General features: G+C 43.1%; 1 protein-coding gene across 1 annotated transcript; it reads left to right on the forward strand.

Moving 5' to 3' along the window:
• Positions 1–91681: 91681 nt before the first annotated feature.
• On the forward strand, positions 91682–223120 carry ODAD1 (outer dynein arm docking complex subunit 1). The gene is made up of 15 exons (XM_075838864.1): positions 91682–91897; positions 93760–93828; positions 96925–97024; positions 111656–111845; positions 112116–112238; positions 116323–116436; positions 116600–116667; positions 134929–135116; positions 138936–139070; positions 160523–160605; positions 163647–163815; positions 182483–182646; positions 184078–184181; positions 194629–194722; positions 222946–223120. The coding sequence occupies exons 2-15, from the start codon at positions 93762–93764 to the stop codon at positions 223027–223029; spliced, it is 1683 nt and encodes a 560-aa protein (XP_075694979.1). The 5' UTR covers positions 91682–91897; positions 93760–93761; the 3' UTR covers positions 223030–223120.
• The last annotated feature ends 65238 nt before the right edge of the window (positions 223121–288358 follow it).

The raw sequence follows: 288358 nt of genomic DNA on the forward strand, positions 1-288358 counted from the left end.
CTAAGATGTTACAAGGCTTAGAACTTTAGCAGCAATTTCTCCTATTTTCAAGAACATTTCAAAAGCCTATTTTTTCAGGGACCAGTTCAGTTCTGAAGTGGCTTTGAGGGCCTTATATATTAGAAAGTCCCCATAAATCATCCCATTTTGAAAACTGCACCCCTCAAAGTATTCAAAACAGCATTCAGAAAGTGTTTTAACCCTTTAGGTGTTTCACAGGAATTAAAGCAAAGTAGAGGTGAAATTTACAAATTTCATTTTTTTTTTGAAAATTCATTTGTAATACATTTTTTCTGTACCACTGAAGGTTTTACCCAAGAAATGCAGCTCATGTCAGGTTTGAATAGGTCTTGTGGTACCAAAACAGTAAAGACCCCCCAAAAGTGACCCCATTTTGGAAACTATACCCCTCAAGGAATTTATCTATGGGTATAGTTAGCATTTTGAACCCACAGTTTTTTTGCTAAATTTATTTTAATTAGTATGTAAAGATGAAAATCTACTTTTTTTTTGTGAAAAAAACGTAGAAATTTTTAATTTTTACAAGGAATAAAGTAGAAAAAACACCACATGTGTAAAGCAACATATGTAAAGAAATTTCTTCCGATTATGGCAATACCCCATATGTGATAATAAACTGCTGTTTGGATCCACAGCAGGCCTCAGAAGAGAAGGAGCACCATTTGGATTTTGGATTTCTGATTTTGCTGGAATCGTTTTCAGTGCCGTGTCGCGTTTGCAATGCACTGGAGGGATGGAAACCATGGAAACCCCCCAAAAGTGACCTCATTTTGGAAACTACACCCCTCAAGGAATTTTTCTAGGGGTAAAGTTAGCATTTTGACCCCACAGTTGTTTTGCTGAATTCATTGGAATTAGTCTGTAGTCTTTTTTTTTCCTGTAAGAACTTAGACATTTTTAATTTTTACAAGGAATAGAGGAGAAAAAGCACATCAACATTTGCTTGGGCCCACAGCGGGGCTTAGAAGGGAAGGAGCGCTATTTGGCTTTTGGAGCTCAAATTTAGCTTGAATAGTTTTTGGGTGTCATGTCGAATTTGCAAAGCTACTGAGAGACCGAAACAGTGGAAGCCCCCCAAAAGTAACCCCATTTGGGAAACTACACCACTTAAGGAATCTATCTAGGGGTATAGTGAGCATTTAGACCCCACACGTCTTTTGCAGAATTTATTAGAATTAGGCCGTAAAAATAAATATCAACATTATTTCCACTAAAATGTTGAATTTTTTCAATTTCACAAAGGATAAAGGAGAAAATGCAACACAACATCAGTAAAGCAATTTCTCCCGAGTACGGCAATACCCCACATGTGGTCATAAATGTTTTTTCATTAGAAAGTAATTAACCCTTTCCGAACTGATCCATGTTTTGTTTTTTTTTTTCGTTTTTCCTCCTCGCTTTCCGAGAGCCACAACTTTTTTATTTTTAGTCAATAGAGTGGTGTGAGGGCTTATTTTTGCGGGACGACCTGTAGTTTTTATTGGTACCATTCTTTGGTACATACGACTTTTTGAGCACTTTTTATTACATTTTTTGGTAGAGCGAAGGTGACCAAAAAACTGCAATTTTGCAGTTTAAAATTCTTTATTTTTCACGGCGTTCACCGTGCAAGTTCAATAATGGTATATTGTAATAGCTGGGACTTTTATGGATGCAGCAATACCAACTTTGTGTATTTTTTTACATTACTTCAGAGAAAAAATTTGAAAAGGGTCTTTTTGGACTTTAAATATTTATTTAATTTTTTCCACTAATAATAACTATTTACTTTTGTTTTTACATATTTTATTAGTCCCCCTTGGAGACTTGAACCAGCAATCGTTAGATCACTGGTAGAATACACTGCAATACTAATGTATTGCAGTATATTGTGATTTTTACAGGCTCTTGTAAGGCTGGGTTCACACGTGGCGGAATTTCACTTAAATTCCGCTGCGGACACTCCGCAGCGTTAATCCACAGCGGAGCCGTTTGTCCATTGACTTACACTTTAATTTAGCAGTGTTCGTTTAGACGAGGCGTAAAATTCCGCTGCGGAGCATAGGCTGCGGAGCGGAATTTGGTGTCCGCAGCATGCTCTGTCTGTTGCGGAGCAGTGGCGGACTCATGGCGGAATTTCTCCATTGACTTCAATGGAGAGTCAAAATTCCGCAATGAAGTCCGCAGATCTTATGTGTGCTGCGGAGCGTATTGGTTTTACTACCATGACATTTCTTCATTCTGGCTGGACCTATGTATTTCTAGGTCTACAGCCAGACTGAGGAAGTCAATGGGGCTCCCGTAATGACGGGAGCGTTGCTAGGAGACGTCTGTAAATAGTCACTGTCCAAGGTGCTGAAAGAGTTAAGCGATCGGCAGTAACTGTTTCTGCACCCGGGACAGTGACTACCGATCTCAATATACATGTATCTGTAAAAAAACATATAAGTTCATACTTACCGAGAACTCCCTGCGTCTGTCTCCAGTCCGGCCTCCCAGGATGACGTTTCAGTCTAAGTGACGGCTGCAGCCAATCACAGGCCAAGCACAGGCTGCAGCGGTCACATGGACTGGTGCGTCATCCAGGGAGGTCGGGCTGGATGCCGAAAGAGGGACGCGTCACCAAGACAACGGCCGGTAAGTATGAAATTCTTTTACTTTCCCTAGGGAAAGTGCTGTCCCTTCTCTCTATCCTGCACTGATAGGGAGAAGGGAAGCACTTTTCCCGCAGTCCGCAGCAGCTAGTCCGCATCAATTTTCTGCACATTTTGTGCAGATCCGCAGCAGAATCTGCAACGCAGATTCTGTGCGGCATTGATGCGGACAGTTGCGGAGGAAATCCGCCACGTGTGGTCATGCCCTTACAGAGCGATCGCTGTTTCTGTCCGTTCGTCCCGGATATCAGCTGTAATACACAGCTGACACCCGCAGCGTATGGCGCGGGCTCAGCACGTGAGATGCTCCATGTATCACCCCCCACACCACGACATGCTATTAAGTCATGCGCGAAGTGTTTAATGCACAGCGGATGGTGCAGAGTGAAAATTACAATTTTCCACTGACATGCCATTTTAGTGCACTATATGTTGTGCCCAGTTTGTGCCACAAATACCTCATAAAATATTAACCGGGTCCTCCCGGGTATGGCGATGCCATATCGGTGGATGTAAACTGCTGTTTGGGCACGCTGTAGGACTCAGAAGGGAGGGAGCGCCATTTGGCTTTTGGAGCGCAGATTTTGCTTGGTAGTAGCTCTGGCGTTTTGCTGGTATTTCAGTTTATATTGTGGGGGCATATGTAGGCTGGGCAGAGAACATCAGGGGCATAATAAGCGGGTATAATAATGGGGTAAATAAATAATAATCCGCAGATATGTGGCCAGTGTCGCACTTATAAATGGCACCCGATCCTATCCTCTTATGGAACACTGCACATTTTGCATCGCCATAATCTGGGAGCCGGAACTTTTTTTATTTTTTCACCACCGGAGCTTCGTGAGGGCTTATTTGTTGCGGGATAATCTGTAATTTTCATTGGTACCATTTTGGGGTACATGCGATTTTGTTGATCTCTTTTTATTCCATTTTTCGGCAAGCAAGGTGACCAAAAACCATCAATTCTGACAATGATTTTTATTTATTTTTTACGGCGTTCACCCTGCGTTATAAATGACCATTATATTTTATTCTGTGGGTCGATACGATTATGGCGATACCATATGTATATAGGTTTTTTTTATGTTTTGCAGCGTTTGCGCAATAAAATAACTTATTTAGAAAATAAATTATTTTTTCTTTCACCGTATTCTGAGAGCCATAACTTTTTTATTTTTCAGTCAAAAAAGCTGTGTAAGGGCTTGTTTTTTGTGGGACGGGTTGTAGTTTTTATTGGTACTATTTTGGCATACTTTTTGATCACTTTTTATTGTATATTTTGGGAGGGGTGGTGACCAAAAAATAGTGATTCTGGCATTGTTTTTCGTTTATTTTTTTTGCGGTGTTAACCGTGCGGGAAAAATAATATTATAGTTTTATAGTTGGGGTCGTTACGAACTCGGTGATACCAAATATGTGTACTTTTTTTTACGTGTTCATTTTTTTCCTATAATAAAATACTTACTATAGGAAAAAAAAGCAGTTCTTGTTTATGTCACTTATAACTTTTATTTTTACACTTTTTTGAAAACATTTTTATTCTTTTTTTTACTTTTTTTACTTGTCCCACTATGGGACACTTAGACTTGCAGCTCTGATCGCTGCTGGAATACATTACATTACCTACGTAGTGTAATGCATTCCAACTGTCATTGTGACGTAACAGTCACACTGAAAGGAAGCCTACGACGACCACCCTCAGGCTGGTCCTCATAGGCTTCTGTACATGGCAGCCCAGAAGCCATTGTCTGGCGTCCGGTTGCCATGGGTACCATCGCCAGCCCCCATGATTTCACGTGGGGGCTGCCGATCGGCGCCAAACACCTTAATTGTGGCGATCAAAATCAAACGCCGCAATTAAGGGGTTAACTGCCGAAATCAGCGGTGATGGGCCGCTGAACGGCAACGGGGAATGCAGGGCAGACACCCTGCACAGTTAACCGCCGCTGCGGTGTAGCACCGCACGGCGGTTAACTGTCAAAGCTCAGACGTAACTGCACGTCAAGGCGCACGAACTTACTGTACACATCGATGTGCAGTTACGTCAAGGTGCGGGAACGGGTTAAAGGGAAGGTGTCATTATTTTTTTAATCATATTGCTTTTAATATGATATTAACATAAATTTCATTTATTTGTGTTCTCATGTTCTACTTTTAACATTGTTCTTACTTTTACTTCTCTATGGGGGCTGCCATTTTTTTTTTCATCTCTGTATGTGTCGATTAACGACACATACAGAGATGGAATACGGCACATACAACCCCATAGAGAATGCGAACGGGAGCCGTTCCATTCTCAGAAGCGTACGGCGTTTGTGTGGGAACGGCGCATGTGCCGCTCCCACACAGACCAAAACTAAGCTCGTTTGCAGAGTGAAATCCGGCGCCATTTTCATGTGGACCGGAAGCCGGTGCCGGACAGTCAGATGACGACTTCCGGCCGCGGCTTCTGGCCATATGTTCAGGCGCAAGGAATAGGAGCGTAGACCAGCGGAGGCGGCGGCGGCAGGTAATTTATGTTTGTGTATGTGATGTGTGTATTATGTTCGTGTGATACTGTCTGCTGAGCCCTGTATCTAATCCTCCTATACTGTGCAGTCACTCAGAAAATGGCGGCCCACAGTGTAGAAGGTTTGAAGATTCAAACCCTTCCTTCTCCTGGCAGTAGCCAGAAGAAGGGAGGGGGGATTGTGTGAGGACACTAGAGAGAGTGTGTCCACCCCAAATTTGCAGCATAAATCAATGAGGTTGCTTTACTACATTGACCATGCTGCAATTTTGGGAAATGCTCCCTCTAGTGCCCAGCACATGGAAATGTTATAAATTAGAATCTAATTTATAATATTTCCTGACTTGTGAAAAAATGTAAATAATTAAAACAATATGTAATCACTTAAATAATAATTGTTTAACTGAAAAAAAAAAAAAACATTTCTAGTGACACATTCCCTTTAAGAGCAACACTAGTCCAGAGCCTATGTTCTTAACCTATGGTATGTGTACTCCAGGGGGTACATTCTATGGATCTATGGGGTACTCATACTTTCATCATGATGTGCGTTTAATGTGCATTCCAAAGTTTGACTACTCTTTCTATAAAGGACCCCTGCAAATATGCATCGCCCTTCAACAAAGTGTACATCTTTTATTAAAACTTTCTGATCACAACCGATCACAGTGCAGCTGACAGGCTTTTACGTGAGGTTCAGCAAGCTACACAGCCCCAGATCAGGAGAAGTGGCTGCTAACAGTATGCTGGGGCTCCTATTGCATTGGGGTTTAGTGTTGGTGAGTATTGGTGCACCTTCACCAGGAGGGATGGCTTACAATTTTGCTGTGGGGCCCTGCCTCCTCAATATACACAAATGATTTTAACAGAACTCTCTAACTTATTGGAATCTGCTTTCCTGTAATGAACATAATTTTGCAAGATTTGCTCATCTATCATTGCCACCAAATTTCTAAGCGCAAATGTACCAGATTCACCAAAAATCGCAAACATAGTGTGAGTTCTATTATCTCTGGAAATGAACAACTCCTAGACTGCTAAATTGTTAAGAAGATTTCATTTTTGATCGGGAGGTATAATTAGAAAGGAACTTGTAATGGCAGGAAGGAGGTGAAGGGAAAGTGAGCCCTAATCTACCCACCGCCCTGTCCCTGCCTACTTGCAACGACCCGCCCTAGGCGACGAGGTACAACTGGGCGGCGGTCCCTACGCTGGCTAAGTGCACAGGAAGACAAACAGGGAACACGCAAGGGAAGGGGCAGTAGCCACGGAACGCCACGAGGAAACGGGGCGGCGAACGAACAGTCAGGACCAGGACGAAGTGAGTACACCCGAGCGGGCACGGAGACAGAAGCAAGCCAGGGCAAGCAAAGCAGGTCAAGCAGAACTGCAGCAAGGCAGAAGCACGGCAGAAGCAGGCTGGAGCAAGCAGCAGTGGGGCCAGGAATCCAAAAGAATTACAAGCACTGAGGGAGAGCACAGGGCAGGTAATAAAGGGCAGGGGGCGGAGCTAACTCCGAGAGACCAGGCCGCGATAGGCTCTCCCACTCCTGAGCCTGCCACCCTGGTTGGTGGGAGAAGGTGTCAGTCGAACAGGTCTGGCCTCAGGTGTGGATTGATTAATCCCAGGAGTGTAGCTAGATGAAGTACCTGGCAGATCCCTAACAGTACTCCCCCTTTTATGAGGGGCCACCGGACCCTTACTAAGGGGACCCGGTTTAGTGGGGAAGAGGAGGTGGAACCTCCTGATCAATACCCCAGCGTGAACATCACGGGCAGGTACCCAAGTCCTCTCCTCCGGCCCGTATCCTCTCCAATGGACCAGGTACTGGAGGGAGCCCTGGACCATCCTACTGTCCATAATCTTGGCCACCTCGAATTCCACCCCCTCAGGGGTGAGAACGGGAACAGGAGGTATCCTCGAGGGGGACCAGGACGGGGAGCAGCGTTTAAGGAGGGAGGCATGGAAGACGTCATGTATGCGAAAGGATGGGGGGAGCTCCAGACGGAAGGATACAGGGTTGAGGACTTCAATGATCTTATAAGGTCCAATAAATCGGGGAGCAAACTTCCTGGACGGGACCTTAAGGCGCAAGTTCCTGGACGACAACCAGACCAAATCCCCGACGACAAACCGGGGGTTAGCAGAACGTCTACTATCCGCCTGAATCTTTTGTGCGCTCTGGGACGCCTCTAGGTTCTTCTGAACCTGGGCCCAGACGGTGCACAGTTCCCGATGAACCTCCTCTACCTCAGGATTATTGGAACAACCAGAGGAGACGGAGGAGAACCTAGGGTTAAACCCGAAATTACAGAAAAACGGGGAGACCCCTGACGAGTTACTGACCCGGTTATTCAGGGAAAATTCAGCAAGGGGAAGGAATGAGACCCAATCGAATTGACAGTCAGAGATGAAACACCTTAAATATTGTTCCAGGGATTGGTTGGTCCTTTCCGTTTGGCCATTGGTTTCGGGATGGAAGGCGGAGGAGAAGGACAGATCAATCTCCAACTTTTTACAAAAAGCTCTCCAAAATAAGGAAACAAATTGTACCCCTCTGTCAGAAACGATATTGACTGGGGCCCCATGGAGACGCAGGATGTGTTTCACAAACAAAGAAGCTAACGTCTTGGCGTTAGGTAGCTTCTTAAGGGGCACAAAGTGGCACATCTTGCTGAAGCGGTCGACTACCACCCACACCACCGACTTGCCCTGAGATGGAGGCAAATCGGTGATAAAATCCATGGAGATATGGGTCCAAGGTCTCTGGGGAATGGGCAAGGAACGTAGTAGGCCCGCAGGTCGGGACCTAGGGGTTTTGGACCTAGCGCAAACCTCACAAGCGGCGACGTAAGCCCTAACATCTTTAGGCAACCCAGGCCACCAATAGTTTCTGGTAATGAGGTGTTTGGTGCCCAAGATGCCAGGATGACCGGATAGAGCGGAGTCATGGTTTTCCCTGAGTACCCTCAGCCGGTATTGCAGGGGAACAAACAGTTTGTCCCCAGGGACGTTCCCGGGAGCTGCATCCTGATCAGCCGCGATATCAGAAGCTAAATCAGAATCCGTGGCAGAGACGATTATACCAGGGGGTAAAATACAAGCGGGATCCTTCTCGGAAGGAGGATTGGCCATGAAACTACGTGACAGAGCGTCAGCCTTAATATTCTTGGACCCAGCCCTATAGGTAACCAAGAAATTAAATCTGGTAAAGAATAGTGCCCACCGAGCTTGTCTAGGATTAAGCCTCCGGGCCGATTCTAGGAAAACCAGATTCTTGTGATCCGTAAGGACCGTTACCTGGTGTCTGGCCCCCTCCAGGAAGTGCCGCCACTCCTCAAAAGCCCATTTAATGGCTAGAAGTTCGCGGTTGCCAATATCATAGTTACTCTCCGTGGGCGAAAACTTCCTAGAGAAGTAAGCACAGGGGCGGAGATGGGTGAGGGAGCTGGTACCCTGGGACAGGACGGCCCCCACTCCCACCTCGGAAGCGTCAACCTCCACAATAAATGGCTCCTCTTGGTTGGGCTGAATCAGCACGGGGGCCGAGATAAAGCACTTCTTGAGAGTCTCAAAGGCCTGGACGGCCTCAGGGGGCCAATGGAGGACATCGGCACCCTTGCGGGTAAGGTCCGTAAGAGGCTTAGCGACGACCGAGAAGTTGGCAATAAATCTCCTGTAATAGTTGGCGAACCCTAAAAAACACTGTAACGCCTTAAGGGAGGCAGGTTGGACCCATTCCGCCACAGCTTGAACCTTGGCAGGGTCCATGCGGAATTCATGAGGAGTGAGGATTTGCCCTAAAAATGGTATCTCCTGTACCCCAAAGACACATTTTTCAGTCTTAGCAAACAGATTATTCTCCCGAAGGACCTGGAGCACCTTCCTGACATGCTCCACGTGGGAGGACCAGTCCTTGGAAAACACCAGTATGTCATCAAGGTACACAACAAGAAAATTACCCAGGTACTCTCTCAGGATTTCATTAATAAAATTCTGGAAGACAGCAGGGGCATTACACAACCCAAAGGGCATGACCAGGTATTCGAAATGACCCTCGGGTGTGTTGAACGCAGTTTTCCACTCATCCCCCTCTTTGATGCGGATAAGGTTATATGCCCCCCGTAGATCGAACTTAGAAAACCATTGGGCTCCCTGAACCTGATTAAAAAGATCCGGAATCAAAGGAAGTGGGTACTGGTTCCTTACGGTGACCTTATTCAGGTTACGATAATCAATGCACGGCCTAAGACCACCATCCTTCTTCCCCACAAAGAAGAAGCCAGCACCTACAGGAGAAGTCGAGGGGCGAATGAAACCCTTGGCCAGGCATTCTTGGATATACACCCTCATCGCTTCACGTTCAGGACATGAAAGATTAAATATCCTACCCTTAGGAAGCTTGGCACCAGGCACCAAATCGATAGCGCAATCGTAATCTCTAGTGTGTTTACCTCCTCCCGGGGAGAAATAGAGTTAACAGAAAGACATGACATCAGACATTCATTACCCCATTTGGTGAGATCCCCAGTATTCCAATCAAATGTGGGATTATGCAACTGCAACCAGGGAAGGCCTAAAACCAGATCAGACGATAATCCCTGCATCACCAGTACAGAGCACTGCTCCAAATGCATGGAGCCAACCAGGAGTTCAAAAACAGGAGTATGCTGAGTAAAATAACCATTAGCAAGGGGTGTTGAGTCGATTCCTACTACAGGGATAGGATAAGGTAAATCAATACAAGGCATCTTTAGAGACATAGCAAATTCCACAGACATGATATTAGCAGATGAGCCAGAATCCACGAAAGCACTGCCCGTGGCAGACCGGCCAGCAAACGAGACCTGAAAGGGAAGCAAAATTTTATTGCGTTTCACATTAACGGGAAATACCTGTGCGCCCAAGTGACCTCCCCGATGATCACTTAGGCGCGGAAGTTTTCCGGCTTCTTATTCTTGCGCCTGGGACAGGTGTTCAGTAGATGCTTGTCGTCCCCACAGTAGAAGCAGAGACCATTCATTCTGCGAAACTCCCTACGTTGTCGAGGGGACATGGAGGCCCCGAGTTGCATAGGTACCTCCGAGTCCTCCGTGGAGGGGCGAGGAGACGGGACCTCGGGGGGAATCGCAGAAAAGTCAGAGGGGAGCACACTGAAGCGTTCTAGCTGACGTTCCCTGAGACGTCGGTCAAGTCGTACTGCTAGGGCCATAACCTGGTCAAGGGAGTCAGGCGAGGGGTAGCTAACCAGCAGATCCTTCAGGGCGTCAGATAATCCTAACCTAAACTGGCACCTTAGGGCCGGATCGTTCCACTGAGAAGCTACGCACCACTTCCTAAAATCAGAACAGTATTCCTCAACCGGTCTTCTACCCTGACGTAAGGTCACCAGCTGACTCTCGGCTAAAGCAGTCCTGTCAGTCTCGTCGTAAATGAGTCCGAGGGCAGAGAAAAAACGATCAACAGAGGAAAGTTCAGGGGCGTCAGGAGCCAAGGAGAAGGCCCACTCTTGGGGCCCTTCCTGGAGTCGGGATATGATGATACCCACCCGCTGGTTCTCGGAACCTGAGGAGTGGGGCTTTAGGCGGAAATACAGTCTGCAACTCTCCCGGAAGGAGAGAAACGTCTTACGGTCCCCTGAAAACCGGTCAGGTAACTTGAGGTCGGGTTCTAGAGGTGAGGTGAGGGGTACTACTAAAGCAGCGTCACCTTGATTGACCCTTTGGGCCAGGGCCTGGACCTGTAGGGAGAGGCCCTGCATCTGCTGGGTCAGGGTCTCAAGGGGTCCATGATAGCGTCAGCGTAGGAGAAATGGTAGACTAGGTAAGGGCTTGTAATTATGTAATGGCAGGAAGGAGGTGAAGGGAAAGTGAGCCCTAATCTACCCACCGCCCTGTCCCTGCCTACTTGCAACGACCCGCCCTAGGCGACGAGGTACAACTGGGCGGCGGTCCCTACGCTGGCTAAGTGCACAGGAAGACAAACAGGGAACACGCAAGGGAAGGGGCAGTAGCCACGGAACGCCACGAGGAAACGGGGCGGCGAACGAACAGTCAGGACCAGGACGAAGTGAGTACACCCGAGCGGGCACGGAGACAGAAGCAAGCCAGGGCAAGCAAAGCAGGTCAAGCAGAACTGCAGCAAGGCAGAAGCACGGCAGAAGCAGGCTGGAGCAAGCAGCAGTGGGGCCAGGAATCCAAAAGAATTACAAGCACTGAGGGAGAGCACAGGGCAGGTAATAAAGGGCAGGGGGCGGAGCTAACTCCGAGAGACCAGGCCGCGATAGGCTCTCCCACTCCTGAGCCTGCCACCCTGGTTGGTGGGAGAAGGTGTCAGTCGAACAGGTCTGGCCTCAGGTGTGGATTGATTAATCCCAGGAGTGTAGCTAGATGAAGTACCTGGCAGATCCCTAACAGAACTACTGTAAAATATTACTTAGGTTTTATGGCCAGTGCCGTATATGTCATTAGGCATCCGTGGGCAACACAATTTAAGATACACTACGACAATATAATGAGTGTATTCTTTTTAACCACTTGGCAACATGCGTCGTACATCTACAGTGCTGGTGCTATGTAGTTAACACCAAGCACCATAAATGTACTACGCGGGGATGGTGTGGGCCAGGATACAGATGATACTCTGCTGCAATGGCCGGGATCGGCGATAACTCTCATCCTGACCCCCTCAGAAAAAAAAATCCAAAAGAAAAGAAACAAAGCTAAAAAACTATGCTTTATTATGAAAAAAATGAAATGTTAAAAAAGTACACATATTTGGTATAGACACAACTATAACGACTCATAATATAAAGTTAGCGCGTTATTTACCCCTCACGGTGAAAGCTGTGAAGAAAATAAATGATGTTAACATGTCATTTATACTGCGCAGTGAATGGATAAGGTTCCGAGCGGCTTTGATAAGTGCCAAATTGTGATAGCTAGATGACAGGGCAAGAGCATTTCCAAAATGCCAGGTTTTGTGGGGTGTTCTTAGTATGCAGTGGTTAGTAATTACCAAAAGTGCTCCAAGGACGGACAACTGGTGAACAGTGACAGGGCCATGGGCATCCAACATCAAATGTTCATTGATACATGTGGGGAGTGAGGGCTGGCCCGTTCGATCCAGTGGAAGAGATACCATAGCACAAATTGCTGAAAAAGTTCATGCTGGCTAGAATACAAAGGTATCAGAACACACAGTACATCACAGCATGCTGTGTTTGGGGCTACGCAGCCGCAAAGCGGTCGGAATGCCCATGCTGATCCCTGACCACCGGCAAAAGCGCTTAAAATGGGCATGTGAGCATCAGAACTTGACCATGGAGCAATAGAAGAAGGTGACTTAGTCTGAGGAGTCACGTTTTCTTTCACATCATATGGATAACATGTGCATCATTTAGCAGGATAATACCCCCATTCACACTGAAAAAATTGTTCAGGAATTGTTTAAGAGACATGACAAAGGGTTCAAGGAGTTTACTTGGACTCCAAATTCCCAGATCGAGCATCTGTGTTATGTGCTGGAAAAACAAATCCAATCTATGCAAGCCCCACCACACAACTTACACGATTTAAAGAAAATGTTGCTAAAGTCTTGGTGCTCTATTGTTACGTTGGGTTCGTTGACCCACTGGGCCGTACCGCCTTGACGGTATGGCAGCTGGCCAACAGGGCGCAGGTCACAGTCTATAGTTCGTATAGTGTACCTATGGCAGCACGGACAGTAGCAAGGCAGGCTCGGCTGGGACTAGGCAGCAGGTAGACGTCAGGCGTGGAGTAGCAGGACAGGTGTGGAATACAGCACAGCACAACTACAGCTCAGTACGGCACTTCACCAGGATAGCACAGGATACAGGTACGGGGAACACTGGGAACTGGAAAACACTAGGAGACCATTTGCATAGACAAAATTTGGGTATGACAACGCTCAGGCATGGGAGGAAGGGGCTGGGCCCTTCTAATAGCCCAGGGCGCTGTGGGAGCAATCAGCCCAATCTCCCACCTGCATGCGCTTTGGCTTCTTAAGTCTGGACTGAGCTCGCGAGCGCACCATGGTGGTCACTGTGGAACAGGACGGCCGTATGTGCAGAAATCTTTGGAGAGAAGGGCGTCGACTGGATGGAAGGAGTTCGTGGTCAGCGACCACGGATGTTACATCTATACAGTACCACATGACCCCTTCAGAGATCTTGTGGAGTGCATTCCATGACGGGTCAAAGCTATTTTGGCGGCATGAGGGGAACCAATGTGGTTTTAATGTTATGGATGATCGGTGTATGTTTAGCTGGTTATATGTTTTTCTGCTATTCAATGGTGGCAAACTTTCTGGCTTAGTTTAGTCATTTTAGTATCACATAATGTTTTTTAACCCTTTCCCGCCGCAGCCATTTTTCGGATTTTCACTTTTGTTTTTTCCTCCCTACCTTCCAAAACCCATAACTCTTTTATTTTTCCATCAATATTGGTGTATGAGGGATTGTTTTTTGGAGGACAAGTTGTAGATTTTCACAGCACCATTTTTTGTACCATATAATGTAGTGGGAAATGAGAAAAAAATATATGGTAGGTGGAATAGGAAAAAAACAGAGATTCCTCAACATTTTGGTTCGTTTTGTTTTCACGGCGTTCACCGTACGGTAAAAACGGCATGTTAACATTATTCAGCGGGTCAATACGATACCAAATTTATATAGTTTTCTTTATGTTTTACTACTTTTACAAGGAAAAAACTGATTGTTAAAAATAAAATTGGAGTTTTGTCTCCACATTCTGAGAGCCATAACGTTTACATTTTTCTGTCGATTTAGCCGTGTGAGGGCTTATTTTTTGCGAGGCGAGCTGCAGTTTATATTGGTATCATTTTGGGGTCCGTGAGACTTTTTGATCACTTGTTATTTCATTTTTTGTGGGAGAAGCAGGGACCAAAAAACAGCAATTCTAATGTTTTACATTTTTTATTTTTTACGGCGTTCACCATGCGGACTAAATAACGATATATTGTAATAGTTCAGACTTTTACGGACACGTTAATACCAGTTATGTTAGCTTTTTAATTTTTTTACATTGTGCTTGAGGGAAAAAATTATTTTTTTGAGCTTTTATTTTTTTTATTTGTTATTTTACTGTTTTTTACTATTTTTATCTGTCCCCCTAGGGGACTTTAACCAGCGATCGTTAGATCGCTTGCGCGATATACTGCAATACTAATGTATTGCAGTATATCGCGTTTCTGACAGTCTCCTATGAAGCCCTGCCAGAGGCAGAGCTTCATAGGAGTACAAAGATGGCGGACCTGGGGGATTTCGTCAGGCCCCCAGGCAGCCGTGCCAACCAACGGCTCCCCCGATCTTGCCGCGGGTCGCCCCCCTGTTTTTAGCAATTTAAATGGCGCGATCGTTATTGAAAGCGGCATTTAACGGGTTAAACAAGCGGGATCGCGCTCGAACGGGATCCCGCTCGTTACCCGGAAGTGTCCGCTGCAACACACAGCCGACACACTCGCTCTATGGAGTGGTCTCAGCCCGTGAGCTCTCTCCATATTCCCCCACCCGGCGTGCGCCATATATATACGGCGGATGTCGGGAAGGGGTTAAGAAACATAAAATGAAATACGACTATTATTATGAGGGCCTGAACCCATTTATAATTAGCCTTAAAAACAAAACTCAAGACCCTTTGACATGATCTGTGGGTATGTATACCCACTAGGCCGCACCGCCGTAGCGGGGTAGCAGCTGGCCAAACAACAGTCTATACAAAGTCCTAGTACAAGAGTACCTGTAATAGTCCAGACAGTAGCAGAGGCTTAGGCACAGATGAAACTTAAAGGTAGATGATGCCACACGTGGCGGAGGATATCAGGCGTGGCAGTTGACACCAGACGTGGTGTATGACAGCAGGCGTGACAGTTGGCAGAACACAACTCCAACATTCGAAAAGGCTCAGGAACAAACACAGCATGGGATACAGGATAGAGGTAGCAGGGCACGGGAACACTGGGAACAGGATAACACCAAGGGACCATTTGCTAAGACTAACATGGGAATACACAACAACAGTACTGGGTTCGAACTAAATCACAGACTGGATGGTGCAAAGCCTAGACAGGGTTGTTAAGGAAAAGATGGTATGGAGACCAAGAGTTGAGGCAGCAAAATCTTTACTAAGGCTGGTTTTGTGTTACACCAACCACAGCAGACAAATCAAGCTTGAGAGGCACATTCACTCAAATACAGGTTATGGTTCAGGCAGGTATATGTTAGCTGGTTGGCTCACACTTCCACTCGGCAGAGTCAAGGGCACTCGTCCTTGATACAGGGGGAGGGCCTCTTCAAATTTCAGGCCTTGCACTCAGCCACAGCTACCTGGCTGCTTACTTGCTGCTCTGCTCCCTTATAATCAGACTGTCCCACGTGATGTGAGAAGGCTCCTGCCCGTCACCCGCAGGTGGCACTGAGACCACACAGACTCAGGCCCAATACTCGAGCCTTTTCACTACAGCTGCCTTAGTACTGCAGCTTTAACAGCACACTAAACATTGGATGGTGGGAAAAACTCGTGGGAAAAAGACATCCCTCAGTATGAGGATGCGGTGTAGCCACACTAAATTGCTTTGACACTGAGAGAAATGTTTTGGACGCCATTTTAGTTAGTCTTTAAGACTAACTAAAATGGCGTCCAAAACATTTCTCTCAGTGTCAAAGCAATTTAGATTCAACCAGCGTGACATCTATCAGAGACACAGGGCAACAAATGAAATCACCATGCTTGGCAAAATATCCATCTCCCCCACACTCTTAGGCTGGGTTCACACGACCTATTTCCAGACGTAAACGAGGCGTATTATGCCTCGTTTTACGTCTGAAAATAGGGCTCCAATACGTCTGCAAACATCTGCCCATTCATTTGAATGGGTTAGCCGACGTATTGTGCAGACGACCTGTAATTTACGCGTCGTCGTTTGACAGCTGTCAAACGACGACGCATAAATGGACTGCCTCAGCAAAGAAGTGCAGGACACTTCTTTGCCACGTAATTTGAGCTGTTCTTAATTGAACTCAATGAAGCACAGTTCAAGATTTACGAGCGTCTCAGACGGCTCGCAAAATGCTAGGAGGAGCATTTACGTGTGAAACGAGGCAGCTGTTTTCTCCTGAAAACAGTCTCCTTTTCACACGTAAATGACAGCTAGCGTGTGCACATACCCTTACAGAGCTACAGCAGATCACACATTCGATTCATTTTTTTTCTCAATATATTTACACTATAGTTTTTTTTATATAAACATTTGATTTAAAGGGTTATTCTCGGCTCAAACATTTAAGCTCAGGGACCCACACCTATCTCCAAAACGTGGGAGATTAAATGGAGAGGTGGTCGCGGACCATTCACTTCTTTATGTAGTTACAGAAACAGCCAAGCAAGCAGTATTTACGACACAGGCTGAAATGCCATAAAGGATATGTACACCTTTTAAAGCCTTTTTTTTTCTTTTTACTAAAACAGTGTATTTAGTGTGTTGTGCCACTTTGTAATTAATTTTTCTTAAAATTATTTTTTTACTTTTTCAGCTACAGCTGCTTTGTATCCTGAATCTGTCAGGTCACCGGGACTGATCACTTCAGTGACAGCAGATCTTGCTTTCATAACTTAGATGTGATCGATAACAGCTGGATCCTGTGTGTCAAAGACACACAGGACCCGCTTTCACTGAAGCCTTCAGTCCCGGTGACCTGACGGATTCAGGTTTCAGCACACAATACAGCTTCTATGTATTCAGGATACATAGAAGCTGTATCTGAAAAGGCAAAAATTTTTTTATATAAATGAATTACAAAGTTGCATAACACACTATAATACAATTATATAGTAAAAAAATCATCAAAGGTTTACATAGCCCTTAAGGCGAATTGCAGTAAAATGTCCCTGTGGTCTCCTAGGGCTTATTCAGATGAACGTATAATACGTCCGTGCTATGCGCGTGATTTTCACGCGCGTCGCACGGACCTATGAATGGGGCCGTTCAGACTGTCAGTGAATTTCACACAGCATATGTGCGCTGCGTGAAACTCATGACATGTCCTATATTTGCCCGTGTTTCGTGCTGCATGCACTCATTGAAGTCAATGGGTGCGTGCAAATCGCGCTCGGCACACGGAAGCACTTCCGGGTGTCGCGCGTGATTCGCACAACAGTAGTAAAATTAATGAATGAAAACAGAAAAGCACCACGTGCTTTTCTGTTTACAAACATAAAAACATAAAAACAGAGTGTCATAATGATGCTGGCTGCGCGAAAATCACGCAGCCGCGCATCAAATGCTGATGACACACTGAGCTTTTGCGTACGAAGCCCGCAGCACTGTCCAATGATGATGTAAGATTGCACTAGTAGATGCCTGTGCATTTTTTTTTTATTGCACAAGCAATATTGCACTGGGATATAACTTTATTTTTTTTAAGGGTTAGCCATACACCAGTGGCAGTTGAACCAGGGATGGTAGGAAATAAATGCCATGTAACACACTAGACCTGGACTAGAATAGGTTGTCAAGGAAAGGCAGAGATCAAGGACAACAGGAGGTGAATAAAATCCTAGACAGAGGGACAGCTGTGGATATAATGTTTTGGACTTTGCAAAGGCATTTGACACTGTCCTTCATAAATACCTAATGGAGAAATTAAGTTCTATAGGTTTAGAGAGTTTAGTTTGTAATATGATTAAAAATAGGCTCAAGGACCATATCCAGAGAGTTGTGGTCAATGATCCCTACTCTGAATGGTCACCGGTTATATGTGGTGTACTCCAAGGTCAGTGCTGGGACCGATATTATTCAACTTATTAATTATATAGATGCTACACACCCATGACTATTGAGTATTTTTTCAACATAACAATAAGCGAGCTTCACTGTTTCCCTCATTCCATTCATGCTCTGAAATCATGGTCTGATGTCCCCAGAGGTGGGACCCACATCTATCTGACTTTTATGACATTTCCTGTGGATATTATATAGAAAAATTTCCACTGCACTCACTGTAACAAGAACTTCCCATTCAGAAGAAGGATGAATGCAAATTCCATATCCAGAAATCCCATCCGGATATTTCTTAAATTGCAAAATACTTGAGGACAGCATCCATAATGGCAAAGTAGTGTTGGTGTCAGCGGAGGACATACTAAGTAGTAGTAGTAAGTTAACTATTTGTTGCATTTAGTTAGACGTGTACTCATTTTGCAACCCTGAATTAGAGCAAAGTTACCTAATTTTTAATGACATATCTTCTATGTTGTTATTAGGTACAACATATGCTTAATAAAGCATAATTATAATAAAGCTTAATAATATAATTAGTAAATTAAATTACCCTGACTTGTAATGGTGGTAATTTAGAAATATATACTTATGTTCAGAGGGGGTGTGCATGACAAGGTTCATACGGGGTGTTTATGCAGTGTACTGTATATCTATGTATGAAAAGAATCTGCAGAAAATAACCCAGAACTAATCACGTCAAGCAAAATTAAAAGCAAAATATTGTTAGCGCCTCTTTATTAAACGATATGCTTTGTACTATGCTTTTGCCATGAATTACGGTATCTTTGCTACTTTGACACTGTATATTCATTCAGCAGACATAAAACCATACCGCACCATGGCTGCCTGGTAATCCCTTATGACCATTTGTCTACAGCACTGCCTGTAAATAGTGCAATTTGACGATTGCCTACAGTCTTCCACTAATAACTAATGCTGCACTGTTGTGAAAGTACAGTTTAGTTGCAGTAATAAAACTCTCATCCATTATTTCTAAATGACTGAATGTCTCTATTACAGCGGCCCAGATAAACACAGCAATCGTGATAAATCATGATGGTTGCCATATTCTAATGTTTGTAGAAAATCACTTTTTAGAATACTGATTATTAAAGGCTTCACAAACCACAGCTAACTTTAAATGATCAACACAAGGCTACATTACATAATCTGCAACATGTGCATCACATTCATTCAATCCGCCTCCCTTTATTTTTCAGTATTTTTCCAAATTACTGTGCAAGAGTTAATTACTGGTGAGAAGCTAGAGACCAGTTGATAACAGCACTTATGCAGTGCCCGCTGAACCCTAGAGGGATCTCCACTCCCACCTTCACACAATACACAACCCACCATAAATAATACAATGGTAATTTCTTGGCAACCATTGTGGCAGCAGCCACTCTTAATAACAAACACCTAGCCTAGCCTAACCCTATCTTGGCCCTGCACCCGTTGACCTGGGGTTACCCTGCCTTAGGCCATAATTTTTATCCCAACTGCCAAGCCTCACCTGCTTTGGCCGCCCCCTTAAAGGGTCTAGTAATCCCCACCAGCAGCCTCCCGTCTTTCTGACTGACCTTCGAAACTACCTGGGCCTCCTTTGAATGAGGTCCACTTATGGGATACTTGCTGTGGCCATACATCCACCATTGGAGTGATGAGCTGCGAACCACAGTTTCATGATACAAAACAGTAATAATTGTTTTTTTCGTTCCTAATTCACACAGGTGGGTGGATAAATTCCACTAAAATGATAGAAAGGTTCAGCGATCGATGGTTGAGGATACACAGCATCTGCATCGGTCCTACGGTCGACTACGCTATTGATTCCGTCAAAACTTCGGAACCCGACAGAACCCCTGCACAACTGAGACAAACGGAAACCATTGGCACCGGATTCGTCACCATTGAAATCAATTGTGTCAGTCATGGCTCCGTTCCAACGGAAAGCTCAGACGGAAAGCTCAGACGGAACGTCGGAAAGTAGCCCTGACGCAGATGTGAATGAAGCCTAACTTTGACAAAATCAGCTGTTTGTCAGGGGTGCTGAATACTGTGATTGGAAAACCTTTTAACTTTCTAAATTGCGCTGGAAAATAAAACATGGACTGGTTATCTCAACAGGGTCACTTTTCCTTTTAGACTCTTGTGATACATGGGGCTTATTATGTGTTTTACCGGATGAAATCTTACCTATAAGACACTGGGAATTAATTGATTTTAAAGGTAAATTGCTGGAAATGGTATTATAATTTCCTATGGGCGCAATAATATCCCCGTTCATTTAAGTTACACTGAGGGTCTGTACTCTCCGTTCTCTCACACTTTTCATTAATACACTTCTGGAGTCAACGCATCATCCATTGCAAATGTGTTTCCAATACTTTAAAAAAATATATTTTCTGGAACTGGTAGTAAGATGAATCTTAATGATCTTCTGTTTCCTTTTGGCCCTTATGACTGAGCACAGTAATTAGAAATGCCTTCCTATAATCATTTACTATAATAATATTGGACATTAGAGTCAGATTTCTAAATACTTAATAATATGCATAAAATACAGGACAAAATATGCTGTATCTGAACAATGCATTTCATTAAGTTATATGTAAACTTTTTATAGTCCAGAGGAGAAATTTGTAAGGAGTGTGAACTATGCATCCCCCCATTTACACCCTATGGACTGTATTTGTATCCGTTTTGTAAATAGTTACCTGGCGCTGTAAGAACTGCAAAACTGCTAAGAGACTGTTCAGAGTCTTCATGTGACAAGATAATGTGTTTCACTGTATATACATTGCTTTTGTCTTTTAGGTTCAGGAGGCCATGATGCTTGTGTCTGTGCTGTCATCATACCGGGGGCGTAGCTAATGGTTCTTGAGCTCTGGTGCAAAAGTTCTTCTTGGCCACCCTTCAACTTCTTCTCATGATCGACGGCCTGCAGCTTTCAGCTGCATCGCTGGGTCTCCTAAGTGACCCAACAATACAGCATTAGTAGCCAGGGTCGTCGCTAAGGTCTTAAAATGTCAGGGGAGGCAGCATATCTACAGCAATACGACCCTATAGCTATGGACAGGATTAGATACAGTGGCTCAGCAGAATTCACATATGATAGGCTTAGATATAGGGCCCAGGTCGCTGACATTGCGGCTCCAGCACTGGACCCAGGAAAGTTAAGTATAATAATTGCTTTGCTTTTTTATGTGTTACAAATTTTTTTGTGTGTTTGTGTTTTTTTACAGGTTCGGTTTCTGTACTATTTCGGATTCGAGGACTACTTAGATTACGGCTTTTTATTTTCAATAAAATGGTTAATGAAGATTGTGTTTTTTTTTTTAATTTGAAGAAAATATTTTTTCTATGTCCTTGTATTTTTTTTAAACTTTATTACTATCGCCTTAGTAATGGCTTGGATGGTCCACTGATTTTGGGCTGTCCCAGCATAATGATACCAGCCTGCGTCCGCCTCAGCGCCCGACCATCACTACAGATTGTAGCGCAGTCGGCCACGTGTCTCACTCACCCCAGCGGCTGCCAGCTTACCTGTCCTCTGCGCCAGCGTCTCTCTGCTCAGGAACTCCGGCATGCTCTGCTCTCTCCTCCTCCCCAGCCTATGCCCATAGGGTGCACACGCACGTTGGTCCCCGTTCTTAAAGGGCCAGCGCGCACCAGGATAATTGCTCCCAGCCTATTACAGCACACCCTGGACTTTTTAAGGAACTCTGCCCACTTCCTGAGTGCCTGAGCAATGTTAGTATTAACCCAGAGTTAGTCTGCGAAGGTTCCGTTTCCATCTCCCTGAAATCTGTGTCTGTGAATATCCAGTGTCTGTGTCCAGTCCTATATCTTGTGTCCTGTGTCTGTTGCAAGTCCAGTATCCATGTCCAGTGTCCGTGATGACTCCAGTGTCCGTGACTACCCCAGTGTCCGTGACAAGTCCAGTGTCCGTGACGAGTTCAGCATCCGATTATCTAGCACAAGCCATCTTTCGATAATCCTGAAAGAAAACAGCTTCAGATAATCCAGAACAAAACAGCTTCCGATAATCCAGCACAAAACAGCTTCCGATAATCCAGCACAAACCAGTTTTCGTTAATCCAGCACAAGACAGCGTCTGGTAATCCGGCACCAGCCTGCCATCAAGGTACCATTGACCAGTGACTGTTATATATTTGTCTGGCCAGCAGCTACTTTGTTACGCAGAGTAGCCCAGTGGGTTCACATTCCCCGTGGATGTTACACAGATGGTCGGGTACTGGATTGCCCCCGACTCTTCCCGGTACTCCTAGTGGCAGTGGGCACCGGGGTAATAATGGGGGTTAGTGTTATCCTCTGCACCGGCTAACACTAAGCCCTGCCTTAGTAATGGATGCTGTCAATCAGCCAGCAGCCATTACTAAGGCAATAGTAATAAAGTTTAAAGAAATACAAAGTCAGACAAAATATTTTATTAAAATAAAAAAAAAAACACATTTTTACAGGACAGGAATCCAGCCAGCAAATTAGAGGTAATAAACCTATCCTCACATATCCTCTCTGATGCCCAATGTGAAGTCCTCAGTAAAGGGTTGACCTTTTCACCCACTAATCATTTCAATTTTTTTACAGTGCTGAAGGATCTCCACTTATTTTCCCGTAAATTGATCCTTAAAAAACTTCACAGTAGGAGTGGTGACAACTTTGTTGCAACTTCTGAAATGGAGAGAGAGGCCCTACAGGCTCTTGAGGAGCTTTTACGTGAACAGACTACTGAGGTAACGGGCCCCTTCCCCACGTCTGTTCTCCCCAGATCCGCGAGGTTCCCCCCTCTGTCTCTGTGCCCCCAAGTTGAGATTTTTACCAAATTGGTCATGGATGAGTTTAAACATCTATCTACCCGAAGGGAGGGCGACAATCTTACTTTTCAGCAAAGGAAAGCACTGAGTGAATTACAACTGTTGAGTGACGTTGTCATTAAACCAGCAGACAAAGGGGGGAACATCGTGGTCTGGCCTGTGGCCAAATATGAAAGGGAGGCCTTTAAACAATTGCGTGAAAAGAATACCTATGCTAAACTAACACACAGCCCTTTATCCTCTTTTTCATTGGAATTAGCCAAGATTCTTGATAGAGCTTTGGAAAAGGGACTCATTCCTAAAAAAATCTATGAGGGACTTTTAACGGACGATCCCAAGATACCTACGCTCTATCTCTTACCCAAAGTACACAAGAATCTTGTGGACCCCCAGGACGTCCCATCGTGTCAGGTATGGGAAGTCTTTGTGACCCTATTTGTAAATTCGTTGACTTCTATCTCAAACCATTGGTCACTGACCTACCCTCATACGTTAGAGACACGACGGAAGTCCTGGGGAGATTAGACGGTATCCAAATTGAACCTGATATGCTTTTGGTCACGGCAGACGTTGAGTCACTTTATACTTGTATACGGCATTGTGACGGAATGGAGGCGGTCCGCTTCTTCCTGGGGACCAGCAACTGGGATGGAGAAATGTGTGACCTTATTCTAGAATTGTTGCAATATATTTTGACCCATAATTTTTTCGTCTTTAAGGATTACTACTATCTGCAGACCACCGGCACTGCCATGGGCGCGGCCTGCGCGCCATCCTATGCAAACCTGTTTCTTGGTCTTTGGGAGAGGCAGGCTTTCCTGGGGGGTGGCGCCCAGGCCGCCGAACATGTGCAGTGTTGGTTGCGATACATAGATGACGTTTTGTTTATCTGGCAAGGGTCGGAGAGCGAACTGACTGGGTTCATGCAGCAGCTTAATCTGAACCCGTATAACATCAAGCTGACATATAAATCCCATAAACAACAAATAGACTTTTTGGATGTTCAGATCTTCGCTGACTGCGATGGATTTCTCCAGACGGATGTTCACCGTAAATCCACATCAGTCAACTCTCTTTTGCATGCATCATCTTTTCACACACGTCCAACAGTTAAAGCCATCCCGGTTGGGCAGTTTCTCAGGATGAAGCGGATCTGCTCCACAGACAGACTCTTCGAACGCCAATCAGATGAATTAAAATCTAGATTCACTGATAGAGGATACAGCACACGTCTCATCAAATCAGGGTACAATAGGGCTAGGAGAACACCGCGATGTGACCTCTTAAGAACTAAAACACATCGACCTGTAGACAACAATGTACTTTTCATTACTACTTACAATAGCCAATGGGACAAAATAAGGTCAATCCATGGACATCACTGGTCGATCCTTAGATCTGAACCGAGCCTAGCACAATGTCTCCCTTTAAAACCCACGATGACGGCCAAAAGGAGTAAAAATCTTAAGGATCTTCTTACAAAGAGTCACTATGTGCCCAAACATACTAATCCCTTTGGTCCACGTGAACCCATTATTGGATGCTACCCATGTGGCGGATGCGTGGCGTGCCCTAATATCAGTAGAGCCAAAGACTTTCTAACAGCTGATGGATCAAGAACTTTTAAAATCAGGGATTACATCTCCTGTAGCTCTTCATATGTAGTGTATTATGCACTATGTGCATGTCCAAAGATTTACGTTGGCTTGACCTCTAGGCAGCTGAGGATTCGTACCAGGGAACACGTTCGTGATATCTCTGGTGCGAAAACAATAAGTGATCTTGGACAGCTCAAAACGCTGCCTAGACACTTTAAACAATACCACAACTGCAATCCTGTCTCTTTGATGATCCGCGGTATTGAACGTGTACATTGTGGCATCAGAGGGGGTAATTTGAGGAAGGTTCTAGCCCAAAATGAGTGTATGTGGATTGTTAAATTGGGATCCATGACACCCGTCGGACTTAACGAACAACTTAATTTCGCCTCTTTCCTATAGAATCCCCTATTACCACTGGCTTTTAATTTGGATTTTAACTGTTTGTGTCTGTTTTTTAACCATATAGGTACTCGCTATACCATAGTTCTGATAGCTCCCTGTGATGAGAACCCGTCCTTCTTGATCTGCATTCACTCTGAAACACGGAGGGAGAAGAACCTCTGGCTATCCGCAGACCCACCCATGTTGGGGATCGAGTTTTCTTATTACATGTCTTCTTTCTAACACTATCTTTGTTTGCATAGTGCATGTTATATGCAACGGCCTATTTATTGATTTTCCTGCTTCTTGCAGCATATTTATATTTATAATTATATTTTTGCATTATATTGTTTATATATGTTTATAATCCGTCACCACAGGGTTTTTTGTATTTATTCAACTTGTTTGTATATCCATCTTCCTTGGATTGATATTTCTGCTTTCTGCAATATATTTAAATTTATATAACTTTTATGGATTTTATCTGTCTGTAATCTGTCGCTAAAGGGTATGTGTAATTCACTTCACTTTTTAGTCTAATCACCCTTTATGGGTGAATATCCTTCCCCCTCATATTTCTATTATGTCGTGGATTCTAGCATTTTCTTTGTTTTTCACTTTTCAGTAATATATTTCTACCATTATTAACATGTTAGTGTTGTAAACATCAATTCTTTGTTTCCATAGAGCCTTTACTACTGCACATGTAACATTGTCTATTTTGACACTGTTTATTTTAAACTTATCGTAGTTCCGGATCGTACTAGAGGGATATTGATACAGCTCACTTCTAAGTAGTGGGATATCGATACATACCTTCTTTTACCTCCAGTGTTCTCTACCCAATCAGGTGCGCACATCGTACGCGCGACGCTGGTCTGTGGCCGGCCCCTTTCCTTGCCCCCTGTAGCGCACTGCGCATGCCTTGGATCCCTGTACGCGTCGGGGATCCTCGGTATGCGCTCTGGCGCTGGGGGCTGGAAGTGGGGCATGCCTCACTTCCGGTCTCGGCAGATGACGTGCGCCGTAATCTCTTTGGACTGTAGTAACATTCAATTCACCTGGGGCTTGTCCTATTTATACTCCTCACTTCCTTAGACACTTTACACCCCTTGAGGAAGCACATCGCGAAACGCGCGTTGGGGTTTCGTTTTATACCAGCCTGACTCTCTCAGTTATCGTCTACTATGGGTAAGTTATCGTATGAGTGGGTGGACTTGTGGCTTACTTAGGTTTCAGACCTCATACTTACTCTTCACACATGACTCATGGTCTGTGTATTTTTGCCAGATGCTTGTGTTGCTTGTAGGTCCTACACTATCTGTTTCCATGACACTTACCTTTACGAGCATAGCTACTACATTGCTGCCTCATATTGTTGATGTAAACCGACTTGCTTCATGATATCTTTAGTCCATCCACCCGATTCTATGTATTGTACACTGCCCTATATTTGTATCATAGAGAGAGTCTTGTAAGCTGTGTTACAGTGAAATTATTCAGAGTCTCCATGTCCAGCTTTGTACCTTTTTATTCTCTATATATGTCTTTATATGTCCAATAAAGTTTTTTCTTTTTATTATTGGCTATCATGCTCCTTTTGTCTCTAGTGTATATCAGTATATATAGGAGTTGCCTCCTTTCAGTACCAGGGTAGTATGCTATACCGTAAGCATCTAGCCCCACATGTGCTGTATGAGTTGTTTTGTATATTCAAAATATTTTATTAAAATAAAAAAAAAAACACACAATCCTCGCTAACCATTTTACTGAAAATAAAAAAAAAGCCGTCATCAAAGTAAATGTGTAGAAGGAGATAATGTCCAGCACTTGATCCAATAAAATAAAAAATGTAATTCATCATTTTAAAACAAAGTAAAACAATTCCTGGGAAGGACTCTTATGCATTTCAAACCGAAAGGTTCTTAGTTATAGCTGACTTCCCAAAGCTCAGGGTTCAGAATTTAACCTTGTGGTAGGCTTAGATACAAAGTCCATGTGTGATACTGTCTGTTGGACCCTGTATCTAAGCCTATCACAAGGTAGGCTTAGATACAGGGCCAAGCAGACAGTATCACACCATGTGTGATACTATATGTGGTGTGCTTAGATACATGGCCCATCAGACAGGGTCACACATGGCCCATTTATTTAAGCCAACCATGTGGTAGGTTTACATACAGGGCCCTGCAGACAGGATCACACAATGTGTGATATTATTTGACTGTCTGATGGGCCCTGTATCTAATCCTAACAAATGGTAGGCTTAGATACAGGGCCCCAGCAGACAGTAATCTTATATAGTATAAGATTACTGTCTGCTGGGGCTCTGTATCTAAGCCCACCACATGGTAGGCTTAGATACAAGGCCCCAGCAGACAGTAATGTAAATACTTACCCTCCTCTTAGGCTCCGGACTCAGTGGAAGTCCTAACGCCATCCAGCGTCACAACATTGTGGCGCACTGTGTCGTAATGTCAAAGACATCAGGACCTGCGCTGGGAACGTATACTGTTACCATAGTAACAGGGGCCCGTGTAGATTATTACATAGGCCCCAGATACTATAGTAACTTCTAATAGACATGGTATGGAGGGCCGCGGGCATCCCTGACTTCGGGGCCTGGTCGCAATTGTGACCCCTTTTGCTATGCCACTGCATCATACGAAGGAGTGGTATAAACAAATCGTGAGCCCAGGAAGTGCCAGGTGCTGGTAGGAGGTAGAATGTGCATACCGTGTGAGGTGCTGTGGTTTGTGCAGCAGCAGAGGAACCTGGTGACTAGAGAGCGCTCAGTAGCGTAACTATAGGGGTCGCAACCGGGCCCCGAAGCCAGGGGAACACGCGCCCCCCACGCACCACATAAATGAAAAGTTACTATATTAACTGGGGCCTATGTAATAATAAACTACAAGGGCCCCCATTACTATAGTAACTGGCAGTACTAACATTCCTCCTTCCGGAGCACAGCGGCGGTCCTAACGTCACAGCGCTGTGTGCAGCGCATGACATCACAACATCCCGACACTGGATGACGTCAGAGCCTCCGCTGCGGCTGAAGAGGAGGGTAAGTGTAATACCAATGTCTGCTGAAGCTTATAGGTCAGGGTCTGACTCCCGGAACTCTCGCCAATCAGCTGTTTTGACGGGGGTGCAGCGCTCGTATGAGCGCTACTTCCCCTTCTTCAGGTCACTTCTCACACTGTGAATCGCTGACACGGAGGTGTCAATGATTCACAGTGTGAGCAAGTAAGGAAAATGAAGCGGAAGCAGCGTTTGTACGAGCGCTGCACCCCCTTCAAAACAGCTGATTGTTGGGGGTCCCGGGAGTCTGACCCCGACCCATCAGCTATTGATGGTCTATCCTGAAGATAGGCCATCAATGTTTAGGGACTGGACAATCCCTTTTAAGCCTACCATGCGGTAGGCTTAGATACAGGGCACCAACAGACAGTGATCTTATACTGTATAAAATTACTGTCTGCTGGACCCTGTATCTAAACCTACCTTAGGCTTAGATTCAGGGTCCAACAAACAGTATCACACATGCACATGGTCCCTGTATTTAAGCCTACCATATGTGTTAGGCAGTGTTCACATCACCGTTGCCCATCCGTTGAGGGGTTCCGTCGGAGGTTTCTGTCGGGTAACCCTTAACGGAACTGCAAACTGAAACCTTAGCTTCCGTTTCCCTCACCATTGATCTCCATGGTGACGGAAACATTGCTAAAGGTTTCTATTTGTCACTGTTTTGAAAAGGTTCCGTTGTTCTTGACGCAACCAAAAGCGCATTCGACTGCCACAACGATGGAACCCTGCCACAACGGTGACAGACGGAAACAATTAGCTAGGTCTCCATCACCAGTGATCTCAATGGTGAGGGAAACGGAAGCTGAGGTTTCTGTTTGTCTTTCCGTTGTGGGGTTACCCGAAGGAAACCTCAGACGGAAGGGCAGCAGTGATGTGAACAGGCCCTTACTAATGTTTTTTTTGTGTTTGTGGTTTTTTAAAGGTTCGATCATTGGACTACGTCGGATTCGAGAACTACTTCGATGATGGCTTTTTTTATCAATAAAATGGTTAATGAGGGTTGTGTGGGTTTTTGTTATTTCAATAAACCTGTTTTGCACTGTATGGCATCCATCAGACTTATACGTTAAATGTATACCTCGGGAAGAGCATCAAGTATCCCCATATGGACAGTGACGTCAGGGGCTTCTCCAGTCCCAGAGACCCTGGCCAGAGCCCTTCTGGCAAGGAACTCCGTATATAGACAGCGACATCAGGGTCTCCTACCGGAGTAGAGTCCTTAGCCAGAGTGTTGCGGATGCTCTGGCCAGGGACTCCATGATTGAAAGCCTCTAAATGGACAGTGACATCACGAGCTTCCCTGGGCTCAGCACTTCGAGTAGTGATCTGCCCAGGGAGTTTGGGTGAAACATCCCACTGTATGCCTATACACTGGAATACATTGCTATCTTCATATGGGGGCCGATGGCATGACAGAGGGGCCCCTTTCCCACTAATGGCTTAGATGCTGTGGTTGTTATTGACCATGCTGTCTAAGTGGTTAAATGAATTAGAATTATTGTCAATCACAGACTTTAGAGCAGGCTGTCAGCTGTAATATACAGCTGACACCTGCAGCGTGTGAATAAATGTCAAATGTCTGCCTCTGAGCTTCCATTGAAATCATTGAGAGACGTAAAATACCTGCAGCGCTCATTTGGAGCATTTTTTGTTGCATTTTTTGTCTTCAGCTTCTGCATTAGATTTAATGGTCATGGGAAAAAAACTACACAAAGTATGTGGAAATAAAACGTCAAAAAATGCTGGCAATTCAAAATCTGAGGTATTTCTGAGGTATTTTTGAGGCATTTTTGAGGCAGATTTTTTCTGCTTGTCAAAGAACTATGTGTGTGTTCACATGGCGCGGTTTTGCCACGTTTCTCAGTGCACAGCTAAAAAATGCAATGAAAAATGCATGTGCTTTAAACAAGATTTGCTGTGGTTTATTAGTGAGGGTATGTTCACACGCCTAATAAAAAACGTCTGAAAATACATCTGATTTTCAGCCGTTTTTTATAAATTAACTAGCGTTTTTCGCTGTGTTTTTTATGGCCGTTTTCGGAGCTGTTTTTCTATAGAGTCAATAAAAAACTGCTCCAGAAACGGCTTTTCGCGGGCGTTTGTTTACGTGGCTGTTTTGAAAAACAGAACGCCGTTTTTCCCATTGAAATCAATAGGCAGATGTTTGGAGGGGTTCTGCATACGAATTTTCGGCCGTTTTTCGGACGTTTATTGCCCAAAAAACGGCCGAAAATAAGCCGTGTGAACATATCCTTAGCACAGAAAACACGGCAAATCGCAGTATAAAAACGCATATGGTTTTTTTGTGCGGCTTCTGACTGCGTGGCAAAAAATGCAGCAAACCCACACTGTGTGACTACACCCTAATTGCTACACCAAAGACTGATAAAGGTTTACGTGGGGGGACATGGAAATATGCTCTAATGTTTATACGAGGTTGTAAGAATTTCTTAAGAGAATATTTTGATATTCATTTTTAGTTACATAAACCAAGCCTGTATGAGTAAATTTTCAGCATATGCTACAAAGCTTTTAATCTCTTCCAGTTTGAGGTTTTGGAATTCAATCGAAACATTTTCTATTTTAGCACATTCTTACATAAACAATGATTTTTTTCGGGCTGTCACATACATTGCTGCAAACTCCACTATGTTGTGTGTCAAATCTTCATCTTAATTGAAACTGTCCATCAAACTGTCCAACCACAAGTACAACATAGGAAGAATTATGACTATGGATAACACTGGATCTGAAGTTTATGCGATATTAATATGAATGTAGATAGCTATATATCTTCCTGTACTACTTTACTCATTGTATCAGATAAATGCAAAGTAAATAACCTACCATGTATAAAACGTACAAGTTTACCTGGCAAGCACTGTGGAAAAAGCTAGGACTATAATATAACACTGTGGCAAGTAAATTTACGTAATAGGTGTGCTTAAAGGGGCATTACCATCTTAAGCATTTATGGCACATGTAGATCCATAGGAAATGCCATAAATGCTTGATAGCTGCGGGTCTTACCTCTGAGGCCCTCATCTACCGGGAGAACAGGGGACCGATGATCCCTGTTCACCGATTCATGGCCACAATCTCCACAGAGCTCTCCATTACAGTCTATGAGATTTTCATAAAGAGCCGAGGAAGCAGCACTGGTCTCTTTCCGAAACTTCCAATAACTTCAATTAAGAAGGCCACACGCAAGCGGGGCCACCTCTCCTTTGAACTCTGTAGAGACTGTAACGGCCATAAATCGGCAAACAGTCGGGTCACTAGACCTCCATTCATCACATATGTGGGGACCCCAGAGGTGGGCAGGGAGGGGCAGGTGGGGCATGTGCCCCGGTCGCAACTAGGTGGTAGGGAAGGGGGGGCGCCGCAGAGCAGCTGATCGCTGCTGATTGGCGCCCTGTATGTCGGACACCTGCAGCAGTGATCAGCTTTAGGAAGAGCCAGGAGATCATGCAGCGGTGTTCTGACTCGGGTCTGTGACGGCCAGGGAGGGGACCAGTCCAGTCACCTGACCTGTCACCTGACCTCACGTCAGTGACATGAGGTCAGATGACTGAGGTCAGGTGATTGAACTGGTCCACTCTCGTGCTGCACCCTCCCAGCATGTAGGGGGCGCCACTGGGCTCTGCCTCTATTCTGTGCTCTGCACACACACACGGAGTAAATAACAGCCGAGAAGCAGAGGAGGAAGCTCCGCCCACAGCCCGTCCAGCAAGAAACCTGTTATCCTGTCAGCAAGGATACATGGTGAGTGTCCATGTGTGTCTGTGTGTATATTTGTGTGTAGTGTGTATACAGTATGTGTCTATGTGTGTGTATACAGTATGTGTCTCTGTGTGTGTATACATTATGTGTCTCTGTGTGTATACAGTATGTGTCTCTATGTATACTATATGTTTCTCTGTGTTTGTATGTGTATATGTTACAGTGTGTGCGTGTGCGTGTGCGTGTGTGTATGTCTCTGCATGTGTTTATGTCTCTTTGTAAAAGTGTGTGTTCAATATTAAAGTAGAACAGATAAAATGCAGATATCTGTGCTGCCTCCTATATATACCCTGCTGCCCCTATATAACCTGTTGTCACCTACAGTATATACCCTGCTGCCCCCATATACCCTTCTGTTCCTATATATCCTGCTGCCCCTTATATAACATGCTGCCCTTTAAATACCCTGCTGCCCCTATATACCCTGCTGCCCCTTATACATGCTGCTGCCCCTATATACCCTGCTACCCATATATACCCTGCTGCCCCGATATACCCTGCTGTCCCTAATATACCCTGCTGCCCCCCTATATACCCTGCTGATCCCTATATACCCTGTTGACCCTTATATACCCTGCTGCCCCTTATATACTCTGCTGCCCCTATATATATACCTCTGTGTGTGTGTTTATATGTAAAAAAAACACAGAAAAAGGCCATACTTACAAATGGACACAGCCAGGTCAGAAACGCTGATGAAGGCGAGTGAGCAGGTGTTTATATGTGTCTGTGGTTATAGTTATCATCTACTACATTATCTGGACTCAGAGAGTTATCACTGTGTTATCTGTGGTGTTACATAGGACTGCAGGTTACATCTACTACATTATCTGTACTCAGAGTTATCACTGTGTGTTATCAGCGGTGTTACATAGGACTGCACGTGAAATCTAGTACATTATCTGTACTGGGTATATGTGGGTCTGTTTGTGAATGTGTCTTTGTGCTTGTATATGTGCCTTTTATGTATTTGTATATGTTCCTGTCTGTGTATTTATCTGCCGGTGTGTGTGTGTATATGTGTCTGTACGTCTATATATTTACCTGTATGTATATATTCCAGATGTGTGTATGTATATTTGCCTGTATGTCTAAATATCTGTCTTTATGTATGTACAGTATATATGTTCCAGCGTGTCTATATATGTGGTTAATTTTCGTTTTTGTAGGGGGCGGCAATAGAGAGTTCCGCACAGGGCGCCATCCAACCTAAGGCCGGCCCTAGCTATCACCGACCCTAGTCAAAAGGAATTCCGCCGCTGCTTGCGCCGCATGACCTCCTGGGCTCCTCCGGTTAGTCATGTCAGGCAGAGCGGAGAGTGGTAGCGGTAAGCTACCGCTCGCCGCTCTGTTTACAGTGTGGAGCTAAGTACAAGGGGGGAGTGTGACTCTATTTAAAAGGGAGGGGAATGTGGCACTATTTACAAGGGGGGAGTGTGGCGCTATTTACAAAGGGGCAGCGGGCTGTGTGTGGCACTATCTACAAGGGGGGAGAGTGTGCCGCTATTTACAAGTGGTGGAGTGTGCCGCTATCTACAAGGGGGGAAGCGGGCTGTGTGTGGCACTATCTACAAGGGGGGCTGTGTGGCGCTATTTACAAGGGGGGCTGTGTGTGGCTGTATCTACAAGGGGCTGTGTTTGGCACTATCTACAAGAGAGGGGCTGTGTGTCGCACTATCTACAAGTCGCTGTGTGTGGCGCACTATCTACAAGGGGCTGTGTGTGGTGCTATCTACAAGGGGGGATGTGTGTGGTGCTATCTACAAGGGGGCTGTGTGTGGCGCTATCTACAAGGGGGGCTATCTGTGGCACTATCTACAAGGGGGCTGTGTGGCGCTATCTACAAGGGGGGCTGTGTGTAGCGCTATCTACAACAGGGGGGCTGTGTGGCGTTAACTACAAGGGGGGGCTTTTTGTGGCGCTATCTACAGGGCTCTGTGTGTTGCCTCTTATTTTTATGTTAACTACGTTATATAACTATATCGCCTGTAAAATGTAGAAATGCTTTTATGCTCGAGTTCCATTAAAAAAATTGTGAAAAAGACAATGACACCTCATTGATTGGTAGAGAAAGCAAACATGGTGAGGGGGAAGGAAATGTCGGGAAATAAGTAGGGGGGGGGGGGCGCCAATCTGAATCTTTGCCCCGGGTGCAGGAGAACCTACCTACGCCTGCACCTATCAAGCATTTATGATATACAATGGGGATCTGCATAAATGCTTAAAGGGCTTGTACCAGGATCAAAAATAAACAGCTATTCACAGGTGACCACAGTGTGGAGAACATTGAATGGAGCGTCAGTAAAGCATGTGCCCTGCCACTCTATTTAAAGTCTATGGGAATGACGGAAGCAGACGAGTACAGCGTTGGGGCCCCCAGCAATCGGACAATTATTACCTATCCTATAGGTGCTAATTGTCGATTCTGGGAATACTTTAAGATGGGAATACCTTTTTAATGACTGATATTATACTGGATATACACTATGGCTGATATCACATGGGGACTATATCTGGCGTTATTAAATATGCACTGTAACGTTTATATATTCACACACACTGTTTTGATTATATTTACACCACTTTATTGATACATACAAAGTCGTATGTTACTGTCCTTATTACAGTATACTCAGTGGCGTAACTACCGCCGTAGCAGCTGTAGCGGCTGCTACGGGGCCCGCGGCATGATGGGGCCCGTGTCGCCCGCCGGCACGAGCCCCCACCATGGCCGGAGGCTCCGCTAGCAGCTGCTATGGCTGCTACAGCGGGACGCCACTGAACACTACGGCAGAGCAGGGAGGTATCTCCCCGCTCTGCCATTAAACAAAAGACATGTATCCCCTATCCACAGGATAGGGGATACATGTGTGATCGCTGGCATTGATAGGGAGAATGGGGGACTGAAAGTCCCCTAAAGTTCTCCATCACAAACCTCGGACTTCCGGGGTCTGTGTCGGCAGCTCCGTAGAAATGAATGGAGCGCCGGTCGCGCTTGTGCGCATGCGTGACCAGCGCTCCTTTCATTTTTATTGAACTGTGCTGACTCCGGAAGTCAGAGGTTAGTCATGGAGAACTTCAGGGGACATTCAGTCTCCCCTTCTCCTTATCGCTGCCAGCGATCACACATGTATCCCCTATCCTGTGGAGAGGGGATACATGCCTTTTGTAGGACACACTGTAGGTCGCATTTTTTTGGGAGGGGGGACGCTGTACGGCGTTCCCTACAGGGGGGGCTGTATGGCGTTCCCTACAGGGGGCTGTATGGCGTTCCCTACAGGGGGGCTGTACGGCGTTCCCTACAGGGGGGGCTGTATGGCATTCCCTACAAGGGGGGCTGTATGGCGTTCCCTACAGGGGGGGCTGTATGGCGTTCCCTACAGGGGCGGCTGTATGGCGGTCCCTACAGGGGCGGCTGTATGGCGTTCCCTACAGGGGGGGTCTGTATGGCGTTCTCTACAGGGGGGCTGTATGGCATTCTCTTCAGGGGGGGCTGTATGGCGTTCTCTACAGGGGGGCTGTATGGCGTTCTCTACAGAGGGGGCTGTATGGCGTTATCTACAGGGGGGGCTGTAAAAAAGGCACTATCTACAGGGGGGGGGGGGGTTGTGTGACACCCAGGGGACGAGGGGCCCCAGTCAAAAGTTTGCTATGGGGCCCAGTCTTTCCTAGTTACGCCCCCTGAGTATACTGGTGCTACGTGATACCATACAATTCATCATTGCTGAGGCTTTACAGTTTTCTAGTTATTGCTGCTCACATATTACATCTGTCTCGGGCATTTCTACTAACAAAATTTGATTTCAGGCATTTTAAAATCAGGACCTCTGTGCTTCTTTGCCTTCCATTTAGCTTGTTTAGTGTGTGTAGCTTACTCTTTATCATGAGCGGTGCTAGTATTTGACATTTTGTTCTATAATTAACAAGGTATTATCACCTGCAAACTTTAGTTCAGACTTCCGCTGAACAAGCAATAGTCAATGTTGATGCAGTGCGGCTGTGAACAAAGCTTGCTGCATCTCTGTCTGAAAGTCATCCCCCCCCCCCCCTGCTAGTTACTCCTTTCATTGAAGCCATTGCTAAATTACACTTCCCAGCATGTCTCGTTTTTCAACTTTTTTAAACAAAGAACTTTTGACATTAAGGGTTTAGTTTAGGCACATATTTCATGTATAAATATACATTTGGTCAATGAAGGAGGAGGGTTTTCCAATGCTTGATGCACACAACCATAGTTTTTTTGTCTGTGGGCTATCTGTAATTTTGCCAGATAGCACATTGACCCGTTCATTTGTATGGTCCCATGCACAATCCTGTGACGTTCACAGATCCATGTGGGGGCCGCAGAAACTCAGGACATGTCATTGTATTGTATGTATTTGTAGATCATGTGACCTACTCAGTGGGTTCCAGTTTAGGTTTTATTGTGAGCGGCACCTAGGAAAGCTTGAGACAAACACACTGATACAAATTTATTTAAAAAAAAACAACAAAGGTGTACACAGCCTTTAAAAAAACATATTGATAGGCAGTTTTTTTCCTATGAAATTTGCCTTAGAAGCGGCTTATTCACACAAACATGGGGAAACTCAGACGTTTTTCACATCCGAGATTCACCCGTGTGAGTCTACGGAGGAATCCGTGAAAACGGAAGAAAATAGGACATGTTCTATTTTTCAATGGCCCCATTGAAATAAATGCGTCCGTGGGACGGCCGTTGTTTTAACGGTCGTCACACAGACGTATTCAACGTTCATGTGAATGAGCCCTTAGGCCTCATGCACAAAGTCGTGCCCGTAATCACGACCCGCATTCTCGGCCCGTGCTCCTGTACATAGATGGACATTTATCTTTTGCGGTACACTTCTACGGCCCCGACACCTTCCTGTTTAATAAACGAGAATGTGTCAGTGGACATTAGAAGTGAATGGGTCCGTAATTGCGGAGCGTAATTACGGTCCGCAATTATGGACGATTTTTACGGTTGTGTGCATGGGGTCTTAGTGTGTGAGTCGGAAATGGAGAAGTTACATTGTGCCCCACTCAGGGCAGGGACTAATATGAGTTCTTATAGTTGGTGTGGTGAGTAAATGCAATGAGATCAACCCCATTTCTGGGTCACAGCCCCCCCCCCCCACTTGCTCAGTTAGTCGCACAGTCCCAACTACCTGCTTTTTATCTAGCTAAGCAATCTATGTATCTTTTATGCCTGTTTGCAGCATGCAATGTACATTTACAGATCAATAACAGCTATGTGCAGCCTTGTTATTACGTTTTTTAACATTCGCCTACTGAAAACAGAAAGTGGAAATATTCAGCAGAGATTATAATCTTTACTGTTAAAGTTTGCTCTACTTCCCCTGTAACTTTACACTCCCTTTCCTGCATATATGGTTTTTAATAATTTGAAGAGCTCCATGCACTTCTGTAATGTCACGATGAGAAACTAAAAAAGCCTTCTGTATGAATATACTACAGGCAAAGAGGCTCCAAATACTAACGCTAGATCTGTGCTGCTTCATTTTTTCATATATCTTAAAAGGTAACTACATTTTGATTGGTGGGGGTCCAAGCACTGAGACCCCCACCAATCGCTAAAACAAAGCGGCAGAAGCGCTTTGTTTCTGTTTGGCTTTTTCCGGAAAGCCGATGTATCGTAGTACGGTCTCATAGACTTTCTATTGAGCCCGTACTCCGATACATTGATTTCCGGAAAAGGCCGAACAGAAACGACTGCCGCTTCGTTTTAGCAAATGGCGGGGGTCACAGTATTCGGACCCCCACCAATCAAAACTTTTGACATGTCATTATACATGTCATTATACTTTAATAGTCAAAATTGATACAATTCTGGATGCCTGAAGCCACCACTAAGGAGATTATTGAATACTGTTTTCTATTGCGTCCAATGTAGAAATCATTAGCATTAAGCTCCTATGCTTCCCCTGCTGGTAACTGCAACCAGACAGCATTTTAATATTTAACTATGTCTATGCAGGGGATTTGAAATTCTCTATGACAAAAGCGGAGCTCTAAACACTATAAAGGATATATTAAAAAATGAATTAGTGTTGAACCTATTTAGATTAAAAACACCAACTATTATGTCATATGGACATCATAGATAGCATTTCCGCTTGGAACACCCCTCTTTGAGCCAGAATGGAAATCCACTGTTTAAGGGAGGATTTACACGAACGTGTAATACGTCCGTAGCAACGTGCGTGCTTTTCACGCGCGTCGCACAGACTTATGCTGGTCTATGGGGCAGTGCAGACTGTCAGTGATTTTTGCGCAGCGTGAGTCCGCTGCATAAAACTCACGACAGGTCCTATATTTCTGCGTATTTCGCGCATCACGCACCCATTGAAGTCAATGGGTGCATGAAAATCACGCATGCCACACGGAGGCACCTCCGGGGGACGTGCGTGATTCGCGCAACAGCAGGCAAACTATGATTGCAAACAGAAAAGCACCATGTGCTTTTCTGTTTCCAAACATACAAACAGAGTGTCATAATGATGGCGGCTGCACGAAAAGCACGCAGCCGCGCACCATATGATCATGACACACGGAGCTGTCAAGTAACTTTTGCGCGCGCAATACGCCGCGTTTTTTGCGGGTGCAAAAATGCACACGCTCGTATAAATCCGCCCTAAGAGTAGTTTCTGATATGGTAGACTCAAGTCTCCCATTTATTACATGGATGGCCATTCATCTGAATACCACCATGTAATACTGCGGTACATTTCAAGTGCATTGGCTGCAGTGAGCAACATATAGAGCAAACTTCAATTAAAGTAGATCTGTTATCATCATATGCTGCCACAAAATATACATGGCAGCCCATCAGTCACAGTCACTGGTGAGCGGAGTGGGAAGAGGTAGTGGGAGCACTCCTGCATGAAAATCTACAACTATCCGTCTGCTGTATTCTTTGTTAGGCTCTGTCAGCCAAAGAGCACAATATTTGTTCTAATAGTAGAGTGGACCTACACCCATACTATGATGCTCCCATACCTTGGTGACAGGTCCATTTTAAACGCACATCTTCAATTTAGCACTTAAAGAGGCTCTGTCACCAGTTTATAAGTGACTCCTACCTAATCTGATAGGCGCTGTAATGTAGATAACAACAGTGGTTTTATTTAGAAAAACTATAATTTTTTTAGCAAGTTATGAACAATTTTAGACTTATGCTAATTAGTTCTTAATGACCAACTGGGCGGTGTAAAGAGAAGTGTATGACGCTGACCAATCAGCGTCATACACTTCTCTCCATTCCAGCCCAGCTTCTTTCACTGCACAGCCTGATCTCGCGAGATCACGCTGTGTCAGGACTTCCTCCCACAGGTCCTTCACCAGAGCGATGGAAGAGTCAACAGATATCACCTCCAGTCGTGCCAGGACATTTATCTGAATCTGCAGCGGCTAGAGGCGATGTCTGTTCATTCTTCCATGGCTCCGATGAAGAACCTGTGAGAGGAAGTCCCGTCACAGTGTGATCTCGCGAGATCACGCTGTGCAGTGAAACAAGCTGGGCATTAATGAAGAGAAGTGTATGACGCTGATTGGTCAGCATAATACACTAATCTTTACAACGTCCACTTGGTAAAAAGTAAAAAACGCCCAGTTGGTCATTAAGAACTAATTAGCATAAATCTAAAATTGTTCCCAAAATAATGGGATAGGTGATAAATATCTGACGGGTGGGGGTCTGACTGCTGGGACCCCACCGATCCCGAGAGCGGGCTTACCTTGCCATTCCCTGGCAACCGCTCCATTCATTTCTATAGGGCTACCGAGTGCACTACCGCTCCATTCCTTTGGGGCTCCCTGCAAGGTAAGCCTGTTCTCAAGATCGGTGGGGGTCCCAGCGTTCAGACCCCCACCGATCAGATATTTATCACCTATCCTGTGGATAGGTTATAAATATTGATTGTGGGAAAACCCGGAACCTGTCACCAGCATTTCACCTATTGAACTTTACTTATCCCTCACTGGCCGCTGCCATCAAAAGTTCATTGCCGTTATCCCCTCTCCTAAACTCCTCCTCCGACTGTAAATAACGGTCAGCAAACATTTTGCGCCTTTTATTATAATAATCCGGTGTCCCTTTGTGCGCACACACCAGAAGAGGACATCAATGCACAAGCGCGGGATTTTGTGTGCTGGGGGAAGGCGAGGAGCTGTCAATCAAAAGTAAGGAGGCGGGGTAAACTCAGAAAGACTTGAGGAATGAAGTTATGACTCTTTTCAAATGAAGATTTGACTCTTTTCAAACTAAGATTTGACTCTTATGCTCATTAGCATACGGTGTGGGAACACTAAAAAACTGAATACTAAAAGTACAGAGCCGACTAAGAAGACAATTATAGGTTATATAGAAATTATTTTTCACCCACTACCACCAGGTATTGCTGGTTTAATAGGTGAAATGCTGGTGACAGGTTCCCTTTAAGCTTACTAGTTAGTTTGGGGATAAGTACTTTAACTACTATTATTTGGGATTCATTTGTCATATACAGGTTTTGTTAATAATATAAAAGGTAATAACTCCAACAACCAAGTAAAAAAAAAAAAAAGACAAAATGTGGGGAGAGTTTGCAATTAGGATAATCTACTATAAATGCATGACGACCGATAGAACCAACACTGTTTTGACTGGAAATTTTACAAGAAAATCAATATTAACAAGATTACAGACAACAAGTCTACAAACTGAGAAGTTGGGTTTCCTTGAGTACAGATTTAGGAAACACTTAAGCAGAATATGTCTTTAAGCCCTTTAAGGGAACCTGTCACCAGCATTTCACCTATTGAACTCTACTCACCCCTCGTTGACCGTAAATAATGGTTTGCAAACATTTTGAGCCTTTTATGGTAACAATCTGGAAGTCTCCTTTGTTCCGCTTCTTATGCCCACCCACAGCAGAAAACTGACCCACCCTCACTTCTGTCAATCAAAAGTAAGGAGGCGGGGTTAACACGGAAAGGCTCGAGGAATGAAGATATTGTAGCGTACATGGCCGCGGGCCGTCGGGTTTACTCACCGCCCGACGCCCGCAGCCATGGATCTGTGAGCACTGGTCTCCGTCTCCCTCCTAGGAGACGCCAGCGCTCACTTCCGCTCTGTTCGGCTGTGTCCCGTAGGGTGCGTGCGCACGCTCGCGCCCGGCCTTAAAGAGCCAGCGCGCGCAAATAGGAAATCGTCATCATCATCAACTGCCACGATTTCCTGGTCTATAAGAAGGCCCCTGGCCTTCTAATCCTTGCCTGAGCGTTGTTAGTTTTCCCAGTCTGTCTTGCAAATGGTCCCTTAGTGTTTCCCGTTCCTGTTGTTACCCGGGCCTTGTTCCCCGTTCCTGTTTCCCGTGCTTTGCCTTAGTATCAAGTCGTGCCACGTCCTGTGTCATCTGCCACGTCCTGTGTCATCTGCCACGTCCGGAGGAATCCGCCACGTCCTGTGTCATCTGCCACGTCCATAGGAATCCGCCACGTCTGGCGCAACTTGCGGCTCCTGTGTCAACCGCCACGTTTGGCGCCATCTGCTGCACCCATCTCATCTGTGCCAGAGCTTCGGTCACCGTCTGGACTATCCAGGTACCCTTGTGCGGGACATTGTATTTCTGGGGTTTCCTGTGGTTTGGCCAGCTGCCTTCCCGCTACTCGGTACGGCCTAGTGGGTCCACTAACCCGCTCCGTGACAGATATGACTCTTTTCGAACTAAGATATGACTCTTTTATGCCCATTAGCCTACAGCACAGGAAAACTAAAAACTGAATACTAAAGGTACAGAGCCTACTTAGAAGATAATTAGAGGTTACATTAAAAAAAAAATTCACCCACTTCCACCAGGTATTGCTGCTTTAATATGTGAAATGCTGGTGACAGGTTCCCTTTAAAGATGTATACCCAGAATCGACAATTATCACATTCACAAGATAGGTGAAAATTGTCTGATTGGGGGCCCCACAGATCGCAAAAAAAGAGGTGCCGAATCCCCATGTCTCCTCACTGCTCGACTTCAGTGAGAAGGACATTGAATAAAGCGACAGTCAAGCAAACTGCCAGGATTGGAGTTATCTTTGATCCCGGCATCTAGGGCGGGGTATTGGCTGTATAATAGCACCATCACAGTGACTTACAATTACAGTGGTTCACGTGATTGACCCGCTCACACGACATAATAGTATGTCGCAGGACGGGAAAGGGTTAATATGGGCAGATTGTATGAAGATTACAGCATGCTGTAGATCTGTGTTTAGATGAGATCTGGAATCTGGTTGCTATGGAGAAATCCTCCACTTTTCTCTTGCGCTAGTTTTGATATTCCCCCATTGTGACTACAATTCTTACTGAGAGATCCACATAATAGCATTATTGGCTGCATGTTGACCATATGTGTTCTAGATCGGAGGCGTAGCTAGGTTCTTCTGCACCCGGGGAAAAAATTTGGTTTGGCGGCCCTCCCCAAAATTCTTTCCCGACATCTCCTTCCCGCTCGCCATGTTTGCTTTCTCTACGAATCAATGAGGTGTCATTTTTTTAATGTAGTTCCAGCTTAAAACTATTTGTACATTTTACAAGCAATAAAGTTATATAAGGAAGTTAACATAAAAATAAATTGAGGGTTGAGAATTCCATATTTTTAGAAATTTATCCGGGCATCCACGTGTCTCATATGTAAGTTGAAATAGTGTCAAAGTAGAGTTTACATTGGGGTGTTTCCAATGCATGTTTTTTTTTTTTTTAACATAGAATAATAAGAGCATCATGAGAGATCTGACAGTCACAGTAGGTATAATATCTTCTACTAGTAATAAAAGACAGATTCTGGGATCAAGTATACGAGGGAGTCCGACTTTAAGCTCAATAAATTTCATTACTTCAATCCAGAAATTAGAAATAACCGGACATTCTCAGAACAGATGTCAGGCCCCATGCACACAAACGTAAAAACGCCCGTAATCACTTCTATTGGCCACGGGTACCTCCCCGTATGCTTACGGGAAGGTGCCCGGGCCATTTAAAAATATAGAACATGTCCTATTTTAGGCCGTAATTACGGCACGGGTGACTACGTGTGTGCACCCGTAATTATGGGAGCATTGTTAGGCGACGTCAGTGGATAGTCACTGTCCAGGGTGCTGAAAGAGTTAAACGATCGGCAGTAACTCTTTCAGCACCCTGGACAGTGGCTACCGATCACAATATAGATCAACCTGTAAAAAAAAAAAGACGTTCATACTTACCCAGAACTCCCTGCTTCTTCCTCCAGTTCGGCCTCCTGGGATGACGTTACAGCCCATGTGACCACAGCAGCCAATCACAGGCTGCAACGGTCACATGGACTGCCGCGTCATCCAGGGAGGTCGAGCTGGATGTCGAAAGAGGGACGCGTCACCATGACAAAGGCCGAGTAAGTATGAATTTCTTTTACATTTACTAAGGAAAGGGCTACCCCTTCTGTTTATCCTGCACTGATAGAGAGAAGGGCTGCCGATTAGTGCAGTGCAATTTTGCATCGAAAACGTGCCCGTAAATACGGGTGGAATACTGGTGACACCGGACCCGTATTTACGGGCACGGGTCCGTAAATACTGGTGCAATATGGGTCGAATACGTGTGACCAAGGACCCGTATTTACGCCAGTATTTACGTAAGGAAAAAAATACGTTTGTGTGCATGAGGCCTTAGAAGGAGCCATCAGCTCTTTGGCAACATGGACAAATAAAAGTATGTATACGTCCCTTCCTAAACAATTTGGTTGGGGTGTAGTAAATATTAATTGAATAAGTCGGTCCCTTGTAGATATTAAAGGGCTAATCAGAGCAGACAGCATTTCCTTATGGTCTTCCGTAGATATAGAGTGTAGAGCCTGAAACCATCTGTCTAGGGCTCTATCAAGTTTGTTGGAAGAGACATTTAATAATTGTCTATACAGTATGGATATAGGTTTAGTCAACACCTCCTGCGTCACCTAATCCTCTACCGGGAATGTATACAATCTGACATTATATCCTGCAAATTGTGACCAGAGGGCATGTCTAAGCTGTAAATAATGAAACCTGAAATGAGGTGGGATCTGGTGTTTGGACCGAAATTGTGCAAAGGTAGCCACTTTTTCTTCCACCACCACATCCTCTAAAGTTAATACACCCAGGGCTGCCCACTCACTAGGGTCAGGAAGTCGTCGTAGCTATGGCAGAAGTGAATTGTGGCAGGAGCGGATTGTACCAAAGTGGCGTCTAAGGAGACCAGGATGCCGTTTTAGAGCTGAAGAGCAATATTGACCTCTGCCAGACCTTCAGACTAGACGGCATTGGAATTGTGGGCGAGTGTCCCGGGATGGTGGGGGCTGTCTATATATAGAGTTAACTAAAGCTTTATAGGAACCTAGAAGTGACACTTCCAGATCTGTACAGGGATTAAAGTGTCTGTGAGTAAACCACCACCAAACATACACCAGTTGGCTAGCAAGTAAATAAAGATATAGATTTGAAAGGGCCAGTCCACCTTGCTCAGTAAGCGGTGGCGCAATGACGTCATTGCTCCGCTTTAGTCGTTCCGCTGGATGCGGCCTGGTCAGAAGGGAACGGACCTGCATCGTTGGAGAAGAGTACAGCTCTGGAGCGGGGACAGATAAGTGTGGCACTAACTAGGGAGGTGGTGCATCTACAGGTGGGCTGTGTGGCGATTTCTTCAGGGGGCTCTGTGGAGATTTCTACAGGGGGACTGTGTGGCGCTTCTACAGGGGGCTATGTGGCACTATCTTTCTGGGGGGGTGTGGTACAATCTCCAGGGGAGCTGTGTGTGATGCTATCTACAGGGGGCTGTGTGTGGCGCTCTCTACAGGGAGCTGTGTGTGACGCTATGTACAGGGGGCTGTGTGTAGCGCTATTTATAGGGGTTCTCTGTGGTGCTATCTATAAGGGGGCTGTGTGTGATGCTATCTACAGTGGTGTATGTGGGCATAAGCTACAGGGGACTGTGTGGCATTATCTACAGGGGGTCTGTGTGGTTCTATCTACAAGGTGTCTGTGTGGCGCTATCTACAAGGGGTCTGTGTGGTGCTATCTACAGGGGGTCTATGTGAAGCTATCTACAGGGAATCTCTGTGGCACTGTCTATAAGGGGGCTGTGTGTGATGCTATCTACAGGGGGGTGTGGGACACTTTCTACAGGGGGTGTGTGTGTGGCGCTATCTACAGAGGCGGTGTGTGTGATGCCATATACAGTGGCAGTGTGTGGCACTATCTACAGGGGGATGGGTGGCGCTATCTATAGGGGAGCTGTGTGTGATGCTATCTACAGGGGGTTTGTGTGGCACTATCTATGGGGGCGTGTGTGTGTGATGCTATGTACAGGAGCTGTGTGTGGTGCTATATACAGGGGCTATGTGTGGCGCTATCTACAGGGGTCACGGTGTATATGGTGCTTTACTTTACAGTGTTTGACAATTATATTCAAGGGCACAGTGTTTGGTACTATTTTATTTAGGGGCACAGTGTGTGGCCCCATGATAATTTTATCCTGGTTTATAGGTGTGGAAATGTTGGAAAAGTGAGTAGCCGAAGACATCTGTGTGGCAAATTCTGCAGAGATGGTTGGGAGAAGTTGTCATCAGGTCTGAACTGGATGGAGAAGAAGAGAGGGAAAAAAAGTACTAGAATCTGAGAAGTTGTCACCTGTGAGTCACTGGATTTATAGAGAACCTCTCCTGACATGTTTATTATAGGAAATCCTTGTACTTCACAAAAAGTCTTTGTGCAGTCCAGGACTGATACAAATGGGTGTTACCATTCCCCTTGTCGAGGAGCGGGGTCGTAGCTAAAGGCCCATGGCCCCCGATGCAAAGGTTCTTCTTGGGCCTCCCCCCAAACTTCACATGGCTGATGGCCCACATCATTCAGCTGCATTGCTGGGTCTCCTAAGTGATCCAACAATGCAGCACCAGCAGCCAGGGGCATTTCTAAGGACTTAAAACATCAGGGGGAATAGCCCCAATACACATGTGCCCCCCCAAAAAATTTGTGCGTGTATGTATATGTGTGTATGTGTATATATATATATATATATATATATATATATATATATATATATATAAACAGTGAAGGAAATAAGTATTTGATCCCTTGCTGATTTTGTAAGTTTGCCCACTGTCAAAGTCATGAACAGTTTAGAATTTTTAGGCTAGGTTAATTTTACCAGTGAGAGATAGATTATATTTAAAAAAAAACAGAAAATCACAGTCAAATTTATATATATTTATTTGCATTGTGCACAGAGAAATAAGTATTTGATCCCCTACCAACCATTAAGAGTTCAGCCTCCTCCTGACCAGTTACACGCTCCAAATCAACTTGGTGCCTGCATTAAAGACAGCTGTCTTAAATGGTCACCTGTATAAAAGACTCCTGTCCACAGACTCAATTAATCAGTCTGACTCTAACCTCTACAACATGGGCAAGACCAAAGAGCTTTCTAAGGATGTCAGGGACAAGATCATAGACCTGCAAAAGGCTGGAATGGGCTACAAAACCATAAGTAAGACGCTGGGTGAGAAGGAGACAACTGTTGGTACAATAGTAAGAAAATGGAAGACATAGAAAATGACTGTCAATCGACATCGATCTGGGGCTCCATGCAAAATCTCACCTCGTGGGGTATCCTTGATCCTGAGGAAGGTGAGAGCTCAGCCGAAAACTACACGGGGGGAACTTGTTAATGATCTCAAGGCAGTTGGGACCACAGTCACCAAGAAAACCATTGGTAACACATTACGCAGGAATGGATTAAAATCCTGCAGTGCCCGCAGCGTCCCCCTGCTCAAGAAGGCACATGTACAGGCCCATCTGAAGTTTGCAAATGAACATCTGGATGATTCTGAGAGTGATTGGGAGAAGGTGCTGTGGTCAGATGAGACTAAAATTGAGCTCTTTGGCATTAACGCAACTCGCCGTATTTGGAGGAAGAGAAATGCTGCCTATGACCCAAAGATCACCGTCCCCACTGTCAAGCATGGAGGTGGAAACATTATGTTTTGGGGGTGTTTCTCTGCTAAGGGCACAGGACTACTTCACCGCATCAATGGGAGAATGGATGGAGCCATGTACCGTCAAATCCTGAGTGACAACCTCCTTCCCTCCACCAGGACATTAAAAATGGCTCGTGGCTGGGTCTTCCAGCACGACAATGACCCGAAACATACAGCCAAGGCAACAAAGGAGTGGCTCAAAAAGAAGCAAATTAAGGTCATGGAGTGGCCTAGCCAGTCTCCAGACCTTAATCCCATCGAAAACTTATAGAGAGAGCTGAAGATCCGAGTTGCCAAGCGACAGCCTCGAAATCTTAATGATTTACAGATGATCTGCAAAGAGGAGTGGGCCAAAATTCCATCTAACATGTGTGCAAACCTCATCATCAACTACAAAAAACATCTGACTGCTGTGCTTGCCAACAAGGGTTTTGCCACCAAGTATTAAGTCTTGTTTGCCAAAGGGATCAAATACTTATTTCTCTGTGCACAATGCAAATGAATATATATAATTTTGACAATGTGATTTTCTGTTTTTTTTAAAATATAATCTATCTCTCACTGGTAAAATTAACCTAGCCTAAAAATTCTATACTGTTCATGTCTTTGACAGTGGGCAAACTTACAAAATCAGCATGGGATCAAATACTTATTTCCTTCACTGTATATATATATATGAGTCAGCATATATAGCTATAGATAGGATTAGATGCAGCGACTTAGCAGACAGTATCACACATTATAGGATTGGATACAGTGGCCCAGCAGACTGTATCACACATGACAGGATTAGATATAGGGCCCAGTAGACTGTATCTCACTAATAGGATTAGATACAGTGGCTCAGCAGACAGTATCACACATGATAGGATTCGATATAGGGCCCAGCAGACCGTATCACACATTATAGGATTAGATACAGTGGCTCAGCAGACAGTATCCACATGATAGGATTAAATATGGGGCCCACCTTGCTGACATTGCAGCTTCAGTGCTGGACCTAGGCTTTCGTAGGTCCAGCACTGAAGCTGCAATGTATAAGTATAAGAATTATTTTCCATTTTTATGTTACTAATTATTTTTGTGTGTTTGTGCTTTTTTACAAGTTCGATTGTTGCACTACTTCAGATTCGAGGACTACTTCAAATGTCTTTTTTCAAACTTTATTACTTTAATGACTGCTTGCTGATTGACAACGCCCATTTCTAAGGCTGGTCTTAATGTTAGACATGAAGGGGCTAACACTAAACCCCATTATTACCCTGGTACCCACCACCACAAGGGGTACCGGGAAGAGACGGGTACGATCCAGTACCCGACCGTCTGTATTGACGCTGGTGCACTGGGGCGGCCGCAGGCTGGTATTATTAGGCTGGGAATTCCAAAAACAGTGGCCCTTCCCACCCTGGTAATACTAGCCTGCTGCTGTGTTGTATCTGACTGGTTATAAAAATGGGGGAACCCCACATCGTGCTGTCCAATTATTTATAAATAAAATGACGTGGGGTCCCCCCCATTTTTCATAACCAGCCAGATACAACGCAGCAGCAGCAGCCTAGCATTACCAGGGTGGGAAAGGCCACTGTTTTTGGCCTTTCCCAGCCTGATAATACCAGCCTGCAACCACCCCAGTGCCCGACCATCACTACAGATGGTCGGGTACTAGATCGTACCCGGCTCTTCCTGGCACCCCTAGTGTCGGTGGGTACTTGTGTAATAATGGGGGTTAGTGTTAGCCTTTCCACCTGCTAACACTAAGCCCCACCTTAGTAATGGACGCTGTCAATTAGTCAGCGGCCATTAGTAAGATGGTAGCGATACATTTTAAAAAAAATACAAAGACATAGAAAAAATAGATTTATTGAAATAAACACACAACCCTCATTAACCATTTTATTGAGAATAAAAAAAGCCGTCATCTAAGTAGTCCTCGAATTCGACGTAGTCCAATGACCGAATCTGTAAAAAATCACACAAAAAAAATTAATAAGGGCCTGTTAACATCACCGCTGCCCTTCCGTTGAGGGGTTCCATCGGGTTAACCCCTCAACAGAAAGGCAAACTGAAACTTCCGCTTCCGTTTCCCTCACCATTGATCTCAATGGTGAAGGAAACGTTGCTAAATGTTTCCGTTTATCACCGCTGTGGCAGTGTTCCGTTGTTTTCCATTATTGACGGCGCTATTGATTCCACCAAAACAACGGAACCCGTTCACAATGGTGACAAACGGAAACCATTACCAAAGTTTCCATCACCATTGAGATCATGTGCATGTGTGATACTGTTTGTTGGACCCTCTATCTAAGCCTAACACACGTTAAAGTGTACAGTCCCTAAACATTGATGGCCTATCCTCTGATACGGTTTGTTGGAACCTGTATCTAGGCCTAAGGTAGGCTTAGATCCAGGATCCAGCAGACAGTAATCTTATACAGAGTAAGATTACTGTCTCCTGGGGCCCTGTATCTAAGCCTACCACATGGTAGGTGTAAAAGGGGTTGACCAGTCCCTAAACATTGATGGCCTATCCTCAGGATAGGCCATCAATAGCTGATGGGTCAGGGTCCGACTCCCGTACCCCTGCCAATCAGCTGTTCTGAAGGGGGTGCAGCTCTCGTACAAGCACTGCTTCCCCTTCATTGTCCTTACTTGCTCACACTGTGAATCGCTGGCATGTCCGTGTCAGTGATTCAGTGTGAGAAAGTGACCGGAATGAAGGGGAAGTAGCGCTCATACGAGCTCTGCACCCCCTTTAAAACAGCTGATTGGCTGGGGTGTCGGACCCCGACCCTTCAGCTTCAGCAAGACAGTAATATTAAACTTATCCTCCTCTTCGGCCGCACCGGAGGTCCTGACTCCATCGAGTGTCGGGATGTTGTGCGCAGCGCATAGCGTTGTGACGTCATGCGCTGCGCACAGTGCTGTGATGTCAGAACCTCCGCTGCGCTCCGGAAGGAGGGAGCGTATGTACTGTCAGTTACTATAGTAACAGGGGCCCGTGTAGTTTATTACATAGGCCCTAGTTACTATAGTAACTTTTAATTGATGTGTTTTGCGGAGGGCTGCGAGCCCCCTGGCTTCGGGGCCCTGTTGCGATTGCAACCGCTGCGACCCCTATAGTTACACCTCTGTCCGGGAGGATGTGTCCCTGCACAGTGTGATACTGTCAGCGATGGTTGGAGACTCTCAGTATATAGGGACACAGCCCTTTGACAAGGGGAATCGTAACACCAATTTGTTAATGCTCACACAAAAAGGTAGTATTAACAATAGTTACAGCGCGGCAGGGCAGCGGTGGAGAAGGGGGGCCCAAGTTTGGGTAACAGCCCAGGGCCTATGGTCTACTTGATCCGCTGTTAAGTAGATGTACCCACCAGATAAATCTTGGGCACAAATATGACCATTCTACCAAATTGAACAATTTTTCTAGGTCCAGAGAGGCAAAGATCCAGGAACTACCTGACCAACCGTAGAGCTGTTAATAAATATTCTTCGTAGGTTAATATCAGTGGCCTTCCCTGGTATGAAACCAGATTGGTCTGGATGAATGACATGAGATATAACCCATTGCAAACAAATCACCTAGATTTTAGCTTAAGATTTTAACATCACAATTAAGGAGTGAGATAGGCCAGTAGGAGCCACAGTCTTGAGAAACTTTACGGGATTTGGGGATCAGATTTGGGGAGTGCGGAAAAATGCAAAGAAAAGTCAGGAGTCCAGCCGAGGTCAGGTCACAGGAAGCCAAATAGCAAGTCGCACAGGGGAGGCTGAAACAAGGGGAAGCACCAGGCAAGGAAACTCTAATTACAGACAAAGGCCAACTATCCCAGGCTGAACTAAATAAGGAGGGGGTGGGAGCTCAGGAAGATCAGCCAGGCTTTGATTGGCCTGACGATCCTGAGCTCCTATTGGCTGCAGACTGCCTCAGTCTGCCAGGACGGGCGACGCCCGAGCGAGTAACTCTCGATGTAGTGGAGATTGAGGGAGCCGCAGGCAGAGAGCACGTGACAATACTGTAAAAAACAAACACAGGCTGGGAGGGCAAAAACACTTAATTTTAAGAAGGCTAATTTTCCCAGGATGAGGGCTGCAATTCAGGATATAGACTGGGAAGAACTAATGTCAAATAATGGTACAAATGATAAATGGGAGATCTTAAAATCTACTTTGGGTAATTATAGTGCAAAATTTATTCCTATAGGCAACAAGTATAAATGACTAAAATTAAATCCCACATGGCTTACCCCTTCTGTAAAATGGGCAATATATGACAAAAAAAAGTGCATTTGAAAAATACAAATCTGAGGGTACAGCTGTAGCCTTTGTAAATTATAAAGAGCTTAATAAAATATGTGAATAAGGTAATAAAATCAGCAAAAATACAAAATGAAAGGCAGGTGGCCAAGAATAGTAAAACAAGTCCCCAAAAATTCTTCAAGTATATAAATGCAAAAAAGCCAAGGTCTGAACATGTGGGACCCCTAAATAGTGGTAATGGGGAGTTGATCGCAGGGGATCAAGAGAAGGCAGAGTTACTAAATGGGTTCTTTAGCTCTGTATATACAACAGGTAGAAAGAGCAGCTGACGTAGCTGGTGCCAGTGATGTTAATATATTAGTTGATATACTGAATTGGCTGAATATAGATATGGTCCAAGCTATATGAAATAAAATAAATGTACACAAGGCCCCGGGACCAGATGGGTTACACCCTAGATTTCTTAAAGAGCTTAGTTCAGTTATTTCTGTCCCCCTGTTCATATTATTTAGAGATTCTCTAGTGACTGGTATAGTGCCAATGGACTGGCGCAGGGTAAATGTGGTGCCTATTTTCAAAAAGGGCTCTAGGTCTTCCCTGGGTAATTATAGACCAGTAAGCTTAACATCCATCATGGGAAAAATGTTTGAGGGGCTATTGAGGGACTATATACAGGATTATGTGACAAAAAAATAGTATTACAAGTGACAGCCAGCACGGTTTTACTAAGGACAGAAGTTGTAAAACAAACCTGATTTCTTTTTATGAAGAGGTGAGCAGAAGCTTAGACAGAGGGGCCGCTGTGGATATAGTGTTTTTGGACTTTGCACAGGCATTTTACACTGTTCCTCAGACGTCTAATGGGTAAATTAAGGACTATAGGTTTAGAAAGTATAGTTTGTAATTGAATTGAAAATTAGCTCAAAGACCGTATCCAGAGCGTTGTGGTCAATGATTCCTATGCTGAATGGTCCCCGGTTATAAGTGGTGTACCCCAAGGTTCTGTACTGGGACCACTATTATTCAACTTATTTATTAATGATATAAAGGATGGAATTAATAGCCCTATTTATAATTTTGCAGATGACACCAAGTTATGTAATAATGTTCAGTCTATGGAAGTGAATTGCAAGTGGATTTAAACAAACTAAGTGTTTGGGCGACTTGGCAAATTAAGTTTAATGTAGATAAATGTAAAGTTATGCATCTTCTTACCAACAATCTGAATGCAACATATGTCCTAGGGGGAGCTACACTGGGGGAGTCACTTGTTGAGAAGGATCTGGGTGTACTTGTAGATCATAAAGTAAATAACAGCATGCAATGTCAATCAGCTGCTTCAAATGCCAGCAAGATATTGTTGTGTATTAAAATAGGAATGGACTCGCGGGAGAGGGATATAATATTACCACTTTACAAAGCATTAGTGAGGCCTCACCTAGAATATGCAGTTCAGTTCTGGACTCCAGCTCATAGAACGGATTCCCTGGAGTTGGAAAAAATTCAAAGAAGAGCAATGAAGCTGATAAGGGGCATGGAGAATCTAAGTTATGAGGAAAGATTAAAAAAATTAAACCTATTTAGCATTGAAAAAAGACGACTAAGGGGGGACATGATTAACTTATATAAATATATTAATGGCACATACAAAAAATATGGTAAAATCCTTTTCCATGTAAAACCCCTCAAAAAACAAGGGGGCACTCCCTCCAGTCTGGAGAGAAAAAAGGTTCAACCTGCAGAGCCTTCTTTACTGTGAGAACTGTGAATCTATGGAATAGTCTACTGCAGGAGCTGGTCACAGCAGGAACAGTAGATGGCTTTAAAAAAGGCTTAGATAATTTCCTAGAACAAAAAAATATTAGCTCCTATGTGTAGAAATGTTACCCGTCCCTTTTCCCATCCCTTGATTGAACTTGATGGACATGTGTATTTTTTCAACCATACTAACTATGTAACTATGTAACTGAAAACATTGATTAGGAAAATCAGAATCTTTTCAAAAGAGTGGAGACAGGAACTCCTCAATGGGACATGTCCCATAGTGCGAAACACACTTTCCATTTATAGTCTATCACAGCCCAGGGAGATGCAATACCACAGGTGTGAATGGATTAAATTCCATGTCGCTCTAACCAGGTAAAGACATCTTCTGACTTGTCTAGGAATATTGCAGAGCCATTGTGCACTAGTCTAAGTTTGGCAGGGTATACCATAGAATACAGATGTAGCTGTCTTTATCTTGACTTTTAATGCATTAAATAAACAATGGCTAGATCTCTTATCTTGACTTTTTCAATGACTTTTCAATTACTTTGTTGTGTGATATCACACTGCAGCAAGTTATCAGAATGAAGTTAAAGATGGCTACATCTGTAGATGATTTGTTTCTCCTTCCAAACATTTCTTGGCCTATGTAAATTGCTGCCTTTGCTTTTGGACCTCCAGAGAGCAATCTGGGATTGCTTCCGGAAAAGCGATGGGTCTGGTGCACAACATACACAAACGGAAACCATGGGCACCGGATCGTCACAATTGAAATCAATGGTGATGGAAATCAATGGTGATGGAAACGGAAACTTGTCTTTGATTTAAGCCAACTCTCTAGGAATGTAGCAGGCTATGCTGATAAAACATATACCTAAAGGACAAGATTCTGACACGTTTGGCCCATAGAAACCTCTAGGTATGTCACAAGATAGGTTTGGATTCTTTTTTTTGCAAATAAAATGTATCCTTCACACTGTTAGGAAAGTTTTATTTTAAATTTATGTATCGGAAAACTAAAGTGTGTATTGAGCTATACAAGTTTCTCTGCAAAGGTTTTTTTTTTTTTTTGCTGACAAGGTGTTTAATATGTTATCAAGTAGAGGGGGGTGGGCGTTGAATTCCTTTAGAGAGAGAAGTAAAGTATTTACATAAGTATCAACAAAGCTGTGTAAGAACTGGTTTGAACTAGGTTTATCCCATGTATAAAAGCCATGATTTCGCAAGCTAGCAGTAGACATTTTGTTATACTGTCTCCTTATCAATAAGAATAAAAGTTGCGCATCTCTATTCAGGTGACTTCTTGAATCTCTTTGATAAGTACATCAATTCTTCTAACAATTTGTTCTTCGAACCGGGAATCCAACATCTCCTGACCCCTCATCTACCCGAGGACTGCATACCATACCAATCTAAAGGCCTCCAGCTGAATTGCCATTAAACAGAGGCCAGTCTGATGGGACGGACGGGGTGGAGTGCAGGTTTCTAAAAGAACGTATAGAGAAGAATTGAGGATTTGAGTTTTCATCTGAATAAAGGTAATATCATATGTTTTTATTATTTTTTCATATTTAGATGTTATAAGGTTATGTGATAAAAACCTAACTTGGATCTTAGGTACTAAGACTGGGTCTTAATTATATTAAGCACAGGTCTTAATATAAAAACCTGGGAATAATGGTTCTCGAGGTTAGAAGTCCATGGCCTGGGTGAGAAGGCTACATGTAATAAATAACTCCGTGCAGCACGTAAAAGATAAAGTACTTGGAGATTTGGAGGATCTCCTATAGATTAAGGATTATAGAGTATTACGATTATTTGTTGTGTAAAGGTCAATATTGTGGTTAAAAGCATTGAATGATTGAGATATAAGGGGATCAGCTGTTTGTATTTGTAAGTGTCTGAATTGTGCTGTGTAAGGTAATGATGTGTATAGGTTTATGCTTCTATGAATGTATGATATGAAACATATATGAGACTCCTTGACTGTGAAGAATGAATGTATGAGGGTTAAATAAATAAAACCCTGTGTGTATAAGGGAGTCCGATTAGGTATGGTCCTAGGTAAAATTGTTACCAGGACATATTAGTAGAAAAAATACTGTTTAAAAACCCAGGAACATTAAGTATATGACGGATCAGCATAATACTTGTAAATATTAGTGTGAGTGTAATAGAAAAAATTAAGAAATGAAACTTTTTACTAATGTAATAACATGGAGAATGATGACGTGTCTTGTGGGAGAGCAGAAGTTATACTGATTCTATTGTGTGATTTACCAGACAGGGAGTCACAGGAATTCTATCTGTTCAACTAACCATTGAATATAATAAATTAACCTTTATCTTTACCGCATTATATTATATAGACATGTGCCAGTGGTATTGTACACTAGGTCTCTCTATCTCCTGGTGTGCATACGTCATATTGGCTATATAAACTGCTGTAATTAATAATTTGATGTCCAATCTCCATAGGAAGACTTTGGTTTATATTATAGATTGCAGAATATAAGTAATATTGTAAAATATGTAGAATTGTTATGCTAACTGTATGTTTGCTGTTTGAATGAACGGAAGTATATGGTATAGTCCCTCTGTGTTTTACAGACTTATCCACCAGAATGTGGGTCTAAGTTGAAACACTTTATTATAAACTCTGTGTGTGAAGTGGCGGGTAACCACTCCCGGCCGCAAATCTGGACCGTACTCTTCCACGTTGTGACTATTATTGCGCTTGTAGTCAGGAGTGATTTAGCGAGTTAACAATTAAGAAAAGTATGTTCTGCATCTTTTCTGTTGGGGTTATAAGCGTTTTTTACTATTAGAGTGATGCTCTTACAGCAATTATAACCCCACATGCTCCACCATTATATTGTATGTCACCTAACATGATGATGATGATGATCTACTAACCATGGTAAGTAGAATGTCAAAGCATAGAACAGGGGAATATATCCAGTTAGTGAGTTACAGAAAGTAAAAAAAGGTTTGATGACTGTTGGTTTCACTAATGTAGATTTCTCCAATGTGATTAAATCTAGGGGATTATAGAAAGCCTTGAACTTGTACTAAATTGTTGGAGTTGAAGAAACAAAGAGAACGGGAATAATAATAATAATAATAATAATAATAATAATAAAAAAATGTTGCCATTATATTCATCCTGCAGGCAACCTATGTGTTAAAGCTAGTCTAACAAAAATAGCTGAGATCAGAGAAAAGTAGCTACAAGAACAAGAGGTTAACAAAGATTCCTGGTGGAATAGTACTTTTCTTTCTTAAAATCCAGCTGATTGATTTAAGGGAATAGCAGGGTGGCTGATGAGTATACTTCAAACTGTGTTCCAAATTATTTTGTTTTGCATACTTGGCTATATAGGCTTTCATTTGTTAATATGGCTAATGAACTGAAGTATAAGGTTGTGTAAAAAGACTGTTTTGTTGTAGTTTTTAAGTACCGTATCTATAAGGTCTAAATAATTAAAGTTATCTGTTTACAGTCAGGTTTTAGCGTTATAATTATAGCAGAGATTTAGTTTCCTTACAGCATTTTGGCTCGCTGAACGTTATTAGTTCTAAAAGAAAAGGGAAGAAAAGGTGGGGGCTTAGGGCAGCAGCTGAAAGCAGTGTATGAGTATGTTAGAAGGAATGTAAAATGCTGCTCTCTCTCTCTCTCTCTCTCTCTCTCTATCTCTCTCTCTCTTGAAATATTTAACAAGCATGGTCTGCATAAATGATAGATTGCTAAGTTATCAGGTAATAAACGGATAACTCCCATTGTGTCTCCCTATAATATTAGTTTTTTCTCTATCCTTCTGTCCCTGGGTTGTTACTAATATTTTGCTTTACACCCAGAGGCAAACAGTATGTTTGGATGGCACTTCCCCAGGGTGCAGCAAATTCCCCCGATATTGTCATCCGTTCAATGAAAGAGCTGTTGGATAAGTGGTCCCCCAAACACTCCACCACTTGTCTATTACAATATGTTGATGATTTGTGTTGTATCTCTGTTGACATATGTGCTTAGGAAACGGTCTCATTATTGTTGTAATTTTCCCATATAGGTTTACTGCTATCCAAGACCACCCAGTCCCACACAACCATCACCCCTTCCAGCGACTGCAGGTGGACTACATACAGCTACCCGAGGTAGGTGTATATGAATATGTCCTCGTATGTACTTATGTTTTAAAACTGGCCTGAGGCATGGCCAGTAACCAAAGCCACAGCTATAAACACTGCTAAGGAAATACTCAGTGAAGTAGTATGCCGATATAGGGTCCATGAAGTAATTGAGAGTGACAGAGGAACCCACTTCACAGGAGAAGTACTAGGGCATATACTTACTAGCCTCAGTAACACACCGGCATTTCACACACCATATTACCCAAGAAGGTAAACAACTAGATGGAGGAAGAAAGTCAGCAATACTCCAAGCACCGAAACCTCTGACAAAAAGACAAATTATGTCCTTTTTGGGTATGATCAACTTCTGCAGAAGTTGGATAGCCAATTATGCTGCTATTACAGGACCATTGATGTGTTTGATTTATGAGGAACCCCTTGCAGCCCAGGATTCCAGCCCAGGACTGCATTGAATGGACTCCTGAAGCTGAGGAGGCATTTTTTTCCCCGATAAAACAGGTTTTTGTAGGATCTTCAGTGCTTGGACTACCTGATTATATATACTCTTTAGTCAAACTGTAGATTGTAAATATGGATACATGATTTCAGTGCTAACACAGGAGTATGGAGGAAAGGATAGACCTATAGCTTACTACTCATCAGAACTTGGTCCAGTAGCTAGAGCCTTACCTCCCCGTATTCAATCAGTTGTAGCCACCGCAGAAGCTATAAGAGCTTTCACCACATTAGTGTTATTTATGATAGAAAGATGTACGACTTTAAATTCTTCGACCTTCATGCCTACTGCTGAGGATGGTGAACCACATGATTGCCTATCCTCCATAGCAGAAAGAGTGGAACCAAGATCAGATCTTAAAGATATTCCACTACCAAATAGTGATCTCATACTGTTTGTAGATGGATCTTGTAAGAATAAATACATCCTACCCAGCAACTTATTCAGATATGCAGTCATATTGAGCCATGGGACAAGCCATGTCTCAACAGGTGGAATGGTAGAAATAATATCTAAAGTGTTCACGGCATATGGCTTTACTAACTACTCTAAAAATTTTGTTTAACCTGTTCAACATGCACCAAACATAATCTGCAGGGGAATGTAAGACCAAAGAGAGGACAGTTCCCAAGTCCACAATATCCATTCTAACATATTTTGTATAGATTTCATTGAATTTTAGCTTCCTAAGATATTAGGTATATGTATAGGGGTGTTAATTTGAATCTCAGAGTAGGTAAGAAAAAATTTGGTTTGAGAGACTTGTCAGATAAACTATATGATATTTGAGATTATTTCTGTGAGTAGGAGATGTTACAGGTAATCAGCGCAGATCAAGGTACAAATCCTGCTGAAAAGAGTAACAACAAGTGTGACATAAAATGTACCCAGTAACTACATATTTCTATGTGCCCTGTCCAGAGGGACAGAGAAGTTTTTCTTATATATAGGTGTTTGTTTGCTTGATGTACAGGACTGGTCAATGAACTGATGGGACCCAAACCTGAGGGGTGATAGCATTATTTTATTAGTTGAGACCCTATTGTCTGAGGTTTATAATTATAATGTGTGTAAACATGCCTCGGTATTGTGAATAACAACTTGAGGTATCTTATGTGGAGTTATTCGGTGAAGGTCACTGGTTGTTGCCACTCATAAGTAAGAAGTACATGGCAGCAATGATAGCCCGGAGGTTATGTGACCTGGGTGTCTTTAGGTTTGAGAAAGATGCTGCCCACGACCTGTTATATCTGCAGGGGTAAAAGTCCCATTAAGACAGTAAGTGACAGTGTGACACAATTATGACCAATATGTACCGTGGTTGGACAAGTTTGGATTATTGCCAATGTTAGTAGGTTTAGCAGTAAAGAATGCTCATAATATAGAGAAAGTGGCCGACAGATTGGTCACGGTTACAGATTATGTGTTTGATGTTTTAAATGCTGCCTAAGGGGGCATTTGCCAAGTAGTTGGCCCAGCCTGTTGCCACTGTATAGACCTTTTTGGCATTATGCAGGACAAGTATGACCGTAGAGCAAGCTAAGAAAATATAGTTCGTAAAGGGGATAAGCCCTCTTTTAAGTACCAGGCTTGGGTATAAAATATCTTCAAATAAACAAAAGGTGGTAAATGTGAAAGTTATTAAAATAATGTTTACATGAATTCATTTTGTGCAGCAGCTGTCTTGTCTGGAGACCCCATCTTCTTTTTATGTAGTGAATAAGAAAGACATTGTTCCTTTAAGACAAGTAAATTAATGCTGATTTCGTATGTTATTAAAGTTAGTTATCTTTGACCTTGGTTCTCATGCGAAACTCAAAGGGAAGAAATATTGCTTAGTGATTATTGATACATTAACCAATTGGGTAGAGGTATTCTCCACAGCAAGCCCAGATGCTATCATAGTCGTTAAAGCATTGGTAAAGGAGATAATACCTAGGTTTGGGAAACCTGAGAAAGTATACAGCGACAATGGGATACTAAAAAAGAAACTCAAGAAAACAATGGAAGAGACTGGCAAGAATTGGGTATATTGTTTACCATTAGTAGTCCTAAATATGCATGTGACCCCTACAGAATCAGGTTTGACACCTTTTGAAATTCTGTATAATGGACCATTTGTAATACCACATTTAAAACCATTCTCTAGGATAGATGAGGAATCTGATTTTACACTTGCTGAATAGATGGCAAAAATGTTAACCAGCAAGGAAGTTCCTATCTCTAATTGTATTCCAGGTGTACCTGTACCTGAACCTGTGAAGTCAGGAAATTGGATCCTGATCAAAGTTATAAAAAGAAGAAACTGATATCATCCTCATTGGGAAGGACCATATCAGGTTCTGCTTACCACACCTAGGCCATAAAGATAGTTGAATGTACCTCTTGGATACACTTATCACACTGTAACGTAGTTAGGGAATTGCCACTATCCTCCTAGGCTATAAAAGACTGATTACAAAGGGTGGTCATTTGTTAGAAGTGACTGGTCTCAAACTTCAGCGAAGAAAACATCCAGAGCCTGGGGGAGAGACAGGGCAAAATGTTCTAAGTTATTCTAGGTATCCTATGGGGGTCCAAGGTGTGTCAACCTAAGGTATGGGATCCCTGGGAAACAGGGTCAGGGGAAAGGATTCCCTAAAGACTTAGATTTGGAGGGGTTAAATATTTTAATTTCACTGAAGGTGAGATGGCAATATAATGAAAACAAGAGATGGGATCCCGCAGATAACATTAATTCAGGAAATCCAGGTCAATGGAAATGGAATGTGGTTAGCATTAACTTTAGTGAAGGACAAACAGCCACATTGTTGGTAGACTTTTGTGACCTGCTCAGAACTGGAAACAATGAATGGTTAAAATGTAATCTAAATAGGAGGAGAATCAGCCAAGTTAACAAGGTCAGGCAAATACATCTATGCTATACAAACACATATAAAGCTAGGATGTGCAGTCATGGACTTTGGCTGTATGGATTACGGCTATGCCTGACTATCGATATTATGCCAGTAATCTCTCTTTAAAAGAAAGGTTAATTATTATTAAGAAACCTACCTCTCCCTGTACAAATTACACCAAATGTAACCAGCCATTTTTGATAGGAGCTGATGTTTTAGGCACTGACCCTATAGGGCATTTTTTTCATTGAAGTTAAGGAAAAGGATTGAAAGTCCTTTAGCCCCAAAGATAAACCTACCCTCTATAGTTTATCTGGCCAACTTCACTTATGAAGATAAATTGGCATTAGAAACAGGTTACAGTGATACAAATGAATGATTAGCCTGGATGGGATACACTGCAATCTCAAATAAAAGAACTAACTGTATCACTTGTGCAAAAACTTAGCTACATCTGGCTACTATACCTTTCAGGCTATCAGATAAGGAGAACCCACAAAGTCTGCAATGCATGTTATCGTTATATAATGCATCATATAATCCAAGTGATAAATTATGTAAAACACACTCTTTATTGTACCCACCTGTGGGGAAAGATTAAATCCCTCCCTTAGTAGTTGCTTACCCAGGCAACTACACCTGCTGTCTGAGGAATGGGCAAAGGTAAGAAAGTAGGGAACCTCACTGAAGAGTTTTGTGAAACCACCATAGATATTGGTACCGATAATGGTAATTACTCCTCTAATTGGTTTACCAACCAGACAAGGGCAAGGACTGATCTCTGATGGCTATGTGGAGACAGGAAGCTGAGACCTAGGCTACTGGCCAAGTGGCAGGGAAGCTGTGCTCTGCTTCAGCTTCTGATGCCATTCCACTTGTTTTCAGCCCCTGAGTTTCAGAGAATGAGAAAATAGTCCTGGAGACTATCTGAATCGCTATAAGCGGTCTATCCCTGGAGGTTCCTTTGACCATAGAATATACATGGATGAAATAGGAGTACCCCGAGGGGGGCCAAACGAGTTTAAGGCCCGAAATCAGATTGCATCAGGTTTCGAGTCTGTATTTTTCTGTTGGTCTACGATAAATAAGAATGTTGACTAGATTAATTATATTTATTACAATCAACAGAGAGTTGTTAATTATACCATAGATGCAATAAAGGGCATTGCAGATCAGTTGGGACTTATATCTTTAATGACATGGCAAAATAGAATGACCCTGGATATGTTACTAGCAGAAAAAGGGGGTGTCTGCAAAATGTTTGTATCTTCTGTTGTAAATTCACTGTATAAATTGATATAAATGTAATTGTGCTCCCACTATATGAGAAAATTAGAAGGTTCACTGAAGTGACAACTGAGTAAAATATACCTTTTATTAGTAACTCGTTTTAAAAACAGGGGTAATACACCACTGTGAAATAAGCCCCACCGTGTAAATTAAAAAATGTATTAAACAAGAAACACTGAGTCATTGTGATAAATATATCTCAGTGTTTGTAACAATATTTTACTGGAAACAGCATTTGTCCTGGGCACAGCAATAGTACAATCCCCAAAAAGCACCAGTGTCCATGAAACAATCACCGGATCTCCTAGCGCTGAGTGTAACACAATGCTACTGTCCCCTATGCAAACATTCCATGTACAATGAAAGACCCAACGCGTTTCAGATACTCATCCTCAGGGGTCCGTATCTTGGTCACTCTGGCCTCATCACCAGCGATAATAATATTCAACAGCAGATATTCTGCTGTGCGTCACGGGAAGATGCTCGTATCGATGTCAACGGCATACTTCATTGCAGGCGCTGGGTTACTATAAGCACCAAACTCCACCCCTCGTACTTGGCGGCGCTACATGAACTGACCAATCACGGCACCCTCTCGATTCGTGACACCTGCCCATGTGACCCCCCGCCGTCAGCTGACAGCCAGGGGTCATCATCGACCGCATCATACCGAACGCGCAGGCGCAGTGGAAGCCAAGGACGTACCGCCCGGACTGCCAAGTTAGAGGAAGGTAAGAGCAAAACGATAATTGATTTGAAAGTATATCTTGCGGGACAGTTACCCACCGCAAGTGGACTACCTCAAGAAACAACTCTTTAGTTTATAAACACATATTGGGTGGACGAAATTGTGGAGTCCCTCCCACTTGGAAATTCTGACAAGAGATCTCTTTATTTGTTGCCTGGCCAATGTGGCCATATCAAACAAAGTGCACTATGCAAAAGAAACCACCCACCCAATAAGGCAACCAAGGGTGAATACCGGCCGCCTCAAGAGGAATGGTATTGCATATTAAATAAAACACGTATAATTGGTCTGCTCGTTTAAGCCCGCTGGTTGTATGCATGCCAGTCTATGGATCCATTGGGCTTCTTTGCGTAGAATTAAATTGTCCCAGTCGCCTCCTCTTCTTGGGGGTCTAATGAGTTCAATTGCTTGAAACTTTAAACATGCTGCACGGCCTTGGTGTTTAGCATGTACATGCTTTGATATTGGGGTGTCCCTAGCATGGATAATATCTCCAACATGCTCCCTTATCCGGCGCCGAAATTGTCGTGCCGTTTTGCCCACATAATTTAGGGGGCATGGGCATGTAATAAGGTAGACCACTCCCGCTGTCTTGCAATTGACAAAATCCCGAATGTTGTACTTTTCCTGTGTTGCAACACTGGTAAAGCTATTCCCTTTTAGAATGAAGTCACAAGCTTTACAGCTACCACATCTAAAAGTGCCTGGTGTTTGTCTGTCCAGCCACGTACCCCTAGGTATAATGGGGTCAAAACAACTGTGCATGACTCTGTCCCTAATGTTTTTCCCTCTCCGATACGTGACAGAGGGCCATTGTGTGATCTGATCTACCAAATCTGTATCAGAACTGAGAATACGCCAATACCTTTTCAGGATTTGCATAATGTCATTTTGTTTAGAATCATAGGTGCCTATGAGTCTCGTAACTTGTTCTTCTTTACGTTTTTTAGGAACCAGAAGACATTGCCTGTCTGCGTCCCTTGCTCCCTCATAGGCCTTTCTGATTACACCCTTGGGGAACCCTCTATCCTTCAATCTTGTTTTGAGTTCCTGAGCCTGACACTCAAAATCACCCATGGAGCTACAATTCCTACGTACTCTCATAAATTGGCCTTTTGGAATGCCACGTTTGAGGGGATAAGGATGACAACTGTTCCATTGCAAGAAACTATTGGTTGCTGTTTCTTTTCGGTGTACCTTGGTGCGAATTGTGCCTTCTCTTGTTTTTATAATTTTCAAATCCAGAAAAGACAATTCTTTTTCACTGATCTCACATGTGAACCTTAGCCCTATATCATTTGTATTGAGGGCTGCTACAAAACTATGGAACTCCTCTGCTGTTGAGTTCCAAAGAAGCAGCACGTCATCAATATATCTAATCCATAGTCCAACGGACAAAGTCCAGTTGGCAAATTGGTCCCCAAAGACAATTGTCTCCTCCCACCAGCCAAGAAATAAATTTGCATAGGTGGGAGCAGCAGGACTCCCCATTGCAGTGCCACATTGCTGATGAAAGATCTTGTCTTCAAAGATAAATATATTTTTTTCAAGAACAAATTGTAGTAACTGCAAAACAAATTGGTTATGGGCTACAAACTGAGTGCCCCTTGATCCAAGGAAGTACTCGACCGCCTTACAACCCAATTTGTGAGGTATGGACGAATACAACGCCTCAACATCCAGGCTAGCCAACAGTGTGTCTTTTTCCAAAGTAATACCGTCAATTTGTTTCAGAACATCCATAGTGTCACGTACATATGATGTGAGACTTAAGACAAAAGGGCGCAACACCTGATCTACATATGTACTCACATTTTGAGTTAAATTGTTAATGCCTGAAACAATAGGTCTGCCACGTAAGGGGGGATACCCTTTGTGGATTTTGGGCAGGCTATAAAAACACGCCATGATGGGAAATTGTGGGAACAGGAACCCAAACTCATTCGCACTGATCAAAGATCTGCTCTTTGCATCACTCAAAATGCCCAGCAGCTCCTTCTTGAACAGTGCTGTGGGGTTGTCCTTTAAAATGGTGTAACAGTCAGGATTGAGTAAAATGTCCTCACACATTTTTTTATAGTCCTCTCTACTCATGATCACGATGTTCCCACCTTTATCAGATGCCTTTAGAACAATATTTTGCTTTTTCTCTAAAGTGGTCAGAGCTACTCGTTCGGACCAGGACAAGTTGTTGTCTATGCCCCTAAAGTCCTGACTAAGATTTTTGATCTCATCCCCCACCATCTCCACAAATAAATCCACATTGGTAAAATCTCCTATAGGTGGCAACTTCCTACTCTTCATTTTGAGATTAGTGAAAGGACCTAGACCTGGGGTTCTACCAGATTCCTCTAGTAACCCCTCTAAGGCCACAAGGCCTTCCATATCAGATTCTTCTAAACCCAATTCCATGCATTTTTTTCTATTATGGTGTTTGAAGAATTTGATCCATTTGAGCTTGCGAGCAAACAAATTAAGATCTTTTATCCAAGAAAATGAATCGAACTTCACTGTGGGGACAAAGGAAAGTCCCTTTTCTAATAGCGTACTCTCTGATGCATTCAAATTGTATTCAGATAGGTTTATGATTCGTAGCCTATCCGAACTAATTCCCTTCACTAATCCTTTTGTCCCCTCAGCATGTAGCGGGAAATGGGGGGATTGTTGGCTAAAAAATTATTGCCACTATTAGAAGAAGCTCTAGCACGGCCTCTATTTCTGCCTCTAGCTCCTCCCCTGTATTTATGTTTCCCACCGCTACCACCAAAAAAAGGGCCCACTCTTTCAGAGTCTGTTGTTTCACTCTCTGATGTGGAAGGGTCAGATTCCCTCGGCCCCCTATTAGTCTGTTGATATTGCTGTTGTTGGGTATTAACAAAGTCGTAAGCTTTTTTCTCCCTAAATTCCTGTAGGTCTCTCTGGAACTGGAAGTGTTTACGTTCCTTTAAATGATTAGTGAACCTTTCTAGAGTTTGTTGTAGGATTTTGTCTTTTTTATCAAAACCAGGGGTATCTACCAAAGACTTAGCTGCCTCGATCTCTTTTTTGAGCTCAGCACTAATAAAGTCAAACTGGACTTTCTCTTCCTCCACCAAAATCTGCATAAGCCTAAGTGAACTCCCTGTGATCTCCTGTTCCCACCTTTCTTTTATATTAGTGGTTTTTAGTCTTGATGCTGGAACAATGGGGACCCTAAGGCCTCTGGGAACTATATTGTTTTTTAAATAGTTTTCCAAACTCTGAATCTCCCACCAGCTCCTAGTATAATCCTTATGTAGTCTATTAAGGTTTTTAAAGGTAGATTTGAGAGATGCACCCTGTGCTGTATACATCAGTTCACATTCAGAAAAGATACTTTTTGCCTCACTCATCCACCCTTCAGTGTTTAATTCAGAGAGTGCAAAGGCTGCCATACCCAGATATAATGAAAGTAATAACTGTATGGATTTAATATAAATTCACTGTATAAATTGATATAAATGTAATTGTGCTCCCACAATATGAGAAAATTAGAAGGTTCACTGAAGTGACAACTGAGTAAAATATACCTTTTATTAGTAACTCGTTTTAAAAACAGGGGTAATACACCACTGTGAAATAAGCCCCACCGTGTAAATTAAAAAATGTATTAAACAAGAAACACTGAGTCATTGTGATAAATATATCTCAGTGTTTGTAACAATATTTTACTGGAAACAGCATTTGTCCTGGGCACAGCAATAGTACAATCCCCAAAAAGCACCAGTGTCCGTGAAACAATCACCGGATCTCCTAGCGCTCAGTGTAACACAATGCTACTGTCCCCTATGCAAACATTCCATGTACAATGAAAGACCCTACGCGTTTCAGATACTCATCCTCAGGGGTCCGTATCTTGGTCACTCTGGCCTCATCACCAGCGATAATAATATTCAACAGCAGATATTCTGCTGTGCGTCACGGGAAGATGCTCGTATCGATGTCAACGGCATACTTCATTGCAGGCGCTGGGTTACTATAAGCACCAAACTCCACCCCTCGTACTTGGCGGCGCTACATGAACTGACCAATCACGGCACCCTCTCGATTCGTGACACCTGCCCATGTGACCCCCCGCCGTCAGCTGACAGCCAGGGGTCATCATCGACCGCATCATACCGAACGCGCAGGCGCAGTGGAAGCCAAGGACGTACCGCCCGGACTGCCAAGTTAGAGGAAGGTAAGAGCAAAACGATAATTGATTTGAAAGTATATCTTGCGGGACAGTTACCCACCGCAAGTGGACTACCTCAAGAAACAACTCTTTAGTTTATAAACACATATTGGGTGGACGAAATTGTGGAGTCCCTCCCACTTGGAAATTCTGACAAGAGATCTCTTTATTTGTTGCCTGGCCAATGTGGCCATATCAAACAAAGTGCACTATGCAAAAGAAACCACCCACCCAATAAGGCAACCAAGGGTGAATACCGGCCGCCTCAAGAGGAATGGTATTGCATATTAAATAAAACACGTATAATTGGTCTGCTCGTTTAAGCCCGCTGGTTGTATGCATGCCAGTCTATGGATCCATTGGGCTTCTTTGCGTAGAATTAAATTGTCCCAGTCGCCTCCTCTTCTTGGGGGTCTAATGAGTTCAATTGCTTGAAACTTTAAACATGCTGCACGGCCTTGGTGTTTAGCATGTACATGCTTTGATATTGGGGTGTCCCTAGCATGGATAATATCTCCAACATGCTCCCTTATCCGGCGCCGAAATTGTCGTGCCGTTTTGCCCACATAATTTAGGGGGCATGGGCATGTAATAAGGTAGACCACTCCTGCTGTCTTGCAATTGACAAAATCCCGAATGTTGTACTTTTCCTGTGTTGCAACACTGGTAAAGCTATTCCCTTTTAGAATGAAGTCACAAGCTTTACAGCTACCACATCTAAAAGTGCCTGGTGTTTGTCTGTCCAGCCACGTACCCCTAGGTATAATGGGGTCAAAACAACTGTGCATGACTCTGTCCCTAATGTTTTTCCCTCTCCGATACGTGACAGAGGGCCATTGTGTGATCTGATCTACCAAATCTGTATCAGAACTGAGAATACGCCAATACCTTTTCAGGATTTGCATAATGTCATTTTGTTTAGAATCATAGGTGCCTATGAGTCTCGTAACTTGTTCTTCTTTACGTTTTTTTAGGAACCAGAAGACATTGCCTGTCTGCGTCCCTTGCTCCCTCATAGGCCTTTCTGATTACACCCTTGGGGAACCCTCTATCCTTCAATCTTGTTTTGAGTTCCTGAGCCTGACACTCAAAATCACCCATGGAGCTACAATTCCTACGTACTCTCATAAATTGGCCTTTTGGAATGCCACGTTTGAGGGGATAAGGATGACAACTGTTCCATTGCAAGAAACTATTGGTTGCTGTTTCTTTTCGGTGTACCTTGGTGCGAATTGTGCCTTCTCTTGTTTTTATAATTTTCAAATCCAGAAAAGACAATTCTTTTTCACTGATCTCACATGTGAACCTTAGCCCTATATCATTTGTATTGAGGGCTGCTACAAAACTATGGAACTCCTCTGCTGTTGAGTTCCAAAGAAGCAGCACGTCATCAATATATCTAATCCATAGTCCAACGGACGAAGTCCAGTTGGCAAATTGGTCCCCAAAGACAATTGTCTACTCCCACCAGCCAAGAAATAAATTTGCATAGGTGGGAGCAGCAGGACTCCCCATTGCAGTGCCACATTGCTGATGAAAGATCTTGTCTTCAAAGATAAATATATTTTTTTCAAGAACAAATTGTAGTAACTGCAAAACAAATTGGTTATGGGCTACAAACTGAGTGCCCCTTGATCCAAGGAAGTACTCGACCGCCTTACAACCCAATTTGTGAGGTATGGACGAATACAACGCCTCAACATCCAGGCTAGCCAACAGTGTGTCTTTTTCCAAAGTAATACCGTCAATTTGTTTCAGAACATCCATAGTGTCACGTACATATGATGTGAGACTTAAGACAAAAGGGCGCAACACCTGATCTACATATGTACTCACATTTTGAGTTAAATTGTTAATGCCTGAAACAATAGGTCTGCCACGTAAGGGGGGATACCCTTTGTGGATTTTGGGCAGGCTATAAAAACACGCCATGATGGGAAATTGTGGGAACAGGAACCCAAACTCACTCGCACTGATCAAAGATCTGCTCTTTGCATCACTCAAAATTCCTCACTAGAGGAATCTGGTAGAACCCCAGGTCTAGGTCCTTTCACTAATCTCAAAATGAAGAGTAGGAAGTTGCCACCTTTAGGAGATTTTACCAATGTGGATTTATTTGTGGAGATGGTGGGGGATGAGATCAAAAATCTTAGTCAGGACTTTAGGGGCATAGACAACAACTTGTCCTGGTCCGAACGAGTAGCTCTGACCACTTTAGAGAAAAAGCAAAATATTGTTCTAAAGGCATCTGATAAAGGTGGGAACATCGTGATCATGAGTAGAGAGGACTATAAAAAAATGTGTGAGGACATTTTACTCAATCCTGACTGTTACACCATTTTAAAGGACAACCCCACAGCACTGTTCAAGAAGGAGCTGCTGGGCATTTTGAGTGATGCAAAGAGCAGATCTTTGATCAGTGCGAGTGAGTTTGGGTTCCTGTTCCCACAATTTCCCATCATGGCGTGTTTTTATAGCCTGCCCAAAATCCACAAAGGGTATCCCCCTTACGTGGCAGACCTATTGTTTCAGGCATTAACAATTTAACTCAAAATGTGAGTACATATGTAGATCAGGTGTTGCGCCCTTTTGTCTTAAGTCTCACATCATATGTACGTGACACTATGGATGTTCTGAAACAAATTGATGGTATTACTTTGGAAAAAGACACACTGTTGGCTAGCCTGGATGTTGAGGCGTTGTATTCGTCCATACCTCACAAATTGGGTTGTAAGGCGGTCGAGTACTTCCTTGGATCAAGGGGCACTCAGTTTGTAGCCCATAACCAATTTGTTTGGCAGTTACTACAATTTGTTCTTGAAAAAAATATATTTATCTTTGAAGACAAGATCTTTCATCAGCAATGTGGCCCTGCAATGGGGAGTCCTGCTGCTCCCACCTATGCAAATTTATTTCTTGGCTGGTGGGAGGAGACAATTGTCTTTGGGGACCAATTTGCCAACTGGACTTCGTCCGTTGGACTATGGATTAGATATATTGATGACGTGCTGCTTCTTTGGAACTCAACAGCAGAGGAGTTCCATAGTTTTGTAGCAGCCCTCAATACAAATGATATAGGGCTAAGGTTCACATGTGAGATCAGTGAAAAAGAATTGTCTTTTCTGGATTTGAAAATTATAAAAACAAGAGAAGGCACAATTCGCACCAAGGTACACCGAAAAGAAACAGCAACCAATAGTTTCTTGCAATGGAACAGTTGTCATCCTTATCCCCTCAAACGTGGCATTCCAAAAGGCCAATTTATGAGAGTACGTAGGAATTGTAGCTCCATGGGTGATTTTGAGTGTCAGGCTCAGGAACTCAAAACAAGATTGAAGGATAGAGGGTTCCCCAAGGGTGTAATCAGAAAGGCCTATGAGGGAGCAAGGGACGCAGACAGGCAATGTCTTCTGGTTCCTAAAAAACGTAAAGAAGAACAAGTTACGAGACTCATAGGCACCTATGATTCTAAACAAAATGACATTATGCAAATCCTGAAAAGGTATTGGCGTATTCTCAGTTCTGATACAGATTTGGTAGATCAGATCACACAATGGCCCTCTGTCACGTATCGGAGAGGGAAAAACATTAGGGACAGAGTCATGCACAGTTGTTTTGACCCCATTATACCTAGGGGTACGTGGCTGGACAGACAAACACCAGGCACTTTTAGATGTGGTAGCTGTAAAGCTTGTGACTTCATTCTAAAAGGGAATAGCTTTACCAGTGTTGCAACACAGGAAAAGTACAACATTCGGGATTTTGTCAATTGCAAGACAGCGGGAGTGGTCTACCTTATTACATGCCCATGCCCCCTAAATTATGTGGGCAAAACGGCACGACAATTTCGGCGCCGGATAAGGGAGCATGTTGGAGATATTATCCATGCTAGGGACACCCCAATATCAAAGCATGTACATGCTAAACACCAAGGCCGTGCAGCATGTTTAAAGTTTCAAGCAATTGAACTCATTAGACCCCCAAGAAGAGGAGGCGACTGGGACAATTTAATTCTACGCAAAGAAGCCCAATGGATCCATAGACTGGCATGCATACAACCAGCGGGCTTAAACGAGCAGACCAATTATACGTGTTTTATTTAATATGCAATACCATTCCTCTTGAGGCGGCCGGTATTCACCCTTGGTTGCCTTATTGGGTGGGTGGTTTCTTTTGCATAGTGCACTTTGTTTGATATGGCCACATTGGCCAGGCAACAAATAAAGAGATCTCTTGTCAGAATTTCCAAGTGGGAGGGACTCCACAATTTCGTCCACCCAATATGTGTTTATAAACTAAAGAGTTGTTTCTTGAGGTAGTCCACTTGCGGTGGGTAACTGTCCCGCAAGATATACTTTCAAATCAATTATCGTTTTGCTCTTACCTTCCTCTAACTTGGCAGTCCGGGCGGTACGTCCTTGGCTTCCACTGCGCCTGCGCGTTCGGTATGATGCGGTCGATGATGACCCCTGGCTGTCAGCTGACGGCGGGGGGTCACATGGGCAGGTGTCACGAATCGAGAGGGTGCCGTGATTGGTCAGTTCATGTAGCGCCGCCAAGTACGAGGGGTGGAGTTTGGTGCTTATAGTAACCCAGCGCCTGCAATGAAGTATGCCGTTGACATCGATACGAGCATCTTCCCGTGACGCACAGCAGAATATCTGCTGTTGAATATTATTATCGCTGGTGATGAGGCCAGAGTGACCAAGATACGGACCCCTGAGGATGAGTATCTGAAACGCGTAGGGTCTTTCATTGTACATGGAATGTTTGCATAGGGGACAGTAGCATTGTGTTACACTCAGCGCTAGGAGATCCGGTGATTGTTTCACGGACACTGGTGCTTTTTGGGGATTGTACTATTGCTGTGCCCAGGACAAATGCTGTTTCCAGTAAAATATTGTTACAAACACTGAGATATATTTATCACAATGACTCAGTGTTTCTTGTTTAATACATTTTTTAATTTACACGGTGGGGCTTATTTCACAGTGGTGTATTACCCCTGTTTTTAAAACGAGTTACTAATAAAAGGTATATTTTACTCAGTTGTCACTTCAGTGAACTATCTTCTGTTGTACTTTTATTTCCAATAATACAGCTCCTGATGGTAGTATTACCAAGGCATTGGAAGAACTCAATTCCCTGTCCGAAGAGCTTGTGGAAAACTCTGGAATAAATTACATCTTCACTAATTGGCTTGAAGGATGGTTTGGAAAATGGAGTAACCACATATCCAGTCTATTGATTTCCTTAGCAACAGTGGCAGCCATACTTGCAACTCGTGGATGTTGTTGCATTTCTTGCATAAGAAGATTAATTCAAAGACTCATTGACACTTCAATTACTAAAACAATGTACCAAGAGATTCAAAATGAGGACTTATGCGATGGCTTGGAAACACCCCATGATGACGGTCAAGATTCAGAAGGACTGGTGAAAACTTAAGGAGAAAATCTGTTTTGGATTTCTCAGAACATTTCTTGATAAATTGACAAAAGGGGGAATGTTGGGAAAGTTTTATTTTAAATTTATGTATTGGAAAACTAAAGTGTGTATTGAGCTATACAAGTTTCTCTGCACAGGTTTTTTTTGCTGACAAGGTGTTTAATATGTTATCAAGTAGATACTCAAGCCAGCAGCAGACATTTTGTTATATTATCCTTATCGATAAGAATAAAAGTCGCATCTCTATTCAGGTGACTCCTTGAATCTTTTTGATAAGTACATAAATTCTTCTAACACACACGTAGACCAGAAACGTGGTGTGAATAGAGCTTAAAGAGGCTCCGTCACCAGATTATAAGTGCCCTATCTCCAATATAATCTGATCAGCGCTGTAATGTAGATAACAACAGTGGTTTTTATTTTGAAAAACTATCATTTTTGACCAAGTTTTAAAAATGTTTAGATTTATGCTAATTAGTTTCTTAATAGTCAACTGGGCGTGTTTTTACTTTTTACCAACTGGGCGTTGTGAAGAGAAGTGTATGACACTGACCAATCAGCGTCATACCCTTCTCATTGTTCCAGCCCATTGTTACAGTGTAATTGTGCAGTGAAAGATGCTGGGCTGGAATAATGAGAAGTGAATGATGCTTATTGGTCAGCGTCATCCACTTCTCTTCACAATGCCCAGTTGGTAAAAAGTAAAAACACGCCCAGTTGTCTATTAAAAAACTAATTAGCATAAATCTAATGTTGTTTATAATTTGGTCAAAAATTATCGTTTTTCAAAATAAAAAAAAACTGTTGTTATCTACATTACAGCGCCGATCAAATTATGTAGGAGATAGGGCACTTATAATGTGGTGACAGAGCCTCTTTAAGGCTTTGTTATTTTCATGTTACAGCCCTACGTTCAGCGAATGTATCCATAGTTCTCTATAGACCCGACGTATGCCAAAATTGTGTATTTTTGGCATACCTGGGCCAGTATACATCTCCATACCTTGGTTTTCGCCTTAATGGAATAGCGTGGAAGACTACACTATTCCTTGTAGAGGCATACCGAAGAAAAATGTATATCGCATGGTATATGTTCTTCTACTATGTGGTCCTCTGGGTGACGTATGCCACTGTATGCCTATACAATGGCATATGTTGCAGATTTCTGTCGGTGGTATATGTCGGGATTCCTCCTGATGTATACCTCTGTCAGAAAGAACGATCATGATGGGAACAGACTCTAACTTGAATTATCTTTGTCCTTTGGTTTGGCTTTCTTTCCTACATAAATTTGGTCTCATAACCCTCCTGACATTGTAATGTTTTTCTAGTTCCAATTAGACCTTGAGAATGGTATGATTTTCTTTATGAACACTTCATCCTTCGTGAACTAATAATAATACAAGGTTGAATATAAATAATATTTGTCAAAGCTCAAGGTTTATTTAATTGGGATGTTATGAGAAAAAAATAACTAACTCAGTGTAACACAAGGTAGAAAGGCTGAAAGACATGTTTCCTTATGACTGAGGAAATATTGTTATGGGGCAATTAATTTTACCTGTTTATTGCAGCGATTACTGCAAAACCACTGCAAAATGCAACATTTTTAGCGAAGTCACGATAAAAGCACAATATGACCGCACCATGAGACTATACCCTTATATGTCCAACATTTTTCAATTGTGCAACTGTTATTACACACTATATCATACACCTTTAAAACAGACATTACTCCTGGGTATGTAGTGAAACATTATATGCTTTTACTAGAGACATGACTGATGGTTTGGTTACCAGAGACATTACTCTTGAATATATGACATCATATGCCCTGACAAGACCCATCACTCTTGGCATTGTGACATCAAACACATTTGCGTATGACATCAAGGTTAGGGATACCATGTTCCTTTACACTTTTACATGTGACCTCTCTGGCTTTAGAGATGTTACTCTTGGACTGACATCATATTCCTATTCACTCCTGGCTTTGTGACTGACATCATGTGCACTTACAGGAAACATTACTCCTGTCTTTGTGACATCATGTGTCTTTATAATGCACCAGGCATAGCGAGACGCCTATTTATCCTCCACGTGTAGTCTCTGCTGCCAGTCCAAGAAAGAAGTTACAGGAAAAAGGGAATCTAACCGGATCTTCAAATGGACTCTAGCACATTGGGTGATATACTTTACTGTCATTTGCACATGATCTAAAGGGTGTTTTTTTGACAATCTTTTTCTATTGATGAGAATACATTTAGCAAAAAAAAGAAATTGTTTCAAACAGTATTCGTGTTTTGCTACATTTATCACATCATGTGTCTTTATAATTAACATCTCCTGACTTTGTGTCATAATGTTCTTACTTTGTGACATCATGTGCCTTTACAAGAAACATCACCCCTGTCTTTATATCATTCCCTCTATGTGACATCATATTTCTTTACAATGGATGTGATGCTATGGCCATGTATGTTTGGCAAATCAATACTGCCTTGTTATATCATGTGTCCAAAAGAGATATCAATCCTTGCTTTGTGAAATCATGTGGCTTGTTTTCTATCACTATGTGCCTGTACAAGGAAAATAACTTCTAGTGTGTATCGTCTTATGCCTGTACATACAATAGTTCCTTATTTTGTGACATTTACAGTAAACTTGAATTTTGGATTTGTGACATAATCTCTTTACAAGTAAAATCAATGTTGCTATGTTACATCAGCCTTAAAGCGGTTGTACAGTGCCACATCTGTCCATAGGTTGTGTCTGGTATTGCAGCTCAGCTCCATTGTAAAAATAAAATAAAAAACAGTGACAGAATTTCTTTTTTTTTTATCACCTTGTCTCAAAAAAATAAATTAATAAGTGATCAAAAAGTCGCAACTATCCCAAATTGGTACCAATAAAAACCACAGTTTGTCACACAAAAAATCTCTCCCTCAAGCTCTATCAACTGAAAAAGAAAAAAGTTATGGCTCTCAGAAAATAGCGACACTAATTTTTTTTAGAAAAAAAGTATTTTTATTATGTGAACGTAGCAAAACATAAAAAAAACTATATAAATTTGACATCACCGTAATCATATCAGCGCATAGAATAAAGTCAGCATGTTCTTTATACTGCACGGCAAACGCTGTAAAAAAAATAATAAAAAACCAATACCAGAATTGCTATTTTTAGTCTCCTCACCTTCCAAAAAATGGAATAAAAAGTGATCAAAAGAATTGCATGTACCCCAAAATTTAACCAATAAAAATTACAGCGTGTTACACAAAAAGCTACCCTCACACAGCTCCGTCACCTGAAAAATAAAACGCTATGACTCTCGGAATTTGCTGGACCCCACCTATGGACACCGTAAACATGGCAGAGCTGAAAACATTTCAGGGCCTTGTGCTGCTTATAGGGCTATTCAAGAAGTAAAATATTAGGCAATACTGGAGCGCAGATATTTTGTACAGTACCCCAGATTTACCACAAAGCCATGTCCCATGGTACATAATGCTGGCCTTGCACATTGTACAGATGGCGTTGTAAAACGCTTACTTGCTATCCCAATGTGGAGGTCAGTTGGGAACATTCCTTCAGTTTTTAGAGGTAATTATCCAGGCCCTATTATTTGGGAACCAGGGAGGGCCCAAGCATGTCTGCCCTAAAACGTCATAATCTCCGCTAGAGGCGAGAAAAGTTCTCCAAACAGCAAACAAGGGAAGGACCCCAAAAAAGTGCAGAGTGTATTTCAAAAAGGGTATAAGAAATGACACCATTTATTAGTGCGACACCTTCCCGAAAAAACCTGGCCTGTGCATAAACAATTGGTTCAAAGCATACCACACCAAGGCATGGATTATTCATTTTATTATTCATTCACCCCATTATTACATCACCGTATTATGCCCTCATGCACTCCGCCCAGCTTACATATACCCTGATGTACTCCGCACAGCTTACATGTGCCCCTACATTATAAGATGAAACACCAATAAAACCCCAAACAAAACCACTACAAAGCAAAATCTGCAATCCAAAATGCTGGTTCTTCTGAACCTGGCAGTGTGCCCACATATGGGGTATTACTGTACTCTGGAGAACCCAATTAACAATTTATGAGGTGTGTGTCTCCAATGCACAAGCTGGACACAACATATTGGGCAATATAATGGAATATCTGTGGAAAAATGACAATTTTCACTCTTCAACATCTATTGTGTACTAATTTCTGCAAAACACCCTTCCTCAAGGGGTGTAGTTTCCCAAATGGAGTCACTTTTTGGGAGTTTTCACTGTACTGGTACCTTAGGGTACCTTCCATTCTGAGCCCTGCCGTGTGCCCAAACTTCAATTTATGACCACATATGTGGTATTTCCCCATTGCTTTTCAAATGTTGGGGTGCTTATTCTCCTTTATTTGTTGAGAAACAATTCATGGGGTGTGTGTCTCCAGTGGCACAAGCTGGACATAACATATTGGGCACTGTAATGGAATATCTGTGGAAAAATGAACATTTTCACTCTGCAACATCTATTGTGTACTAATTTCTGCAAAACACCATTCCTCAAGGGGTGTAGTTTCCCAAATGGAGTCACTTTTTGGGAGTTTACACTGTACTAGTACCTTAGGGTACCTTCCATTCTGAGCCCTGCCGTGTGCCCAAACTGCAATTTATGACCACATATGGGTTATTTCCCCATTGCTTTACAAATTTTGGGGTGCTTATTCTCCTTTATTTATTGAGAAAATGAAAAATATTGAGCTAAAGCTACGTCTTATTAAAAAAAATATATATTTTATTTTCACAGCCCAATTCTAATAGAATTGACAGTATGTAATATCATTACAATACGTAATATGTAATACAGTATGTAGTATGTAATAAAATCTACAGTATCTACCTATGGCGTCAAAATGCTCACTACACCTCTAGATGAATTCGTTGTTGGGTGTAGTTTCCAAAATGGAACCTTTTTTTGTGATGTTCCCTTTGTTTTGGCACCACAATACCTATTCTAACCTGACAAGGTGCCTAAAATGTATTCTAAAAAAAAAGAAGGCCCCAAAATCCACAAGGTGCACCTTTGATTCTGAAGCCTGTGTTTGAGTCAAGTAGCACACTAGTGCCACATGTGGGATATTTCTTAGAATTGCAGAATCTGGGTAATAAATATTGAGTTGTGTTTTTCTGTTAACACTTGCTGTGTCACAGGAAAAAAATGGATTAATTGTATTTCTGCAAAATAAAAAAAAAGGACATTTGTAAATTTCACCTATACTTTGTTTTAATTCCTGTAAAACACCTAAAGGGTTAAGACACTTTCTAAATGCTGTTTTGAATACTTTGATGGGTGCAGTTTTTAAAATGGAATAATTTATGGGGGGCTTTAACATATAGGCCCCTCAAAGTTACTTCAGAACTGAATTGGCCCCCCAAAAAATAGGCTTTTGAAATTTTCTTGAGAATTTCAGAGATTGCTGCTATAAGCCATGCAACGTCCTAGAAAAATAAAAGTACATTTAAAAAATGATGCAATGATAAAGTGTAAAGTCCGTGGTCGCTGACCACGAACTCCTTCCATCCAGTCGACGCCGCTCTCTCCAGAGATGTCTGTACATATGTCCGTCCTGTTCCACAGTGACCACCAGGGTGCGCTCGCGGGCTCAATCCAGACTCAAAAAGCCAGAGCGCACGCATGTGGGAGATTTAGCTGATTGCTCCCAGAGCACCCTGGGCTATAAGAAGGTCTCAGCCCCTTCCTCTCACGCCTGAGCGTTGTTGTCGTATCCTAAGTTTGTCTTGCAAATAGTCCCCTAGTGTTTCCTGCTCCCAGTGTTCCCTGTTCGTGTATCCTGTAACCTGTATCCTGATCTAGTGCCGTGTTGAGCTGTTGCCATGCTATGCTGTATACCACACCTGTCCTGCTACTCCACGCCTGACATCTACCTGCTGCCTAGCCCCAGCCAAGCCTGCCTTGCTACTGTCCGAGCTGCCACAGGTACCCTATATGGACTATAGACTCTGACCTGCGCCCTGTTGGCCAGCTGCCATACCGCCAAGGTGGTAGGGCCCTGTGGGTCCACGAACCTTACGTGACAGTACGCTCAGGCCCTGGACCCCGCTGGTCGATCCAAGACCATGACGACGTCACAAGAGATGCGAGCGGATATGCGAGACCTCCGGTCTCGACAGGACCAACTCCTCCAGGCCTTGAACATTCTCGCACATCGGCAGGAGACATGCCGTTCCTCCTACTACAACTCCTGACAGTACTGTTCCTCAGACTACACCTCCTGGCAGCGTTGATACTCGTTTTTCTTTGCCACTTCCTGACCGCTATAATGGAGACGCAAGTACCTGTCGTGGATTTTTGAACCAGTGCCAGATCCACTTCAGCCTGTATTCAAAGGCATTTTCGTCTGATGGCGCAAGGGTCGCTTTCATCATCTCTCTTCTTACTGGCAAGGCCCTTGAAGGGGTGAACACTATCTGGGAGAGACAAGGACCAGAGACCCGTGACTTCCAGGGGTTCCTCCGGAGATTTTGCACAGTGTTTGAGGAGCCTGGACGAGTCTACTCTGCTGCATCTTCCTTGCTGAGCCTACCCCAAGGAGACATCTCTCTGGGCGAGTACGCCATCCACTTCCACACCCTGGCGGGAGAACAGTTGTGGAACAATGAGGCCCTGGTGGCTACATTCTGGCATGGACTGTCTCCTAAGATTAAAGACGAACTTGCCGCTCGAGACCTGCCGTCTACCCTGGATGACCTCATCCTCCTGGCTGCCTGGATTGATAGAAGGGTCCGAGGCCATCTTGTGCGTTTGTGTCCCCAAAAGCCCCAAATCCTAGGGTTGGTAGGAGAGACAACCTTGGGTAAAGAAGGACTCCCGTCTAAGTTGTCCATACCCGTGACCATAGAGTGCGGTGAGAAAACGCATCAGGTCTCTGCGTATCTGGACTCTGGATCCGCTGCTAATTTCATTTGTAGAGACCTGGTGGACCTTCTCCAATTACCTACTACCCCTCTGGAGAGACCGTTGATGGTTGCATCAGTAAATAGACTACCTCTGCAAGACCCAGTTAATAGCTGTGACCAAGCCGCTAAGGCTCCAAGTAGGGGCTCTCCACTTCGAACTTCTACCGTTCTATGTCCTGTCCAAGGCCGTTAACCCTGTGCTGCTGGGTCTGCCTTGGCTCCGACTACATGCCCCAGTCCTGGACTGGAACTCTGGAGAGGTTCTCCAGTGGGGCCCGAGTGTCACAGCCGATGCCTGGTGTAGATTAGTTCAGTCCAGCCTTCTCTGCCTCGATCATTGGCAGGATTGCCTGGTCATTATGCTGCATTTTCGGATGTCTTCAGCAAAAGGGACGTGGAGACACTGTCCCCACACCGGGCGTATGACTGTCCTATCGAGCTGATCCCTTATGAATCCCTTCCCCGTGGTAGGCTATATCCTCTCTCCTTGCCAGAGACTCTGTCCTTGTCCACCTATGTTAAGGAGAACTTGGAGAGGGGCTTCATACTGAAGTTTTCCTTCCCGGCAGGAGCCAGGTTCTTCTTCGTCAAGAAAAAGGATGGCTCCCTGCGTCCTTGTATTGACTACCGGGGTCTCAACCAAATCATGGTGAAGAATAAATATCAGTTGCCGGTGATCTCTGAATTATTTGATCGTATACGTGATGCCAATTTTTTTTTCCAAACTAGACCTGCATGGGGCTTACAATCTAAACTGGATTCGCGAGGGTGACGAATGGAAGACTGCATTTAACACCCGTGATGGACACTATGAGTATCTGGTAATTCCCTTCGGCATGTGTAATGCTCCCGCGGTCTTCCAGGAGTTTGTTAATGACATTTTCTGTAACCTTTTCTATGTTTGTGTTGTGGTCTATCTTGATGACATCTTGATTTTTTCTCCAGATCCTGTGACTCATCAGAGACATGTCTGTCAAGTTTTGCTGCGGTTAAGAGAGAATCGTCTGTACGCTAAGTTGGAGAAGTGCGTGTTTGAAAAGGATGCTCTGCCCTTCCTGGGCTACATTGTCTCGAATAGAGGTCTTAAGATGGATCCTGAAAAGGTAAAGTCCATTCTGGAATGGCCGCGCCCTCAAGGCTTAAGGGCCATACAGTGCTTTCTGGGATTCGCCAATTTTTACAGACAGTTTATTCCAAACTTCTCCTCACTGACTTCTCCTACCTCTGACCTCACTAAGAAGGACATGAACGCCAAGGTGTGGACTCCTGAGGCAGAGTCTTCATTCAATAGCCTGAAGAGTGCCTTCACGTCAGCTTCTATCCTCCATCATCCCGACATTTCTCTACGCATCCTCTGTCGGTGTTGGTGCACTTCTGTTCCAGAGAGGTTCCAAGGGCAAGTCTATGGTATGTGGATATTTCTCTAAGCTCTTCTCTTCCGCAGAACGCAACTACTCAATTGGGGATCGGGAGTTACTAGCCGTCAAGTTGGCCCTGGAGGAGTGGAGACATCTACTAGAGGGCGCAGCTCATCCCATGCTGATTTTTACGGACCACAAGAACCTCACCTATCTCCAGACAGCCCAACGGCTGAATCCTCGTCAGGTCAGGTGGTCGCTCTTCTTTACCAGGTTCCAGCTTGAGCTCCATTATCGCCCGGCCGACAAGACTGTGAGGGCCGATGCCTTATCCAGGTCTTTAGAGACAGAGGACACCATGGAGATGCCATAGAACATTATTGATCCGTCTTGCATTGTCTCTGTCAATCCGCTGCAATTTAGGGACATTCCTCCAGGGAGGACTTTTGTGCGCCTGGCTGACCGAGGGAGAATCCTCCGCTGGGGACACTCCTCTAGACTGGCAGGTCACGTGGGGACCCGTAAGACCCAGCATCTGATTGCCCGTCATTTCTGGTGGCCCACGCTGCCCAAGGACATTTTGGACTTTGTTTCCTCCTGCTCAGTGTGTGCAGCTAACAAGGTCGCTCACTCCAGACCTGCTGGCCTGCTCCAGCCATTGCCTTTGCCCAATATGCCCTGGCAGCATATAGCTATGGACTTTATTACTGACCTGCCTCTCTCTGCAGGATGCAATGCTGTCTGGGTGGTGGTGGATCGATTTTCTAAGATGGCCCACTTCGTTCCTCTGACCGGTCTTCCTTCTGCTCCTCTACTGGCCAAGCTGTTCATTGAACACATCTTCCGCCTGCACGGCTTACCGCAGCATATTGTGTCTGATCGGGGGGTTCAGTTCACCTCGAAGTTCTGGAGAGCCCTCTGCGGATTCCTAGGTGTAAAGTTGGACTTTTCCTCGGCCTACCATCCTCAGTCTAATGGTCAGGTCGCGAGGATCAATCAGATCTTCAAGAACTACTTACGCCACTTCATCTCCAAGCAGCATGATGACTGGGTGCAGTTGCTTCCGTGGGTTGAATTCTCATACAACAATCACACCAGCGAGTCCACACAGAAGACACCGTTCTTCATTGTCTACGGCCAACACCTACGAATTCCTCTCCCGGTGCCTGATACATCCGAGGTACCAGCTGCTGACATAGCTTTTAGGGATTTCTGCAGATCTGGCAACAGACTCGATCCTCCATCCTGCTGGTGGTCGACCGCATGAAACGGAAGGCAGACACAAGGAGAAGAGAACCTCCTCAGTTTCTTCCTGGCACGAATGTCTGACTGTCCTCCAGGAATAATCCACTGCGGGTGCTGTCGTACAAATTTGCTCCCAGGTTCCTCGGACCCTTCATGATCCTACAGCAGATCAACCCTGTCGCCTACAAGCTTCGGCTGCCTCCTACCCTCAAGATCCCCAACTCCTTCTATGTCTCTCTCCTGAAACCGGTGGTTCTGAACCGCTTTACCGAGACTCCTAGCCCTGCGGTTGTCCTTCAGAAACCTTCGAGGTTAAGGAGATCCTGGACATTAAAAAAGTAAGAGGAAGGACCTTTTATTTAGTAGAATAGAAGGGGTTAGGTCCAGAAGAGAGGTCCTGGGAACCAGGAGAGAATCTCAATGCTCCTACCCTCATTAAGAGGTTTCTCTCTCGTTCTGGTCCCAAGAGTATGGTGCGTAAGAGGGCGGATACTGTAACGTCACTGACCACAAACTCCTTCGATCCAGTCGACGCCCCTCTCTCCAGAGATGTCTGCACATACGGCCGTCCTGTTCCACAGTGACCACCAGTGTGCGCTCGTGAGCTCAGTCCAGACTCAAGAAGTCAGAGCGCACGCATGTGGGAGATTTAGCTGATTGCTCCCAGAGCACCCTGGGCTATAAGAAGGTCTCAGCCCCTTACTCCCATGCCTGAGCGTGGTTGTTGTATCCTAAGTTTGTCTTGCAAATGGTCCCCTAGTGTTTCTTGCTCCCAGAGTTCGCTGTTCCTGTATCCTGTAACCTGTATGCTGATCTAGTGCCATGTTGAGCTGTTGCCGTGCTGTGCTGTATACCACGCCTGTCCTGTTACTCCACGCCTGACGTCTACCTGCTGCCTAGTCCCAGCCAAGCCTGCCTTGCTACTGTCCGAGCTGCCACTAGTACCCTATATGAACTATAGATTCTGACCTGCGCCTTGTTGGCCAGCTGCCATAACGCCAAGGCGGTACGGCCCTGAGGGTCCACAAACCCTACGTGACATAAAGTAGACATATGGAAAATATTAATTAGTAACTATTTTGTGTGGTTTTACTATCTTACAAGCAGATACATTCAAATATAGAAAAACTCACATTTTTGCACATTTTCTTTAGATTTTGGTGTTTTTCACAAATAAGCAATTAATTTATTGACCAAATTTTAAACATAGTAAAGTACCATGTGTCATGAGAAAACATTCTCAGAATCGCTTCGATAGGTAAAAACATTACAAAGCTATTACCACATAAAGTGACACATGTCAGATTTAAAAAATGGGGCTGCGGCGGGAAGGGATTAAAAGGATATTCTAGCCATTATAATTTATAAATTTACAGGGGTTAGGCGATAAAAGTTAGATGTTTGGAATCCAATTGCTGTCTCCTTTTCCTCTCCACAAGCATATTCACAAAGGGAAATTGTTGTATTGGGTTGTGGCTGAATATGCACACTCTGGCTCCATACAACCCTATGGGAGGTGCGGAAACAGCTAAGTGAGAGTGTCAGACCCCCACCGATCAAACATTTATAATCTATTTTGTTAAAAGGTGATAAATGTAAACGGATGGTTGTCCACCTACTGCAGACATCACTCCTACACATGCACTGAATTTATGTCCTACTACATCATTATTTAAATTTTACAGAAGTATGAAACCAAAATGTAAACTTAGATTAGCAAAGTAAAATCAGCATATTCTCTAACTTATTAATCTTTTATCGAAACCTTAGGATTATAAATAGACACAAAGTGCAGGACACCGCAAGGAGTAAACGACACCATGTATACTCCATATTTATATAAACTACAATATTCTCTTTACACTTACAAAATGAATCATGAGGTTCTTAGCACACAATATAAGGAAATTGTGCGAGCCCATCTGCCCCGTCACGACGACCTCAAACAGATGGGTCCCTACCCTAGGACTTTTTTTGTTTATCAGGACACCGAGAGATGTTGTAAACATGATGCATTCTATGAGCTGCTATCAGAACAGCATCATTGCAATGCATCAGCGCACATGGGGCAGTAAGATGCCCACAGCAGTTCCACCTCCTTTTACAAAACTGTTAGTATAGGGACCCATCTGAATAAAGATCTTGGCAGATGGGAACACACAATTTTGCTTAAAGGGAGTCTGTCACCAGAAATTGGCCTATCAAAGCAGCAGTACAGTAATATAGTGTAGCCTCACCTGAATATAATGATTTTTTCATTTTTCCGATGAGTGGCTCTGTTGCAGCGATAATAACTTTATTCTTCATATGCAAATAAGCTTTTTGGAGCAACAAGGGCATCACCGTTGCTCCAAACGGCTTTACCTTCTATCCCCAGTCTCTCCCTCCCATCTGATGACAGACTCCCTTTAATGTGTGATAATAGGTAGAACATTACATTTTATTAAGGAAAAAAACATGACCCTGGGGAACTCTCTCTCCCAATTTGCTTCTTTTTTTATCTTAAATATCAGATGTTTTCTTGTCTTCATTGTCGTAAGCTTCAGTTTGTGGCTGACCCCTGAACAATTGTTCAACTGACAGCTATCTCTCCTCAAAGTTGGTTATTAAAGTTATACGTAATTTCTATGGTGGTTGCAGAGCTAAATGGCAGTCAGACACCTCTGATGCTGCTTATCTTGGGGGACGTAATAGTACCAGACAGGTTGAGATCCAACCTTTCCACTCCCCCTCATAACACATGGTCAGGGGACAGCCTGCTGGTCACTACAGTCATGAGATTGCTGAACCTGAGAAAATAGCAAGGTTCCACTAATATGAATCTCATGTCTATGGCCATTTTTAAAGTCACCTACAAAGAAACCTCCAAAATTGGAGTTCATATTAGGATCAAGCCATGATCTTCACCTACCTGTGCATCGCTCTTGGGTCTTAATTACACGGCAGAAAATTCAGTCTTATTCCGACATGGTTTCTTTGTGTCAGAATCAGTGTAAATTTTGCTTGTAAAAGTCTCCCATTGTGTTCAATGAGAAACTGCCCCGTTGACATGTTACTTTTTAACGTGGTTTCCGTGGCGTATTTCGCCCAAAAACAGCGGCGGGTAGCAGATAAGTCCCATTAAACTGGGCTAATCTACCTGCAGAAATAGATTTCTGGCACAGATTCTCGACCAATTCCACGTCAGATATTCCACATAAAAAATCTGCTGTGTGAACACAGTCTAACATCTCTTACTTAGTGTGTAAGTGCTGTATTACCGTGTCTGTGTCTATGATGCTGTGGGTATGTTTCCGTTTACCTGTATCTCTGGACCTCTAAAAAGCCATTCCTTCTAATAAGAAGGAATGGCTTTTTAGAGGTCCAGAGATGCAGGTAAACAGAAACATACCCACAGCAACATAAACACAGACACGGTAAAGTCATGTATATAGTTCTGTTGTTTCAGCCGGTGTTTCTGGTTTTAGTTCTGGCTCCTTCGTTCCATATATCCTGAGGTTCCCCATTCTCAGTCCTGACTCAGTCCTGCAATTGAGTTCTGCTCTTATTTACTCTAACACTTTGGAATTTCATTTGTTTCATTTCTATTTAGGTCCACTTATTTAAGTCCTCCGATACTGTTCTTGATCCAAATTCTGGTCTTGACTCTACCTGCCTCACTATTTAGACATCACCTTTCAGAGTATATACTAAGGGCTTCCATATACTGAAGTCAACCCTTGTTAGATTTCTGTAGGCAACAACCAGCTGGGTTCTTTTTTCTTAAATTGACCCTTAACAAGCATATATATGTCCTGTAGTCAAATTTAAACACGCGTCTATATCCTTTACCAAACCCCTGCTAGCTTGCATTTCTATAAATTGACCACTGGCAGATTTCTCTCTCCTATAGTTACCTCACAATGGGCTTATATGCCATGTTGGCGACTTTCGGTGAGTCAACCCCTGGCTCATGCAGTTAACGCCCCGGCTGGAGTACATGCCCCACCTTCTGTCTTATATTCAAATATGGTGGGATCATGTGTACTGAAGTTGACCTTTATAGGTCCTTCTATGTACCGCCCCTGCACCATAGACTGTGGGCTGATTCTGCTAAAATAAGCTTCGGTTAACAATAATCTATTATGTATGGCCAGCTTTAGTAAATGCTGTATCATTGCTAATGATATCCATTAGAGTACCAGAATTTTTGTGCCATCGTATTCTCATCCACAATTTGTGTAAGGCTACTCAAAAGATGAGGTTCAATTGAATGCTGTACATATGCAAACGTTAATTTTTTATTCTACTTAGCATAATTATAAAAATCTAATACAAAAAAAATAATAAAAAAAAATAATTATATATATATAATTATTGTATGCTGTATAAATTTGCAGTCAGAGGTCACATGTAAACACATATGTTTAATTTTGTTAAAACGTGCTGTTCAAACTTTTGTGGTGTTTATTTAATTCATATATGTGGGGTTAGTGACTGCCTCCATTTTTTGTTCTTGCACTCCTCCCATTCTGCCCTGGGTGATTTTATTTAGTTTAATGCTGGTTCCTACCATCCCCAGTTATATCTAGGCTTAGTTCCAGTTCTGGGTGTGTGTGTGCAGAGTAGGTACCCACCTCATAGAGGTCATCTTGTCGTGGCAGGTGGGCTCACACAATTTGATCAAAATGTGCGCTAAGAACCTCACTATTGTAAGTAGATTTAGCAGTAATGCATATTTATTTATATTTAGTGGCTTAGGTGGCATTAGTGTTCGCAGTGTGCTGTCACCATTTTTCGTGTACTGTATAAATTTGCAGTCACAGGCCGGCCTTCTTGCACATGTATACAGGTTTTGTGGGACGTGGCAGCCATGACTGTCACAGTTCACGTTAAGCCCTACAGCTGGTCCAGCCAGGCGTGCAAAAGATACTTTTTTCTGTTGGTAAGTTACCTGGGGCACATTTGGACGACAAGATGAAAGCAACAATGTGGGAAAACAAGTACATTGATATATGGTCTCTCATCTCTGTTGACGAGCACACAATAGAAAAGGAGCACAGGCCCAATGCCGACAAGTCGTTTGAGCATAAGCCAAAAGTTGCTAGGATTATGAATAACTGTATACAGGCTTTCTTGGTTTTGGGCTGCATTAGCAGACAGAAGCACCCGGAACGCTGCTCGGAAATGTTTATTTATATTGAAATGATCATAGTTCGTACAAATCCCATAGGGGTTCCTGCGTGGTGAAACTTTGACGAGGAGTTCCAGCGGCATTTAGCATTGTGGCCTGAGATGGGTTGGGGTGTGCAGGCAATGGACAACTGGCTCAGACTAATGCTGTCCCAAAAGTATTCCCTCTTTCAGCCAGCGGACACTGTCCCCAGTGTTTCAACCAGCCAATGGGCAGAGACCGTTCACCACCCCAGGGCTTGCTGGTTGTTTAAAGAAGGGCACTGCTACTTCTTTAGACTTTGTAAGTAAGCATGAGTGCTCTGCATGTGGGGGCTCCCATGAAGCAGTTAGATGTGCCCGCCTTCCCACTAAATTGCCTGGGAAGCCAGGAGCCAAGGGCTAGCATAAGGACCCCGGTGAGCTTATTTGCGATGGAGTCTTGGCTCAACCTGTACCCCAATAAGGAGACTGCGGCAAAGCTTCGGTTTGGTTTTAGTATTGTTTTTTTCATACCGTTTAAATTGACCAGGTTTGCTGACAATTTGAAAACAGCCAGGGATCACCCTAACATCCTAGGGGACAAAAATTCGGGAAAAAGCCTCCCTGGGGAGAATTGTCGTGCCCTTCGCCCACAATCCGTTCCCCAATCTTACGGTATCTCTGTTGGGAGTAGTTTGTAAAAAAGAGTCGGGAAAGTTCTGTTTAATTCAATACCTGTTCCACCCAAAAGTGTGTTCTGTGAATGGCGGCATTTCAGAAAAGGACTTACTTCTTTTTGTTATATGGTATGTCCCCTTTGAATGGGCGGTGGCTCTTTTAGTGAAATTCGACATTGAGGCAGTATTTCAGCTTTTGCCGGTGCACCCGGATTACCATTATGTGGGACTTGTTGGAGAACCGTTGATGACGCTGGGGAGATCGTCGGTGGCTCCGTCCACCTAGCAACTGCACAGTAAGGTGTTGGACGAGTGGAGGAGCTTGGTCGGTAGCAAATTGTTTCCCTCTGATGATGCTGCTGAGTTAGAGGTGACAGTCGAGTTCTCGCTTCAGCTGCGTGGGAGCGGGGTATTGGGTCCTGTTACTTAGCGGTGCACGGCGGAGGTGGCTTTTTATTTTTAGTTGCTTGGGTGGGCGGATGCCACCAAACGTTTTTTAATCCCTTAAGGGTTGGATAAGAGTGCGTGGGCAGTGAAAGCAGACGACCAGTATCCTATTTTTTGCTTTGCAACCTGATTTTTGAATTGCCAGGCATATGCTGTCCCCTTTTGAGTCCACGTTGCGTTCAAACTGTGTTTATTTGGTTGTGCTATGAATTTGTGAATTATTTCTACTTTCTAAATCTAAGGTGGGTGGTTTGCTGTCCGATGGGATGGTTTTAAGTGGTGGGTTGGTCCATCTGCGAATCTGAAGGCCGAAGTCTGATCAGCTGGGGTAAGGAACCTGGGTTCCGTTGTTTGAGATCATGGGTTTGGTATGCCCAGACTAGTTTATTATTAATATTAACTAATTTCTATATTTTCCATCAGGGTTTAGTGGCCGGAAGTGCAGATTCCAAGGAATTTCGAGACACACTTTTTTCATATCAGGGCTGTTACTGAGGCAACTAGAGTGGGCCCTTCAGAGAAGGCAGTTAATCGAATCGGTCGTTGGCACTCAGCTTGCTATCTAGGTTATGTAGGGCCTGAATTGTTGCCAGCTGGGTTGATGGAATCTGGGTTTTTGTGGCATTGACATATTCTGGAAAGGCGTTAGGGGCCTTCGTTGGCTGCAAGTGCTTACGGAGGTGGTGAATATTAGCCGATTGGCCCGAGGTCCAGTCATCCTGGTCATACGTGCGGAGGGTAATAACCTCTGCTGTCTGAAATTGACCAAGTTTGATGATCCTTATGCGTTCTGACGTGCAGCGTTTACCTGTTTTTTTCCCCATATGGTCAGAGATCATTCCAGGGTGATCTGACAGGGTACTCATGAGGCGGGGGTGCTAAAGCGAGCAGGACACACTGGTTATGCTCGCCAGTCCTGCTTTGTGAGATCTAGTTCCGGGGTGGTAGTACGCCATCACCAGTTGGAAGGGGATAATAGCAGGATGATGAGGCCAAATGGATTGCACCTAACGGACATTGGCCTTGACATGTTTTTGTCAGGCCTCCAAGACAGTGCGGAACAGGCGCTGTTTTTTTAGGTGGGGGTCGAAGCCCTGTCTAGGTATATATGGGCTTCTCCTTCTCGTTCAACTAAATAAAATGGAGAGTGGCGGTGTCAAAGGCGGACTTGCACGCCAGGTCTAGCAGTTGGCACAACACTTCGGCCCTCAAATATGTGCCTTAGCCGGTTTTTTTGTCACTGATATAAAATAAAACTGTGACTGACCCTCATCCACAAAATGTTCCTGTGCCTTCATTTAGTATGGAATTGTAGTGCCGGCAGCTGCTGACTGCTGGCATCACCCTCCTACCTGCGGCCGTGGCCTTTGGCCTTTTCATCCTCGCTGTGGTGTCTCCTTTCCCAGGGACATTCTTGCCATTTCTTAAAAGGGCCAGTGCGCACCAGTAAGTGTCTCCAATCTACTCCTTTACAACCAGGACTTTATAAATGACCCTAGCTTCAGTTTGGACAGCAGCTATTCCGCCGGGACCACCTTAAGAGGTAGCGACCTGGCAATCTCCCTGCAGTTAAGACCATATCCCTGTAGAGGGGTTAAAGGGTAAAGATCAGGTAGGCTGCTTAGACAACGCCCTTAGAAGTGGCCCTACGCCATTCAGCGGAGTAGCCCAGTGGGTCCACAAACCTGCTGGTCGTTACAGGAATCATGAGTGATTGGCATTGGGGGGGGGGGTTCGGTAGTCATATAGTGAATACAGCGAGCCACACGTCACCTTATTCTGATAATGACCTGTTTGCGACAACTTTAGGGATTACAGCTATTGTAAAGAATGTGTTTATGTAGTATATTGTACATCGTATACACAGTATACCATGTGCAATATACTATATTGTACATGGTATACATAGTATAGTATACAGTATGTTATAATCTTATTATATTGTATAGTATGCTACAATTTTCCAGTCATGTATATGACCCACTCCACTCATAAATATGCTGTGGTCCTTTACCAAACACAGCGCCACCATAATCCATGTGATGTGTCTGGTAAGACACAGCTCTTTCATTTTTCTGATGTGAGGGGGCCTGCAGTCGAATGGGTACAAATTTTGATGGTACATATATCCTAGCAATATGTCATCAATTATCTTTGTACCGTACCCCACTGAGTATCAAATAAGTCTGGAGTTGCTCTGTAAATGCACCCATGTATCATGGTGTGTATGCATGATGGGGCAGCAAGGGAGCTTTATATACATCTTGTCATAATCTCATTTTTTGTAAACTAGCTCAGCAGCATGTTCTTGTATTTCCTTAGGTCTTATTCACACAAACATTTTTCTTGTCCGTGTACTCTCCGTTTTAACAACGGACGGCGCACTGAATCATACAAGTCAATGGGGCTATTCACACATCCGTTTTTTAATATGGAGCGTGAGTGCTTGTGAGAAACTCACAGCAAATACTATTCAAACTCCCCCATTGAAGTCTATAAGTGCGTGGAAAAAACTGACAGCACACGGACAACATCCATGCGCTGTCTGTTTTTCACAGATCAGTTGCTAAAAAAATGCAGAAAAAAAAGAAAAGCAAAACCAGGGGGTGCTTGCACGGGAGAAAAACAGACGATAAAAAAAACGAATGACACATGGAAACCAGACAGACGCAACACGGATATTCATATGAACGAAAAAAATTGTCCGTTTTTTGCGGAGCCAAATCTGAGATGCTCGTGTGAATAAGGTCTTAGGGTCGATACCTGCAAATGATCTGTCCCTCCAGTATGATATTATGTAAATTGCTCATATGTAATTGGTTATCAGAGAGTCTTCAATTTAAAATTTAAGGACTGGTTGACTTTTCCTTTCTTTTAATATCTAGCATTAAATATTGTAAATGATAATTATACTTAGATAAGGGTCACTTATCTGAGAACCAAAATGAACCTCAGAAGTAATGAAGATGATCCACACAATGATCGTGTCGCGCTGGGCAGAGCTGGCAGGTATCTTCACTCCTCCCTGCGATATAACAGACTGGAGCCAACTGACTTTTTTTTTTTTTTTCAACTTCAAACCGAGAATTTATATTGGTGGATAGCTACTGCTGTTGTATGCAAATTAAAATTTAAAGAGACATGATGCTCATATTTCACTAGGGTATATTTAAAATATACTTGAAATCACGGAGTCAATATTTAGAGACATTCTGGCATATTTCACAATTTCATTAAATGTCATATCTATCTATTTATTTATTTATCTATCTCATATCTATCTATCTATCTATCTATCTATCTATCTATCTATCTATCTATCTATCTATCTATCTATCTATCTATCTATCTATCTATCTATCTATCTATCTATCTCATATCTATCTATCTATCTATCTATCTATCTATCTATCTATCTATCTATCTATCTATCTATCTATCTATCTATCTATCTATCTATCTATCTATCTCTCTCTCTCTCTATCTATCTATCTATCTATCTATCTATCTATCTATCTATCTATCTATCTATCTATCTATCTATCTATCCATCCATCCATCCATCCATCCATCCATCCATCCATCCATCCATCCATCCATCCAATCTATCTAATCTATCTAATCTATCTAATCTATCTAATCTATCTAATCTATCTAATCTATCTATCTAATCTATCTAATCTATCTATCTAGTTTATCCCATCCCATGACAATGGAGCTTTGCATGGACAGGTCTTGACTTTTCATATGTAAACTATTTTCCAGTAGTGATCAGGTCAGGATGCGTTACTTTTTAGCATTTTACTGTGATTTCCACCACAAGGAGAGGGGTCACGTGCAGCAGAAGTAAGATGAAACCACAGGCTCCTTCCCTCATCCAGCAGGTCCCACTTCCCCTGGTTACATTGTTAGTGTGGTAACCTGATGCAGCCAGCTATAGGACTGCAGACACTTTCACTGGCACGCGGCTTCCTGGATACCGTCACCAACAACAATGAGTCTGAATGAGAAACTCTGAGCAGAGAACTACTGCTGCCATCATTGAGGACACCACAAACCCTGCATCCTCAACACAGCGTCTCATCTGAAGATACAGGTAGAAGATATTCACTTAATCTCTGCAATAATAGCCATGTCTGATAGTTGTCCTGGAGGCCTGCAATCATTTATTATCATACAGCATAGTTATATACAGCCCAGTAAGTCATCATTCAAACAATAATGGCAAGAAAAATGAAAATGTTCTATTATGCGAAGATAATCAGCAGCGAATGAAGGGGTCGCTCAGATTGGTGATGGGTCTGTACATTATGAATAAGCTTACAACCATCATACGCAGAGGAGAGCTGCCATAGACAAGACAATTTGGCCTCAATGCAACCAGCGATTGTAAAGGGCCATAAACGACCAGATATCTATGAGATGTACAGTAAAAGTGATTCAGCAGATGTGTAGAGCACTGAACGCCCAGAATTGGATTTGAGGGAGCTGTGCACCACTTGTACAATCCTATTGAAAAGGACTCGCAGGCAGCACAACAGGGGGAGAACTTCTGTGACACTCCTCCAGTCAGTGTTGTCAGGAGATCAATGTCCCAAGACTCTCCACATGGTGTCCCCTCCACATATTCTTTTTTTTTTACAAGAACTATGTAAGGCTTCATTCACATCTGCGCCAGGGTCCCGTTCCGACTTTCCATCTGAGTTTTCCGTCGGAACGGGACCCTGACTGACACAAACGGAAACCATTGGTTTCAATGGTGATGGATCCGGTGCCAATGGTTTCCGTTTGTCTCCGTTGTGCAAGGGTTCTGTCGTTTTGATGGAATCAATACCATAGTCGACTACGCTATTGATTCCGTCAAAATGATGGAACCCTTGCACAATGGACACAAATGGAAACCATTGGCACATGATCCGTCACCGTTGAAATCAATCGTGACAGAAACGGAAACCTATGGTTTCCATTTGTGTCCGTCAGGGCTCCGTTCCGACAGAAAGCTCAGACGGAACGTCGGAACAGAGCCCTGACACAGATGTGAACGAAGCCTTAGTGGTATACAAGATTACCAAGTTCCTTTTTGGGGGGCTGTTGAGTGGGTGCATTTGGGTACCAGCTGGTTTATGACTTTTAGAGCATCTTACATACCCTTATTTACAGTAAATATAGTGTGCACACATTGCACTCTGCTGTATGTAACCAGGCAATTAATAATATACTTAGTATCATTGTAAATTCTATTTTTATTAGGGAATCTCAACATACAAGAAACGAGACAAGACAAAATAAACAATACAAAGGGAAAAGATACATTGGATATCACGAGCAGCTAGAATGTAAAAAAAATATAATGCACTTATTCACAATACTTTACATGCTATAAAGATTCAACTGCTAAATCCACAGAGGGCAGTAAGTGACTGCATGAAGGGGGTAGGGAATGTAAGTAGGTCAAGGGACGGGCTTCTACCACAAGCGTATATACTCTCTACACTGTATGTCAGCAGTGGTCCATGTGCATGTTATATATATATGTGTGTGTGTGTGTGCTTTGACATACCTACATGATTTGGTAGACCAGTTAGTAAGTAGTGTTTGGCTTTCAAATCCCCTTATAAGACAGTAAAGGGCATTATTATATGGGGTATTTTCTGTGGACGGTGCTTGATTTCCAGGTAGACCAGATGGGATGTCGTGCAGAGTACAGTAAAGTCAGTGTACTATTAGGCCTGCATATGTTTTTTATGAGGAGTTTGCAGCAGGTTTCATCCTTTGTATAGCAGTGGATGAAATCTGCACCAAATCCACACATGGCTTTGTGGTTTATAAGACACCTTTTAGAACTGCCTAGGATTGAGGTTTTAAAAACGAAACATAACTGATATATAATAACATTTCAGCATAAGAAAGCTCCTAGATATTAAACATATTCCTTCTTCTTTTCTGTATTATACTCAGGAATGCCTCATAGAAGATCTGCTTCCAGCATCCGGTCTGATAACAGCGACATGGACATAGAAGGAATGGGTATTACTCTTTTTTTCATCTTCTCCTCATGGATAGCATTGTGTTTGCTAATGTGTCTTATTCGGATATAACATCATTAGACATACCAATATCCATAAAGAATATAAAATAGTTATGCAATATGGATAAAAATGCAGTTTATTTCCGGGCGCCATGCAAAATTAATACATTAGTGTTTTGACTCTCTCAGCACAACCGTATTAGGGGAGCAGTTTACCTTTACCTGCTTTTGGAAGAAACCTCTCTTATCCAAATTATACTATCTTACAAGAGCGCCACCCTCTCTCTTCTCTGGTTTTACCCCTTCTAGCATTTATCAAATAATTATGGCAGTAGGGCAGAGCTGAGGGCAACACACACCCCTGGACTTCTCATCCGCTTACTCTGTGCCCTCTCTCTTCCATAACCACTATGCATATTTTTTACACCCACAAGAAGTTAGCCTAGTATGGATGTTATAGTTAGATTTGGATTTTTTGGGTTGTCGAAAGATTTAGGGACTAGGCCAACATGTCATACTCCCCTTCACTATTGTTGCTGTAGGCCATGTTTTTCATCAAATTCTGCTTTATAAACTGTCAATAATACACAAACATATATTCCCCCGAGGCATTAATGACACTTATATTGGCTCCATGCTGATTTCACTCGCTTTCCATAAAACTTGCGGTCAGCAACACGACTTACAATAGTAGTTTTATGCTCAAGGAAAATTTGAGGAAGCCCAACCAGTGTAGTGACTCACAAAGGCTCTGTTCACCCCATGTTTGCCGAGTATGTTCAGTGTATATATCTGAAAAAACATGGAATGTATACTGCATATGTATGGTACCGTACGCATTTCCATTTCCATACATTTGCCATTATAAGGAAACTATGCATTTGAGTGCAGTTCAAAAATATAAACATTAACCAGCTAAATGTATGCCAATAGGACACTTTTTTAGGATATTTTTGGCCCATAGTAGTTTATGGAAATTTTAAGGTATACATCTGTATATTACCTATAACGCTAGTGATACTGTGGTTTACCTGGTGGTCTAGTGTTCTTTCCTGGTGATTCAGTGGTTTAGGATATAGTCCAGTTTCTATACCTATAACCTGGCGCATTACCTCCATCCCTGGTGTTCCACTGGGAATCTTGGGTAATACTGGGGTTTGGTAACTATCCCTGGTGATCCAGTGGTCAGCTAATTACCTGTCTCCAGATATGTTATAGAGCTGCTGTGAGCAGGTCTGATGTGATAGAAAGCTATGGAAAATTGTATTAGGCTGTCACAAACTGCCTGTGATTCTGTTTCTGCACCAATAGATCTAGACATCAGTGCAGGAGAGGTATTATAGAGTAGCTTTCCTTTGAACTCAGCTGCAGGCTCACCGAGAGGAATTATTGTAGATGGGCACTAACCAGTAGGTGTATGCGGGACCCCTAGAAACTTGGCGGCATGGACAATTGGCCATTACCATAACCTCACTTAAAATAAGGCTTGCTATTACTTCCACATTAGTCTTTCATTTTCACAGCTACTCTTACAGTACACTGGACTTCTCGTTTCTGCCATGCCAAGCCAACAGTTTCCATTTTAAGGTTGGCAAAGCTATCGAAATTTTATTTTTAGTACTAGCAGATAATTGGATGTCTTACAAAACATTGAATTAGTAAAATTATAATGTGACAAGTTGTTTAGTTTTTACACTACTGGGATCTGCTCCTTTTTTCATTCCCTAAAAGGAACTAAAAATTCTGTCAAAAATTATAAACAACACACAGTGTAGGTTTTCCATCAGAAGACTTGGCTCCAGGCCCAGGTAAATTGCTGTTCTTGCCTCTTAAAATAAATAAAATCCTCATAAAAGTAGTTCAGGAAAGCCAGCTTGCAATTTCAGATAATGGTACTATGCAAATATTTCACTCCTTCATTGTTTTGGCCCAAATGGAGCTTTAACCGAAAGATAAATATGGGATCAGTTTTGCAGAGAAGAAACAAGTGCTGGTTTGCATGATGTAACCACTATTCCTAGTGAACATATAATGTAAATCTAGGCAGTATTTGATTTTTTTTTACATTTTTCACACAAGATACATGGAGTCATAAGGTGATATATAGAGTGCAATACTGGTTGAAGTATGATCTCATATTCTAGTCCGTGTATTGCCTCCCTGTATTGCTTCTAGGGGAGAATACTCTTGGCATACTTTCAACCTGTGATGGAGCATTCCACAATTTTTTTTTCTCACAGATTGCAGAAGACACACAGGGACACTATAAAAAAGCTATAGGCTCATTTCATAGGCTCCATGTGATACAGGTCCTGTAAAAGGGAGGTGCGCATGAGACGTAAGACCAGTATCCGTCTCAATTGGTGTGTGCAGCTGATCTAAAGGAAATCTGTCTCACTTGCCAGAAAATGTTTCTGACGTGCTTAAGAACTTTAGTCTGATGACTTACTTGCGGGAATTAGTTCAGTTTATAGTATTTAATCTAATGAAAATTGTGGTTTTTTTTTAAGGCAGCTTTAGAAAATAACTGCAGTGAAGCAGGGCTCCTCAGAATGAGGTGTCTGTTCTGGGTACAGGCCTGGATCCCCTAAATTCTTATCAGCCCCTAATGCATGGATTGAAGCAAAATCTATGAAAACTACTGAAAGTCTCCACTGCAGGGCCGATCAGAGGCAAAGAGGTCCGGCCTACAGCCACAAACAACACCAGGCAAACTTGATTAGATGCCAGGGTCCACTTAGCTTGGGGGATCCATTGTGGTTAAGCAGAGGTGAGGTGGGTTAGTGCGGGACTCCCAAGTGTCCATAAGCACCTGTAGCTACCTCTGATCCCATTAGTGGGGTCTTACAGTATCAATTCATTGCCCACTACAGAACATATGTGTAAATATCGCAGTTGTCAGATATAGACAAGGTCTTCTGTATCCTGGAGCGAGTTGACATGCGTAATGTCATAGTTTTATGTATATCATAGAACTATACTTCTACATGGAGGTATTATTCACTGGCATATTTGATGCAGATTGCATGGGTAATGTACAGAATAAATAGTTCCTCTACACAGATTCACTTATAACTTGTCCATATGTTTTGTAGCCGACAGTGAGCTGGCCAAACTGCAACGTATGTTTCGCCTAAAGGAAGGACAGCGCCAGGCGACTACTATTGGAAAACAGGAGCAAATCAGGAGGCAACTGTATGTATACTTTACCTATGACATCCTCAACTAATCTTCAGCAGAATGACATCTCCCTTTAACAAGCAGATTACTGCCTCGGGGAGTTTTCTCCTAATGTCATGTCATTAGTGCAGCATGGTATTCAGGGATGTGCTGTCTGATAACATAAGGCAGAGCAAGACACCTGCCACTTCTACCAATTTATAGAAGGAATCATTATACATATAGACCATGCAATAAAATGTCACATGTGTGCATCTATATACAGTTTTATTTACAGTGAATACCACATAGTCAATAACAATGAAACTCCAATACCTGATTATATATTCAGTGTCCTGATCTTCTCCTCACATAACGCTGGAACCACTTTCAAAATCTGGCATTTGATAGAAAGTCTGATAATCCGGCACCAGTTTTTAGGACAGACATAACTAAATTGGACATTCCTCTGATTAAGAAACGTTATCATTAATTTTTTGTGTTATTGGTTTATTGTTTATTGGTCTTTCTTCCTTAAAGGGGTTGTCCACTTTGGACAATACCTTTGTTTAGAATGGACCATTATTTTATCAGATGAGACTGATACTAAAAATATTTAAAACGATATATCGTGTTTTTTATAACATAATATTATATCACAACTTATTATTTAATCACCTTAAGCATAATGAGTACATGTGTATAAATATGTATATATTTATTGCTATTCGGGAACTGACCAGTCCCCTCATTGTGTTTTTTTCTAGGGTTAATATAGCGTGTTTACAGTACCTTTTCTTTTCTTTTTTGAAGTATTTTTGAGTATTTTCCTGTGTGCATTTATTTCCCTCTCCTAGAATAGAGCAGATGGAAAGACATTTTTTATTCTTGTTATTCTTAGTTACTTTGTAAAGGAAGAACGATAGGCTTGTAGTTAGAAAGCATTTCTCTTATGATGTGCCGCCAGTGGCCCAGCTTTTCTAGGTGATCCTTCTTTCTTCCTTTTCAAGATGTAGCAGACTTCACAACCTACAATAACAGCCGTTAACAACCATCTATCAGCATTACGTTTACACACAACTCCAAACTGAACATTTTTGTGATAGATTCTTGTTGAAGACCAAATTCCTTTTTTCCTGCAATGGTTTTTATAGAAGTTATGGAAGAAGTAGTATAAGGAGACGCTGTCTAAATTGCTACCTTCTATGTTAGAGTATTCGTGAGACAGAACATACAGTGCAAACAACTTCAAGTTATCTATTATTTTACCGACATACTATATGTGTTTAGAAGAAATGAGGGAATAGGATGGTGGTATAGTCAGTTTGAGCTGTAAGAGTAAGGCCTCATGCACAAGACCGTAGCCATGTGCATGGCCGTGATTTTCAGCCGGGGGCAAAGTGTCTCCCGCAAGCCACCCGCAAATCGCGGGCCGTGCACATGGCCGCGGCCATTATTTGCTATGAGCCTGGACCGCAGAACACGGCCGTAATAAGACTTGTCCATTCTTTCTGCGGTCCGGGCTCCTGGGCCATGCACGGACCGTGGAAACCATTTTCGTGTCCATGGCCCCATAGGAATGAATGGGGCCGCAATTCTCCCGTGGATTTTCTGGGGAATTGCAGCCGCAAAAGCACGTTCGTGTGCATGGGGCCTAAAGTAAACTGGTTATTTTGTTAAAAAGGATATTCTATTGTTTATTTCATTATAAAATAGGAAGGTATACAATTTTGTATTTCAATTTCTACTCATATACTTTTCTTGTATCAACGCAGTTTACCTCTACACAACAGAACAGAATAACTAGGGTTGCCACTAGGCTGATAAACCACTGACTGGGCCAGTATCTACACTGGGGGGCCAGTAAGAGTACAACATTTTTATCGGCAATAGCAAGTGTCTGTATTTTTGCATAATAGAACAGTGAGTGTGCAGACAGGTTAATTCTTATTTTGATTGGATACCCCTCCTTTGCCAAGCCACTTGGCCCTAGGAACGTAAGCATCGTCAGGACTAGGTCAAGTATGAGATTGGTGCCAGTGGGAGTTTCCAGCGGGCAAGGCAGCAGAGAGCCAGATACCCTCATATTCGGCAGCCGGACACATGCACGAAAAGTTAAGTGCGGTGTTGCAGGTGAATACTGAGTTACAGTGAGTCATTGTCTGTCTGAGGCTCCCAGACCTACGGACTAACTTGTGGGCTATCCAATTCTACTGTGCAGAGAAAGTGACTACTAAACTGGTACAAGAAAAGTGAGCAGTATTTTAAATACGTGTATATCAGACAATTGTATAATTTTATTTTCTAAGGGTAAATAAATTAAATATTAGTCAGAATACCCATTTAAAAGCAGTCTTTGGGGAATAACAGAAACGGATTCTGTCCCTCCTCATAGAATATAGTAGGAGTGCTGCGCATATGTGCAGTCAAGTCTTCTACACTTTTCCTCACCTTTGCATCTGGCTTCTAACGAGCAATGAAGGACACAGGTACCCCATTCTCCAGTTGTGTCACGGCATTTGGCCCCACACTTGTCATTTATTTGTGGAATATACTATTCGTATACAATAAATGTCTATTGGCGGAATATGCCTTTAAGCAGTTCTTCAGTTAAGAAGTTGATTATCTCTCCAGATTTATTTTCCTATTCACATGCAGTGAGGCCCTATACACACTACATTTGGGTCATACAGCTGAGGTATAGGCAGGGGTGTTGCAGGGTCTTAAAAGATCAGGGGCACAAGCCCAAAGACATATGTTTGCCCCCCCCCAAAAAAAAATTATTATATATATATATATATATATATATATATATACACTCCTCAACATTGAAATTGCAACACCAAGAAGGGCAAGCCGTAAGGTTATACAAATCGAGGAAGTAGCAGGTGTCATTAAGATCTACAAAGCATCACATTTTCAAGCGCCTAGCTCCAATCTGTGGCATATGGGAGGGGCATAAAAGCCAGATTAGAAAGCAAAGTTTTTTGCTTTCAATTATGAAAGGGGTGTGGGATGATTGTTCGATTCCTCCTGTTCGTCGACATGCCAGTTAGCGCAAATTGAGAGGGACAGAATTCTTGAACTGAAAGACCTTGGTTTATGACTCCAGCAAATCGCTAAGCACCTAGTCCGATATGTCAGCACTGTTCAACATTGTGTGTCCTGGAGGTTGGGAGAACAACGAACGGGAATGACAGCAAGATTTGCGCAGAGGCAAACCTATGTACGGACAGATCGTCTGATTGGAAGAATGGCGCATAGTGATCCATTCTGTACTGCAAGTGAAATTGGACGTTACATCCAAATCCTAGAACAGCAACTAGTCTTGACACAAATCATTAGAAGGCATTTGCACGACATTGGGCTACGAGCCAGACATCAAGCTACAGGTGTTCCATTGACCACACGCCACCGCTCTCAAAGGCTATAATGGTGCACAGCAAGATGGCAATGGAGGCTGGAATGGAGGTCTATCCTCTTCAGCGAAGATTTTCGCTTTTGTCTATGATAGCCGGAGATTGGTCTGGAGACCACGTGGGCAATGACATGAAGAGGCCTTTACTAGGAAATGTTCCCCTCCCATTGATTTTGTTGTGAAACCAGTGGTACGACCATTTCTCTAAAGTGTCCCAAAAGCCGTTTTTAATCAGGACAATGCCAGGCCGCATGTTGCTCCTGCTACTGTGAGCAGCCTCCATGGCCTAAACATGCTACTATGGCCTGCAGCGTTTCTGGACTTGTCTCCCATCGAGCACATCTGGGACGTCATTCGTCAGCAATGGCAAAAGGAGCTGCCGGCATCTAATCTTTATGATTTGCGTGCCCAAGTGCATTCAGCATTCAGCGTGGCATAACATTCCTCAGACAACCATTAATAACCTCATTGACAGCATGCCAAAGCGTATAAGTACGTGTATTTCTGCAGGTGGCGCTCATACTTGATACTGAATAGGTCAAGATGTTTGGAATATTTTGTTTCCATTTTTTTATCATTTGCATATCATTAACATGCGTATCGATCCTGTGATTTATACAATTCTAAAACTTTTCTTTCTTGGTGTTGCAATTTTATTGCTCTGGCCTGCGCATTGATCCTGTCGCCACGTCTTACAGTAGCGGATTAAGTAGACCATAGGCCCTGGGCTGCTTCCCAAAGTTGGGACCCCTTTCCCACCGCCACTCTGCTGTGCCTATAGTAAACACCACCTTTCTGTGAGAGCATTGACAAATGGGTGTTAAGATTCCACTTGTCAAAGGGCTGTGTCCCTACATACTGACAGTCTCCAACCATCTCTGACAGTATCACACTGTGTAGGGACACTTCCTCTTGTCAATGGTAAAGGTAACACACATTTGTCTAGTAGTCCTGGGCTACACAAAGGCTTTGTGTACAATACAAGGATTTCCTACAGCAGACATGTCAGGAGAGAGGTCAGATCCTCTATAAATCCAATGACTCACGAGCGATGTGTTCTCTCAACGGAATTCTTCTCTTCTCTTTTCTTCTCCATCTGACAAAGACCGTTATGGCGACTCCTGATGACTGTAGAGTTTCCTGATGAGACATCTTTGCCCCTTGCTTCTGCAGCCATTTCAAGCCAAAGGGGTTGTTTGGGCACAAACCGGTTTTTCACACTGATGGCCTAACTACAGAATAGGTCATTAGTATATGATTGGTGTGAGTCTGAAACCCGGACCCCGCTCAGATCAGCTTTTGCCTCTGCATCCGGACACCAGATGTTATGCAATGTTTAATGCCAGGAGTGGCAGAAGTAGATGGCTCCGTACACTACATAGCGGCCATGCTGCAGAACTGCAAATCTGTTCCTATTCACTTGAATAGGAGCAGAGCTGCAGTATTGCAGCTTGACCACTCTACTATGGCTGGAGCCATCTGCTTCCGGCAAAGACATTTGGTGGATAGGTCATAAGTATGAAAAACTGGTCCATGGCAAGATAACCCCTTTTACTCAGACTAATAAATTTGGACCTCAGACCAGACCCTTGAATACATACAGACCCCAGACCTTCTAAACCAGGGGTCTCAAACTCAGCCGGGTTAATGGGTCGCACATAGAACATTTTTTAATGTTGACAAGCCGCATTACATTCAAATTTGATACAATACAAAATTATTGTTAATCAATTCGTTATTTTGACTACTTTAATAATACTACACTATCATAATAACAATACTACATTACTATATCAATACTACATTACTATAATACTACATTACCATAACAATACTACATTACTACAATAATACTACATTACTATAACAATACTACTTTACTATAACAATATTACATTACTATAACAATACTACATTACTATAATAATACTACATTTCTATAACAATACTACATTACTATAACAATATTACATTACTATAACAATACTACATTACTATAATAATACTACATTACTATAATAATACTACATTACTATAATAATACTACATTACTATATCAATACTACATTACTATAATACTACATTACCATAACAATACTACATTACTACAATAATACTACATTACTATAACAATACTACTTTACTATAACAATATTACATTACTATAACAATACTACATTACTATAATAATACTACATTTCTATAACAATACTACATTACTATAACAATACTACATTACTATAATAATACTACATTACTATTACAATACTACATTACTATAATAATACTACATTACTATAACCATACTACATTACTACAATAATACTACATTACTATAACAATACTACATTACTATAATACTACTACATTACTATAACAATATTACATTACTATAACAATACTATGTTACTATAACAATACTACATTACTATAACAATATTACATTACTATAACAATACTATATTACTATAACAATACTACATTACTATAATAATACTACATTACTATACCAATATTACATTACTATAATAATATTACATTGCTATAATAATTCAAAATTACTATAACAATACTACATTACTATAATAATACTACATTACTATAACAATACTACATTACTATAACAATACTGTATTACTATAACAATACTAGATTACTATAATAATACTACATTACTATAATAATACTACATTACTATAACAATAGTACATTACTATAATAATACTATATTACTATAACAATACTACATTACTATAATAATACTACATTACTATAACTATACTACATTACTATAATAATACTACATTACTATAACAATACTATATTACTATAAAAATACTACATTACTATAATACTAAATTACTATAACAATACTACATTTCTATAAAAATATGACATTACTATAACAATACTATATTACTATAACAATACTACATTACTATAATATTACTACATTACTATAACAATACTACATTCCTATAATAATACTACATTACTATAACAATACTGCATTACTATAATAATACTACATTTCTATAACAATACTACATTACTATAATAATACTACATTACTATAACAATACTATAGTACTATAACAATACTATATTACTATAATAATACTACATTACTATAACAATACTATATTACTATAACAATACTACATTACTATAATAATACTACATTACTATAACAATATTACATTACTATAATAATACTATATTACTATAACAATATTACATTACTATAATATTACTACATTACTATAACAATACTATATTACTATAATAATACTACATTACTATAACAATACTACATTACTATAATAATACTACATTACTATTACAATACTACATTACTATAATAATACTACATTACTATAACAATACTACATTACTATAACAATACTATATTACTATAACAATACTACATTACTATAACAATATTACATTACTATAACAATACTATATTACTATAACAATATTACATTACTATAACAATATTACATTACTATAATATTACTACATTACTATAACACTACTATATTACTATAATAATACTACATTACTATAACAATACTACATTACTATAATAATACTACATTACTATTACAATACTACATTACTATAATAATACTACATTACTATAACAATACTACATGACTATAGTAATACTACATTACTATAACAATACTACATTACTATAACAATACTATATTACTATAACAATATTACATTACTATAACAATATTACATTACTATAATATTACTACATTACTATAACACTACTATATTACTATAATAATACTACATTACTATAACAATACTACATTACTATAATAATACTACATTACTATTACAATACTACATTACTATAATAATACTACATTACTATAACAATACTACATTACTATAATAATACTACATTACTATTACAATACTACATTACTATAATAATACTACATTACTATAACAATACTAGGTATAGGTTTGATTTTTTTCTTTACGATAAAATGTATGATCAACTTTATAGGGTTGGAACTCTTCACATAATAAATTATAAAACATAGCATTGTCTGCCCCTATGGAATGTACCCAACTGCATATATGTTTTTTGTAGTATTAAATAGCATGGCAGGCAATAATTTTCAGTACTGTCATAAAAATAGTATCCAGATTTTAACCTGTCAAACATATGTTAAGGGGAACCTGTCACACTGAAAATGCAGTCTGATCTGCAGGCAGCATGTTATAGAGCAGGAGGAGCAGTGCAGTCTGATATATTTTTGTGGGAAAAAGATTCAGTATAACTTGTAATTTACGCATTTAAACCTCTTCTCATTCTGGGCTTAGGAGTTCAGTGGGCGGTCCTACTCAGTGATAGACAGCAATCGTTGTTTGCATCGTTTGATTGAGACCGCCCACTGGACTCCTAAGCCCAGAATGATTAGAGGTATATTTTAACGGTGTAAATTTTAAGTTATACTGAATATTTTCCAATAAAATATATATATTAATCTGCTCATCTCTGCCTGCTCTATTGCATGATGCCTGCAGATCATACTGCATTTTCAAAGTGACAGGTCCCCTTTAAGAGCACACTCCTTGGCATATGTTGAAACCTATGTAGTATACTAACAGTTCATCGTTCACAGAGCTCCTCATATTTATTACATGTTTATGACTATTGTATAACCAATACATATGTATTTGTGTTAGAATTTTTACTTGTGCCACTAAGCGGAGGAACCATAATCATTGCCCTTGTACGATTTATCATCCTCAAAATGAAACAATTTGTTCTATAGTATTCTACATAAACTGCTGAAAGTTCTTAGAGTTGATCTAAATCAAAATGTGTCATTTGGTGCAAGGTTTTTACGACTATTGAGGGTTGACACTTTGCCCACTCAGTGACCATGTGGTGTAAATTATGTCAAATATACTTGCTACTGCGATATTGTCTGCGATTTACAGTGCAATATAAAAATCACATTAAGGGCATGGCCAGACGTGGCGGAATTGCTCTGGAATTCCGCTGCGGACACTCCGCAGCGGAAATCCGCAGCGCACCCGTTTCTCCATTGCCTTCCACAGCTTTTTAGTAGGGTTCATTTGCACGTTGCGGACAATTCCGCTGCGGAGCATAGGCTGCGGTGCGGAATTTGGTGTCCACAGCATACAATGGTTGTTGCGGACGTCTGGCGGACTGGTTGCGGACTCATTGCGGAATTTCTCCATTGACTTCAATGGAGATTCAAAATTCCGCAATGAAGTCCGCAGATGTAATGTAGATGTTATGTGTGCTGCGGAACGTATTGGTTTTTTAACATGACATTTCTTCATTCTGGACCTATGTATTTCTAGGGCTACAGCCAGACTGAGGAAGTCAATGGGGCTCCCGTAATTCCGGGTGACTACGTATGTGCACGCATAATTCCGGGTGACTACGTGTGTGCACCCGTAATTACGGGAGCGTTGCTAGGCGACGTCAGTAAATAGTCACTGTCCAGGATGCTGAAAGAGTTAAGCGATCGGCAGTAACTGTTTCTGCCCCCTGGACAGTGACTACCAATCACAATATACAGCAACCTGTAAAAAAAATAGGAGTTCATACTTACCGAGAACTCCCTGCTTCTTCCTCCAGTCCGGTTTCCCAGGATGACGTTTCAGTCTAAGTGACGGCTGCAGCCAATCACAGGCTGCAGCGGTCACATGGACTGCCGCATCATCCAGGGAGGTCGGGCTGGATGCCGAAAGAGGGACGCGTCACCAAGACAACGGCCGGTAAGTATAAAATTCTTTTACTTTCACTAGGGAAAGTGCTGTCCCTTCTCTCTATCCTGCACTGATAGAGAGAAGGGAAGTACTTTCACCTCAATACGCAGCGGCTAGTCCACATCAATTTAATGCCCATTTTGGGCAGATCCGCAACAGAATCTGCAATGCAGATTCTGTGCGGCATTGATGCGGACAGTTGCGGAAGAATTCCGCCACGTCTGGGCATGCCCTAATGCAGCTCAGCGTCAAAACATAAAAAAACTATTTCTCCAATATGGATTTCCCTATGTTACATAATTATACATAAAATAGTTAATTTCTCTTGAGATATACATTTATTTTATTGCTACCTTAAATATAAGCTATTCAATTCAATTGTCCTCTTGCGTCAAGTTAGAATTCTGTTTAGTAGTTATTTATGTTTGTCTTTTAAAAAGCTGGGTGACAACTATTACGACTGACACGACAGATGTTGTCATCCAGCTTTCTCCGACCTCCAAGGCTAATCTTTATAGTTATATAAAAAAAATACATCTGACACTCCTGTAACACTAGGCAGATTTGCCATTCTGGAGTCTGCAAAATCTGATTGTCAGATGTAATGATATTTACCCAGGTTACTCAGAAATTAATATAACTCAGAAAAGGCTGAATAGAATATAAGACATAAGAGGACAATGACATTTGTTTTATTTTAGGGTAAATGTAAGAAAGATGTTATTTTGTTCATGAACTGGAAATACAGCAACTACCTGCTATCTCCTAACATCCCAGGAACATGTTCATTTTACTGGTCGCTTTTCTATTGCCATTTATCACTGCGTGTACATTATACAGCCTGTCATCACTTCTGTCCGTCTTGTCAGGAGATACTTTCCCACTGACATAATTGCATCTACCCCACAGCAGAACGATATTTCATATTATACCTACTGTAATACTCTTCCTGTTCTGAGTTCTGCAGATCTTACCGCTATCAGTAGTGCTGACAGAATAACAAAAAATGTCGCTCTGACAGGTACATGTTAACGTGAACATCTTGTCATAGATGATGAGGAAAGGATACTTCGTGGAACAACAGTTTTCTAGCTAAAAATTAAAGGCTTATAATTATCTATCCATCTATCATCTATCTATCTATCTATCTATCTATCTATCTATCTATCTATCTATCTATCTATCTATCTATCTATCTATCTATCTATCTATCCATCCATCCATCCATCCATCCATCCATCCATCCATCCATCCATCCATCCATCCATCTATCTATCTATCTATCTATCTATCTATCTATCTATCTATCTATCTATCTATCTATCTATCTATCTATCTATCTATCTATCTATCTATCTATCTATCATCTATCTATCTTTCTTTCCATGTATTATCTATCTATGTTAAGAATTGTAGTCTGCACACCTTAGCTGTATTCAAAATTATATTTATTTGTTTCTCAGGAATCAGGATAAATGCCAGAGGCTATATGTGCAACGTCAACGTTTCGGTCGTAAGTCCTTCGTCGGGCACTGAGCCGTACTGGGGACTTGATCGATCTGAGTGTACAATGCGTAGTAGCGCTGCTATAAATTGTATTCGGCGGCTTACCGCTCTTCATGCACATATAGCCTCTGGCATTTATCCTGAGAAACAAATAAATATAATTTTGAACACAGCTAAGGTGTGCAGACTACAATTCTTAACCTACATCCGAGTTGGGACCCTATCTCGAGGACCAAAGGATACCGGTGCTATCTGAACACAACCATAGATATTATCTATAGATATTATCTATCTATCTCACATCTATCATCTATATCTCTGACTGTATGTTTAGGGACGTTTTTTAATTCCATATTATTTTTATGCTTTTGTCAAATTGTTTTGGGGTTGTGAAGTGATAGGTTGATTACTAAATCTTCCATCATGACCCAGTGTAGATCAGTGGACAATAAATAACAAATCCCCTCTTTACATATAGGCATACATGTCCTACAGATGTCCTAATTATACTAAACTAGACGGCAGCAGGTGGGATCAAAATTAGGAACGAATGTTCTCAGACCCCCACAACCCCAAGTGCTGTCTATCATGGAGCATAGGTTGATAGGAAAAGCCCTTCTGCCCCAATCGCAAAGGTCAACTCTGGTTTCTGGGATTAATTTTATAGGAAGGCATGGTTTAACCCGTTAGTGACCGCCAATACGCCTTTTAACGGCGGCCACTAATGGGCTTTATTCTGATGCATACGCCTTTTCACGGTGCTGCATCAGAATAAAGTAAACAGAGCAGGGAGTGTCAAATCTCCCTGCTCTCAGCTGCTAGAGGCAGCTGAGGGCTGGGAGCGTCCCTGCTCTGCCGGGTGAGATCGGTATTAGTATCGATCTCACACGTTTAACCCTTCAGATGCGGTGCGCAATAGCGTGCACCGCATCTGAGTGGTTTTGGAGAGAGGGAGGGAGCTCCCTCTCTCTCCCACCGACACCCGGCGATACGATCGCCGAGTGTCTGTGTCTCTAATGGCAGCCGGGGGCCTAATAAAGGCCCCCAGGTCTGCCTGGAGCGACTGCCTGCTAGATCATGCCGGAGGCATGACCTAGCAGATGCCTGTCCGTTTTAAACGGACAGGCAGTAATACACTGCAATACAAAAGTATTGCAGTGTATTACAATAGCGATCGGAGAATCGCATATTATAGTCCCCTAGTGGGACTAGTAAAAAAGTTAAAAAAAAGTTTAATAAAGTTAATGAAAAAAAAAATGTGAAAAAAAATGAAAAACCCAGCTTTTCCCCTTACACAATGCTTTACTATTAAAAAACCAAAATAAAGTAAAAAAGTTACACATATTTGGTATTGCCGCGTCCGTAACGACCCCGACTATAAATCTATAACATTATTTAACCCGCACAGTGAACGCCGTAAAAAATGTAATCAAAAACTATGGAAAAATTGCTGTTTTCTGTGAATCCTGACTTTAAAAAAATGTTTTAAAAAGTGATCAAAAAGTCGCATCTACTCAAAAATGGTACCAATAAAAACTACAAGTCTTCCCGCAAAAAAAAAGCCCTCATACAACCGCATCGCCGAAAAAATGAAAACGTTACGGCTCTTCAAATTTGGAGACACAAAAACAAATAATTTTGAAAAAAAAGCGTTTTTACTGTGTAAAAGTAGTAAAACATACAAAAACTATACAAATTTGGTATCGTTGCAATCGTAACAACCCGCTAAATAAAGTTATGGTGTTATTTATATCACACGGTAAACGCCGTTGATTTAAGTCGCGAAAAAGAGTGGCAAAATTTCAGGTTTTTTTCTATTCCCCCCCAAAAAAAAGTTAATAAAAGTTAATCAATAAATAATATGTCCCCCAAAATGGTGCTATTAAAAAGTACAACTTGTCCCGCAAAAAACAAGACCTTATACAGCTATGTCGACGCAAAAATAAAAGAGCTATAGCTCTTGGAATGCGACGATGGAAAAACTTAAAAAATGGCTTTTTCATTAAGGTCTAAAATAGGCTGGTCATTAAGGGGTTAAAGTTACTCTCACCCTGGGTGCCATAGTGACGGTGAGGCCTGCCTCCACAACAAGTACACACTATCTGCCATTGTGTTTACCTGATATTAGGGTTGTACCTAGTAATTTTGTCTCAAGAGTTTTTTTTCGGTTGACATAGTTAGATTGAATGCTAACAACCGAAGCACTGTACTTTTTTCTTACTCATTTTGAAGACTTGTAACTCCTTTAAAATATAATTTGCCTGTCCTCAGCCGGACTTTAAAGAGGCTCTGTCACCAGATTTTGCAACCCCTATCTGCTATTGCAGCAGATCGGCGCTGCAATGTAGATTACAGTAACGTTTTTATTTTTAAAAAACGAGCATTTTTGGCCAAGTTATGACCATTTTTGTAGTTATGCAAATGAGGCTTGCAAAAGTCCAAGTGGGTGTGTTTAAAAGTAAAAGTTTTTAATACTTTTACTAGCTGGGCGTTCTGATGAGAAGTATCATCCACTTCTCTTCAGAACGCCCAGCTTCTGGCAGTGCAGATCTGTGACGTCACTCACAGGTCCTGCATCGTGTCGGACACATCGGCACCAGAGGCTTCAGTTGATTCTGCAGCAGCATCGGCGTTAGCAGGTAAGTCGATGTAGCTACTTACCTGCAAACGCCGATGCTGCTGCAGAATCATCTGTAGCCTCTGGTGCCGGTGTCCTCGCTCGTCTGACACGATGCAGGACCTGTGAGTGACGACACAGCGTGATCTCTCGAGAACACGCTGTGTCTGCACTGCCAGAAGCTGGGCGTTCTGAAGAGAAGTGGATGATACTTCTCATCAGAACGGCCAGCTAGTAAAAGTATTAAAAACGCCCCGATGTACGCACATAATACACGCCCACTTGGACTTTTACTTTTAAACACACCCACTTGGACTTTTGCAAGCCTCATTTGCATAACTACAAAAATGGTCATAACTTGGCCAAAAATGCTCGTTTTTTAAAAATAAAAACGTTACTGTAATCTACATTGCAGCGCCTATCTGCTGCAATAGCAGATAGGGGCTGCAAAATCTGGTGACAGAGCCTCTTTAACAAAAAAAAAATATGTGCTCTGTATTTTGTACCCCAGAAACTACTTCCAGAGTGTCAATGTGTGAATATGGTACTGTGATTTTTAATTTAACGGGTTAAAAAAAAGGGTCTTGACCGTGGGTTGTGTCTGGTATTGTAGCTCAAGTGAATAGGACTGAGCTGCAATACCATACACAGCCCATGGGAAAGTGTGGCGCTGCTTTTTTCTAATCCTGGAAACCCCTAATTTAATAGGACAGTAATAACTTCTCATGAGATGGCATCTGTTACCAAGATAACAGATGTTTACCTACCAAGTCCTCCCATTGCTTATGGACACAATGAATGGGTGCAGAGAACTCCAGAAAGACAGGATCTACCTCTTATGAGTCTTCTTGCTCTTTCCTCCAAGGCAAAATGTATTATTAGTTTTATTTTATTTATTATTATTATTTACACACCATTTTATCTGCAAGAAATGAACTGGTCTCCAGCAGACTTCTGTCTTGTATTGTCTCTCTGTGTTAAAATTAATCTCTAGGCGTTAAAGGGGCTGGCCTGTTTCAGCAAATAAACGTTATTCGTAATATAATAAAAATTTATTCAATTTTCCAACATGCTTTCTGTATCAATTCCTCTTGGTTTTCAAGATCTCGGCTTGCAGTCATTGAATAGGAGCCTTCATGGTTTACTTCCAGTTCATATAAATGTTCTGGTCATGTGATGGATATACAGGGGTCACAGTTCATTACAAGTCAGCGCTGTGATAACTGTACTGTAACGAGCTGTGCACCTGTGTGTAAATCACATGACCAGGATAGATTTTTTAGCCACAAGAAATTATCTCTAGAAGTATTTAATGCTGTCTAAATGATGAAAATAAAATAATCTTATGTAGAGCAGAGATGCGTACACTGGAAAGAGAGAGGGGTGAACTAATGAAGGATTTGAGGATATCAGAGAGTCGAAGTAACCAGTCCCGTGACCAGGACCATCAGGACAAGTTGCATTTCTTGCTAGAACAGAAGAATGAGTTGGATGCGCAGCTGGCCTCTGAGAAGCAAACTATTTCTGATTTGGATCAAGAGGTAAAGTAAAAAAAATACTATGAAAAAGTTATTACGAAACCTGAAAAACTACAAATGTGCAATAAGTCAAAATGTTACTATGTTTTTAATGTATTAAACTAGCAGTCAGACCTACACAGTACTGGGCCCAGAGGACTATTGGGCATCCTTATTGGCCAGTGCAGCACTGACAGAATATAAAGTACATTATTTTTTTATTTTACTTTCCTGAATGATTTTTTTATTATTTGGAACACAGAGCACTTAAAGAAATGTCTGTTTTTTTTTTAGATAAAATCTTGGGAAAAGAAAGTTTCTAGTCAGAGAAAGCAAGAAAGAGGTTCATCAGGAACTGCTAAGCAGAACACGCAGACTCAGAAAAATGTAAAGGTGATGGAGAATCGCTTGGATCGGGTCAGTAATACATGATAGTGTTTTATACAATACATTATTATTAATTATTTCCAGTTATTATTAGTGAATCACATTGTAAATGCTCATTTTACCCAGAATAAGATTGTGCCCATCAAAATCATTCATTGTTTTCAGTGGCTGCTGCTGGTCATCCAGGGTCATGATCCACACTGGACATGGCTTTTGGCTTTGGTTTATAGAGGAAGGTCTTCAACAATGCGACTCCCATCTATGACTTCAGATAGCTGAATAAGGGACATACGAGGGGTTTTCTACAGCAGTTCATAAACATTAAATCTCCCCCCAAAAAAAATAAATACGTTTACCTATTCTACAGGGTGATTATATTTCTGTCTGTATCATCTTTACCCCTATAAATATGTGTTTAAAGGACAAGTACTGATAAAGACATTATACATGACAACACGGATCTTGCAGGGAAGCTGTTCATGATAGACATGACATGGAGAGCCACCTGTGCGCTTTTTGGAGTTTCAAAATATTCACCTGCCACGGCAGAAGAAAATATGTGCCCTTACTGTGAAAGATACAGAAAGTACTAAATAACAGTCCGGTAATTATAGACGGTATAGCCGGTGCAATAATCACAAGCTGGAAAGTATAAATGTTTCCCTGAGACTGAAAAATACCATCCGTTTGCAGGGAATAATAACTTTTATCTTGTTTGACACTTCGAGTCAATGATTCATGAGATAATTATTTTCCTTTGAATATCGATTTGATCACAACCTCACTGAACAGAATTAGAATCTCTCTTATTTGTGATGCTTTCAACTAAATAGTTCTTAGCTTTGTATTTTACGCAGAACTTGCAGGAAAAATCTTATGTTGCATTTAAAAGTGATCTCTACTCAAAACCTGAAAGTTTAGGTATAGTCTACAGAAAACCCAAGTAATCTACAACCTTCAAGTCATACATATGGTAAGAGGAAGTTGGGATATGAAGAGATTGTTTGGCAGAATACTCGCATTGAAGACCTGCTGTAGCTGTCACTGTGGAATTGTCATGGAGAGATTCATTTCTTAATATATCTTTATAGTGGTCTTGGCTTCGTTTTTCTCATACAGAACTCCTAATCCCCTGCATAGACATCAGGTCGGGTCAAGGTATTTTGGTGCCCTAAGCAGACAAGGCAAATGGCACCCCCTTACAACTCTGACCCCCCCCCCTCCCCACCAGACACTGGCAGTGCCAGTGACACTGACTAGCCTTAGATCCTCCTGACAAACTGAGGGCACCACCACCTCACCCCACCCCCCTTTCCTAATCCCTTATATTTACAATTTGTAGTATGCAGCACCAATGCACCTGGCATCTCGTCTATAGAACTGCACAGGCTGGTTTTTTGACAGTTTGGTTTTCTAATTGGCATGCATACTCACATCTGCAGCCAGTCAGATCAAGAGAGGGCCTCCCTTCTTGTCAATGAGGGCTTTCCTCCTCAGACAATCGTCTGATGGGGAAGACGCCCATTGGCCAATTGTCAGTGGCCCTGAGTGACTTTCCTCTTCTGCACCCCATGACTGGATCCTGGTCTCCTTCTTCTGTGATGCAGTGCCGTGGGCCAATGGTGGAGAGTGGATGTGAGGATGCTGACGACTCAGTGAATACCACTACTTGCAAGTTCAACTGCTTCTTTCTTCGTCAATGTCTTGTCACTGAAGGAGCGCTGCGCTGCCAGTAGGGTGTAAACCGGCGCCCATCAGCCGCACAATGCTCCTAATGTGAACTGAATGAAGTAAGCAGCAATGATCATTAGTACATTTAGCCTTGAAAAAAGGGGGGACATGATTAATTTATATAAATATATTAATGGCACATACAAAAAATATGGTGAAATCCTGTTCCATGTAAAACCCCCTCAAAAAACAAGGGGGCACTCCCTCCGTCTGGAGAAAAAAAAGGTTCAACCTGCAGAGGCGACAAGCCTTCTTTACTGTAAGAACTGTGAATCTATGGAATAGCCTACCGCAGGAGCTGGTCACAGCAGGGACAGTAGATAGCTTTAAAAAAGGGTTAGATAATTTCCTAGAACAAAAAAGTATTAGCTCCTATGTATAGAAATTTTTTCCTTCCCTTTTCCTGTCCCTTGGTTGAACTTGATGGACATGTGTCTTTTTTCAGCCGTACTAACTATGTATATTCATAAAAATATATTTTTTCAATTAAAATTGGGCCCAGTGTCGAACTGAAGAAGCTTGGGCCCACCAGAGGAAATAATTCTTGGGGCTCACCCTTCAGCTATATATAAATAATACGACCACTCTTGATTGTGTAGTAAAACATGTGTAGTAAACCAAAGACCAATATTACCACCATACAGTGACAATATAGAGGTAGATACCAGTCCTACACAGGCGCTCTGCAGACCATGTAAGTTGAAGGGGTTTTCCCATGCACAGGATATGCCATAAATGTCTGATAGATGCGGGTACCAGTTCTGAGTCCCGCACCTACGTATATCGAGAACTAGCCTCAGAATCCAGGCGGAGACTAAGGGTGCTCCATTCTATTCACTAGGAGTTACGAAAACAGCAGAGCAAGCACTACTTGGCTGTTTCTGTAACAACCATACAACAGAATGGAGAGAGTCGCGTGCCTGCGACCCTCTCACCCCTACTCTCCGCCAAGATTCTGCGACCAGTTCTTGATATATGTGCGGGTTTCCGAGCTGGAACACGTATCTATTAGACATTTTTGGAATTTCCAGTGGAAATGCCATAAATGTCTAAGATGGGAAAACTCCTTTAATACTGTACAGTAAAATCCAGTGATGGCCACATACATCTTTGGCTTCTCGCTTTTCTAGCATCCTCCCCACCTATTCACCACCCGCTACTAAAACTCGCCATTTATACTCCTCCAGATGGAAATAAAGCCCCTTCTTGGTGCCACACGCTATAATAGTACACCCCCTTTAGGCCTCACAAAGTAATAGTGCCTCTTTGTACTCCCTACAAAGAAATGCATCCGCTTGTGCTCCCTCACAGTAGCAATGTTCCCCTTTTTGCTCCATACAGTAGTTAGGACCCCTTTGTGCCCCATATAGTAGTTATGTCCCATTTGTGCCCCCATTTAGTTAGGTCCCCTTTGGGGCCCCCATATAATAGTTAGGTTCCCTTTGTGACCACATGTAGTAGTTAGGCCCTCTGTGTGCCCCCATATAGTAGTTAGGCCCATTTTGTGCCCCCTATAGCAGTTAGGTCCCCCAAGTGCGCCCCATATAGTAGTTAGGCAACCTTTGTGCACAACTATAGTAGTTTGGCTCAATATGTGCCCTCCATTATAGTAGTTAGGCCTCCTTTGTGCCCCCCTTTGTGTTGTTATATAGTATTTTGTGCCATCGATATTCTTGTTAAGCTCCCTTTGTGCTGCCGATTTATATTTAGGCCCCCTATGCCCCCCCATAAAATTTGGCTACCTATTGCGGCAACCCCCCCCCCCCCCCCCAGTTTGAGCAGAGCTTGGTGCCTGCAAATCCCCCCTCCCAGTTTGAGCAGATCGCCTACTTCTGCCTACCCATTGTTCCGGCCCTGATAGACATAGATTTAAAAGATAACTTGCTGGCTAACTGTAGCCACTACTAGTATAAGTTTAGGAGCTAACTGCATATATTGAACGCAATGATAAGACAGTATGCAGTAAGCTCCTAAGCCTCCCCTAGTGGCAACTGCAGGTAGCCAGCAAGTTATCGTTTAAATGTATGTCTATGTATTGGATTTGGAGCTCTGTATCATAACAAAAACAAAGCCAAGACCACTATAGAGATATATTCAGCAATTAATCAGCACTGAATCTTGGACCTAAAAAAAATATGTAATGATAAATCCCTGTATCTTGTTTGTCAAAAATCATACCCTAGCGGCCCTCTTATCCAGTTGAAAAACACAACATGTCTCAGGTCCTAGCATCTCTTTAAGAGAGACTTGGAGGAAAAAAAATGTTTTGCCCTAGCTGCAGTCAAGTCTGAATCTTCATGCTTTAGTGGACTTTGTCATATGACTATAGATATTATATTATTGACTATATTGATGACCATGATTTTTTCTTTCTGATAATTAGGCTTTGACCAAATTTAATCTGCAACTGTCAAAAAATTCCAAGATGAGGGAAGAGATTGATATACTGAGAATTGAACGGTCTCGTTTTGATCAACTGTATAAAAGACTTGAAAAGGTGAGCACAAAAACTAAACAAGGTAAAAGCTACAGTCTTATCCTATTTTCTTCAAAGCAGCCAGTCCTACATAAATTGGCAATTGACAGTATTAGGATAATACATAAGAAAATAGATTAGGCTTGTGCTGTGTAACACTTATTTTTTGTTTTTTTCTACTAAGGAACTGCTTCAAACACGAAAGGAAATTGGTACTGTGATTGATGAGTCATCTGCAGCTTATGATGCAAGGTACTGTACACAGCGACAAGAAGTTTTAATCTTCTAGCGTTTCTTCTTTGTTTCCTTTGATTTGTCTATAATGTACTATCAAGTACAGGCTTTATACTAAGTGTAGTCTATGGGTACAAAAGAAGCAAATGTTCTCGCACTGGTATCCTCACGATATATCAGGTATAAAACTTCACATTTATTGTGCATTCTTTAAAACTCCACAGCATTTACTGATAGCAGATCAGGCCTTAGCTTACGCGGTTCAGACATGCGTCCTTAGTCATAGCTTGCACCTTTATGAAGGCCAATTCCTAAAAAACCTAATCAAAGCATCATGTCAGGAAATTAGCTGATATTATGTCACTAGCGGGATTACATATATTCTATATTGTTAAAGGGGTTGTCCATTTATAAGAAATTGAAGCCCTATCCTCTGGATAGGCCATCAATATCTCATAGCTGGGGGTCCGACTACCGGCACCCCTGCTGATCAGATGTTTTGAAGAGGGACGCAGCGCTGGTACGAGTGCTGCTTTCCCTTTATTCCCTATCTGCTCGTACTATGAATCGCCGACACTCTTGTAGCAGCGGCTCACAGTATTACAGCCTTCGCCCATTCAAAGCTGTAATAGGGAAAACTGCCGCTACAAATGTGTTGGCGATTCACGGTACGAGCAGTGGCAGGAATGAAGGGAAAGCAGTACTTGCACGCCCCTTCAAAACAGATGATCGGCAGGGGTGCCGGGATTCAGACCCCAACCGATCAGATATTGGTGGCCTATCCTGAAGATAGGCCATCAATTTCTTATGACACATACATACACTACCGTTCAAAAGTGTGGTGTCACCCAGACAATTTTGTGTTTTCCATGAAAACTCACACTTATATTTATCAAATGAGTTGCAAAATGACTAGAAAATATAGTCAAGACATTGACAAGGTTAGAAATAATGATTTTTATTTGAAATAATAATTTTCTCCTTCAAACTTTGCTTTCGTCAAAGAATGCTCCATTTGCAGCAATTACAGCATTGCAGACCTTTGGCATTCTAGCTGTTAATTTGCTGAGGTAATCGGGAGAAATTTCACCCAATGCTTCCAGAAGGCCCTCCCAAAAGTTGGATTGGCTTGATGGACACTTCTTGCGTACCATACGGTCAAGCTGCTCCCACAACCTCTCTTCGGGGTTGAGATCTGGTGACTGCGCTGACCACTCCATTACAGATAGAATACCAGCTGCCTGCTTCTTCCCTAAATAGTTCTTGCATAATTTGGAGGTGTGCTTTGAGTCATTGTCCTGTTGTAGGATGAAATTGGCTCCAATCAAGCGCTGTCCACAGGGTATGGCATGGCGTTGCAAAATGGAGTGATAGCCTTCCTTATTCAAAATCCCTTTTATCTTGTACAAATCTCCCACTTTACCAGCACCAAAGCAACCCCAGACCATCACATTACCTCCACCATGCTTGACAGATGGCGTCAGGCACTCTTCCAGCATCTTTTCAGTTGTTCTGCATCTCACAAATGTTCTTCTGTGTGATCCAAACATCTCAAACTTCGATTCGTCTGTCCATAACACTTTTTTCCAATCTTCCTCTGTCCAATGTCTGTGTGCTTTTGCTTAATCTTTTCCTTTTATTAGCCAGTCTCAGATATGGCTTTTTCTTTGCCACTCTGCCCTGAAGGCCAGCATCCCGGAGTTGCCTCTTCACTGTAGACGTTGACACTGGCGTTTTGCGGGTACTATTTAATGAAGCTGCCAGTTGAGGACCTGTGAGGCGTCTATTTCTCAAACTAGAGACTCTAATGTACTTGTCTTGTTGCTCAGTTGTGCAGCGGGGCCTCCCACTTCTCTTTCTACTGTGGTTAGAGCCTGTGTGTGCTGTCCTCTGAAGGGAGTAGTACACACCGTTGTACGAAATCTTCAGTTTCTTGGCAATTTCTCGCATGGAACAGCCTTTATTTCTAAGAACAAGATTAGACTGTCGAGTTTCACATGAAAGCTCTCTTTTTCTAGCCATTTTGAGAGTTTAATCGAACCCACAAATGTAATGCTCCAGATTCTCAACTAGCTCAAAGGAAGGTCAGTTTTATAGCTCCTCAAAACAGCAAAACTGTTTACAGCGGTGCTAACATAATTGCACAAGGGTTTTCAAGTGTTTTCTAATTATCCATGTAATGACGGGGTGGGGAGACAGACAGGTGAGCCCTAATCTACCCGCCACTCAGTCCCTGCCTACTTGCAACGGCCCGTCCTAGGCGACGGCGTACAACTGGGCGACGGTCCCTACGCTCAATAATTGCATGACAGACAAACAGACAAGGGTACACAGAAGCTAAGGGAAATGGGGCAGTTGCCCACGGCAACACAGTGAGCAACAAGAGTAGTGAATGAGCCGAGTCAAACCAGGAGTGCACGAGGTACAAATCGCAGAGCAGGAGCGTAGTCAGTAAAGCCAGGGTCAAAAATGAAGCAAGGTCAATAATCATAGCAGGAGCAGCGGAGCTAGGAAACAGAAAAGAATCACAGGCAAAGGAGGAGCAGGAAATGCAGGTATAAATAGACAGATGGCGGGAGCTAGCTCCATCTGGCCAGGCTGTGATAGGCTCTCCCACTCCTCAGCCCCCCAGCCTGACTGGTAGAAGATCGTGTCACTCTCTCAGACTTAGGAGCAGGTACAGACTGATTACCCACGGGCGTCGACACAGAAACTGTGTCTGGCAGATCCTTTACAATCCATTAGCCTTCTAACACAGTTAGCAAACACAATGTACCATTAGAACACTGGAGTGATGGTTGCTGGAAATGGGCCTATATACCCCTATGTAGATATTGCATTAAAAACCAGACGTTTGCAGCTAGAATAGTCATTTAGCACATTAACAATGTATAGAGTGTATTTCTGATTAATTTAATGTTATCTTCATTGAAAAAACTGTGCTTTTCTTTCAAAAATAAGGACATTTCTAAGTGACCCTAAACATTTGAACGGTAGTGTATATATAAAAAAACGTGTACATACACATATACACACACATATACATACACGCACACATTTTTTTGGGGGGGCACATATGTATTGGGGCTATTTCCCCTGATGTTTTAAGACCTTAGTGACGCTCCTGGCTGCTAGTGCTGCATTGTTGGGTCACTTAGGAGACCCTGAAAGCTGCGGACCATCGGCCATGATATATATATATATATATATATATATATATATATATAAAAAAAATAAAATATATATATATATATATATATATAAGTTTTATATGCAAACTGGCTCATATGGGGACATGAAAACAACATTGATAATAATATATTAGATCCTGTTTTATATTTAGACCTTTAGGACTTCTGGTGTCCAATATCAACATCCAATATGTTTTCCGTCTGATCCGTTTTCCCTTGTAGTCCCCACCTCTAATAGGTCTCTGTATACCTTCTCAATTACTTGAAAACAAAATTATGTCAAATTCTTATTATGTACTTGAGCAAAATGTCTTGAGGCCATTTATATATTTGTAGCTGGCTTGTTTATTTGTGGCATCAGACATGTGTCTTCTTATTCTTATTTTTAAAGAACCTGATGTGCCACCTAAATATTGTAATATGGTGTTTGTCTTATTGCAGTTGGTGTAATTTCTGATTTTATACTGTTTGTTGGTAAATATAAAAGTTTTAGATTTGTTAGCAAAAATTGCTTTGCATTGCTTTGCATTTATTATGTCCGCTACCATAAAATCCTATATTAGCAAGCCATGTTTTTTGGTCAGTAATGTTTTTTGATGTAATGAACATACTGGAAAATAAGATATAATAATGGTGGTTTTTTAAAACTCATTTAATGCCAGAAGAGACAATAGACCATAAATATTAATCTTGATATAAGATATCTGTATGCAGGCTCGACCTTAGGATAGATGGAACCCCGTGTGAAATTTTCTATCAGCGCCCCACCCATCATAAAAAAAGTGCCCCATAAAAAAGTATAATGCCTCCCCAAAAAAAATTGGATAAACCTTGTGGGGTCCCTCCCATTTTTCATAACCATCCAGATACAACAGAGCGGCAGCAGGCTAGCATTACGAGAGTGGGAACAGCCACGGTTTCTGGCCTTACCGAGCTTAATAATACCAGCCTGCGGCCACCCCAGTGCCCGACCATCACTACAGATGGTCAGGTACTGGATTGCACCCGACTCTTCCCGCTACCACTGGTGGAGGTGGGTACCGGGGTAATAATGGGGGTTAGTGTTAGCCTTTTCACCGGCTAACATTAAGCCCCACCTTAGTAATGGACACTGTCAATCAGCCAGCGCCCATTACTGAGGCAGTTGTAATAAAGTTTAAAAAAATACAAGGACATAGAAAAAATATTTTATTGAAATAAAAAAAAAGCCCCACACAACCCTCATTAACCATTTTATTGAAATGAAAAAAAAACATCATCAAAGTAGTCCTCGAATCTAACGTAATCCAACAACCGAACCTGTAAAAAAATAAACACAAAAAAATAAATTGTAACACATAAAAAAGCAAATCAATTATTATACTTAACTTTCCTAGATAGCCGTAATTTAAAACAGCTGATCCAATAAATATATGTCTTTCTATGTATATATCTATTTGTCTGTCTGTCTGTCTCTCTATCTAGGAGTGTAACCAAGAAGGGCAGGCGGGGGCATGTGCCCTGGGCGCAACTACGATGTAGGGAAGGGGGGGTTGCAGCAGAGCAGCCGTGTCAAAACAGCTGATCACTGCTGATAGGCGATAGGTTGTATCCTGGGCGGCTGCAGGGCACCCATAAGCTGCGATCTGCAGTTTTAATATGGCTGCTCTGCGTTGGTCCCATCCTCTCAGGGAACCCTACTGCTACGGGGGCCCGCGCCGCCCGGCACCTTACATTTATGGGTCGGGCGACACGGGCCCCGTCATGCCCAATGGCGTCGCTAGCACCTGCGGCAGGCCCTGGTGCTAGCAACTGCCACATTCAATTGTATGTACGTCCTCAGGACGCAGATACAATTGAATACTATGGCGGAGCAGCTCCGTGGTGGACTGTGTGGCACCATCTACAGGGGGGACGACGACTGTGTGGCACCATCTACAGGGGGGCTGTGTGGCACCATCAACAAGGACTCTGTGTGGCACCATCTGCAAGGGGGTACTGTGTGGCACCATCTACAGGGGGGACGACGACTGTGTGGCACCATCTACAGGGGGGGCTATGTGGCACCGTCAACAAGGACTCTGTGTGGCACCATCTGCAAGGGGGGACTGTGTGGCACTATCTACAATGGGGGCTGTATGGCACTATCTACAATGGGGGCTGTGTGGCACTATCTACAATGGGGGCTGTGTGGCACCATCTACAATGAGGGCTGTGTGGCACCATCTACAATGGGGGCTGTGGGGCACCATCTACATGGGGGGCTATGTGGCACCATCTGCAAGGGGGGCTGTGTGGCACCATCTACAAGGGAGGGCTGTGTGGCACCGTCTGCAAGGGAGGGCTGCTTGGCATCGACTACAAGGGTGGGGCTGGGTGGCATCACCTACAGTGGGACTGTGTGGCACCATCTGCAGGCGGGCTGTTTGGCATTACCTACAATGGGGACTGTGTGGCGCTATCTACAAGGGGGGCTGTGTGTGGCGCTATCTACAAGGGGGCTGTGTGTTGTCTCTTTAATATATTTTCTTTTAACTTATTTTTATGGTAACTCCCTTGTATAACTATATTGCTTGTAAAATGTACAAATGGTTTTATGGAGTTACATTAAAAAAAGTGCAAAAAAATGACACCTCATTGATTGGTAGAGAAACATGTTGAGGGGGAAGTAAATGTCGGGAAATAAGTTGTGGGGGGCGCTAACTTGAATCTTTGCCCCGGGTGAAGGGGAACCTAGCTGTGCCTCTGTCTAATCCTATCCATAGCTGTAGCGGTCATAGTGCTATAGATATGCTGTCTCCTATATATACATATATATATTTATATATATATATATATATATATATATATATATACACACACACACGCACACACATTTTTTTTGTGGGGGGGACATTTGTATTGGGGCTATTGCCCCTGACATTTTAAGGCCATGGAGACGACTCTGGCTGCTAGTGCTGCATCGTTGTGTCACTTAGGAGACCCAGCGATGCAGCTGAAAGCTGCCGGTCGTCAGCAATGTGAAGAAGTTGGAGGGGGGCCAAGAAGGACTTTTGCATCAGGGCCCATGAGCCTTTAGCTATGCCACTGGCTGGATTCATGTTATTCTTGCTTATATACTTAACAAAGTCTTGAGCCTGTTTCTGTATCCCCTGCCATATGAGTAACAGGTCGTGGATATAACAATTATACCACATGATATGGCGGAGGATTGGGTTGTCATGTAAATATTTGCCAAAGAAGGAGAGAACTTCACCTCCATCAAGGCTCTTTGCCTCTGGAGGTAAAATTCCTGGTCCGAAAAAAAGTAATTGTATCCAAGCAGGAATTCCACCGCCATTACCAAAAATTCCTTTGTACAGATGTAGCCGTCTTTACCTTGACTCTTAACACATTAAATAAACAATGGCTAGATCTCTTATCTTGACTTTTTGAATGACTTTTCAATGGCTTTGGTTGTGTGATATCACATTGCAGCAACTTATCAGAATCAAGTTAAAGATGGCTACATCTGTAGCATTGGAGTGTTTGATATATTTATTCAAAAATAATAATGTATAGAATATATAGCTTGTATGTGTGGTATACTTAGGTATAAGGCTACCGCTTCACAGGGTAATCAATTATCATTTTTGGACTACTTTAAATTTTACAAAGATGAGATAACATGTTTTGTGCCTCTAATATGTCCAGGCAAATGTTTTGCAAGTGGTTAGAGATAGTAATCCATCCACGCTCCAAGTCTTTCTCCAAACGATCCTATTCCGACCACTACTTATCTGAGTGTAGTGGGGATACTTGTGTATTTTGGAAAAGCAGTGGTGTATTGAGGCCACCGGAGACTCCACATATACTGTAGATATTCCATGATTTGTTCTTTTAACGGTCCCATATGAGCTCCCTCATTGAACAGGGCTTTTACCTTTCTTTGAACGTCCAGCGTTGGATCTGAATTCAGATGTCTGTATGTATTGGTGTCCTGTAGCATTTCAATATAATTTTTTTTATTATACAGGCCTGAATTCAATACCACAATCCAACCTCCCTTATTGTACGATCAGATCTGTGTTGTTTTTGATCTCTTCTAATGCCTCCATTTCCAGTGGGCTTAGATTGGATCTGTGTGGTGTTGCATTACCATTGTTTCCCTTTTGATTTAATTAGCTCTTGTTCAATAAACTCCTGAAATTTATGGGGTAAATGTGTGAATTTTTTGTTTCATTTATTTGCTTTTGAGCAGCCTTAATTGTAATATATTATAGTGATCTTGAAAGGACATATCTATATTTTTGTATTGTGAAGTGTTAATTGCTTCTGCCAGGTGTAGGAGGTGGCCAGATGTTCCAGTACTTCTTTGCATTTCTTGTTTGTTTGCCTCTCTGTATGTAGTGGAATCATACATTGTTGGTCTATGTTACCAGCATTACTTGTATGAAGGGAGGTTTAGAGTGGCTGGAATTCCCATAAGCCATTACATTTTCACAAAACATAAATAAGACTTCTTGACAGGGAGCTACGAAGCTAATGTGAATTCCCCCGACAGCCCTACATGTTGTTATCTTATTGCAGTCACTAATGATGGCTATTCTGCTACTAAAAATATACTATTCAAAATTGAAAAGGTCTATCTATTACTACTGTCTTCGGGCTGAAGGTCTTTATTGTATACATCCTATGCACAATACCATATACAGAGGCGTAGCTAGGTTCTCCAGCACCCGGGGCAAAGATTCAGTTTGGCCCCCCCCCCAACTTCTTTCCCGACATCTCCTTCCCCCTCGCCGTGTTTGTTTTCTCTACCAATCGACGTGTCATTTCTTTTTATGTAACGCGAGCATAAAATTATTTGTACATTTCACAAGCAATATGGTTCTATACACAACACCAGAACCAAGCTCGGTGCATATATACAACACCAGCACAAATACAGCTCAATTTAGTGCAACCCCTGCCGTATAGGTTTGTACGGCGTAAAACTACAGCTCCCAGCATGGCCCAAATAATGTTAAGGATATGCTGGGAGATGCCGTTTCACAAAAAATAAATCCTATCATAATCATACCACCCATCATCTCGCTGCAGATCATACAGTGACTACAGTGCTGATTAGAAGCAGAGTGAACATTTACATTAAGTGACTGACCGGTGACGTCTCAGATTCTAGTTATTTTTCTCCATTTGGTCCAGACCTCTATGATGACTTCTCTCGGTCCATTTCTGCAGTTTGTCTTCAGCTTCTCACTTTTCCAACATTTCTGCACCTATAAATAAATATAAAGTTATCATTATACCACACACTAACCCCCTAAATATAATAGCGCCAAACACTGCACCTCTAATTATAATAGCACCATACACCGTGTCCCACACACACACTGTGCCCCCTGTAGATAGTGCCTGCCATAGAGCCCCCTGTAGATAGTGCCTGCCATAGAGCCCCTGTAGATAGTGCCCCCATATAGACCACCCCTGTATATAGTGTCCCACAAATAACTCCCCCTATAGTGCTCTACAGATAGCCCACCCCTGTATATAGCCCCCTGTAGATATAGCCCACCCCTGTATATAGAGCTCTACAGATAGCCCAACCATGTATGTTGCCCCCCTGTAGATATAGCCCACCCCTGTATATAGTGCTCCACAGATAGCCCACCCCTGTATATAGCCCCCCCATGTACATATAGTCCACCCCTGTATATAGTGCTCCACTAGATAGTCCACCCCTGTATATAGTGCTCCACAGATAGCCCACCCCTGTATATACTATATACAAGGGTGGGCTATCTGTGGAGCACTATATACAGGGGTGGACTATATGTACAAGGGGGCTATATACAGGGGTGGGCTTTCTGTGGAGCACTATAGGGGGAGCTATTTGTGGGATACTATATACAGGGGTGGGCTATATCTACAGGGGGACTATATACAGGGGTGGGCTATATCTACAGGGGTACTATATCTACAGGGGGACTATATACAGGGGTGGGCTATCTACAGGGGGATCATATCTACAGGGGGACCATATCTACAGGGGGACCATATCTACAGGGGGACAATATCTACAGAGCTGGGCTATACACAGGGCTGGGATATACACAGGGCTGGGATATACACAGGGCTGGGATATACACAGGGCTGGGATATACACAGGGCTGGGATATACACAGGGGGGCTATATCTACAGGGGTGGGCTATACACAGGGGGGCTATAGCTACAGGGGTGGGCTATATACAGGGATGGGCTATACACAGGGGGGCTATATCTACAGGGGTGGGCTATACATAGGGGGGCTATATACAGGGGTGGGCTATATACAGGGGGAATATATCTACAGGGGGCTATATTTACAGGGCTGGGCTATATCTACAGGGCTGGGCTATATCTACAGGGCTGGGCTATATCTACAGGGCTGGGCTATATATAGGGCGACTATATCTACAGGGGGGGCTATATACTGGGGTGGGCTATCTATGAAGCACCATATACAGGGGTGGGCTATATCTACAGGGGGCTAAATACTATATAGCCCACCCCTGTATATGGTGCTCTATAGACAGCCCACTCCAGTATATAGCACCCCTGTAGATATAGTCCCCCTGTATATAGCACCCCTGTAGATATAGTCCCCATGTATATAGCCCCCCTGTAGATATAGTCCCCCTGTATATAGCCCAGCAGATATAGTCCCCCTGTATATAGCCCCCCTGTAGATATAGTCCCCCTGTATATAGCCCAGCCCTGTAGATATAGTCCCCCTGTATATAGCCCAGCCCTTTAGATATAGTCCCCCTGTATATAGCCCAGCCCCGTAGATAAAGTCCCCCGTGTAGACAAAGTCTCCCCCTCCCCCCCCCGCAGATACAGCCACACTTTTATTGCAATTAAAAAAATAAAAAATGAAAAATTTCAAACTCACCTTATTCCCGCTCCCACGCCGTCCGGCAGCCATGGAGACCTGTTCTCTTCTGCGCAGGTCTCCAGGGGGTTGAACGCAGCGTCTATGAAAGGCGCTGATTGGCTGGGCAGGATGACTTTCCCTGCCAGTCAGTCAGCGCCTTTCATCGACGGAAGCATCACTGGTACAAAAGGTACCAGTCGCTTCATTCGTGGAGAGGCGCTGAATGGCCGGAACTTGCCCGGTCATTCATTGCTTCTAATTGTACCTGTGTCCTTGCGACACAGGTACAATTATAGTGCAGGAGGAGGGGGCGCTGGCGCCCCCCTCTGAACTGCGCCCGGGGCACATGCCCCGCTTGCCCCCCCCCCTAGCTACGCCCCTGCCATATATACCATAGTGACAGACCATGTAGTTGCTATGAGGCTCTTGGAGAATGAGGACAGCCCTGGTTGGTCCCATAGCTTTTGCTACTGAGTGGGGAGAACTTGTGCAGGACTCCCCCTCTGAAGTCGAATTGCATTATTAGCAAACAAGGGAATGGGGATTTAGCACAAGATTTATGTAAAGGGTGTAGCAGGAACAGAGGCGTAGCTAGGTTCTCCAGCACCCGGGGCAAAGATTCAGTTTGGCGCCCCCCCAACCTCTTTCCCGACAGCTCCTTCCCCCTCGCCATGTTTGTTTTCTCTACCAATCAATGATGTGTCATTTCTTTTCCACATTTCTTTTTATGTAACGCGAGCATAAAAACATTTGCACATTCTACAAGCAATATAGTTCTATACACAACACCAGAACCAAGCCCAGTACATAAATACAACATCAGCACAAATACAACTAAATTTAGTGCAACCCCTGCCGTATAGGTATGTACGGCGTAAAACTACAGCTCCCAGTATGGCCCAAAAAATTATAAGGATATGCTGGGAGTTGCTGTTTCACAAAAAATAAATCATATCATAATCATATCGCTGCAGATCATACAGTGACTACAGTGCTGATTAGAGACAGAATAAACATTTACATTAAGTGACTCACCGGTGATGTCTCAGATTCTAGTTCTTTTCCTCCATCCGGTCCAGACCTCTATGATGACTTCTCCCGCTCACAGCCCATTTCTGCAGTTTGCCCCTCACATGTCTTCAGCTTCTCACTTTTCCAACATTTCTACACCTATAAATAAAGATAAAGTTCTCATTATACCACACACTATGCCCCTAAATATAATAGCACCATACATTGCACCTCTAATTATAATAGCACCATACACCGTGTCCCATATACACACACTGTGCCCCCTATAGATAGTGCCTGCCATAGAGCTCCCTGTAGATAGTGCCCCCCATAGATAGTGCCCCCATATAGCCCACCCCTGTATATAGTGTCCCACAAATAGCTCCCCCTATGGTGCTCCACAGATAGCCCACCCCTGTATATAGCCCCCCGGTAGATATAGCCCACCCCTGTATATAGTGCTCCATAGATAGCCCACCCCTGTATATAGCCCCCCTGTAGATATCGCCCACCCCTGTATATGGTGCTCCATAGATAGCCCACCCCTGTATATAGCCCCCTGTAGATATAGCCTTCCCCGTATATGGTGCTCCATAGATAGCCCACCCCAGTATATAGCCTACCTGTAGATAGAGCCCCCCGTAGATAAAGCCCACCTGTAGATAAAGCCCCCGTAGATAAAGCCACCCCCCCCCTGTAGATAAAGCCACACACTTTTTTATTACAATAAAATAAAAAACTATTCAAACTCACCTTAATCCCACGCCGGCCGGCAGGAATGGAGACCTGCTCTCTTCTGCGCAGGTCTCCTGGGGGTTGAACGAAGCGTCTGTGAAAGGCGCTGATTGGCTGGGTAGGATGACTTTCCCTGTCAGTCAGCGTCTTTCATCGACGGAAGCGCAATACCGCTTCACTCGTAGAAAATCGCTGAATGGCCGGGCACGGAACGTACCCGGCCATTCATTGCTTCTAATTGTACCTGTGTCCTATAGACACAGGTACAATTATAGTGCAGGAGGTGGTGGCGCTGGCGCCCCCCTCTAAGTTGTGCCCGGGGCACATGCCCCGCCTGCCCCCCCCCCTAGCTACGCCCCTGCAGGAATAGCAACCAGGCTCTTCTCGCTTGGGTGGCAGTTTCGATCTTTGCATTGGGGCATCTCACTTTTATGTGTGCCACTGCTATGCAGCTACATATGTACTTTTGTAGGAAATAGAAAACCTGCACTCTTGGGTATGGATAGGATAAATCCATTCCAGACCTGATCATTTATTTTGACCACAAGGCAAGAAGCAGAAATTGTGAATAACTCTACTCATCTTTTTTTTGCTTTCCTGTGCCCCTTCGGTGCTGATGTTAATCTGTGCTGCTGGGGGAGGGGTTCTGAGCAAAATCAGTCTTCTCCATCCTCTGACAGCTGACAATTAAGTACCTTCTCACTTCTCCTGCAGACAGACTCTTCTTAGCTATACTGCTATGCTACCATAGAGGCTCTGCTCCTTCCCTGACAAGCAGGGAAGAAAGCTATTTCTATTGGCTGCTCTGCAGTGAACAGTGGATTACTATGCAGAGACCTGGCTATGGGAAGCGTGACTGAGCATGTTTATCCACCAGACTCAGCTCAGTAGGTGGACATGCACATTGCTATACGCTTTGACAACCAGGTGACACCATACTATGTTAGTAAATATCAACTTCTCACTGGATATTTTTTTTTAACAGCATGTAAATGGCAAAGATTGTTAATTTTTATGATCTATACAATAAATATGATATTTATTGGTGGGACAACCCTATTAAAGAGGATCTGTCATCAGACAATGCTGCCCTATATAAGAATAGTATGGGGGGCGATTTGAGCTTTTCTGCTGCATGAGGCGAAAATTTAAATGGCGCATTTCCCCCTTCCTTCCTAGACTAGACCTATACATTTATTTACTGCTTCCTGCTCCAGGTTATTCTTCAACTCCAGGCACCGATGCACAATATCTCATGATGCTGGTTGGCGTCAGGACTAAGCAGCACCTGGAGGTGAAGAAGAACCGGAAGTGAAGAGGTTAAGTGTTCTGTGATGTTGTGACAACAACTCTTGCTGTCCCCAGCACAATACAGATGTAACCGTCTTTACCTTGACTTTTAACGCATTAAATAAACAATGGCTAGATCTCCTATCTTGACTTTTTCAATGACTTTTCAATGGCTTTTGTTGTGTGATATCATGCTGCAGCAAGTTATCAGAATCACGTTAAAGATGGCTACACCCGTACATGTCTTATATTGCTGTACATGTGAAATTTTTCTTGTCCATCAAAATAATCATCGGACGCACAGACCTTCTAACCACAGAGGACACCGGATTAATGTGAACACTGTATAAAAAAAATGAGCCCAGCAAAACAGATAGAATGCAAAACATATTTCTTAGGTTTTGTTCACACTACCATTGTGGGTTCTGCTTATAACAATGCTCTGCCAGATCCATTGCATAACGGATACCACCGCTGCCTGACTGACCCCTTTTGCTAATAATGGAGTCTGTCAGATTTCATTGTGGTTTTCATCATTTTGACAGAAAGACTAGTGCTGCATGCAGCCACAACCGCCTGATTCAAATAGTTTAGCAAATAGAGCACCTGAACCAAGCTCAAAACATGAATACAGGACCAGAACCAAGCTCAGTACATAGATACACTACCAGGATCAAGCTCAGTATATATATATATATATATATATATATATATATATATATATATATACTGCAACAAAACCAAGCTCAGTACATAAAAGCAGCACCAGTACCAAGCACAGTACATAACGTTAGGTCCAGAATTATTTGGACAGTGACACAATTTTCATGATTTGGGCTCTGCATGCCACCACATTGGATTTGAAATAAAACAACTTAGATGCAATTGAAGTGTAGACTTTCAGATTTAATTCAAGGGGCTGAACAGGCCTTTTGGAGTTCACGAGATCACCAGTGCGCTCTTTTTTTCCAACAATGTATCAAACTGTTGATTTAGCCACTCCTAACATTTGTGCTATCTCTCTGATGGATTTCTTCGTTTTTTTTCAGCCTAACGTTGCTTTGTTTCACTTGCATTGAGAGCACCATTGACCTCATGTTGTGGGTTCAAAGCAACAGCTTCCAAATGCAATGCCACACCTGGAATCAACTCCAGACCTTTTACCTGCTGAATTGATGATGGCTTAACGAGGGAATAGCACATGCAGCCCATTAAATAACTTTTGAGATAATTGTCCAATTACCTTTCGTCCCTGGAAAAAGAGGCAGCTACATATTAAAGAGCTGTAATTCCTAAACCCTTCCTCAAATTAGGATGTGAATACCCTCAAATTAAAACTGAGAGTCTGCACTTTAAGCCCATATTGACTATATAACTGTATATTGAATATTCAATATGTTTTGGTAAACAGCTAAAATGCCAAAACTTGTGTCACTGTATAAATAATTCTGGACCTAACTGTATATGCAGCACCTGAACCAAGCTAAAAACATGAATACAGCACCAGAACCAAGATCAGTACATATATACAGCACCAGAACAAAGCTTAGTACATACATACAGCGCCAGAACAAAGCTCAGTACATAAATACAGTACCATAACAAAGCTCAGTACATAAATACAACACCAAAACTAAACTCAGTACCTAAATATAGCACCAGAACTAAGCTTAGTTCATAAATATAGTACCAGAACCAAGCTGAGTACATTAATACAGCACCACAAACAAGCTCAGTACATAACTACAGCACTAGAATAAAGCTCAGTACATATATACAGCACCAGAACAAATCTCAGTACATACATACAGTACGAGAACCAAGTTCATACATATATATATATATATATATATATATATATATATATATATATACACAGCACCAGCACAAATACAGCTCAGTACAGAGATTATTTGAAAAGTCAGGTTAGATATAGATTTGTATGCCGTGAAACTACAGCTCCCAGTGACTTGAACAATGGTAAGGATATGTTGGGAGTTGTTGTTTCACAATAAGAATTGTACCACCCATCATCTCACTGCAGGTCATACAGTGACTATAGTACTGATCAGTCGCAAGTCAGAGGCAGAATAAACATTTACATCCAGTGGCTGTTAGGTCACATTTTCTCTGATTGGAATTGTTCTCATTCCTTTTCATCTCCATCCGGTCCAGGCCTCCATGATGATTTCTCCCAACCACGACGCGTCTCTGTAAAGTTTGCTGCTCACATGTCTTCAACTCCTCACTTTTCTAACACATCTGCACCTTTAAACTAAGACAAAATCCTCATGTTGCCGTACAGTGTGCTCCTTAATATAATAGTACCATACACTGTGCCCCTGAATATATTACTGCCACACACTATGCCCCTGAATACAATACTGCCACACACTGTGCCCCTCAATATAATAGTGCCATACACTGTGCTCCTGAATATGATAGCATCATATTCTTTGCCTCTGAATACAATAGCGCCATACTCAGTGCCCTAATTATAATAGCACCATACACTTCTCCACTGAATATAATAGTACCATACACTGTTCCCCCTGAATCTAATAGCACCATACGTTGTGCCCCTGTATATCATAGTACCATACACTGTGCCCCTGAATATACTGCCAAACACTATATCCCTGAATATAATAGCACTATACACTGAGCCCCTGAATATAATAGTATCATACACTGTGCCCCTGAATATAATACCACCATACTCTGTGTCCCTGAATATTATAGTACCATAGACTGTACACCTGAATATAAAATCACATCCACTGTGCCTCTGAATATAATAGCACCATATACTGTGTCTCTAATTGTTATAGCACCATATACTGCGTTTCTAAATGTGATAGCACCATACACTATGACTCTGAATATAATAGCACCATACACTGTGCTCCTGAATATCCTGCCATACAATGCGTCTCTGAATATAATAGCACCATACACTGTGCTTCTAAATATAATAGTACCATACACTACTCTCCTGAATATAGTAGCACCATACACTGCACCCTTAAATATAATTGTCACATATCATGCACTAGAAATACGTTTGTGTCACACACTGAAAATAATGGGCCACACACGCAGTGCCCAATAAAAAAACATGTCACACAATGTGCCCTCTGAAAATAGTACCATAGACTGTGGCCCATAAAAATAAAGCATCACACACACAGTGCCCTCTAAAAATAGTGCCACACACTTTATCCACTGTAAAATGCCACCCACAGTGCCCCCTGTAGAAATTTCCACACAGTGCACCCTATAGAGAGTGCCAGCCACAGTGCCCCATATAGATAGTGTAGAAGGGAAAGAAAGAGGGAGAAGAGGAAATGGCGCACCTTAAGGTAATATTGTTTTACAACACTTTGTTGTAGCACATGGTGAGATATTTTTTAACTCAACTAGTCAAGTTGTCCAAGTATAGGCACAATGCTACTGCTGGGCGTTAATGTCGGTTGCAAAGTAGATATTACCACACACAGTAGATAGTACCACACACAGTGCCCCCTATCAATAGTGCCACATACAATGCCCGCTGGTAGATGGTGTCACACACAATGTCCACTGTAGATACAGCTACACGCACAATGCCTCCTGTAGAGGGCCACACACAGTGCCCTTTTATAGATAATGCCATACACGCCCCTGCAGAGTGCCACACACAGTGCCCAATAACAAACAAAAAAAAAAATACTCACCTGTCCTAGTTCCCACATTGCCTGCTCATCCAGTGACGCAGGCCTGGCGTCTTCTAGCCAGGCCTGCTTCTAAGGAACAAAGCTGGTGGCACGATGATGTCATCGCTCCGATTAAATCGCTGATAATCTCTGAATGGCAGGGCAAGTAACTGATAGACACAGATACAATTGAAGTGCAGGAGGTGGGGGTGACGGATGTTGGTTGAGCTGGCGCTCGTCCGCACTGATGCTGCCATCCCATCAGAGAAGCAACAAGCCGCCGCCGGAGGGGAGATGCTCAATTTGCCTCATAGCAGAAGTGACCCTGGGAACAGGTTTGCTTTCCTATTAGCCAAAATGGCACCAAAAAAATTGTGCTGTTTGGTTAATAGGAGCATTCATGAACAGAGTTTTCCCCCCACCTCCATCTGCCCTCCTCACAGTGATTGACGGGCTGTTATGTATGCAAAAACAGTAGCCAGCTGTCAATCCCCGCTGAGAGGGGAAGAAAGAGGGAGAGCTCTCGTCATGAATACACTGGACTCATAACTATGAGTTTGCTGTATTTTTTTAATGCACTTATCAGCTAAATGACATAGTATCATTTGCTTTGCCGGTTTGACTAATAGGAAAGCAGACCTTATGTAGGGCAGCATAGTTTGAAGACTGATCAGCTTTAAGGGAATGTTCACACTCAGTAGCAAAATACGTCTGAAATTACAGAGCTGTTTTCCCCTGAAAACAGCTCCTGATTTTCAGACGTTTTTGTAACTACTCGCGTTTTTCGCGGCATATTTTGCCGACGTTATTGGAGCTGTTTTTCAAAGGAGTCAATAAAAAACGGCTCCAAAAACGTCCCAAGAAGTGACATGCACTTCTTTGACGTGGGCGTCTTTTTACGCGCCGTCTTTTGACAGCGACGCGTAAAATTACACCTCTTGGGAACAGAACATCGTAAAACCCATTGAAAGCAATGGGCAGATGTTTGTAGGCGTAATGGAGCTGTTTTTTCCGCACTGAATTACGTCTGAAAACAGTGCGTGTGAACATACCCTAACTCTCAAACTATTATTATTACTGCTATTATTATTTTACATTATGCTGGGCAGAAATCACACTTACTATTTGTTACTTATGTTGTTTAGTGGGTATGCAATATTTAATACTATTTGGCATATGCGTGTAAGTACGACGAGGAATTTTAATTTTTTTAATAGCGTTAAGTTATTCAATTTATCATGATACCAATTTAATACGATCTTTCGACATCCATTAAAGAAAAACTACAAGTTAAATGTGTTGCTTTTTTTACATTGGAGTCTATGGGCGACGAATGGCTGAAGTGTTGCATCTGTCGGAGTTAAACGTTTTTTGTTTTTTTTACATGTTTGTTAACATTTTGTTCCATACATCTTGATATATGTTGGGTTTAGAGATAAGTTAATGAAATTCACATCTGAGTTTTTATTTGTTGTGAAGGGACGAAGCCCAAACTAAAATGCTACAGATGAAGGAAAGAGCCGAAAAGGACCTGAACCAGCACACGGCAGAGATTAAGGAGCTTCAACGTGTTATTGATCATGACCGTAGACTGAAGGAATTTATGGGAACTAAGACTCAGGAACGATCAATCAGTGAAGAAGTGCTTGATGCGCGACGCAAGAGAGGTAATTTTAGAAAAACCCAACTGGTAAATTACTTATACAGAATTCTCAGATAGAGAAAAGACAGTAAAAGATGGCATTATTTATTTTCATTGACGGTAACTTAAGAACATTTTTCTGAAGTAAGTAAAAGGCATGTTTATCGACACACATTGTAGAAAATTGTTTAGAACAGAACAACTCGATAAGGATCTATAACATTTCTACATCAGCAGTTCCTCATGGTTTGGTATGGTTCACCGTTGTTTTATCAAATTACATTTAGTAATTGAATTACGCTTAGAATTGTTTAATACATTGCCATTTATCTTATTTAGCACAAGAACAATGTTTGTCCATGTAGGCCAAATTTTATACAGGTCTATTTTAAGGTGGCACAACTATTCTGCAATTCCTTCATTGCTGAATTTATTCCACCTTTCTTCCTGAATATATGAACCGCTGTCTGGACAGCATTAGTAAACTTCCTTTCCGTCCCTTCATCTGATCTCACAACTTACTCAACATGACTCAGCAATGCTTACATGACACTGACATGCTTGCATACTACGTCTTCCTTTGTATTTCAGTTTTGTACCAATATGATAATAAGATTGTAAGATGATTTCCTCTATTAGATTGGTACAATATGTTTTCCTTTACACCCCCTGGGTGGGGAACCCATTACTGTACTGTATGTTCTAAACTTTTCTCCATTTCTACTTTGCTTCCTTAATAAATAAACCTTATTGACACTATTTTAAGGTGGCCTTACAAGAACTGATAATTTGGTCCAGCCAACCAGTAACAAGAAGTTGGAGATAGCACTTGTGTGTTTACAAGGCAGTCAGTTACGACTAGGGGTAGTCTATTCCGTCAGTTGGAAAATTTATTAAACATGTTTCAAATATTTCAAGGTTGTGAGCTAATATCGCTTATTAACCATGAGCCTATAATTTTCCATTTGAATCATGGGAAATATCAAACCAGAATATTCTGTTTGAAAATTTTTCCCAAAGGAGAATGTTGTATTTGATTTACAGGGTTGTCTCTCGAAGAACCTCCTCTGTGTGCCTGGGGAGCTGTTCTGTAAGAGTGGTTCCCTATCTGGCCAACGTCTAATGCATGGATGGCCATTCATACAAATGGCTGGCATGTTGTGCATGTATTCCTATATGTGGCTTCCCTGCAATAACAGCTGATCACTGGGGGTTAGGGAAGCCAGACCCGAGGGGGATCATCAGCTGATTTACATATTTTTTTAATATAGGGGTTGAATTCGAGAGACAACACCTTTATAGTAGAGATAGGGTTCCTTTGTTATTTAATGAGCTTCACTCATCTGACCATAGAACACTGACCTAAACAGTTTTAAGGATCAAACATTTTTTATTTTTTAAATGTAACTTGCATTACTGTTTCTCTTGTACTGCAGTAGTTTTCTACTTAATAAGTCCCATTTATCTAGTCACTTTACTAGAGTCATAAGTAACTAGCTGATGCTAAAGAGACCTGCAGTTGTGTGTATGTTTTAATGGGAAGTCTTGATTTTTGGATTGTATTTGTAATTCTACACTTGGAATAATTTTGGCAGGCCGGACACTCCTGAGAAGATTTACGGCTTTTTTAAGTCTTTTCCATTTGTAGTTATTTTGGAAGATACCCAAAGCCAGAAGTGCTACATCTGTGGGATATTCCCATATACCATACATATAATAGGATGACTATGGCAAACTAATTGAGAAAAACTGCAATGCCATACGCACTAATATAGGTATCAGCAGCCTGTAGCACCAGTGCCACAGCCGGCATGTGGGGCATGGTTTGCTATCCCAGTGTCCAGCGCCATTGTGTGCTTGGCGGCACTGAACACAGAGAGAGAGCAGAGATTCATTGTGTTTGTCGCTGCTAAACACTTGGCAAGCACACAATACAGCACTTCTCTCATGGTGTTCAGCGTCCACAAGCGCATAATGAAGCACTTCTCTCTCCTAGTGATCAGTGCCACAAGGACGAAGTTCAGTAACTGCTCTGTAAAAGAAAAAGTTAGCAACAGTTGGCTGCTCTTCTTTGTGCACTCTGCCAAGCTGGTGTCCAGTAGCCGTGATCACCTATGAAAGACACATATAAAGACACCTATGTGCCCCCCATAGCTGGTGTTTAGTAGCCGCGGTCTCTCCTATGTGCATCCCCCAAATCTGGTGCCTAGTATCCGCGGTCTATCCTATATGCCACCCCCTAAACTTATGTTCAGTAGTCAGTCTCTCATCTGTGTGCAGCACCCCTTATCCCGCGATCTTTCCTATGTGCCCCCCAAGCTGGTGCTCAGTAGCTGCGGTCTCTCCTATGTGCACCCGCCCAAGCTGGTATTCAGTAGGCGCTCTCTTTCGTATGTGCAGTGCTCCCAAGCTGGTATTCAGTAGCAGCGGTCTCTCCTATGAGCAGTTCCCCCTAGCTGGTGTTCAGTAGCTGCGGTTTCTACTATGTGCACCCACAAAGCTCGTATTCATTAGCCGTGATCACTTCTATGTGCTCCACCCAAGCTGGTGTTAAGTAGCCACGGTCTCTCCTATTTGCATCCCCAAAATCTGGTTCTTAGTAGCCGCAGTCTATCCTACGTGCACCACCCTAAACTGGCTAAGTAGTCGCTCTCTCCTGTGTGCAGCTCCCAGAGCTAGTATTCAGTAGCCGTGGTCTCTCCTGTGAGCAGTTCCCCCTAGCAGGTTTTCAGTAGCCTTATTTACACCCCAGGTGGGTCATCTTTGCAAAGAAAGTCAGGGACAAGATTCACACAGAAATGTAAGTTTATTTAACTGATTAATTGGTTTAGGTCACATACGTGGCAACAGGTTGTCTTTTATATGACTTTCATGTTTACAGGGCACACTAAGTACTTTATTACTGATTCATTTTTTTATCAGCACACCATACAAAAAAAAGTTGCCTACCCCTGCACTAATATATTAAATAGCATGTATCCAATTTGGTTGATGGCTTAGGTCCACTTTGTAATTTGCTTACTATTAAAATTTGGTTTATTTTATTCATGCACATTCTGTGTAAAGTTACTGCCACTAGGTGTCTCCCTTCCTGTAATCTGCTGTCCATCCCTTGTTATCAAGCAAAAGCCATCCCTAGTTACAGAAGGACGTAGGGGGTGGTGTCTCCTCGCTGCCTGCCAATACTAGTCTATTGAGAGGGGAGGGTAAGCAGGAGAAGGGAGCAGAGAGAGAGAAAGATAGACAGGCACAATGCACATAGAAGTCTATGGACGGGAAGGGTGAGAGCGAGCGGGAGGAGGCAGCAGGAGCAGAGAGAGAAAGAGACACAGACACTGTCCATAGAAGTCTATGGAAAGGGGACGGGGTGGAGGGATCAGGAGCAGAGAGGAAACAGATATACACAGCCAATACAAGTCTTTGGAGAAAAAAGAGGGGACGGAGAGCAGGAGCACAGGGAGAAGGACACAGAACGGTGTGCTGCAGCTTCTGGTAAGATTTATATCTCCCCTAGTGCTGGATTGTCAGCTACACTGCTCATTACTGCTGTGTAATCTCCTTAATGCTGCAGCAGTATGTGATAGATGTAGGAGAGCAGGATTGTCCTCTTCTTTGTGTGACGTGTATGGCAGACATGACAAGAAAAAAAAATATTTAAAAAATGCAGGATACAGGTCGTATAATGACCAGAAATAGTGTTATTTCTCATGTACACACATATAACAGTTTGTTCTGAAAAGTCATCTGAAAAGTTAGGTATGCTATTAGGGTCCATAACTGATTTATTTACTTTAAATGTTGTATATAGTATAAAACAACAATTTATCCATTTCTTGTTTTATAGAAAAAGAAGAGCAAGAAAGGAAAAAAAGAGATCCAACAGAAGACACTATTGAGACCTATGAGCAAGCTTTCCAACAAATTCAGTCTGTCACTGGTGAAGAAAACCTTGACATACTAGTCAACAGATTCATTGAAGGTATATTATTGCTGGTTTTGTCTGTATTAATCAGTACATTACATAGAAGTAGCGTATGAGAAGAGAGACTGTCTATGACAATTAATTTATACAATCAGTAATTCTAAGTTATAAAAAACAAAAAAGTTTTTCTTAAAGACGTTCTCCGCCTAAAACATATAAAACAAATTACAGTCTAATAATGCAGGCTGCAGAGGGAATGACACCGACAGAATGCTGCAAAGCTTCTATTTTTCTTTTTGTGCCAGTCCGCCCTGAAGCTAAACAGTTGAGTAATTTAGGACAGACTGGTTACCAGGGATACACGGTTTAACAGCTACAGACTTTTAAATGGGGATGGCAGATAGCGACTCCCTAGCAACCAGTCTGTCTTTACTAACATTTTCAGCTTAAGGCTGCAAAGCTAAGGGGCAAGAAGGCTTGGTAGTACTCAATATGCATTATTCTATCTCCTAAAGGCTATGCGCCTTTGACATGACAAAATTAATTTGACATGTGTTAGTAGTTACCTAGAGTTAAGAAAAATTGAGTTTCTGACTGCAATCTATATTGCTTTATTCATTTTAGACCCCCTGTTTCAGAGGTTTCTTATATGTGCCTGTCCCTCCCGGTAATACATGCTGGCTGTGAGGTCAGTGATACCAGGATGCTGCTGCCTTCACTAGCTCTCATGTATCAGCTTCATTCCTATACTGCTTTCTTCTACAGCCCATTAGGGATCCCTTCTCCCTTGTGCTGACGGACACTGATGCTGAGGAGTGTGTGATGTCCCCCTCCCTCCCCCTGCACAGTCTGCCGTGGGTTCTATGCTCTCTCTTTACATAGATACACAGCATGTGTGATTCCCCCTCACTCCCCCTATGTGTTTTCCTCCCTATCTATACTCTCAGAACCGATAAAAACAAGGGGACATATACAAAAACACAGAAAAAGGCCATACTTACAAATGGACACAGCCAGGTCAGAAACGCTGATGAAAGGGTGAGCAGGTGCTTTAAATAATAATAGCCACTCCCACTAGTCTTGAGGGGAGTGGTGTGTGGTGCATGGGAAGTGTAGTAAGAAATAATAAATGAATAGTGTGTGTGCAAGTGTAATACTATAAGTGAAATATAGGGGGCAGTAATGAGTGAAGTGCCTCAATAGAAATAAATGGATAATGGGGTGCAAGTGAGTGAAACATGGAGGGATAGTGTGTACGTCATGAGGCACAACGTGTATAGCCAGGTAGAAGCCTATTTGTGACGCCTTGATAATTCATAGAGCGGGCTACCCTGCTTGCTATGCCAAACAACAACACACCATGCTCTCCCAGCATCAAAGACCCGGCTGTGTCCAAGAGAAGCGAATATACATAATAATGAAAAATACCTGGGGTATTGATAATCATTTTGGCCAAAAGGACGCAAGCTCGCAATCCACGACAAGGATCCCCAGACTTGCGAGTCCCTAACTCCTAAACTGGAACAGAACGTTCCTGATGCACAAACAGAACCGATAAAAACAAGGGGACATATACAAAAACACCGAAAAAGGCCATACTTACAAATGGACACAGCCAGGTCAGAAATGCTGATGAAAGGGTGAGCAGGTGCTTTAAATAATAATAGCCACTCCCACTAGTCTTGAGGGGAGTGGTGTGTGGTGCATGGGATGTGTAGTAAGAAATAATAAATGAATAGTGTGTGTGCAAGTGTAATACTATAAGTGAAATATAGGGGGCAGTAATGAGTGAAGTGCCTCAATAGAAATAAATGGATAATGGGGTGCAAGTGAGTGAAACATGGAGGGATAGTGTGTACGTCATGAGGCACAACGTGTATAGCCAGGTAGAAGCCTATTTGTGACGCCTTGATAATTCATCGAGCGGGCTACCCTGCTTGCTATGCCAAACAACAACACACCATGCTCTCCCAGCATCAAAGACCCGGCTGTGTCCAAGAGAAGCAAATATACATAATAATGAAAAATACCTGGGGTATTGGTAATCATTTTGGCCAAAAGGACGCAAGCTCGCAATCCACGACAAGGATCCCCAGACTTGCGAGTCCCTAACTCCTAAACTGGAACAGAACGTTCCTGATGCACAAACAGAACCGATAAAAACAAGGGGACATATACAAAAACACCGAAAAAGGCCATACTTACAAATGGACACAGCCAGGTCAGAAACGCTGATGAAAGGGTGAGCAGGTGCTTTAAATAATAATAGCCACTCCCACTAGTCTTGAGGAGAGTGGTGTGTGGTGCATGGGATCACTTATAGTATTACACTTGCACACACACTATTCATTTATTATTTCTTACTACACATTCCATGCACCACACACCACTCCCCTCAAGACTAGTGGGAGTGGCTATTATTATTTAAAGCACCTGCTCACCCTTTCATCAGCGTTTCTGACCTGTCTGTGTCCATTTGTAAGTATGGCCTTTTTCTGTGTTTTTCCCTATCTATACTCTGACACAGTACTGCTTATGTGATATGCACTCCCTGAGCACTTAGGTGCTTTCCCTCCTCACCACTCTCCGATCTACCTCACAAAACCTGGGACAATTAAAGAGGATATGTCAAAATATTTCACAATACAAACTGCATACATAATTAAATAGATCTAATAGACCCGATGAAGCTGGTGTACTTAGTTTGAAAATCCATGTCAGAATGGCTGTATAATCCCTTTTCAAATGTTTCCTGCCGGATTATAAAATGTCTTGTCACCGGATTTCCTATTGTGAAATCTTGTGACTGATGCTTTAAAATAAATATCTAATTGTACACACATGTAAAGAAATAAACATTGCAACAGCACTCTGCGAACACTAAGACTACATAATACACTAAATATAAACAAAAATGCATTACTGCTCCGTTTACTTACAAAAGTGAGGTTCTTAGCGCACATTTTGATCAAATTGTGTGAGTCCAACTGCCACGACAAGGAAACCTCTTTTAAGTGGGTCCATAACCTGAAAATACACCTCTGTTCTGGGTCTAAGCCTGCAGAATATACTCGGTGTATGTAGGAACCAGCTTTACTCTAATTAAAATCACCCTTGGGCAAAAAATCGGAGGAGTGCAGAATCAAAAATGGAGGCAGTCACCACCACCAATATACAAAATGCAACACAAAGAGAGAGAATGGGGAAAATAATGTGACTGATAAGAAGTTATGAAAGAATAAAATAAAATAATTTGCAATCATTTGATTCCTCTGATTGGCTAGAGATCCTGTCAATCACCCATTCCTCTCACAGATCACACTGACATAATACAATTAACATACTACTTTTTGTGATTGGTATATTAACCTGTCAATCAAACTGTATACCTATATGAAGGCCGCCTGTATAATGGTCGCCACCCCTGGAAGAAGCCAGAAATGCCAGCGAAACGCGTGTTGGGTGTATGGTAACATGCTTTTAATCTTTCCAATGTTAGCCTCTCTGAGTCTGCTTTAATGTCCCTCAACTCAGGTACCGGTAACAGGTATGGTGCACATCTTCTACAAACCACCCTACAAGCCGTGTATGTGGGTTATTTAAACTCACAGGCATATGCACTCATCGCTCTCCACGTCTGCCGCTAATAAAGGTTCCGTGGAGCTTGGTTGACGGCATCCAGCATAATATTCACCACTCTGTTTCCTGCCTTTTGCATTCACTATATTTCACACTGCGCCATTCTATTGTCACAGTGTGAGCGGCGAGCCCGTTGGGTTCTGTCGCGAGTTTTCGTACTCGTTTGTTTTTATGTGTGTCCGAACGCGGACGACACTGCTGCGTACAGTGCATCCTACCACTAATCGGTGGGGTCTCTCCACTGCTGGGCTTTGATACAGCCCGGTGGAGAGATTTTGGCTGCATAGCAGGCACCAGTTGTACATCCATTACATACATATTAACAGCAATTGAATAGCGATTTCTAGAAACAGTGAACACACTATTAATATAGGGTCATATCTCCTAATTAATATCTGTGCAGTCTAATTTATATATTTTGAGTTGAATTAGACAGCCTCTAGATCACTACACAGCCACTTTGGGACAAGGGCACACTTATGTTGCTCATTAGCAAATTGTTTTCTTACGTCTCTTGTTATACTCGGACGTGTAATCCATAGTGCAGAAATAGGGGACATCTGCACTAACGATTATATAACATTGGATTTTTAATAAACTCATTAATATTTTTTTTTTATTTTTATTCTTTCATAACTCCTCATCAGTCAAATTATTTTCCCCATTCTCTCTCCCCTCCCTCAAATTTGATATGTACAATTGGTGGTGTACACCTTACGTAACTTTTTCTTTATTATTTACTAATTGGAAGGCAATTGCCCACTGTATCTGTCTATAAGGTGCGCGGCCACACAGTCCGCCCGCTCACTAAAGTTTAAATGGGCAGATTCAGTGGCTTCCCATCCCAGGATGCACATACAAATGAATACTATAGGCTGCAGGCCACGTTAAGCCTGCAGCCTATAAGGCGGTGGGAGTCACGCAGGCCGGCGTGATGATATCACATCACGACGGTCTGCGCATGCTACCCGCCGGAGAGGCAGTGTAGTGCTCCATCTGTCACGGCATGGTAAGTACAATCTTTTTTTTTTTAAATGATCTGCGGGGGAGGGGGGCTGTGTAGCGCTATATACAAGGGGAGGTGTGGGGCTGTGTAGCGCTATATACAAGGGCAGGGGTGGGTCTGTGTAGCGCTATGTACAGGGGGGAATTGCTGTGTAACACTATATACACAAGTGGAGAAGGGGGGCTGTATAGCACTATATACAAGGGGAGGGGGGCTGTGTAGCACTATATACGGGGGTGGGCTGTGTGGCACTATATACGGGGGGTGGGCTGTGTGGCACTATATATGGGGGACTGTGTGGCACTATCTACAGGGGGTCTGTGTGGCAATATCTGCAGGGGGGTCTGTGTGGCACTATCTACAGGGGGTCTGTGTGGCACTATCTGCAGGGGGTCTGTGTGGCACTATCTACAGGGGGTCAGTGTGGCACTATCTATAGGGGGGTCTGCGTGGCAAGATCCACAGCGGGTCTGTGTGAAACTATCTACAGTGGGGTCTGGGTGGCACTACCTAAAGTTGGGTCTGTGTGGCACTATCTACAGAGGGGTCTTTGTGGCAGTATCTACAGGGGGGTCTGTGTGGCAGGATCTACAGGGGGTCTGTGTGGCAGGATCTTCAAGGGGTCTGTGTGGCACTATCTACAGGGGGGTCTGTGTGGCAGGATCTACAGGGGGGTCTGTGCAGCAGGATCTAGAGGGGGGGTCTGTGTGTAACGTCTATGGTCACGGACCGTCGATCGGTCGTTAACCCCGACGGCCGTGGCCATGGACAGCTTACCTGCCTGCAGCTTCGTCCCCCAGTCAGGCGCCGGCACTCTCTTCCGGATTCCGAGTGTCTCCGGCGGGTGCGCGCGCCCGCGCGTGCATGGCCTTAAAGGGCCAGTGCGCGCGTTTTTGTAAAAACTGTAATCTGGCCCAGGATGCCCTGGGCTATAAAAAGGGCTCTGCCCTCTTGCCCTTTGCCAGAGCGTTGTTAGTTTTCCCGTTGTTCGTCTTGCTTATGGTCTCCCAGTGTCTTCCAGCCTCCCAGTGTACCTTGCTCCTGTATTCCGTATCCCGTATCCTGTTTCCGTGCTACCTAGTGCTATTGCCGTGCTGTGCTACCTGCCGTGCTGTGCTACAGTCTACGCTACCCTGCCACGCCTCACCGAATGACTTCCCACCGCCTGGTTCTGGACGTGTCCGCCTCGCCACTGCCTACGATTGCCTCAGGTACTCTCGCTGAACCATTGAACTGTGTACCTTCCGGTTTGGCCAGCTGCCATCCCCGCTACGCGGTACGGCCCAGTGGGTCCACACCCCGCATCGTGACATCCATACCCCGCATCGTGACATCCACACCCCGCATCGTGACAGTACGCTCTGGCCAGGGACCCCGCTGGCCAATTCAAGGGCTTGTCACCCTCCCAAGCCATGCAGGCGGATCTGCTGGATCTCCGAGCTAGGCAGGACCAGCTCCTCGTGGCCGTGGACTCTATGGCACAGCAGCTAGGGATGCTAGTTGCCTCCTTTCCTGCTTCTGTGCAAGTTCCTCAAGCCGACCCTCCTGTTGCTCCTCCTGCCAGTTCCTGTACGGACCCTCGGTTATCGCTGCCATTGCCCTCTCGGTTCGATGGAGACGCAAGTGCTTGTCGGGGGTTCCTGAACCAATGCCACATTCATTTTACCCTGCACTCTCGGGCATTTCCGTCAGATGGAGCCAAGATCGCATTTATCATCTCCCTCCTGACCGGCAAGGCCCTGGAATGGGCTAACCCTATGTGGGAACGTCAGGGACCCGAGACCCGAGACTTCCAGGAGTTCGCACGAATTTTCCGAACCGTTTTTGAGGAACCAGGACGAGTCTCATCAGCCGCCACCGCCATCTTCAACCTTCGCCAAGAGGACAACTCCGTGGGCGAGTATACTATTCAGTTCCGGACTCTGGCAGGAGAGCTATCCTGGAACAATGAGGCATTTGTGGCATCCTATTGGCATGGTCTGTCGCCAGAGATCAAGGACGAACTGGCTGCTCGAGACCTGCCTCCCGCGTTGGACGACTTGATTCTGCTTGCCACTCGGGTTGACATAAGGCTGAGGGAGAGATCCCATAAAGTTCGTCAGGAGCGCCGGCGTCCTAGACTGGCGCCCAACTTTCAGCAACCCCTCTTGCCTGCTTCTATCGCTTTGCCTGAGGTTCCGATGCAAGTTGACCGACTAAAATTATCGGTTCAGGAGAAACAGCGCAGGCGCACCTCTGGACTGTGCTTATACTGCGGCCTCGCTGGCCACGTCGTGCGTCTGTGTCCTCACAAGCCAAAAAACCCCAGCGCCTAGGCTTGGTTGGAGAGACAACCCTGGGCGTCAACACATTAAAGCAAGAACTCTCCTCCAAACTATTTATTCCCGTAACAATTATTGCTGGTGAGAGGTCTCATCAGGTCTCCGCATATCTGGACTCCGGCTCTGCAGCCAACTTCATCTGCCAGGATCTTGTGGATCTCCTACAGTTGCCCACTATCCCGCTTGAAAGGCCTTTGATCGTTGCCTCGGTGGATGGACTGCCATTACCAGACCCAGTTGTGTCGATAACCAAGCCGTTGAAACTCCAAGTGGGAGCCCTTCATGCTGAGATCATCTCTCTGTTCGTCCTATCCAAGGCCGTCAACCCCGTGCTGTTGGGGTTGCCTTGGCTTCGTCTGCACGACCCCGTCCTGGATTGGAACTCTGGAGAGGTTCTCCAGTGGGGCCCGAAGTGTCTTGACCGCTGTCTGAGTCACATCCAGTCGCCACAGCCCGCTCCTCTTCAGTCGTTGGCAGGTTTGCCCCTCTGTTTCTCTATGTTCGGTGATGTCTTCAATAAAAAGGAGGCCGAGACCTTGCCGCCACACCGGGCATATGACTGCCCAATCGACCTGGTTCCGGAATCGTCTCCTCTTCGTGGTAGAGTGTATCCTCTCTCCTTGCCAGAGACCCAGTCCATGTCGGTTTACATCAAGGAGAACCTGGAGAGGGGTTTCATTCGTAAATCTTCATCCCCGGCCAGAGCAGGGTTCTTCTTTGTTAAAAAGAAAGATGGATCATTACGACCTTGTATCGACTACCGAGGTCTAAACCAGATCACGGTGAAGAACAGGTATCCTCTGCCTTTAATTTCGGAACTGTTTGATCGCATACGGGGGGCAAAATTTTTTTCTAAACTGGACCTGCGGGGGGCCTATAATCTGATCCGTATTCGTCGAGGTGACGAGTGGAAGACTGCCTTTAATACTCGTGATGGGCATTACGAATACTTAGTCATGCCCTTCGGCCTGTGTAACGCTCCCGCAGTATTCCAAGAATTTGTCAATGACATTTTTCGTGATCTCCTGTATGTTTGTGTTGTGGTGTATCTCGATGAAATTCTGATTTTTTCCCCAGACCCAGTAACTCATCGAAGTCATGTCCGCCAGGTGTTGCTCCGTCTAAGAGAGAATCGACTTTACGCCAAATTGGAGAAGTGTGTGTTCGAGAAGAAGTCTCTATCCTTCCTGGGCTATATTATCTCAGATTAGGGTCTCAAGATGGATCCCCAGAAGGTAAAGGCCGTCCTGGAGTGGCCACGCCCCCAAGGCTTAAGGGCCATCCAACGCTTTCTAGGATTCGCCAACTTCTACCATCTCTTCATCCCCAACTTCTCATCTTTGACAGCACCTATCTCCACCCTCACTAAGAAAGGTATGAATGCCAAGTTGTGGACCCCGGAGGCTGAAGCCGCATTTGAATCCTTAAAGAAAGCCTTCACATCTGCCTCCATTCTGCACCATCCGGACGTGTCCTTACAGTTTTCGTTAGAGGTGGACGCCTCCTTGGTGGGTGCTGGTGCACTGTTGTTCCAGAAAAGACCGAAAGGCAAGGCCGTGGTATGTGGTTACTATTCCAAGCGGTTTTCTCCCGCAGAGCGTAACTACTCGATTGGGGACCGGGAGTTACTGGCCATCAAACTGGCTCTGCAGGAGTGGAGACACCTACTGGAAGGTGCGGTTCACCCTATCCTGATCTTCACGGATCACAAGAATTTGACCTACATACAGACGGCCCAGCGGTTGAATCCTCGTCAAGCCAGGTGGTCGTTGTTCTTTGCTCGGTTCCGGTTCGAACTCCACTACCGTCCCGCCGACGAGAATGTGAGGGCCGATGCCTTGTCTAGATCTTTCGAAACCGAGGACGCCATGGAATCTCCACAGAATATCATTGACCCATCCTGTATCTTCTCTGTGAATCCCCTGCAAGTCATCCCGTTGACCGCTCTGCCGTCTGCTACGCGGTTGGCTGACCTCTTCATACAGCACATCTTCTGTCTGCACGGATTGCCCCTGCATATTGTCTCGGACAGAGGTGTCCAGTTTACCTCGAAGTTTTGGAGAGCACTCTGCGGGCTCCTTGGTGTGAAATTGGACTTCTCTTCGGCCTATCATCCCCAGTCCAACGGGCAAGTCGAGAGAGTTAACCAGATTATGGAGAACTACCTACGTCACTTTGTGTCCAGGCGCCATGATGATTGGGTGCAGTTGCTCCCGTGGGCAGAGTTCTCCTATAACAACCACACCAGTGAGTCGACCACATCCAGTCCATTTTTCATAGTCTACGGCCAACATCCTCGTATACCTCTTCCTGTTTCTACAATGTCCCAGGTGCCTGCAGCCGACTCCACCTTCAGGGACTTTCTACAGATATGGCAACAGACCCGATCTTCTATCCTCTTGGCGGTGGACCGCATGAAGAGAAAGGCAGACACAAGAAGACGGGCGCCTCCGCAGTTCCTTCCAGGGACTAAAGTCTGGCTGTCCTCTAGGAATATCCGGCTGAGGGTGCCGTCATGCAAACTTTCCCCGAGGTTCCTTGGTCCCTTTGAAGTCCTGCTACAAATTAACCCGGTATCCTACAAGCTGCGGCTCCCCCCCACTCTCAGGATTCCTAACTCCTTTCACGTCTCCCTGCTAAAACCGGTGGTCCTGAACCGCTACTCCAGGACTCCTAGTCCCACAGTGGTTCCTGCCGGCCCATCTGGGACTTTCGAGGTAAAGGAGATTCTGGCTACCAAGAAGGTGGGAGGAAGGACATTTTATTTGGTGGACTGGAGGGGGTTCGGCCCAGAAGAGAGGTCTTGGGAGCCAGAGGAGAACATCGATGCCCCTGTTCTTGTGAGGAAGTTTCTCTCTCGCTCTGGTCCCAAGAAGAGGCGGCGTAAGAGGGGGGATTCTGTAACGTCTATGGCCACGGCCCGTCGATCGGTCGTTAACCCCGACGGCCGTGGCCATGGACATCTTACCTGCCTGCAGCGTCGTCCCGCAGTCAGGCGCCGGCACTCTCTTCCGGATTCCGAGTGTCTCCGGCGGGTGCGCGTGCCCGCGCGTGCACGGCCTTAAAGGGCCAGTGCGCGCGTTTTTGTAAAAACTGTAATCTGGCCCTATAAAACTGTAATCTGGGCTATAAAAAGGGCTCTGCCCTCTTGCCCTATGCCAGAGCGTTGTTAGTTTTCCTGTTGTTCGTCTTGCTTATGGTCTCCCAGTGTCTTCCAGCCTCCCAGTGTACCTTGCTCCTGTATTCCGTATCCCGTATCCTGTGTCCGTGCTACCTAGTGCTATTGCCGTGCTGTGCTACCTGCCGTGCTGTGCTACAGTCTACGCTACCCTGCCACGCCTCACCGAACGACTTCCCACCGCCTGGTTCTGGACGTGTCCGCCTCGCCACTGCCTACGATTGCCTCAGGTACTCTCCCTGAACCATTGAACTGTGTACCTTCCGGTTTGGCCAGCTGCCATCCCCGCTACGCGGTACGGCCCAGTGGGTCCACACCCCGCATCGTGACATCCACACCCCGCATCGTGACATCCACACACCGCATCGTGACACTGTGTGGCAGGATCTGCAGGGGGGTCTGTGGCAGGATCTACAGGGGGGTCTGTGTGGCACTATCTTCATGGGGTCTGTTTGGCAGGATCTACAGGGGGGTCTGTGTGGCAAGATCTACAGGGGGTCTGTGTAGCAGGATCTACAGGGGGTCTGCGTGGCATGATCTACAGGGGCTGTGTGGCGCTTTCTACAGGGGCTGTTTGGCGCTATCTACAGGGGCTGTGTGGCACTATCTACAGGGGGTGAGTGAGGTGCTATCTACAGGGATCTGTGTTGCGCTATCTAGGGACAGTGGTGTAATGAGGGATTTTTTTATTGATGCCTATAATTTGTGTTTATAACTGTTTATTTTATTGGTGTACTTGTAATATTATAGTATTTAAAAAAGTAATTAAAACTAATTTAAAATACGTTTTCTTATTCTCTTATTTAGTACGCTATATTAGCGTTTACTGGGGGTATTACTGTTGGTCATCAGATCACCCACCATTGATGGAGACTTGCCCTGCTCCCTAACTGCCCCACTCAGGAGCTGCCAAGACTTAGAGGGAACATTGGTCCTGACTGTAAAATGTGTGAAAAGTAAAAGTGTTTTTTTCTTTTGGTTATTGTTCCCCTTTGCCCTGTTCACATAAAGTTTTTTGCCACAGGAACCGCGGCAAAAGATGGCCGAAATTGCCACCCATTGATTTCAATGGGAGGCGGAGGCGTTTTTTTCCCATAAGCGGAAAGAAATGCTCGCAGGAAAAAGAAGCGACAACGGGAGGCAGAGAAAGCATTTTTCGCTTCGTTTTTTTCCCGCGGCACTTAATGGCCGTGGCTGAAAAACTCTGAGAAGAACGCAGTGAAAAACGCCGCAAACGGCTTGCAGGCAAGTAAAAATCTGCCTCAAAATGTGCAGATTTTTCATCTGCAAAAAACAGTGTGAACTGGGCCTTAGGCTATGTTCACACGGAGTATTTTGACGAGTTTTTTGACGCGGAAACCGCGTCGCAAAACTCGGCAAAAACGGCCCGAAAATGCCCCCCATTGATTTCAATGGGAGGCATTGGCGTCTTTTTCCCGCGAGCAGTAAAACTGCCTCGCGGGAAAAAGAAGCGACATGCCCTATCTACGGGCATTTCCGCCTCTGACCTCCCATTGACTTCAATGGGAGGCAGAGAAAGCGTATTGCGTATTTCGCTGTGTTTTATGCCCGCGGCGCTCAATGGCCGCGGGCGAAAACGCAGCGAAAAACTCAGCGAAAATCGGCGTGCAGGGAGAGGAAAATCTGCCTCAAACTTCAAAACGGAATTTTGAGGCAGATATTCCTCCTGCAAAATACTCCGTGTGAACATAGCCTAAGGCTATGTTCACACGGGGTATTTTGCCGAGTTTTTTGACGCGGAAACCGCGTCGCAAAACTCGGCAGAAACGGCCCGAGAACGCCTCCCATTGATTTCAATGGGAGGCGTCGGCGTCTTTTTCCCGCGAGCAGTAAAACTGCCTCGCGGGAAAAAGAAGCGACATGCCCTATCTTCGGGCGCTTCCGCCTCCGACCTCCCATTGACTTCAATGGGAGGCAGGAGAAAGCGTATATCTCGCTGTTTTATGCCCGCGGCGCTCAATGGCCGCGGGCGAAAAACGGCGCGATAATTGCCGCGAAAATCGGCGTGCAGGGAGAGGAATATCTGCCTCAAGATATTCCTCCCCCAAAATACTCCGTGTGAACATAGCCTTAGACTGGTTTCAGACAAAGAGTTTTTCTACATTTTTTGTGGAATTTTTAACAGCTATTTTTGGAGCGTTTTGTTCGTCCGGCCAGATGTTACATTAAAGTCTTAAGCGATACGTGTGAGAGGGATTTACATGCTGCAGCCTGTACTAGGTCATGCATACTATTTAGATATTGCTGGTTCTTTCACATTTCAAGGTACTCTAATGTCACATTGTACTTTTATTGCATTGACACTTTATACTCTATATCTTTCTAGGATATATACACTTCAGTACATATATTGAGGTCTTTCTACTCATTTTTTAGCATATTATTTTTGTGTTTATTACATTGCTATTGGCTTTACCTCTTTCTGTGTACTATTTACACTTATAAGACATCAGAATCGCCTACGTGACCCTCTCTTTGAATATATAAAATGACAAGAAACAAAAAAGGCAACAAAAGCACCATTAAAAACACCATACATTTTTTTTTACATTTTAAAAAATTCTGGTGGTTTACATTTTTTTTTCATGTATTTTGAAATGCCAGAAAAAATTGTTAAGGAAGCCTTAAGGTGTTTCTTTATTTTTTTTTTCTTTTCTAAGAGGGATTAAGAGATCTGTGTTGTTGTATATTGGTCTCAAATGAGGTAGGCTTAGATACAGGGCCCCAGCAGACAGTAATATTATACTCACCCTCCTCTTCGGCTACAGGCACAGCAGAGGTCCTGACGCCATTCAGCGTCGCAATGTTTTGGGCAGCGTACAGCATCGTGGCGTCATGCACTGCGCATAACACGAAGAGACGTCAGGACCGAGGAAGGTAAGTATACCGAGGAAGGTAAGTATACTGTCTGTTACTATAGTAACAGGGGCCCGTGTAGATTATACCATAGGCCCCAGTTACTATAGTAACTTTTAATAGACGTGCAGGGGCCGGTTTTAGACAAAGTGTGGCCCTGGGCAAAGTTAAAAGTGGGGTCCCAAATGCCAAATTGCTGTATAAATAATGCAGTCAATTCAGAAGACAGTGTGCAGAGAACTGCATCGCTGATTTCTAGCGCGTCCATGAGTGTTGCAAGCCCCAGATTACGCGTCCTCTGCTGTAACTACCACAGACAGAGTAACGAAGTGCAGAGATTGTGAATAGACATCCCGGGGAATGTCTATTCACTCTCTAAACACTTCAGTATTGTTAATGTGTAAGTATAAGACAGCACATAGCAATTTAACAGGATCGCTATGTGCTGTGTAAATGAATGGAGAGGAGTGCATGATGCTGATTGGTCAGCGTCATACACTCCCCTGTACAACGCCCACTTGGTCTAAAGTAAAAATACGCCCATAAAAACGCTAATAAAGTGGTAAAAATAGATCGTTTTTTTTAAATAAAAAGCACTGCTGTCACCTACATTATAGCGCCCATCTCCTTATATAGGAGATAGGGCACTTATAATGTGGTGACAGAGCCTCTTTAAGGGCAGAGCCCTTTATATGGTCCAGGAAGTAAGGGGATAGGTTAGGGAACATTAAGTTGGTGTGCGCGCTGGCCCTTTAAGGCTGCACCCTAGAAGCAGGAGGATGCAGCCGCGTGAGTTGGCGTCTCCTAGGAGGGAGATGCTGACAAGCTCTTAGTGACCCGCGGTCACTGCTGCCGGTAAGTACGGCGTGCCGGCGGTCAGCGACAGCGAACACAACACCACACAGTGACTGAATAATACCCCTGTGCTGTTACTGAATAATACCACCACACCGCAACCACATAGTGACTCAATAATACTCCCATACGGTTACTGAATAATATCACCACACCATAACCACATAGTGACTGAATAATACCCCAGTACTGTTACTGAATAAAAAACACTATACAAAGACCAATTTAACCACCATATAGTGATCATATAGTGCAGGGGTGGGGAACCTTTTTTCTGCCAAGGGCCATTTGGATATTTATAACATCATTTGCAGACCATACAAAATTATCAACATAAAAATGAGCCTGCTATTTTTGGTCAAACATTTAATTAACTCACCCATAAGGTGATGCCTGGAACTGCTTCTCTTTGGTGAGGCGTGTGATGTTAGCGGATATTGATGATGTTACTACTGCATTGGTCAGTCTGGAGCGCTGTCGACTCTTAACAATGGTAAGATTTGAAAGGAACTCGCAGCAGTAAGTTGTTCTGACTAAAGTGGACATTTATGACTTATCCACAGGATAGGTCATAAAATGTCAGATAGATGCAGGTCCCACCTCTGGGATCTGCACCTATCTCTAGAACGGGGCCCCTTAAACCCTGTCCTACCGCACTGTGTTCTGGCTGATTTCCAACCATGAAGAAGAAAACAGCGTAGCTCGCTGAGATGCGCTGTTTCGATAACTCCCATAGTAGTGAATGGCAGTTATGGAAGCAGTGCAGCATGCGTGTTACGCTGTTTCCATAACTACTATTCAGTTTTATGGGACTTAGAAACAGTGTAGCTCAGAAAGTTACGATCTTTTCTTCTTCATGGTCGGAAATCACAAGCTTCAACCACAACACAAAGAGGTAGAACGATGTTTAGGGGCCATGTTCTTGAGATAGATCTGGGACCCATAGGTGGGACCCGCATCTATCAGACATTTATGACATATCCTGTGGATATATCCTAAATGTCCTTGATGAAAAAAGCCCCTTTAAGTCATCTGATCTCACTTCGAGTAAGTAGGGCGCGCGCACGGAGCCAAAGAGAGAATGATACGGTAGCAACGGCGGTCAGAGTTTTGTTGGGGCATGCGGTGACAGGAGTGACCTGACCTCACGTCACTGACTCAGGTCAGGTGATCGGACTGATCCACTCTTGGGCCAGCACGCACCGACCTCACTCAGACCGCCGCCACCATATTTAGCTCCGTTCGCCCTTCTCTTGCTCCTAAATGTGAGTGAGTAGGGCGGACAGAGACAAGGAGGAAATGACACTGTGGCAGCGGCATTCAGAGTGAGGTTGGGGTGTGCTGTGAAAGGAGTAGACCAGTACTCACTGACGTGAGGTCAGGTGACTGGACTATGCCGGCCCGAAGGGCGTAGCTAAAGGCTCATGGGCCCTGGTGCAAAAATTCAGCTTTGAACCCCCTACGCCGGTATAGTGCCCCACATAGCTGCCCCCACAGTATAATACCACCACACAGTATAATGCCCCCCACACAGTATAATGCCCCCCATAGCTGACCACAGTATAATGCCCCCATCGCTGCCCCCACAGTCTAATGCCCTCATAGCTGCCCCCCACAGTCTAATGCCCCCTATAGCTGCCCCACAGTATAATTCGCCTATAGCTGCCCCCACAGTATATTGCCACCCATAGCTGCCACATACAGTATAATGCCCCACCATAGCTGCCCCATACAATATAATGCCCCATACAGTATAATGCCCTCAATAGCTGCTCCATACAGTATAATGCCCCCATACAGTATAATGCCCCCATAGGTGCCCCATACAGTATAATTCCCCCCATAAAGTATAATGCGCCGATAGCTGCCCCATACAGTATAATGCCCCCATACAGTATAATGCCCCCATACAGTATAATGACCCCCATAGCTTCCCCATATACTATAATGCCCCATACAGTATAATGCCCCCATAGCTGCCCCATACAGTATAATGCCCCCATAGAATATAATGTCCCCATTGCTGCCTCATACAGTATAATGCCCCCATAGCTGCCCCATACAGCATAATGCCCCCATACAGTATAATGCCCTCCATAGCTGCCACATACAGTATAATGCCCCACGCAGTATAATGCCCCCCATAGCAGCCCCATACAGTATAATGCCCCCATAAAGTATAATGCCCCCATAGCTGTCCTCTATAGTGTAATGCCTCCATACAGTATAATGCCCCCCTTAGCTGTCCCATACCCAGTATAATGTCCCCCATACAGTATAATGCCCCCTCAGCAGCTACCATATGAGCCCCCCTCCCATACCCAGTAAAATGCCCCCGTATGTACCTAATAGAAAAATAATAACATAATTACTTACCTATCCCCATTCCCACAATGGCTGGAGGAGATCATTCTCCTCCTCTGCACTGTGCTGTGAGTGACTCTGCGCAGACAGGCATGATGACGTCACTTCCTGCGCCGAGCTGCTCGCGGCACAGTGAATGCTGGAGCAAGGCTCCAGCATTGAACCCAAACTGAAAGTGTGTCCTGCAGACAATTGGAAGCGGCACCAGCGTGGTCAGCGCTGTGTGGCAACGGGAGTGTTGCGGGCCCTCAAGGATTAGGGGCCTGGTCGCAGTTGCAACCCCTACAGCTATGCCACTGCCGGCCCGGGGGTGGACCAGTCCGGTCACCTGACCTCACATCACTGACTCAGGTGAGGTGACCGGACTGATCCACTCTTGGGCCAGCACGCACCGACCTCACTCAGACCGCCGCCACCAAACTTACACCGACGCTGCCCCCGCCATAATTGGCTCCATCCGCCCTTCTCCTGCTCCTAAATGTGAGTGAGTAAGGCGGATTCACGGTGGCAGCGGCGGTCAGAGAGGTCGGGCCGGACGTTCCCCACCCCTGATATAGTGGTAGATGTATTTATAAACAGGAGCTCTGCAGACCATATAAGTGATTACAGTACATTTATATCCAGTGACTAACAGGTGATGTTTTCTCTGATTAGAGTCGTACACTTTCCCTTTTTTTCTCCATCCAGCCCAGACCACTGTGACAACTTATTCCATCCACGACCCGTATCTGCAGAATTTGACACACAGACATTTTGGTTTCTTGCTTTTCGAGCATCCTCCACACCTATACCCCATCCCCTAACAGATCATACTTATCCCTCAGTGCTCGACACAATAAAAGTGCCCTATCAGTAACAGTGCCCCCTTAGTAATAATTCCCCCTTTGTGCCCCCTGTAAGTAGCGCCACACACAGCACCCTGTAGATGGCACTACACACACAGCCCCCTGTAGATAGCACCACACACATAGCCCCCTGTAGATAGCGCTACACACACAGACCCCTGTAGATAGCGCTACACACAACCCCCTGTAGATAACAGCACACACAGCGCCCTGTAGGTAGCGCCACACAGCCCTCCCCTTGTACATAGTGTCATACAGACCCGCCTAGTAGATAGTGCCACACAGCCCCCCTTGTATATAGTGCCACACAGCCCCCCTTGTGTATAGTGCCACACAGCCCCCTTGTATATAGTGCCACACAGCCCCCCTTGTATATATAGTGTCACATAACCCCCCTCACTCCTATATAGTGCCACAAAGCCCCCCCTTATATATAGTGCCACAACCCCCTTTCCTATAAATAGTGCCACACAGCCCCTCCCTTGTATATAGTGTCACACGCTCTCCCTTGTATATAGTGTCACACAGCCCCCCTTTTATATAGTGCCACACAGGCCCCCTTTTATATAGTACCACACAGTTACTCCTTGTATATAGTGCCACACAGTTACCCCTTTTTTATAGTGCCACACAGCTCCCCCTCCCCTTGTATATAGTGCTAAAATAAATTGTACTTTCCTAGCCACACCGCCCCCCCCCCCAGTGCTAGCGACACCATCGGGCATGAGGGGGTCAATTTTGCCTGGCCCATAAATGTTCCTCCATGGCTGCTATAGTGGGCAGGGGGCCCTAAGAGGATTGGGGCCCTGGGCAATTGCCCAGTTTGCCCGCACCCCCAACACCGGCACAGTATACATGGTGCGAGTGGCCGCTGGCCCCCTGGCTTCGGGGCCCGGTCGCAATAGCAACCACTGCGACCCCTATAGCTACGCCACTGGCCATAAATGACACATGCATATAATAAAAACAGAGATGTGACTTACTGTTTGTTGGTTTCAAGTTATTCTTTGCTGTAACATGCCTATAAAAGCTGTGTTTGGTAAATGTGTTACAAGTTGCTAAAATGTAGACAGAAAACAAGGTTAAAATATGTTTACTTGTCTTTATAATTTAAAGTGGCAGATCCCTCTTCTTGGGTTCAGATGCCCCAGGCTTACTGTAATATTTTTCTCTCTATTTTAAAGGTAGCCTAGGAAAAAAAGCAAGCTGTCTTAGAAGATTTAGATTATCACACTTTGGGGGAAAATATATTTTTACAAATAAAGTGCTCCACAGTAGTGACCTCCTTTGTGCTCAGCAGAATACATAGAGGACAAGCTGGGCAATGAAATACCACGGTTACATTCTATATTGCAGAATGTCATGTTTTGAAAAGAAAGAATATGTTCCTTTTTTTGGGTGAAATTATGTTTTTGGTCTTAGGCAGGTCAACTACAACATATTTAGGCATCCATTAAAGAGGTATTCCCAGAATTTATATTTTTTACCTATCCACAGGTTAGGTGATAAGTGTTTGATCGATGGGATCCCCACTGATTACTACTACTGCATCCCCCCACAGTGAGAAGGAGCCGGAATGGAGCGGAGGATGAGCATGCTCCCTGCCGCTTCATTTAATGTCTATGAGACTGACACAAACAGTCAAGTGCTGTACTTGGCTATCTCCATCAGTTCTATTCTAATAGTTGGTGAGGGTCCAGCAGTTGTTCCCCCCCAGCGATCAGAAACATATCACCTATCCTGTGGATAGGTGATAAATGTCAAAACTCCTTTAAATTTACATGTAACTTAGTCAGCACTTATCGGTCCCGGGGCCACCATCAGGGTAGTAAAGTGATATTGCTGTAAGGGCCTGAAACAAATAAGAAGTCCAAACTAACCTTTGGGCTTCCTGCCGCCTGCTAACCACTGCAGCAGCTGCAAAAGCCCTATTTAATAGGCAGTGCAAACCTTGTTTCCAACATGGTGCCCTTCATTTCACAGAGTAAATACACAAGCTAAAAAAGTTTACCCTCCTCCATGTACCCACTAAATATATCTAATGGGTCTTAGCTTAACCTGACATGATATTTTAGTAGAGTAGAAGGTGTAAGCAGCTGCCAGACACATTTGCCACCCCTAATCTCTACCAGAGTTAAAAGTATTAGGCAGGTTGAAGACAAATTATGTGAGCCATGTTATCTTCAAACCCCACGTTATCCTCAAAGGGGTATTTTCATCTCGCACATTTATGGCATATACACAGGATATGCCATAAATGACCAATAGATGCGGTTCCCATCACTGGAACCTGCATCTATCTCTGAAACTGTACTTCCTGACCCATGTCCTCCTTTTTCCTGCTGTCACTTCTCTCCAGCCACTGAGTTAGAAAGTGACCAGGAGTACTGAAACAGCCCAGCTCAGCAAGCTATGCTGGTTTTGTAATTCCCATAACAGGGAATGGGAGTTACGGAAACAGCGTAGCTCAGAGAGCTCATCCATTTCCGTACTTATGGCCACTTCATAACTCAGTGGCCAGAGAGCAGTGACAATGGGACAAGGAAGGACGGGGGTCATCAGGCCTCATTTTAGATGTTGGTCGTTACCGCATCTATCGGACATACGTACCGTATATGGCATGTCCTGTCGATATGCCACAAATATCCGAGATGAGAATACCCCTTTAATAGCAGACCCCAAAATTATTCAATTGTTAAAAATCTAATGCATCTTCATCAAAAACCTAAATATGCTCATTTATTAATAAATCCGAAGTAAGGCTAAAAGCAGATATTTATTATTAATAGTATTATAGTAGTTTCTCAGCAATTGACCATAAACTGGTGACTTCTGTTCTCTACTTTTGCTGAGAAGATACTATAAGGCTGGATTCACACGAGCATGTTTGGTCCGTAAAGGACGGAATGTATTTCGGCCGCAAGTCCCGGACCGAACACACTGCAGGGAGCCGGGCTCCTAGCATCATACTTATGTACGATGCTAGGAGTCCCTGCCTCTCCGTAGAACTACTGTCCCGTACTGAAAACATGATTACAGTACTGGACAGTTGTCCAACAGCGATGCAGGGACTCCTAGAGTCGTACATAACTATGATGCTATGAGCTCGGCTCCCTGCAGTGTGTTTGATCTGGGACTAGCGGCCAAAATACGTTCCATCCTTTATGGACCGAACATGCTAGTGTGAATCCAGCCTAACAGTCCATTTAGCTTTGACTGTTGTAAAATTGGTACCCACAATGGAGTGGGTAAAAGAAAACCAATATTAACAAACTTTGACTACTACTTTAAACCCTTTTAAAAATATATGGGTGGAAATCCTCTCTTAGTTTTCACATTGGCAGCATTCTTGATCACTCCAGATACAGCAAATATTGCGCTAGAACGACACTCTTACTTAAGTTTAATGTTTAAAAAATTACTAAGCATTCTAGTCATAATCGTGGCTGGCAGATGGTAGCGTAAATCAGTCTTTTGTACCAAGTGCCATATTTATGATAACCCTGTGCTACTTTTTCTGACATGTCTGAATATTTTGAGGAAAGTGGATGAGGCTTCAAAATCACACTCCATGCAACTCATTTATGAACTTTTTGAGCCACTTTTCTGATTAAAAATTGCCCCATTTAGGGCATTTATCCCTACCAACCAGTCTGTCTCATGATATGTATATAACAGGTTTGTCAATTTCATTTTTACATGTATTATAAAGACTCCAGCAAATTTTTATATAATAAATAAGGATAAACTGCTGGAAAATAAAGATAGCTGATGTAAATTAAATCAACCTTCAGATATGGCGGTGTAGTCTCATCTGTTACTTAGGCTAATCATTCAATTAATCCATAATGTGCTACAGAATATCCATGTGCTTAGACGGAAGAAATATTGTCTTCTTGAGTTAGCTCCTCTCAGAAAACCCCTCCAAGCCTTATCATGTCATCTGTGCATATAGAGAAAAACAGCAGCGTCAATATCTTTTTAAGGCCAGCTGTCAATTAGTGCTGGGTTTTCTTCTTTTTAGACATTAGTGTAGTATCACACACAATGACTGTCATTTAATTTCCTGACAAATGAATACAAACGAGTCAAACACATTTTCCTGCTAACCTGCAAATGTGATCAAGGAAGGAAAATAGTGTTCGATCTGAGATCTGTTTCACCGACATTTCCTACTTGCTCAACAAGTGATTAAATAACAATACAGGCATGAATGGGTTAAGGCTTAGGTGAAAAAGTCATTTTTCAACCTGTCATGTAGCGTGATGTTTCTCCTAGTTTAACAGCAATTTCCTACAGTGCAGAACTATTGGAAATGTAAAAAATTTATACAAAATTTGCTGAATGCTGTATATTTTACTTCTATAAGAAGTAGCTGTTCAGTATTTAATACAATACAATGTTATTTTCTTGGTTTATTGCAGTGGAGGATCGCAACTTTGCCTTATTTAATTATGTTAATGAGCAGAATAATGAAATTGAGAGGTTGACAGAACAAATAACGGAGGTGAGTAGATGTAACATATTAATATCATATGTACTTAAAGGGGTTATGCGGGGACCAAAAATTATTAGCAGTGTACTCACTGCAGTATGTGAGTACACTCGCTAATATACATTCTGACTCGCCGTCGCTCTGATTCTGCATAAGCCCTTTAATGTGTTAATGGTAATCACAAGGGGACTTATGTACAATTCCTTGAACTGTGATTTTCTGTGCATCCTTAAATATTTTCCCTCGGCTGTCATCTCCCTTTAAAGCATCAGTGTATCTCAATGGGTTCTCCAGAGGATGCATTGGTACTCTGGTGTGCCAGTCTAACCCTGGGTAGATGGAAAGTAATTTTTTTCTGTGGGCCCATCAGTAATCAATACACTCTTAATTGCATCCTAATCTATACTGTTATTATTGCATCTTATGATTTATATATTCTAATAGCTTATTTGGACCTTTGGGGCCCATTACTGTGTCACAACCTGGGCCCACCAAAATATCAACTAGTACTCTGGTAGGCCAGACCGACCCTAAATATAGAGATATTTAGATAGATAAAAAAATAGATAAGAAAAATGCAAATAAGTGTTCAGAGGTTTTACCTTAAAGCTCAAGGCCCCGGTGCAAAAACCTACAATTTTGCCTGTCTATAACATCCACTAACGTTGATCTATATACACCATAAAATTCTGTATTCATTTGCTAGAGTGATATCTCATTGCAATAAAATAGACATTGTATTAGCACAATGATGCTTGTATGCTTAGAATAAACATGGCGCCATGCAATTTGATGGCAGGCTGTCTTAAATGGGTCTTCCATGCGGCCTGTGATGTTCTACTGATTATGGGAGTCCCCGGGGTCATGTTGTCACATGTTGGGAGAACTGACAGTTCCACCTTAAACTGCTTACAAATTAAAGCTAAGAATATTTCGCACTCATCGATATTAGTAGAGCCAGATAGATAACAGATAGCCATGCTAATAACAATCCATCATTTAACAACCTGGATATATTTTATTTGTCTAAAGATGTATACAGGCAAATTTGACATGCATTCTTGTACAGGGAGCTTCAGACACACTAAAAAGCAGGTAGACTTTATAGTTTTCTTTTAAATTACTTATATATATACAGTGAAGGAAATAAGTATTTGATCCCTTGCTGATTTTGTAAGTTTGCCCACTGTCAAAGACATGAACAGTCTAGAATTTTTAGGCTAGGTTAATTTTACCAGTGAGAGATAGATTATATTTGAAAAAAAAACAGAAAATCACATAGTCAAAATTATATATATTTATTTGCATTGTGCACAGAGATATAAGTATTTGATCCCTTTGGCAAACAAGACTTAATACTTGGTGGCAAAACCCTTGTTGGCAAGCACAGCAGTCAGACGTTTTTTGTAGTTGATGATGAGGTTTGCACACATGTTAGATGGAATTTTGGCCCACTCCTCTTTGCAGATCATCTGTAAATCATTAAGATTTCGAGTCTGTCGCTTGGCAACTCGGATCTTCAGCTCCCTCCATAAGTTTTCGATGGGATTAAGGTCTGGAGACTGGCTAGGCCACTCCATGACCTTAATGTGCTTCTTTTTGAGCCACTCCTTTGTTGCCTTGGCTGTATGTTTCGGGTCATTGTCGTGCTAGAAGACCCAGCCACGAGCCATTTTTAATGTCCTGGTGGAGGGAAGGAGGTTGTCACTCAGGATTTGACGGTACATGGCTCCATCCATTCTCCCATTGATGCGGTGAAGTAGTCCTGTGCCCTTAGCAGAGAAACACCCCCAAAACATAATGTTTCCACCTCCATGCTTGACAGTGGGGACAGAGTTCTTTGGGTCATATGCAGCATTTCTCCTCCTCCAAACACGGCGAGTTGAGTTAATGCCAAAGAGCTCAATTTTAGTCTCATCTGACCACAGCACCTTCTCCCAATCACTCTCAGAATCATCCAGATGTTCATTTGCAAACTTCAGACGGGCCTGTACATGTGCCTTCTTAAGCAGGGGGACCTTGCGGGCACTGCAGGATTTTAATCCATTACGGCGTAATATGTTACCAATGGTTTTCTTGATGACTGTGGTCCCAGCTGCCTTGAGATCATTAACACGTTCCCCCCGTGTAGTTTTCGGCTAAGCTCTCACCTTCCTGAGGATCAAGGATACCCCACGAGGTGAGATTTTGCATGGAGCCTCAGATCGATGTCGATTGACAGTCATTTTGTATGTCTTCCATTTTCTTACTTTTGCACCAACAGTTGTCTCCTTCTCACCCAGCGTCTTACTTATGGTTTTGTAGCCCATTCCAGCCTTGTGCAGGTCTATGATCTTGTCCCTGACATCCTTAGAAAGCTCTTTGGTCTTGCCCATGTTGTAGAGGTTAGAGTCAGACTGATTAATTGAGTCTGTGGACAGGAGTCTTTTATACAGGTGACCATTTAAGACAGCTGTCTTTAATGCAGGCACCAAGTTGATTTGGAGCGTGTAACTGGTCTGGAGGAGGCTGAACTCTTAATGGTTGGTAGGGGATCAAATACTTATTTCTCTGTGCACAATGCAAATAAATATATATAATTTTGACTATGTGATTTTCTTCTTTTTTTTAATATATAATCTATCTCTCACTGGTAAAATTAACCTAGCCTAAAAATTCTAGACTGTTCATGTCTTTGACAGTGGGCAAACTTACAAAATCAGCAAGGGATCAAATACTTATTTCCTTCACTGTATATATATATATATATATATATATATATATATATATATATATAAATATATATTGTATTAATTTTCTAATTATACTCCTAACTTTCTCTAATGATATTCTAGATTCTGAAAACTTTAGAGAAGCTGATAATATATAGTCTCTGTTTTATTCTAATTCATGTATTTCATGTAAGATATACAGCAAAACATTAATATAAAATACAAGATATCTTAACACAGATAACACTAAAACAACACGGTGTCTTCGAACCCATGCACCTTCCCCAGAGTGTAGTTTTGTGCAGGCCTCTTGGTTTAGAAATACAGGGATGTATTTTACAGATCAAAAGAGAAATTGAAGAATTCAAAGCCCAGGGATTACGACTTGAGCAAGAGCACCGGTCAATTCTTAAGAACATTGAAGGCAAACAAGACGAGGCTGTGAAACAAGCAGATGGCCACCAACAGCAACTGAAAGGAGTCATGAAAATTTTAGATCAGCTAAAGTCAGGTATGTGTTGTTTGTTAAGCGCTCTGCAATCCCAGGATACTAAATGTATATGACCAAGGGCTTTTGGCTGTTGTAATTATATATAACTAAGAAGCTCACAGATAAATAAAAAATACAAACGCAGAAAACAAAAAGAGAATTATAAAATGATCCACTTTACAGACAATTACAAAAGAAAAAGTATTCCATTGACATTGTAAGTTTCTACTGACCACTTAAAGTATACCTCCGGTGAAAAATAAAAACTTCACAGTGTCTCGGGTCTTCATGTACAGTACCTTTGTGAAGCCTTTCCTTTCAAAGTTCTACTGTTTGTGATGCCGATCTCTCCTTCTTCCCAATTCACTAACAGGAAGTTGTTCTAATTGTCTACCATGTTACAGCTCTGGTTGTAGAAATAGTTGCACCCCCTGTCACGGTCACTATTTCTACCAACAACAGAATACATGGTAGATGGAGCACCCTTAAGAATAATTTTAAAGAACTAGGCTCCAAGCTGAAGGGAAGGACATAGAAGGTTACTTTCCCTGGTATCTGCCTGCGCCATGTGTAACACAAGTAAGACAGCGGGGGCTCAGGGAGTTAAAAGAATGTCTTACGTTTTGGTGTAAGGGAGAAGGGTTGAGGTTCCGAGAGTGCTGCACTGACTTTTAATTGGGGTACAAACTGTATTCTGCAGATGATTTGCACATGAGATTTTAGACTATATTGGTGGGTGGAGAAGTGGACTGTGGGGGGGGGGGGGATACAAGGGCAAATGCATAAAGGGTTAAGAAACTTTCTAAATGCAGTTTTCAATACCTTGAGGGGTGCATTTTTTAAAATAGGGAGATTTATGTCGGATTTCTAATATATAGGGCCCTCAAAGCCACTTCAGAATTAAACTCGTCCCTAAAAAAATAGGTTTTGGAAATTTTCTGGAAAATGTGAGAAATTGCTGCTGTAACGTCCTAGAAAAATAAAAGTATTTAAAAAAAAAAACAATGCCAACATAAAGTAGACATATGGGTAATGTTAACTAGTAATTTTATGTGGTATTACTATCTCCCTTACAAGCAGATACATTTAAATTTTTAAAAATTTACATTTTTGCACATTTTCTCTAAATGTTTGTGTTTTTCACAAATAAACACTGAATGTATCGACTAAATTTTACCACTAACATGAAGTACAATGTGCCACGAGAAAACAATCTCAGAACCACCTGAAAAAGATAAAAGCATTCCAAAGTTATTACCACATAAAGTGTTACAAAACAGGTTGTGTCCTTAAAGGGGTTGGCTAGGAAAATGTTTTTTTCTAAAAAGTGTCCCCAGCCTTGGTTTGCCTTCCCTAAACCCCCCTACATACTTTCTAACCAGTTTCTGTTTGATCTCCATCGTCACTGTTGCTCTTTCTGTTTGTTTACATCGCTTGCTTCTATTCCTATCTGTATCCTGTCTTGTAACCCACCATACCCATGATCTCTTGCTGCATCTGAGAACACAGCTTACATCCCCCTTCCTCCGTCCACAGCATCTCAGCTGTTTGCATACTACTACGTCCCTTTATATTCACAGGGTCATTCCCTGCTCTAATTACAGGCATCCAGCTCCCTCTCTGCACACTGTCACACACACTAATAATCACACATGAATCATGGTGTTATATAACAGGAATGTGGGGGTAATACACAGGGATGTTGGGGGTAATACACAGGGATGATAAAGTAATAATCAGGGATAACAGGGTATATGCTTCGATGATGGGATTATTCACAGGGATGATATAACTCCCGGTAAATAACCCCCATCATCCCTGTATATAACCCCCATCATCCCTGCATATAACTGCCATCATCCCTATGTATTACCCACAACATGCCTGTATATAACCACCATCATCCCTGTAAATTACCCCAACATCCCTGTGTATAACCCCCAACATCCCTGTGTATTACCCCCAACATCCCTGTGTATTACCCCCAACATCCCAATGTTTTGTTTGAGGGGTTTTTCCCCCATGTATAACCCCCATCATCCCTGTGTATATCCCCCAACATCCCTGTATATAACCCCCATTATCCCTGTGTATTACCTCATCATCCTATACTGGTATGATGGCAGTTATATACAGGAATGATGGGGTAATAGACAGGAATGTTTGGGGTAATAGACAGGGATGTTGGGGGTAATAGACAGGGATATAGGGGGTAATAGACAGGGAAGTTGGGGGTAATAGACAGTGATGTTGAGGGTAATAGACAGGGATGTTGAGGGTAATAGACAGGGATGTTGAGGGTCATGTAAACCCATCAGTATGTATTTATGTAACCATCATGGCACGTGGAGATTGAGGAATAACAAAGCCGCCCCCTCCTCCTTCTACATCAGAGAGTAGAAGGAGCAGGTGGCATGTACTAGAAGAGGCGAACAAAGGCACGGTGCATCATCAACTACCTTTCTATTCACACGACAGGGTCTGAGTGTTGGCCGATAAAAACGGCCGTTTTGGTTAGTTTTTTTCGGACAATTTGCATCCGTTCAGTTGCGGGCCGTGTTTCCGTTTTTAACGGACAATTTTGACCCGTTTTGCATCATTTTTTTTCCCTGTCCATTTTAAAAATGTAAATTTTGTCAATTTTTTTAAACATACTTACCTCTGTAGATAATACCACACAGCCCCCTGTAGGTATTGCCACAGGCTGCCTATAGATAATGCCACACGCTGCACTCTGTAGATCATACCACACAGCCCCCTGTAGATATTGCCACAGCCCGCCTGTATATAATGCCCCACACTGCCCTCTGTAGATAATGCCTCACACTGCCCTCTGTAGATACTGCCATAGCTCCCCTGTAGATAATGCCACAGCTCCCCAGTAGATAATGCCACACGGCTCCCTGTAGATACTGCCACAGCCCCCTTGTAGATACTGCCACAGCTCCCCTGTAGATAATGCCACACACTGCCCTCTGTAGATAATGCCACACACTGCCCCCTGTAGATAATGCCACACACAGGCCCCTGCAGGTAGTGCCGCACAGCCCCCCTGCAGGTAGTGCCGCACAGCCCCCCTGCAGTTAGTGCCACACAGCCACCCTGTAGGTAGTGCCCCACAGCACACCTGCAGGAAGTGCTACACATCCCCCTTGTGCATAGCACCCCTGTAGATGGCACCCACCCCGTAGATGGCACCACCCCCATAGATTGCACCCTGTAGATAGTGCCACTGTAGAAGACCACTCCAGGGACTTCTCCTAGAGTGGAATCACCGGCCACAGAGTCGGCCGCTGTGGCTGGGGATTCAGCTTTAGGAGCAGTCCCTGAAGTCACTATCCATATATGGACAGTGAAATCAGGGACTTCTCCTGGAGGCGGAATCACCGGCCGCTGTGGCAGGGGATTCTGCTTCAGGAGTAAGGGATCTCTCCAGGAGAAGTCCCTGATGTCACTGACCATATATGGACAGTGACGTCAGGGACTTCTCCTAGAGCAGAATCACCGGCCACAGCGTCGGCCGCTGTGGCCGGGGATTCCGCTTTTGGAGCAATCCCTGACATAAATGGACAGTGAAGTCAGGGACTTCTCCTGGAGCGGAATCCCCAGTCATAGCTTCGGTGATTAGGGACTCCGCTCCTACAGGGAGCAAAAAAATCTCCTCCTCCTCACATGCACTTCGCACTGTGAGGAGGAGAAGGGAGCGGGCAAGCGGCCGAAAGCACGGCCGTCACTCAGATCACATCCAAGTGACAGCCGTGCAATACACGGCCCCATAAGCTTCTATGGGAGCCGTGCGGCCAGAAGAACGGCCCAAAATAGGGCATGTTCTGTTTTTTTGACGGCCCTTTGTGACGGGCTGTGTGAATAGCTCCATTTGGGGGTCTATTGTTCCTACTGCGGCCGTGTGATGGCCATTCAGAAAACGGCCATCACATGGCCGAGAAACCCTGTCATGGGAATAGGGCTCCCGGCAGTGCAGGAGCTCCAAGAGTGAAGAAGAAGAAGAAGAAGGAGGAGACATGGACAATGAGACAAGAGGAGGAGGGGGCGTGTACTATGATTGATGATGCTCCGTGTCTTTGCTAAGCCAGCACTTCCGACTGAACAGAGGAACGGAGCATCATCAACTACGTCTACAAGCAGTGGGACCAGAGGCGGAGCTCTGAAGAGCTCATGAAACATCCGCCCGGCCCACTGCCTGTAAATGTAGTTGATGACGCGCAGTGCCGTTGTTCAGCCGGAAGTGCTGGCTGTGCAAAGACACGGAACGTCACCAGAAAATAAAACTTTACTCTCGTGACCGCAAATTGTAAGTAGGTAATGCTGCCATATATAAACAAACATTATATTAGAAAAGTAATTGTACATGTCACATTAAAATACAAATACAATTTATTCCTGGCCAAACCCTTTAACACCTCTTGCACACAACCGAGATCGGGCCGTAAAAAACAATCCGTGTGTCGGACGAATTTCCCGGCAGGACCGCAGTACAGGTGAACGGGAATCCTGGCATCATAGACATTTTATAATGCTATGAGTCCCTGCCTTCCCGTGGAACTGCTGCTATTCCGTACTTTATCATTTGGTTCAGTATGAAACAGCAGTTCCGTGAGGAGGCATAGACATAAATATCTATGATGCCAGGATTCCCGTTCACCTGTACTGCGGTCCGAATTCGGTCGTGTGCAAGAGGTGTTAGGAATTAAAAGGCCAGGCTGCATCCTGCAAAAATTATAAACGTGAGGTATTAGTTGATATTTTGGCTATAATACTAATGCAAGCTCTTTCTCTTCTCTCTCTTTTCCCTATCCTCTCTCTCTCTCTCTCTCTATCTCTTTCTCTCCTGTTTCTCTATCCCCTCACTCTCCTCTCCCCCTTCTGCAGATGACATCAATATAGAGAAAGTAAAGGGCTGCAGTAATTCAAGTTTTCTCCCACTCTGCCCCATATTGAAATAAATTATGTGTGCAGCCTGCATGCAAATGAAGCTACTAAGCAGCATAAGGCACTCATGCTTAAATCTATATTAGAAACTTGAATTTACACACTAAGATAGGTCATTAGTATATGATCGGTGGGGGTCCAACACCCAGACACTGCACCGATCAGCTATTCCGGCTGCCTTCGTGCATCAGAAGTTTTGCAGTGCTCTGTGCAGTAAGCAGATGGCTCAAGTTACTGTATAGTGGCCGTGCTGGGTTACTGCAGCTCTGCACCTACTAACTTGGGTGTTATAGTGAAGGAAGGCTTTAACATTAAGCATTTTATTATACAGGTATTACAAGTGGTCACTCTTGTATGTAATTTAATATACTGCAGGAGTCATTGATCAGAAAAGTAAGTATTAGGCAGAAAACGTTGACCTCTAGATAATAGACCCAGTGCTTTTCCTTTCAAATTATAAATTAAAATAATAAATTGTCAGGAATCCAATATTTTGTTTGTGCAAATACTCCCGAAGTTCCAAAGGCGAACATTTGAATATTTTTTTTAAAGAAATGTCATTTGCATTCATAAAGTAACAAAAATTGAGGAAAAAGTCAGTGGCATGCAACAGCTCTTTGTCCTTCAGCAGTTCCCGCTTTGAATGATAAAACAAACATTTAAAATCTGCATTCTGTTCGGCGTTGTGCTGAAATTGTAGTCCTACTCTTCCTGATTACTAATATAGGATTATGTATAAAGTATATTGACATCATAGTAGATCAGTATGAACCTGAAGATAAGACCTTTAAGAAATATGTATTTACATATTTACACTACGCAGCTACATTCAGAATGTGCAATTGCTGTTCGAGTTATTGAACATCTCAGGTACAATTACCTGGTTTATAATAGGATGATGACCATAGGACGAAAGTAGTTAAACTAAGACTCCACTTTAGAGGAACCCTATCAACTTGGCAAATTCCCATCAGACATCCGTAAGATCAAAGCCTATCAAAGCGGAACTAGTGGAATCAATTGCGCCCATATATATTTCAAAGGGATTAAAATGATTGGTTTACAAAAACCCATTTTTAAATCACATATTATTACTTTCTGAGAGGATCCATTATTTGTAACCTGCATCAAAAGGCTGGAGTGGAGAGCCGCTTCAAAAAGATCTCTCTCGCTGGCTGACCTAGCAGGAACAACCCCTTGAGTTTAATGAGTAACACATAATGCTTAAAGGGATTATCCACTTTAGAAAACATATTTGGAGTTCATCAATGGGAGTCCTCCGTTCAGGATCCTCAGCGCTTGGCCATAGGGGAGAGTGGTGATAAAAAGTATCCCGTCTTGTCCTGTATTACTCAGACAACCCACTCAATGGGCACTGTGAAATGCTTCATTTTCCCTGTGGTGGCGCTGCAAGAAAATGTAACTTTTACTGCAGGGAAACAGCTGATCGCTGGGGGTCCTAGCAGAGGGATAATTTGCGATCTGCTTAATGTCAAGGGTCCCTTCTAACAAGTAGAGACTGTCCAAAGTGTAGAACCCCTTTAATTTCCCCTGTAGTGATACTGCACAGAAACTGGATACTTGTTGTCAGGTTCCTCTGCAGATTACACCAGTTGGGGGTCCCAGCAGCAGAACACTCTTTAGTTGGCTTATTTTCCACAGTGGACAACACCTTTAACCCCTTGGTGACATGTCACATAACTGTACGTGACAGGCGCCAAGGGGAAGTATGGAGCGCACTCACAGGCTGGGCGAATTCTGTACTGAGCAGGTGTCGGCTATATGTTACAATCAACACCCCACTGCATCAGGCAGAATCGAAGATCACTACAATTCCGTCCATTTAACCTTGGATGCCCCGGTCAATAGCGACTGCGGCATCTAAGCAGTTAATATAAGGGAGGAGGCCCCCTCTCACTGCCCATCGGCCCTCCCACAAGACGATTGCGGAGAGCCGATGGTTGTTATGGCAGCCTTGGGGCCTAATGAAGGCCCCCGGGGTCTGCCATCTTTGTACTCCTATGAAGCCCTGCCTCCAGCATGACTCCATAAGAGCCTGTCGAATTAATATATACTGCAATAAATTAGTATTGCAGTAGAAAATGCAAGCGATCCAACAATGAAAAAATGTAAATACAGTTAAATAAAAAAAAATTGAAAGTACAAAAAATTAAAATGAATAGTTCCAAAAACCGCCCGATGAACGGCTTAAAAAAAATTAAGTACGCTAAAATTGCTGTTTTTTTATCACCATAGCTCCCAAAAAATGGAAAAAAATTGGTCAAAAAGTTGCAGGTACCTCAAAATGGTACCAATAAAAACTACAGCTTGCCTCACAAAAGATAAGCCATCACACGGCTAAATCGACAAAAAAATAAAAAAGTTATGGCTCTCAGAATGTGGCGACACAAACTGTTTTTTTTAACAAATATTTTTTTCTTTATAAAAGTGGTAAAACATAAGAAAAAACTATATTTGGTATCTCCGTAATTGTTTCGACCCGTAGAATAAAGTTAACATAGCGCTTTTACCACACAATGTTATCCCACAAAACACAAGCCCTCATATGGCTATGTCAATGGCAAAATAAAAGAGTTATGGCTTTTGGAAGGCAAGGGAAAATAAAACAAAATGAATAGTGGAAACTTGGCTGCATCTCCAAGAGGTTAAGGCCTAATTTACAGAAAATATATATATACTGTATATATACTTAGCCGCTCTGACGACCCAATGAGTTCACAAACATAAGTCCAATCCACCTGAAAGTAAACTCCTTCTTTTCTCTTCTCCACCTTGTGGAAAGGCAATAATACAATATACCGGCACAATTGATGCGAACTGGATGTTTCAAGATTTGCTGGGATCAGTAGCTCTACTGCCGTCTTGGGCTCCTTTAAGATATTCCAAATGAGCCTACTACAGGAAAGAACATCAATAGAGTAGTCCTGCCAGTAAATTGTAAAAATGTAAGGTTTATTTATACTCACAAACAAAAGTTTTAAAACAGCATGTAGTAAAAAAACGTGGCACTCCAAGTCAGCGCGACCCTGGGTTTTGCCATATCAGTTTCTTCCGGGGCATGCAAGGCGTGTATCATAGATGTCTTTTAAAAAGGGGCGTAGCTAAAGGCTTTGGGCCCTGATCCAACGGTTGTTCTTGGGCCCCCGCCATACTTCTCATGGCCGATGGTCCGCAGCTTTCAGCTGCATCACTGGGTCTCCTAAGTGACCCAACAATGCAGCACTAGCAGCCAGGGGCGTCACTAAGGTCTTAAAACATCAGGGGAAATAGCCCCAATACATATGTGCCCCCCCAAAAAATGTGTGCGTGTATGTATATGTGTGTGTATATGTACACGTTTTATATATATATATATATATATATATATATATATATATATATATATATATATATATATACACTACCGTTCAAAAGTTTAGGGTCACTTAGAAATGTCCTTATTTTTGAAAGAAAAGCAGAGTTTTTTTCAATGAAGATAACATTAAATTAATCAGAAATACACTCTATACATTGTTAATGTGCTAAATGACTATTCTAGCTGCAAACATCTGGTTTTTAATGCAATATCTACATAGGTGTATAGAGGCCCATTTCCAGCAACCATCACTCCAGTGTTCTAATGGTACATTGTGTTTGCTAACTGTGTTAGAATGCTAATGGATGATTAGAAAACACTTGAAAACCCTTGTGCAATTATGTTAGCACCGTTGTAAACAGTTTTGCTGTTTAGAGGAGCTATAAAACTGACCTTCCTTTGAGCTAGTTGAGAATCTGGAGCATTACATTTGTGGGTTCGATTAAACTCTCAAAATGGCTAGAAAAAGAGAGCTTTCATGTGAAACTCGACAGCCTATTCTTGTTCTTAGAAATGAAGGCTATTCCATGCGAGAAAATGCCAAGAAACTGAAAATTTCCTACAACGGTGTGTACTACTCCCTTCAGAGGACAGCACACACAGGCTCTAACCAGAGTAGAAAGAGAAGTGGGAGGCCCCGCTGCACAACTGAGCAACAAGACAAGTACATTAGAGTCTCTAGTTTGAGAAATAGACGCCTCACAGGTCCTCAACTGGCAGCTTCATTAAATAGTACCCGCAAAACGCCAGTGTCAACGTCTACAGTGAAGAGGCGACTCCGGGAGGGTGGCCTTCAGGGCAGAGTGGCAAAGAAAAAGCCATATCTGAAACTGGCTAATAAAAGGAAAAGATTAATATGGGCAAAAGCACATAGACATTGGACAGAGGAAGATTGGAAAAAAGTGTTATGGACAGACGAATCGAAGTTTGAGGGTTTTGGATCACACAGAAGAACATTTGTGAGACGCAGAACAACTGAAAAGATGCTGGAAGAGTGCCTGACGCCATCTGTCAAGCATGGTGGAGGTAATGTGATGGTCTGGGGTTGCTTTGGTGCTGGTAAAGTGGGAGATTTGTACAAGGTAAAAGGGATTTTGAATAAGGAAGGCTATCACTCCATTTTGCAACGCCATGCCATACCCTGTGCACAGCGCTTGATTGGAGCCAATTTCATCCTACAACAGGACAATGACCCAAAGCACACCTCCAAATTATGCAAGAACTATTTAGGGAAGAAGCAGGCAGCTGGTATTCTATCTGTAATGGAGTGGCCAGCGCAGTCACCAGATCTCAACCCCATAGAGCTGTTGTGGGAGCAGCTTGACCGTATGGTACGCAAGAAGTGCCCATCAAGCCAATCCAACTTGTGGGAGGGCCTTCTGGAAGCATGGGGTGAAATTTCTCCCGATTACCTGAGCAAATTAACAGCTAGAATGCCAAAGGTCTGCAATGCTGTAATTGCTGCAAATGGAGCATTCTTTTACGAAAGCAAAGTTTGCAGGAGAAAATTATTATTTGAAAGAAAAATCATTATTTCTAACCTTGTCAATGTCTTGACTATACTTTGTAGTCATTTTGCAACTCATTTGATAAATATAAGTGTGAGTTTTCATGGAAAACACAAAATTGTATGGGTGACCCCAAACTTTTCAAAGGTAGTGTGTATATATATATATATATATATATATATATTAATAAGGTATATTCATACTAAGTATACGATACATATCAAGCAGAATACATGCAACGTCGGCAACGCTGTGGCCGGGTTTTCCGCTTCAGTAGGAGCTCCTGGCGTCACTGTCTATATATGGAGAGGGACATCAGGGGCTCCCCGTAGAATTCCAACCTGTATCTGCGACCTGAACTACAGCGGTAGTTATGCCACTGAAAGGAAGTTTCATACAAATAACAAGGCAGTGCATGACTCTATCACAGTGAAGCTGCTGGTGTTAAGAAGCTCAATAAGAATCACAATATCTCAATATAGCAGCCCCTAGGTAAGTAACTTTGTTAGGGCACAGAGTTAAGCAAAAAGGGCTTGTACAGGATTAAAACAAAAGCGGCTGCTTTCTTCCAAAAACAGCGAAAAACAGCAAAAAAAACATGCATGCTCTGCTGTCCCAAGCATGCATGTGTATGGGGATCGGCTGACAATTTTCTAAAGTATATGGCCACCTTGAGGTACAATACCACACACAAAAAGATGGCGCGTAAAAAGACGCCCGCCTCAAAGAAGTGCATGTCACTTCTTGGGACGTAATTGGAGCCGTTTTTCATTAACTCCATTGAAAAACAGCTCCAATTACGTCCATAATGGACGCTGCGAAAAACGTGTGCACTTCCAAAAACGTCTGAAATTCAGGAGCTGTTTTCGCCTGAAAACAGGTCTGTAATTTCAGACGTTAAGCAAAAAGGGCTTGTACAGGATTAAAACAAAAGGGGCTGCTTTCTTCCAAAAACAGCGAAAAACAGCAAAAAAAACATGCATGCTCTGCTGTCCCAAGCATGCATGTGTATGGGGATCGGCTGACAATTTTCTAAAGTATATGGCCACCTTGAGGTACAATACCACACACAACCCATGGACAAGTGTGGCACTATTTTTGGACGAAAGAAGCCATGTTTTTCTAATTCTGTACAACCTCTTTAAGCCCTTCCCGCTCAATCAGGTACAGTTAGGGTATGTTCACACGGCCTATTTACGGACGTAATTCAGGCGTTTTACGCCTTGAATTACGCCTGAAAAGACGGCTCCATTACGTCTGCAAACATCTGCCCATTGATTTCAATGGGTTTTACGATGTACTGTGCAGACGAGGTGTATTTTTACGCGTCGCTGTCAAAAGATGGCGCGTAAAAAGACGCCCGCCTCAAAGAAGTGCATGTCACTTCTTGGGACGTAATTGGAGCCGTTTTTCATTAACTCCATTGAAAAACAGCTCCAATTACGTCCATAATGGACGCTGCGAAAAACGTGTGCACTTCCAAAAACGTCTGAAATTCAGGAGCTGTTTTCGCCTGAAAACAGGTCTGTAATTTCAGACGTAATTTGTTAAGACGTGTGAACATACCCTACCATCATCGGCGCTAGTGAGTTTGCACCATCCCACCTCACTGTTTGTGAGGATGATAGCGCGGGCTCAGAAGCTGAGCCCGTGCCATGACCAGCGGATTTCAGCTGTATATCACAGCTGAAACCCTACTGTAACAACAGGAACTGGAACTAGCTCCATTTTTCACCAATTAACCCCTTAGATGCTGGGGTTAGAACACCATTGCACCCCCCCGCGATGTGATCACGGGGTACCGATGGTTGCTATGGCAACCATAGGCCTAACAATATCTGCCATTTATGGAAGCCTATTAGGCACTGCCAAATGCAGCACTTAATAGGCTGCCTGTCAGTGTAAAACTGACTGGTATAATACACTGCAATATATAAGTATTGCAGTGTATTGTCCAAGCGATCAGACAGCTGGACCTTCAAGTCCCCTTGTGGGACTAAAAAAAAAAAGTTTAAAAAGTTTAAAGAAAATTGTTAAAAAATAAAAAAATAAAAATGTATTGTTCAAAAACCAAAAATGACCTTTTTTCCCCATAAAATATGTTATTATAGGAAAAATTTAAAACATTAAAAAAACTATACATATTTGGTATCGACGCGTCCGTAATAACATGAACTAGAAATCTTTTGAATTTTTTATCCCACATGATACACACTGTAAAAAATATATATAAAAGACATTTCCAGAATCGCTGTTTTTTGGCCACCTTGCCTCCTAATAAATTAAATAAAAAGTGATCAAAAAGTTGCGTATACGACAAAATAGTACCAGTAAAAACTACAGTCAGTCCCTTAAAAAACAAGCCCTATCACAGCTTTCTTGATGGAAAAATAAAACAATTATAGCTCTTAGAATATGGCAACACAAAAAATAAATGATTTTTCTCAAAAAGTAATTTTATTGTGCAAACGCTGTAAAACATAAAAATATATATACACATTTGGTATCGCCGTAAAAATATTGACCGACAGAATAAAGTTAATAGGGCACAGTGAATGTCGTAAAAAAAACAATACCAGTATTGCTGTTCTTTGGTCACCACACATCCCAAAACCTTAAATAAAAAGTGATCACAAATTTGCATGTACCCCAAAATGGTACAAATAAAATCTAAAGATTGTCCCGCGAAAAATGAGCCCTCACACAGTTCAGTTGAAAAAAAAAAAAGTTCTGGATCTCAGAATAGGGTGGCACAAAAGGTGCAGAGTGTGTTGGAAAAGGGGGATAAGATTGGCCACTATTTATCAGTGTGACACTGGCAGGGCCGGCCTTAGGTTGGATGGCGCCCTGTGCGGGGCTCTCTATTCCTGCCCTCCACAAACCAAAAATGAACCACAAATATAGACATGCATATACTGGAACATATATACTGTACATACATATTTAGACACACAGGCAAATAAATATATATATATATATATATATATATATATATATATATACACACACACACACACTTTCTGGAATATATACATATGTAAAGGTAAATATATAGACATAGAGACACATATATATACACGCACACACACAGGCACATAAATACACAGACAGGAGCATATACAAATGCATAGAAGGCACATATATAGACATACAGGAAAGTATATACAAGAACAAAGACACATTCACATACAGACCCATATATACCCACACAGGCACATATATACACAGTGCAGATAATGTAGTAGATGTTACCTGCAGTCCTATGTAACACCACAGATAACACAGTGATAACTCTCTGAGTACAGATAATGTAGTAGATGTTACCTGCAGTTCTATGTAACACCACAGAAAACCCCAAAAACATACCAATAGGGAATTTAGATTGTGAGCCCCAATGGGGACAATAAAAGAGGACCTCTGTACAGCGCTGTGTAATATGTAGGCGCTATATAAGTAACTGAAATAAATAAATAACACACAGTGATAACTCTCTAAGTACAGATAATGTAGTAGTGTTATCTGCAGTCCTATGTAACACCACCGATAACACAGAGGGGTAAGTGTCTGAGTACAGATAATGTAGTAGAAGTTACTTGCAGTCCTATGTAACACCACATAGACCACATACACTTTAAACAGATTATTTCCATGAATTAATTGTCAAAAATTTGTTAACGTTTTATAGATTAACATATATAAAAATTTGGTGTTTCCCTTAAGGGGCAGCATAGTATATAGGGGGCAGCACAGATAGCTTCATTTTATTTGTTTTATTTTAATACTGAACACACACTTACAAAGAGACATATATACACATGCAGACACATATATAGACAGACAGGCACATATACACACATACTGGAACATACACACATACACACACACAGAATTATATATACACACAAGAGACATATCTACGCACATACTGGAACATATACACATACAAACACAGAAACTTATATACACAGACACATATAAACACAGACATATATACGTACACATGGGCACTTACCATCTCTCCTTGCTGACAGGCTCACAGGTTTCTGCAGGGCAGGCTGTGGGTGAAGCTTCCTCCTCTTCTCAGCCTCTGCTCTTGTTTACTCCATGTTTGTAACTATTAGCAGAGGATTGAGCAGAGGCGGAGCCCAGTGGCGACCCCTACAAGCTGAGAGGGTGCAGTTCCCTGTGCACTCACGCAGGTCACATACCCCTAAGGCTGGCCCTGGCCACAGATTATTATTTATTTACCCCATTATTATATGACGTTATTATGTCCTGATGTACTCTTCCCAGCTTACATATGCCCCCACATTATAAAATTAAATACCAGTAAAACCCCAAACAGAACTGCTACCAAGCAAAATCCGGTTTCCAAAATCCAAATGGCGCACAAACAGTAGTTTACGTCCACATATATGGAATTTCCATACCTGGCATAACTCGCTTAACACTTTATGAGGTATTTGTCTTCAGTGACATAAACTGGGAATAACATATTGTGCACTAAAATAGAATGTCTGTGAAAAATTGTGATTTTTGCACCATCCGCTGTAGGTTTATTTTTGGTAAACAAACACCTTTTGGGTTAAAAAAACAAACAACTCACTACACCCCTTGATAAATGCCTAGAGGGGTGTATTTTCCAAAATAAAGTCACTTCTTGAGGCCTTATTCACATGAACGTATTTCACGTCCGTGATACGCGCATGAAAATCACGCACTTCGCAGGGACCTATGTTAGTCAATGGGGCCGTTCAGACATTCCGTGATTTTCACGCAGCGTGTGTCCGCTGCGTAAAACTCACAAAATGTCCTATACTTGGCCGTTTTTCGCGCATCACGCGCCCATTGAAGTGTGTCGCGCGTGATTCGCGCAACAGTAGATCAAGAAATTAAGGAAAAAATAAAAGCACTTCCTTCATTTCTCTTTCTAAACATCAAAACCGCATGTCATAAGTATGGCATGAAAATAGTATGAAAATCACGCAGCCACGCACCATTCACTGATGTCACACGGAACAGCAATGCGCGCAAAACGCTGCATTTTTTGCGCGCGCAAGACGCACATGTTCATGTGAATAAGGCCTAATTGTGGACCACTGCTGTGAAAATCTGCAAAATGGGCCTCAAATGAACTTACGAAGTGCTCTTTAACTCCCGAACCCTGCCATATGTCCAGGCAAATGATAAACGCCTTCAGGGGTGTAGTTTCCAAAATGGGGTGACTCCCCTTGGGTTTCCACTGTACTAATACTCCAGGGTCTCTGCAAATGCGACATGGCACCAAAAATACAATACAGCAAAATCTTCATGCCAAAGAATGCCCCTGCATTTCTGAGGTCTGTTGTGTGTCCAAACAGACCAAATATGGGGTATTGCCGTACTCTGAAGAAATTTATTTCCAAATGTTAGGGAGCTTTTTCTTATTTATCCCTTTTGAAAATGAAAAAAATGCTACATTTTAGGGGAAAAAACTTAGATTTTGATTCCACTAAATTCTGCAAAAAACCTGTGGGGTCTGAATGCTCACTATACTCCTAGTTAGGTTCCTGGACAAATCAAATTTCCCAAGTGGAGTCACTTTTGGGAGGTTTCCAATGTTTTTTTTTCCCCTCAGGGGCTTTGCTAATGAGACATGGCACCCGAAAACCATTCCAGCAAAAGTCAAGTTCCAAAATTAAAATGGTGCTCCTTCCCTTCTGAGCCCTGCCATGTGTCCAAACAGCATTTTATGACCACATATGGAGTATTGCCGTATTCCGGCGAAATTGCTTTAGAAATTTTAGAGTGCTTTTTCTTATTTAACCCTTGTAAAAATTAAAAATCATTTTCACGGCTTAAGGGCAGATTCACACGAACGTTGCGTTTTTGCGCGCGCAAACAACGCAGCGTTTTGCGAGCGCAAAAACCATTTGACAGCTGCGTGTGTCATGCGTGTCTGATGCGCGGCTGCGTGATTTTCGCGCAGCCGGCATCATAGAGCTCATGCTTGTCAACGCCCGTCACTGTCCAAGGTGCTGAAAGAGCTAAATCTTTCAGCACCCTCGAGAGTGAATGCCGAACACAACAGCGAAAAACCTGTAAAAAAAAAAGATAAAGTTCCTACTTACCGAGAACTTCCCGGCCGTTGCCTTGGTGACGCGTCCTTGGTGACGCGTCCTTGGTGACGCGCCTCTCTTGACATCGGGCCCCACCTCCCTGGATGACGCAGCAGTCCAAGTGACCGCTGCAGCCTGTGATTGGCTGCAGCCTGTGCTTGGCCTGTGATTGGCTGGAGCTGTCACTTGAACTGAAGTGTCATCCCGGGAGGTCGGACTGCAGGAAGGAGACATGAGTAATCGGTAAGTTAGAACTTCGGTTTTTTTTACAGGTTAATGTATTTTGGGATCGCAAGTCACTGTCCATGGTGCTGAAACAGTTTAACTCTTTCAGCACCATGGACAGTGACTATCTCCTGACGTCGCGTACCGATAATTTTTTTGCCGGGATCGGCCAAAACGAGTTTGGCCGAACCCGGTGAAGTTCGGTACGCTTGTCCGGCTTCGCTCATCGCAAAGACACTCCGTTTGGATGTTCGGAAACAGAAAAGCACGTGGTGCTTTTCAGTTTTCATTCATCCTTTTCACTGCTGTTGCGCGAATCACGCTCGTCCCACGGAAGTGCTTCCGTGTGGTGCGCGTGATTTTCACGCACCCATTGACTTCAATGGGTGCGTGATGCGCGAAATACGCAGAGTTATTGAACCTGTCACGCTTTTTGCGCAGCAGACAAACGCTGCGCAAAAAGCACGGACTGTCTGTACTGCCCCATAGACTTGTATTGGTCCATGCGTGCCGCGTGAAAACCACGCGGCCCGCACGGACCGAATACACGCTCGTGTGAATCCCCCCTAATTCAAATAAATTCGGCAAGAAACCTGTGGGTTCAAAATGCTTACTGTATCCCTTGATTAATTCCTTGATGGGTGTAGGATCCCAAATGGAGAAACTTCTGAGGGGTTTCCACTGTTGTGGTCCCACAGTGGCTTTGCAAATGCGACATGGAACCTGAAAACCATTTCAGCAAAATTTGAGCTCCAAAAGTCAAATGGCGCTCCTACCATTCTGAGCCCCGCCGTCTGTTTAAACAGCAGTTTATGGCCACATATGGGGTATTGGCATACTTGGGAGAAATTGCTTTACAAATGTTGGGGAGAGGGAGTTTATCCTTTATTTCTTGTGAAAATGAAAAAATCTGAGCTAAAATTAAATTTTATGTGAAAAATGTATATTTTAATTTTCACAGCCTAATTCCAATAAATTCAACAAAAAAACTGTGGGGTCAAAATGCTTACTATACCCTTAGAGAAATTCCTTATGGGGTGTAGTTTTGGGGGTGTTTTCTATGTTTTGGCACCACAAGACGTATTTAAACCTGACATGGTGTCTAAAATATTTTCCAATAAAAAGGAAGGCACCAAAATCCACTAGGTGCTCCCTTGCTTCTAAGGCCTGTGCTTCTGTCCATTAGCAGACTAGGGTCACATGTTGGATATTTCTAAAAACTTCAGAATCTGGGCAATATTTAAAAAGTTGTGTTTCTTTGGTAAGACCTTCTGTGTTACAGAATTTTTTTTATTAAATTGGAATTTCTGCAAAAATAATGTAATTTGTTCATTTCACTTCCACTTTGCTTTAAATCCTGTGTAACGCCTAAAGCGTTAATAAACTTTCTAAATGCTTTGTTGAATATATTGAGGGGAATTTTTTTTAAAATAGGGTGATTTATGGGGGGTTTCTAATACATAGGCCCCTTAAAGCCACTTCACAACTGTATTTTCCTTAAAAAATAGATGTGGAAATTGTCTTGAAAATGTGAGAAATTGTTGTTAAAGTTAAAAGTCTTGTAATGTCCTAGACAAATAAAAGAACGTTAAAAAAGAGATGCCATCATAAAGTAGACATATGGTAAATTTTAACTAGTAACTATTTTGTATGTTATTACTATCTGTCTTGCCAGCAGATACATTTAAATGTAGAAAAATGAACATTTTTGCGAATTTTCTCAAAATGTTTGTGTTTTCCACAAATAAATACTGAATGTATCGACCAAATTTTACCACTAAGTTAAAGTACAATGTGTCATGTGTCATTAGAATCGCTTGGATAAGTAAAAGCATTCCAATGTTATTACCACATAAAGTGACACATGTCAGATTTGAAAAAAAGGGGTTGTGTACATCACGCACAAACAGGCCTGGTCCTCAAGGGGTTAAGGACTCATACTGTCCTACTAAGGTTGTAAAATTGTACAAAGCTGTGGTACAGCATTCATAGACTTTTATGGAACCATACTTCAGCTCCTTATGCCTCTAATTTCATTAGTTTTTTTTGTATGTCGGATTCTGTACAAATCCAATAAAAAAAATGTGGCGTTCTCCATCAGATATGGAATTGCATAGCTATTCTCCTCCAGAATTATTGCTTCGATGTGGAGAACATCTCTGATATATGGTGTCGCACGGAGAACCATACTGCAGCTCCGTGATGCCTCCTGCACACGATATGCCTTTGGGCTTAATACTGACTTTAACATTTACATAATAAATAGATGTTTATAGTATGCAGTGACTTTGGACTAAAATATATGTTCACAATATGTGCTTACCACTGTCTGCTAAACCTACTTTCATATTTTCTATCTTTTGTGCTGAAAGAATTTTTATTTTATTATCAGAATCCATAGTGCCATTATTCTTTTCCATATTACTCTATGTTGCTATTATTCATACCTCTATGATACCTGCATGCATTTGTGTGTAAATAATTAAGCTGGACTTCTACTTTCTGTTAAAATAATGATGCTTATTCATTAGGAATTGATTCCTTATTCAAGAAGATAAATTGCAACCGGTCTGTCCTGGACGAAATGTTGGGCTCTTCATCTAGCATTCGCGAGGCAAACATAATGCAGTACCTTGGCCTTATTGAGCAGAAAACTAACGAGCTTCTGGCCGCTCAGTCCTTCCTCGACTCTAAGGTAGATGGAATAACCTTAGCACCACATGTAGGAACATCACTACGTACAAGGCATGGTTAGAATGGATAATCCGCTATCAAGAACGTAGCTTGTTTTACAAAATGTACTCAGTCTAATATATTCCCTTGTGAGAATAGCATCAGGCTGAGAGTGTGACCATGAAACAAGGATGCAATCTCAGTTCAATTCTAGAAGCAATATTATGAAGTGGGTGTACTATTTTACATTCTTTGACAAGATTAAAAAAAAAACTGCTTTTATTTTGTCCATCTGCTTGGATTGAACTGATTTGGTTACGTTAACAAGTACTTAATAACAGGCAAGCAAAAATTGGTAAAGCCTAGTTTATACAACATGGGCCCTATAAATATGAACTTCCAGAGCTCCAACCTAAGTGGTTACTGCTGCACTGAGGAAGTCAAGGAAAGCAACACTTGATCACCTGCACAAATCAATCACATTCTTATTCATAAAGGATTTTTGTCAGATTCACAGTCATTGCCTTATCCAAAGTATATTTGGGCTGCAATTGACTAGATGATAGGATACATCCAATTTATGAGAATATAATATAAGATGAAACATCAAGGTCCAAATGAAAGTTGAGTCATTCAGTGCACATTTGCAGCTTTTGATATATCTCTTTATATTTCAATGGAACATTAAAATATTTTATTTTAAACAATTATATTTTCTATAATATTAGACATTTATTTCTGGGATTTTAGGTGCAAAGTCCTAATCACTGCTTCATGTATGTAAAATTAACTAATAATCATTAAATTCGTTTTCCGGGACTTAAATATTGATGGCCTATCCTTAGGATAGACCATCAATATTTGATCTGTGGAGGTCTAACTCCTGAAACTCCCGTGATCTACAAAATGAAAGGGTGCTGTGTAACGTGCAGCTCTTCCGTACGAGTGGTTGTGCCTGGTACTGCAACTTAGTTCCATAAGCATGAACCACCATGCCTGTTAATATCCCCTTCACATATGTCCAGCGATACGGTTTCGTTGAAAAACTGAAGCCGGAACTGATCCTATAAGAGCAGATTTGGCATTCGATGCATCAGTTGTGATAACAGACATCTCCCTGCGGCAGACAAAAAAACTCTGCATGCAACATATGCCGGACTAGTGCGCAAAATGCACAACTTTGTCATTAGTTGTGTCTGGCTTTGGCATAAACAACTGGACGGACACAAATTAAATATGTGAAAATCGAAGGGGACGGTTCCGCAATAAATAGCCCCTTCATTTTGCTGATCAATGCGGGTCCCAGGTGTTGGGCCCCAACACACAAATATAGATGACCTATCCTCAAAATAAACCATCAATATTTAAGTACCGGAAATCCCCTTTAAACATCGCTGTTGAATATATCCGCATAGCAAACAGATTGCTTATTTTGTTGTTATTCTTCTTTCAGAACTATGACAAACCATATGACCCACAGGAAACAGCCCGAGTTCTCCTGGGACAGCTGGTAGACCTGCATCCACCAGTGTTTGAGATACAACCACCTGGCACAGGGTGAGTTCTCTGTTTAACCCTATACTAAGGATTTGTAGAAGTGAGAGGAAGGAGGAAGAAAACTAAGTACAACCGATAAGTGACTTCCCTGTAAGTCAATGCTGGACCCTTTGAAGTGTATGTATGGTTAGAACATGACCTATTGTTTAAATCTAATTTTTATGTTAAACATATATATATTGTTTACATTTTGGTGTTTTTATTTTGTTTTTATGTCACGTAGAATTTTTTTTCTTTACATTTTTTATGTTTTTTTTATGTCACTATTTATATTAAAAAATGTATCCAGAAATCTTGGAATTTTTCACACTGGCCACTGAGCCTCACAATAGGCAGACACTTCCTGTTCTGTAGGGTTTATTTTATTATGCACTTACTTTGAAAATCCACATCAGAATGGCTGTATAATACTTTATTAAAGTTTTCCGGTCTGATATTAAAATGAGCTGTTTATTAATCCAATTAGAAAATGTTTATTTTAATACCAGACGAGAGAACTTTCAAAAAATTTCCTCTTCAAAGGTATATTCACACGTTTTAGGTCAAAAACACAATATGACTGCAACATGTGACTATACCTTAAAGACCCTGGAAACATGACTTTGGTTATCAACAATTGTATTATATGAAGAAAATAGTATATGCTCAAGTGTGTAATAAAATAAAGCCGTTCATGTTAGGCCTCATGCACACGGCCATGCCCATAATCACGGCCCGCGATTGCGGGCATGGCCGGCCGCCAAAAAGTATGAGAGCACGGTCCTTAAAACACGAAAAGACTGACTTGCTCCATAATTCCCGACACAGTTCTACTGCACAGACACCCATCCGTAACGTTACGGAAAGGTGTCCACGGCCAATAGAACTGTAATTAACCATAATTATGGCCGAATTTACGGTCCATGTGCATGGGGCCTCACACTGTACTTCGAATATTACAGTTACACTGTTACATAGTTGATAAGGTTGAAAAAAGACACAGGTCCATCAATTCCAACCTACAATCCTACCATGTAAAAGAGAACCTGTCACTAGATCCTACAAAGGGAGTTATTAGACTCACGTAATTGCCGCTGTGTCTGTGAGCCCGGCGGTGTTTGTTCCTTATTTCTGCATCCCCTCGTTGCTGGGAATGTAATTAGATCGCCCCTAAGCTGTCTTATTTCAAAACTGAATAGCCCCAAGTTTGATAACCTTTCTTGATACTGCAACCCAGGGGCATTGCTAGAGTCTTAAAAGATCAAGGGCACATATTGGAAACAGCATATCTATAAGACTAAGGCTCCTATAGCTACACGATGGATAGGATTAGATACATTGGCTCAGCAGATAGTATCACAAATGATAGGATTAGATATAGGACCCAGCTCGCTGACATTGCGGCTCCAGCGCTGGATCCAGGAAAGGTAAGAATAATAATTGTTTTGCTTTTTTATGTGTTACTAATTTTTTGGGTGTATTTGTGTTTTTTTACAGGTTCGGTCATTGGACTACGTCGGATTCGAGGACTACTTGGATTACAGTTTTTTTTATTTTCTATCAAATGGTTATGTCCTTGTATTTTTATAAACTTTATTACTACCGCCTTATTAATAGCTGCTGGATGATTGACAGCGTCCATTACTAAGGTGAGGCCTGGTGTTAGACACTAACCCCCCATTATTACCCCAATACCCACCACCCCCAGGGGTACCGGGAAGAGCTGGGTACGATCCAGTACCCGACCATCTGTAGTGTAGGTCGAGCACTGGTGCAGCCGCAGGCTGGTATTATTAGGCTGGGAAAGGCTAGTGGCCCTTCCCACCCTGCTAAGCTTGTTATCAAAAATGGGGGAGACTGCACAACGTTTACTCCATTAAAAAAAGAAAAACAATTACATGGGGTGCCCCCCATTTTTGATAACCAGCCAGCTACAACATAGCAGCAGCAGCCTAGTATTACCAGGGTGAGAATGGCCACTGTTTTTGGCCTTTCCCAGCCTAATAATACCAGCCTGCGGCCACCCCGGTGCCGGACCATCACTTCAGATGGTCGGGTACTGGATCGTACCCAGCTCTTCCTGGCACCCCTGATGGCGATGGGAACCGGGGTAATAATGGGGGTTAGTGTTAGACTCTGCATTGGCTAACACTAAGCCCCGCCTTAGTAATGTACGCTGTCAATCAGCCAGGAGGCCATTACTAAGGCGGTAGTAATGAAGTTTAAAAGAAAATACAAAGACATAGGTATATTTTATTGAAATTAAAAAAAACACATAACTCTCATTAACCATTTTATTGAAAATAAAAGAAGCTGTCATCGAAGTAGTCTTCAAATCCGACATAGTCCAACGTCCAAAACTGTAAAAAAAAACACAAGCACAAAAAAAAAACATTAGTAACACATGTGGTAGACTTAGAGACAGGGCCCATGTGTGATACTGTCTTTTAGACCATATATCTAAGCCTACAACAAGGCAGGCTTAGATACAGGACCCCAGCAGACAGTAATCTTATACAGTATAATATTACTGTCTGCTGGGGTCCTGTATCTAAGCCTGCCTTGTGGTAAGCTTAGATACATGGTCTAATAGATCTTATCACACAAGGGCCCTGTATCTAAGCCCAAGTGTGATGCTGTCTGTTAGACCCTGTATCTAAGCTTCACAAGGCAGGCTTAGATACAGGACCCCAGCAGGCAGTAATGATGTTACACTTACACAGCTCTTCCGTGCAGCTGATGTACCGACACATCCAGCGTCATGACGTCATGTGCGGCGCACAGCGTCATGACGCGTGAAGGCGTCAGGACTTCTGCTGCGCTCAGGAAGGAGGGTAAGTATGTGTGGTTACTGTAGAAACAGGGGCACGTGTATTTTATGACATATGCCCCAGTTATAGTAAATCTCTGTAGCGGTGCAGGGGCCGCGTCCTGGTCACAATCGTGACCGCTGCCCGGTCGCAATCACTGCGACCCCTGTAGCGGCAGTCGCCCGGGGATCCAGGGCACCGGGCCAAAGATCCGGGGCTTGGGCCTTAATTACCTTGGTCGCCCTACTTTGCACCCGTTCTAGTTCAGCAAAGTCCTTCTTATACACAGGTGCCCTAAATTGTACACAATATTCCATGTGTGGTCTGACTAGTGATTTGTATAAAGGCAAAAAACAATGTTCTTGACATGTGCATCTATGCCTCTTTTGATGCATCCCATGATTTTATTTGCCTTGCCAGCACCTGCCTGGCACTGGTTGACAAAGGTAAATGTACTTTCCACCAATATCCCCAAATCTTTTTCAGTAGCAGTTTAACCCAGTGTTTTACCATTTAATGCATAATTGTAAAATTTGTTTCCCAGGTCCAAGTGCATAACCTTACATTTATCCACATTAAACTTAATTTGCCATGTCTCTGCCCAAAGCTCCAGTTTTCCCAAATCCCTCTGAAATATTATATTATCCTCCTCTGTGTTGATTACTTTACAGAGCGGAGTATCATCTTCAAATACTGAAATTATACTCTGTAAACCCTCTACAAGGTCATTCATAAACATATAGAAGAGTGCCCAATACTGACCCCTATGGAATCCCACTGGTAACTTTGACCCACTCTGAGGTTGTACCATTAATAACCGCCCTCTGTTTTCTACCACTGAGCCAGTTGTTAACCCAATTACACATATTTTCCTCCTGTCCCAGCATTTTAATTTTATATACCAACCTTTTATGGAGCTCAGTGTGAAACGCCCTATTGATAATTTTAAAAAGGATGCATGGTGAAGCAGTCACTCAATGTGACCACATGTTTCTGCCAAAATAATGCTGTACATGATGTGCCATAAATTTGTAGCAGATTCCTTGGCATCACATGGTAATGTTTGTGGCACACAAGGGAATTTGTCATGAATTTAAAAATCTATTTTAAGTAAGTTACTTATTTTAATTAAATTTTTTTTGTTTTTTTGTGTATTTTTTTTTTCTTCAATAAGGTTGGAAGTATTAAAAATTAAATAATAATTATTTGACATGTTTTCCTATGTTGGCCACCAGGAGGAGCACTTACAAGAATTACAGCAGGGTGAATCAGGCAAAGAAACCTGACTTACATCTGCTGTAAATGTGGGAGGGAGACGCACGACCTCCGTATTTTTGGCTACAAGCCAGGAAAAGTGTCTTGAAATTGCTATGAAGTCCATTTTGGGAGTGCTTTTACAATGGTATCTGGAAGCATTTATAGGACACACCAAAAGGCTAAGAAAGTCAAAAGTGAGACCCTGTGGTGAATGACTTTTGAGTTGACCGGTTCACACGGCGTGTATTTGACGCGTTTTTTGGCGCATTTTACGTGCCGAAAAAAAGCATCAAAAAACGCTTGATTAAGATTTTCATTTACATCAATGGGAAAGCGCACCGTTAGTACATACAACGCGTTTGTTTACACAAGCGTTTCTAAAAAATGCATTGCATAAATAAAGAAGTCAATTCCAGTCAATTCTTTGCCCATAAAATGCACCAAATGTTCCCATAGTCAAAGGGAGTCCTAATTAAGCGCCAAAAAACGTGCAAAAAGCACACGCAAAATGCTTCACAAAACACATGAAAAAAGCCTCAAAAAACGCTTGATTAAGCTTTTAATTTACATAAATGTGAAAGCGCACAGTTAGTACATACTACGCTCTTTTTTACACAAGCGTTTTAGAAAAACGTGTTGCGTAAAAAAGAAGAGTTGGATCAGTTCTTTCGTGCATAAAATGCGCTAAATGTTCCCAGAGTCAAACAAAAAACAAAAAAAATGTGTCAATATCCCTGTATTTTAAATACCGCTTCACAAGAAATGCTAGAGTATTCGACATGTTCAGACGTCATTTTTTATTAGTGCCGTGTGAACATGCCCTAAAGGAATTATTTTTCATTGGCCCCCCTACTTTACCTGGCGGTGCAGGGAAATGACAAAAGTCTGCTGTAGATGAGTATAAGTATTTTTATTTTTCAGATTACTATGGCCTCATGCACACATCTGTTGCTCGTCGCACGGCCGCAAATCATGGATCCGTGAAACAGGGACCGCACACGGATGGCTTCTGTGTGCGGTCCGTTGTTTTAATGGACCAAATGAATGGAATGGCCGAGACTGTTACGCAAAAAATGGACAGGAATAGGTTTGTACAAACGGCCACACGGTTCCGTTAAAAAAACTGAAGTGTGCATGGCCCCATGGAAATGAATGGGTCAGTGTGCTAGGATAGCACACTGAAACATTTCACTGAAGTGGGTATGAGGCCTAACTTTATTTTTTTATTTAGCGTGTTCCACTGGACCTATTGGACTACGTTGTAGATTTGTTGGACTATTGCGATGATCTAGGTTTTCGTTATAAATAAAATGGTTAGCGAGGATTGTGGGGGGAGTTTTTATTTCAATAAAAATATTTTCTTATGTCTCTGTGTTTATTTAATACTTTATAAGCTCCTTGATGATGGCAGTTGTCTGCTTGACGACACCCATTACTAAGGCGGGGCTTAGTGTTAGCCAGTAAAAAGGCTAACCCCCCATTATTACCCCGGTACCCACCGCCACCAGAAGTGCTGGGAAGAGCCAGTACCGGACCATTTGTAGGGACGGATAGGCAGCGGGGCAGCCGCAGGCTGGCATTATCAGGCTAGGAATGGCCAAAAACCGTGGCCCTTCTCATCCTGGTAATGCTAGCCTGCTGTTGCTATGTTGTATCTGTCTGATTCTAAAAAATGGGGAGATCCTGTCATTTTTGTATTTTTATTTTTTTAAACGACATGACCCCCCCCCCCCATTTTTTATAATCAGCCGGATACAACATAGCAGCAGCTGGCTAGCATTACCATGGTGGGAAGGGTGATGGTTTTTGGCCTTTCCCAGTCTAATAATACCAGCCTGCGTCCGCCCCGGTGCCCAACCATCACTATAGATGTTTCGGTACTGGATCATACCCGGCTCTTCCCGGCACCCCTGTTGGTGGTGGGTACCGGGATAATAATAGAGGGTTAGTGCTAGCCTTTTTACTGGCTAACACTAAGCCCCGCCTTAGTAATGGATGTTGTCAAACAGACAACTGCCATTATCAAGGAGCTTATAAAGTATTAAAAAAACACAGAGACATAAGAAAATATTTTTATTGAAATAAAAACTCCCCCACACAACCCTCGTTAACCATTTTATTTATTTTTTAAAACAAAACCTAGATCACCGCAGTTGTCCACAAAATCTTTGACATAGTCCAATAGGTCCAGCGGAACCTGCAAAAAAAACACACTCGCCAACCCCACAAGCACCCTGCACGTACCCCCCCAAACCACCCCACACACACAACACCCTCCGCACACCCTGCAAACCACCACACAACTCCCCAGACACCCCTGTATGCATCCCCCACATGCATCCTGCATGCACCCCCCTACAGACACCCCTACACGCATCCCCACACACAAACAACCTGCACGTACCCCTCACAGACACGCTTGTACGCATCCACCACCCACCCGGCCCTAAAAGCACCCTGCATGCACCCCCCCCCCACACACACACACCACCCACACCCCGTCAAACCCCATACAACCCCCTCACAAATACCCACATGCACCCCCCACAGACACCCACACACCCCTCCCACATGCATGCAGACACACACCACCCCCGCAAACCACTACACAACCCCACTCACAAGCACCCTGCACGCACCCCCACACAGACACCCTTGCATGCAGTCCCCCACACGCACACTGCCCTACAAGCACCCTGTAGGCACCCCCCACACACACACAACACCACCCACACACCCACTCCCGCAAACCACCACACAACCCCCCTCACAAGCACACTGCATGCACCCCTCAAATACCCCCACACAGATACCCATGCACCCCCCACACACGCATACACACACCCACACCCCCGCAAACCACCACACATCCCCCCCTCCACAAGCACCCTGCACGCACGCCCCATCCCGCACACATACACCTTACCCGCTATGCTGCCGGACTTCAACAAGATGGCACCGGCTTTCCCGCTGCAAACCAGCTTCTACGCTGGTTGCTGTGAACTGTGCATGTCACAGAGCATGCGCGGTTCACATTTAGATGGCACAAGCTTAGGAGATAGGAACGCCCCCCATTTGTATCTCCTATTGCCCTGTGTGTGCCGTAAAGCATCTGTGTATATGTCGTGAAGCGACACATACTCAGATGGAATAAAAAATGGCAGCCCCTTAAGAAAGGAAAAAGTATTAATAAAAAAAAAATGTAAGTGAATAAAATAAATAAACTAGTTATTATATTTAAATATATAATAACCAATGAAATTATTTTAAAAAAAATCATGACACCTTTCCATTAATGCTTTAAAGGAAAAAGTAAACTGAACTGTAAAGACAATACAAATGTGGCAACTGTCCTTTATTCTCTCTGTTCCAATCCACATTTTGGCTAGGATATGACCTTCCTGTGTTACCTTGGCCTCTGTTCTGTACAAAAAAAGGTACATCTGAAAATGTACTTAAAATGACCTAAACAATCCTTCCAGATAGTTTTACTGCATTTATTAACTCATTCCCCAAAGACAGCCGTGTCCTGGAACATTTTTATTGGGACGTCAATGTTCTTGACTAAACAGAGAAACCATTCATCAGCAGCATGCTCCTCACATGTTAACACTTGACTCTTTTTACTTAGGATTTATGTTGTTATGTGTAGTTGCCCATTTAAAAAAATTATCTGAAAGGCAATTTAAAAAAGAGTAGAGATAGTGATATCAGATTGTTGGATCCTCAGATGGAAATCCTTTTATCATTGTGCTATACATCACAGTGTAAGATAGATAGATAGATAGATAGATAGATAGATAGATAGATAGATAGATAGATAGATAGATAGATAGATAGATAGATAGATAGATAGATAGATAGATAGATAGATAGATAGATAGATAGATAGATAGATAGATAGAACTGTGGGAGGGATCCTCCAGCTCACCTTGAATGCAGGTTTTCTGCGCTCTGCGCCTGGATCTCCGTGACGGCTCACGGTGTTGAAGACAGGAAAAAAGACCAACAAAGGTAGAGGATCCAGTGCAATCAATTAAAATAGAACATGGTTCCAATTTTATTGGGATATTTAAAACAAGATCAATCCCGAGTGTAGTATGTAGAGATAGGTAGATAGGTGCCTACGCGTTTCAGACGCTCACCACGTCCTTCCTCATGGCATCAGTATGAAATAAAAATTGCTAGTTAGTGAAAGTCTTCGTTATCATGTAGAACGTGAAGGGCTGGCAGTAGTGATTTATGAAGCTTAAAAGTTATTGCTGTGTAGATACAACATAATTATAGTTTATGTTTAAGCCTTGCACATTTGTGGATCGTAGCTGTCTATGAAATTAATTACATTAATTTTGTACATCGCTGCCTCTTTATAATGCGAGTCAAATATATTGAGAGTAATTTGCGCATGGCAATCACAAATTAAGTATTCCAAATGTTTAATGATCTTTTATATTCATGGATTGGTGGAGCCAAATCTCGTTCAGTTCTTGTGCAAACAACTCCCCTATAGAATGAAAATCCATACACATACAAATGCACTTGTCATTGATTTATCCAGTTTTAGTCATGTTTAAAGTGCAAATCATAATTGGTATTAACATCCATAGTATCCAAAAACATATGAAGGTTACATAAGGAAAACATTTAAAAAAAAAAAAGCTAAATGCCCTGAGTTATTCTCAATGTCATTGATATCATACATTTACACTAGACCACAATTAAAACTATTATCTTCCTGTTCATTACTCTCACGTTGACCTCATGCACATAGCAGAGCCACTAGAGGAGTCTGTATGACAGCACATGAAGTCCCTGCATTTCCTTACTACAGAGCCGTAGGCACTCCTTATGCCACAGCATGGCGGTCTGTGCGGTGCCATGGTTAAGGGTTATCCTCCCCTAGGAGCAATTCTTCTAGGGAAGAATATCTCCAGAGTATGGCATCTGATGAGTCATGCCACAATTTGCATCAGTATGAATTCCCTCTGTATGAAATTGGAGGCAAACGCAGGTACCCCCATAGACTTCTATGGGCGGTGAATCACTGAAGCGTAATGCAGCATCAAGACAAGTGTATTACTGCTGCACGGTATGCCTCCGATTTCATATAAAGGTGTTTTGGGATTCCATACAAATTAGTATGATGATGGATTTTTACTTTTTAGATGAGTACAATGAGGCTGGGCAAATGTTTCATCAGTAGTCTGTGTATAGTGGGATTCTTAGCATTTTACATTGGGCAAAAATATTGCACTGTATTAAATTTATGCTGGCTATATGCATGTCAATACACTCCCTATCCGGAATTCTGATACTTTCCACTACAGAGATGCTGGTTTTTAAAGCATCATACACTGCAATCTCAATCGAAAATAATTGCGATAGTTGCAAATATTATGTATGTGCTTTGCGGCACATGTATTTTCTTGTATGATATCTGATAAAATGGTAGACTCATAGTGTTTAATCAGTAATAACCTAAGAAAATGTAGAACATCAATGACTGATAAGGCCAAGGATCTATATACTATAAAGATCGAGCATGCAGCTGCTATAGGGCCCTTGTAAAAAGGGGTTTAGTCCAAATACCTTTGCTTTTTAGGTGGTATGAACCTGTGCAGAAGGGGGTAGGGATTTGGTCCATGGATCAAGGAAAAGACAAGGAAGGGAAATCATATATCAATCCCCTCTGTCCTGGGTGGCAAAATCCAGCACCATAATGGGGCTCATTTGGATCTTTGCTATGCAGCCCCCTCTCTTTTATGTATGTCATTGGATCTTTCTCACTCAATGTATGGAGTTTACAGCTGCTACACATGGTGTAATTTTTAGGCCTAATGTAACCATCAGGCTCAGAGTCATGCCATCGAGGGCAAGCCATCAAGCTCCCCCGACAGTGTGAAGCATTTAAAATCACTCTAGGGAATTTTCCAACATGTTGGGAATCTCCCTGCAATAATGTGATCATTGTAAAAGGTACAGAACAGAAAATTGTCTGAGAGATGGAGAGGACCATCGACCATGGCTGTTAATGAGACACTGTACCATGTATGGTCAGCTTTAGAGAAATATAACATCTGAGTCATCATAGGGACATTGTAGGGACTCACAAGACATCAGGTCTTTCATTTTTCTGTAATTAACTTTTTTTTCCCAATTTTTCACTTTTTTATGCTCGTCTCAAGCTTTTCTTAACACTGAACAGACCGTCAGGATCAGCATTGTATATACAAGCTAGTGTAGCTAGTGCCCACAAACAAATACTAGCAAGGTTTTCCGCTCCAGCAAAAGAAACAAAACTTGATTTGCAGTGACTAGTGATGGAATTAGATGCAATTTTAATTTTATATAACATAGTTGGGACTAATGTTTTTGTGTTTTTTTTGTTATGCTTTATAAAGGGATGAATATGACAGTGACAGTGACTCCCCGACAGCAGCGGAAGAGGAGAGACCCCTGACTCAGGCAGAACTGCGGGAAAGAATAATGAAAGGGGTAAGATATGTGATACCTGAGCCTACATGCCGGTGAATGACAATGTGATACATATTTATGTCTGCCATATATTTAGATGTTTATCATAATCATTTACTGAGGTTCAGATTTGGGATTGTGCATAGTTCCATATAATACGAAGCACAATAATATTGTAAAGTCTCCAGTGTAACAAAGGGAGAGGAAGAACCAGACCTGAAATACATAATTCTTTTTCAGATTTGTCCAGGGTGAACATGTGCAGCTATTTAACATCTATATCCTCTATGAATAGTGACAACCATCATTTTTTCATGAAAATGAACAAGAGGTTATCACAGCCCTAAAGCTTGCTTCAATAATAACTGAGAACTAATATAATCTTGATAACGGCGCGGGCCGCCTCAATCTATAATAGAATGATAAGAGCTCTAAACATTTCTATAAGCCCTCTTGCATATGACAGAACAGAGGAGCCTTTACTGAGTCACGCAAAGTCCTTGCGGCTCCACTTTATAGAGCCATAGGCAGAGGCGTAGCTATAGGGGAGCAGAGGTAGCAGTTTTACCCGGAACAGAAATGGTGCCTAAGGGGGCCTAAAGGTCTCTTGGTCAGATAAGTAGACAACAGTATTATAAGTGGACATGCAAAGGAGGGGCGCAGTTTTAGATTTTGTCTTGGGACCCAGGAGCTTCAAGCTATGCCTCTGACCATAGGCACTCCATGAGCAGTTCTATGTTGCCTCTGTATGGTGTCATATTGCTGAGCAATTCTTCTAGGGGAGAATAGCTTCGTAATGCGGCATCTGATGGAGTATGCCACTAGTTATTTTTATGTCAGATTCATACAGATATACAGTAGGGCCACATAACCTTCTATGGGTGCCATATTATGGTTTTGTACAACTTGTGGGAATACGCTCGTGTCTATGAGGCCTTTGTGCCACATAGATCTCAAAGTCTTTTGACAAGGGATCCATCAGAACAGAGCACCAGGGTTAAGGGACCATATATAATTTAATTCTTGTAATATACTTGTCCAACTGTGCCATATTATAGCCAACAAAATCAGTGGGTAGCTTTCTAACCCTTTACTCTGTAACAGATTTATGAGAATTGCTCTATCTGCCATCATGGGGTCCTTGTCATATGCTAGAATATTAATAGAAATAGTTGGGGAATTGTGGTTCAACTGTGAGCAAAATATTTGATTATTTACTCAAAATGGGAATATCTGCATGGCAAAAAAAAAATTCACAAATGCTTAGGGAAATACCTTACTGCGGCACTTATATTTTATAGCCTAATGCTTTTATGGGAGCATATATTTTTATTATGGCATGTGATGGAGCATGCCAAAATTATTTACATAGTGTTGAAGGAGAACATCCTCATGTGTCTCTGTATCAAATCGGAGGTGCACAAAGGTAAAGTGTGGGCCAATAACAAACTATGGGTGCTGTATAACAGATCCATATAACACAGATCTATACTAAACCAGTGTGTATGAGCGCTTAGTCGCATGTATAAAAACTGAGGAGAAAATGTAGCCTTGCTGTTCATAGCATTCCATGACACTTCATGTTACATTTTTCTTTCAAAGTTTAGAAAATTAAAGCTCTTTTTTTTTAATGGGAAATGAGGACACTTTTCCCAGTGATATAGTTTTGATAAGGTCTTAGAATGCAGAGCTTACAAGAACTGTACTGGCAATAAAAAACGAATGTGCATTTGATGCATTATATAATCGCAATAACAGTTGCCAAAAATCTTGCAGCATTAACACAGACCTCATAAATATAGAGTATATATTTGAGAACTTTTCCAACCCCTTGGATGCTGATGACCAACCGAACTGACCAGTTTTTAGCAATTTTCATGCATTTTTCTGTGTTCCTTTTTGTTCTGATCAGCTATTGAATTCTAGCTTTCTAGTAACAATGTGTTTTTATGTTTTCCTTATTAATAAACGTGTAAAAACAATGGTAAATATACTAATACCTACTCACAAGGACAATCCTGGACTAATTTTTCATGTAGGCTCCCCTCACGATTTTTCCTGGCATGTTTGAAATAACCTGTTGCAAATATATTCATAAATCTTCCCCTATGTGTTTTTCGAATGTCATATTTTACTATTAATTAACTGCAAACATGTAGCTGCAAGAAAAAACTCCACTGAAAACACAACTAAACCCAGCTTTTTTTTCTACACAGCGCTTTAGAGCAGTTTTTCCATGCAAATTGATTTGTTTCCAAAACCAGGGATAGATCCAGAAAAAGATCTGTGTGGAATCACAAATGGCATATTTTGGGGCAGTTTTTTTTTTTTTTTAGCTAAACACAGTCCTTCCTTTATTCTTCTCTTTCCTTTTGGTTCCACTCCTGGCTTTGTCTTAAAAACAACTGCATCAAAACTGCATGTGTGAATCCAGCCACAAAAGTTCGTATACACTTTTCTTGTCTTTAGGATCTATGTTTGAGTTTGGCTAAAAAAAACTTCACCGTTAACCCTTGTTCACAAAGTGAAGATTTCATCTGGGTTTTCATTTTTCAGCCAAGGCCAGGAGCCTATGCGAAGAAAAAATAAAGTTTTGTCCTTCATACTGTTATTCTGTTTTAGATCCAATCTTAGTTGGCTACAGAAAACATTATAAATGCTGCATCAAATCTGCACTGTGTCATGCCGGAAGACCCAAATAATTGTGTGATTACAGTAACCTGTAAACTTGAAAACGCGGAGGGCGGCAAATCTATTCTAATCACATTTTGATGTGATGGCTTTTTGCAGTGCCAAGTGTGGGACCCTAGGGCACTGCAACCACTGTCATTTCCAATAAGGAGCTCCTTTGTGTCTACCTTTTTGTCTCAATTTCTTTGTGGCATTTTATCTTGAGTGTCCCATGGAAATGTAAAGGGATTTTGAAACTTTACAAATAAAACAAATCAGTCTTTCTACAGCTGTGATTAGCCTGGGGCTGTAAAAGATGCCTCGGGGCTGTCCTACTTGCAGCCATGCAAGATTTATTACTAGATATCAGGCAGAAGAGTTGTACCAATACTCAACACATTAAAATACCACAGTATAAGGAGCAGGCTGACCTACTGATGATATTAGGTCAAAACTCCCTTTACCGCTTATTATACCAATGACCCACATAAAATCAGTAACTTACAGAAACCTTATACTGAAAACTCATGGCTTGAGCTGAAAAGCAGCAATGAAAGTTTCATATATCTAAAACCATATGTACTGTACATTTACAGATGGTCAGGTACATGATGATGTGACCATAGACAATATATATATATATATATATATATATATATATATATATTAAAAAAAAATAACATACGTTGTGATATGACTTAACATTTCCGCTAAAATGGAAAATATTGGCCTGCTGGAACATATTTCTATCCTTCCAGAGTTATTGGTTGTCAGGAGAGATGCCACAATTATATCTCCAACTTCTAGCTATTCGTTAGATCCCATTGTTCTAGGGATCGTGTGTGTCCCAACAATCAGACCCTCACTGATCAGGAAGTGAAGCAATGTCCTAGCAATATGTTATGAGTTCTCGTCATGGGAATACCCGTTTCATGTTTGGGATTTGAGTTTTTAGACAGATGAATATCAATATTTCATATGATCCAGTCCATTTGGATTTTTTTTGCAGCATTGCAACCAGCATTTATAAATAATGCACAAGCCCAAGGAAAAAAAAATCGGAAAATGGCAGCACTCCAAATAAAGTATAAAGATGTTTTTATTCACCCAGTGTGTAGGCAACGTTTTACCTTCTCATTGAAGGTATTTTCAAGGCATTTTTGAAAATGCCTTCAATGGGTAGGTGAAACGTTGTCTACACACTGGGTGAATAAAAACATCTTTATACTTTATTTGGAGTGCTGCCTTTTTCCTAGTTTTTTTCCTTGGACTTGTGCATAAATTTACTGGAGGAGTTCATGGTCAGAACTCTCTGAGGCTTAGCACCGGCCAACTTTTTGGTTCCTATTACTGTGCAGCTCCTATACACCATTTGGATTTTGCGTTTATAAATGATATTCGACATGTATTTCTTCTTCAGCGATATATTTATTACTTAGTAAATCAATATACTTCTATAAACACATTTGCTTCGATTAACTAATACTGTATAAGATTTCAACAGTGTAATCTTAGACTAGGCAGTCAGAAGATGCGCCAAATTTATCACAGTGGTGCATGCTGTATGATACATTTGACGTGTCTTGCTAGACATGTTAGACACTTAACTCTTCCTCGTACCACCCCTTTAACAAACGTGGTTTGTATTTGTGGTTTCTCCAGCTACTTTTTCTTTATTGAAGTCAATGGCTAGAAAAACGCTGTATAGGCACTGTGGTGATTGAAGGAAGGAGAGACAAAATAAATGGCTCCATGGATATACTGTATATAGAAGACTTTTTTTTTGTAATGTATCTATTGCTACTGTTTTTTCTTATTATTGGTTAACTTAGAAGCTCCTTAAAAGGTTGTTCCCATTTCTGCCATTGTTTTCTTTTCTTTTGTCTCCGATCAAGTGCCTAATGAAAATAAGACCTATCGATTACATCCAATCCAAATTCCAAGCATTCTTTCTGCTTTTTTGGCCTCCATGTGCCCGCTCACTGCCGCTGACCATTTTTGGGACATACACTTCCAGTGTTAATAAAACGGCACTGTAATATCCTCACAAAGCTGCTTTCTTCAACGTGCACCCTCCCTTAGTGCCCTGTGCAGCACTGTAGAATAGGTTGAGGACTAGATTGAATGCCTGGGACCCGTCTTGTAGACTTGAATACAACTGAATAGAGGTGGCCATGCCGAGGGCTACTGCACAAGCTCTAGCATGCACGCTCCCGAGATCCCGGTCATCCTCACTGCAAAATGCAGAGACAGAATGGCATCAGCGTGGTCATATTCAACATCTTAGAACCATGACTGGAGTGTAATCTGGATCTGTTAAATGTTACATTATTGAAAAAATTTGCATTTGGTAAAATGCATATCTTGACATTAGCTAACAGCTGAAGTATGATTGGTGAGATGGGAATACCCCTCTAAACACTTCCTCAAATGAATCCAAATCCTTTTTTTTTTGCGAACCAGAATATCCAATGATGAGAATCTGATCAGTAGATAAAGTCATATAAGTAATAAACATATTCCACCTGTTGCTTTATCGCAATGGACTAGTATGCAGTGTCATTAGAAAGGACCAGGCAAGCACTTAGAGGTTGGACTGATCCTTCATTAGCTCATTGGGTAGCACGGTGGCTCAGTGGTTGGCACTGTTGTCTTGCAGTACTGCAGTCCTGGATTGGCATTCAACTAAGGGCAACATCTGCATGGAGTTTAACCTCTTTGGGACGAAGCCATTTTTTGATTTTTCACTTTTGTTTTTCACTCCCCGCATTCCAAGAGCCATAACTTTTTTATTTTTCCGTCAATAGAGTGGTGTGAAGGCTTATTTTTTGCAGGAGAAGTCTTAGTTTCTTTTGGTACCATTTATAGTTCCATATAGTGTACTGGGAAACTGAAAAAAAATTCTTTGCGGGCTGAAGTTGGAAAAAACTGTGATTCCTTAATTGCTTTTTGGGTTTTGTTTTTACGACTTTCACCATGCAGTAAAAACGACAACTTATCTTTATTCTGTGGCTGAATAAGATTACCGTGATAGAAAATTGATATCTTTCTTTAAATTATATTTTACTACTTTTATTGATAATAAACTTTTTGTTAAAATAAAAAAATGTTTTGTGTCACCACATTCTGAGAGCCATAACTTTTTTATTTTTTCACCGATTGAGCCGTGTGAGGGCTTATTTTTGTGGGACGAGCTGTAGTTTTTATCGGTACCATTTTGGTACGTAGAAATTTTTGATCACTTTTTATTACATTTTTTTGGAGAGCTAAGTTGACCAGAAAACAGCGATTTTGGCGTTTTACATTTTTATTTTTTACAGCATTCACCGTGCGCATTAAAAAATGCTACATTGTAATAGTTCCGATTTTTACGGATGCAGCGATACCAATTTTGTTTACTTTTTTTATTTTTTACATTACTTTAGGGGGAAAATGGCAAAAGGGTTTTTTCTTTAACTTTTTTTTTTTACACACTTTATTAGCCCCCCTAGGGGACTTGAACTAGCGATCGTTAGAATGGGGACTCTGTATGGGGTTATCTACAGTGGGGGCTGTATGGCGTTCTCTACAGGGGGGGGCTGTATGGCGTTATCTACAGGGGGGCTGTATGGCGTTCTCTACAGGGGGGGCTATATGGCGTTATGTACAGGGGGGCTGTATGGCGCTATCTATAGAGGGGGCTGTATGGCGTTATCTACAGAGGGGGCTGTATGGCGTTATCTACAGAGGGGGCTGTATGGCGTTATCTACAGGGGGGGTCTGTATGGCGTTATCTACAGAGGGGGCTGTATGGCGTTCTCTACAGTGGGGACTCTGTATGGTGTTATTTACAGTGGGGGCTGTATGGCGTTCTCTACAGGGGGGGCTGTATGGCGTTCTCTACAGGGGGGGCTATATGGCATTATCTACAGGTGGCTGTATGGCGTTATCTACAGGGGGGCTGTATTGCGTTATCTACAGGGGGGGCTGTAAAAAAGGCACTATCTACAAAGGGGGGTTGTGTGACACCCAGGGGAGGGGGGCCCCAGTCAAAAGTTTGCTATGGGGCCCAGTCTTTCCTAGTTACGCCCCTGACCGTGAGCAACAGAGTAGTGGATGAGCCGAGTCAAACCAGGAGTGTACGTGGTAACAAATGCAGAGCAGGAGAATAGTCAGTCAAGCCAGGGTCAATATTAAGCATTGGTCAATGGTAACAGCAGAAACAGCAGAGCCAGGAAACAGGAGAATCACAGGCAAAGGACAAGCAGCAAATGAAGGTATAAGTAGACCAAGGGCGGGAGCTAGAACCGTCTGGCCAGGCTGCGATAAGCTCTCCCACTCCTCAGCCTACCAGCCTGAGTGGTAGCAGATCGAGTCACTCTAGCAGACCTAGGAACAGATGCAGGCTGATTAACCACCGGCGTCGACACAGAAGCTGTGTCAGGCAAATCCTTTACAATATATATATATATGTATATATATATATATATATATATATATATATATATATACATATTAATCTGCTCTGCTCCTCTTGCTCTATAACATTCTGCGCACAGATTGGACAGTATGTACCATGTGACATAGATATACAAGTTTTACCTGTCAGACTCGTCCGTTGAATTGAATAGAATCTCTCAATCCCAAGGCATGTACATAGGCTTTCACCCTACTGCAGTGTAGGTATACCTTACACTTCTGTATTAATCCAAATAGGGGCATGTCACAGGGCCCGTGGGAAATTAAACTGTTACGGGTCCTGCAAAGGATGGCGTGAACCCACTATGTCACCAAGGGATTTGACGAGGGGCTTAACTGGGGAGCGGAGTCTAAGGAGACTCTAGGTATTCACCCTTCATCCCTATACAAGGATCTGGACTTCGCTGCAGGGGAACCCCAGGTTACAACCCCCCAGAGTAGTCTCCCTTGGCAATGTCCAACATAAACAGGCGTAGTACAAAATCAGCAGACAGAATGCGAGGTCTGGTATAGTATAAGTCAGGGCAGACGGCAGACGGGCACTCATGGTTGTTTCAGTCAAACCTCAAGGAAGGCGGCAAAGGTTCATCATTGGTCACATGCAAGATGTAAGGGCAGGCGGCAGGCAAGGATAGTTAATCACAGGAAATCCAAACTAAGTAAGTGTAGGGCACCACTAGGAAGCTAGGATGCACCTAATTGCTCAGGCAAAGTTTGAAAAGGGAGGCATGTTTTTATAGCCTGGAAAGCTGGGTAGATAATTTGGCACGCACTGGCCTAGAAGAGAAGAAGTGCCTGAGATGCAAGAGGAGAGAGGTTGCGATGGAGGCGTGACCAGACCGACGTGAAGGAGGGATGTAGCGCCGGCCAGGAGCCACGGGACGGCGTGGAAAGGTAAGTATATGACAGTGGCCAGGAGCGGCGGCCATTACAGAGCATGACTGTAGGCATAACATGCACAAGACTTGGAGAAGGTGGAGCGAGTGTGTGTATACTTGTATGAGTAACAAAGGGCAGTCCTCATAGTGTCTACAGTAGGAATAGCAGCCTTGGAGCACATAAGAGATACTGTACAATAACATTTATGAGCATATACTGTATAAATGTTATTATTTTGTCATTTCATCACATTATACATAACAAAAGAGCTAAAAGAAATAAACAAAATAAATGACATTTTACTAGCTCCTGAGGTTTGTTTTTTTTTTTTAATATTTCAAACATTAATGAGAAATCACCTTCCCTTCTCTGTACAAACCCACAAATTAGAAGCAGGGTGAAAGCTGCACATCTTTTTAGATCTTCTTTGTCAAGCTCCAAATTCCCTGGGATTATCTAGCATAACATTTTTAGCCTTGTAGCTCATTTTATCCCTTTTAACAATTCACCCTGTCATAGGATATTAATGTGACAATGACACAGATGAGATGGCTGATAAGCGCTATCTATCCGTTCCCTTGTAGCCTTAGGAAAGCCCCCAGCATAATTCTTTCACAGCTTGATTATGTGATCCTGGCAATGCTGCAGCGGAATTTAGATTGTTCACCATTTTGTCACGTAATGTAAAGTAATTTCAAAGCATGATTCAAAAGCCATGTACTAAAAAAATCATATTATAGTATTAGAATTATCTTTACAGAGCACTGTAGAGAGCGCATCAAAGTAAAACTGGAATTCAAGTCCGTAATGGCTCTCGCTGTGACTGAAACTATTTCTTGTATGATCTCTCCGCACTATTATAATTGTATTATGTATTTTTGCAATAAGTAAATATGAAACATATCTCAATAACTATTGATAATTTCAATGTAATTCTATACAATGTATTTAAATAGTACGTAAAATGTTTTAATGAAACAGTTATTGGCATTCGCCATGCGCTATAAATTACATGTTATCTTTGAGGGTGTGCTCACACGGCCATAAACCCCTCGAAAAACGGCTGAAAAAGACAGAAGTTGATCGCCTCCAAACATCTGCGCATTGATTTCAATGGGAAAAACGTCGTTTCGTTCCGACAGCGCATAAAAAAATGCCCTGTAAAAAGAAGTGCATGTCACTTCTTGAGCCGTTTTTGGAGTCTTTTCTCATTGGGTCTATAGAAAAACAGCTCCAAAAACGGTTGTTATGATTACGCCAAAACAATATTTTACAGGTTTTTTTTACCGTTTTTTTACTACTTTTGCATAATAAAAAAAGTTTTGTAAGAACCATTTCTTTTTGTTTTTACCGTTGAGCAGGAAGAGTTGTAGTTTTAATTTGTATCATTTTGGGGTACATATGGTCTTCTTCAATTTATTTGCTTATTTCAATTCAATAAAAACCACATGGGTACAGGGATACAAACGCAGTACTCCAAGAAAAGACCGGTACAACAGCCGTTTCACTTCATATGACGCTTCATCCTGGTGCGTCCAGGATTACTCAATGGCCACTTCCAACAATAGGCTTAAGTTCGTTGAAATTAAGAAACGTCTGAGACAAGCAGAGGTACAATATTCCTTGCTATTCCAGGCAAAGCTATGGGTAATACATGAGGGGCGAACCTATTTGTTTTCCGCCTCTGAGAAGGCAACCACCTGGATGGACTCTAAGGGTCTTCCATAAGAAGAGCTGTTTGTCTAGATGGACACTAAGTGCCTGTTCTAAGGAATTGTGATTGCTGGAGAATGTTATAAATAAGATGTGGGGTGGTATGTCTAGGGGATTTAATGGTGGATATAAACGTGGTCTGGTAATACAAGATAGGAAGGGAGTAGGGTGCTTTTGTACACTATTTAAAACCGATGTGGGGTCCCCCCATTTTTCATAACCATCCAGATACAACATAGCAGCAGCATTACGAGGGTGGGAGGGCCATGATTTATGACCTTTCCCAGGTTAATAACACCAGCCTGTGGAATATTGCAGAATGGAATAATCCAAATAAAAAATATTATTGAAAAAAATAATACTCCTATGTAGTAATGTATTATGCCTGTGCTACTTTGACAAGCAGCTTATAAGGCCGTTGTTAGACCCTTGGCTTCCCTGGCAAACCATCGGCACCCAACTATTGTGTTTTGGTGGTACCAACAAGCTTATAAAGGGAGCCCCCTCCATCTTTCAAACTTTTTAGATGCCGCAGTTGCTACTGACCGTGCTATCTAAAGGGCTAAACGTCCGGGATTGTGGTTATCTCTGATCCCGGCCATAAGAGTGGGGTCTCGGCCGTTTAGTACAGCTGGCATCTGCAAGGAGGCAGGAACTGTGCCCGCACTGTCACTGCGCTGTAATAGTACAGCAGTTCACAGGAATGACCTGTTCGCTGCAATGTAGTATTACACAGCAGGTCGGAAAGAGGTTAAGAATGACAGCAGGAGATGGACCTGGGAGAGTGGGCTGTCGGCAGAGGCATAGTTATAGGGGTCGCACCATTCCCCGTTGCGACCAGGCCCTGAAGCCAGGGGGCCCGCCGCCCCCCGCACCACATCTATTAAAAATTATACTTACATTAAAAAGTATACTTACCCTCCTCGTTCCCGAGTGCAGCGGAGGTCCTGACGCACAATGTCGCGACCCAGGAGGGCGTCAGGACCGCTCCGCTGGGCCAAAGAGGAGGGTAAATATAACATTACTGTCTGCTGGGGCCCTGTATCTAAGTCTATCATGTGGTAAGCTTAGATACAGGGCTCAGCAGACAGGATCACACATGGGCCATGTATCTAAGACTACCATGTGGTAGGCTTAGAAACAAGGCTCCAGCAAACAGTAATCTTACACTCTATAAGATTACTGTCATGCCCATGGCCGCGGGCCGTCGGGCTCACTCACCTCCTGATGGCCGCAGCCATGGATCTGCAAGCGCTGGCCCCAGCCTCCTCCTTAGGAGACGCCAGCGCTTACTTCCGGTTACCTCGGCCGGGTCCCGTAGGGTGAACGCGCATGCTCGTACCCGATCTTAAAGGGCCAGCACGCGCACCTGAGTTAAAGTCAAAATTAGCCCATGAGCACCCTGGACTATATGAGGGGCACAGCCCCTTCCTGCCTTGCCTGAGTGTTGTTGTCTTACCTTAAGTTTGTCTAAGCAAATGGTCTCCTAGTGTTTCCCAGTTCCCAGTATTTCCCGTTCCTGCTACCTGTAATCTGTATCCCGTGCTATCCTGGTAAAGTACCGTGTTGAGCTGAAGTCGTACTGTGCTGTGTTCCACACCTGGTGCCTGCCTGCTGCCTAGTTCCAGCTGAGCCTGTCTTGCTACTGTCTGAGCTACCACAGGTACACTATACGAACTATAGACTGTGACCTGTGTCCTGTTGGCCAGCTGCCATACCATCAAGGCGGTATGGCCCAGTGCGTCCACGTACCCAACATGACAGTACGCTAAGGCCATGGACCCCGCTGGTCAATCCAAGACCATGATAACATCACAAGAGATGCGGGTGGATATGCTAGACCTCCGGTCTCAACAGGACCAACTCCGCCAGATCTTGAACAGTATTGCACGTCGACTGGAGGTGCAAGCTGCCGATCCTCCTACTACACCTCCTGGCAGTATTGATCCTCTAACTACACCTCCTGGCAGGGCTGCTCTCCGATTTATTTTCTTTGACACTTCCTGACCGCTATAATGGAGACGCAAGGATCTGCCGTGGATTTTTGAACCAGTGCCAGATCCACTTCAGCCTGTATTCAAGGGCATTTTCGTCTGATGGGGCAAAGGGTCGCTTTCATCTTCTCTCTCCTCACTGGCAGGGCCCTTCATGGGCGAATCCTATCTTGGAGAGACAAGGACCAGAGACCCATGACTTCCAGGGCTTCCTCCGGACATTTTGCACGGTGTTTGAGGAACCTGGACGAGTCTCATCTGCCGTGGGCGAGTACGCCATCCACTTCCGCACCCTGGCGAGAGAACTGTTTTGGAACAATGAGGCCCTGGCGGCTACATTCTGGCAGGGACTATCTCCGAAGATTAAGGATGAGCTTGCCGCTGGAGATCTACCGTCTACCCTGGATGACCTCATCCTTCTAGCCGCCTGAATTGATATAAGGATCTGAGAATGGCTCCATGAAGCTCATTGGGAGGGAGGACTCCCTAGTCCGGTCCATACTTTGCTGCAACCCCTGCTGTCCTCAGATGCCGATCCTCCTAAGGAGTCGGTGAGGATGGACCAGTTTAAGTTATCTACCCAGGAGAGACAACGCAGATGCACCTCGGGACTCTGTCTATATTGCAGTCTCGGAGGCCATCTTGTGCATCTGTGTGACCAAAAGTCTAGGGTTGGTAGGAGAGACAACCTTGGATAAAGAAGGACTTTCATCCGAATTGTCCAGTCCCGTGACCATAATGTCCGGCGAAAAAACGCATCGGGTCTCTGCGTATCTGGACTCTGGATCCGCTGCTAATTTCATTTGTAGAGACCTGGTGGATGTTCTCCAATTGCCCACTACCCCTCTGGAGAGGCCGTTGATGGTTTCATCTGTAAATGGACTACCTCTGCCAGACCCAGTTATAGCTGTGACCAAGCCGCTGAGGCTCCAAGTGGGAGCTCTCCACTCCGAGCTCCACTCGTTCTTTGTCTTGCCCAGGGCCGTTAACCCCGTGCTGCAGTGTCTGCCTTGGCTCCGACTACATGCCCCAGTCCTGAATTGTGTCTCGACAGTTGCCTGGCACAGATTAGTTCGACTCGGCCTCCTCAAGGCAGTACCGCCCAGTGGGTCCAGGTACCCAACGTGACAATTACTGTCTGCTGGGCCCTGTATCTAAGCCTACCTTGGGCTTATATACAGGGTCCAACCGACAGTATCACACATGGGCCCTGTATCTAAGCCTACCACGTGTCACTAATGTTTTTATTTTTGTGTTTGTGTTTTTTTTTTACAGGATTGGTTGTTGGACTATGTCAGATTTGGGGACTCCTTCGATGATGGCTTTATTTTCATTTTCAACAAAATGGTTAATGAGGGTTGTGTGTTTGTTTTTTTATTTCAATAAAATATTTTTTCTATGTCTTTGTATTTTGTTCAAACAAAATTATTACTACTGCCTTAGTAGTAGCCGCTGGCTGATTGACAGCGTCTATTACTGAAGCAGGGCTTAGTGTTAGCCGGTGCAGATGTTGTATCTGGCTGGTTATGAAAAATAGGGTGGACCCAACTTCATTTAAAAAATAATAATTGGATAAACCGTGTGGGGTCCCCCAATTTTTCATAACCATCCAGATACAACATATCAGCAGCAGGCTAGCATTACGAGGGAGTGAACAGCCATGGTTTTTGGCCTTTCCCAGGTTAGTAACACCAGCCTGCGGCCGCCCCAGTGCCCGACCATCACTACAGATGATCGGGTACTGGATCATACCCGACTTTTCCCGGTATACCTGGTGTAGATGGGTACCGCTGTAATAATGGGGTAAGTGCTAGCCTTTACACTGGCTAACATTAAGCCCCGCCTTAGTAATGGACACTGTCAATCAGCCAGCGGCCATTACTAAGGTGGTAGTAATAAAGTTTAAAAAAACTACAAGCACATGGAAAAAACATTTTATTGAAATAAAAAAAACACACAATCCTCATTAACCATTTTAGTGAGAATAAAGAAAACACTGTCATCGAATTAGTCCTCGAATCCCAAGTAGTCCAATAATCTAACCTGTAAAAAAACAAACACACAAAAAACATTAGTTACACATAAAAAGGCAAAGAAATTATTATACTTACCATTCCAGGGTCCAGCGCTGGAGCCACAATGTCAGCGAGCTAGGCCCTATAGCTAAAGGCTCGTAGATCTGCGCTCGTTTGCTCCTGTCACACGGAGCTATGGATGGGGACGAGCGGTCATTACTCCGATCACTCGTCCCCATACGTTATTATCATGTTGGCAGCGCGTCTCCCTCTTTACACAGGGAGATGTGCTGCTGACAACGATAATATTTTACTTTTTAAAACTATATTATTAGTAGATGATCGAGCGTTTGCTCGTCATCTGCTGATCGCTGCCCTGTTTACACAGGGCAAATATTGGCAACGAGCATTCTATGAACGCTTGTCTGCCCGATAATCGCCCAGTGTAAAAACCCCCTTAAGCCCATCATGGGTGATAAAGTCTGCTGAGCCACTGTATCTAATCCTATCCATAGCTTCAGGGTTGTAGTGCACTAGATATGCTGTCTCCCCTGACCTTTTAAGACCTTAGCGATGCCCCTGGCTGCTAGTGCTGCATCATTGGGTCACTTAGGAGTCCCAGCGATGCAGCTGAAAGCTGCGAACCGTCGGCCATGAGAAGTTGGGGGGCCAAGAAGGACTTTTGCACCGGGGGCCCATGAAGCTTTAGCTACGACCCTTGCTTTTGGCAAGCATACAACGCCTAAGCTTCTCCCACAAAGGAGCTTTAAAGTAGGCACTTCTATATTTTACGGGTGCCTAGGCAATGGAATGAGCGCTTTCCTGGCTGCTCCTCCCGTCGCTTTTGATTATATGGCAGGAGTCACAGCCATGATTGTCACTGTAGTTACACGATTATATTATGCAGGCCTATGCAATTTTAAAACATTGTACCTCCAGTCAAAACTGAACATTTAACTGTGCTCTCTAATCTTTATGTGCAGTCTTTATACTGCAATTTCAGTTGTTTGAGCTCCATACTCTGCAGATTCTGAGACAGGAAGTAGCTGTCTGACAGTTACCGCTGTCAGCTATATTTGAACTCATGGAGCTTCTATTTCTGTCAACTGATCTCTCAGATAGTGTTTCTTCCTCACTCTCTCAAATACATGCTTATTTGAATCTCTTTCTGAAACATCATCTAGCATCAGTAACCAAATGTTTATTTTTCCATTAGAAATGTGTAATTATCATAGTTATTTGGATTCTGGAATTGCATGTATCTTTAATATCCTATAATAGATTATTTTCCTTTTGCTTCCAATGAAAATTTACATTTTAAAAAAAAAGATAAACAAAGCTACAAAGAAGTCCTGGCTGGTACAATACCCCCAGTCATTATGGATTACTGTCCATTTATATTCATTAGATAAGGTTTTATCATTTGTTTCACATCAGTGATATTGATAATATTGAGCAGTAGAATAGTAAAGATAATTAGATAATTCACCAATTTATGGGAGATTCATATATACATCTTTTTTGTGTATGATAAAACATTTTATGTACATCTCATATTTTCCACTTCATATATTGCCGTTCTTTATGCTGCTTTGCAACTTTTGTAGTGCATTGTGTCCAAATTAACTGCAGATATAGAAATATCCCCATACATTGACATGTGAGACCTTACTTATTTAACATGCTTTGCCCGTTTCTTTTCTGTCTTTGAGAAGAATTTACAAAATTAGAAAAAATATGGCTATACATTTTTTCTCATAAAATCTTTAGGTCCCCTATCTCAATCAATGTTTCCTTGGTGAATTAAGCGGACGCTATTTCAGAGATTTTGCGGTGTTATTTTCTTCTACATGAAAGGTTCTGGGTCAGGAATATACCTACTACCAGATTCATCTTAATCCATTCAAAACCTTTCCTGTTTCTCCTACTTCGTTGCCTCGATGAGCCTTCCTGTGTGTGCATGTTATATAAATCCGATGCTATGGTAATCAGGAATGAATGTTTTATGATTAGACTTTACGTGCTTGGACTCAGGAATGTGTTTAAAGCTTTCTGCGGAGATGTTGGCCCATGCTGACTTGTGTACTTTTCATAGTAATGTGGATGCTAGCTGAGTAATGCCTAGTATTATTTTCCTGTACATCCCACATATGTTCATGTGGATTGAGAGCACGTAACTGTATATATTTTATATTATTAAAGGGTTTTTCTTGGATTTAAAAATCTATCAGTTTGGGCACAAACTTGATAAATAACTAATTTTGCAATATACTTACATTGATGATTCCATTCCTGTCCCCGACCGCAAGTCTCGTACGTCCCCTACCCTTTTTGTCCCTTCGTTCTGACATGAAGAAGCTGGTAGTCTGGCGATACGCGTGGCGTCCTTTGAGCCTCCTGGACCCTTGCCAACTATTGGCCCTATATTTATTGTAAATTATTGCATATGTATCTTGTATACCTTCTACATGCATTGTTTTTTGTCATCATTTTTTTTTTCATCTTTTGCAACATTGCGAGTTTATGGTTTATGATGCATGATTGCTCCTTTCCATACGGGTCCTGTGGCCTGACCAGAGGCCGGAACGTGAGAAGTATTTGTGCAATTTTTGAATGCTTTTAACTTTTTGTCTCTTTTTAAATTTTTTGTAATAAAGTGATTTCATTCATACAGGAGGTGCAGTCCAATATATGTGTTTTCTTTCCCTATATATTGTTCTCATGATACCATAGTGACAACATGTCAACTGACCGCAATGGCCAGTTGCTGGTCTCAGCAGTGATGGAGGGAATGTTACCGTTGCAGCCAGCGATTGGCCACCATGGTCACTTGACATGTCGCTATGAATGTCACAACAAAATGCAATAGAGACAACTGGAGTGGCAGAGCATAGATGAGACAGGCAGCTATATCACAAAATGTATTATTTTTTTAGTTTAAAACCCAATGTGATTGATTTAAAAAAAAAAAGGGTAAATCAGCTTAGAGCATAGATCACAAACACGCAGCCCCTGAGGCTGTCATCTGCAGCCCATGGGGCACCGTAGCTCCCTCAGGAGAGAGCAGAATGAAGGAGTGCACCGGCGAATGACGAAGCCCCTGATGTCACTGTCCATATATGGACAGTATTGTCAGGGGCTTACCCAGAACTGAGTCCCAGAGCAAAGCTTATTCTAGCGCTCTGCTCCGTGACTCTTAGGACAGTGATGTCAGGAGCAGAGCTGGAGTCCCAGTCAGAGTTCTAGAAGCGGCTCCACTCCGGGACTCCGGCTGGGGCAGCCCCTGACATCACTGTCCATTTATGGGCAGTGATGTGAGGAGGAGAGATGGAGTCCAAGGCTAGTAGCGCTCTGCCTGGGACTCAAAGGAAAAGCGCTACTAGCGCTCTGGGACTCCAACTCTGGGGTTGCCCCTGACATCACTTCCCCATAGTTGCGGAGCAGAGCCTATACTGGTGCTCTGCTCTGGGACTTCGGCTCTCGGGTTGCCCCTGACATCACATTTCGGTCCGGGAGGATCCCCTGATGTCTACCCTGTGTGTCACTACCCTGTGTGTCACTATCTATGGCTATGTGTGTGCATGTGTGGCACTATCTACAGAGGGCACTGTGGCATTATCTACAGAGGGCACTGCAGCATTATCTACAGAGGGCACTGTAGAATTATCTACAGAGGGCAATGTGGCTGTATCTAGGGGGTGTGGAATTATCTACAGAGGGCACTGTGGCAGTATCTACAGAGGGCACTGTGGCATTATCTAGGGGGTATGGGATTATTTAAGGGGGTGGCATTATCTACAGAGGGCACTGTGGCATTATCTACAAAGAACACTGTGGCATTATCTACAGAGGGCACTGTGGTACTATTTAAAAAGGGGCTGCCCTATCTTCATATTCTTGTGTCTGCCAAATGCTGCAAACTGAGCAGCCAGACTGCATTTAGTGACACTAAGGCTCTGTTCACACATTGTTTATTGCCGCGTTTTTTGCCGCAGAAAAAATGCTCGTGGGAAAAAGAAGCGACATGCCCTTTTTTTATCCGCTTTTTTCTTTGAACTCCCATTGACATCAATGGGAGGCAGAGAAAGCGTTTTTCGCTGTGTTTTTTGCCCGTGGCACTCAATAGCCACGGCCGAAAAATGCAGTGAAGAACGGCCTGCAGGCAGGTCAGACGGAATTTTGAGGCTGATTTTTCTGCCTTCAAAAAAAACTCTGTGTGAACAGGGCCTTAAACTGGAAAACTGGATTGTTAAAATAAGCACTGTGACAACTTGGGGACCACTTAGCTCATGGGATCGCCATCTCCCGGGTGAGATGGTTGGCACACATAGAAAGTTCACTCCAAAAAGGTTTAAACCAGCCGCAGCTAGCTTTATTGTCTTCACAACAGCAGTCAGTGGTACAACAATAAACATACAAAATAAATCCTAGGCCGTCCAGCCTCTAACTAACACATTCAGTGTCCCTCACTATGTGACACTGAGCCTTTTGCCCAGCACCTCAAAACCTTCAGTTTTACCTCACACGGTGGTGACTCTCACAGGCTAGCATGCCTGTCTTCCCCAGACTGAGAGCCCTGTGTGGACTGCACACACCTGATATAAAGAGCCGTCTCAGGTGGAGCCTAACTAGGCTCATCAGACAGCCCAAGCAACAACGGAGAAAACCCTCTCTGCTGTACATGTTCCCTGGTTGCTTAAAACCTGAGTTTCTGCACCGTCCAGTAGCTGCACTGCTACAGCACGTAGAGTAAACGCGCAAATTTCCGTTAGGGCTATTATATAATAATATTTATGAATATATATAATATTATATTATAGTAATGTAGTATTGTTATAGTAATGTAGTATTATTATAGTAATGTATTGTTATAGTAACGTAGTATTGTTATAGTAATGTAGTAGTATTATTATAGTAATGTAGTATTGTTATAGTAATGTAGCAGTATTATTATAGTAATGTAGTATTGTTATAGTAATGTAGCAGTATTATTATAGTAATGTAGTATTGTTATAGTAATGTAGCAGTATTATTATAGTAATGTAGTATTGTTATAGTAATGTAGTATTATTATAGTAATGCAGTATTGTTATAGGAATGTAGTATTGTTATAGTAATGTAGTATTATTATAGTAATGTAGTATTGTTATAGTAATGTAGTATTGTTATAGTAATACAGTATTGTTATAGTAATGTAGTATTATTATAGTAATGTAGTATTATTATAGTAATGCAGTATTGTTATAGTAATGTAGTATTATTATAGTAATGTAGTATTATTATAGGAATGTAGTATAGTTATAGTAATGTAATATTGTTATAGTAATGTAGTATTGTTATAGTAATGCAGTATTATTATAGTAATGCAGTATTGTTATAGTAATGTAGTATTATTATAGTAATGTAGTATAGTTATAGTAATGTAATATTGTTATAGGAATGTAGTATAGTTAGGGCATGACCACACATGGCGGAATTCCTCCGCAACTGTCCGCATCAATGCCGCACCTAATCCGGGTTGCGGATTACGGCTGCGGATCTGCACAAAATGTGCAGAAAATTGATGCGGACTGGCCGCTGCGGACTGCAGGAAAAGTGCTTCCCTTCTCCCTATCAGTGCAGGATAGAGAGAAGGGACAGCACTTTCCCTAGTGAAAGTAAAAGAAATTCATACTTACCGCCCGTTGTCTTGATGACGCGTCCCTCCTTCGGCATCCAGCCCGACCTCCCTGGATGACGCGGCAGTCCATGTGACCGCTGCAGCCTGTGCTTGGCCTGTGATTGGCTGCAGCCGTCACTTCCACTGAAACGTCATCCTGGGAGGCCGGACTGGAGACAGAAACAGGAAGTTCTCGGTAAGTATGAACTTATATGTTTTTTTACAGATACATGTATATTGGGATCGGTAGTCACTGTCCCGGGTGCAGAAACAGTTACTGCCGATCGCTTAACTCTTTCAGCACCCTGGACAGTGACTATTTACTGACGTCTCCTAGCAACGCTCCCGTCATTACGGGAGCCCCATTGACTTCCTCAGTCTGGCTGTAGACCTAGAAATACATAGGTCCAGCCAGAATGAAGAAATGTCATGTTAAAAAACCAATACGCTCCGCACCACACATAACATGTGCATGACAGCTGCGGACTTCATTGCGGAACTTAGAATCTCCATTGAAGTCAATGGAGAAATTCCGCCATGAGTCCGCAACCAGTCCGCCACTGCTCCGCAACAGACAGAGCATGCTGCGGACACCACATTCCGCTCCGCAGCCTATGCTCCGCAGCGGAATTGTACGCATCGTGTAAACGAACACTGCGAAATTAAAGTGAAAGTCAATGGAGAAACGGCTCCGCTGCGGATTAACGCTGCGGAGTGTCCGCAGCGGAATTTAAGTGAAAATCCGCCATGTGTGAACCCGCCCTTATAGTAATGTAATATTGTTATAGGAATGTAGTATTGTTATAGGAATGTAGTATTATTATAGTAATGTAGTATTGTTATAGTAATGTAGTATTATTATAGGAATGTAGTATTGTTATAGTAATGTAGTATTATTATAGTAATGTAGTATTGTTATAGTAATGTAGTATTATTATAGTAATGCAGTATTGTTATAGTAATGTAGTATTATTATAGGAATGTAGTATTGTTATAGGAATGTAATATTATTATAGTAATGTAGTATTATTATAGGAATGTAGTATTGTTATAGGAATGTAGTATTATTATAGTAATATAGTATTGTTATAGTAATGTAGTATTATTATAGTAATGCAGTATTGTTATAGTAATGTAGTATTGTTATAGTAATGCAGTATTATTATAGTAATGCAGTATTGTTATAGTAATGTAGTATTATTATAGTAATGTAGTATTATTATAGGAATGTAGTATAGTTATAGTAATGTAATATTGTTATAGGAATGTAGTATTGTTATAGGAATGTAGTATTGTTATAGGAATGTAGTATTATTATAGTAATGTAGTATTGTTATAGTAATGTAGTATTGTTATAGTAATGTAGTATTATTATAGGAATGTAGTATTGTTATAGTAATGTAGTATTGTTATAGTAATGTAGTATTATTATAGTAATGCAGTATTGTTATAGTAATGTAGTATTATTATAGGAATGTAGTATTGTTATAGGAATGTAATATTATTATAGTAATGTAGTATTATTATAGGAATGTAGTATTGTTATAGGAATGTAGTATTATTATAGTAATGTAGTATTGTTATAGGAATGTAGTATTGTTATAGGAATGTAGTATTATTATAGTAGTGTAGTATTGTTATAGTAATGTAGTATTATTATAGTAATGTAGTATTGTTATAGTAATGTAGTATTATTATAGTAATGCAGTATTATTATAGTAATGTAGTATTATTATTATAGGAATGTAGTATTGCTATAGTAATGTAGTATTATTATAGTAATGTAGTATTCTTATAGTAATGCAGTATTGTTATAATAGTTCGAATAACTAATTGATTAACAATAATTTTGTATTGTATCAAATTTGAAAGTAATGCGGCCCGTCAACTTCACATGTTTTCTATGTGCGGTCCATTTACCCGGCCGAGTTTGAGGCCCCTGCCTTAAAGCATACCTGACTTTTCAGGTGACTTTTCAGAATAAGCTGTCATATATGAGTAGATGAGGAATAACTATATTTCTGATCATTATATGACTTGTATATTGAATTTTTACCAGTTTTTCTCTGCAGACTCTGTCTCTAGTTTCCAGTTGTCTCTGGGCTAGTGGGTGGAGCATAACTGCTCTAATTTCTTCCATACACTGCACACATAGAAGAGGAGAATCCTGCTCTCCTATCCATATATATCACATATATACTGTAGCAGCAGAATGGAGTACATTATACAGCTGTGATGAGCAGTCTAGCTGGAAATCCAGCACTGGGGTGAGAAATAACTCTTAGGGTATGTTCACACGCACTGTTTTCAGACGTAATTCCCTAAGGGTATGTTCACACGCAGTGACCTGAAACATCTGAAAATACAGAGCTGTTTTGAGGTGAAAACAGCTCCTGATTTTCAGAAGTTTTTTTAACAACTCGCGTTTTTCGCAGCGTTTCTTACGGCCGTTTTTGGAGCTGTTTTTCAATGGAGTCAATAAAAAATGCCTCCAAATACGTCCTGAAGTTCTTTTGACGAGCCGTCATTTTACGCGCCGTATTTCGACAGCGACGCGTAAAATAAAGGCTCGTGGGAACAGAACACCGTAATTCCCATTGAAAGCAATGGGCAGATGTTTGTAGGCGTATTAGGGGCGTTTTTTTCAGTCGTAATTCGTCTGAAACCACTGCGTGTGAACATACTCTTACCAGGAAGCTGCAGCACACCTGTGTGTTTCTTTCTTACTCTACTCCTGCTCCTCCTAATTCTCAGATTACAGGAGGAGAGACACCTAGTTGCAGTAACTTCACATCGAATTTTAACAGTAACTACTAGATTTGCATAAGTTGTTTAAGTTGTTGGAACAGTTAGGGCATGACCAGACGTGGCGGAATTGCTCTGGAATTCCGCTGCGGACAGTCCACAGCGGAAATCCGCAGCGTACACGTTTCTCTATTGCCTTCCACAGCTTTGTGGTTGGATTCGTTTACACGTTGCGGACAATTCCGCTGCGTAGCATAGGCTGCTGTGCGGAATTTGGAGTCCGCAGCATACACTGACTTGTTGCGGACTCATTGCGGAATTTCTCCATTGACTTCAATGGAGAGTCAAAATTACGCAATGAAGTCCGCAGGTGTTATGTGTGCTGCGGAGCGTATTGGTTTTACTAACATGACATTTCTTCATTCTGGCTGGACCTATGTATTTCTAGGTCTACAGCCAGACTGAGGAAGTCAATGGGGCACCCGTAAGTACGGGTGACTACGTGTGTGCACCCGTAATTACGGGTGACTACGTGTGTGCAACCATAATTACGGGAGCGTTGCTAGGCAACGTCAGTAAATAGTCACTGTCCAGGGTGCTGAGAGAGTTAAGCGATCAGCAGTAACTGTTTCAGCACCCTGGACAGTGACTTCCGATCACAATATACATCAACCTGTAAAAAAAATAGGAGGTTCATACTTACCGAGAACTCCCTGCTTCTTCCTCCAGTCCGGCCTCCCAGGATGACGTTTCAGTCCAAGTGATGGCTGCAGCCAATCACAGGCTGCAGCGGTCACATGGACTGCCGCGTCATCCAGGGAGGTCGGGCTGGATGGCGAAAGAGGGACACGTCACCAAGACAACGGCCGGGTAAGAATGAATTTCTTTTTACTTTTACTAGGGAAAGGGCTGTCCCTTCTCTCTATCCTGCACTGATAGAGAGAAGGGAAGCCCTCTTCCCCTCAATACGCAACGGCTAGTCCGCATCAATTTAATGCCCATTTTAGGCAAAGCCGCAACAGAATCTGCAACGCAGATTCTGTGCGCCATTGATGCGGACAGTGGCGGAAGAACTCTGCCACGTCTTGGCATACCCTAAGTGTCTATTTAAGGCTTCAAGCACACAGCACTATACAAGCTTATACAAGTGGTAATGCCGAATCCATAGAATCTTACTTTTAGGCTATGTTCACACAGAGTATTTTGCAGGCAGAATTTCTGCCTCAAAATTCCGTTTGGAAGTTTGAGGCAGATTTTCCTCTCCCTGCACGCCGATTTTTGCTGCGTTTTTCGCCCGCCGCCATTGGGCGCTGCGGGCATAAAACGCAGTGAAATACGCTTTCTCTGCCTCCCATTGAAGTCAATGGGAAGTCAGAGGCGGAAACGCCTGAAGATAGGGCATGTCGTTTCTTTCTCCCGCGAGCCGGTTTTACTGCTCGCGGGAGAAAACCGCCCCCGCCTCCCATTAAAATCGATGGGAGGCATTTTCGGGCCGTTTTTGATGAGCTTTTTGTCGCGGTTTCCGCCTCAAAAGACTTGTCAAAAAAACTCAGTGTGAACATAGCCATAGGGGAAAAAATATTTGTAATACAGTGCCATACAAAGGAATTATGGTGGCACATGGCTCTAGATATGGAGCTGTACAGAGCCTTTGTGCCAACATACAGGCTCTACTTGGTCATGAGGCCTGATTGTCCATAGAGTAATGCCTTTAATAATATGAGCTTTGTGACACAAGGCATAATCTTGCTGGAAAGATAATCTATTTGCAGAGGGATACAATGCTGTCCTAAAGAGTTGTGCTGGATTGTTAGTGATATCCAAACATCCTTTCATATTGTAGTATTTTATTTTTCGTTTTGTCCACTTTAACTACTAATGTTGCTTTTGGGGCAATAAATGGCAAGTAATGTAATAAATATCAGTTTACTCGTTGTAGGTTGCCTTTTGATACATTCATAACAAATACTTACTGCTTGACAGCCATGAGCTGGAGTAGGGAATTGAGAGACTATATATCTCTGCACAATATCTCTGTATTGTAGGGAACCCAAGTAAATAAGATCTTGGGGTGGGAAAGTGGCTCATCCCTAAAAATACATTTTCAGATTTGGTCTGGAGTAAAGGCCCTTTTACGCCAGCCGATTAGCGGCAACAAGACATCATTGATCGACGCTCGTTTGCTTGTCACACGGAGCTATGGATGGGGACGAGTGGTCATTACTCCGATCCCTCGTCCCTATACATTATTATCATGTCGGCAGCGCATCTCCCTGTTTACACAGGGAGATGTGCTGCCGACAACGATAATATTTTACTTTTTTAAAACAATACGACCAGCATTTGCTCGTCATCTGCTGATCGTTCCCCTGTTTACACAGGGCAATTATCGGCAACAAGCGTTATATCAACGCTCGTCTGCACGATAATCTGCCAGTGTTAGGGCGGGTTCACACATGGCGGAATTCCACTTAAATTCCGCTGCGGACACTCCGCAGCGTTAATCCGCAGCGGAGCCGTTTCTCCATTGACTTTCACTTTAATTTAGCAGTGTTCGTTTACACGATGCGTACAATTCCGCTGCGGAGCATAGGCTGCGGAGCGGAATTTGGTGTCCGCAGCATGCTCTGTCTGTTGCGGAGCAGTGGCGGACTCATGGCGGAATTTCTCCATTGACTTCAATGGAGATTCTAAGTTCCGCAATGAAGTCCGCAGCTGTCATGCACATGTCATGTGTGCTGCGGATGCGTCTTGCTTTTTTAACTTGACATTTCTTCATTCTGGCTGGACCTAGGTATTTCTAGGTCTACAGCCAGACTGAGGAAGTCAATGGGGCTCCCGTAATGACGGGAGCGTTGCTAGGAGACGTCTGTAAATAGTCACTGTCCAGGGTGCTGAAAGAGTTAAGCGATCGGCAGTAACTGTTTCTGCACCCGGGACAGTGACTACCGATCCCAATATACATGTATCTGTAAAAAAACATATAAGTTCATACTTACCGAGAACTCCCTTCGTCTGTCTCCAGTCCGGCCTCCCAGGATGACGTTTCAGTGTAAGTGACGGCTGCAGCCAATCACAGGCCAAGCACAGGCTGCAGCGGTCACATGGACTGGCGCGTCATCCAGGGAGGTCGGGCTGGATGCCGAAAGAGGGACGCGTCACCAAGACAACGGCCGGTAAGTATGAAAATCGTTTACTTTCACTAGGGAAAGTGCTGTCCCTTCTCTCTATCCTGCACTGATAGGGAGAAGGGAAGCACTTTTCCCGCAGTCTGCAGCAGCTAGTCCGCATCAATGTACTGCACATTTTGTGCAGATCCGCTGCAGAATCTGCAACGCAGATTCTGTGCGGCATCGATGCGGACAGTTGCGGAGGAATTCCGCCATGTGTGGTCATGCCCTAAAACCCCCTTTACACTAGAAGTACATTCTCATTGTGTTATTTGTTTGCTCTTTTTCCCCCGTATAATTCCATCTCCAGCAATATGTCGTATTCCAACATTACTGCACCACACTTGTCCACTTGTCCATTGGCTTCTGTGGCTGAAATACCAGGCAGAACATAGATAATAACCATGGGTTTCAAGTACAGGGTTGCTTACTCCTTTCCATCCCATTTTGTCCATAATTAATTCTATAGCGCTGCTCAATAGCCTGATTTCTAAATAATATTTGCATCATCCCATCTCAATACAGTTTTGCTGGCAATCATTCATTTTCCATTTCCATGTGAGTATGGATTTGCATTCTTATGTATTTCATCAACATATTCATTACCATAATGTTTTCTTCTATGTATTTCCCTCTCTTGGTCTATGCCGTTTTGATAAGTGTTACTTGGCAAGGGTAGAAGGCGGATGGTTTTCTATTTGCAAAGTGAATCAAGCGGTGCTGATTTCTGTTTACATTTTGAGTGTAACTGTAGGAAGAATACCCAATGCCATGACCGCATTCGCCTGGGCTCTGAACTGGGATTCATTATTTTCATGAGGAAAGTTCTAATTGATAATATATGCATTTATAAGGCTTTAATTTGTAATGATTAATGCTCATTTTCTCCCTCCTCATCACCATCATTCACTTGCTGCTTGTAGCTTAGAAATAGAATTAATAGAAATATCATTTATATGACTTTAATAAATAGATTATGCTAGGTCGCTGAAAGATCTCACCAACATATGTCCTACATCATTCGTCATGACCTTGATTAAAATTAAAGTTATTTCTACATTACCGTTTAATGTATTATTGTGTTTTTATTTTTATTGTATTTTGTTCCTTTACGGACTGTGGCTCACACATTGATTGTCTGGGAGGGCTCATTGAATAGGGGACCTACATTTGCATAAATTGTTTGCTTCTTCAGCCGTCCGGTTGACATGTAATTGGAAGGGCATTTACTGGGTTCATTTAAAAAAAAAAAAAGTACAGAAGAAAAAAAGCGAGAGAGAGACACAGACACGTGCACGCTTTTTTGAACAGGTCAGAGGAGATAGCTGTGAGGTGAATGAGTGTTCGTTAGACAGTTATCTTATATGTATGACCCGTTTACGGCTCTGTAAAAGTTAGGATTATTTGTTATGGAACTGGTAGAGAGTTATCTGTGATGGGTTTGTGATATAAGCTAAAATCAACTTTTTACATTCATGGTCATGCTATGGTTATTATAATTGGCTTCTTGCGCCGTTAAAACCAGTAAATGGTTGTAGCCTTGGACATATCTATACACTGCACACAACAATACATGTGTATGTGTATCTAGAACTAGACCTTAGGTTGATATAGATTGCTAACTTTCAATTGTGGCCTGACCCTGGCTTTACCTTTCGGCTACTTATTATCTACTTTGCTTTAATGTGTAATACCCAATGGCCATTTAGATATAATTTGACTGGCTAATATAGCAGCATGTACAGATGTAGCCATCTTTAACTTGATTCTGATATCTTGCTGTAGCGTGATATCACACAACAAAAGCCATTGAAAAGTCATTGAAAAAGTCAAGATAAGAGATCATTGTTTATTTAATGCGTTAAAAGTCAAGATAAAGACAGCTACATCTGTACATCACCTGGGGGCATTTTAAAGAGGCTCTGTCACCAGATTTTGCAACCCCTATCTGCTATTGCAGCAGATAGGCGCTGCAATGTAGATTACAGTAACGTTTTTATTTTTAAAAAACGAGCATTTTTGGCCAAGTTATGACCATTTTTGTAGTTATGCAAATGAGGCTTGCAAAAGTACAACTGGGCGTGTTTAAAAGTAAAAGTACAACTGGGCGTGTATTATGTGCGTACATCGGGGCGTTTTTAATACTTTTACTAGCTGGGCGTTCTGAAGAGAAGTATCATCCACTTCTTTTCAGAACGCCCAGCTTCTGGCAGTGCAGACACAGCCGTGTTCTCCAGAGATCACGCTGTGTCGTCACTCACAGGTCCTGCATCGTGTCGGACCAGCGAGGACACATCGGCACCAGAGGCTTCAGTTGATTCTGCAGCAGCATCGGCGTTAGCAGGTAAGTCGATGTAGCTACTTACCTGCAAACGCTGATGCTGCTGCAGAATCAACTGTAGCCTCTGGTGCCGATGTGTCCTCGCTGGTCCGACACGATGCAGGACCTGTGAGTGACGACACAGCGTGATCTCTCGAGAACACGGCTGTGTCTGCACTGCCAGAAGCTGGGCGTTCTGAAGAGAAGTGGATGATACTTCTCATAAGAACGCCCAGCTAGTAAAAGTATTAAAAACGCCCCGATGTACGCACATAATACACGCCCACTTGGACTTTTACTTTTAAACACACCCACTTGGACTTTTGCAAGCCTCATTTGCATACCTAAAAAAATGGTCATAACTTGGCCAAAAATGCTCGTTTTTTAAAAAATAAAAACGTTACTGTAATCTACATTGCAGCGCCGATCTGCTGCAATAGCAGATAGGGGTTGCAAAATCTGGTGACAGAGCCTCTTTAACTGAATGGGAGAAGCTTCTTCAGTTTCTATTCCTGATCACTAAGGATATTTAGTAGACATGACACTTACCAATGTGTGAAAGCTGCAATGAGTGCCATCAGTCCCACCATGCACCTAATAAACTTTTATATACTTTTAAAGGTTTTGAAAAAAGAAGTGAAAGCCAGCAGAAAAGGATTTCCAAGTGAAAGTTCCCTCGCTAAGATGACAACAACAAAGAAATGAGAGCAATCGATGCAATAACTGGAAACCTGCATACAGAACGCTTATTAATGTCAGGATTATACATATTTATGCAACAAAATAAAAGCAAGTGGGGAGACATGGAGAGAAAGATGTTTTTATTCATAATATCTGCGTTCTTATAGGACAATAACATCACTGACAATGAAATTACAAAAGTATAATACAGTAGCAGCAAAGTGGATGAGATTTGAACAAATCTCATCCACACGCTGCGTAAATGATGAGCGGAAAAAACGCTCAGAAATTGACCTGCGGTGTGTTTTTTTTTATTTGCAGCATGTCAATTGTTTTTACGTAATCGCTGCTTTTGTGTTACTACAAATAGCAGATGTTGCCTTTGCGTATCTTATACTTACCCAGAATTCTGTGCTTCTTCGCCAAGGCCGCCCTCCTGGGATGATGTTTCATGCCTTGTGACCGTTGCAGCCAAATACAGGCTGCAGCGGTCACATGGGATGAAGCGTCACCCCAGGAGGCGGGTCTGCAGGATGTCAGAGGGTAACTATGTGTGTTGTTTTTTTTTAACGTACAGTTCTTCGCAGTGCACATTCCGGCAGAAAAACTGTGCCACAATATGATGCGGTTTTTCAGCCGGAATTCTCTGCAGCCACCAGGGCAGATACGCTGTGTACCTTTACGCAACGTGTTCCCCCTGTGTGAACGTAGCCTAAAGGGGACCTGTCCACTCTCCTGACATTTCTCTTTCACTAAACACTTGTATTCCCCATGAAATATCAATTCTGAAGAATCTTTCCTTAGAACTCTGCCTTGCGGTTTTCCTCTATTAATCCTCCTAGAAACGTAGGAGTAAATTGTCTCATGCATTTGACTTGGCAACAGAAGTGCAACATTTTCAATCATTTCTAGGTGGAGAAAGTCACATAAGTACACATTGTCTTTTAGCTCTAGCCATAATGCCCCTTTAGGCTGAGTTCACACGGGACGGATATGTTGCGTAAAAGCATACACCGCATCCGTCCTATGCGCCGCAGGGAATTCCAGGCGAAAAACCGCAGTAAACTTTTTTGCCCAGAAGGTCCACTGCGAAAAACTTCAACACCAACTGTTAGCAGGCCGGCTTTCTGGGGTGAGTCACATGGGATAAAACTTTAGCTCAGGAGGACGCGCTGGAGGAAGGAGCACAGACTTCTGAGTATCAGGCTTTTTTTTTCTGAGTTGCGCTTTTTGCAGCGGCATCCCGCAACAATTGCTATTTGTTGCGGGATTTAGCTTCCATTAAAATTCAAAGGGGAATTCCCATAACAAATAAGCAGCGTTTACGCAAATACAATTGACATGCTGCGGAATAAATTTCCGCACCGCAGGTCAATTTCTGAGCGTTTTTTCCACTCAGTATTTACGCAGCGTTTAGATGAGATTTGTTCAATCTCATATACTTTGCTGCTACTGTATTCGGCTGCGTTTTTTCTGTCTGGATAAATAGGTCTAAAATAGGGGCCTGTGTATGTATTATAGGAAAATTAGTAACAGTTTAGACTAGGTCTGCTCAAACCTTTACTTCTGATGCCTCACCAGCTAAACCATGATAATGCCTGGGTATCCCCAGTGTTAAGATCCATGCTGTAAGTGATGTGAAGATTTTGGAGGGGATAGCGTTCCATGACAAATTTCTCCCTATTCTGCCACAAGTAGGAGGTTACGAGTACGTTCCTGGAAACGGGGAACTTCCAGTTCCTGTGTCAACTCACAGTTTGAAAGCACCGGTTTAGACTTAAGAACTGTGGAAATAGGTGATGAACCTTTTCTCTTCTGTTTTTTATATGAGCAAAATATTTTTAGCTTAGGCATCCAGTAAATCAAGCAATCTAGATGATCAAGCAACCAGTTGGCCACAAATTAGTAAAATGTTGATGCACTGTTAGAACTTGATTTATTCCGAAAATATAATCCCCGTTGTATATTTTAGGACCAGAAGCACAATTTCATTTTCAGGATTTAGACTAAAACGACGTGGAAAAATTTGTATTATAGATGGTGCAAGAGTGACCCCCAGTGTACACACAGAAATATTACCTTGTATACAGCTCTGCAGCATTGTATTTTTGAATAACATCTATGTTGTACTGAATGAAATGCAAATTATATATTAATTTTAGTATAGTAAATAGTACAAAGTGCTTTTACTTGTTGTCTAAGACTCTGCTCACAAGAGCGGAAATCACAATGCAGTGTCAGATCTACTGTACAAAGAATCACACTGGCGCCCGACGAATCCCATTGGCTCATAATGGGTACGTCGGGGTCCGTCCTGGTGTCCGTCATTTTGACGGGAAGAATAGCGCTACATGCATACAGCGCTATTCTTTTAGTCAAATCTGATGGAATCTTTGAAGAAGGTTCCCGACGCACATGTAAATAGAGCCTTAGAAACATACTTTACACGCTCTTCTTACCAATCCCTATTATGTCTTTGCTTGTGTCCTCCCCTATTACTTTTCTTGGTTGTCATTTATTTTTAAATCAGTCTTGAGATCTATCTGCTCTCAATAGGCTCTTGCTTCTGCAGTAGCTTCTCTTACGGGGCAAGAGACCGCATGACTTGAAGGGAGAATGTGCTAGTGATGCTACCAGCTGCTGGCTGCACTAGTTATGTCTTCTCCACAGAGTGAGGCGGAAACACAGCCTTAGGCCTCATGCACACGACCGTAAAAACTCCCGTTATTACGGGTCGTAATCACGACCCGTAATAACGGGCTCATAGACTTCTATTGGCGACGGGTGCCTTCCCGTTTTCTCACGGGAAGGTGCCCGTGCCGTTGAAAAAGATAGAACATGTCCTATTTCAGGCCGTAATAACGGCACGGACAGTCCATAGAAGTCTATGGAGCTCTCGTAATAACGGGTGGCTACATGTGTGCACCCGTCATTACGGCAGCGTTGCTAAGCGACGTCAGTAAATAGTCACTGTCCAGGGAGCTGAAAGAGTTAACTGATCGGCAGTAACTCTTTCAGCACCCTGGACAGTGACTACCGATCAGTATAAACCTGTAAAAAATAAAAATAAAAGACGTTCATACTTACCGAGAACTTCCTGCTTCCTCCAGTCCGGTCTCCCGCCCGTTGCCTTGGTGACGCGTCCCTCTCGACATCCGGCCCGACGTCCTGGATGACGTTTCAGGCCATGTGACCGCTGCAGCCAATCACAGGTCAATCACAGGCTGCAGCGGTCACATGGACTGCCGCGTCATCCAGTGTCGGGCTGGATGTGAAGAGAGGGACGCGTCACCAAGACAACGGCCGGGTAAGTATGAATTTCTTTAACTTTTATTACAGAAAAGGCTGTCCCTTCTCTCTATCCTGCACTGATAGAGAGAAGGGGCTGCCGATTAGTGCAGTGCTATTTTGCCGCCAAAAACGTGCTCGTAAATACGGGTGGAATACGTGTGACACCGGACCCATATTTACGAGCACGGGTTCGTAAATACTGGTGCAAAACGGGTGGAATACGTGTGACACCGGACCCGTATTTACGCCAGTATTTACGGGTGGGAAAAAATACGGTCGTGTGCATGAGGCCTGAGTCTACCTTGCTCTGTTAAAGGGGTCATCCCAGTTGTTAAAATGTCTTACTAATGGCTGCAAATGTCCTGGAATAAAGAAACAACTAGCACTCACTTATCCTTTGATCTGGGGATCCTGGGCTGATGCTCTGTTGCAGCCAATCTGAGGGCTCAGTGGCCATGTGTTGTTTTCCTGTCATGATGCAATCTGATCGATCATCTGTGGTATGTGCTGAAAAAAACAAGTTAGATCCATGGAGCCTACACCTTGCAAATTACATCTGCTATTAATGTTTTGATGCCAGATACCACAGGTCACCTTGTGGAGTCCATGCCTTGACAGGTCAGATTTTTTTTGGTGGCTCGAGAGGAACCTACACAATCTTAGGGCAGTGGTTTTAATGTTATGGCTGATTGGTTTATATTGGAACAATGGAGAAATTGCCAATAGCAACCAATCAAAATTAAGATCTTGTTTAACAAATGCCAATGACAAAAAAGGAGAGCAGTAATACTGTTTTTTATGGACAGCTGCTCCACTTATCTCTTTGGCCGGATTCACGCTTAGCATTTAGGTGCATTCATTTGTGCTCTTTTTTTTTAGATTAAAACACCTTAACCAGACATTTGCTGGTAGTTTATTGCTGAGAAGATTTACACATATTGAGGGAGCTGTATCAAAACTGGTGCTAAGGAAAAGTGGAGTAGATTTCTGTGTGGTCAGTGCCGATTTTACCATAAAAACACTTCATGTAAAGATACACATTATTGAAAAAATGAGACTGAATATGCCATATAAGTGCATTTTTAAAGACAAGCCTGTGTATTTTCATCAGTATTTTGCATCAGTATGTGTAAGTCAAAACCAGCTGTGAGTTTAACCCCTTCCCGACATTTGTCATATGGATACGTCATGGAAAGCTAGTGCTTCCCGCATTTTGCCGTATCCATAAGACAAATGGTGGACACTGGCTCAGGAGCCGAGTCGGTGCCACCATCGCCAGATGTCAGCGGTATCTACAGCTGACATCCGGCTGTAATGGCAGGGACCAAAATTAGCTTATATCCCCACCATTAACCCCTTAAATGCAGCGCTCAAACGCGATCGCTGCACTTAAGCTGTTTGCAGCTCATCGGAACCCCAGCAATGAAATTACTGATGTTCCGGTGACTGCAATGGCAACCGGAGGCCTAATACTGGCCTCCCGATCTGCCTAACATGGAAGCACTCCAGGACCCGCCCAGAAAGGCTTTCGTAGCTGACGGCAGGTCGGCGCCTGCTCAGGAGATGAGCCGGCGTCAGCAGCGGTGGATTTCAGCTGTATGTTACAGCTGACATCCACCTGTAACGGCAGGAATCTGAGCTAGCTCCGATCCCTGCCATTAACCCCTTTGATGCAGCGATCGCAGGGCTGGCAACTGCTGCTATGGCCTCCTGCTCTGCCATTACGGAAGCAGATTAGGCCCCGCCGTGAGGTGAAACCTAATAGGCTTGCTGTCAGTGAATGACTGACAGATCTAATACATTGCACTACATGGGTAGTGCAATGTATTAGAAAAAAAACAATATGACAGTTGGACCTTCAAGTCCCCTAGTGGGACTTGAAAAAAAGTGTACAAAAAAGTGTACAAAAAAGTATTAAAACATATAATAAAAGTTTCAAGTAATAAAATGTTCCCTTATCAAGTACTTTTATTATTGAAAAAAAATAAACAAACCATACATATTTGGTATCGACGCATCCGTAACCGCCTGAACTATAAAAATATTATGTTATTTATTCCATGCGGTGAACGGCATAAAAAAACCCCGTAAAAAAATATACCAGAATTTCAGTTCTTTGGTCACTTTGCCCTACAAATATTGGAATAAAAAGTGATCAAAAATGTATCCAAAAATGGATACATAAAAACTATAGCTCGTTTCGCAAAAACAAGCCCTCATACAGCTAACTTTATGGTTCTCACAACTTGGTGACAGAAAAAATACATTCTTTTTACAAAAGTAATTTTATTGTACAAAAAGTTGTAAAACATAAAAAAGTGCTATAAATTTGGTATTGCCGGAATCGTACTGACCCGCAGAATAAAGTTAACATGTAACTTGTAACTGTAGTTTTATGATCAGTTTTGTAAAAAGTGATCAAAAAGTCGCATGTACCCCAAAATAGTACCAAGAATAACTACAGCTCGAAAAAACAGCTCTCATACCACTACTTCTATCGAAAAATAAAATTAGTTAAGGCTTCCATAAGTCAGGAAATAAAAAATATGCAGTTGTGCCGGCCCAAGGGAAATATTTCTTCTGTTTCAAGAGGCGAATTATCAAGGTCCTAAAATTAAGGAACCAGGAAGGGGAGGGCCCAAACATATCTGCTGGAAGCGAGGGTGCCCGTATTATATCAGGACAACACTTTCCCAGCAAAATTCCCCACACTGCAAAGGAGCGGAGTGCGGACCAAAAGGGGGATAAGTAAGGACATTTATCAGTACGACACCGGCCTCTGCAGAAAGAATTGAACACAGAGTAACACACATTTATGGATCATTTTATTGTGGTTTTTTTTAACCTAATTATTATACCATCTGACTATGCCCCTGATGTACTCTGCCCAGCTTACATATACCCCCACATTATAAACTGAAATACCAGCAATACTTAAACAAATATACTACCAAGCAAATCCACGCTCCAAAAGCCAAATGGTGCTCCCTCTCCTCGGAACCCTACAGCGTGCCCAAACAGCAGTGAAGCAATCCTTTATGCACAGGCCAGTGTCACACTAATTAATGGTCCTTACTTATTCCCCTATTGGTCCACAATCCGCACCTTTGCAGTTTGGGGAATTTTGCTGGGAAAGTTTTGTCCTGGTATAATACGGGCGCCTTCGCTTCCAGCAGATATGTTTGGGCCCTACCCTTCCTGGTTCCCTAATTTTAGGGCCTTGATAAATCGCCTCTTGAAACAGAAGAAATGTTCCCCTCAGTCCTGCACAACTGCATATTTTTTTTATTTCCTGACTTATTGGAGCCTTAACTAATTTTATTTTTTCATAGACGTAGTGGTATTAGGGCTGTTTTTTTGCGGGACGAGCTGTAGTTATTATTGGTACCATTTTGGGGTACAAGTGACTTTTTGATCACTTTTTATCCTATTTTTTGAGAAGCAAGGTGACCAGAAACAGCAATTCTGGCATAGTTATTTAGTTTTTTTTATACAGTGTTCACCATGCATTATAAATGACATGTTAACTTTACTCTGCGGACCAGTACGATTCTGGCGATACCAAATTTATAGCACCTTTTTATGTATTACAACCTTTTGCACAATAAAATTACTTTTGTAAAAAGAGTTGTGAGAACCATAACTTTTACATTTTTTCATCGACAGAGCTGTATAAAGGCTTGTTTTTTGCAAGATGAGCTATAGTTTTTATAGGTACCATTTTTGGATACATGCGACTTTTTGATCACTTTGTATTTCAATTTGTGTAGGGCAGAGTGACCAAAAAACAGAAATTCTGGCTTCGTATTTTTACGTTGTTCCAACGCGTGTAATAAATAACATAATATTTTTATAGTTCAGGAAATTATGGTCACGGTGAAAGCAAATATGTATGGTTTATTTTTTTTTTCAATAATAAAGGACTTGATAATGGAAAAAGGGCTTTTTTTAATTACTTGAAACTTTTATTATATTTTTTACAACTTTTTTTCACTTATTTTACACTTTTTTTTTACACTTTTCTTTAGTCCCACTAGGGGACTTAAAAGTCGAACTGTCAGATTTGTTTTCATTAGAAAACAAATCTGACTGTTGGACTTTTAAGTCCCCTAGTGGGACTAAGGATAAGTGTAAAAAAATAGTTTCCAAGACTTGCATCCAAGACTTGCAGCATGTAAACAAAACAAACACCTTCCCGGTCAGGGCACTAACTAAACAGCAGGTTTTCTCACCTGTTATAAACCATGAGTAAGTACTGTGTTCTTTGGATCAGGCTTTCCACACTATCCTTGTGTGGATTCCCAGGCTTTGCAGTATGAACTGAGAGTAGGTAGGAACCAGCGTTACCCTAAGGCTGGGTTCACACACCCTATTTACGGCGTTTTAGCATCGAATTGCGTCCGAAAATATGGCTCCAAAGCGTCGGCACAGACGGCGCGTAAAAAAGATGCCCACGTCAAAGAAGTGCATGTCACTTCTTGAGACGTAATTGGAGCCATTTTCCATTGATTCCATGGAAAAACAGCTCCAATTACCTCCGTAATGGATGCTGCGAAAAAACACCTGCACATGTCATTACGTCTGAAATTACGGAGCTGTTTTCTCCTGAAAACAGCTCCGTAATTTCAGGCGTATCGGAGGCTGCCGTGTGAACATACCCTTATTAAAAACATCCTTCAACAGGATGGGAGGAGTGCACGGCAAAAATTGAGGCAGTCACCACCCCCACTTGCACAACACAAAGCACAATTGGTCAGCACATCTGGATTCCTTTCTCACCCATCTTAACAACCTGAGTGAGATATACACCCCCACGTACTTTTCCTGTTGGGGGCTTTCAGTGTGTAATGTGTATGTAAGTGTGTAATATGTATATGTGTGTTTTGTGTATATTTTTGTGTAATGTGTATGTATGTGTCTAGTGGCTGGAAAAGTACTGGGGGTTTGTTTTTCTCACCTGGCTGGTTAAGACGAATGAGATGAGGAGTCCAGGAAAGTTGGGTTTCTCAGCAAAACTTAGTTTGCTGAAGCTTTTGTTTAGTCTGTTTTCCGGGCCTAGATTTCTAGGACTGGTAGAGGGACTTGCAATTTCCTTCCTACTATCAGTACAGGTGTGCTCACTGGGCTATTTCGGGCTACAGTCAATGCAGTCCAGATTCAGAATCTGGTAATCCACACAAGGATAGTGTGGAAAGCCTGATCCAAGGAACACTTTATGCATTATTTATTACAGGCGAGAAAACCTACTGTTAAGTCAGTGCCCAGACAAGCCAGGTGTTTGTTTTGTTTGTATGCTGCAAGTCTTGTTTGCTGGATAAGCACTTGATTTTTATTGCAGCCCAAAAATAAACAAGTTTGGACTTGAATCGTATCAACATTCTCATTGACAACCTCATATGCACAGTTCCCGACAGTGTGTATGTAATGTGTATGTATGTATGTAATGTATATGTGTGCATGAAATGTGAATGTATGTGTGCACGTGTGTATTGTGTGTCTGCGTGTATGTGTGTGTAATGTGTATATGTGTAATGTGTTTGTCTCCATTGTGTTATGTGTGTGTTAGGAAACGTCCGTTTCTTTAAGGTTGTCATGACTACTAGCCTAGCTTCTGGGCGGCTCTGGGTTGAGTTGCAGAGTAAATCTCCTTTCTCTGACATTTATCCTCAGATTCTTGGGTGTTAAGTCTGGTCAGTTCTTTCATTGTTGCTTGTGAATTTCTTTGTGTATGCAAGCACCTCATCAAGCTCCTGTTTACACCCTGTATCACCTGACTATTTGGATTTTTGGAATTGGACCTTGACATGTCTTTAGATTAACCCTTTGCTCTCTGATTTGGACATTCTGCTCTCGGCTGGTTTTGACCTCTGCAACTCCTGGTATTCTGCTTTCTGATTTGGACTTACTCTCCTGGTTAGTTATTCTGTTTGCTGTTTACCCTCTGTCTGTCTGGTTTCCGTTCTGGTATTGCCTGCATTGCACCTCCTGTCCAACACTGTAGTCTGTTAATGCAACCTGGCTTCTATGCAGCCAAATCCAAACTGCCTGGCGGTGGCTTCAGGTGAAGACTATAGAGCAGTCTTAGACTGTGCTGATCAGAGTAGTGATGGACTTGAGGTAGCGGATTACCTGCACGCTTGATCGAGATGGTCTCCAGCTGCCTTTGGGGAATGGCTTACAGAGCAACTTCATAACTTGCACTCTGGGGAATTGCTCAACTAGTGATTCCATTACAGTGTGTGTGTGTGTGTGTGTGTGTGTGTGTGTGTGTGTGTGTGTGTGTGTGTGTGTGTGTGTGTGTGTGTGTGTGAGAGTTATAGTGTTACTATGATTGTATGTTTTACTGTCAATCAAAATTGCAAAAAATTTGCATTGCCATATACAATTCTATGGGGAGGGGGACAAATTTACAGTAGATAATTTCTGGATGTCTGTGTGTGTCTGTACGTGGGGAGGGCAGTTTGTGAAATTGTAGAGGGATGTGGAAAAAATGAATGATCCTAATGTAACGCTGCCATCAGTGGTTGAAAATAAGCCCAGCAGTCTATAAAAAAAAGTATATTTACTCCAGGACAATACTTTTCAAAATCTACAACGTTTTCTTCCTCAGATCTATATAAAACGGTTTTCTGTATGGACCTGAGGAAGAAATCATTGTAGATTTTGAAATGCGTTGTACTGGAATAAAGATACTGTTGTTACGCTGCTGGTGATGCTCACAACTGCAACACCAGACAATCGCTATCACATGGGTGAAGCACGCATCAACACTGACAGAGAACTAAAGGCACGAGAAACTTACCAGTGGAAGTGCGGAACCGAATACCGAAGGCAGTAGATGGAGACGATGAACAAATGGAGTGGATGGCAGATATATAGCATGCAAGCAGTTAACAGACTAACAGACAGTGGACAAGAGTTTACAGCACCAACTGACCCTGTCTGAATACTATCCCTCAGCAGGGCAATACAACAGTTCGGCAGCAGACCAAACGCACAGGAAAGGCAAACAGATCAGTGGAACTACTGATCCCAGGATACAAATAAAGCCACTATACAAAAACTAGATCTCTCAGAGAACCAACAGGACCCACAGTACAAATGAATACACAGACAGACAGATAAGGAACAAAGTCATAAACAAGAACCTGGAAAGAGCTAGCACATGCCCGAAACAGTATAACCAGCCCCTGAGTAATCCAGGCCTGAATAATATATAGGCCCAAGAAAGGTAATCTGCCCTATTCAACCCCGCAAAGCTAAATGATGAATAAATCCAGATTCAGACCAAAGGCATTGCCCTGCAATGCCCAAACACAGAGATAACAGAGTCATTGATTAGCTGCAGCCCTGTACATTAGGTGCAATCATTTTCTCCACATTGCTCTACATTGAACCACCGGTTGCACTAGATGATGCCAGATAAGCAGCAGACATTCCATGCTATCGTCAGAGTTATGCCTGTACAGGCACAACTCATAAAGGTGAGTGCAAGCTATACACACCATTTCGCTGTTCACTTGTCCACCAGATTTCACCCTATTGGCATGCCTTGTGGCCCCTTGTTTTTATTGCTTGTGAAATTGAAAATGGTTTTGGTTTTCTATCCATTTGACTAGGTTTATGTTCAGATTTTCAGCAGTCTATAGTCACAACGGAGGAAAACTACCAGGATTTAAATTTTTACAAGCAATCCAGTTTGTAACTGAAAAATACTGCCCCTTACCTTGTAGTGAAAATATTGAATGTAGTAATATGAATGCTCTTCAATACGTTACAGGTTACTAGAGATGTGCTCTTAACAAAAACCATCATAAAATCAAGGTATTTTCTGTGGATGACCTTAAAAATAATGAAAATTTATAATATTCATCGCTGCCAGTAGAGGTCAGTGTGTCCTCTGCTGGGAGAAAAATGTTTCCAAAGCACATTCCCCAGTTTCCCTTTGAATTATTGTTACTTCCTGCTTTACCCATTTATGTTTCTAATAGCTGAATATTCTAACAAATATAAAGATGTTCATAAAGAAGGGGGTATCACTTCATCAGTAGTATTTTAATTCTAATATTTCTAATCAAAATGAAATCAAATGAAATGTATTAGTTAATAGGAACATGCACTAGACCTGCTGTAACCCCTTTCCTACACAGCCATTTTTGGGATTTTTATCTTCGCTTTTTCCTCCCCACCTCCCAAAAGCCATAACTTGTTTTATTGCGAAACGAGTTGTAGTTTTTCTGGAGGTTTTAAACGTATTTATTTGTTTGCGTTTTTATTTATAGTTTGGAGTTTTATGGACGCGGCAATACCAGTTACTTTAATGATTTATTTATTTTTTTACATTGCTTTTGGCCGGAAATGGGAAAAGGGCCTAAAAGGGTTATCCGGGTTATTAAAATTGATGGCCTATCCTCGGGATAGGCCATCAATATTAGGTAGAAGCACCGCGTCTCCTTCTTTCTAGCAATCCCGACAGTCAGACCCCCACCGATTAGCAAATGCTGGCATATCCTAGTTATATGCTGTCACTTGCTTAGATGGGAATGCCCCTTTAAGTTACTAGTAAAGAGGGAGTTTAGTCAAGATTTCCTAATTGGTTGACTTTGTGGTGTGCAATGTACTTACATACCGAGGGCACATTTTTTTATGTGAGTACAGAGTCATAATATGAGTAAAGTAATACAGTATACCGCACCCAGTCTAAGTTTATGTACATTACTCCAATATCTCATTTGGTATATTATTGTATTTTAAAACAACGTTGCTTATAATGCTTAAAACTTGCAGCGTCCTGTGTAGATATAAAAAAACGAGTTCATGGAAATTCTTTGTCTCTACTGGAGACTTTTTAAAAACATATTTGCTGAGATATTTCCACGAGCTATTTCTGAATGTGCTACATGCTTCCCTTTTAGGAAAAACAAAACTTTCTCTGTTTAACTTTGTATGAGGATTTTAAGTCAATTGATTTCACATGAACAAAAATAGAGGATCATGGGAAATTAACTTTCGTTAGATAATATTTTCATTGTATATGCTATAATTATGTGCTCATGGGAATTTTGACTTCTGTCCCTTCCTTTTTTTTTCAAGAGTAGAGTTTGAAGAATGAAAGGTTTTATTCAAACAACAGTATTACAGCTCTGTATATTTAGTGCCATAATCTAAACAGACCCTGTCAGTGGAAAACAGAGAAACCTTTTTTCCTAAAATTCCTTGGCTAAAAGTATTTATGCTTTCCCTTAAACGGTTCCAATACCCTTTTAGGGGCTAAATATACATATCTCAAATGGAGCCATAATACAGCCAAGTGAATAGAGCCTAAGTAAGGGTCCTTTCACACGTGCAGATAAATTTGTTAAAACAATATAGCGATCAACGATATAGAAAGTTGGTAACGTTCAAGACATGAATTTATATGTAACAATAGTTGGATGTATTTTTCCATAATTTCGATAGTTTGTAAGGTCGTTTGCCTTCCCTCCTTTGAGCCTCAGCCGACATTTCACACCTCCTGTGTCGTTCTGTATGCTAATGGATTACTGATGGTTGTGTAATCTCTGAACATGTTTATACTGGCCAACGTTTGCAACATTACATATTATAGAAGAATGATCGATGCACTCACCGGACTGGCAAAAATGTCTTTATTTCAAAAGATCTCGGTCAGGATGTGGAATTGCCTACGGCCGTTTCACGTGCGTACACGCTTTCTCAAGGCCTTGAGAAAGCGTGTACGCACGTGAAACGGCCGTAGGCAATTCCACATCCTGACCAAGATCTTTTGAAATAAAGACATTTTTGCCAGTCCGGTGAGTGCCTCGATCATTCTTCTATAATATATTCAGCTGGTTGTGCTACACTTTCGATGAGCAACTCCGTGGCAACTTGCCTGCAATTATCCATTTAGAAGCCATTTTACACACTCCTATTCCGATTGTGCCGGTTCAGCAATGCCAGCCTCTTTTCCTTCTTCCCATTTAATTGTTTGCAACATTACGATACCTACGATATTATGATATTTCAGTATACAGTATAATGCTCCCCGTAGCTGCCCCCATACAGTAAATGCTCCCTGTAACTGCCCCTATACAGTATAATGCTCCCCATAACTGCCCCTATACAGTATAATGCTCCCCATAACTGCCCCTATACAGTATAATGCTCCCCATAGCTGCCCCCCACACAGTATAATGCTCTCATAGCTACCCACCCACACAGTATAATGCCCCAATACAGTATAATGCCCCCCATAGCAGACCCCATACAGTATAATGCCCCCCATAAATGCCCTTATACAGTATAATGCCCCCATAGCAGCCCCATACAGTATAATGCCCCTCATAGCTGCCCCCACACAGTATATTGCCCTCCTTAGCTGCCCCACACAGTATAATTCCGCATAAAGTATAATTCCCCCTTTAGCTGCCCCCACACAGTATAAAGCCCCCATAGCTGTCTCCCTACAGTGTAATGCCCCCATAGCTGCCACCATATCAGCCCCCCCGACAGTATAATGCCCCCATACGGTATAATGTCCCTCATAGCTACCACCATATCAGCCCCCAGACAGTATAATGCCCCTCATTTATGCCACCATATCAGCCTCCCATACAGTAATGCCCCTCATAGCTGACACCATATCAGCCCCCCTCCTTATACAGTATAATTCCTCCATATGTGCATAATAGAAAAATAATAAAGTTACTTACCTATCCCCGTTCCCACGACAGGTGGAGGAGGAGATCCTTCTCCTCCTTTGCCCTGTGTTATGAGTGACTCGGCGCAGACAGGCGCGATTACGTCACTAAATCGCACCTGTCTGCGCCGAGCCACTAATAGCTCACGGCAGTGAATACTGGAGGAAGGAGCCATCAGCTACTTGCTCCAGTATTAAATTCAACTGGATCTGCGTCCTGAGGACACAAGTACAGTTGGAAGCAGGACCTCGGTGAGTGGTCTGCGACCCCCCGGAGGTCTTCACACGACCACCCAGGGGGAGTGCGACCCACAGTTTGTAATGTATTGTGTCATGCAGTTTGTGGTGGAGAGAGGAGAGGGGGGCCTGTAATTTAAAGCCCCCCTCTCCTCTTTCCACCGCAAACACAGACAGTACAATACAACAGACATACAATACAATACAATACAACACACATACATTACAGGCCCCCTCTGCAGTTCTTCCGCATCGGCTCTTCCACAGTGGCTGGAACGCCCCCTCTCGTGACGTCACAGTCACATTGTACACTGAGTGTATCATGTGACATCTAAACAAACCATGCCCGTAACCAGGAAGTGCTGGCATCACGGCACATACAAACTTTGTATTAGCGAGGCTTGTGGGCCCCGTCACAACTGCAACCGCTGTGACCCCTATAGCTACGCCACTGAGCATACAGCTTCTCCCCCTTCCCAGCCCAGCAACACAGCGTGATCTTATAGTATACAGCTTTCATTACCGATTAACAGGTGATACCTACAGCTGTTTCACAGCTAGAACTGTGATCCTGGTGCCATATGAAATATTAGAATCTCATCTTTCATATGCCACCAGAACCACTATTCTCCACAGTCGGAGATATGGCTATTTGAAGTGATCCCCCTTCCCCGCAGCCTCAGTCTCTTACACTGTGTGAAGCAGCTCTATGCTGATAGGACAGCGTCTGAGGCTGTGAGGCAGTTCCACCTGAGGAGAATCACTGGTATTGATGTCCCTTGTCTAGTATAGCCTCATTTGCATATTTAGAAAACAGCTCATAATTTTTTAAATAATAAACGTTTTGGGTCACAATTTTCACTAGCATTATTAGTGTGACAGTGCCTATTGGATTAGCTAGGAGAATGGGCATTACTAATCTAGTGACAGATCCTCTTTAATACTATTACTGTATGTAAAGACACTCTATTACGCCATATAGATCAATGATCTGTGTCTAATCATCTCCCATTTTTGGAGATGGAATGCATGGGTCATAAATATACATGTAGTCATTCCATATAGTATAAGCCAGTTTTGATACTTGAGATGTTTTTTTTTTTGGTTTTTTTTTATCTTATATGCCTTTCCAGTATACAAAAATATACACAAAATGGTCTAATGCTGCAAATTCATCACATTGTGTGAAACCAGAAGCCTAAAATCCCTGCATGCAGTAACTTATCATTTATATAATTGAAATTCATTATTCAGGTGATTAGGAAGCTATCAATACCTGCCGTTATATTACTGTATGTGTCAAGGTTTACATGCATTATTTATATGCTTTATACAGATTTATGTATTTTGTGGTCTGAAACCCATGGCTTTCCAGCTTTTGTGATAACACAAATGCAAGCATGTAATTTTGGGCTGAAATATTCATGGGATGCTGGAAAGATGTAGGTTGCAGACCACTGATGTAAATGTATAAGCCAGATGTGTTTTTATTTATGGCATCTTACTTATGTCAACTCTTTTTCATAACACTACAACACTGCATAACCTGAAATTGTACCAGATTCCCAAACTATCATGTGATATTTATAGTGCTGCTGCCCCTTATGTGGTAAAGGGGCAATTAGATCCAGGGCTGCCACCAGCGAAGAAGTCTGGGCCCCCCTTATGGGGGGGTGCAGAGCGGTTAAAGAGGCTCTGTCACCAGATTTTGCAACCCCTATCTCCTATTGCAGCAGATAGGCGCTGCAATGTATATTACAGTAACGTTTTTATTTTTAAAAAACGAGCATTTTTGGCCAAGTTATGACCATTTTTGTAGTTATGCAAATGAGGCTTGCAAAAGTCCAAGTGGGTGTGTTTAAAAGTAAAAGTCCAAGTGGGCGTGTATTATGTGCGTACATCGGGCGTTTTTAATACTTTTACTAGCTGGGCGCTGTGTATAGAAGTATCATCCACTTCTCTTCAGAACGCCCAGCTTCTGGCAGTGCAGACACAGCCGTGTTCTCGAGAGATCACGCTGTGTCGTCACTCACAGGTCCTGCATCGTGTCAGACGAGCGAGGACACCGGCACCAGAGGCTACAGTTGATTCTGCAGCAGCGTCAGCGTTTGCAGGTAAGTAGCTACATCGACTTACCTGCAAACGCCGATGCTGCTGCAGAATCAACTGTAGCCTCTGGTGCCGGTGTCCTCGCTCGTCTGACACGATGCAGGACCTGTGAGTGACGACACAGCGTGATCTCTCGAGAACACGGCTGTGTCTGCACTGCCAGAAGCTGGGCGTTCTGAAGAGAAGTGGATGACACTTCTCTTCACAGCGCCCAGCTAGTAAAAGTATTAAAAACGCCCCGATGTACGCACATAATACACACCCACTTGGACTTTTACTTTTAAACACACCCACTTGGACTTTTACAAGCCTCATTTGCATAACTACAAAAATGGTCATAACTTGCCCAAAAATGCTCGTTTTTTAAAAATAAAAACGTTACTGTAATCTACATTGCAGCGCCGATCTGCTGCAATAGCAGATAGGGGCTGCAAAATCTGGTGACAGAGCCTCTTTAAGAGGAAACACAAGTTTGTAGGTGGGTCAGATGCAAGGTAGAATGAGCTTTTGCGAGAGGTAGGGCGGCAGGGGCTTTGTGAGAGGACAGAAAATACAGAAAGAGACAAGGGTTCTGTTTGAGGGAGAGTGGACAGAAGCATGTGGCAGGGGCTCTGTGAGGGAGGGCAAGGACATGGAATATAAAAGGTTGAGAGGGCTTTCTTAGGGGAGGAAGGGCACAGAAGGTGGAAGGGTACTGCATGGGATGGGGGGGTCATAAAGTGGCAGGAGCTCTGTAGGTGCAGAAGGAGATAGGGGCTCTGTTATCGTAGAGTTGAAAAGCAGGTGGCAGGGGCAACCTGTGAGAGGGGTCAGGGACATGCAAAACAAAAGATGACAGGTGCTCTGTTAGGGGAGGGGGATAGAGAAGGTGGTTAGGGTACTGTGGGGGACATATGACTGGCGGAGAAGGTTTCAGGGGCATTGATGACAAAAGGTAGCAGGGACTCTGTTGGGGAAGGAGGACAAAGAAGGTGGTAGGAGTAGTGTGGATGGTAGAGTACAGAATGTGGTGGTGGTTCTGTGGGAGGCAGGAGGACAGAAGATGGCTAGAGTCTGTTGGGGTAAGGGACACATGGTAGCAGGGGCACTTTGAGGGTGTGGGGGGGTCACATAAAGTGGCATTGCCTTTGTGGTGGCAGGGTGGAGGTGCACAGAAGGTGGAAGGCAGTCTGTAGAGGAAGGGTTACAGGGGCTATGTGGAATGAAAGGGGGGACACAAAGTGACAGGCACAGCTTTCTTACCTGTCACTGCTGCATATTCTGTCCTTATGGCCTGGCTTCACTGGCACTGCTGCTGAGTGCTGGTGATGACATTAGCAGGCACTAAAGACTCCCGCCGCTGCAGCGCGCCACAAAAGAAGCTCCACCTCCTTCTAGAGATGCAAACGCAAGTCACATCACTGTGAGGAGGAGAGGGGTCAGGAGGAGCCAAAAGAAGATGAGGGCGAACACACCGACTATTTCTTGCCAGGGGCATAACTAAAGGCCCATGGGCCCCAATGCAAAAGTTCTTTTTGGGCCCCCCAACTTCTTCTCATGGCTGACGGCCCACAGCTTTCAGCTGCATCGCTGGGTCTCCTAAGTGACCCAGCGATGCAGCACTAGCAGCCAGGGGGTCTCTAAGGTCTTAATACATCAGAAGCAATAGACCAAATACATAAGTCCGTGCCCCAAAAAATGTGTATGCGTTTATGTATATATATGTGTTTATATGTGTATATATATTGTAACAGGTTGAGGGGGTTAATCTGTCAAGGGAGATATATTCCTAGACGCCTATTAAGTGGTTAACATAGGGTCTTCCCTCCACACAGGTGCAGGCTGATTGAATAAGAGAAAAGCACTGCTCCTCACATGCACACTCCACCATACTGGTAATGAGAGACTGCATTGCTGTGAGTTATTGCTGCACTTTATGGAAGTTCTCCTCAGTAAAGAGACTTTTGATTAGCAGAGGACTGTGTCTGATTTTGCTTTCCATTTTTGACAATTGACTTGGTGCGTATCCTAAGAGAGGTGCCCCAGGGTTGGATCACCACTGTAGCTACCGTGACATCACTAATAAACCAGCCATTAGGGGGACTATTACCCCCATCAGGTCCTCTCATAACATCTGCATCCTCTGGGATACCACAAGTCGATTTCTGGCGTCACGAACAGGATGCACGTCAGTGTGCCTGCTACATAGACTTTTGCAAGTGTCATTAAACCCTTATTTGCCAGTAATATCTGTATTGAACTGTTTACTGTGTTTGCCGGCTGCTGCTGCCAAGCATCTTCACCTGTCCTCCAGCAGTGAGTCCAGCTGCAGAGTGTGTGACAGCTACAGTGGTGAGTGCTCATCATAAACAGGTGGAGCACTTCTGTCAGGTGTGCAGTCATCAGAGACTGAGCTGCTCCTTGCTGCACCCCGTTCTTAAAGAGACAGTAACCTCATTAGTGCATCCAAGCTTTTCTTAAAGGGACAGTGTCATTTATCTTCAAAGTGGTGCGCAACAACATGTTTGACCCTAGCAACAGTGACCAGCCTGGCGCCAGCGCTATTCCACCACCTGCAGCCTGCGCCATGCCCTTCAGTTTGCCGTTTTATCTGGGATCACCATGGTTACCACGCTACAAAGGGGATCCGCACATCCTCAGGGACTTTAGGGAGAAAATGACTGCTTTATTCAAGTTTTATCCTCTCTCTGCCGAACAGCAGGTGCAATTGCTCCTGGGCCAGCTTGAGGGTGTTGCTGCCAGGGAATCCCAGTCCTGGCCCCCATCTGACAAAAAGACTGTCGACCAGATCCTAGACAAGTTGCAGAACGACATTGAGTCCCAGTCCATCACCGCGGTCAAGATGAGATTCTTTGCAAGGCGACAAAAGCCACGTGAGACTCTCAGGGACTATGCCTTAACCCTCCAGGAGACTTTCAAAGCTGTGCTGCAAGTGGATGATGCCAGCAGGGTCCTAGCTGCTACAGACTCAGCTCCGCATGCTTGCAGCCCAACATCCTGGCATCAACTTTCCAGACTTCAAGACCTTAGCCATCCAAGTCCTGGGCACAGATTAGTCATCATGGGGCACTTAACCCTACAGCCTCCTCCCAGAACCTGTTGGTGGTACCCATTCAATTCCGGTAATGCCATCACTGGGTACCCCACAAATCACCCAAGCGGCTGAGGCTCTAACCCCAGATGCAGTGACCCAACTGGAGAATCGAGTCGACAGCCTAACATGGAGCCTGGAACAGGTGTGTCAACAGCTCAAGGACATAACTGCTCAGTCGCCACCGCCCAGCAAACCATCACGGAGGAGGGCTCTCTCACCTGAACCTTGTCCTAACCGTCCAGGTCCTGGAAGGCCACCTCCGGACAGAGCTGCCCGCCGTGAGAGACCCATCTGTCAGCACTGCCGTAAATATGGACATACCAAGGCCCAGTGCTATCAGTTAAACTGGCTACCCCCGAGGCGGAGGGCCGCCCCTGGGGAGGAAAAGAAGCAGGTCCAAACAAGTCATCAATGTGGGTGCCAAGGTACATCTCACCCTGCTCACACATAACCGTTCGGCTGAACGGTGTACCATTTGGGGCTCTTGTGGACACTGGTTCTCAGGTAACAACCCTACAATAATGGGCTTATCTCGAACATTGGGACTTATGTGACCTAATTAAACCCCCTGATACTTGGTTAAATGTTGTTGCTAGCAATGGTCAGCCCATCTCCCACCAATGCTACTTGGAGCCCAATATTCAGATTGGTGACTGTAAATTTTCTCGTCAGGGTGTCATTGTAACAGATGTAGATGATCCAGGTTTTGCTACTGTGGTGTTAGGCATGAATGTCTTAAGAAATTGTTTTGCTGAAGTGCTAGATGCTTTGCAGTTTTCTCTTCCCACAGCTCCAGCAACAGAACAGAGGGTAATCCAGCATGCCATCCGGGTGCTCACTGCTCAGCAGAAGTTCGCCAACAGCAGAGGCGAAATCGGCCGTATCCGCATTAGAGATGCTCGACCAGTGATCTTGCAGCCTGAAACAGAAACCATGCTCTGGTATCAAACTCGACCTGGCGTGGAGAATCAAGACTACCAGGCCCTCATGGAACCCATTGTACTGGATGGACATCCGCTAGTGAAAGCTGCTCACAGCATTGTGACTGTCTCCAATGGCAGAGTGCCTGTACGTCTGATCAACCTTGGTGACGCTCCTTTTGAACGTCACAAGTTCCATCCTGTGGCTCATTTGCTCCAGCTTGCCCCAGAAAACATCCTCACTGGTGAGACAACTGCTCGTCTGCAGACTACTCAAGCCACTCTGGAGAAAAGAAAAGCCTCTAAGGAGCTCTGGTGGACTGAACTTAACGAGGGGAATGCCAACACGCCCGTAGAGCAAATCAATGGAGTCCTGAACGTTGCCAAGAGGTGCCATCAAGCTTTCAGTAAGCATCCTCTGGACTTTGGCAAGACTACTCTGATCCAGCATACCATTCTAACAGGTGACCACTCTCCAATTAAGGAGCGACATCGACCCATACCACCTGTGATGTACCAGCCGATCAAGAAGCTTCTTCAGGACATGAAGGATACTGACGTTATCCGGGAAAGTCAAAGCCCATGGGCTGCACCCTTGGTCCTCGTCAAAAAGAAAGACGGCTCCATCCGCTTCTGCGTGGACTACAGGAATATTAACAGCATCACCCATAAGGATGCATATCCTCTGCCACGCATTGAGGAATCCTTGACTGCCTTGGGCTCTGCCGCCTACTTCTCTACCTTGGACTTGACCAGCGGCTACTGGCAGGTACCTATGGTGCCCGAAGATCGGGAGAAGACCGCCTTTACCACACCTATGGGGCTCTTCGAGTTTAACAGCATGCCCTTTGGGCTCTGCAATGCACCTGCCACTTTCCAACGGCTAATGGAGAGATGCTTGGGCCATGAAAACTTCCAGAGCGTGCTCCTATACTTAGATGATGTCATCGTTTACTCAAGGACATATCAAGAGCACCTGAACCACCTGTCGGAAGTCTTTCAAGTTCTCATCCAGCATGGCTTAAAGCTCAAGCCCTCCAAGTGTCACCTGCTCAAGCCGCAAGTGAAATACCTCGGACACGTGGTCAGTGCAGAAGGTGTACAACCTGATCCGGAGAAGATAGCCGTAGTACGAAATTGGCCAACGCCAACTACCATCCAGGAAGTAAGAAGCTTTCTAGGTTTTGCGGGCTACTACCGCCGCTTCATACCTCATTTCGCTCAAGTAGCTGAACCACTGACTGAACTGTTAAGGGGATGTCCCAGAGAGCAGTACAACCGCAAGCTTCCCATTGATGGGACAGAACGTCAAGAGAAGGCGTTTCAAACCTTAAAGGACTTGCTCACCCAACCACCTATTCTGGGTTACCCAGATTATACTGTAATATATATTCGTGGTATTGTATATCGTCTACCACCTAGACAATGTTGGCTTAGCAAGTATTCTCCGTAAATTATAACAAATAAACAAGATTGATCCGGAGTATATTTATAAAAAGTAACTTTTACTTAAATTTCTTTAAAACATAAGCATTTTTGCGACATGTGCGCATAGATTCAATTAATTCGTCACAGTTGTATGCAATTTTTCATGTATTTTTTCAGCATGCATATACAACAATATTGAAGACAGCAAAAATAGTCCACCTTTTAGGGTTTCCTAATCCATATAGTTTCAATAATTTGTTAATTTCAGAGGTTCTCTCATAAGCACTTAGATGCTCTGTTTGTCATATAGGATATACAGGAGACATAAGATTTTTTCGGGCAGTTGCCCTCCTACCCCTTTATTTGTGGGATGACGGTGTTCCTTTCAGGAGTTGTCTGTAAAATCCTAGATTTAGTTGGACCTCTGAAGTAAGGTCATTTTTCTCCCAATTTCTCTCCCAACGCGTTTCCTCTGACCCATTGATTCATCAGGGGAGATAGGTCATGAATGCTGCTTCGTCCTATTCCTTGGGAAGCTGCATGAAAATTAGATGTGGCTGTCTTATAAAGAATGTAGTTTGCTGTCAGCAAAACATGCTTGCAGTGGCAAGAGAATGGCCTCTCGGTTTGGAGTATCGGCGTCTGGTCCTGACACATGAAAAATTGCATACAACTGTGACGAATGAATTGAATCTATGCGCACATGTCGCAAAAATGCTTATGTTTTAAAGAAATTTAAAGGTAATGTGTTGCCAGAAAAACATGTTTTTTTTTTTTAAATTAAACATTTAGTGTGTGGGTGATTAAACATTGTTAAAATTTTTTTTATTTTTTTCACGAGTCAGGAAATATTATAAATTAATTCTAATTTAGAATATTTCCCATTTCTGGTCACTAGATGGAGCTATTCCCAAAATTGCAGCATTGCAAAATTGGGTAAAAAGCCCTCGCTCTAGTGAGCTCTCAGCATCCCCCCCTCCTTTATCCTGGCTAGTGCCGGGATAAACGAGGGGTTTGAACGGTGTAACCTCCTACACTGTGTGTCGCCATTTTTTGAGCTAACACACAGTGTAGTAGGTTTACATACAGTAGTAAACACACACAAACACGAACATACATTGAAATCTCTTACCTGCTCCTGCCGCCGCGGCTCCCTCCGGCCCGTCCGCTCCGTCTGCTGCCGCTGGTCCAAGTGCACAAATCCGGAAGCCGCGACCGGAAGTAGTAATATTACTGTCCGGCCGCGACTTCCGGTCCACAGGAAAATGGCGCCGGACGGCGCCAATTTCGAATTGGACTGTGTGGGAGCGGCGCATGCGCAGTTCCCACACAGACGCCGTACACAGAAGTCAATGGGACGGGAGCCGTTCGCAGTCCCTATGGGACTGTGGCTGCCGTATTCCATGTCTGTATGTGTCGTTAATCGACACATACAGAAATGGAACAAAAAATGGCAGCCCCCATAGGGAAGAAAAAGTGTAAAAATAAGAAAAAGTAAAACACAAACACACAAATAAATATAAACGTTTTTAATAAAGCACTAACATCTTTAACATATAAAAAAATAATTTGTGATGACACTGTTCCTTTAAGTAAAAGTTACTTTTTATAAATATACTCCGGATCAATCTTGTTTATTTACCCAGATTATAGCCAGCCATTCAAATTATACACGGATGCAAGTAATCAAGGTCTGGGTGCTGTGCTATCCCAAGTACAGGACAATAAAGAACGTGTGATAGAATACGCCAGTGGAAACCTCAGAGGTGCTGAAAAAAATGACAAGAACTACAGCTCATTCAAGCTTGAACTCCTCGCTCTCGTCTGGGCTGTAACTGAGAAATACAAGAACTATCTGGCGGCTACACCTTTCACTGTCTACACAGACAATAATCCCCTAGCACATCTGAATAGCGCAAGGCTGGGAGCTATTGAACAAAGATAGGCTTCAAGACTGGCTAATTACAAGTTCACGGTAAAATACCGAAGTGGCAAGTCAAATATTAACGCAGACGCGTTATCTAGACTACCCACTGGAGAAGAACCACCTCAAGATGATGAGTGGGAAGAAGTAGAAATGCCACCCTTCTATTCCAGGTTCGCCCAGCAGAATAACATCACTGCTTCAACTGATGGTGAAAGTCCTCCCTCAAGTTCTCCATCTGACCCACTGCAAGAGTCTTCTGTGTGGAAAGGCCTCCAGGAGGAGAGCTGAGTACTTTGTGAAATCCAAGACTACCTCGGGAGCGGAAGAGTTCCAACACGACTTCGGCGGCGTTACACTAATCCAGAACTCACTCGCTTATGGAGGCAATGCAAACGCCTGTTTATTCAATACCTTAGACCCTGTTCCTAGAGATCGACTCCATCAGATTCTCATCCCGAGAAGAGATGCTAGAGTGGTCCTAGAAGCATACCACGATCGCTCCGGCCATTTTGGAGTGCAAAAGACCGAAGCTACCATCCGAAGATGATTCTATTGTTTTGGTATGCGAGGAGACATCGAGAATTGGTGTCGAGAGTGCCTAGCTTGTGATCTAAACCGAGACGGACGTCATGAGCAAAAGGCTCCCCTCCACCCTATCAATTCTCACAAGCCAGGAGACATTGTTGCCATGGACCATGTGAAGCTGGCCCCAACTCGTTCTGGACACACATATGCACTGACCATTGTGGATCACTATTCTAAATTATAATAGCTGTTCCAGTAAAGGACCTATCGACTAAGACAGCTGCCAAAGTGTTCTGGTCAGAACTCATTTATCATTATGGGTGTCCCAACCAGCTTCTCACAGACAGAGGATCTGCCTTTGAGTCCCAATTGTTCCAGGAACTCTGCAAATACCATGACTGCAGAAAACTGGGAACAACTGCCTACCATACTCAGGGAAATGGACTCTGTGAGAGGATCAACCAGATCATAATTGGAATGCTACGAACAGCTTCCTTGGATCGGAAAACTGAATGCCCTGAACTGCTCAAAGAGTTGATGTACACGTACAATAACACCGTACATTGTTCTACAGGCTACACACCCTTCTACCTTATGTTTTGTCGTCAATTACCGTCAGATCTGGCCTTAGGTGTGAAAGTACCAGATTCTATCAATCCTTTGCCTCAAGAAAATTGGGTACATGAACATTAGAGACGCATGGCTGATGCCAAAGAAATTGTGGACTTCCGCATGAAAGCTGTTCATCAAAAACAACAGGACGACTATTACCAAAACGCTCATGCAAAACCCCTACAAAAAGGTGATAAAGTTTGGCTCAAAAATAATCACCATACAGGAAAATTGGATACAAAATGGGAAGTTGAACCATATACCATTAGGGCTATCCCATTCCCAGTATCTGATGTATACCAGATTAGCAAAGCAGGAAGAGAACCACAGGTTGTTCACCGGAATCGGCTGAAGCTATGTCTAAAAGAAAGTCCACTATCATCAGAACAACTAGAGTTCCAACCTCTTGTAGTACCTTCAGTTGAAGAGTGTTCTTTACCTTTTACACCAAGAGTGCTTCGAGGACCTCATCTGGGTTCCTCATCTCATTTTTCCTGGATATAGCAGAAATTATTCTACTCCGGCTGATGAAATCATTGAACCACCAGGAGAATTCAGAGACGCTGAACCAACGTCTGAGTCTGAAACTACTTCAGTTAGAAGATCAGACCGAAGTACCAAAAGCCTGCCACCTGCTCGGTACACAGACTAAGCTATATTTTGCCAGAGACTAGGCCCAAATGGCCACCAGCTAACTTGTAAAAAGTTATGACATGTTTACAAGTATCTTGCAGTTTATAGCATATGTTTACTTGCACTATACGCCTTAACATATCTAGGATTTACCTGTTTGACATACTTTATGCAATTGTTTAAGCCAAGGTACCTGGCCCACAAAGCCAAGCTTTTGGGTTTTTCATGAAATGTTTAAACGATTGTGCCAGGCTGCAAAGCCATGAACATCTTTCCCCCAGAGAGACTCCGCATATCTATAGCACTGAGACCCTATAGCTATGGATGGGATTAATTCGAAAAATGCTTGAGAAAGGCCCATGTGGGCTGAAACTTTGCACTGACGTATGGGTGAATAATCCCTTTTTCACTGAATTGGAACCTGTGTTGTGCTGCATATTCGTTTGGAAATATGGATGGAATTAGATACATTGGCTCAGCAAACAGTATCACACATGACTAGATTAGATATAGGGCCCAGCTCGCTGACATTGCGGCTCCACCGCATAACCCAAGAAAGGTAAATATAAGAATTGCTTTGCTTTTTTTATGTTACAAATTTTTTTGTGTTTTTTTTTATTACAGGTTCGGTTGTTGGACCACTTGAAATTCGTGGACTAGTTCAATGACAGCATTTTTTTTTCTTAATAAATTGGTGAACGAGGATTGTTTTTTGTTTTTTTTTATTTCAATAAAATATTTTTTTCTATGTCCTATTTTTTAAAACTTTATTACTACCGCCTTAGTAATGGTCGCTGGATGATTGACAGCGTCCATTACTAAGGCGAGGCCTGGTGTTCGCCGGTGCAGAGGCTAATACTAACACCCCATTATTACTCCAATTCCCACCGCCACCAGGGTTACAGGGAAGAGCTGGGTACGATCCAGTGCCCAACCATCTGTAGTGTAGGTCGGGCACAGTCACTCTGTATGTGTACGATGTTGTGCTTGTTAACTGGGAAAAGTTGTGGTCCCATTAATCACAGACCCCCACTGATCTGATATTGATGACTTATCCTAAGGATGGGCCATCAATATAAAATGCCCAGAAGACCCCTTTAATGTAATGTGTGTGAAATTTGAATCAGGGAGTAAATATATCATATAACATTAGAGAGAAGGCATGCTTCAGTATTTACAATGTTAGGTTACATTCACACGACAGTGAATAAAAACGGCCATTAAAAGCGAATCAACTGTCAGTGTGTCTCTCAATTCTAATCCATTTCCAGTTCATCTGTCCGTTTTTAATGGGTATTTGACATAGGTTTTTCATGGGCGTTAAAAAAACTTATGAATTTCATTTGTCAGGCTTTTTTTGTCCCAACCCCCTGAAAACACGCAAAGGAAGGTAACATATTCGCCTAGACACTATTTACAGCCCCCTGTAGATGCCACAAAGCCTACCTGTAGATGCCACACAGCCCCCTGTAGATAATGCCACACAGCCCCCTGTATATGATGCCACACAGCCTCCCTGTAGATGATGCCACAAAGCTTCCCTGTACATGATGCCACACAACCTCCCTGTAGATGATGCTAGACAGCCCCCTGTAGATGCCACACAGCCACCTGTAGATGATGCCACACAGCCCCACTGTAGATGATGCCACACAGCCCCCTGTATATGATGCCACACAGCCTCACTGTATATGATGCCACACAGCATCACTGTAGATGCCACACACCCCTAATGTAGATGATGCCTCACAGACCTGATGTAGATGATGCCTCACAGACCCCCTGTAGATGCCACACAGCCTCATTGTAGATGATGCCACACAGCCCCAATGTAGATGATGCCATACAGCCTCCCTGTAGATGGTGCTACACAGCCCGATGTAGATGATGCCACACAGACCCCCTGTAGATGATGCCACACAGCCCTACACACTCACCAATGCAGCACCGTCTTCTTCAGGTGTGAACTCTAGTCTTCACGGGTTCTTGCCAGAACCCGTGAAGACTAGAGACCACACCTGCAGAAGACTGCGCTGCATGGGTGAGTATGTAGGGCATTCAGCGTCATCGCGCCACCGATAGCCAACAAGGGAACCAATTGTGTGACATACTGGTCCCTGCTCAGTCTCTGAGCATCTCCACCCTCACTCGGACATCAATTCAAATGTGGCAGTGGCTAGCAGAGGGGACCTGGGGGTGCCCGGATGCCCGGTGTTAGTGATGCTACCAGGCATGAGGGGGCCCGTGCCACCAGGCCAGGCACATAAATGTAACGTGCTTGGTCGGACGACACTGCTACAGTGCTACAGTGGTAGTTATGCCACTGCCCACCTTAGTAATTGACGCTGTCAATCAGTCAGTGGCCATTACTAAGACGGTAGTAATAAAGTTTAAAAAAAACACAAAGACGTAGAAAAAATATTTTACTGAAATAAAAAAAAACACATTCGTTAACCATTTTATTTAAAATAAAGAATGCCGTCATCTAAGTAGTTCTTGAATCTGACTTAGTCCAACATCTGAACCTGTAAAAAAAAGCACAAACACAGAAAAACACATTAGTAACACATGTGGTACTGTCTGTTGGACACAGTATCTAAGCCTGCCACATGTTAGGCTTAGATACAGTACCCCAGCAGACAGTAATCTTATATTGTAAAATATTACTGTCTTCTGGGGCTCTGTATTTAAGCCTACTATGTGGTAGGCTTAGATACAGAGCCCATCAGACAGGATCACACATGTGCCCTGTATCTAAGCCTACCATGTGGTTGGCTTAGATACAGGGCCCAGCAGACAGGATCACACATCTGTGATCCTGTCTGCTGTACCCTGTATCTAAGCCTACTACATGGTAGGCTTAGATAAGTGGCCCATGTGTGATCCTGTCTGCTGGGCCCTATATCTAAGCCCAGAGGCGTAGCTAGGTACTCCAGCACCCGGGGTAAAGATTCAATTTGGCGCCCCCCCCCCCCAACCTTTTTCCCGACATCTCCTCCCCCCTCGCCGTGTTTGTTTTCTCTAACAATCAACAACGTGCCATTTCTTTTCCACACTTCTTTTTACGTAACTCGAGCATAAAAACAGTTGTACATTTTACAGGCAATATAGTTCTATACACAACACCAGAACCAAGCTCATTACATATATACAGCACCAGAACAAGCTCATTACATATATACAGCACCAGAACAAAGCTCAGTACATAAATACAGCCCCAAAACCAAGCTAAGTACATATATAAAACACCAGTACAAAACACAGCTCAATTTAGTGCATCCCATGCCGTATAGGTTTGCACTAAATTGTTTCCAGCTCCCAGCATGGCCCGAACAATGGTAAGGTTATGCTGGGAGATGCTGTTTCACAAAAAAAAAAATCATATCATAATCATACCACCCATCATCTCGCTGCAGATCATACAGTGACTACAGTACTGATTAGAAGCAGAATAAACATTCACATTAAGTGACTCACCGGTGACGTCTCAGATTCTAGTTCTTTTTCTCCATCCGGTCCCGATATCTGACTTCTCCCGGTCACAGCCCATTTCTGCAGTTTGCCGCTCAGATATCTTCAGCTTCTCAGTTTTCCAACATTTCTACACCTATAAACAAAGATAAATTTCTCATTATACCAAACACTACGCCCCTAAATATAATAGCGCCATACACAGCACCTAATTATAATAGCACCATACACTGTATCCCACACACACACACACACACACACACACACACACACACACACACACACCGTGCCTCCTGTAGATAGTGCCTGCCATAGAGCCCCCTGTAGATAGTGTCCTATAGACACAGGTACAATTATAGTGCAGGAGGGAGTCTTGCTGGCGCCCCCCTCTAAGTTGCGCCTGGGGCACATGCCCTGCCTGCCCCCCCCCTAGCTACGCCCCTGTCAAAGCCTACCACATAGTAGGCTTAGATACAGGGCCCATGTGTGATACTGTCTGTTGGACCCTGTATCTAAGCCTACCACAAGGTAAGCTTAGATACAGGGCCGCAGCAGACAGTTATGTTATACTTACCCTCCTCTTCTGTTCCGGGCACAGCAGAAGTCTTGACGCCATCTAGAGTTGTGACGTGTGTGGCGCACAGTGTCATGACGTTATGAAGCAGGGAAGATGTCAGGACCCCTGCTGTGCTCAGGAATGAGGAGGGTAAGTATATTGTTATCACTATAGTAACAGGGGTCCGAGTATTTTAATACATAGGCCCCAGTTACTATAGTAACTTTTTATAGACGTGGTGCTGGAGGCCGCAGGCCTCCTAGCTTCGGGGCCTGGTCGCAATTGCGACCGCTGCAATCCATATAGCTAAGTCGCTGGGCACGCCTGCCGCTCGCTGTGCTTCTTATTACATTTGAATCCGGGCCTCATATGGCAGTACCCCTAGTACTGCCCTGATGGCGGCCATGATTGGACCACTCAAACATCAGGGCCTAGACAGACTCCAATCATCTTGTTATAGAGGAATGCTGTAGTAGGGCTCAGGGTACAAACAAGTGTTCATGCAGTAATAACTCTCTATACCTTAATGACTGGACAAATGTCCATCTGGCCCTTATCACTGGTCACTATCTCTACTGGATGTTTACCTCCTTGAACAAGGTCAGAAAGGTGGTGGCCAACTTTACATAGTTTCTTTTTAGAGTTGTCTTAGTTATTGGTTGCCAGAGTAAGCCAACAAATGGGGGAGGGGGGATTATATACAAACACAGACTTTTGACTGAGGCCCAGATACTAGCCTCATTAGAGTCAATATGGCTGACAGGATATAGCTCATTCTCTTATTAGAAATGCAGGAGAAGTCTGGAACACAAAAGAGTTTGCACACATTTACTGCACATAATAATTCATGTGCACAGTCAAGTTTTCATGTTCGGTTGGAGGTACAAGAATTTGACCATAGAGTTTCCCGTATAACTACAGTATTCTCTACTTGGTCTATGTATCTGCTGACTTTGTTTTTCCTTGACACTGACCATAATGTGTATTGGTTTGTTTGTATTTGTCCAAACTGGATTGATTCTCTTCCCATATTGTATTGCCCACAATTTGAGCTATGTACATTTGTGTTTGTTCAAAACCAAGGAAGCCTGATAAAATGGCTACTCCAAGTAAAATTATTGATTAACCTTATTACTAGCCCAAGATGAACCAGCAGATTGCACGATGTTTGATCTAGATAGATAGTGATTTATCTTGTAGTGTAAGCTGAGTAGGTTTACACAGCCTTGTTAATTCATTAAACACTCAGGACAGGATTTCTCAGGACTAGCTGAATACATGGATGTGGCAGTATAAATAAACACTATCAACTCCTCACCTGCATTAAACCAAATGACAAAGTCTTCTGATAAACATTTACCACTGATACACAAACTAACATACACAAGATGCCTATTTAGGGGTTGTCCTATCAGGAGAACCCATGTTCATTTGGAGGTCATATAGATGCTCTATAAAAATGGCTTCTGCTCTGACAGACCCGGCCCGTCCATCCATTAAATGGTCAGCCATTCTTTTGAATGGGCAGTATGTAATGCTATGTTTCCACTTCAGTGACTACTATAGACGCAAAGACTTGCCAGATGCGGGATCCCCGGAGATAACAGTTCAACAGCTGATAAGTGGCCTCAAATTAAAAAGGGGTTATCTTCATGAGTTTATTGGGCAGCTGCTATTATGTTTATCACTATGTCTCTAGTTAACACACACATGCACCACGCAGTCTCACTCAATGTCTGAAAACGTAACACATTATTGTACTGTACATTATCAATCATGCGAGTATGTATTTCTGATATATTTAGGATTTATTTATGCATACATGTATAATCTTATCGACTCTATTTACACTGCGTTTACATTGCAAAAATTCATATGCAAAATGTTTCCATAGGCCCGATCGTCCTGAGGACAGTCTGTTGGCATACATCAAAAAGGTATGTGTCAACATACCCTTTTTTAACTGTATTGAATAGCGTAGTCTACTACAGTATATAACCCCTTAACAACATGCCACATACATGTACGTGGCAGCCGTTAAGGGGAAGGATGGAGCCAGTTCACGGGTTAAGCTCACTCCATACTCAGTGGGTGTCGGCTGTGTAATACAGCCAACACCTCACCGGAACAGGGGGAATCAAAGATCACTTTAATTCTGCCCATTTAACCGCTTAGATGCAGCGGTTAATCGCGACGCAATCGCGGTCTGCCCATAGTCGTCGTGGCAGCATTGAGGCCTAATGAAGGCCCTCGGGTCTGCCTCTGGCAGGGCTTCATAGGAGAGTGTCTGCATAACGATATACTGCAATACAATAGTATTACATTACTGCAATACATTAGTATCATCATTATTATTATTATTAGTACTGCAGTATATCATGTAAGAGATCCAAAGATCGCTGGTTCAAGTTCAAGTTTAAGTCTAGGGGGACTTCTAAAAAGAATTATCAAAACTAGCTAAATAAAGATTTTTTTTTAACGTACAAAAAAATTCTAAGTTCAAAAAAAAACATTTACCCATTTTTTCCCTATAGTAATGTTAAAAAAAAAAATTAACATAACAACTATCGCTGCTTCTGTAAAAGTCAAAACTGCTACAATATAATGTTATTTAACCAGCTTGGAGAACTCCGTAAAAAAAAAAAAAAACACTCAAATTGCTGTTTTTGGGTCACCTCGGCTCTCCAAAAAAATGGACTAAAAAGTGATCAAAAAGTCACATGTTCCCTGCAAAAATATAAGACATCACACCACTAAGTCGACAGAAAAATAAAAAAGTTATGGCTCTCAGAATATGGCGACACAAAAAAAAAATTCTTCGATTTTTCTTTATAAAAGTGGTAAAACTTAAAAAAAACATAAATTTGTTATCGCCGTAATCGTATCCACCATCAGAATAAAGTGAACATGTAGTTTTTACCACACAATGAACACCATAAAAACGAAACCGTCAAAAATTGTCGCTGATTTTTACCCATTTCAGCGCACAAATAATTTTTTTGCAGTTTCCCAGTATTATTTATTAACTGGTGCCATGAAAAATGACAACTTGTCCCGCAAAAAACAAGCCGTCATACGGCTATGTTGGCAAAAAAATTCAAAAGTTATGGCTTTTGGAAGGGGGGGGGGGGTGTGGAACAAAAATGAAAATTGGCCGTGTCATAAAGGTATTACTACATAGGTATACTGTATACTTTTATTTACAATAAGACATATGCCATTGTATACCTATACAGTGGAATATGTCGGAGCCTTACATCTGAGGCATACATCAAAAAATACTTCAGACAGGTGCCTCTGAATACTGAAATGCAGTGTGAACAGAGCCTTATATGTTCTTCTTTAATGCTGCAGCTTACAAAAATATAGAATAAAAATTATTACTATAGCGTATTATTAAAACTGCATTTGGACAACTTGCCATTTTCAAAGGACCCATGTACTCTGCCCCAGAAAGGACAATGTTTGGGCATCTGTCTGTATGCTAATGCTGTGATAACATTATGCAACAAGGCCTAATATTCAAGTCTTGACCCAAGCTGTTCATACACAAAATACTACGAATGTAAAATCAGGGGTGCAAAGAAAAAATGGCTACATTATTTCTACACTGATGTGAAAGACGGATTACAAATGATAGGAAACATTGGGCTCCAGTTAGGGTATGTTCACACACACTAATTACGGACGTAATTCGGGCGTATTAACCCCCGAATTACGTCCGAAATTACGGCTTGAAAGCGTTGCCAAACATCTGCCCATTGAAAGCAATGGGCTGACGTTTGTCTGTTCACACGAGGCGTATATTTACGCGCCACTGTCAAATGACGGCGCGTAAATAGACGCCCGCGTCAAAGAAGTGACCTGTCACTTCTTGGGGCGTAATTGGAGCCGTTATTCATTGACTCCAGTGAAAAGCAGCGCCAATTACGTCCGTAATGGACGCGGCGTTCAAGCGCCTGCACATGCCGTTACGGCTGAAATTACGGGGATGTTTTCTCCTGAAAACATCCCCGTAATTTCAGCCGTTACGGACGCTGCCGTGTGAACATACCCTTAGCCTGGTTTCACATACAACATTGATACATTTTTTGTGCCGTATATTTAGTCAAAAACTCTTCGTTCAGATGTTAGTCTATAGTGAAATATGAGAAGCCTACATACATTTTGTGTCCCCCCTATTTCCTCATAGATTGTAAGCACTTGCGAGCAAGGTCCTCACTCCTCTTTTGTCACCCCTATTTTCTTATAGATTGTAAGTTCCTCTGAGAAGGGTCCACACTCCTCTTGTTTGAATTGTTAATTAGTTTTGTCACTATGTAATGTCTGATATTGTCTGTACATCAGGGGCGTAGCAAAAGGCTCATGGGCCCTGATGCAAAAGATCTTCTTGGGTCCCCCCCAAACTTCTCATGGCTGACGGCCTGCAGGTTTCAGCTGCATCGCTGGGTCTCCTAAGTGACCAACAATGCAGCACTAGCAGCCAGGGGCGTGGCTAAGGTTTTAAAACGTCAGGGAAAATAGCCCCAATACATATGTGCCCCAGCCCAAAAAAATGTGTGTGCGTGTATGTATATGTGTATATAGGAGACAGCATATCTATAGCACTAAGACCCTATAGCTATGGATAGGATTAGATACAGTGGCTCAGCAGACTATATCACACATGATAGGCTTAGATATAGGGCCCAGCTCGCTGACATTGCGGTTCCAGCGCTGGACCCAGGAAAAGTAAGAATAATAATTGTTTTTGCTTTTTTTATGCGTTACTAATTTTTTCTGTGTTTGTGTTTATTTTACAGGTTCAACTACTTCGTTGATGGCGGTTTTTTTATTCTCAATAAAATGGTTAACGAGGGTTGTTTTTCTTTATTTCAATAAAAAAAAAATTCTATGTCCTTGTATTTTTTTAAACTTTATTACTACCGCCTTAGTAATGGCCGCTGACTGATTGACAGCATCCATTACTAAGGCGGGGCTTAGTGTTTGCCATTAAAACCCTAACACTATTACCCTGGTACCCACCGCCACCAGGGATTTTTGGAAGGGCTGGGTACGATCCAGTACCCGACCATCTGCAGTGACGGTCGGGTACTGGGGCGGCCGCAGGCTGGTACTATCAGGCTGGGAAAGGCCAAACACAGTGGACCTTCCCACCCTGGTAATGCTAGCCTGCTGCTATGTTGTATCTGGCTGGTTATGATAAATGGAGGAACCCCACAATGGAGGAACCCCAATAAAGTAAAAAAAAAATAGACATAGAAAAAATATTTTATTGCAATAAAAAAAACACACAAGACCCTCATTAACCATTTTATTGATAATAAAAAAAGGCGTCATCGAAGTAGTCCTCGAATCCGACGTAATCCAACGACTGAACGACTGAACCTGTAAAAAAAAACACAAACACACCAAAAAAAACATTAGGGCCCATGTGTGATACTGTCTGTTGGACCCTGTATCTAAGCCTACCACAAGGTAGGCATGGATACAGGGTCCAGCAGACAGTAATCATATACAGTATAAGATTACTGTCTGCTGGATCCTTGTATCTAAGCTTTACATGTGGTCATGGTAAGATGCTTAGGTACAGGGCCCCAGTAGACAGTATTATTATACAGTATAAGATTACTGTCTGCTGGGGCCCTGTATCTATGCCTACCGTGTGGTAGGCTTAGATACAGGGCCCATCAGACAGGACCACACATGGGCTATGTATCTAAGCCTACCATGTCGTTGGCTTAGATACAGGACCCAATGTGTGATACTGTCTCATGCGCCCTGTAACTAAGCCTTCCACATGGTAGGCTTAAAGTCGTTGTCCAGTCCCTAAACATTGATGGCCTATCCTCAGGATAGGCCATCAATAGATGATGGGTCGGGGCCCGACTCCCGGGACCCCCACCAATCAGTTGTTTTGAAGAGGAAGCAGCATTCGTACGAGCGCTGATCCCCTTAAATTGCTCACACTGTGAATCGCTGACACATCTGTGTTGGCAATTCACAGTGTGAGCAAGTGACCGGAATGAAGGGGAAGTAACGCTCGTACGAGTGCTGCGGCCGCATCAAAACAGCTAATTGATGGGGATCCCGGGAGTCGGACCCTGACCTATCAGCTTCAGCAGACAGTAATATTAAACTTAACCTCAGCTTCAAGCCGCAGTGGAGGTCCTGACTCCCTCCAGCATTGGGATATTGTGCGTAGCGCACAGCGTCGTGACATCATGTGCTGCACACAGCGTTGTGACGTCAGGATCTCCCCTGCGCTCCGGAACGAGGAGGGTAAGTACTGTCAGTTACTATAGTAACAGGGGCCCGTGTCGTTTATTAGAGTTACTATAGTAACTTTTTATAGGTGTGGTGTGTGGGATGTGGACCCCACTGACTTCTGGGCCCGGTCGCAATTGCAACTGCTGCGACCCCCATAGTTACGCCACTGCTGTACATGTTCCCTCTGAATTGTTAGGTGCTGTGGAACCTTGTAAACGTCATTTGCATTTACAGCAAAAATTCATTGTTGTTATTATAAATATGAACTCTGCATTGATTCTAATGCATGTATGAAGAATTATTTAGGCAACATAATGTTTGTCTAAGAAATCCAGTGTTGTTGTAAAGTTGTCTAACCCCTAATTTCATTAAACTCTAAAACTTTTAGGCGAGGGGCTATGTGAGCAGATTCTGGCACTAGAAGTAGTGCTTGCTGACATCAGCCAGATGTTAGATGAGAGCTATGCTGTAAGCATATCTGACTGCTCATTCTCCCAACGTCAGAAGACTTGGACAGAGATACAAGTTTGCTTTTATCCTGCTACGATTCACTCCCTGACGCTCTGAACTCTTCTTTGGTTTGCTTTATATATATACTGAATTCCAGCAGCTTTTCTCCCCCTTCAGCCACTGAGGAGAGAATAGCTATCCCAGCAATTCAGGAATGAGATGTAGTAAAGCCAAGGCATAAATTAAATGAATGGTATGGGAGAGAGTGACTCATTGACAAGAGTATATTCCGTATGGACAATGTTAGGTTATCCTGTCTTTGCCAAGTTTATATTCTTTGTGGTAATATTAGTTTAGAATTGCTCTTATCCGCTGTAATTTTTAATTATGGAAATTAATAATAAGAGTGGAAAACTGATAAACTCCTACAGAAACTGATTTGTCAAGTTGCTGCTTTAGATGGTTCTAAATGTTACTGAATTATAGGGTGTACTTAATATTTCCTACCTGGTTTCCGAATGTTGGTTTACTTTTTGTGAAAAAATGACTACATATTTAAATCTGTCGTGTTTTTTTGTTGTCACCAGAAGTTATTTGTCTGTTTATAGAAGTTGATGAGGATATATTCACACAATACGGTTTTGCTTTGTTTTTTTGGAACGCGGCTAAAAACCGCAATGAAAAAAACGCATAGTTTGTGACAGGATGACGATGTAAAAAAAAAGAGAAATAAGAGTGGCAGGTTCATTTGTGGCTGGATAATGATGGCGTGATGTGTGTGCAGTGGTGTTATACATTATTTTCTGGTGGTAAAACTGATTAGTGATGTCACAAAATGAGTGTAGTTAATTAGCCTAAAATAAGGACATGATGTCACAGTAACAAAGTGTACCTGATAGGTTACACTGAGTGGCAATGTCAGAAAATTAATGCAGTGCAGTCCATAGTTTTAGTTTGAAGTTGGATGGTAATGTTGCAAACTGAGTGCTATGGAATTTATCTATAGACACCTCCACTGTGTCAGATTCCAGTCGTCTACCCATTGGAAACTTGATTTCCATACAGATAAAGAATGAAATAAGTGAAGACTGCAGTGTTCAGGTAACATTTTGAGTATTTAGACATAGTCATAGGTTGGTTCTGACCTAAAAAAAAAGGTCCTATTTGTAATTTAAATGTAAGTATTGCAATATTTTCTTGTGCTTACTGAACTCTCTCGCCCTATGTCACTTCGGAGTAGGAAGCTGTGCTTTGTTTCTGGTGTTCTTTATGGAGTCAAGAAAGTAAATTGTTTTTTATTGCTCTGATTAACTACAAGATTTTTACCCAAGGAAAATGTGGGACCTTAAAAAACGTGTTGAAAGCTGGACACATACAGAATATAAACCATTTCGTTCCATTTTGAGATGACTGATGCATCCTTACTCCATGCTATTTATCAGAGTTGTGCGATTAGATGGATTGGGCTGTACTCATATAGTTTGGCTAACAGATTAGTCACTTATGTGATGATGATGATGATGATGATGATGATCATGATGATGTCATACAACAGTTGCTGCTGACTGATCAGATATTGGGCTTCATCGATCAAAACTCGGGTAGGAACACACACAGCGTTAACACTGCTGATTTTCCGCAACAGATTAATTGTGGAAACACAGTAGCAGCAGTGTGGGTGAGATTTCAACAAATCTCGTCCCCACACTGTGAAAAAATACCGCCGTAAAAACCGCACATAAATTGACCTGCGGCGCGGTTACTTCAACCGCAGCATGCCAATTAATGCTGCGTACACGCAGCTTTCCTGTTGCGGGTTTACCCATTGAATTCAATAGGGTGCTTTAATGCCGGAATCACAGTAATGCGCTGCAAAAATCACATGTAAGAAAATTTTTAAAATAAAGTTATACTTATCCAGAGTTCCCTGCTTCTTCGCCAGTCCAGCCTCCCTGAATGACGTTGCAGGCCATGTGACCGGACGGCAATCCCTGCGGTGTTCAGGGCGGATACGCTGTGCAGCTTAACGCAGTCTATCCGATCCTGAATACGCCGTGTGCGTACGTACCCTTAAAGAAAAACTGGCTGTAAAGGATCTGCCAGGCACAGCGGGGTTAACTCCCAGAACTAATCAGTCAGCACCTGAGAATACATCCCTGAGACTGACTCCTGCTTCCACCATTCAGGCTGGCAGGCTTAGGAGTGGGAGAGCCTATCGTAACCTGGCCAGACTCAGCTAGCTCCCGCCCTCGGTCTATTTAAGCCTGCACTTCCTGTCCCTCGGTGCTTGTTATTGCTTTTGTTTCTTTCCTTGTGGTTCCTGGCCCAGCTACAGCTCCTGCTATTTTTGATCCTGCTCCATACCGACCCTGGCTTACCGACTACTCTTCTGCTTTTCGTTTTGTACCTCGCACACTCCTGGCTTGACTCGGCTCGTTCACCACTCTGGTTGCTCACGGTGTTGCCGTGGGCAACGGCCCCTTTTCCTTGCTTGTGTTCCTTGTATGTTTGTCGTGTTTGTCGTGCACTTACTGAGCGCAGGGACCGCCGCCCAGTTGTACCCCGTCGCCTAGGGCGGGTCGTTGCAAGTAGGCAGGGACAGAGTGGCGGGTAGATTAGGGCTCACTTGTCCGTCTCCCTACCCCCTGCCATTACATAATAACAAGCCCATACCTAGTCTACCCCTGGTCCCTGACACCACTATGGATCCCCGTGAGACCCTGGCTCAGCAAATGCAGGGTCTCTCCCTACAGGTCCAGGCCCTGGCTCAGAGGGTCAACCAGCCTGATGCTACCCTGGTAGTTCCCCGCACCGCACCTCTTGAACCCCACCTCAAGCTGCCCGACCGGTTCTCAGGGGACCGGAGGACTTTTCTCTCCTTTCGGGAGAGTTGTAGGCTTTACTTTCGTTTAAAGCCTCATTCCTCAGGTTCTGAGAGCCAGCGGGTGGGTATAATTATGTCCCGGCTCCAGGAAGGGCCCCAAGAGTGGGCCTTCTCCTTGGCTCCTGACGCCCCTGAACTTTCCTCCGTTGATTGTTTCTTTTCTGCTCTTGGACTTATTTATGACGAGACTGACAGGACTGCCTTTGCCGAGAGTCAGCTGGTGACCTTAAGTCAGGGTAAGAGACCTGTTGAGGAGTATTGCTCTGACTTTCGGAAGTGGTGCGTAGCTTCTCGGTGGAATGACCCTGCCTTAAGGTGCCAGTTTAGGTTGGGTCTGTCGAATGCCCTGAAAGACCTGCTAGTTAGCTATCCCTCTTCTGACTCCCTAGACCAGGTTATGGCTTTAGCGATACGACTTGACCGACGTCTCAGGGAACGACAACGTGAACGTTTATGTGTTTTCTCCTCCGACTCCCCCATGATGCCTCCCGAAGCTCCGTTGCTTCGTTCCTCCCCGAAAGATTCAGAGATACCTATGCAACTCGGGGCCTCCGTGTCCCCCCAACAACTTAGAGAATTCCGCAGGAAGAATGGTCTCTGCTTCTACTGTGGGGACGACAAGCATCAAGTGAACAACTGTCCTAAGCGTAAGGTTGCAGCCAGAGAACTTCCGCGTCTAAGTGATCATCGGGGAGGTCACTTGGGCGCACAGGTATTTCCCGTAAATATGAAACGTACTAAGATCTTGCTTCCCTTTCAGGTCTCTTTTGGTGGTAGGTCTGCTACCGGCAGTGCTTTCGTGGATTCAGGGTCCTCTACTAATATCATGTCTGTGGAATTTGCTATGTCCCTTGCTATGCCTCTTATTGATTTGCCTAAACCTGTCCCGGTAGTGGGTATCGACGCCACTCCTCTTGCTAATGGTTATTTTACACAGCATACCCCTGTTTTTGAACTCCTTGTTGGCTCCATGCATTTGGAGCAATGCTCTGTACTGTTGATGCAGGGATTATCGTACGATTTGGTTCTAGGTCTTCCCTGGTTGCAGTTGCATAATCCTACGTTTGACTGGAATACTGGGGAGCTAACCAAATGGGGTAATGAATGTTGTACGTCATGTTTTTCTGTTAATTCTATTTCTCCCCCTAAGGAGGCGAATACGCTACCCGAGTTTGTTCAGGACTTCGCTGATGTTTTCTCTAGGGAGGCCTCCGAAGTGTTACCTCCTCATAGAGAATACGATTGCGCTATCGAATTGGTACCAGGAGCTAAGCTTCCTAAGGGTAGGATATTTAATCTTTCTTGTCCCGAACGTGAAGCTATGAGAGTGTATATCCAGGAATCCCTGGCCAAGGGTTACATTCGTCCCTCTTCTTCTCCGGTAGGTGCTGGCTTCTTCTTCGTGGGGAAGAAGGATGGTGGTCTTAGGCCATGCATTGACTACCGTAGCCTGAATAAGGTCACGGTAAGGAACCAGTATCCCCTTCCTTTGATTCCTGATCTCTTTAATCAGGTTCAGGGGGCCCAATGGTTTTCTAAATTGGATCTACGGGGGGCGTATAACCTTATTCGCATCAAAGAGGGGGATGAGTGGAAGACTGCGTTTAACACGCCCGAAGGCCATTTCGAATACCTCGTCATGCCCTTTGGGTTGTGTAATGCCCCTGCGGTCTTCCAGAATTTCATAAATGAGATTTTGAGAAATTACCTGGGGATTTTTCTGGTAGTGTACCTTGATGACATACTAGTGTTTTCCAAGGACTGGTCCTCCCACGTGGAGCATGTCAGGAAGGTGCTCCAGGTCCTTCGGGAAAATAAACTGTTTGCCAAAACCGAAAAATGTGTGTTTGGGGTACAGGAGATTCCATTTTTGGGTCAAATCCTCACTCCTCATGAATTCCGCATGGACCCCGCCAAAGTTCAGGCTGTGGCGGAATGGGTCCAACCTGCCTCCCTGAAGGCGTTACAGTGTTTTTTGGGGTTTGCAAATTATTACAGGAGATTTATTGCTAACTTCTCGGTCATCGCTAAGCCCCTTACGGACCTCACTCGCAAAGGTGCTGATCTCCTCCACTGGCCTCCTGAGGCTGTCCAGGCTTTTGAGGTCCTTAAGAAGTGCTTTGTCTCGGCCCCGGTGCTGGTTCAGCCCAACCAAATGGAGCCATTTATCGTGGAAGTTGACGCATCTGTGGTGGGAGTGGGGGCTGTCTTGTCCCAGGGTACCAGGTCCCTCACCCATCTACGCCCCTGTGCCTACTTCTCCAGGAAGTTTTCGCCAACTGAAAGTAACTATGATATTGGCAACCGCGAACTCTTAGCCATTAAATGGGCATTTGAAGAGTGGCGCCACTTCCTGGAGGGGGCTAGGCACCAGGTAACGGTCCTTACCGACCACAAGAATCTGGTTTTCCTAGAATCTGCCCGGAGGCTAAACCCGAGACAAGCTCGATGGGCGTTATTTTTTACCAGATTCAATTTTTTGGTTACCTATAGGGCTGGGTCTAAAAATATTAAGGCTGATGCACTGTCGCGTAGCTTCATGGCCAGCCCTCCTTCGGAGGAAGATCCTGCTTGTATTTTGCCTCCAGGTATAATCATTTCCTCGATCGATTCTGATTTAGTCTCTGAAATTGCTGCTGATCAAGGTGCAGCTCCCGGGAACCTTCCTGAGGACAAGCTGTTTGTTCCCCTGCAATTCCGGCTAAGGGTACTTAGGGAAAATCATGACTCCGCACTATCTGGCCATCCAGGCATCCTGGGTACCAAACACCTCATTACCAGAAATTATTGGTGGCCTGGGTTGCCTAAAGACGTTAAGGCCTACGTCGCCGCTTGTGAGGTTTGTGCTAGGTCCAAGACTCCCAGGTCCCGACCAGCGGGCTTACTGCGTTCGTTGCCCATTCCCCAGAGACCTTGGACACATATCTCCATGGATTTTATCACCGATTTGCCTCCATCCCAAGGCAAGTCGGTGGTGTGGGTGGTGGTGGACCGCTTCAGTAAGATGTGCCACTTTGTGCCCCTCAAGAAACTACCCAACGCCAAAACGTTGGCTACCTTGTTTGTCAAACACATCCTGCGTCTCCATGGGGTCCCTGTCAATATTGTTTCGGACAGAGGGGTACAATTTGTTTCATTGTTTTGGAGAGCCTTCTGTATGAAGTTGGGGATTGATCTGTCCTTCTCCTCTGCCTTCCATCCTGAAACCAATGGCCAAACGGAGAGGACTAATCAGTCTCTAGAACAATACTTAATGTGTTTTGTCTCTGACTGTCAATTTGATTGGGTCTCTTTCATTCCCCTCGCCGAATTTTCCATTAATAACCGGGTCAGTAACTCGTCAGGGGTCTCTCCTTTTTTTTGTAATTTTGGGTTTAATCCACGGTTCTCCTCCGTTTCACCTGGTAGTTCCAACAATCCTGAGGTAGAGGTCGTTCATCGGGAACTGTGCACAGTCTGGGCCCAGGTTCAGAAAAACCTAGAGGTGTCCCAGAGCGTACAAAAAACTCAGGCTGATAAGAAACGTTCTGCTAACCCCCTGTTTATGGTCGGGGATCTGGTGTGGTTGTCGTCTAGGAACTTGCGTCTCAAGGTTCTGTCCAAGAAGTTTGCTCCCCGGTTTATTGGGCCGTATAAGGTCATTGAGGTCCTCAATCCTGTCTCCTTCCGGCTGGAGTTACCCCCGTCTTTTCGGATACACGACGTGTTTCATGCCTCCCTCCTCAAACGCTGCTCCCCGTCCTTGGCTCCCTCGAGGAGACCTCCTGTTCCCATCCTCACCCCGGAGGGGGTGGAATTCGAGGTGGCCAGGATTGTGGACAGCAAGATGGTCCAAGGCTCCCTCCAGTACCTGGTCCATTGGAGAGGATACGGGCCCGAGGAGAGGACTTGGGTACCCGCCCGGGATGTTCACGCTGGGGTATTGGTCAGGAGGTTCCACCTGCGTTTCCCCAGTAAGCCAGGTCCACTTAGAAAGGGTCCGGTGGCCCCTCATAAAAGGGGGGGTACTGTAAAGGATATGCCAGGCACAGCGGGGTTAACTCCCAGAACTAATCAGTCAGCACCTGAGAATACATCCCTGAGACTGACTCCTGCTTCCACCATTCAGGCTGGCAGGCTTAGGAGTGGGAGAGCCTATCGTAACCTGGCCAGACTCAGCTAGCTCCCGCCCTCGGTCTATTTAAGCCTGCACTTCCTGTCCCTCGGTGCTTGTTATTGCTTTTGTTTCTTTCCTTGTGGTTCCTGGCCCAGCTACAGCTCCTGCTATTTTTGATCCTGCTCCATACCGACCCTGGCTTACCGACTACTCTTCTGCTTTTCGTTTTGTACCTCGCACACTCCTGGCTTGACTCGGCTCGTTCACCACTCTGGTTGCTCACGGTGTTGCCGTGGGCAACGGCCCCTTTTCCTTGCTTGTGTTCCTTGTATGTTTGTCGTGTTTGTCGTGCACTTACTGAGCGCAGGGACCGCCGCCCAGTTGTACCCCGTCGCCTAGGGCGGGTCGTTGCAAGTAGGCAGGGACAGAGTGGCGGGTAGATTAGGGCTCACTTGTCCGTCTCCCTACCCCCTGCCATTACACTGGCCTTGTTCATCTGGTTAGGTTATGCTAGCAAAATGGTACAAAGCTGTAGTCGCCCCCTTCTAATTATTGACTTTTGTTGTTTCAACCACACGCGTTGCAAATAGGTGCATAAAATAAAGCACACAGCCATGCAAACACTGCCAGTGGTATGGGTCGTACTGAAGAGCTTAGGTTCTTTAAACGTGGCACTGTTAAAAGGTTGCTCCCTTTACAAGTCACTTTGTGAAATTTCTGATCTGCCAGATCTGCCTGGGACACCTGTAAGTACTTTATTGTGAAGTGGAAGCCTCTAGAAGTAACCCCACGCATGTAGACCATGGAGAAAACCACGCAAACTCACAGAGCAGGGCCGCAAAGTGATGGACAAATGGAGTGAGCGCCAATTGTGAGCCAGACCTTTTCGTCCAACATCAGTGCTTGACTTCACAAATGCAGAAAGGGCACAAATTCCAGAGACACACTCCAAAATCTTGTAAAAAGCCTTCCCATAAGCCACAAAAAGGGGCCCAACTCCATATTAACCCCCTTGGTTTTAGAATAGAATGTTCAACACAAATAGATGTAATGATCGGGTGTCCACATACTTTTGGCCATATAGATGGCGCTGAAGAGTGGCCAAAAGACAGAGTTTAAAAGACAGAGATTAAAAGTTTGGGCATGTCGGATTTCAATTTGCCCGATTCTTTGTTCCCACGGGAGATAAGGGAGTTATTCTCCTTTCCCATTGAAAACACATTGACCCATGTGTATTAGGGAACTGGAAGAAATAGCTGATGGCTGAACGAGCGTTCAGTTGACAGCTATTGTAAGTGTGTGGGCAGCTGAACCCCAGAGGTGGCACTCACAGCTCGGAGTGCTGTTCATGTCTTGTGGAAAGAAGGCAAAGTGTGGATCAACAGGTGGTTTGTTCCAAGAGAACTGGCATCTAGAAGAGACCTGATTGAGAGCCCGAATGCTGAGGAAGGACCTCAAAACATGTATTATTTGCCTTTAGGCTGGATTTATACACACAGTTTAGTTGCATTTTTATACATATAGCATTTTGGTTTGTGACTTTTTATAGCATTTTTGTGGTCAGTGACATGGTGTTTTAAATATTTTTTTCTTTATAGACTTCAATGGGCTTTTCAATATACCTTTTAAAAAAAAGAAATACATAATGCAACATAAAAACAATGCATGTACAAAGAAGACATCATTTAAAATACACCACTAAAATGATAAAAAAAACACTAAGGGTATGTTCACACGGCAGCGTCCGTCACAGCTGAAATTACGGTGCTATTTTCAGGAGAAAACAGCACCGTAATTTCAGACGTAATGGCATGTGCAGGCGTCTTTCGCTGCGTCCATTACGGACGTAATTGGAGCTGTTTTTCCATTGAGTCCATGGAAAACGGCTCCATTTACGTCTGAAGAAGTGACAGGCACTTCTTTGACGCGGGCGTCTTTTTTACGCGCCGCCGGCTTTTGAGCCGCATTTTCGGACGTAATTACGTCCGTAAATAGTGTGTGTGAACCCAGTCTAAGATCTCCTTCACACGCAGAATTTTTTCGCCAATTTAAACTACATCATAAAATGTTTCTAAAAAAGCTAGCATTATTAAAATGTACCATGCATTTGTTATGGTGTTTTTAGTGGTATTACTTGTAGCGTTTTTCATTTAGTGTCATTTTGTAAATGCGTATTTTATGGCATTTTTGAAGTCCTATATAGAAGCCTATGGGGAAACCACCTGAGAGGGCGCCATACCCAGAGCATGCTGCGTTTTAAAAAAAAATGAAAAATCCATTGACCACAAAATTGCCTCACAAGCGCCACAAATCAAATCTCAGTTGTAAAAATAGCTGCAAAAAACACCATTAAAAATGCCACGAAAAAAGCACAGAAACACAGCAAAACACTATGTGTGAGTCCAGCCTTACTACATAAGAAAACGTCAGATGTTTTTTATGCAAATTTCAATACAAAAAACCCTGTGTGAGCACTGGCAAGGAGCCTCGTAAGCACTGGCGCGCGTTTCGCAAGTACAGCTTCTTCATACCCCCCTGAAGAAGCTGTACTTGCGAAACGCACGTTAGGGTGTATGAGGCTAAACCAGGTCTATATTCAGTGGGTGTCCACAGGATAGGTAATAAATGTCTGATTGGTGGGGGTCTGACCTCTGGGACCCCCACTGATCTCGAGAATGGGGGTCCCAGGGTGTCCTATGTGAATGGAATTGGACTGCACATTATCGGCCAGCGCTCCATTCATATTCTATGGGGCTTCCGGAGATAGTACTCAGCATTTAAGGGGAGATATTTACAATTAATATTTTATCATTTAAAATAATATGCAAGATGATAGTAAATGCTTGAAATCTAATTTTTCAATATCATAATCTGTAGAATGCTGAAATCTTAGTTTCAATAAAATAATACATTGTTAATTGATTCATATATGGCATCAGACAAGCCTTATACAATTATTCGTTATCCTTTATCCGATTACCCATAAACTAATAACACCATGTTTAAATCTAGTTTGAGGCAGCAGATCTGAGAAATCTGAGACAGTTTACATTCAGCTGCAATGTTTTCTTCTTTCAATTCCGACCATTGTGTCCTAATGATTTCCTGTATTATTTATAATTAGGGATCAGGGACACCAGGCCTGGAAAGTTAATTCTAAAGGACTACAACACAGTGGCAGGTCAGTATATGTTCCCATAGCAGTGTATTCATAATGTTTGAATATTGTATACATATATTTTCTATGAACACATAACATGGTCTATTCTATATTTCATTCAGCTAACAACTGAGGTGCATGTTCGACATATACACTGAGTAAATCCTCCTACATATATGCCGACATGCCCATAGACTTTAATAGCCAAGCGACACAGAGATGCACCTTGCTAAGTAATAAACTCAGTTTCATATTTCTAAATATATTGCAAGGTAAGGGGACATATAAGTACTGGTATACATCCGGTACATCCATGTAAGTAAGATCCAAGTGATCGACTGTAGATGGATCAGTTAGTTGCCATATGAACAGGCCCAAATCGGGTATGATCTAATAGAGATATAATGATGAATTAACATTTAGGCTGGAATCACACTGCAGTTTTCGTGGTATCAGGATCCTGATGAAGAAAAATAATCAGTATAGCTTTTGCTAATAATCAATTGCCATTATTATATGTTTATGCTACATATATGTATACTCTAGCTATGTATACTTTGCCTCTGAAATGTATTTTATATAATCTTGCTAGCTAAGGTTTGTTCTAAAACGGTAATCTCTGAATATCAGACTGTTGGCCTCCTTACCAGGTGTTCAAGGCCATTGTGATATAAGACTGCAAAGCTTACTAGAGACAGACATGATATTCAGATAACATAAAGCTTGTACATAGAATGATGTGTTATTAGTACGCATTTCCTGTGTGGTCAATATCTTGTAAGGCGATTCCTTGATGGCAGTCAGCCAGAAATGACCTTCAAAATCTTAAGCTAAAAGTCAATATTGAGATCTGCTCTCCAACTCTTGAGAGGACCTCCATGGCCATGTCTTTAGCTCTTACTTCTCTCTTTCTTATTATTGTAACTTTTCTGTCATAATAAAGCTTTCATTTAACTTCACCGTGAGACAAGAGAGTTTGTTTAAGATTTCCTTATCAGCTGGTGGAGAATGTGGGCATGTCCAGAAGAATTAGCCTCCCGTGCAAGTGAATCAGATGGGAGAATTTTTAGGACAGACTAAGCGGCCACAGGTGAGATTTCTTACCAGTCTTTCCTCTCCTCCTCGTTTGTGGGTCTGACTTTGGGGACTCTGGCTACAAGCGACAATGCCTATCTCTCTCTCACAGGTGATATACTTTACTTTCCCTTTTAATTGTTTGTCTGTGTCTCACTAACTTGGTTGCAAAGTGTGGGGTTCGGACAATCCTCACACACTGTGGCTGTCTAAGACAGGCAGTAACGTGTCTCAAGGCTGTGTTTTGGCAAGCTTTCTCTGGCTTTCCTGAGATGTAAGTGAGCACTTCAGTCCAACAGTATACTAAGGTTGCTTCCATACATTAAATAAGTAGCTCTACTTATGGTTAGTACTCCAGTGCAGCGGTCTGCTTTTCTCTCTAAATGAAAGTTGGTTGGAGTTCCCTGCCTAAATTGCACGCACAAAAGGAGGAATCGCGGATATGTCTGGAACATATAGGAGGTGGTGAAAGTCTAGGACTATGGCCACCGATGCCAATGTTTCTTCACTACATTACGGGATTATTGCACCGGCGCTCATCGGCTGTAACACACCAGATGAAGGAGGTGTTTGTAGATTGTAGTCAGTCATATAAAGGGAAATGCAAACAGTGACACTGAAGATTAAAGAATTTAACCAGATAATGATATCCTTTATTACCAATACCTGAGAACCTTTGGGGGAAACAAGAGGGAGGGATAAAAATACAGAGAGGCTCATTTCATAAGAGATTAGGAACACCAAGACAGCATTAGTGAGCCAAGGAGCACATTGTTTATAGTTACATAGAATGGAGTTCCTCCTAAACTTGGTTGAACTTAATATGTTTTGTTTTTTTCAACCGTACTATGTAACTATCAATGCTTTCCCAATGCAAACTGGTAATGCATAGATACTTCATCATATACAGTATGTACAAGACAGGTACATTACTAGTCTATTTTAATTATGTGTAAGGGAAACATGATGAAATATATATAAAAAGAAGAAAAATCAGTTTGCACTTATCACATTTAGTATACTGCTCAATGTTAATGTTTGACTTCAAGTTTACATTTTTTTGTTTTCCTTCAATTGAACTATCCGATAAAAAGATCAATTAATGATTATGTGGCGAAAAGGTTGCTCTCCACAAAAGGTGTGAAACTGGGAACAGAAGGCGTGAAAACCAGATACTAATGGAATGTGGAAGGATAAGAAATGTAAACCGGTAGCACCCAAGGCACTCTTGATGGCAGTTGCATTGATGGTGTGTGGCCTCTCATATGCATCCAAGCAGGGCCAGCGTTAGGGGGGGCAAACCGTACAATTGCCCATGGTCCCATACTCTTAGGGCCCCCTACCCGCGGCTGTTAGGGAGCCCGCGCTGCCCAACCCATAATATTTATAAGCCGGGTGGCACGGGCCACATTCACTTGTATTTGCGTCCTAAGGACGCAGATACAAATGAATATAGGCTGCAGGCCACATTACGCCTGCAGCCTATAAGGCACTGGGAGGACTCCCTGTGCAGGCCAGCTTGATAACGTCACCTGATTACGCTGGTCTGCACATGCATCCCGTCCACAGATAGTGCATCGCTCCGTCCATCGCGGGGCAAGGAAAGTACATCTCTTTTTTTTTTGGGGGGGGGGGGGTCTGTGTGGCAATATACAGGGAGGGGGGCTGAGTAGCACTATATACATGGGAGGGGTGCTGTGTGGCACTATATACAAGCGGGGGCACTGTGTAGCACTATATACAAGGGAGGGGGATTGCTGTATAACACTATATACAAGGGGGTTCTATATCCAAAAAAGAGAACGTGAAGCAGCACTCAAATAAAGTCAATTTATTCATCCAACATGGAACCACTATATCGCTAGTGCTATGTATATGAATGGAGAGAAGTGTATGACGCTGATTGGTCAGCGTCATACACTCCTCTGTACAACGTCCACTTGGTCTAAAGTAAAAATACACCCACTTGGGCATTAAGAAACAAATTAGCAAGCTAAAAATCGCTCATAAAGTGGTAAAAATAGATAGTTTTTCTAAATAAAAAGCACTGCTGTCACCTACATTACAGCGCCCATCTCCTTATGTAGGAGATAGGGCACTTATAATGTGGTGACAGAGTCTCTTTAAACAGGACATCTTCTCTAGTATGGAGATAATGTATTACTTAAATCCATGTTGGGCAGGATGGGGTATTAACATTATGAGAAAGTTAAATCTGTACCCTGACCTAATGGATCAGGTTATTAGTGAAAAATCTGATACCATAACAGAGATCGCTTTAGAACTAGAAGAGACATGCAGGGTAGCTTTACAGAATAGCATAGCAGATTATCTTTTTTTTTACTGACCACGAAAAGTAGGGTGTGCATTGGCGGGGAATGAGTGCTGTTCTTATATTTCTGATAGCTCTGATATTGTAGCAGGGCAATTACAGAAGATAAAAGAGCTTTAAGGGATAACATCGAAGTTTAGCAAACTAGAGTGGGACCCATTTTCATGGATGGGTTCGAAAAAATCTTGGTCTAGTGGGGGCTTTTTTAAGCTCATTTCTCAAACCAATAGTTGCTATAATTGTTTTTATTCTGGTTTTGTATGTCACATTTTTGCATATTTATATGTATTTGTCATCACTGTACTAAAAGATCGTAAAAGCAGCATTACATTTATGTTAATAAGGCCCTGTTCACACTGGGTTTTTTGCAAACAGAAAATTCTGCCTCGGAAAATCAGCTACGTTTTTTTTTTCAAGTGGTTTTGCACCACAAGAGGTTTTTGCCATAAAAATTGTCTAAAAACTTTTTCAAAAACACGTCGGGCGTTCGTGGCATATTTTTCCGTCTCCCATTGATTTCAATGTGGTTTTTGAGGCGGAAAATGCCTCAAGATAGGGCATGTCGCTTCTTTTCCCCCCGCATAATTTTTTCCGCTCGCAGGAAAAAAACGGCTCCACCTCTCACTGAAAACAAAGGGAGGCAATTTCGGACGTTTTTTGCCACTGTTTTTGCTGCGGTTTCCGTGGCAAAAAACTCCATGTAAACAGGGCCTAAAGGTGTTTATGTAATAAACAAAAGGGGGTGTTGATAATAAAAAATTATAATTATAGTTTAATAAACAATTACCATTATTATATAGCATATATTCATACTCTGGTTATATATACGGTGCCTCTGAAATGTATTTTATATAACCTTGCTAGTTAAGGTTTGTTCTAAAACAGTATTCTCTGCATATCAGACTGTTGGCCTCCTTACCATGCGTTCAAGGCTGTTCTGATATAAGACTGCTAAGTCGACTGACAGACATGATATTCACACAACATAAAGCTTGTACATAGAATGACATGTTATTAATACACATTGCTTGTGTGGTCAATAACTTGTAAGGCTGTTCCTTGATTGCAGTTAACCAGAAAATACCTTTAAAAGGTTAATTTAAGGGGGGCGTGGCTAGCGCGCTGAACAGGATGGACGTGTAAGAAGAGAGCTCTCCCAGTGATTGCGAATATCCACCATAATCCGAATGCTTAGACATTTGGAACTTACCTAGATCCTGCAATATAACAGAGTAGAGACGTCTGGAGCTGACAGAGGTGGAATTTATCTTGTCGGCGGCAACAAGTGTGTGACGCGAGATAGGCCCCGACCGCGCGGCCGGTCGACGCTGCCACGAGGAGATCTCTTCTGCTAGCCTGCTCCCTTCCCTCCCGCTCTCCCTCCCGAGTACTTACCTGCGGGTTGCTCCGGAGCACATCGGAACCACTGGTCGGCACATAGAAGTTACGATCTTGCTGCTGCGGCCTATGAGAGACGTCAGCCCGCAGCCTGGATTTCACCCTCCGTGCAACAGGGGAGTGGCGATAGCAGTAATATAGCCGCTCTATCAGCCGTTGGAAGACGCACTCCTGTGATACGTGGATGCTCTGCTGGGACGTGAGTACACACAATATTTTTTGTGAGTGCTTGCTACATATACATCTGCGGTCCTGCTACTAGGGCCTGTTTGGGAAACGAGACCGCGGCCTAGATTTGGTCTCACAAGCACTAGAAGAGCAGAGTGGATACAAAGAGGCTGCGCCGGCTCACTTGAGGCAGTAATCAATTCTGAGTGACTGTGTGCACACTAAGTGCTTACTGGGCATAGCTAAAAATTTTACAGAGGACCCTTCAGGCCTCTACTACATTCACCTCAATACTGTACTAACTGGGGTCTGTGGCCCAATTTTTGTTCGCTTGGGACTGTTTGCAATATAGTACCAATATAAACGGATGGACTGAGAGGGGAGAGATTTTTTGAGGAACACAGGACGTCTGTCTTTACATATTTTCTACATTGATCAGTGCATAGACATGGTCAGAGGCCATAAAACTGAGAATTGGGATACCCCCAAACAAAAGAAAAAAGGTCAATCAGATTTGGATAAATTTCTACATAAAAGGTCTCCTACATCGAAGAAAGATGTCCATAAAAATGTGCAGGCTCCTTCTCCACAACCTGACCAGATGGACTCATCCGGGGATAGTTCTGATGATGAGGCTCCTAGAGGCGCTAGCTCCATAAACATATCAAAGGCGGCTATGCAAAAAATGATCGAAAACGCTCTTAAACCGGTACTGAAGGAGCTTGTAGATTTCAAACAAGAAGTGCGGCAAATGTATAAAAGAGTCGAGGTGCTGTAGGAGACTCAAGCCAAATTGCTGAACCATAGCACAGCAACAACTACCGCCATGGACAATTGTCAGATTCACTTAAACAGCCTTCTTTCTTATGTGGAAGACCAGGATAACAGGAGACGGAGAAATAACCTGAGGCTAAAAGGTATTCCGGAGGCGATCTTACCATCCGATATACCAATGACGGTATCCAGTATGTTGAAATTATTGTTACCCAATGACCACGATGAAACACTAGTGGTAGAAAGGGCACATAGTGCCTTGAGACCGAAACCAAAGGAGGGGGACCCCCCTCGAGATGTAATTTGCCGGCTACTAAATTCCACACATAGGGATCTGATTCTTCGGAAAGCTAGAGAGTCTCACACTTTATAACATAATGGCTATGTCTATATGATTTTCCAAGATATTTCTCCAGTTACTATGAATAAGCGACGACAGCTCAAACCGCTGATGGAAGCTCTGAGAGCCAAAGGCATTTAATATCGCTGGTTGTTTCCCTTTGGGATAGACTTCGTAATCAATGGCTCAATGAAAACCATTAGATGTCCTGATGACCTAACATCTTTATACGACGACCTTGGAATGGACCCTCAATGGTCTCTGTCATGGCTTCAAATAGTGGAAGTAGCTTCGCTTCCGAATCTTCCCAGAATTACTCCGTGGGTTTCAGTACGGGGGAACAATAGTCGTAAGAGACTTTCTACTCCTGCGGAAGCCGACCCAGATGGGACTCCCTGACGCGGTCTATGAGTCTTTAGCAGAGGACGTTTGTTTGTATGCTATTCCTTGCTGTTTCTCAGGAGTTTTTTCGCTTTTTTTTTTTCTCACTGTGTCTGGTAAGATACAGGCTATTGCACTATGTATGATCATTAACTGCAATTTTGATTGTTCTGTAGATACTATATATTCCACAATCTTCTCTGGTTCATTGCGCACTGTGCTTTAATTGCATAGGTTGAACACTGTACTGCTATAAGTTTATTGACATATCTGGTATTTCACAAATTTCTCCTATTATTGTTTTTAGTTTTATTTGATTTTCTACTAAACATGTCTGAAATATACGTGGCCACGTGGAATGTAAAGGGGATGAATTCACCTACTAAAAGATCCAGACTTCTTCAGATTTTGCGATCTCAAAGCACGGATGTTGCTATCTTACAAGAAACGCATCTTGTAATGGGAAGATGCCCCAGTTATCCACAACATATTTTAACAAATGGTATCACTCGCAACATCCTGCATTGAAAAAAGGTGGTGTGTCCATAGCCATCAAGAAGTCTGTACCTTTTACGTATATTTCTCAACTATCTGACCCGGAGGGTAGATTTCTTTTTGTCAAGGGTCTAATTGCTAATACCCCAGTAACAATTGCAGGCATATATGCGCCGAACAGCCAACAAGTCAGGTGGTTGGTCGCCACCTTGCAACAATTGAAACTATTCCAGGCAGGGGTCTGTATTTTAGGTGGGGATCTGAATGTCACTCCAGAGCCCTCTTTAGATTAGTCAAAAGGCAGCTCACAGCAATCTTATAGGAACCTTAGACTACTACATAAAACACTCTCAGACCTACAGATGTATGGAGATCATTTCACCCAACGGGTAGGGATTACACCCACTTCTCTGCACCCCACCAATCCTATCAACGTCTTGACTACTTGTTTGTTAAGGCCTCACAGCTCTCTATGGTGTCCAAAATAGCTATAGGGCAGATAGTTGTGTCGGACCATGCTCCAGTGGTGATGGATTTTATTGTCGCATCTCTACCCAAGACGTCGTATACGTGGCGGTTAAATTAAACGTTGTTGAAATCTTCTGCCCACACTGTAAAGGATCTGCCAGGCACAGCTTCGGGGTTAACTTCCAGAGGTAATCAGTCTTCACCTGAGTCTGTCTCTCTGAGACTGACTCCAGCTTCCACCACTCAGGCTGGCAGGCTTAGGAGTGGGAGAGCCTATCGCAGCCTGGCCAGACTCAGCTAGCTCCCGCCCTCTGTCTATTTATACCTGCCTTTCCTGTTCCTCCTTGCTTGTGATTCTTTCCGTGTGGTTTCCTGGCCCAGCTACAGCTCCTACTATTTGATCCTGCTCCATACTGACCCTGGCTTTCTGACTACTCTTCTGCTCTGCGTTTGGTACCTCGTGCTCTCCTGGTTTGTCTTGGCTCGTTCACCACTCTGTTGCTCACGGTGTTGCCGTGGGCAACTGCCCCTTTCCCTTTGCTTTATATTCCCTTGTATGTTTGTCTCGTGCACTTACTGAGCGTAGGGACCGCCGCCCAGTTGTACCCCGTCGCCTAGGGCGGGTCGTTGCAAGTAGGCAGGGACAGAGTGGCGGGTAGATTAGGGCTCACTTGTCCGTTTCCCTACCCCTATCATTACATAATCACAAGCCCATATACCTAGTCTACCCTGGTCCCTGACACTACTATGGACCCCCTTGAGACCCTGGCTCAGCAAATGCAGGGTCTCTCCCTACAGGTCCAGGCCCTGGGTCAGAAGGTCAACCAGCCTGATGCTACCTTGGTAGTTCCCCTCACCTCAACTCCTGAACCCCACCTCAAGTTGCCCGACCGGTTCTCAGGGGAACGGAGGGCTTTTCTCTCCTTTCGGGAGAGTTTCAGGCTTTACTTTCGCTTAAAGCCCCACTCCTCAGGTTCTGAGAGCCAGCGAGTGGGTATAATTATGTCCCGGCTCCAGGACGGGCCCCAAGAATGGGCCTTCTCCTTGGCTCCTGACGCCCCTGAACTTTCCTCCGTTGATCTTTTATTTTCTGCTCTCTGACTCATTTATGACGAGACTGACAAGACTGCCTTTGCCGAGAGTCAGCTGGTGACCTTACGTCAGGGTAAGAGACCTGTTGAGGAGTATTCTTCTGACTTTAGGAAGTGGTGCGTAGTTCTCGGTGGAATGACCCTGCCTTAAGGTGCCAGTTTAGGTTGGGTCTGTCGAATGCCCTGAAAGACCTGCTAGTTGGCTATCCCTCTTTTGACTTCCTAGACCAGGTTATGGCTTTAGCGGTACGACTTGACCGACGTCTCAGGGAACGACAACGCGAACGTTTATGTGTTTTCTCCTCCGACTCCCCCATGATGCCTCCCGAGGTTCCGTTGCTTCGTTCTTCCCCGGAAGACTCAGAGGTACCTATGCAACTCGGGGCCTTCGTGTCCCCCCAACAATGCAGAGATTTCCGCAGGAAGAATGGTCTCTGCTTCTACTGTGGGGATGACAAGCATCAAGTGAACAACTGTCCTAAGGGTAAGAATGCAGCCGGAGAACTTCCGCGCCTAAGTGATCATCGGGGAGGTCACTTGGGCGCACAAGTATTTCCCGTAAATATGAAACGTAATAAGATCTTGCTTCACTTTCAGGTCTCTTTTGGTGGTAGGTCTGCTACCGGCAGTGCCTTCGTGGATTCAGGGTCTTCTGCTAATATCATGTCTGTGGAATTTGCTATGTCTCTTGCTATGCCTTTGATTGATTTGCCTAAACCTGTCCCGGTAGTGGGTATCGACTCCACTCCTCTTGCTAATGGTTATTTTACACAGCACACCCCTGTTTTTGAACTCCTTGTTGGCTCTATGCATTTGGAGCAGTGCTCTGTACTGTTGATGCAGGGATTATCGTCCGATTTGGTTTTAGGCCTTCCCTAGTTGCAGTTGCATAAACCCACGTTTGACTGGAATACTGGGAAGCTTACCAAATGGGGTAATGAATGTTTGACGTCATGTTTTTCTGTTAATTCTATTTCTCCCCCTGAGGAGGTGAACACGCTACCTGAGTTTGTTCGGGACTTCGCTGATGTTTTCTCTAAGGAGGCCTCCGAAGTGTTACCTCCTCATAGAGAATACGATTGCGCTATCGAATTGGTACCAGGAGCTAAGCTCCCTAAGGGTAGGATATTTAATCTTTCTTGTCCCGAACGTGAAGCCATGAGAGAGTATATCCAGGAATGCCTGGCCAAGGGTTACATTCGCCCCTCTACTTCTCCCGTAGGTGCTGGCTTCTTCTTCCTAGGGAATAAGGATGGTGGTCTTAGGCCATGCATTGACTACCGTAACCTGAATAAGGTCACTGTAAGGAACCAGTATCCCCTTCCTTTGATTCCTGATCTCTTTAATCAGGTTCAGGGGGCCCAATGGTTCTCTAAGTTTGATCTACGGGGGCGTATAAACTTATCCGCATCAAAGAGGGGGATGAGTGGAAGACTGCGTTTAACACGCCCGAAGGTCATTTCGAATACCTTGTCATGCCCTTTGGGTTGTGTAATGCGCAGGCGGTCTTCCAGAATTTCATAAATGAGATTTTGAGAGATTACCTGGGGATATTTCTTGTAGTGTACCTTGATGACATACTGGTGTTTTCCAAGGACTGGCCCTCCCACATTGAGCATGTCAGGAAGGTGCTCCAGGTCCTTCGGGAAAACAAACTGTTTGCAAAAACCGAAAAATGTGTGTTTGGGGTACAGGAGATACCATTTTTGGGTCAAATCCTCACTCATGAATTCCGCATGGACCCCGCCAAGGTTCAGGCTGTGGCGGAATGGGTCCAACCTGCCTCCCTGAAGGCGTTACAGTGTTTTTTGGGGTTCGCTAATTATTACAGGAGATTCATTGCTAACTTCTCGGTCATCGCTAAGCCTCTTACGGACCTCACTCGCAAAGGTGCTGATCTCCTCCACTGGTCTCCAGAGGCTGTCCAGGCTTTTGAGGTCCTTAAGAAGTGCTTTATCTCGGCCCCGGTTCAGCCCAACCAAATGGAGCCATTTATCGTGGAAGTGGACGCATCCGAGGTGGGAGTGGGGGCTGTCTTGTCCCAGGGTACCAGGTCCCTCACCCATCTCCGCCCCTGTGCCTACTTCTCCAGGAAGTTTTCGCCCACTGAGAGTAACTATGATATTGGCAACCGCGAACTCTTAGCCATTAAATGGGCATTTGAAGAGTGGCGCCACTTCCTTGAGGGGCTAGGCACCAGGTAACGGTCCTTACCGACCACAAGAATCTGGTTTTCCTAGAATCTGCCCGGAGGCTAAACCCGAGACAAGCTCGATGGGCGCTATTTTTTACCAGATTCAACTTTTTGGTTACCTATAGGGCTGGGTCTAAAAATATTAAGGCCGATGCATGGCGTAGCTTCATGGCCAGCCCTCCTTCGGAGGAAGATCCTGCTTGTATTTTGCCTCCCGGTATAATCATTTCTTCTATTGATTCTGATTTAGTCTCTGAAATTGCAGCTGATCAAGGTTCAGCTCCCGGGAACCTTCCTGAGGACAAGCTGTTTGTTCCCCTGCAATACCGGCTAAGTGTACTTAGGGAAAATCATGACTCCGCACTATCTGGTCATCCAGGCATCCTGGGTACCAAACACCTCATTGCCAGAAACTATTGGTGGCCTGGGTTGCCTAAAGACGTTAAGGCCTACGTCGCCGCTTGTGAGGTTTGTGCTAGGTCCAAGACTCCCAGGTCCCGACCAGCGGGCTTACTGCGTTCGTTGCCCATTCCCCAGAGACCTTGGACACATATCTCCATGGATTTTATCACCGATTTGCCTCCATCCCAAGGCAAGTCGGTGGTGTGGGTGGTAGTAGACCGCTTCAGTAAAATGTGCCACTTTGTGCCCCTCAAGAAACTACCCAACGCCAAGACGTTAGCTACCTTGTTTGTCAAACACATCCTCCGTCTCCATGGCGTCCCTGTCAATATTGTTTCGGACAGAGGGGTACAATTTGTTTCTTTGTTTTGGAGAGCCTTCTGTAAGAAGTTGGAGATTGATCTGTCCTTCTCCTCTGCTTTCCATCCTGAAACCAATGGCCAAACTGAGAGGACTAATCAATCTCTAGAACAATATTTAAGGTGTTTTATCTCTGACTGTCAATATGATTGGGTCTCATTCATTCCCCTCGCTGAATTTTCCCTTAATAACCGGGTCAGTAACTCGTCAGGGGTCTCCCCCTTTTTCTGTAATTTTGGGTTTAATCCACGGTTCTCCTCCGTTTCACCTGGTAGTTCCAACAATCCCGAGGTAGAGGTCGTTCATCGGGAACTGTGCACAGTCTGGGCCCAGGTTCAGAAGAACCTAGAGGCGTCCCAGAGCGTACAAAAAACTCAGGCTGATAGAAAACGTTCTGCTAACCCCTTGTTTATGGTCGGGGATCTGGTGTGGTTATCGTCTAGGAACTTGCGTCTTAAGGTCCCGTCCAAGAAGTTTGCTCCCCGGTTTATTGGGCCGTATAAGGTCATTGAAGTCCTCAATCCTGTCTCCTTCCGGCTGGAGTTACCCCCATCTTTTCGTATACACGACGTGTTTCATGCCTCCCTCCTTAAACGCTGCTCCCCATCCTTGGCTCCCTCGAGGAAACCTCCCGTTCCCGTTCTCACCCCTGAGGGGGTGGAATTCGAGGTGGCCAAGATTGTTGACAGCAAGATGGTCCAAGGCTCCCTCCAGTACCTGGTCCATTGGAGAGGATACGGGCCTGAGGAGAGGACTTGGGTACCCGCCCGGGATGTTCACGCTGGGGTATTGGTCAGGAAGTTCCACCTTCGTTTCCCCAGTAAACCAGGTCCACTTAGAAAGGGTCCGGTGGCCCCTCATAAAAGGGGGGTACTGTAAAGGATCTGCCAGGCACAGCTTCGGGGTTAACTTCCAGAGGTAATCAGTCTTCATCTGAGTCTGTCTCTCTGAGACTGACTCCAGCTTCCACCACTCAGGCTGGCAGGCTTAGGAGTGGGAGAGCCTATTGCAGCCTGGCCAGACTCAGCTAGCTCCCGCCCTCTGTCTATTTATACCTGCCTTTCCTGTTCCTCCTTGTGATTCTTTCCGTGTGGTTTCCTGGCCCAGCTACAGCTCCTACTATTTGATCCTGCTCCATACTGACCCTGGCTTTCTGACTACTCTTCTGCTCTGCGTTTGGTACCTCGTGCTCTCCTGGTTTGACATGGCTCGTTCACCACTCTGTTGCTCACGGTGTTGCCGTGGGCAACTGCCCCTTTCCCTTTGCTTTATATTCCCTTGTATGTTTGTCTCGTGCACTTACTGAGCGTAGGGACTGCCGCCCAGTTGTACCCCGTCGCCTAGGGCGGGTCGTTGCAAGTAGGCAGGGACAGAGTGGCGGGTAGATTAGGGCTCACTTGTCCGTTTCCCTGCCCCTATCATTACACACACGAAGAGAATTTCCGGTAGTCTAAGTAATTATTTTGAAGAAAACAGATGATACTGTTTCTATGTCCAACACTTGGGAAGCGCATAAAGCCATAGTCAGAGGCGAGTTCATTTCGATAGGCTCTCATGCTAAAAAGGCCCACAGGCAAGATGTAGAGGACACCATGAGGAAGATCTTAATACTGGAAGGCCAACACAAACAGTCCTTAGCTGCTCAGACGCAGAATTAATTGACTACGCAACGGGAACACCTTAAACAGATACTAAACCTTAGAGCTTCTAAAGCTTACCTAAACTCCAAACATGCTATGTATATCCATGGCAATAGGGGATCAAAGCTCATGGCTCTAATGGCTAAAAAACGGCAAGACTAAGCTTATATTAAAACAATTAAGACTGACAGTGGGATAGAATCCTCAGATGCTGACGTTATTGCACAACAGTTTAAGTCATAATATGAGACTTTGTATGGAATTGGGGTACAAGAGTCCGGGGAACAGCTTGCACAACGGTGTGACGCGATTGATACTTTCCTGCAGAATTTGCACTTGCCTTCTCTTGGTGAGGATCAGAAAGAAGTGTTGTCTAGGCCCTTCTCTCTGCCTGAACTGGACACTGCCTTGAAAGGTATGCCATTGGGCAAGAGCCCAGGCCCTGATGGCCTCCTGGCGATATACTGTAAAACCTTTAGAGATTTGCTTTTACCACATATGTTGTCGACATTTAACTCTTTGTCTGAAGGAAGTGGTTTTACCCATCAGACGTTGGAAGCGCACATCTCTATAATCCCTAAAGTTGACAAAGATGCTCGTTGCTAAATGTGGACATTAAGATCTATGCTAAGATCTTAGCTAATAGACTGAAACTGCTGCTACCAGATCTGATTAACCCGGAACAGGTGGGTTTTGTGGCGAAGAGGGAGGGCAGAGACAACACTTTGCGGGTACTTCATCTGATTCAATTGGCGCATAAATGCAAACTCCCTTTGGCTTTGCTATCCACAGACGCGGAGAAGGCGTTCGATCGCGTAGATTGGACTTTTATGGTTAAAACACTCCGGAAGTTTGGTCTGCCGGATTTTCTTATCGCCCAAGTTATGGCTCTATACACTTGCCCCTCAGTGAAGGTCAGAGTGAATGGCACTTTATGCCCTTCATTTAAGATCTCGAATGGCACGAGGCAGGGATGTCCGCTGTCGCCTCTTCTATTTGTTTTAACAATTGAAACCCTGATTCAGCATATTCGTCAATGCAAGCAGATTCAGGGGGTTGAGGTTGGTGGACAAGTACATCTGACGGCGTCTTTCGCTGATGACCTCTTGATATTAACCTCAAATCCACATGAATCCCTCTCAATCCTAGCTGATGTGTTTGCCAATTTTGAAGAAATCTCCAACTTTAAAATTAACCCTGATAAATCTGTGGCGCTTAATATAACATGCTCTGGAGAGGTGGTGGCGGAAGCCCAACACTCGTCTCCGTTTCAGTGGTCATCACAATCTATTAAATATTTGGGTCTACAGATTGCTTCTTCCCCGGACTCTTGGTTTCTTCTTAATTATAAGCCTCTAATGTCTCACATAGAAAGTACGCTGACAAACTGGAATATGCCATATATCTCCTGGATGGGTAGATGTAACCTTCTCAAAATGTTGGTTAATCCCAAATTAACTTATTTGTTACAGACCATGCCTATTTTTCTCCCACAACATTACTTCCATAGTAATAATAATAAACTACTGAGTTTCGTTTGGAACAAGAAAGGACATAGGTTAGCACATAGCACTCTGACTAGGCCAAGGGTGTTAGGTGGTCTCAACTTCACAGACACACAAGCTTTTGACCAGGCTATCCAGTTCAATAGAATTCTAGATTGGTATGGGGCATCACGCTCCAAACTCTATGTATCTGTAGAAGAGGAATTGTGTGAGAGATCTCTAACTCAAACGTTACGCTCGGTATTGTCCTGTTCAAAAGTGGCACCTACTAATTTGCTCACAAAAGCGACGCTGACGGTTTGGAAAAAATTATCCTTGAAGGAGGACATCTGCCCTACTCCGTCGCTTTTGACAACCCTGGGCGATCTGTTAGGTCTTAAGGCTGTGAGCGGTAGTGCCCATCCCTTATTAAGTACAGACTTGAAAGATGTGGCCCTGGGGGATATTATGTATAAGGGTGACTTTCCTTCATTGGAGTTTCTGAGAACAAAGTTTTCGCACATACGACTGCACTACTTGGATTATATGCAAATGCTCTAACATGGTTTGAGTCTTTGTTGTCCTCGCCAACCCCAATATCTAAATCTATCTCCTTGATATATAAAATAATCGTATCTATGGATGAGGAGAATGCCCTACCATATATTGCTTCTTGGGAGGAGTTAAATGTTAAGTTTACACAATCTGAAATTCAACAAATTTATAAGTTTAGCTGTGGCTCATCTAGATGCATTAACCTGCAAGAAACCTCCTATAAATTGGTGAGCAGGTGGTACAAAACTCCGGAACTACACTACCGTTCAAAAGTTTAGGGTCACTTAGAAATTTCCTTATTTTTGAAAGAAAAGCATTTTTTTTCAATGAAGATAACATTAAATTAATCAGAAATACACTCTATACATTGTTAATGTGCTAAATGACTATTCTAGCTGCAAACGTCTGGTTTTTAATGCAATATCTACATAGGTGTATTGAGGCCCATTTCCAGCAACCATCACTCCAGTGTTCTAATGGTATATTGTGTTTGCTAACTGTGTTAGAAGGCTAATGGATGATTGTGAAACTCAACAGCCTATTCTTGTTCTTAGAAATTAAGGCTATTTCATGTGAGAAATTGCCAAGAAACTGAAGATTTGCTACAACGTGTGTACTACTCCCTTCAGAGGACAGCACAAACAGGCTCTAACCAGAGTAGAAAGAGAAGTGGGAGGCCCCGCTGCACAACTGAGCAACAAGACAAGTACATTAGAGACTCTAGTTTGAGAAATAGACACCTCACAGGTCCTCAACTGGCAGCTTCATTAAATAGTACACACAAAACGCCAGTGTCAACGTCTACAGTGAAGAGGCGACTCCGGGATGCTGGCCTTCAGGGCAGAGTGGCAAAGAAAAAGCCATATCTGAGACTGGCTAATAAAAGGAAATATTAATATGGGCAAAAGCACACAGACATTCGACAGAGGAAGATTGGAAAAAAGTGCTATGGACAGACGAATCGAAGTTTGAGGTGTTTGGATCACACAGAAGAACATTTGTGAGACGCAAAACAACTGAAAAGATGCTGGAAGAGTACCTGACGCCATCTGTCAAGCATGGTGGAGGTAATGTGATGGTCTGGGGTTGCTTTGGTGCTGGTAAAGTGGGAGATTTGTTCAAGGTAAAAGGGATTTTGAATAAGGAAGACTATCACTCCATTTTGCAACACCATGCCATACCCTGTGGACAGCGCTTAATTTCATCCTACAACAGGACAATGACCCAAAGCACACCTCCAAATTATGCAAGAACTATTTAGGGAAGAAGCAGGCAGCTGGTATTCTATCTGTAATGGAGTGGCCAGCGCAGTCACCAGATCTCAACCCCATAGAGCTGTTGTGGGAGCAGCTTGACCGTATGGTACGCAAGAAGTGCCCATCAAGCCAATCCAACTTGTGGGAGGGGCTTCTGGAAGCATGGGGTGAAATTTCTCCCGATTACCTCAGCAAATAAACAGCTAGAATGCCAAAGGTCTGCAATTCTGTAATTGCTTGCAAATGGAGCATTCTTTGACGAAAGCAAAGTTTGAAGGAGAAAGTTATTATTTCAAATAAAAATCATTATTCCTAACCTTGTCAATGTCTTGACTATATTTTATAGTCATTTTGCAACTCATTTGATAAATATAAGTGTCATGGAAAACACAAAATTGTCTGGGTGACCCCAAACTTTTGAACGGTAGTGTACGTCACAGTATAGAACCTGCGGTATCTCCCCTATGTTGGAGGTGCAACCAACAACTGGGCACGTACACAAACATTTGGTGGACGTGCACACTTATACAACCTTATTGGAGAGAAGTGCAACGCATCCTGACACTTATCTGCCCGTCAGCTCCGCCACTATCGCTCCCCTTTCTGCTTCTAAATCTACAATCTGACTCCACCTCACATAGTCCCAGAGGGGTCCTGTGGCCGCAACTAGTACTAGCAGCAAAAGCTATGGGAAGGTAACACCCACATCTATCACACACTGGTTACATAAAGTGGCACAGATGTCCAGATTAGAAGAATTGAGTTTTCTATCGCACAGGAATATGGGCAAATACTATAGAACATGGCATCCTTGGCTGACCTTTCTTAAAGATCCTGGCGGATACACGGCCTGTCTAGATGATTGACATAACCTGCAAAGTCTAATGTCTAGTTAGTTGTGAGAGTTTGGGCTAATCCCTGTACATCCCCTGACAAGCACTGACAAATTTTCAAAGATATGTTAGATAGGATATGAGTAGAGATGTAGAGTATGCCTGGGTTTTATTCAACACAACTCTGTTGGTTTATGAAACTTGTCACTTGTCACACTGGAAATTTTCTGTAATAATCGCTGTATAAATGTTAAAATATATACCACCTTGTATGTGATGTATAACATTTTGGATGGAAAAACTGAAAAACCAATAAAAAAAGTTTAAAAAAAAAAAAAAAAAAGGTTCATTTAAAAGTCAATCTTGAGGTCTGCTGTCGTAGCCCCCATGCACACGACCATAGATTTCATCCATAATTACGGTACGTAATTACGGACCCATTAATTTCTATGGCCGATGGACACCTTCCTGTAAATTTACGGGAAGGTGTCCGCGCCGTAGATTGGCTCAGAAAAGATAGACATGTTGTATTTTTTGCTTTTTACGGACCGTGCTCCCATACTTTATATGGGAGCAAGGCCCGCAAATGCGAGTGGCTGTCTGCAGCCGTTAGCAGATGGCTGTTCCCGTAATCATGGACTGTGATTACAGGCATGATTGTGTGCATGGGGCCTAACTCAGAGAGGACCTCAGTGGCCATGTCTTTCTTATTTCTTACTTCTCTCTCTTAAAGGGAATGTGTCGCGAATTAAACTTTTTTTTTAAGTGTCGTTACTTATTGCTATTATATTTTTAACGTTTTTTGCTGTATTTTTATTTTTTTCCATATGGTGGAAAGTATTAAAAATGAAATAATAATTTGACATGTTTTCCTATGTTGGCCACCAGGGGGAGAACTTCCCAGAATTACAGCAAGGTGAATAAGGCAAAGCAACCTGACTCACAGCTGCCGTAAATGTGGGAGGGAATCTCACCCCCCCTCCCACAAGCCAGGAAAAGGTGTCTTCAAATTGCTAAGCAGTGTCCGGCAGCCATTTTAGGTGTGATTCTGCAGCGGGCAGAAGTTATAGGGCACACCAAAAGGCTAAGGGTATGTTCACACGCTTACTAAACAAAGGGAAAACCGCTCCTGATTTTCAGCCATTTTTTAATCAAACTCACGTTTTTTACGGCCGTTTTTGGAGCTGTTTTTCTATAAAGTCAATTAAAAACGGCTCCAAAAACATCCCAAGAAGTGACGTTCACTTAATTTTGGTGGGCGTCTTTTTACGTGCCGGTTTTGGAAAACGACTACGTAAAAAAACACCCTGTCGGAGCAGAACGCTGTATTTCCCATTGAAACCAAGGGGCAGATGCTAGTAGGCGTTCTGCTTCCGATTTTTCAGCTGAAAACACTGCGTGTGAACATACCCTTAGAATGATGAAAGTGAAGTGCATGACTTTTTAGTTGACCGGTTCACACGCCATGTATTTGACACGTTTTTTTTTGCACATTTGACGTGCCAAAAAGCACATAAAAAAAAATGCTTGATTACGCTTGATTTTGCGTGTTTGGGGGATTTGTGTGTGTGTGGGGGGGGGGGGGGTGCGCTCGCCGCTGATTCTTCAAGACAGCTGATAAGCAGCTATGAAGTATCAGCGGCGCCCGTGCACACTCCGCTCTGCCACACACACGGGAAAAGTCTTACAGGGGTCGTCCAGGAAAACATGGCGCCGCACCTGTCCTCAGGTCGTGTGTGGCATTAC

This window comes from Rhinoderma darwinii, chromosome 10 (genome assembly GCF_050947455.1).
Source record: "Rhinoderma darwinii isolate aRhiDar2 chromosome 10, aRhiDar2.hap1, whole genome shotgun sequence".
Taxonomy (NCBI): Eukaryota; Metazoa; Chordata; class Amphibia; order Anura; family Rhinodermatidae; genus Rhinoderma; species Rhinoderma darwinii.

Coding starts and splice junctions, on each gene's coding strand:
- ODAD1 (XM_075838864.1), top strand. CDS start 93,762: ATGCCTCATAGAAGATCTGCTTCCAGCATCCGGTCTGATAACAGCGAC. Junction 111,846..112,115: donor TTTCTGATTTGGATCAAGAG/GTAAAGTAAAAA, acceptor TTTTTTTTTTAG/ATAAAATCTTGGGAAAAGAA. Junction 116,668..134,928: donor TCTGCAGCTTATGATGCAAG/GTACTGTACACA, acceptor TTTGTTGTGAAG/GGACGAAGCCCAAACTAAAA.